The following is a 244415-nucleotide window of genomic DNA, read 5'->3' on the forward strand; positions in this document are numbered from 1 at the left end:
ATCTGAATTCCGCGCGATACTTATTAACGTTTGGCCATTTTGATACATCCTTATTATAATGATTCCTTAGAGATTTAACAGATGCACCGTTTTCAAACTTTTGAATAATTTCCAGTTTTTGTTTAACCGAAAACGCAACTCTTTTGCGTTTTACCCATCATTTTCGCGATTTTTAAACAAAAAAAAAAAAAAAAAACTAAAAAAAAAATGCTAATCTCCCAATGACGACTTATAATTCCGCTTGTTTATTTACGACTTACAAAATATCTGTTTATACCTATTCTAGTTATTACTTGAATTTTTTGATTTCTGGTTGATTTTTTTTTTTTTTTTTTAATTTGGGGTTTTGAAGTGTCCCGGTTAATCCGCTTCCCGGTATCCGATCCTGGTTAATCGAGAGTCTGCTGTAATTAAATTCATCTGTCGTGCTGTGTGCCTTATGTCTGTTAATTGCGTGTGTTCTATGGTCAAATTGTCTATTTTGCTTGACTAAAAACCCCAGTTTTTTTGGGGGAAAAAGATAATAATAGAAGAAACTTTTCTATTAAACATTAGACTAAAAAATTACAAAACGGTGAACCACTTTCGTGTAATTGGTTACTCTATTCGATTTTGCAAAATGCTGTCTTTCGTTATGATTGAAAATTATTTTTAAATAGTACTTTTTCAGTTCCACTTGTAAACGTTGGATACAAAGATTGGCAACATTTAACAATACAGTTTTGCGTAAAAACTTAGAATTGGCACACCCAGGGTCCTGAACTGGATATCATCATTTTTCTCCTTCTTTGTGATTCCCTTCTCTCTCTCTCTCTCTCTCTCTCTCTCTCTCTCTCTCTCTCTTTCTCTCTCTCTCTCTCTCTCTCCTGGGTAATTCTGTTTTTTTTTCGGCTGGTGCAGCATAAGCCTCAGGCTTCCTTGCACCATATGGCTAATAATAATAATAATACAAAAAAAATTTGTAATTACAAAGATGCACATCATCAAAGTCCAATAAATCAAGAAAAAATAAGATAGCAATCAGTATTAAAGAGAATTGTTCTTTGCATTCAATATTTGGCAAAACAAAATTTGTCTTTAAGGGATACTACTTCAAAATTATTCGATAACAATAACGGGAACTTTTTGCAATTAATACAAATAATTGCCAAATTTGATTTCACTTTATCGAAACACATCCAACGTATTTAGAATGATAAATTTCACATGCCCCATTATTTAGGAGACAAAATTCAAAATGATATTTTAAATATAATAGGAAATATTATAAGAACAAAAATTTTAGATCAGTTACACGAAGCTAAATATTATTCTTGGATTTTAGATTGTACACCTGATGCCAGTCATCAGGAACAATTGACAATTATTTTAAGATTTGTAATTTATAATGATGAAACGCAAAAAAATGAAATTAGGGAACGTTTTTTAGGTCTCTGTGAAATTGAAAATACGACTGGTAATGGGCTAGCTACATTCATTTTAAAAATTTTGGAGAAATATAACATTAATATTCAAAATAGGCGTGGCAAGGCTACGACAACGGGGCCAATATATGAAAGGAAAACATAACGGTCTTCAGGAAAAAAATTTAGATATAAACCGCCGAGCCTTTTTCGTACCTTGCGCTGCACATACTTTGAATGTAGTGGTAAATGATGCGGCAAAATATCTTTTGAGACAATTGTTTGTTTGTTTTTTGGAATTATACAGGAACTTTATAATTTTCTTTTTTCTAATAGTACTAAACGGTGGGCAATATCACAAAACAAAGTTTCAAATCTTTCGCTGAAACCTTTGTCAGATACGCGTTGGGAAAGTTGAATTGACGCTATAAAACCTCTAGTATACAATCTACAACAAATTGCTGATGCTCTTTATGAAATATATTCGGATTGTGATAATAAATTTGATTTAAAAACAAAACATCAGTCTCAGTCATTGTCAAATGAAATTAGATATTTTAAATTCGTGTGCTCTACTATTATATTTGGTTTAACATTTTATCTAATGTAAATTCTGTAAGCAAATTATTACAAAATACACAATCGGATATATTAACATCACTAACGCATTTAAAAAAATTAAAGGAAACGATTATAAACTTTAGAAAAGATGAGCATTTTATGGTGTACTTGAAAACGCAGCAAAAATTGCTAACTCATTAGAAATTGATACTGATTTTCCAAAAAACTTAAGAATGGGAAGGAAACAAAAAATTATTTGATTATGAATCTGGAGATGAATTTGTGCCAACAACACCAAAAGATAATTAAAAAAAAAAAACTTCTTTTTTGCCATTTTGGATACTACAAGAAACACAATAGATGAACGTTTTGAACAGTCCAGGGCTCATTAAAAAGACAATTTTAATTTTTTTACAATGTTCTAGCCAGCTTAGTAAAATACCAAACGATGAAATTTTAGAAAATTATTCAGATTTAGAATTACAGTTAGCAGATGCCACTAATGAGGAATTTTCAAAAGATATTGTTGCTGTTGATCTAGCAAATAAAAAAACAAATTTTTCAAAATTTTATGTCCATGAATCAGCCTCCACAAGAAATTCTAAGCTTTATATTAAAAAATAATTTAACCACTTTACTTCCTTAAGAATAATGTTAGCAATTACCTACCAGTAGCTAGTGGTGAGCGCTCTTTTCGAAATTAAAATTAATAAAAAATTACCTACGTTCATCAATGCATCAACAAAGATTAAATAATTTTGCAATAATATCTATAGAAGTGATATCTGTGATTCTAAAGAATCACAGATGTTTTGTTATTGAAAATAATAATAATAATAAAACATTATTATTATTTTTATTATTCACATTTTTATTTTAAGTTTATATGTAGTTTTATTTTATTGTCTGCAGCCAAAGCAAAATAAATGTATTTTCGTTTTATTTTTAACATATTTACTTCATGTATCATAATAAATGTTATTTTGTGTTTAAAAAATAAAATTATATATTATTTTGGAAATATTTTTTTCATTCCCCCAAAAAAAAAAATTATATAAGAAAAATACCGTGGGTGGTAGAGGTGGCAATAAAAAGTTTACACCACATGACTACATAGCCTGGCGCGGCCTAACTGTCAAGTTCAATTAATATTATTAAAAAATGTTATAAGAAATCCATTTAAACAACGTTAGAACAAGGTTTTCTCACTAAAGGGCACTATATCGATTGTTCAACTGTTGATGATCCTGCTCAGATAGCTAACAAACTCAATGAGTATTTTGCATCTACAGTTATTCAGGGAGGGGGAATGCCAGAGGTGAATTAAACACTGGCAGTGAGCAAGGTAATCTTGTAATAACTGAGAGTAAAGTGAAGGAGAAATTGTTGAAGATAAACATAAGGCACCTGGGGTGGATGGGATCTATCCAGTTATATTAAAGGAGGCAGCAAAGGAAGTAAGCAAATCCTTAGCCATAATTATGAGAGCTTCCTTGGACTCGGGGGAAGTACCCATGGACTGGACTTGTGAAAATGTTACCCTAATTCATAAAGGAGGATCGAAGGGTGACACAACTAATTACAGAACTGTTAGTTTAACTTCTGTTCCAGGGAAATTAATGGAGGTACTGGTTAAAGAAGCACTACAGGATCATCCAGATAAGACTTCATTTATAGCTGGGACACAGCATGGGTTGGTTAAGGGGAAGTCTTGTCTGCCCAATTTGATTGGATACTATGATGTGGTCACAAAAGAACGGGATGCAAAGAATAATTTTGATATCATATACTTGGATCTTAGGAAGGCTTTGGATTCTGTTGCACATGGAAGACTGCTGCACAAATTGGAGCAGTTTGGCGTTGGAGGCAAATTGCTGGTATGGATAAAGGGATGTCTGAGTGGGAGAACACAGAGAGTGGTAATCAATGGTCACTGCTCTTTGTGGACTAATTTGATTAGTGGAACCCCCAGGGTCCATTGTTGTTTTCTATATTTATTAATGATATTGATGATGGAATATCAGGCTTAATGTCTAAGTTTGCAGACGACACGAAAGTTGGCAGGGTTGTTAATGACACTAATGGCAATACGCTATTGCAACAGGATCTAGAAAAGCTAAGCAGATCGGCTGAGAGTTGGCGACTGAAGTTTAACATTGACAAATGTAAAGTACTGCATATGGGTAGCAGTAACCCCAGAATAACGTATCAACCGTGTGGCACTACACTGAGGGTGGTAGAGAATGAAAAGGACCTGAAGGTAATTGTGAAGTCAGATATGAAGTTTTCTGAGCAGTGTAGATGGTCTGCAAGAGTAGCCGTGGTGCCTTGTCAATGATATACAGGAATTTTTCTAGCAGGGAAAAGGATGTGATTATCCACTTGTATAAGACAATAGTAGTAATGGAGGACGGTTTGATCGAAATTTGTGGCTACGGTACCCAGGAGGAGACGGGTCTCAACAATATGAACCAGTTTTGTGGGACGGGTCCTGATTTGGCAGGAAATGGTATTTGGGAATAAAAAGGTTTTATTTCTCTCGATAGATGGCATTAGTTGTAATTTAAGAATTTAATTTTCAATTTATTTTTAGGCCGGAATGAGACAGGAGATCTGTCTGGCTGGCGTCTTTCTGGGTTTCCTCGGGGCAACGCTGTTTATTGGGAGATTGAGAGTAAAGGTGGTAGTTGGGTGTGAAGTCAAAAAAGTTTGTGAATGTGTAATTAGGTTTGCGCTTTGAATTGTGGGTCTTAATTGGTTTGTTTGTGGGATGATTTTTTTTTTTTAATCTGATAAATAAAAAAATTCCTTGCTGGTTCCATCTGTTGTTGAGACCTGAAAATAAAATTATCTGTATTCTTAAAGTTTTTTTTTTCTTGACCAAAGTTCCACCTGTTCTTGAAAAGCTGAAAAATTAAACCTGTGTATTTGTTTGGAGTCTTATCAAGTTTATCTGCAATGATTATGTTATTTTCTCAAACCTCTGTATATAGTTGATGTGTAAAATCTATTCCGAGATAAAATTTAAGATTTAAAATTAAGCAGTTGTTAAACATTTAAAATGTTATTTTTTCTCTATAATACTGAAGAATAATACAGACAGATAATATTTGCAAAAAAGTGATTTTTATTGGGTGTAACCAATAGACAAATTCTAAAGATACCAGTAAGCATATAAATTATTTTCTTAGCTAGCAACAGAATGTGAAATTCATGTCCGTAAATATAAGTCACCCACACAGTTTATTATTTTATTTTACATTATTTTATTTCTGTTTCTTTTCCAACTAGTTGAAACGGAATGCACTATATTTCAGAGAATAGCCGACATCTAGTTATCTCATCGTATAGCTACAACAGCCTGGTAGATGGCATAGGAGTTGAATATGGGGTGTCTATCTCTTACATTTAGCTAAAAAAAATTTGCACCGTAATAAAAGGACTTGCTGTGCATAGATAGTGTTCATAAACAGGTAAAAATGGTATTTCGAATGAAGTAGGAAAATATTCAGATCTCAGTCGCTCACCTACCTGATCAAAGTCGTTTATAACTGCAAGCTCCATTAGATGGAATAATGGTTTTTCTGAATAGCTGTAAGAAATAAATGGAGTTTTAATGCATAATACCACGAGCTGGGAAATGTCAAGAGTTATTTCAACTTCTATCCATTTCTCAGTGAGAGCCTTTATATTTGCCTTGGGATTATCTGTTTCAACTGTTAAACTGTGGAGATGTAAAGTCTCTTTAGCCCTTCCACATAGGAGTACAACAATTTTACTAATTTTTGACTTCAATTCTAGCCATTGGTTTTTGAACAGTCCTATATTGTCATTAGTATTTTCCAAAAAGATGCATGCCTAGTAATCAAAAAACAAAACTCAAATCGTTGAGTGTGTGCCCAAGCTTCTATAGAAAAAACATTTTTCTTCTCCAAGACTGAAGCATCGTAGTTCGTAGCACCAGTGATTTTTATGAACCGTACAAACAGAGATCAAACTGATCATGATTTTCTTAAGCCAGAGGAGGACCATTCGTCGGCTGTGACATGTTCAGTAATCATGACCAACGTCACCACTTTCCTTATTAGGAGCTCCTATTTGTATATTCCTACATTTAATTAAAACAAGCCCGGACCTGTCCTTTTCAGCTGTGAGTCATATCCTGTTGAACTTTTTTGACATTACAGACAATTCTGGACGTTTTTTCTCAAGCTAGGAAACTCTCTGTAGCCTTGAGCATCCGTTTATTTCCAAATACATAATGATTTCTGATTGGTTGAAAATATGACCTGATATTTATTTCCCTTCTTCGAAATGAAATATATATATTTTTCCCATTGTCTGCAGCTACCCTTTTGAAAATCTAAAATCACCAAACACCGTTCGCTTTGCTCTTGTAATTCTCACCGGAAAAAGAGATGTGAGTGTGGGTTTATTTTGAATTTACGATGATATTTTTTTCTTCAATTTATTTGGACAGGGTAATTTCGAAAGCAGATGAAGTTATTCCCCTTTCAAGGAGTGTACGGGTTTAGGGCAGAAACTGGATATTAGCGGCAAAAATCAAAGTGATAATTTTTGCCCTTATAATCGCATAGCATTATCGTCAACTTTGAAGTTGTTATCTGAAGTTGGAATACTACCAAGTAATGAGAGTTTAAACTTATAATTCTAAACTGTGATCCCTGGCAAAACAAGTTTTTAGTTAGTAAAATTAAACTTAGATTTCTATGATGAGACCCTTTAATGAAAATTTCTGCCACTAGGGTGCTATCTTTTGCATGATTAATGAGATCGTCGAGAACGAGCAAATTATTCACTCTCAGGTCGAATTCGGGAACGTTTAACCCTTCCATGAACTCTATTTGTGGGTACTGTAGAAACTTTTCTTGACGTTCGGAAAAGCCATATACAATTCATTGTGGTTTTCTCGGATTGTGTTGCTCCAGACACTAGACAGGTAAAAGGGTGTTTTAACATTTTTTGTGCGTGCATGAACCCCCTTATTTATACAGGTGCAGGCCGGGCTTGCAACGATAAAGACAGAAGGTGACGTCTCCGAAAAAAAAACTGTTTCTACTTTTTATAGTTTCAGTAAGGTTTTTAATTTTCATTTTAATACCTGATGAGAAACAAGTTACTGATTTTTTCAACTGTATGTTTTTTTCTTACAATTACTGATTTTAGAAAAAAAGTTACTGATTTTCAATCAGTGGTATTTTTTAACAATGCACGAACCAATTATGGCCCGTAGTGCTCTCAGAGGTGGTCGAGTTGACTGCTTTAAACTCTACCACCAGGTGGTGGATAACGAGGAGATTCATTATGTTGATTTTCGCTCATTGTATCCGTGGGTGTTTAAATACGGTGTCTTTCCACGCGGCCACCCTAAAATCATCCTTAGGGAATTTGACTATCATCCAGAGGCATACTTTGGAATTATCCATGCCAGGGTGGTCGCGCCAGAGGAGCTGTTTTTACCCATATCATCCAATGACAAGTTTGTTTACGGTGCTTGTGCTGATGAAATGTCGCCCATATGTTTTTTTTTTTTTTTTTTTTTCGGGTAGTTGTTGGCGCATGGCTTCTGTGGCCATAATGCACCTCCCAAGGTTTTTGCAGTACTTTGATCCAAGCCCGAGGCGGGATTCGAACCCGCGACCTCGCGTTCTTCCGCGAGGGCAGAAGCTTTTCTGGGGTCTAGTGTATGCCGGAATTTTACCTTCGAATCGAGTGCTCTTACAAAATTATTGACATCTACGAATTTTGGCGTTTTGAAGAGAGGCATCCATCTTTATTTGGTGGCTACATGGATACCTTCTTAAAAATTAAGCAGGAAGCATCAGGATGGCCCGAGGGGATAGACCCTGATGCTTACATCCTTGACTTCAAGAATAAAAAGAGGGCATAATCACGGACAGGCACGAAAAAAAAAGGCAAACCCTGCAAAACGTGCACTTGCTAAATTATGTCTGAATTCATTGTGAGGACACGTCGCGATGAGACCAAATAGGACTACTACTAAAGTTTGTGACACATATGAGAACGTTGCAGATCTTTTCTTAGATGACAGCAATGTCATTCATGAGGCCATGTTAGTAACGGAGGATATAATGTTGGTTGGATTCTTGCCAATCGAGGGGACAGAGGAACTCTACCGTCGCGGAAATGCAGTCATTGGTTCCTTCGTTGCTTCCTATGGCCGGATAAAGCTCTACAAGGCTATGGCCTCTCTACGACAATGAATGATTTATTGTGACACAGATAATGTGGTATTCACCTGTAAACTGGGTGGGGAATGTTCACATATCGGTCACACGCTTGGGAAGCTCACCGTGGAACTAGACGGTGATCTCATCATCGAATTTGCTTCCACGGGTCCCAAGTCTTACTCCTTCAGAACCCAGGGAGGAAGAAGGTGTCTAAATGCAAAGGTGTGACTCTGAAGGTCAAAAATGCCAGGTTAGTCAACTTGGACGTTATGACAGCTGCAGCAAAGGGCCAAAATGTAAATGTTTCATTCTATGTACCGTTTTCTGTGCGAAGAGACAAACGAACTTCTCGTCTCCTGGAAAACTCCGTAACAAAGAGGTTTGGGTTTACCTTCACTAAACGTGAGATTCGAGACGACACACGCACCTTCCCTTTTGGATATTTCCAAGACAACAGTGAAGGCTAGCCACCTAACATTACACTTTCAGCATTAGAAAATTCCCGTGAAATCCCCATGTTTGACACTAAGCAGTCTTCAGTGGCGCTCTGGTGATGTCTCCTTTTCTGTGGGGCCATTCGAGTGCACGCCTGCCCCTCCGCAGTCAGGACACGAGGAGGCGCAGTACCCCACCCACGCCGTCACATCATGATGCCCCAGATGTGTGCGCAGTGGAACACCCCGGCGGAATATTCTTTTTGAGTTCAGACTACTTCTGAAGAAGTCAGTACCTTAATCAGAAATTGTAAGAAAAAACACAATGGATGAAAATCAGTAACTTTTTTTTATAAAATCAGAAATTGTAAGAAAAAAACATACAGGTTTAAAAATTCAGTAACTTGTTTCTAATCAGGAATTGAAATAATTGCAATGAAAATTAAAAACCTTACTGAAATTATAAAAAGTAGAACACTTTTTCTTTTTTTTCGGAGACGTCACCTTCCGCCTTTATAGTTGCAAGCCCGGCCGGCACTTGTATAAATAAGGGGGGGGGGGTGGTCCACATCCGTGCGAAAAAAAAATGTTAAAACACCATTTTAACCTGGTAGTGTCCGGAGCAACAAAACCAATAGGAAAAACCATATTTGTATTGTCGTTACTTGAGAATAATCGTTTTAATTTCTCCAAATCCACAAAGAATTGTTTATTGCTTTTCTGAATGTCAAGAAAAGTTTCTACAGTACCCACAAATAGAGTTCGTGGAAGGGTTAAACGTTCCCGAAATCGATCCAAGAGTGAATTTTTGCTTGTTCTCGGCGATCTCATCTATCATGCAAATGTAGCACCCTATTGGCAGAAATTTTCATTTAAAGGTCTCATCAGAGAAATCTAAGTATAATTTTACTAACTCAAAACTTGTTTTTCCAGGGGTCACAGTTTAGAACTATAAGTTTAAAATCTCATTAATTGGTAGTATTCAGACAGCGATCTGGATTTTTAGATTTTCAAAAACGACAACTACAGATATGACAGAAAAAAAATTCTCAACAGTTTTTCCAGTATAAAAAAATCTGTTTAATTTGAAAGAAAATATAATTCCGAAAGAAGAGGCATATTTTATCGTTTTCACATGTATGTTTGCGTTAATGCTATGCGATTATAAGGGCTGAAATGATCACTTTGATTTTTGCTGCTAATATCTGGTTGTGCGCTAAACCCGTACGCTCCTTGAAAGGGGAATAACTTCAGTGCTTTCAAAATTAGCCTGTCAAAAGAAATTGTAGTTCTATATCATCGTAAATATCAAATATCATCGTAAATTCAAAATACACCCACACTCACATCTCTTTTTCCCGTGAGAATTATAAGAGCAAAGCGAACGGTGTTTGATGATTTTAAATTTTCAAAAAGGTAGCTGCAGACAATGGGAAAAAAAATATATATTTCATTTCGAAGAAGTGAAATAAATATCAGGTCATATTTTCAACCATTCAGAAATCATTATGTATTTGGAAATAAACGGATGCTCAAGGCCACAGAGAGTTTGCTAGCTTGAGAAAAAACGTCCAGAATTGTCTGTAATGTCAAAAAAGTTCCACAGAATATGACTCACAGCTGAAAAGGACAGGTCTGGGCTTGTTTCTGTTAAACGTAGGAATATATACAGATAGGAGCCAGTAATAAGGAAAGAGGTGACGTTGGTCGTGATTACTGAACATGTCACAGCCTACGAATTGTCCTGCTCTGGCTTAAGAAAGTCACTATCAGTTTGATCTCTGTTTGTACGGTTCATAAAAATCACTGGTGCTACTAACTACGATGCTTCAGTCTTGGAGAAGAAAAATGTTTTTTCTATAGAAGCTTGGGCACGCACTCAACGATTCGAATTTTGTTTTTTAATTTCCAGGCATGTATCTTTTTGGAAAAAAAACTAATGCCTATATAAGACTGTCCAAAAATCAATCGCTAGAATTGAAGTCAAAAATTAGTAAAATTGTTGTACTCCTATGTGGAAGAGCTAAAGAGACTTTACATCTCCACAGGTTCACAATTGAAACAGGTAATTCCAAGGCAACTATAAGGGCTCTCACTGAGAAATGGGTAGAAGTTGAAATAACTCTTGACATTTCCCAGCTCGAGGTATTATGCATCAAAACTCCATTTATTGATGATTTCTTACAGCTATTCAGAAAAACAATTATTCCATCTAATGGAGCTTGTAAACGACTTTGATCAAGTAGGTGAGCGACTGAGATCTGAATATTTTCCTACTTCGTTCGAAATACCTTTTTTACCTGTTTATGAACACTATATATGCACAGCAAGTCCTTTTATTACGGTGCAAATTTTTTTTTAGCCAAATGTAAGAGATAGAAACCCCATATTCGATTCCTGTGCCATCTACCAGGCTGTTGTAGCTATGATGAGAGAACTAGAAGCCGGTTATTCTCTCAAATTTAATGCATTCCGTTCAAAAAAAAAAAAAATTTATTTTTGACTGGTGCAGCATAAGCCTCAAGCTTCCTTGCACCATATGGCTAATAATAATAATAATAACTAGTTGGAAAAGTGACAGAAAATGTGGTCTTGTGCAAAAATATGAGTGACTATTATATTTATGGATATGAATTTCAAATTCTGTTGTTAGCTAAGAAAATAATTTATATGCTTGCTGGTATCTTCTTTAGAATTTGTCTATTGGTTACACCCAATAAAAATTATTATTGTTTTTTGAAATTTTATCTGTCTGTATGATTCTTTAGTATTATAGGGAAAAGGAAAAAATAACCTTTTAAGTGTTTATCAACTGCTTAATTTTAAATCTTACCTTGGAATAGATTTTACACATCAAGTATATACGGAGGTTTGAGAAAATAACATAATCATTGCAGATAAACTTGATAAGACTCCAAACAAGCAAACAGGTTTAATTTTTCGGCTTTTCAAGAACAGGTGGAACTTTGGTCAGGAAAAAAAAAAACTTTAAGAATACAGATAATTTTATTTTCAGATCTCAACAACAGATGGCACGAGTAAGGAATTTTTTTATCTATCAGGTTAAAAAAAATAATAAAAAGGTTTTCATCCCGCAATCAAACAAGGTGCTTGGGGGGGGGGGAGGCGTACCTCCTCCACCCAAACCAGGTGATTGAGGTGATCTGATTGAAGTGTATAAAGCCTTGAATGGCTTGAGCATGCTCAGTGCTGATAGGATTCTTTCTCTTTCCCAGCTTAATCGCTTGAGGGGACATAAATTCAAATTGAGGAAAGACAGTTGTAAAATAGATAGAGTTGGGGAAATTTACCTTTACCCAGCGGGTGGTTGATTTCTGGAATAAACTTCCATCTGTCGTTGTAGAAGTTGACATCTTAAATAAATTCAAGGCAGAACTAGACAAACATTCGAAGCGAATGGATGGCTGAAATGGGAAGGGTTTTTTTTTGGCTGATACTGTATAAGCTTGTTTTCTTGCATCATATGCCTCTACTAATGCGAATGCTAATATAAAACAAAACACATTAAGAAATAATAATTCAGTACATCCAGTACGAGTAGTAACTAAGTATTTAATATATTGTTAATGGAAGCTTTCGAAATAACGAATCTCTTCCTCAGCCGTACGCAGTAGATACATTCATAAGTATAAAAGGCTACGAATGGAATGTGCAGAGTATGGTCATGTTAAGTGTGCACGAGGATGCATGAATGCTGAATCATTTACTCTGTAGACTTACATGATTGTTGCTGGGACAGGGTGCGTATATGGGCTGACTGCCAGCGTTTGTCATGTTGTAACACTACAGACTCTAAGATTGGGTGGTATAATGACTCTAACCACAGACGGTGAGAGTAGCGTAGAGAGTGGTCAACCATTTCGGTATCGCGAATGGAACTGAGGTCGTGTTTCCTCGACCAAAAATGTTCTGCGACTGCAGAGTGTGTTGTAGTCACCCAGCCAAATAGCTTTCGTGTTCTGTGAGGCGGTCCTGGACCCTTCTGGCGCTTGTCTCCACATAGCAGCTGCCATAATCGTGGCAAGTGATGCGGTATATAGCACTGCTACGTAAAAGAGAAGGGATGGGTGTCTTCATCCTCAAGACAGGAGATGGCAAACCTCTACCGTGAAGTTTCAGGCACTTTATATGGTACCCGCATAAGATATTAGAAATGAGATCTGAAGGTAATATGGGATGCAAGCGGTAGTTGTCTCATGGCTATGGGGGAGGGGTCACGGACGAGTGGCAAGCTCACGGGTTTGTAGGTCTCACCTGTCTAAGAAATGGGTAGGATAGCCACAGATGGTGAGGTCGGCTCTTATCCTAGAAACTTTGTTGAGCCTGACTACCACGGAGCTGGAATGGCTCCAAGCTTAGAGTAGCGTGCATGCAGTACTGTATAGGTGGCATGCACTGACCTACAGTTTGTAAATTGGCACACGGGCTTCCAGTATACTGAAGTTTCCAGATGTGAGCCCACGCGCTTCACTACGACATCCAAGAAGGAAAGGGTGTTGTTCGACTCTAATTCTAATGTAAACTGGATGAAAGGGGATAAGGAGTTGAGATGTTGTACTAGTTTTATATTTCATGTATGTATGTATAAATTTATTTATGTACAGCTGAGAAAGAGATTCGTTATCTCAAAAGCGTCCGTTAACAATTCATTAAATACTTAGTTACTGCTCATACTGGATTTACGGGATTATTTCTTATCCATGGAATCCAGTGCCACAGGTCTCTTTTATTTCAAAACACTTTAATTCAATGGATACCTATATTTTTATTTGTCATAAGTACATTTTTAAGATTTTACGTTTAATAACGTTTTGAAATAATAAATATCCTTATATTGGCATTTATAAGAATAGACAGCTTTCATGCCAAGTTTTGAAAGTCGTTTCTACAGATATTTTGTAAAAAAAAAAATGTATTCGCATAGCAGAAATTAAGTGAAATTTCTCTGGAATCTTTTGAAACGAAACGTTTAGCATTAACAAGGGCACATGATGCAAGAAAGCAAGCTTATATGGCATTAGCCAAAAAAAAAAAAAAAAAACCCTTCTCATTTCACCCATCCACCTGCTCCAAATGTTTGTCTAGTTTTGCCTTGAATATGTTTCAGCTATCAACTTCTGCAACGACAGATGAAAGTTTGTTCCAGCAATCAACCACCTGCTGGCTAAAGGCAAACTTGCGCTCATCTATCCTACAACTGACTTTCCTCAATTTGGATTTATGCCCTCTAAGGCGACTATTCTGAGCAAGAGGAAGATTCCCATCAGCATTGAGCATGCTCAAACATTCAAGGCTTTATACACCTCAATCAGATCACTTCGCAGGTGCCTAGTCTCCAGACACTGTAATTTGCAAAACTTAAGCCTTCCTTCATAAGGGCAACCCTTTGTAACATTCACTAATCTTGTTGCCCTTCTCTGTACTCGTTCCAACAGCTCTACATCCTTCTTAAAATGAGGACTCCAGACTTGTGTACAGTACTCATGGTCTTATACAGTACTGTACCATGTATAAGACTATTGCCTTATACAAGGGGATAATCACCTCCTTATCCCTGCTAGAAAAATTCCTGTATATCATTCACATGACACCATGAGCTACTCTTGCAAACCGTCTGCACTGCTCAGAAAACTTCATATCTGTACACAATTACCCCCAGGTCCTTTTCACTCTCTATCTCTGTCAGTGTAGTACCACACAGTTCATAGGATACTCTGGGGTTACTGCTTCCCATGTGCAGTACTTTACATTTGTCAATGTTAAACTTCAGTTTTCATTTCTCAACCCATCTATTCAACTTTTCTAAATCCTGTTGCAGCAGCGTACTGTCATTAACAACCTTGCGGAACTTCGTATCGTCTACAAACTTGTATATTAAGCCTAATATGTCATCATCAATATCATTAATGAATACAGAAAACAACAATGGACCCAACGCTGAACCGTGGGCACTAGAGTAATAACATTAGTCCACGAAGAGCAGTGTCCATTGAATACCATTCTCTGACTTCTCCCACCCAATCACCCCTTTATCCATAGCAGCAATTTGCCTCCAAACAGTGCTCCAATTTGTGCAGCAGTCTTCCATGTGCAACAGTATCAAAAGCCTTTCTAAGATCCAAATATATGACATCAAAATTATTCTTTGCATCCAGTTCCTTTGTGACTACCTCATAGTATCCAAATTGGTCAGGCAAGACTTCCCCTTAACAAACCCATGCTGTGTCGGAGCTATAACTGAAGTCTTGTCTAGATGATCTTGGAATATTTTTTAACTAGTGTCTCCATTAATTTCCCTGGAACAGAAGTTAAACTAACAGGTCTGTAATTACCTGTCTCCCCCTTTGTGAATTGGGGTCACATCTGCACATCTCCAGTTCATGGCTACCTCCCCCGAGTCCAAGGAAACTGTCATAACTATGGCTAAAGGTTTGCTTACTTCCTTTTCTGCCTTCTTTAATATAACTGGATAGATTCCATCCACCCCAGGTGCCTTTCTTGTGTTTATCTTCTTCAACAATTTCTCCTCCACTTTACTCTCAGTTATTACAAGATTATCTAGCTTACTACCCGAGTTTAATACACCTCTGGCATTCCCCTTCCCGAATAGCTCTTCATGTGTGAATGTAGATGCAAAATATTAATTTAGTTTGTTAGCTACCTGAGCAGGATCATCAACAGTTGAACCATCGATATCAAGGAACAATCTGGTTCATTCCCTCCTTCTAGAGTTTGCATAGGTAAAGAACTCTTTGCTGTTTTTCTTTGCCTCCTTTGCCAAAGGTTTCTCATAATCTGCCTTTGCCTGCATAACCTCCGTTGTGACTTGGTTACAGACCAGCTTATATCTATCATAGTCTTCTGTGTCACCTGTTAATTTATATGTATCGCATGCATTTTTCTTCTCTGCCACGTCTAATTCATCTGACATCGATTTAGGCCTAAATCTTGAACAATATTTCTGAGTTGGTATGAAAGCCAAACCTAGTTGCTTCCAAGATTATTTCTTTGAATGCTTCTCATTTTGAATTTGCTTTTGGTAACATCTTCAGTTGGTCCCACCGTTTAGAATTTAAATACCGTCTCAGACCACCGTAGTCACCGTTCCGAAAGCAAAATCTCTTCCGGTTACCCCTGATAGTAGTTAACTGTTTGAGTAAATCGCACTTCAGCATAATGTGACCACTGCCACCTAGTGGTTCCTTTATCTGCAGATTCTTAATGAATGAAGAATCACTACCGATAACTAGATCAAGAGTATTACTCCCTCTAGTTGCCTCCCTAACAAGCTGCTGTAGAAAACAATCATCTAATAAATCCACAAAACCTTGTCAGTATGTGAGTGACGAACTCACAAAGCCAGTGGTCAGGTACATGGAAAGCACATTCAAAGCTAGTGAAGCCTCACAACATCCCAGAATGACTGCTATATAGTCCTAACATAGAGACATCTCTTTCAAGCAGTGACAGGAATAACAATTTCAAGACAAACTGTATTCAGATTTAGGAAACAGGACACTGTGCAAAGCACCCATTGTTTGTCCTCCACCACCACCATGCATAGGACAGCACATCTCTGGTGGGTCAAAACCATCTAGCCAATCTCTTTACAGATAAGTCAAGATTCAGTCTTGAAACTAATCCTTGACATATTTTCAACTGGAAAGAATGCAGAACTTGTTTTGACCCTCAGGAATAAAAAATTAACTAATTAAAATCAACAAAAGGAGTCAACCATCACGGTGATGGCCTTGGGAGGCACCATGATAAATTGCATTAGTAGAGCTGCATGAGCCTGCTTTCTTGCATCATGCACCTGCTTTGGGTGATGCTGCATAAGCCTGTTTCTTGCATTGTATGATACAAGAAAGCAGGCTTATGCAGCATCAGCGGGGAAAAAAAAAAATTTCACCTCTCCATTCGTTGCAAATGCCCGTACGGCTCAGCCTTGAATTTATTTAGGCTATAAACTTCCACAAAAAAATAGGGAAGTCTGTTCCGCCAATCAACCACCCGCTGGCTAAAGGCAAACTTCCGCACATAGATTCTACAACTGTCTTTCCTCAATTTAAGTAATTCCCATATCAGTCATTGTGATCACTGTCACCCAGTGGTTCCTTTATCTGCAAATTCTTAATGCATGAATAATCCTTGCTGATAATCAGATCAAGGGTATTACTCCTTGTAGTTGCCTCTTGAACATGTTGCTGTTGAAAACAATCCTCCAATAAATCCACAAAAGTCTTGCTAGCATGCGAGTGACCAACCCACAAGTTCCAGTCGATATCTGGAAAGTTAACATCCCCCATTATAAGGCATTCTTATTTACTGGCCCATTCTATTTCTCTGCACAACTGTTCATTGTACTCATCACAGTCATTAGGCCTGTAACACACACACACACACCTAACCTCATTTTTTTCCTTTCCGAATGCTTATGTCACACCAAGCAGACTCAACACTGCATTGTTCACCAACATTAATTGGATGCACTTAAATAAATTTTCTGTTTATACTCCGGGAAGACCAAACGGTTAGAGGAGTTCGCATGATAGATTGAATACAAGAAACAGCACTATATTCAGTAGTCATGGGCTTGAACCCCAGTCACTCAAGGCACATGTACTTAGATTTTACGTTTTTTAACTAACAGCAAAACCCCTCCTCCCTTCCTGTTCTGTTTATCCTTTCTGTACACATTGTATTCCCCAAATTCCAATTCTGCACTGGTTTTATTTGTGTGACACCACGTCTCTGACATCCCAACAATATCTTCCTTTGATATCTAGACTAGCACTTCAAGCTCATCAAATTTATTAACTATACTCCTAGCATTGGTGTACATGCAAGTATACAAGCACCTGTTTCTACTCTTAGTTACCCTAACACAGCCCATATATTTATTTGTTCCACAATGACTCCCAACAGTCTCGGAAATCTCCATTGTCTTAATTCCATGCTGCTGCTTATTCTAACAGAAGCAGTGCAAGAATCACTTTTGCCTCTGCCAGTGGCTACTGTTAACCTTTTAGTCTATGTATCCCTCCCAAGCTAGCAGGTTTCCGATTCACATAACACTGTCTCGATAGCATCAGCAATTCTTGCACCCTTCTATTTAAATGTACCCCATCCTTGTAGCAGTCTCTCCTGTCAACAAGCACAAACGAGGCTGAAAAAAATTCTCCCCTTGAGCCTTGCACAATCTCTCCAGGGCAGAATCGATCGACAAGGCTCTCATCATATACTCCCTCCTATTGTGTCTGGGCAGAATTGCAGATACTTTCACATTCAACCTTAACTAGTGACTTTTTTTCAGTATTGACCTGTACTTGTTAAGTAAATCTGCAGATCTCTTACTCTTAATGTCATTAGTTCCAACATGTACAAAAATATCACCTTTTGTGCCCTTAAAAGATGATATCTACTCTACGTCATCAACTTTTGTCCCTGGCAGACATACCCTGGTCCTGTTCCACCTATCCTTCTTGCACAGTCTATTCCCCTTCTCCCTGACAATAGAGTCACCAACAATAACTAGTTCCTTTGAGTCCAGGGCATTCTGCCTTGGAGATTGCCTCTGTGTTGCCGTTGAGTTGGGCAGCCGAGAGCTTGATGAGTCCCTCATTAATTTATTCGAGGGTATTTACCCTACACCTCAAGCTCTCAAAACAGAATGGTGAGTTGGCACCTAATTTCTTGACATTCTAGTCATCTAGCGTGTGCACCCCCCCACCCACCCTTCTTGGCTAGATCATGTCCTGTTTTAGAAAGTTCAGGAAACATTTCACATTTCGCACATTTTTTGAGACTGTAATGCGTTGGAGAATTGACCCCTTAATTTCTCCCTGAAGTCACAGCACTCTCGCTAGTTTGTAATCTTTGCTTCACAGCTCTAGTCTGGGTCATGATTTTCATTTAAATACAGTTTAATTAACAATGGAATTTAATAACATTAATAAATATTTTTGATTAATTAATAATATACTAAGCTTACAGATTCCTAATACAGTGCTTCTTATTATGTTATCTAGTTTTACATTATACCTTACATTATCAGTTTGAGACAAATACGTTGCGCCATTTCTTATCGATTACAATATGGCAGCTAGTTCAACAATATTGGCACCAACACCGGGAGTCATAACTTCCAAAAATCACTAGTTAATTTCAAAATAAGAAGCTAACAAATGCTACTAAACCTATTTAATATCTTTATAATACACAATGTAGTATGCTAATTAACGAAGAATACGGTAAAACTTTCTAAATACTTATCCCTTTACAGCAGCCAAAGGTCCACTGATTGTTTGCTTCTGCAACCAGAGTACCCTCCCAAATAGGCGCACTAAGTTTGCTACAGGGGTATGAGGTTCGTGAGACCTAAGTAAGGTAATGCTTTTCTCACAGGGCTCAACTGGTCAACAAATTCTTTCAAATTGAGGATGTTTGGGACACTTTAGTGAGACAAATGACGAGCTCTATTTCAACTAGGCCAAACAGCCTCAGCTACATATAATTTTTCAAAGTATTCCTTGATTATTCCATGGCTGCCTTGCAGCTCACGTCAAACTACTTCAATTTTGCTGATCTCAGGAAATGTCACTAGAGACCATTAAGTCTAGAAAGCGGCTGCCTTAAGTACCTTTTCCTTTAAATAAATGGCAGATTACTCTTTCTAAAGTATCATTTGTTTAAAATAGGACAATACGAAAGCAACTGGTGAAAACAAAGTTTATTTTGTTCTGAATACTAAAACTAGCTTTCATCTCTGCATGCTAAAAAAAAAAACGAAAAGGTGCATTTCAGTATTTCAACCAGGTCAAATAGCAACAGATATTTTATAATTTTCAAAGTATGCTTTCTTAAAATTTTCTTTTTTACCTGTATTCTTTCCAAAATTGTGATTCGCTTGGAAATCAACTGTGTGGACTTCAACCAGCAATGCACTGCTATTTCTTTTCAACTTTATTATTTTAATGTTATTTTTATACTCTAGCTTATTTAATAAATACTCTTCCTGACTTGACTGTAAAATATTTCACAGTAATGGTGTAATTGATAGATTCCTACTCTTGTCATTATGGTATCAGTCTTCATTGAGTAGGATGTTTTAAATTGGAGTAATTGCCTAGAAAAACTCTCAATCTTGTTTTTTTTTTTTTTGCATGGCCTGCTAATCTGTCATTGACTTCTGGATGTAAAGAATTATTATGCATAGTAAGTCTGAAGAAGTGTCTGTGATTATTGTTGAAGTATGTTCATTGAAAAGCTTATTTATTCCCTGGAGGTAACAATTACCTTTAATGTGATTATTGGTGATTATGTACCAAATTAATTACTCATGTTCAGTAATTAATTTGGTACATAACCACCAATAATTATGAAATATGACTAATTTTAGTCATATTTCATAAAAAAAGAGACAACTGTTACATACATTTTCAGATGGCTATCAAGAAATAGATAAAATCTTGAGAGTTATTCTCTACAATTAAAAAGGCTAGTGCTCTAGGAATTTAAAAAATTTTTGCATTACAATATACAAAAATTTGTTATTCTATTTATGCTTTTATGGAGGGGGAAAAAAAAAATGATTCAGAACTTCAAAAATTCGATGTATACCATACATGTATTTTCAAAAGATACGAGATTGTAAGGCACTTTTATATCTTTCTACTCTATTTTATTTCAAAAAATACAATTAAATTTTACATATAACAATGGCGACTCCATCGGGGAAATGGAATGGTTTCCCTAATATGGTGAATACCTAGAATACTCTGTAAATATCGTTCAAATCCCAATCCAAATCCTCCATGAGGCACTGAACCAAATCTTCTAAGGTCACAATACCTTAAACATAAAATATCAACACTAAAATTAAAATCAAGGCCACTTATTGTATCAAAAATATTTTTAGTTTTAAAGAAAGAAGCCATCATCATTTATACAAGGAGTATTTTTAAAAAAATGAATAATTATAATTTTTTAATATATTATTTATCTTGATGTATATAAATATTTTGATTGTCTATTTTGATCTAATATAACTAACCCAACACTGTTACTGCTTACCAAAAACTTGTGAAAAATCTATTGTTTGATAAGTCCTTCAAAATTGTCTCAGTAGTTTTTTCAATGCTTCTGAAACTTTGAAATTGCCTCCTTAATTTCTTTTTTAAGCAAATAAGTGACAGTTGTAGGTTACTACATTTGCTCTATATAAAGGATGCAATATACAGATAAATGTATGACATTAGCGGAAGCAAAAATTCTGTGATAACTATGGCAATGTGATGATGTACGTTGTAGTGATGAAGCATCCAACTAATGCTGTGCCGACCGGGCTAGCTGGGTGGGCAAAATGCCTGCCTGGCAACCCAAAGGTCGCAGGTTTGAATCCTGCCTCGGGCTTGGATATCACAATGGTGCGGCACTATCCGGTTGGATCTCACGGTCATGATACATAAAGGAACCAGAAAAAAACTGGTTCCTTCGTGTATTGATCACATCATACGATAAAAAAAAAAAAAAAAAAAAAAAACACCTTCCGATTTCACCCATCCATTCGCTCCAAAACTATCTAGTTCTTCCTTAAATTTATTTAAGCTATCAAATTCCACAATGACAGATGGAAGTTGGTTCCAGCAATCAACTACCTGCTGGCTAAAGGCAAATTTCCACACATTTATTCTACAACTGTCTTTCCTCAATTTAAATCTATGCTCACTCAGGTTCATAATCTGAGCAAGAGGAAGAATCCCATCAGCATTGATCCTGCTGAAACCATTCAAGGCCTTATACACCTCAATCAGATCACTTTGCAGGTGCCTAGTCTCCAGATGCTGCAATTTGCAGAACTCAAGCCTTTCTTGGTAAGGGGAGCCCTTTGTTCCCCTCACCAATCCTGTTGCCCTTTTCTGTACTCATTCTAGCAACTCTACATCCCTCCTAAAATGAGACCTCCAGACCTGTATGCAGTATTCAAGGTGTGGTCTGACCACTGCCTTATACTAAGGGACAATCACCTCCTTTTCCCTACTAGCAAAATTCTTGTATATGATTGACAAGACCCCATGACCTGCTCTGCCAGCTTATCTGCACTACTCAGAAAACTTCATATATGACTGCACAATTACCCACAGGTCTTTCTCATTCTCTACCACCCTGAGTGTAGTACAACACAGTTGGTACGTTTCTCTGAGGTTACTGCTACCCATATACAGTACTTTACATTTGTCAATGTCAAATTACAGTTGCCACTTCCCAGCCCCTCTGCCCACTAAATTTTCTAGATTCTGTTGCAGTAGCACACTACCATTACTGTCATTAATAATCCTGCCAACCTTTGTATCATCTGCAAACTTTGACATTAAGTCTGATATATCTTCATCGATATTGATAAATATAGAGAACAACAATGATCCCAACACCGAACCCTGGGACTCTAATAATAACCTTAGCCTGCAAAGAGCAGTGTCCACAGATTATGACTCTCTGTCAAATTCCAGAAGTTATGCTCATTCTTTTGGAATTTTTCTAATAAGTTTTTATTTTTGGAAAAACTAGAAACCTCTATGTGGAAAATTGCTGTTTGCTCTCTGGATTGTAATTGTGTAGTCATTTATACCTGCTGTTATACGCTCTTCCAAGAAGTCACTACCACCTTCACCATTCATTTTCTTCATTTCTTGAGCAGATCTCAACTTGTTTTTGTTCTAGTATCAAAAATCTTGGGATTAAACATACAGAGATACAATCATCTGAGAATGGTCATACTCTAAGGTCATACTCTAAGGTCATACTCTATTCAATTAGTGTGTTCAGTGAGCCACTTTGGGAAGGTTCAAAAGATATGATGGTACACTACACTTTTTTATAAAAATGGTACCAAAACTTAGTATATGGTTTATTTGTGAATTTAATCCAAAGCTTGATATTTCACCTCAGGCAGCAGTCAGACAAAGCAAATAAAAACATCACATTTTTATTAACTTTTGGGTTTTTGCTTACAGTTTGCATTAACTTTAGCATTTCTATTTGCCTATCTGCCCATAGCCTAAAAAAGTATTTTGTTTATTACAAATAAGTATTAAAACATGACTTAGAAATCTTGCATGAAATAAGAAACTAGAGATTTTCTCTAACTTCTTATTCCATGGAAATGAACATTCTTATTTCCAAACAATATGCACAGTTCATTCAAATATCAGTATCATGTGGTTTTTGATGGAACTGCAATAGATAACAGGAATGGGTAATAATGCAATGGATAATAATGAAAGGTAGCAGGTAATCAAACATGTCTATTTGCTGTCATCCTTTACTTCATGCATCTCAAGATTATTTTGAAGTTTGGTGCCTTTCTAGTGAACGAAATCTGTAAGGCATTCTGTTATACAGAAATACTAAAGGATTTGTGGTTACAATTGGGGAAAAACTGAAAATAATCCAAGAACAGAAAAATCAGATAATGCATTAACAACAAAAAATAAATGCTCTCTCTTTTTTTTTTTTTTCTCTTTTTCAGATTTAAAAAAAATTTTGGTGTGTGGCTTATTCAAGGGTGTGGGGTATTTGGGAAAATATCGCATACATCATGTTTTAATTTAAATACTAAAAAGTATTTATTTATCCAGGTATTATTAATGTACACAGTAGTATCACATATGAGGTCAGAAATAAAAACTTAATAATGACAGATGAAATTAGGTTATATTTAAAAAGTCTACATAAAAAGTACATGAAAATTATAAAGAAATTTTTCCCTTACCAGTATAGAATTTAAATAATTTTTTGTCTACACTTCAACACTTTTTAGGCTGATGCTTTCCACTGGGCTGCCAAAGCCCAGTGAATAAACAACTATTTTGGATAGTTATTGTAATCAATTTTTAGCTGATAAGGTGTTTTTTCCTGAAGAGCAAAGGACTGTATTGCTGTTTTCCAGTCAGCAACTTTGTGAGTCATTGTTAATTAGTGATGAAATGTCTTCCAGTCCTTACATGTAAATTAATAAATGTCCATATTAATTTTTCCACCATATAACAGGGAGAAATTTGATTGCATGAGGCACGGTGTGTGGCTGCACCTGTTGCACATACCTAACTCCAACTTTCAGCCAAGGGTTAATCAACCGTGCCCCTTCCCCACCTTTTGTCATTTGAGCTCCATGCACTTAGCATGTGTAATGGTTAATCCTGCCTTGCACATATATCTCAGCTCACAATGAAAATTTACTTCAAAAATATATATTTGCTGTCGATGAGTTATACCTTACAGGGCTCCAAAATAGTTAGACACACAATGAAGTGTAAAACTCAGTGGTAGGTTGAGCCAGTGCATGTGGGGAATGGTTATTCTATTTACTATTGAATTCTTATAATGGAAACTAATGGACTAATGTTTTCACAATAAAATAAACAAAATTTTAGATAAAAATGTTTTAGATAAAAGTTTTACAATATGCTTCCACAATCATTTCTGCAGTCTCTGCTGATTTTTTCAACAAAAGGTAAGCTGTTTTAGAATGCTGTTCAAAATGCAAGACTCTAAAAAACAATATGATATTACCATCAACAACAAATAAAAATAAATTATTGCTCACGTAAAACAAAAATTTTGCCTACTTTAAGAAATATTTTTTATTCAACATTCAGATATTTTTGCAAATTTTTCAAAATCTCCCCAACATAATATCCAGTGCTTCAACTACAATATACAGTATATAGACAGTCTGCATGACAAGTGTGAAAAAATAAATAACTGCCAGATTTGTATTGGTCTGATTTTAATGAATGTGGGAAGGCTCAACAAATCATTCTCAGGCAAATATAAAATTTCACTGAAATTCATCCACTGAGAATAAAGTTATTACATGCAGACACACAGAGAAATAATAATTGCTAGATTTATAAAAGATCCAAATATAAAATATGAAAATTTGTCAACTAGGAGTCACTTTATTACATGCAGACAGATGGACAGGAAGATAATAGGCACTTTATGCATATTAGTATTAGCATTAGTTGAGGCATACGATGCAAGAAAGCAAGCTTACGCAGCATCAGCCAAAAAAAAAAAAAAAACCCCTCCCATTCATCTATCCATTCACTCAATGCCTGTCTAGCTGAGCCTTAAATTTATATAAACTACCAACTTCCACAACAACAGATGGAATCTGTTCCAGCAATCAACTACCTGCTGGCTAAAGGCAAATTTCTACACATCTATTGTACAACTGTCTTTTAATTTTCAGTTTTAATCTATACCCCATCAGGTTCATAATCTGAAGTCCACAAAGAGCAGCATCCGCTGATTCTCACTCTCTGTCGTTGCCCACTCAACCATCCCTTTGTCCATTGTAGCAACTTACCCTTAATACCATACTGCTGCAATTTGTACAGCAGTCTTCCATCATGCAACAATATCAAAAGCTTTCATGAAATCCAAGTATATGATATCAAAATTATTTTGTGCACCCAGTTCCTTTGTGACCACATCATAGTATCCAATCAAATTGTTCAGACAATACTTCCCCTTAACAAACCCATGCTGTGTCATAACTATTACTGCAGTCTTGTCTAGATGATCCTGCAATGTTTCTTTAACCAGTGACTTCATTATTTTCCCTGTAACACAAGTTAAAGTAACAGGTCTATAGTTACTTGTGTAACCTTTTGAACTCCCTTTGTGAATTGGGGATACTTATGCACCTCCAGTCCATGGGGACCTCCCTTGAGTCCAATTATGACTAAGGGTTTGCTGCTTCCTTTAATATAACTGGATAGATCCCATCCACCCCATGTGCCTTACTTATATTTAACTTCAACAATTTCTCCTCCACTTTGCTCTCAGTTATCACTTAGTTCCCTGTTAGACTTAGTTCCTCACAAAATCACTTAGTTCCCTGTTAGAGTTTGATAAAACTTCTGGCATTCTCCTTGAATAACTTCTCATGTGTGAATGTTGATGCAAAATACTCATTCAGTTTATCAGCTACCTGAGCAGGATCATCAATATTCAAACCATCTATGTTAAGTGGGCCAATCTGCTTCTTTCCTTTCCTTCTATAATTTACATTTCTTTTTTCTTTACATCCTTTGCCAAAGATTTCTCATAATCTGCCTTTGCCTGCCTAATCTCATTTGTGACTTGATTACAGACTAGCTTATATCTGCCATAGGCTTCTGGTGTCGCCTGATAATTTATATGCATCCCATGCATTTTTCTTCTCTGCTGACGAAATGGATGTCAGATTAATTCATCTGACGTCCATTTCAGCCTAAACTTTGAACAGTATTTCTTAGTTGGTATGAAAACCCTAGTACCCTCCAAGATTGAGTCCCCGAAGCCTTCCCATTTAGAATTCACCGTTCATAACATCATCAGTTGATCCCACTGTATAGAATTTAAAAACTGTCAGAGACCACTGTAATCACAAAAGCCCTTCCCTTTACCCTTGATGGTATTTACATCTTTAAGTAAATACCACATTAGTACACTGTGATCACTGTTACCCAGTGGTTCCTTTATCTGCAAATTCTTAATGCATGAATAATCACTGCTGATAATGAGATCAAGAGTATTACTTCCTGTCGTTGCCTCTCGAACATGTTGTTGTAGAAAACAGTCATCCAATAAATCCACAAAAGTCTTGCTAGTTGTGCGAGTGACCAATCCACAAGTTCTAGTCAATATCTGGAAAGTTCAAATCCCCCAATATAAGACATTCTGATTTACTGACCCACTAATTCTCTGCACAACTGTTCATTATACTCATCAGAGTAATGTGCCTAAAAACTGTCTTTCCTCCACAAATTTTAATACAGTTTTGATAGTTCAGTATGGTATATTTCATAGTTTCCATATTAATAGAGTTGAAATTCATGAATTCATGCCATTGGGGTGCGTGTGTGTTTAGTTTAGTTTAGTTTTAGTTTTTTTTTTAGGAGCATTAGCAACTAAGGCCATATTGCTCCGAGAGAGAGAGCGAGAGAGACCTCTTTTAATATTTGTTTGTGTTGCTTGTAAATTAGGAAGAGAGGTGGCAAGTTTTTTTTTTATACTTTGGAATAGCCAGCCCAGGGACAAAGGCAATTTGCAATACACTGCTGACAGCAGTACTGTTTTACTGACTGTCAACAAAGAATTATAAAGTCAGTACAATTTCTGGTTTAGTCATATTTACCTTCACATGCTAACTTACTGAACATAAAGTTAATGTCTAATGAAAGGATATCCATATTTACAAAAGAGTACACAATCAAATAAAAGAATGAAAAAGGAATAAAAGCAAAGGATGACAGATTTATGAACTGAAAAGTTCATATGGTTTTTTGCAAATACTATCTACTGTTGTGTGCTCCCCATCGTACAAATATAAAGATAGTCAGTCTAGTTTCACTTCAACAAAATGTTTGTGCTAAAAAAAAAAAAAAAAAAAAAAAAAAAAAATGTATGAAATCCACAGCATTTATTAAATCAATATTTTTCTGTATCAGGTTCATACCGTGAGCAAATTCTCAAAATTATACTAAAATTATATTAAAGAATTATATTATATCAACATAAGAGGTCAGCCAAGATTTACCATGCCAAGTTTTCATTCAATCCTAAATGTTTTAATTTTTCTTCTAATATATTTCCATCATCTTCTCTCAGACTTCCACCACAAACTTCACCACCAAATGGCACAAGAAGATCAAAGCAACTGACCTAAAATTGAAATGAAATACTTATTAATTAAGGATGAGGTACAAATTTGCCTTTAACAAAAATTAATAGAAAGTTTAGAACATTCGGACTATGTAATTCAATACTAACAGATTATCTTAGCATTTTGCAGTATATTAACATTGCAATAGAAATATGCAGATAATCTGATTATCTTAACTTTAATAAGTAAAATTACTAAAAATCAACAATTTTTTATTATACAATTAAAGCACATTTAGTAAGATTTTCAATAAAAATATGATACTGAAAATTAGGAACTTACAATAAAAGAATAAAAAAAAAAAAAAAAAAAAAAAAAAGAGGAAAATTAAAAAATAAATACCTAAAATATATTAAATAAAAATCAAAATTAATAGTAGTTCAGAAAACTGCTATTAATGTGATTAAAGATTGCTTGATATATGTAATAACTAAGCATATTCTTAATAAGCATTATAACAATAACCATCATATGTTGTAATATATCTTCATGTACTTACTCTGTCCGGAAAATCAGGTGTCTGTTTCATATAGAATGGTTTGATTTCTTTAGGATATTCTTCAATAAAAATAGGCATGTTGCCACAATATTGTAAAAGAAACTGTTCGTGTTCTGCCCAAAAATCCTCACCCCACTAAATAAAAAAAAAATAAAGTTTATATATTAATTTTTTGAAAATAAAAAATTTTATTCATTAGATTAATATAAATTATACACTACTGAATGCTTGAAGCCACCGGGAAATTTTAAATAATCCATATTTCACACTTATGTCATGTCCTATTAAACATTACATTCTTGGATATTGCAATTTCTTTTCTGAAGTTTAAATACTTCAGTGATTATCTGTTACAATTTGTCATACGTACTTTATAATCCAAGTCTAGAGCTGCTCTAGTTTTCTCAAATTTTCAGTTTTAATTCAAATGAATATTTCCTTAGCAAAACTAGAGGCTATTCTTACTGTACCATACATTATAATTTTTATTTCTTTAATTTAAATTAATAACAGCAATATACTCAACAATTTCTGAAAACTGTTTTAAACAACACCTTAAACAAGATAAATGTGGAGGTAAAAAACTTATTTAATCATGATTAAATCTTTTAACTTTGCCTGCAATCTTATAACTTTATATAAAACCAAATAAAATAGATTACAGTTCTAAAGTTATAAACAGCACCCATTTTATGCTATGTACATCAATTATACACAGATAATCTTTCAGAAATTTTTAATTTCAAAAATGAAACTGTAAAGAATAGAATATGCTAGCTGCCAGTTTAAAAATAAATGGTCCTATACACATACAGTGTGGTGCCTCCATAGCCAGGTGGGAAGGAGCAGCAGTGCGTAGCACACACTTCTTGATTAGACCGGGATTCGAACCCATCACCACCAAAGGAGGATGCGGAAAGGTCAGGGAATGACCACCGCATATCCCAGAGCAATATGGCCTTAGTTGCTAATGCTCCCAAATAACAAACAACAACAACAACAACATATACAGTAGAACCCGGATAAGAAATTCCCACATAAGAAGTTTTCCCCTGTACTAGGTTTGGTTTCTTAAGGCCCAATTTCACCTCTATATATTGTAAAAATTATTTGAAAAATCATCTTTACCTTATGTATGCACATCTTTTCATTTTCATTTGTGTAGTTAATATTTCATACCCTTAGGTCATTTTCCCTTCTAAGAAGTTCTAAACCTCCAGTCCCATGGAAATTTTCTTATCCGGGTTTTATATATATAAAATATCAAATATAGTGCCAATAAGTTAAAAACAGTGGAAATTAAATATGTCAAATGCACCAAAGCGCACAAAGCAGCAGCAAAGGATGCAGATATATATATATATATATATAAAGCCAAAAAAGAATAATAGCCGAAACAAAAATAATGGTAGCCGGCATCAGATAATGGTGGATAAATTTAGCCATAGTTCAAAAAAAGAACACAAATACAATTTAATTTGATGTCAGTGAAAATAAAAGTTGATACATGATCAGGTTTTTCATCACCTGACCATGTATCAAATGACTGTGTTTCCATACTTTTCCAAAGCTGTGTAAGAGTAGAAATTTGAAAATAAAGTAAAAATAATCGAAAAAGAAAAAGCAAAATAACTAGAGAGTATGGACAAGGTAGTCCCTACACAGTGTTTATAAGGAAAGTTATGGTAAATTTAATACAAAAGAATTGCAGTAAACAAATATCAACAAGTCAAAAACTTAAAGCGTAAGACATTTTAGAAAATCTATACCTGAAATGGGCAGGAAATGACAGTGCAAAAACACAAATAGTCAATCCAATAGCTGCAACCAAAGAATTAATTACGAGAATTATTCTCTTAATTCATCATAACCTTTAGGATATTAACATTCTTTTAGCGCACGCTCGTAAAGCAGGAATTTATTTCCCATAGACATAATGTTAAAAATAGGGGTTATGTTATCAACAATGACTGATTTAATCAAAGAAATGAAAATTTCTTTTTCATTTGAAAAAGAAAAATTTGAAATTGAAAAATTTCTTTTTCAATGAAAATGAAATGAAAATTTAACATTGACAAATGTAAAGTATTACATATGGGAAACAGCAACCCCAGAGCAACGTATCAACTCTGTGGTACTACACTGACAGTGGTAGAGAATGAAAGGGACCTGGGGGTGGTTGTGCAGGCAGATATGAAGTTCTCTGAGCAGTGCAGACGGGCTGCAAGAGTAGCTCATGGTGTATTGTCAATGATATATAGGAATTTTTCTAGCAGGGATAAGGAGGTGATTATTCCCTTGTATAAGGCAATGGTCAGGCCACACCTAGAGTACTGTATACAGGCCTGGAGGCATCATTTCAAGAAGGATGTAGAGCTGCTGGAATGAGTACAGAGAAGAGCAACAAGATTAGTGAATGGAACAAAGGGGTGCTCTTACGAAGAAAGGCTTAAGTTTTGCAAATTACAGTGTCTGGAGACTAGGCACCAGCGAGGTGATCTGATAGAGGTGTACAAAGCCTTGAATGGTTTGAGCATGCTCAATGCTGATGGGATTCTTCCTCTTGCTCAGAATAATCACATGAGAGGGCATAAGTTCAAATTGAGGAAAGACAGATGTAGGATAGATGTGCGGAAATTCGCCTTTAGCCAGCGGGTGGTTGGTAGGTGGAACAGACTTCCATCCCTTGTCGTGGAAGTTGATAGCCTAAATAAGTTTAAGGCTCAGCTGGACAGGTATTTCGAACGAACAGAGGGGTGAAGTGGAAATGGTTATTTTATTTATTTATTTTACTTTATTTTTTTTTTGGCTGATGCTGCATAAGCTTGCTTTCTTGCATCAAATACCTCTACTAATGCTAATGCTAAAACATATAACGAAGCCTGTAAAATCAAGCAAATTACAATAGAGAAATTATTTACGACTTACAAATGTTAAAGAATGTTTATCTTTATGAAAGAATGTTAATGAGATCAATGATCACTCGTTGATCTCATTATTGGTTCGGCACTCGTTGGTTTGTTGCACAAGAGTCACCTTCTTCAGAAATGCTTCAAGGCGTTTATTTCCAAGATAAATCTTCTCTTTTCTTCATAAATTTCAATAGCATGCATAAGCATTTTTTAACAGAACGCACAATTTGCAACTAACACGATTTGCACAGAGTAACAAGTTTACAAAGCTTAAAAAAAAAGGAATGAAGAGAAGATTCTGAAAATTTATTTATGTTTTTTATAATAACGTAAAAACCCACACAATTCCAGCTATTAGTATTTTTACAAATGCAATAACCCGTTTTATTACCCGTTTATAATTGCTTGCAGTAACAGAAAAGTCCGATAAACTGGAAAGTGCAAATTGTTTTTATTGTTTTATAGTTGTGACTTCCAGAAATGTGCTTTAGAAAAATATCACAAAGCCGTTCAAAATTGGTTCTTATAACATATGATAACGATGAAAGTGTTGTGCGTTTAATGATTTGAATTGGTAACTAATACAATTTACACTATAAAAACGACCTTTTAGGGAGTTATACTACGAAAATCTGAACTCCCGAGGTTGTGGAATGAATTACCAAAAAACAATGTGTTATTGGGTTCACATTACAATATTTTTGCAATATGATGGTAACGGATTAATATTGTAAAGCGGGGTACACTGTACTGTATAGCTACGCACGTGGTTTGAAATGCAGTATTTATGTATGTTTAACATTCATTTTTTGCAATTAATGTTCATATTTTCGATTTTGTTGATACTTAATACTTGGGGGGGAAAAAAAAAAAACTCGTAAACTGCCTGTGTATGCATGTATGTATTTATAATTATATTAGTGATAAAAAAGAAAAGAAAGTTAAAACGACAGTAACTGTAACTAATATTTATGGGTCAATGCAGCTGCAAGCAATCATGCAATACACGCATGTCTATAAAATATTAAGGATAACAGAAAATAATAGAAAAAGTAAATCAATCAAATAATAATACTATCAGGGACTTAAGAAAACGCAAAAAAAAAAAAAAAAAAAAAAAAAAATTATTATCGCTTTTTACCGACAATCTAGATGACTTCAACTGGGGCCAACCACCCAGACTGAAGGCAAAAAACGACAAAAGGTTCTCTGTTTCTGTAATGATCAATATATGCTAAGTAATTTAAATCTAAACCAAATATAAACCAGTATAGGCCAAATATAAATCAAATGTAAATAAATTTTAGAATTATTAGAACCGAATGTAAGAAATATAAGTAAAATATAAATGTAAGCATATATTAATCATCGTTGACCCGACAGAGAACGTAATTTAATGATTAAAATAAGATTAAATATATAATACATACTACATATTTACCGTATCTAGGACATAATGTAATAGTCGTCAAAATAATATGTGGTGCCCCCAATGTGATGAATACAGTAAAAATAAATATAAATAAATAATTAAATTTAAGTTAACGCAAAGAGAAACATGCAGATAGTAAGAAGAAAAACTAAAGGAGTAGGAATAATAGAACCTGAACTCCACAAAGGTGAAAAATAGTGGCATAGTTAAGAAATAGTTTCTCCTACGTCCTCGGATTGCCCTAATAATTTCGGAGAAATAAAAATAAAGAGTGTAGGACAGTTTAAAGACATTATAAGATATAAGTAGTGGCTCGGGTATGCCCGGGATCGCAAACCCATTCCTATAGTAGGACCCTGAGCTGAATTTGCATGTTACCTCAGCGTGAACTTAAGTAAATTTAAATGAATTTAACTATATATATATATATATATATATATATATATATATATATATATATAAAAAAAAAAATGATACACTGTAATTTGCAAGCCGGTGGGTACAAGTTTTCTACGCCGTAAGATACCAAGAATGCAAAGTGTATCTTATACATATATACATGGCACTAAATATGACAATTATATTGAAAATTATATTGAAACAATAGGTTCAGAAAAATTTTTGAAATTAATTATGCTTATCACTTTCCTGAAGTGATATTTCAGGTAAGCGATAGGGAAATTATTATTAATCAACTTGCCATACAACGCTGTTATGCCCGCTGAACAGTTTTTATTACTATTGCAAATATAAGCAATCCTTAGACATTGCGATAAAATTATATTAGCATGCACTGATTTTGATATATTGGATCTCCAGTTTGCAAGGCTGACTACATTAAAATTAAATGCGTCTCTTTTATTATATACGTTTACATCTATATTATTATTATGGAATATTTCTATATGAAGATCCAAGTAATTTGCTACAGTATCGGAACTATTCGTTTTTTCTAATACAAGTTCTACTGGATATAATTTACTGTAATCCTGTACAAAATGTGGACAATTAAAAACACAGATCATCTACGTATCTGTATATAATCTGTATGTATGTATATATATATATACAGGGTGTCTCAAAAATATTGGTACAAACATTTAGGGGAGGTAGGAAACATCTAAAGGAATGTGAATCGCACAGGAACCCATAACTGGAAACGTCAAGGGAAGGTAGTAACAGAGGCACAAGAAGCAGAAATGACACAAGACAGTAATTAGTGGCAAACATTTATTTGACATAATATTAACAATACAACAGATGCTCAAAGGTTCCACCATGAGACGCGATGCATGCATGACACCAACGCAGCATGGATTGGAGGATACGGTCGAACACACCTGAAGTTTCTTTGACAGTAGCAGGAGCGCAGATGAGTCTCGCCGCGAGTCTCAGATCATCTACGTGTCTGTATGTATGTACAGTGAAACTTCTCCTAACGGACACCTCTCGTTAACGGACATCTCTCTACAACGGACATTTTCAAATTCCCCAACTCACCTCCATTGGTTTTAACGTGTTTTCAGCTTCTGTCTAGCGTTACAGAGAATGTCTAGCGGACATTCTCTGTAACGGACGCGGACAGGCAATCTGCACTGTTTTGTTTAGATTAGCACTTAATTTGATCTCCCCATAACGGACTGCAGGAGAGCTCACGGCCCTTTTTCTAGGAACTTTTCTTCCACATATTGCCTCAATCTATTTTCTATTTCCGATTCTCTGAATTTTATCAAGGTTTATGTTGGGGTTGTAAACCCTTTATCAAGAATTTTTAAGGCACGTGTAAAACTTCTGATGAATTCGGTGTGTGCAGGGGCGGAGTGAATTTGGTCGGCCTTTCGTCTTTGGAGTTTCAGTTTTCAGTTTTGTTCAGTGTCGTGTGAAGTGCACAATGTCTTCTCGTAAACATTTAACTTTAAAAGATAAAGTCGAACTCATTAATGCGTATGATTGGCAAAAAAACAGTGTTCGCAATCTCGCTGCAAAATTCAAAATCGGGAAGACGCAGGTAAGCGACATCCTAAAGAAAAAAAATGAACTGCTCAAACAATTTTGGCAACACGGAAATGATTACGTTCAAAAATTATTCCCGAAAACTGTTGGACTTCAAACTGACAATGTTATGTATGAGTGGTTTTGTCGCGCACGTGCTAAAAAAATTCCCATTAATGGGCCTATTATTAGGGAAAAGGCTTTGGAGGTTGCGAAATCTATGGGAGTAAATGAGTTCAAAGCTTCTGTGGGATGGCTAGACAAGTTCAAAACTCGGCATAAAATTTCTTGGAAAACCGTAAGTGGTGAAGGTGGATCTGTTGATACTGGGGTTGTAAACAGAGTGGACCGTCAAATTGGAAGAGTTATGTTGTGATTTTGAAGCTAAGGATATTTACAACTGTGACGAAACAGGGTTGTTTTTTAAAGCTCTTCCTGAAAAAACAATGAGTCTAAAAAACGAAAAGTGCCAGGGTGGAAACATTTCTAAGGAACGCTTGACTGTACTATTGTGTACAAATATGCTGGGAGACTTTGAACAACCTCTTGTTATAGGAAAACCACAAAATCCTCGTTGTTTCAAGAGCATAAAGTTGAATCTTTTGAATGCTCACTGGAAGTCTAATAAAAAAGCGTGGATGACATGAGATATCATGAGCGAATGGATATGTCACTTTAACCAAAACAGAAAAATTATTCTTTTCATGGATAATGCTGCATCTCACCCGCACATTGAATTGTCCAACATTCAAATCGTTTTTCTGCCACCAAACACATCTGCAGGGTGTCAGCCCTTGGATCAAGGGATAATAAAAAATTTTAAACTTCACTACAGAAAACGTGTTTTAAGACATCTCATTGCAAACATGAACAATGTAACATGTGTGAGTGACCTTGCAAAGAAAATCAGCATCCTAGATGCGATTCAATGGATTTCCTCTTCAGTAAATGCAATTAGAAAACAAACTGTCGTGAACTCTTTTGTCAAGTCTGGCTTCTCAAACACAAAAATTGAAGTTGTGAACAGCAATGTGGAGCACCAAGAAGAACAAGAACTTCAACATCTATTGATAATGTACGATACTTCAGCTACAAGTGACCCTGGCTACAAAGATATAGACTCGAACCTCACTACAGAAGATGGTGCTCTAGATATCAACGACATTATCATCGATATTTTTCAAGTTCCTCATGAGGATGAAGAAATGGAAGCAGGTCATTCTGTCGACGAACATATTAACGACGAACCACCGATGAAAATAGAAGAAGCGCTCATACAAATCAATCGTTTAAAAATGTTTTTCGCCGCTGAAGAAGATACTGAAGGACTTTCGATGGTTTCTTCACTCCAAACAAATGTTGAAAACAAAATTATCAGCCGGAAGAAGGTGCAGAAGAAAATAAGTGATTACTGTATGTATTTTTCTTAAGATAAAGTCATAATATGCATAGCACAATTGTATGTATATTATTTACAAAAATATTGTGAGAAATCTGTATATAATTTAATTTAATTTTATTTTACAAAAATATTGTTCAAAATCTCTATATATTTTAATTTAATTTTACATTAACCGTTTAACGATTTTTCTTTCTTTCTTTTTTTTTTTTTTCTCCCTCAGACTTCTTGTTAGCGGACACCTCTCTAACGGACAGATTTTCATTCCCCATGGCTGTCCGTTAAAGGGAAGTTTCACTGTATATATATACAGGGTGTCTCAAAAATATTGGTACAAACATTTAGGGGAGGTAGGTAACATCTAAAGGAATGTGAATCGCACAGGAACCCATAACCGGAAATGTCAAGGGAAAGTAGTAACAGAGGCACAAGAAGCAGAAATGACACAAGACAGTAATTAGTGGCAAACATTTATTTGACATAATATTAACAATGGGGTACAAGATGGATGCATTTCGTGATGTTACAACAGATGCTCGAAGGTTCCACCATGAGACGCGATGCATGCGTGACACCGACGCAGCATGGATTGGCGGATACGGTCGAACACACCTGAAGTTTCTTTGACAGTAGCAGCACTGCAGACGAGTCTCGCCGCGAGATCCATTTCCGTCTCCACAGGCGATTCATACAAGATAGATTTGAGGGCCTCCACAGAAAGAAATCAAGGCTCAATAAATTAGGTGAGTGTGGAGGCCAGGCAACGGGTCCACCACGGCCAATCCATCGATGCCCAAAAAGCCTGTTCAAATGGTCACGAACACACCTTCCATAATGGGCAGGCGCCCCGTTATGTTGAAACCAAATGTTGTGTCTCACATTTTCTGGAACATCGTCAAGTAACCCTGGTAGAACTTGATCAAGAAAGATCCGATATGTAGCAGAGTTCATGAGGGATGGTAACAGGTATGGGCCGACTAAGCAGTCATCGACCATACCTGCCCACACATTTATTGCGAAGCGATGTTGTGCCACATGGGGGCACCCACCGTGTGGGCCCTCTGCTAATCCATACACTAGGTGCAATGTCTGCCAGCTCACAGTTAGTATATCGATGCGGCGACTACTGCTTGAATGAGTAAACCAGAAATTTTCCCTTTATCGAACTGATGAAAAGCGCTGTGTACCGACTTACAGTGACATTTCCGGTTATGGGTTCCTATGCGATTCACATTCCTTTAGATGTTACCTACCTTCCCTAAACGTCTGTACCAATATTTTTGAGACACCCTGTATATATCATACACACACAAATATTATTTAATTCAATAGATATAGCATAAAATGGAGGTGAATATCGCAACCTACAAAGGACTCTATCAGCCTCTATATACTGTATACAGAGCAAACCCAATCATAATAATTTCATATTTACAAAATACCAAAATACAGATAAATACTCAATTTTTAACAGTTATTATTGAAATAGGCTAACATCGAAAGGCACGTCATCATGGGGCTAGCACCTCTCAATATATGCCATCAATAACAACTTCTGCTATCTGCAGAAACAGATAGCAGAAGTTATGCCAGCCTAACCATATTATGATATACTAAATATAGTATAAATAATAGTATTAAGTTTAAATTAGATTATGTAAAGCTGAATTTTGAGTTGATAATAGCTCATATTATAATCAGTTATCTGAAATTACGTAATATGAAAATAACAGCAGACTGTAAAAAATAACTGCAAGCCCTACAGATAGCCAAAAAACTTAAAAATTATTAAAATATATACACAAGTGTTTCTGTTTCTTAAGAAAAATGAACAGGTGAATAGCAAAAGCAATGGCATAAACCAATATCTAGGTGAAAGGAATAGGTGCAAGGATAGAAATAGTACCTCAATCTCAATCGAGTTGCTCTAATAGATTTTGAGGCATAAGATATTCGAGTTGGATAGTATATAGATAAGAGCAAAGGCAAAGTTAAATCATCTTTGATGGCATTAATCTGTCCTAACCAGTAATTTTATCTGTTTTTAAATAAGTAAATATATTTTTTAAATTAATATTGCTCTCTATGCGTTCTGCCTGACTTTTGACTTATCTACCAGGAGACACATTATGCTAATTATGCAAATAAAGCTAATTTAGATTGCAGTACTTGTAAAATTTTCTATATCGGTAACTGGAAAGCCTCTATTAGTATTTTTCTCTATATATTTGCATTTTCTATTAGGTTATTATTATTTGCATTAGCTAAGATGAGTTATTTTACTACTAAAGATAATAGGATACTACGTCGGTCGTGTATGCTAAACTGTACTGCGGTTTCCACTGGGGCTCTGGGTAAACCGATGTTATGCAACTGGCCAAGTAGCATTAGATGCTTTAAGTTCGTGTCTCCTAGTATTGCAAATGGTAACATTAAAATGCATAGTAATAAGCAGGTACAGTCAGAAAGTTGCAATAATAATAAAGATAATAATAATGAATTTAAATTCAGATGTGTGGTAAAGAGCATTGTCTGACATCCATTTATGAACATGTCACAGTGTGCTACAGAAGTGAATATCTTTCCTACTTTTTGCCATGCCAGTGGGGTAGTTTTATGTGATCAAATGTGGAGAATGTGATGCCAAATATGTGGGCCACTGCATTTGAGAATTAATGTTCACAGATCTCATATCAGGTCTTTCAAAAACAAAAAAAGATATTGAATTACAGCACGTTCAAGTTCATAGTTTTAAAAAAATTTCCATTTCTATCCTAGCCACAGAGGGTAATTATAATAATAGGTTAGGTTTAGAAAACCTACATATTCTAAAGCAAAAATCACTCTATCCATATAGACTGAACAGTAAATTTAATGGACAATGCTTTGCCAGCATTAAACAGGACCAATGTATATTACATAATATGTTCCAATTGGTCACAAGGCTACAGTTATTAGACATTACAGGAAAAAGAGTTTACATTGTGGTACAAATAAGATATTGTTAAAGTCATGGGATCAACCTATCATTAATATCAAGATGATTCATGACATAGTTTTTGGCATGAAAGTTAGCGGGTTAAAGGCCTTGCTAAATTTATGTAGGGATTACAACTTTATCAATTTACACCTGCAACATTTAGCATTAGCAGAGGGATTTGATGCAAGAAAGCAAGCTTATGCAGCATCAGCCAAAAAAAAAAAAAAAAAAAAAAAAAACCACTTCCACTTCACCCCTCTGTTCGTTCAAAATACCTGTCCAGCTGAGCCTTAAACTTATTTAGGCTATCAACCTCCACTACAAGGGATGAAAGTCTGTTCCACCAACCAACCACCCGCTGGCTAAAGGCAAATTTCCGCACGTCTATCCTACATCTGTCTTTCCTCAATTTGAATTTATGCCCTCTCAGGTGATTATGCTCAAATCATTCAAGGCTTTATACACCTCTATCAGATCACCTCGCTGGTGCCTAGTCTCCAGACACTGTAATTTGCAAAACTTAAGCCTTTCTTCGTAAGAGCACCCCTTTGTTCCATTCACTAATCTTGTTGCCCTTCTCTGTACTCGTTCCAGCAGCTCTACATCCTTCTTGAAATGAGGCCTCCAGACCTGTACACAGTACTCTAGGTGTGGCCTGACCATGGCCTTATACAAGGGAATAATCACCTCCTTATCCCTGCTGAAAAAATTCCTGTATATCATTGACAATACTCCATGAGCTACTCTTGCACCCGTCTGCACTGCTCAGAGAACTTCATATCTGCCTGCACAACCACCCCCAAGTCCCTTTTATTCTCTACCACTGTCAGTGTAGTACCACAGAGTTGATACATTGCTCTGAGGTTGCTGTTTCCCATGTGTAGTACTTTACATTTGTCAATGTTAAACTTCATTTGCCACCTCTCAGCCCATCTGCTCAACCTTTCCAGATCCTGTTGCAGCAGCATAGTGTCAGTAGTGTCCTTGACAACCCTGCCAACCTTTGTATCGTCTGCAAACTTCGACATTAAGCTTGATATACCATCATCAATATCATTTATAAATACAGAAAACAATAATGGAACCAACACTGAGCCCTGAGGGACTCCACTAATAACATTAGTCCACGATGAGCAGTGTCCATTGATTACCACTCTCTGTCTTCTCCCCCTCAACCACCCCTTTATCCATAGCAGCAATTTGCCTCCAATGTCACACTGCTCCAATTTGTGTAGCAGTCTTCCATGTGCAACAGTATAAAAAGCCTTTCTAAGATCCAAGTATATAATATCAAAGCTATTCCCTGCATCCAGTTCTTTTGTGACTGCATCATAATATCCAATCAAATTGGTCAGGCAAGACTTCCCCTTAACAAAACCATGCTGTGTCCGAGCTATAACTGAAGTCTTGTCTAAATGATCCTGCAGTGCTTCTTTAACCAGTGCCTCCATTAATTTTCCTGGAACAGAAGTTAAGCTCACAGGTCTATAATTACTTGTGTCAGCCTTTGATCCTCCTTTGTGAATTGGGGTCACATTGGCACATTTCCAGTCTATGGGTACCTCCCCTGAGTCCAAGGAAGCCCTCATAATTATGGCTAAGGGTTTGCTTACTTCCTTTGTTGCCTCCTTTAATATAACTGGATAGATCCCATCCACCCCAGGTGCTTTTCTTGTGTTTATCTTCAACAGTTTCTCCTCCACTTTACTCCCAGTTATTTCAAGATTCTGTAGCTTACTGCTAGAGTTGAATACACCTCTGGCATTCCCCTCGCTGAATAACTCCTCATGTGTGAATGTCGATGCAAAATATTCATTTAGTTTGTTAGCTACCTGAGCAGGATCATCAACAGTTGACCCATCAATATCAAGTGGACCAATCTGATTCATCCCCTTCCTTCTAGAGTTTACATAAGTAAAGAACTCTGCTGTTTTTCTTTGCATCCCTTGCCAAGGATTTCTCGTAATCTGCCTTCGCCTGCCTAACCTCCTTTGTAACTTGGTTGCATATCAACTTGTATCTATCATAGGCTTCTGTGTCATGTTTTAATTTGTAAGTATCCCATGCATTTTTCTTCTCTGCCATATGCCTCATTAGTTCATCTGACATCCATTTTGGCCTAAACCTTGAACAATATTTCTTAGTTGGTATGTAAAGCCTAGCAGCTTCCAAGATTAATTCTTTGAATGCTTCCCATTTTGAATTTGCTGTTGGTAACATCATCAGTTGGTCCTACTGTATAGAATTTAAATACTGTCTCAGTCCATCGTAGTCACCTTTACGGAAGCAATAACCCTTCCCTTTACCCCTAATGGTAGTTACCTCTTTGAGTAAATCCCACTTCAGCACACTGTGATTGCTGCCATCTAGTGGTTCATTTATCTGCAGATTCTTAATGCATGAAGAATCACTGCTGATAATCAAATCAAGAGTATTACTCCCTCTAGTTGCCTCCCGAACATGCTGATGTAGAAAACAATCATCCAATAAATCCACAAAAGCCCTGCTAGTGTGTGAGTGACCAGCCCCCAAATTCCAGTCAACATCTGGGAAATTAAAATCTCCCATTATAAGACTCTCTGATTTACTGGCCCACTCTATTTCCCTGTACAGTTTCTTATTATACTCATCAGAGTCATTAGGCCTATAGCACACTCCTACTCTCAATTTTGATCTCCCAATGCTTATGTCACACCAAACTGAGTCGACCCTGCACTGTCCAGCGATGTCGACTGGCTTCACTTCCTTGGTTTTTATGTGTTTCTTAACTAATAGCATAACCCCTCCCCCTTCCTATTCTGTCTATCCTTTCTGTAGACGTTGTACTCGCCAAATTCCAGTTCTGCATCCCTTATATCTGTGTGACACCACGTCTCTGATATCCCAACAATATCTGCCTTTGATGTTTTGAGCAATACCTCAAATTCATCAAATTTATTTACTAAACTCCTAGCATTGGTGTACACGCAAGTATGCCTACACCTGTTTCTATTCTTAGCTACCCTAACACAACCCATGTGTTTACTTGTACTGCAATGGCTCCCAGCAGTCTCTGAAATATCATGCATCTTGTTTTTCAGGCTTCTGCTCATTCTAATAGAAGCAGTGCAAGAATCTCTTTCACCTCTGCCAGTGGCTACTGTCAATCTTTTGGTCTTTGTCTCCCCCCAAGCTAGCAGTTTTCCGACCCACCTAACACTGTCTCGATAGCATCAGCAAATATTCTTGCACCCTTTCTATTTAAGTGTATCCCATCCCTGTAGAAGCAATCTCTCCTGTTAACAAGTACAGTCCAGGCTGAAAAATTGTCTAGTATATTTAAGTTTAAACTGGGAAATATCAATATAGTTACTAAAGAATTCATAAGTTTTAAATTTTTTAATAGTGTTTTAGGCAACATTAATTTAGAGCAGATTCTAAACCACTTTAACTATGCATTGCCTTTAGCAAGTTCAAGGATTAGAACTAGATTCAGTTATGTTAAGCCTATTGGTCTAATAGTCTGTAATTATAAAAAGGAAGCTATAAAGCTTAATAGTGTAGAAAATGATGCATGTGCTTCTACCATTTACCAGAATACCAACCTTACACTGATATGCACCATAAGCATATCATTACAGGAGACTTGAATATTGTCCAGCATGCAGAACTAAGGAAATTGTTATCTTATGGTTTTAAATTTAGGCCTCGTTTTAGGACTAGTGTTAAGCAAATTTGTAAGCAAATTCGTATTGATCTGATACAATTCGGTCTAAAATAGGCATATAAATATAGTAGTATGCCTGTTGAGGCTTTCCATATGTGGATTTGCCTTACATTCGAGGCATTGGTTAAGCAGATATATTGTAAGTTCAAATGGTGTGATAAGGACATGATATTTGATTTAAAGTTAATTAAACAGGAGTTATGGGATGTGCAATCTAGATTTATTACCACAACTATTGATAAGGCAGCCAACAACTATGGTATTATTTGTAAAAATTTTATACTGCTAGTTTATTTAATGAACTTAACAGTACAACCTACAGGAAAGAGAAAAAAAAAAATAAGAATATTATCAGGAAGAGATTGGTTGCTATTAATAAAAGGTTAAAACTGAACTACTCTAACACTAAATTTCCATACATGCATTGGATCCCTAAATTTCATAAGTCCCCTGTCACATTCAGGTTTATAACTTCTTGCAGAGATAGTTATGTAAAAATACCACATAAAAAGCTAGAATCTGTTAAAAATTATATTGGAAAATGTGGGTGATTCTAAGATTATTTTAAATAATAGTATGGTATTGGATTACCTGAATACCAATTCAACAGATATTAGATATATCGGTACATATGACTTTCATAATCTTTTCACTAGTATATCACGTGACAACTTAAAGGTATTCAGCAAATATTATAATGCATATAATAGGGTTATATCTTGTGATAAGTATTACTGGGATAATTTAATAGACTTAAGTTTATTTAATTGCTATATCATTAATGGTAGTACAGTATATAGACAGCATACGGGTATAGATATGGGAGTATGTGGTTCGTGTATTGCAGCTAATCTGAATCTGCATCACTATGAAAGTAAATTTAGAAAAAGTACAATACTTTATAGATATATTGATGACCTTATAGCTATTAATGAGCCTAATTTTTTTTTATATAGGAAATGGCTATTTTTTATCCTACGGAATTGCAGCTTGAGTGTACAAATAAATGGAGTATGTTGACAGCCACATTTCTAGATATAGATATTGAAATTACAAATGAGAAAGTAGAAACGAAAGTGTACGACAAACGTAGAGATTTTATATTTGAGACAGTTATCCTCACACATTGGCATTCAAACATCTCCCATAGAATTCACAATAATATAATTTTATTGCAAGGATTAAGATTCATTAGAATATGTAATAGTCACGAAAATATTTTAGTTTCACTAAAAGAATTTATTAATAAGCTTAGGAAAAATGGTTTCCCTCTTAAATTTATATTTAAGCATCTATATAGAGCTGTTTTTATAGCTATGAAATTATGGCATGAAAATATTAACCCTCATACAGTGGTTAAAAAGTTAGGGAAATACTAATGAGATGTCTTCCTTTTAGCTTATGTATATAAGTACATATTAGGCACTCCCCATAGAACGGTTGATCTATGTCTTACACTCTAAAAAAGTTGTACCCATAGTTGTTCAATGGGAAGGAATTAATTTTTAATTTTATTCTTAATTATGAGTAAATTTATATTTTGTATTGATATTTAGTATTAATATTTGGTGTTTCTTCATCATTTTATGTGGTAATTGGTTTAAGTTTCTTTTTTCACCATTGGTTTCTGTTGCTTATGTTTCAATTTCATGTTTGGTTTATGTAGCTTATTTTTTTAAATTTTTTTTTTGTCGGCATTTGATTTTTGTTCAGAGGTCGCTGCTGTCCACATTGTTTTTAATTGGATGAAGAGTGATCTATTATCTTATTTTACAGTATAGGGAGCTTTGAAATTTCTTTCATTTCACGCAGCAGCTTGGGTCTATCCACATTTTTTGTAAGTTCTGATCCATTGGTAAGGATTGCTTTGGTCTTTAAGATGGTCACTCGGTACTTGATACAGGCAATTTTATCCTGTCTTTTAATTTTAACTTTACTTCTGAAACATAATATGTACATGCTTCTTTACACAATGAATTACCAGGCGAAGGCTTTACACCCCCAGTAATTTTCTGAAGTAGTTTATATTCATTTTCTTTGCCTTTGCTCTTATCTATATACTATCTAACTCTAATATCTTATGCCTCAAAATCTAATACAGCAATTCGAGGGAGATTGGGGTACTATTTCTATCCTTGCATCTATTCCTTTCACCTAGATATTGGTTTATACCGTTGCTTTGCTATTCACCTGTTCAATTTTCTTAAGAAACAGAAACATTTGTGTATATATTTTAATAATGTTTAAGTTTTTTGGCTATCCGCAGGGTTAGCAGTTATTTTTGCCAGTCTGCCATTATTTTCATATTCGTAATTTCAGATAACTGATTATAATATGAACTATATTATATACGAACTGAATTTTGAGTTTTATCAACTCAAAATTCAGCTTTACATAATCTAATTTAAACTTAATACTATTATTTATATTATATTTAGTATATCATAATATGGTTAGGCTGGCATATAACTAGCAGAAACAGATAGCATAAGTTGTTATTGATGGCATATATTGAGAGGTGCTAGTCCCATGATGATGTGGCTTTCAATGTAAGTCTATTTCAATAGACTTACATTGAAAGAGAACGTGGGTCATATGGTTATATATGTGGCGGCTACTGGCTTAAAACAAAAATGAACTGACAACTTGGACAAGAAATATAAGGTCATGCTGGAAAAATGTTATTGTGTCTGCAATTGTGCCCACACAAGACAAGGACTACATTGTGGAAGTCTTGTGGATTAACTTCAGACCCGAGGGAGTCTGCAAGGTTTATGGGGGAGGGAGGTTCCTCAGCTCTCAATTACCTGTCATAGTTAATAGAAGGAATTTATATTAGAGGATGGAATTCACTTTAATGGGAGAGGTGCAAGGGGTCTTTGCTCATGCCAAAAAAGGAGGACTTAAAGGTTCTGGTAAGACAAATTAAGGATATCAATCTCAACCAAGATTGATATCCTTACACTTACACCTTCCTATAGAATATATGTATGATACTCTTGAAATTCCATATAGAGCAATCTTGATTATTCATGCCTCCTTGTAACACTTGATAATAATATTACATTATTATTAATAATAATAATATAATAAATGTAAATGATGCAACTGATTATCCATAATGCTCCTTTTTTTAATGCTATTTAACCTTTTTTCCCTTGAAAATATCATTATTTATTTATTTATTTTTTTTTTCCTCAGAAGCTAGTGGATAGTTGAATTTCAGCTTCCTATACAGGCAAAATACTACAGAATGCATTATTTATAAAATAATGCATAAAGTAGGCACATGCACGTATTTCTCCCTATAGTCCAGGGCAGCTTAATTAGCATGATACATCACTGTCTGCCACTTGTTTGGAGAGGTCCGACTTCAATTTCTATTAATGACTGGAGAAGAGCCCTCTTCAATCAAAGATGAAGTTAGCCCATATCAGATGGAGGGAATAGGCCTTTTTCTATAAATTAATGGCTAAATATAAACATGCAAACATGTTGTTTTTATATTATATTTCTCGAAAATCAGAACCAATATATGTAAAACAGTCTTGATAAAAAAAATAATAATAAAATAAATAAATAAACAAAATAAAAAGCTAATACCAAATTGCATCCTGCTAGTTAATTTTATCTTCTGTTCATGTTTTGAAAAATGTAAAATTAAGTTACATACATAAATAAATTTGTTTGTTGGTAAGTGTGCATATATTACTGCACACACTGATGGATCCATAAATAAATGACAGGAGGGGCACCATTTGCGATGGGGGACACAAAATAATGCACAGAACAAAACAAATAAGACACTCAGACATAATGTGACTGGCAGACACAGGCACACAAAATAATTTGAAGTAAACATTACACACAATTGAACTGCATGATGCCTTCAACTAGAATGGTGATCACATCGGCATCAGTGTTGCCAACAGTAGTCAGTTGAAAACAGCTAAGCTGTAAAGCAAAAATAGCTAAAAAAAATAAATAAATAAAAAAAAAAAAATTTTTTTTTTTTTTTTTTATAGTTAAAGAGAGTTTAAATGACTGGTGTATATTCTACAAAAAACGACAGGGGTGCACTTGCCCCTACCCCGAATCCGTCTATGACTGCACATATAAATCCCATGAAAAACTGATTAATTTCTTTTGTAATTGATTATATAAAGTTTTATAAAAAAACAGTGAATGTTGAAAAAAATTATTTTTATTTAATGAAAAATACTTACTTTGTTCAGATTCATCAGTATAACTGACTTCTGCAACCACATGCTTGTTCCATCATGTCTGCCACTGATCAAAACACCTTTTGAAAGTCTTCTTTTGTGAATGCTTTTAAGATGTCCATCATGATTGAATGGACATTGTTTTTTCTTTCCTATTTCTTTCCCTTTTTCCTATTTTAATTTTAAGAACAGCCAAAATTCGCATGGTGCTAAATGAGGTGAATAAGGTGGATCGGCACAACAGAATGTTTTTGTTATTCCAAACTTACTGGACAGTGACTGACATATGACATGGCCTTTTGGATTGTTTATAATAGACTTGAGTCTCTCGACCATTTTAAAACTTCTTGGTAGTGTGCAGCATTAACATAGCACCTTGCAGAAAAAAAAATTCTGATAACATTCCATCATTGTCAAAAAATGCAATTAGCATGACCTTCATGTGTGTGTGTGTGTGTGACATTTTTCAGGTTGTTTATAGTAGATTTGTCTCTCAATCATTTGAAAACTTCTTAATAGTAGGCAGTATTAACAGCAACACCTTTCAGAACAAATTCTGATAACATTCCTTCATCGTCAAAAAATCAATCAGCATGATTTTGACAAAAAATTAATCCCTGTATGATCTGACACTGCCACACTTTTTTCCCTTGGTGACAACATTTCTGTCCGCTGGGAGCTGTGAAGAACATGTTTCAAGAACAGCAAAAAGAGTACATTTGTGATATACATAGAAGGATAAGGTCCCTTTGAACATCTCTAGGGAATGTGCATATTGCCATGTTATGGAAAAATACAAAATATGTTAGCAAAAACTTTATCAGTCAAGCAAATTTTCAACTGTCCCATATTTTAACTTTTTGTGTATTAGCTTAACAAGTTTTACAAACAATTACTTACTTCTATGTCTTTCTTAAAAGAAGTTCTGTGCTTTTGAAGAATATTGACTGATTCAGTATATGTCATTCTACAGAAAAACATAATAATAATATACATATATTATTTGTTATGGAGACAATACTGCATTTCAAGATTCATATACAAAATACAATTATATAATTGTTTCATAAGAAAAATTAATAATCACTCTTGATTATAATCTATATTTTATCATTTATATATCTTTATAGCTTTGTAATTTATTTTAAAATATAATGTTGGCTGAAGCTGTTAAGAAAGTCAAGCTAGTGAGAGGCAAAAATTTCTGAGTGAGTTGCAGAGCAATAGACACATCAAATGAATTTTAAAGGTTTCAAGCCAAAGGAGATCAAAAAGATATTTCAGATGAGTATGACATAAAAATAGCAGTAGATATACATAAGTAACAGTCATGGAAACTGATAGTTAAGATCCTTAACAGAATCTCAAATGGCCAACCAAAATATCATATGAAATTTTAAGATATACTGTATACAAAGTATACTCAATTCTTTAACACATGGCCTTGGCACAAATCATGTCTCCTGCACATAGTATGCACATTACAGAGATTCTTTCCATATTCTCCAGTCCATCTCAAAGTTTAGGTGGCAAGATACTATCACAGCTGTATAAGGCCCAGAGTGTTATCAATAAGTTTGGTAATCCAGAGGTTTATCTAACAGCTGGCAAACAAAAAAACTATTTTAAAACTCATGGTGCCCATCATAACCTCAGTATGTGTCTTTCCTCACCTCTTCTGCGTGGCAGAAGAAATGAGAAAAGACAGTTTTACTTTGGAAGCCAAATATGGTTTCGTCACTTCTTTCGTCACTCCATTAAGCAAAGTAGTGATATTGTACAAGGTGATGAGAATAATCTACTAACCTAGTACTGCCTGTTAACAAAGGCTTGGTCACTTCTCTGTGAGGTATGGTGCCAGTTCACACTTTGGCAGTTAGTTACCAGTATGCTAGTACTATATTTATTGTACTTTCTATCTTTGCACAAAGGGTTGCTAACAGGGTTGATTACAAGCAGGGGATGTGGGATCTGCAGAATAACCAAAATTCACCAAACTTGATTAACTAGAGTGACTTGGATATGTACTCCAATGATATTTTAGATTTATAAAGCCTTAGCTATTAAAAATAGAGAATATCCACATCAGATCTCACTTAGCCACTATACCTGCAAAAAGTTCAAATATTAATTAGGATATCATAACATAAAAAAAGTTTATCAAATAATATAGAATATGTAGGCAGAGAAATATATATATAAAAAAAAGGTTCAAAATAATATGCAAGTGACTTACCGAACAAAAGATGTTTGTAGTATTTTATCTATAGCTTCTCTATGTTCTGGGTTCTCTTTATAAAAGATGTAGGTATCATCTTTGCATTCTGTTAAAATTGATTCAGCACAAGTTTTATATAAATTCTCCACTATCTGTAGAAAAAAGAGGGTATAACAAGATCCAAAATAAAATATTTCTGACTTTTTATTCATAAGAGGTTTTTACTTTTCTTCACTTAGGTAAACTAAAATCATAATTTAAAAATACAAACAGTATAAAACTACAAAAGTTTTTGGAACCAGTAAAAAGGCCAAGAAGAAATGTAGTGACAGAAAAATTTATATACAGTTAACACTCAATTTTGTGGACTGATATGTTTGATATGTATTAACCATAATTAATGCTTAACCCTGCTTTTTATAACAATTGACAGTTTGTTTTTTCACGTCATACTGCTTACAGATTAGCAGCAACAGAGGCATATGATACAAGAAAACAAGCTTGTATAGCATCAGTCAAAAAAAAAAAAAAAACACCCCTTCCCATTTCACCCATCTGTTCACTTCAAATGCTTGTCTAGTTCTGCCTTGAACTTATTTAAGTTGTTGACCTCCACTGCGACAGATGGAAGTTTGTTCCAATTAGCAATCACCCACTGGCTAAATGCAAATTTTCACACATCTATTCTACAATTGTCTTTTCCTCAATTTGAATTTATGTTCCCTCAGGTGAGCAATCTGAGCAAGAGAAAGAATCCCATCAGCATTGAGCTTGCTCAAACAAACCTTTCAAGACCTTATACACCTCAATCAAAACACCTCGCAGGTGTCTAGTCTGATTGAGGTGTATAAGGCCTTGAAAGGTTTGAGCAAGCTCAATGCCGATGGGATTCTTCCTCTGATGTGGGCAATAGACATGCCACTCTAACTTTTCACACATAGAACATAACAGCTGTAATCACTGTAAAAAACTCAGCTGCACATGCTTTCTCCTTTTATCAGTTTTTGTTTGGGCCGTGATTATACATCTTAAGTAAAGTTATAATAAAGAAATAGGGCACAGGCAAGCACTTAACAACACAATGGCAAGTGCATCCATAAACAGATTGAGACACTTGATGGCAGCTGCTGTGACCCCAGCTGCTACTGGGGCTTAGAGGGGAACAGGCATTCTGTGTGTTATCAGACACTCAGTCTAAAACACTAATGGATCCAATATCTTTTTATTTCAGAAGATTTAGGAGAAGTCCGGTTGGCCTGCCTCCCTAAAATCCACTCATGCACACCTTCTCAATGGTAAGCCCTGTTACGTCACTTAGGTGGCAATGAATGTGTAAAATGGTTCTCTTCAAGACACCTGGTTAGCGTGAAGAGGAAAAAACCAAACCCTCCAGCACGTGACAGCGACAAAACAAATGGCCCTCAGACCCCAACGGCTTTCACTCCCCCTCTTACGGCAGCGAGATGATCAGAGTGGAAGCAAAGGGTGATAAGAATCTCTGGGTACAACTAGGCTGCCATGCATGGAAACTGAACTTGGCCTGTTACAATGTAAGATCGCTCATCGGTGAAGATATGAGAGCTGGAAAAGGAATTAGAAAATGTGAATTGGAATATCATCCGTTTGGCAGAAACAAGAAGAAGAAATGAATCACTTAAGAGTTTATCAAGTGGAAATCTGCTGTACACCAATGGAAACAGTGAAAGGAGTGAAGATGGAGTTGGCTTTCTGGTCTATAAAGATATAAAAAACATTTTGGAATTCAAAAATACATCACCAAGGGTGTCAAGGCTACCACTCAGGATTTCTAAGAGGTATAAGCTAAAGGTTATAATGATTTATGCACCAACATTGAGCCATGATGATGAAGAGGTCGAAGAAATGTACACCAAAATTGAGTCTTCCAGATGAACAGAAAACTCACTACACTATCATTATGGGGGACTTCAACGCTAAGGTTGGAAAAAGACAAAACAGCGCAGAAAGAGGAACTATAGGAAATTTTGGAATTGGTGAAAGAAATGAAAGAGGTGAAAGACTTGTGGAATTTGCAGAATCTCGAGGAATGTCAGTAATTAACACTTTTTTCAAGAAAAGGGTGAACAGAAAATAGACATGGAAGAGACCAAATGGGTTAACAACCAATGAAATTGACTTCATCCTCTCTAACAGAAGTTATATCATGAATGATGTTAGTGTCCTGAACAAGGTAAATGTTGGAAGTGAACAAAGAATGGTAAGATGCACACTTGATATAGATGTAAGAAAAGAAAGGAAAAAAACTGACTCGACTAAATAATACAAAGGTCTTTGAGATAACAGAAGAGGAGAAAAAGCAGTATGTACTGGAACTTAACAAGTTTGAGCTTCTGCAGACTGCTCAGGACCAAGATATCGATGAGGAATATTATAACTTTCTGAAAATGATAAAGCCCAAGAAACCTATAGGTAAAAAGAAATCCAAAGAAGAAAAAATTAGTCAAGAAACATTTATCATGATGAACCAAACACGACAAATGAAGAGCACGATAAACACTGACAAAAAGAAAATTGAGTATGCTGAGTTATGCAAAGCCATTAGAAAGAGACTCAGGGAGGACATAAGAAGATTTAACACAAGAAAAGTAGAACAAGCATTAAGGGAAAACAAAGGACTTAAATTAGCAGCCATGAGCAGTAATACAGAAAGACAAATGAAACTGAAGAATAGCGATGGTGTACTTATAAACAGCAGAGAAGGCATAATTCAAATAGCAGAAGACTACTATAAAGAGTTATACAAGGAGTGAGGGAATGATGCCAACAGTGGGGAAGATGGATCACAAATTAGTAACACATACAACATACCTGATATCCTTCCTGATGAGGTAGAACATGTGTTGAAGAAAATGAAGAATCAGAAAGCCCAGGGGAATGAAGTAACTGTAGAGTTGTTAAAATTGGGAGGAAGAGACATGACACAAAAACTGGCAAGACTTCACAAAATGCATTAGAAAAGGTGTGATGCCTAAGGAGTGGAATAATGCAATCATAGTTTTGCTGCATAAGAAAGGAGATAAATCAGAAATTGGAAATTATAGAACAATTAGCTTGTTATTCCACATCTACAAGTTGTTAAACCAAAAGAGCAAGCTGGCTTTAGGACAGGATTCTCAACTATGGATCACCTTCATGTAATGTCACAGCTAATGGAGAAAGCAAATGAATATAAAACACCATTATGTCTGGCATTTGTGGATTATGAAAAGGCATTTGACTCCATACAGCATAAGGCAATGTTTCAGGCACTGGAAAGACAAGGCATAGATACCCCATATATTATGATCTTGAAGAAAATATATGAGAATGCTACCTCCTTTATTAGACTAGACAAAGACAGTAGTAAATTTAAAATTGAGAAAGGAGTTCGACAAGGAGACACTGTCTCCAAAGTTGTTTGCTGCTGCCCTTGAAGCTTTCAGAAGATTAGACTGGTCGCAGAAAGGAGTCAATGTGAATGGAGAGTACCTAAACCATTTACGATTTGCAGATGACATTGTGGTCATAAGCCACGATCCCAAAGAATTAGAGGAAAATCTTAATCAGTTATTCAGAGTTAGTAATGATTTTGGACTAAAGATGAATATGGCTAAAACAAAAGTAATAATTAACAAGAATGCCACAGAAAGGGATATAACAATTGAAGGAGTAGTAATTGAAAAGGTGGAGTCATATACTTATCTGGGACAAGTCATTAGCTGTAATAATGATAAATGGCTGGAAGTCAAGAGAAGAATAAATTTTGGATGGATAGCATTCAGGAAATATAGTCACATACTTGGGAGCAATATCCCAATTTGTCTGAAACGTAAAATAATGAACCAATGTATACTTCCCACCATGACTTATGGAAGCGAAACTTGGGCACTCACCAAAAGAATGGAAGAGAAGCTGAGAACTACACAGCGAAGAATGGAACAAATTATATTGGGAATCAGACTGTTAGATAAGAGGAGAAACACATGGATTAGGCAGCAAACTCAAGTAAAGGACATTCTTATCAAAACTAAAGAACTAAAATGGTTTTGGGCAGGACACAGCTCGAAGACATGATGACAGATGGACTAAGAAAATAACAAAATGGTACCCAAGAGGAGCTAAGAGAAATCCTGGAAGACAACAATGGCAATGGACAGATGAAATTCATGAGTTTGTGGGTAGTAAATGGATGGCCATTGCACAAAACAGAAGGAAATGTAAAGTTGCTGGAGAGGCCTACATCCTGCAGTGGATTAAAAATGGCTGATGATGATGATGCTGCTGCTGCGACTCATGAGTTCCCAATTTTCCCTATCTTGTGAACACACTATGATGCCAGTCGAGTTTTTTTTTGTCCCTTCGAAGTCTATTAAATTGAGGGTTTACTGTATTATATTAACATTAATTAATTATTTGATATTCAATTAATATGTATGCATAATAATGGTACAAACACAAACCTCTGTTAAATAATCAATGGAAGAAATAAAAGCTTCCTCAGCTTCCACCATAAAAAATTCACTGAGATGGCACCTTGATGTGGTATTTTCAGCTCTGAATGTTGGACCAAAACTATAGACTCTGGATAGAGAGCTAAAAATAAATTATAGCATTATGAAAACAATTACATAAATTAAAAAAAAACAAACAAAAAAAAAAAAACACATTCTCATGCTACAGAAGAAATTAAAAATCAGCAAAGAATTTAGTCTGCTTCTATAAATGTTGTTTTGAAAAGCACAACATTTTAACAAGCCAAATACTAAATATCTAAACTGCATTTCTGTATACTATAATAGTATATATTATAGTTAATATACTATAATAGTAAATAAATAAAGAGTAGTATTTTTTTTAGCTCCATTACATGTACTGGTCACTTAGTGTACACATAGTTGCATTCCAATACACAAGATTTATCAGTTTCCTTTTTGAAACACAAAACTTCAGAGGTTAGTATTTTCATGAGATCAGCAAATGGACAGTACAAATGTTCAGAACCATAGTTTATTTTTAAATAATCAATGATTAATCAGCATTCATAGATGACAGCAGATTTTCTTTTACTTTTTTCATTGTAACTAACAGTACAACGCACAGACATGTAATCACACTTAAATGCCCTTATCAAATTTAGCCCAGCCTTCAAAAGTGTAAAATTTTCATAATCATGTCCTTCTGTATGTAGATAAGGACATATAAGGATCCCCCCTCACAATATCTGCAATTGTTTTTTTTTGGCTGAATGCTATATAAGCTTGTTTCCTCACATCATTTGCCACTTCTAATACTAATTGTATAGTGAACTTCCAAGTGTCTTTTGCAAATTTTGGTTCAAAAATCTCCAGAAAGCTGGAATAAAAGGTGAAGCTGTCAGGGTTGCAACAGCAAAAAACACACCTTTACAGCACTGATTTTTCAAGATTTCTCAAGTTAATGTCAAATTTTATTTGAGATTTACAAGCAATAAAAAAAAAATCATTTAGAAGTGCCACTGAGTAAACAGGATTACAATGGGGAACAAAATATTGTATAAAAATATTTGGTGCAATTTCATCTCAATTCATCTTCATATACTGTAGGTAGATATTTTCTAGCATCTTTTTGTACAAATAAACCAGATCAGTGCATAAAAAAAATTCAATAATAACATGATTTATAAAAAAGGCATGTGTGCTTTTCAAAGTAGTTACCCAACATATTCTCTAATGGCATATTCCAAAGTCACCAAAAAAGTACAGTTTTATTTTATTTATTTTTTGTGAAAATCAGAGAATATAAGATTAATTCTGATTTCTATATTAATAAAAATTGGGAACTAATATCCTTTTGTAATTATATATTACACTGAATGGCATTATACATTTTATTTATACATGAGAAACTAAATTTATTAACCAAACATTTACTAAGGCAAGTTCAGTTCTGTTCTGGTAACAGTTCATTTAACATCACATCACAGCTTGTGTTTAACATTTTATGTTATTTATGTAAGCAAAATGAGGGTTAAAGTAGATTTAATGGTTTAATATAAAAATATAAAACTGATATTAATTTAAAGTAATACAGACCATTCCAAAACTCATGCACATCATAAGTTGAGTAGTTTTGTCCTATATGGATTGAACCTTTAATCCTAGATGTACAACTAATAATTTATGTTTATTGGCAGGAGGGTTAAGAAGTTTGTTACATATTGCATATGATTTGTGGTTTTAGTATAAGAAAAAATTTAAAGGTAATTTTGATGAGAACTGAAAATCATATGTTCAACAAAGTGAAAAATTCAGATATATAGGATTTGTTGTGCAGATGTAGGGTGAAATTTGAGAGGATGGAATAAGCAAACCCAGATCTGAATAGGTGAAATGGAAGAAGAATAGTTGGGTATTGTTTGAAGATAGTTTCAGCCAATGAGACTGACAGGGAGGCTTCAATGGTTGATAGAGGTCAGCTATACTCTTGAGTGCAGACTGTTGGGCAACAAAGGTGAGACAAGAGAAGAGTTATATCTATATGAGATGCAGAGGTTGAAGGTACAATGAAAGTATAGGAAGATATGAAAAAGAAGGGAAAATTTAAGATATGTCTATAAACAAAGCCCTGAGATAACTGTGAGAAAAAAATAAAAAAAAGTAAAAAATAATGATTAATAAAATAAAATGTACATTTTTTTGGTGACTTCGGAATATGTCATTAGAAAATATGTTAGGCAACGGGCCAGTTGAAGCCTTCATATGTCCCTTTTATAGGAGAGCAACATGACATAATGACACACTAGGAAATGCACAGGCCCCCCCCCCCCAGAATAAAACATAGCTGACTCACCTATAGCCGCAGTAGCAATCATTTCACCCCAAAAGTGGATGATCCAGTATGCACTCACCTGATTCCCTGCCACCTGAGTCACCTCCCTGTAGATCCACATGAAAGACAACCTCAAAATCTAATCCACCCAACTAAGATGCCTATCACAACCAGAATCACATCAAGGGGAACAGCCCGGCCTCGAAAAAACCAAATGACTAGAGCCAGGAGAATTAACAGAGTCCCCTTAACCCCTGTGGTCAAATTACTTTACCAGAATGTCTGCAGCTTAAGGAATAAATTTGAAATCATTGACAAAATTTTGTTATCTAAAGAATTTGATATGCTGTGCCTCACCGAGACCTGGCTGGAACCCACTGAGGATTACATTGCAGCTACGACTCCCAGTGGCTATGGTGTCGTGCTCACATCCAGGAATAAAAGGAGGGAAGGGAGGATGTCACTGTTCTATAATCAAGCCATTCTCACCGTTGAGAACAGCATCTCCAGCAACTCAGACTATTATGAAGTGCTCTATGTACTGCTTAAATTGAGGTCCATTTCCATTGAAGTCATTGTCTACATATCACCCAATTCTAGAATGGAAACAATGCAAGAGGTGATCAACTGTATCCTTCACCTCCACACCTCACCAATGAAAATTGTCCGTGGAATCGTCAACCTTCCTCCATGTCTGGATCATATAAAAAAATAGCACTATCACAGCTAAGCATAACAGGCCTTACTATATAGCCAATGATGGCCCCACAATGGGTACAAACCAACTTGACCTGAACCTCACATCTATAGCCTGTACACTTGAGACAGAGTATATTCTAGAATTATAGAATATTCTAGAATTAAAAAAAAAAAAAAAAAAAAAAAAAACTGATCAACATTCTAGAACTCTGGAATATTCTGGAATCATACAAAAAAGCATAAATAGCTGATATTTGAACCATGCTATTATTAATGTGTTTTAGCTTCACGATGAACAGTTTATTTTGTTCCTCTATTTTTTATTGTTTGACTGTAATAAAGCTAATAAAGTTTTCATTGCTTGCAGAAACATCCACTTATTAGTCAGCATGAAAGCCATGGACTCAGAAGATTTTGCTGGAGATAAGCTGGACTCATGCACCATGTTTGGTTGGTTTTTAGGAGCATTAGCAACTAAGGCCATATTGCTCCGGGATATGCGGTGGTCATTCCCTGACCTTTCCGCATCCTCCGTATTTGGTGGTGACGGGCTCGAACCCCGGTCTAATCAAGAAGCATGTGCTGCGCACTGCTGCTCCTTCCCACCTGGCTAGGGAGGCGCCATGCACCATCAGTCATATGGATAATTGTAAATGTCATGTGCTATCCCATACATGCAAAACTGGGTTAAAATTATTTAAAGAATTTGAAGAACAACAGCTGATAGGTTGATGTGGATTAAAACTGGGTGAAGAAGATACAATTTGTCTACATCATGAAGCTTTGCTTTTGACAAAATTTGAAATTTTTGCAGCGTTCATGTTGCAATCCTTTACAGAAGAAAAATCATATGGTGAAAAAAAGTTTACAGCCAATTGATTTGTCAATGGCAGCAACAGGAACATCAACTTCATCTGGGTCAGACCATGATGACAAAATGCATGTGACTGAAAGCGCGAACACAGGTTTGATGGCTATTGGTATTTCTCCTCTGAAATTTCAGCGAATGGCTAAGAGAGACTCACAAGGCTATGCCAAAAGGAAGGCAAGTCAAGTACAAGATGTAATTGCCAGTAAAATTGAATCTATTGGTGGCTTGGATCCAAATGACATCATGGAGCCAAGTGCAAGTCATCGGTGTGGAAAGTGCTTAGATTACAATGAGCTGCTGAAAGAATTGAAAGAAAAGGTGATGGTATTAAGTCATTCAGAAAAACTTAAAATATTAACACTAGCTCCAGTTAGTTGGTCCATAAATAAAACAATGGAAGAGTTTAGTGTCTCAGAAAGAATGGTAAAGAAAGCTAGAAAACTTAAAAGCAGAAGAAGGAATCATGGCCATACCAGAAAAAAAAGCAAGGAAAAAAGCTTTCTGAGCAAGTAAAGCAAAATGTGATGGAATTTTTTGAAGATGATGAATTTAGTCAGATATGCCCTGGAAAGAAAGATTACATTTCCATTAGAAATGCAGATGGAATAAAAATGCAAATGCGACTACTACTCAGCAACTTGAAGGAAATGTCCTGTTGAATGTGATTACAAGATTCTCATTGGTAAAACAGTCTGTGATTTGGAGCCAAAAGAATGTATGCTTTATCCGTGTGAAAAATGTCCAGGAATAGATAAATTAAAAAAGTTTCTAGAGAATATTTTTAAAAACAATGAACCAGAAGATATTAAATTCAAGCAATGGATACACACTGACAGAGATACATTGGACACAAAGCAATTAACAACAGAAGATTTTATTGAAGAGTTGAGTACAAAGATATTTAACCTTTCCTGTCATCACTACATTGCTAAACATCAAAGCTACCGTTTGAAGTCAACAAAGGAATGCCTAATGACAGGAGAATTGGTCATCTCGATGGATTTTGCAGAAAATTATTCATTTGTTGTGCAAGATGCTGTTCAAGGGTTCCAGTGGGAGAATAGCCAGGCTACATTACATCCATTTGTCATTTATTACAAGGATGTTGAACTTCAGAATATAAGTTTCTGCATAATCAGTGACTGCATTCGACATGACACAATTGCAGTGCATGTTTTTTAACCAACTTAATTGAATATTTGAAGAGTTTCATGACAGAAATCGGGCACATTTACTACTTGAGTGATGATTCTGCAACTCAGTACAATAATTTTATTGACTAGTGTCATCATCAGAAGGATTTTGATATGAGTGCTGAATGGAATTTCTTTGACACTAGCCATGGCAAGTCACCATGTGATGGAATTGGTGGAACAATAAAACGATTGGCAGCACATGCAAGTCTCCAATGCCCAACTGAAAACCAAATTCCAACACCAAGAAACATGTTTGAATTTTGTGACAAGCATGTGACTGGAATAAAATTCTGTTTTGTTTCTAAAGAAGAAATTGAGCAAGTAAGGTCATTTCAAGAGAAAATATTCATAGACGGTCATACTATTGCTGGAACAAGAGAAAATCATCACTTCATTCCTATTGAGGTAAAACAGATTCATGTTTGCAGAGTATCAAATGACACACCATCATCATTTGTAGCTCATGTAGACAGACTAGTGAAACCGATATTCAATATGTGCAAATTGTTAATTTACAACCTGGCCAATATACTGCCTGTATTTATGACAATAATTGGTAGATTGGAAATATTTGTGATATTTCATTTGAAGAACATGTATTGATAAATTTTATGCATCCTCGTGGAGTAACTCTCTCATTTCACTGGCCTCCTAGACAATATGTCTGCTGGATTCCTGAACAATGAATTATTGCCAACCTTCCAGCTCCAAAAACAACAATGGGACGACAATATAGCTTGCCTGAAGTAGTAATATCAACCATCAATGAAACATTCCAGTCCGTTACGAAGAAGTGATTCAATATCTTCACATTCACTTGCTTATTTCAAATTGTATTATGTTTCAAATAAATTTTGTTGCAGTTATAACTTCTTTCAAGCTTAGAAACCAATAGAACATCATCTTTATGCTTGGAATCCTGAATAAAGACCACTTTTCAGACTTGGGAACTTGCACTAAAGAAACCCGTGCAATTTCTTTTCTTGCCAATTTGCACCCCCATTGTAAAAAATACAGATCTTTTTGTGCATTGGCAATACAGGTAACCCTTGTATAACATGGTTATTAGGTTCCTGTAAAATGTTGTGTTGTACAAAACCGTGTTATACGGGACTAAGAAAAAGTAAGGGGGTTATGTTCCAAAAGCTAAAAAAATACACTATTTCATCAACAAAACTAACAAAAATACACCATTCTAGATTTCGTGTATCTTCTGCTCTCTTTAAAAAATCAGTAATCTGGGTTTGTTTGCTTTTGCTTGATAAATCTTTGTGAATTTCATCGTATAGAACTAAGCATTTTTGAAGCTCCCTTTTGAACTCTGGGCTCTTTTAATTCAAGAATCTGCATTCAAAAAATAAGATTCTAATTGCTCGGCTAACTTTATGCCTTCCCCTCGCTTTTTAGTGTAAAATTTGGAAGTTTAGAATTTTCATCCTCTGAATTGATTTGCTTTTACCACCGATACCATTTCCACCAAATCCGCTTTGCCAGCCTCTTTTTTTTTTTTTTTTTTTTTCTACTAGTAATTCTTGGATGTCTTCAGTAATCATATTTTTTTTATTTTTTTAGGAGCATCAGTGACCTAAGGTCATGTTACTCTGTGTATATTGCCTATAAATTGTGTGTGTCCTGAGGTCGATTTTCTGTTTTGCTGGACGAAAAACCAGAGTTTCTAGGAGAAAACTATGCTACCCTCACCCGAGCCCGACTAACTCAGCCACATGAAAAAGGCCCATAAAAATTCCTCCCTTCCTCGACGGGATTCGAACTCAGGTCTTTTCCAGCCAGTGTGGGGAGGAGGGCGATTCTATGAACTGTGCTATCAACGAGGGCTTCAGTAGTCATATCATCAAAACCTTCCCCTCCTACCGACATAGCAAGTTCTACTATTGCACCGATTCCGTTTTCTGCCAGTTCAATCATATTTCCTGAATGAACCCTTGACTCTGGCCATATATTTTTCCACATGCATTTAATGTTGACGATTTTACTTCTTTCAGCAATAAAGCTATGATTCTGATAAAGTCCACAATTGAGAAATGTTTCCATGCCTCCATAGGTGGTAGATGACTTTCATCAACCGGTGAAATACCACCACTTTGCTTATTGGAGGCTTGAAGTAGTGAAACCCATGTTTAATCTCTAGAGCAAAGTTTCCGGCATCCCCCTCCCCCCATACTTCTCCTTCAACCCATGCATGGTACTAAGTACTATAGGTTTTGATACCTTTCGTGTTTGGGGGTTTCATAAAAAAAAAAAAAAAAAAAAATTACTTCAATAGATTCGGAATCAATTTTTTCCAAAATCCATTGTAACGATTTTCTGATGGAATGAGTTCTAAAGGTGGATATAATGCCTTGATCTAACAGCTGAATGAAAGAAGTTGTATCAACCCAGTACAACTGTGGCGGTAGGAACTTCACTTCAATGTTTGAATGGCCTGGTGTGCTATCCAATAGTAATAGGCACCTCCGTAGCCAGGTGGGAAGGAGCAGCAGTGCGTAGCACACGCTTCTTGATTAAACCGGGGTTTGAGCCCGTCACCACCAAATACGGAGGATGCGGAAAGGTCAGAAAAAATGACCACCGCATACCCCGGAGCAATATGGCCTTAGTTGCTAATGCTCCTAAAAAAAAAAAAAACCAATAGTAATAAAACTTTGAAATCTTGATTTTTCCACATGTTCAACAAGTACAAGTTCAATAGCACAGAACATAACACGGGGATTTCCGAACAAAATAAAATACAGGGATTTCTCAATTTTTTTTATTTTTTTTTTGACTAGCGAGTCGACAGCAGGGATTCAAAAAGAGTGGAAATGTTGAAAAATTACATCCAACATAATAGCAGGGTTTTCCTCACACAAAAGCTCAAACATACCCTGTTATGTGAGATTTACCAAAATTCTCTAGCCATGTTAGAGCAAAACAATGTTATATAAGTATCAAGTTGTGTGAGGATTGCTGCAATTTATCAATCATGTTAGAGCGAAACTGTGTTGTAGAAGTACCATGTTGTGCAAGAATTGCCGCAATTTATCAATCGTGTTAGAGCAAAACCATGTTGTAGAAGTACTGTGTTATACAGAGGTTGCCTGTATATCCTTTCACCTTAAACCAAAGGGCAGAGTAATTGCAGAAAATTTCACTCTTGTAAATGCAATAGTTCTGTCCTTATTGAGATGTGAAACTTCACCATCAAATAAGTATGCAAATATTATTTGGAAAATATAAAATGTTTAAGGCCATTTTTTAGGCCTTAAAAGTAGCAAGACACAAAACTGAAAAACCATGATTGTTGTTGCTTAAAACCTGCTTTTTCCAGTGGTGGCAAAAACAAGAGAATTGAAGGTGTCTCACATTAAGATATTTGCCCCTAAAGATAGGTCAAAGTTTGACTTTCGAATTGCGTATCTTTGAAGGAAAATATCTCAGCCAGCAAACAACTATAAGAGCTCATATTTAGTTAGGCTGAATTCATGCAGATGTTAAATGGAATACCCAAAGAAGAAGGTACCAAAGGTTTTTATTTCAAAGTTATGACTTTCAAAAGTCTTGCTTAAATTTGTCGCAACAAATTTTTGGTGCCAGTTTTAGTCTGCATTGTAAAAAATGTGAAGGTTTTTGAGCCTGGACACCAAAAGTTTTGCATTCTCTGCCAAAAGTTAACTAGGTATACCAAGTTTCAGAGCACTACCTCTCAATGTTGTGCTACGTAACACTTAAAACCTTGAAATTTTATTGTGATTTGCTCCGTGTAACATAAGTGACCTCCACAAAAAAGGTGCTGGTGCCTCAAGCATACTATATTTTGAACTGAATTTTTGCGCAGCTTATTTGGAAACCTGTTTAAACATCTACACCAAGTTTCAACAAAACTGAAACTGGCTGAGCAGGGACCACCTTCAAAATTAGGTCACTTGACATGGAATCACCCTAATAAAATTGGAACCACCAATCCCAAGTTTCAGCACAAAACAACAGGTGATACAAAGAACAACCTACAGTTCAAAATATCTGGATGTTTCAAATGCATTACAGCAGCATCTCTCATCCCATTGTATGTCCTTGAGTCCTGTGATACCCTACTAGCGGCTGACCTGTTAACTAAATGCATTATCATGATGGCTATTGCTGTCTCAAAGATGGTCACAATCACTCCCCTCTAGAGCATGGTGGACCCCACATCTAATTTCCGGCCTTCAATTAAAACAGCAACTCCATAAGCAATCTGGTGAAATTAAGAGCCTTTTCAAGAGCACGAGCCATTTTCAACTGCCAAAAATTCTAGTCCATCAAGAGCTATTTTGAGCGTTTGCTAACAGCTGGAAAGACACCATACACAGAAGAAACCACTAGTTTCCCAGAGCAACTTGACCCTCCAGAGATGGAGTGACTTCATTACCTGATTTGAAGACATCGCAGTATCCAACAATAATCTCACCCACATATTCAATCATAGTAGACAGGACTTGCTGACAACCATCACTATATCTAAACACCAAATCTTAGCAGCCTTGAATTAAACCCCATCCTCTACAGCTGTGGGTGCAGATGGAGTACCCCAGTTCGTGCTTAGATGCCTGGGTCCACATATCATCCAGCCCCTTGTTAGTATCTTCAATGCAGTACTAACCAAACGTACCTTTCCCCATCAATGGAATGTCTATCTTGGAAGGCCACACCCGAAAATAAGAACATTAAGTGATATAGGAAATTAAACAATTTATTTAATTATTTGATGTCCTATATCACTTAAATGTCAATTTATTTATTTTTGTAATATATCTGGTTGTCATCATCTCTGTAAGTGTCAACCCCAGGCCTTTTGGCTGTGAAGAGACATGGCAACACTATAACACTATCCAATCTTGCAACTGTCAAAAAGACTCTCTGTCAAAAAGCAATAAAAGACTCTCTCTCTCTCTCTCTCTCTCTCTCTCTCTCTCTCTCTCTCTCTCTCTCTCTCTCTCTCTCTCTCTCTCTCTCTCTCTCTCTCTCTCTCTCTCTCTCTCTCTCTCTCTCTTCCCCCCCCCCCCCTTTGAAAAGCAAATGAAAATAGTAAGAAATGCTGAAGGATGAAAGCTGGAAAGAAATGCTTGCTAAATTAAATGCTAATGGGTATAGAAAATAAAGTGGAAAAATTATAATAAACATATATAATAAACATAAACATATAAGAGTATACAGAGTTGTAATAAATGGCAGCATAAAAATAGCTTTGAAAATCAGAGAACATCGAGCCTCTCAGCCATTTTTGTCTGATTCTGGCTTACAAAAGTTGAAATTGAAATTCTCTGATTCAGATTCACAAATTAAGTGATACATAAATGGATGTAGACGATCACTCCCAAAAAAACTTTATGGGTTTATATTTTTATGATTTTTAATTCTGGTTTTAATACAATAATTTCACTCTGTTGCTGGACAGTCAAGCCAAAATAAGAATAAATTAATATTTAAAAACATTTGTGTACAAAGTTTTCATTTCTACAAAACTTCATGGAGAAACTCCCCCTGAGCCCAGCCTCTATGAAACCTGATTACAGTGAATCCATTTATGTTCTTTAAGCTCACTTGTGAAAGGGTTAAATGTCATTCAAGTCTTTTGAGATAAAGGCAAGAAATAGTTGAAAATGGTACATTTTTTAAATTTATTTCTTTATTCTGATACTATACTTTAGTAAGAGAAGTCTTGTTATAAAAAATAAATAAATAAATAAATAAAATTCTATCTGCCTCACTTCCACACAATGTGTGGCAATGTAGAGTGGAAAAATCGAAGTTGAACCCAAATCTATAATAAACAGAGTGATGGGTATCCAGCACATTTTGTACACAAACAGATTCTTTACAGATTTTTTATTACTCTACTTCAATTAAAAAATACTTAATGATGGAGATCAAAAGTGAATACCATTATTGAAGCAATACTAAAATTCATACCAACATAATGCTCCATTTTTTAATTTTTAAGCTTTTCTGTTTTTGGTGTACAAAGTGCACATATCTTAACAAAAATACAAATTTGAGTTAAAAAAAAAAAAAAAAAAAAAGTTGTTTGTTGTTATTGTTTGTTTGTTATTTGGTTTTTAGGAGCATTAGCAACTAAGGCCATATTGCTCCGGGAATATGTGGTGGTCATTTCCTGACCTTTCCGCATCCTCCGTATTTTGTGGTGACGGGCTCAAACCCCGGTCTAATCAAGAAGCATGTGCTACGCACTGCTGCTCTTCCCACCTGGCTACGGAGGTGCCTAAAAAAAAAAAAAAAAAAAGGGTATATATGAAAATATGTTGTAAAACCATGACACAAAGGAAGATTGCATGTTGTAAAAACTTAAAATACTGCCAAAATAAATTAAACTAATATAAAACTGACTATATTAGTCATGTTAACACAAAATGTCAAATATTTATGCTAATTCCAAGTTATTATTAAATATCGTTAAACTTTAAATTTAAAATGAAAGAATATTCATCATAAAAAGTACTATTATTTTTTTTTACATTCTTATTAGCTACTTCAGAACTTTAGTATTATTAGTGGCAAATGATGCAAGAAAGCAAGCTTATATAGCATCAGACAAAAAAAATAATAAAATAAAATAAAAATATACACTTCACTCAATCATACCCTCAAAGAATTTGACTAGTTCTTCCTTGAATGTATTTAACCTATAAACTTCCACAACAACAGATGAAAGTTTGTACCAACAATCAACCACCTATGGCTAAAGGCAAACTTCCACACATCTATCCTGCAACTATTTTTCCTCAACTTGAATTTATGCCCTGCCATGTCTGTGGTCTCAGAAAAGAGGAAGAATGACATCAACATTTAGCTTGCTCAATCCATTCAAGGCCTTAAACACCTCAATCAAATCTACCAGCAGGTAGAGTCTCTCTTAGTCTCCAGATTATGCAATTTACAGAACTGAAGCCTTTCTTGGTAAAAGAACCCTTTTATTCCCTTCACCAATCTTGCTGCCCTTCTCTGTACCTGTTACAAGCAAATCTACATCCTTCCTAAAGTGAGGCCTCCAGACCTATATACAGTACTCAAGATGCAGCCTAAACATGGCCTGGAACAAGGGGATAATAGTCTCCATATCCCCACTAGCAAAGTTTCTGTATATAATTGACAAAATCCCCATGAGCTGTCCTGGCAGCCTGTCTGCACTGCTCAGAGCATTTCATATCTGAAATGCACAAATTCCCCTAGGTCTTTTTCATTTTCCACTAACCTGAGTGTAGTACTACACAGTATGTTAATCTGGGATTACTGCTACCCATACTTAATACCTTGCATTTGTCAATGTTAAACTTAAACAGCTATATCTGAGAACAATGGTCTAATTTTCCTAGATCCTGTTGCAGTAGCATACTGTCTTTACCAACCCTGCCAACCTTTGTATCATTTGCAAACTTGGACATTAAGCCTGATACACCTTCATCAATATCATTAATAAATACTGAAAACAACAATAGGCCCAGCACTGAATGCTGGGGATTCCACTAATAACATTAGTCCACGAAGAGCAGTGCCCATTGATAACCACTCTATGTCTTCTCCCACTCAACCATCCCTTTATCCATAGCAGTAACTTGCCCTTAATGCCACACTGCTCCAGTTTGTACAGCAGTCCTTTATGTGCAACAGTATCAAAAGCCTCCCTGGAATTCAAGTATACAATATCAAAATTATTTCTTGCATGTAGTTCCTTTGTCACTGCATCATAGTATCCAATCAAATTGGTAGACAAAATCTTCCCTTAACAAACCCATGCTGTGACTAAAATATAACTGCACTCCTGTTTAGATGAGCCTACATTACTTCTTTAACCAGTGAATCCATTATATTTCCTGGAAAAGATGTTGAGTTAACAGGTCTGTAGTTACTGATGTTACCTTTTGATATCCCTTTTGTGAATTGGAGATACATTTGCACATCTCCAGTCCACAGGGATCTTTCCTGAATCCAAGGATGCCCTCATAATTATGGTTAAGGGTTTGCATACCTCCTTTGCTGCCTCCCTTAATATTAGATTCCCTCTTTCTCAGGTACCTTTTTTATGTTTAGTTTCAACAATTTCTCTTACACTTTCCTTTCAGTTATCACAAAATCATTTAGCGCCCGATTAGAGTTTAATGAACTTTTGGCATCCCTTTCCCTAAAGAATTCCTCATGTGTGATTGTAGATGCAAAATACCTATTTAATTTGTTGGTAACCTGAACAAGGTCATCAACAGTTAACCCATTGACATCAAGTGGCCCGATGTGATTCAACCCCTTCCTTCTACTGTTAATATAAGCATAGAAGTCTTTGCTGCTGTTCTTTGAATTCTTTGCCAGAGATCTCATAATCTGCCTTTCCTTGCCTAACCTTCTTTGTGACTTGATTACAGACTAATTTATATCTACCATAGGCATCTGTATCCTTATAATTTATATGCATCCCACACATTTTTCTTCTCAGCAACAAGTGTCATCAGTTCATCTGACATCCACTTATGTCTAAGCCTTGAACAGTATTTCTTGAGTTGATATGAAAAGCCTAGTAGCTTCTATGATTATTTCCCTAGATGCTTTCTATTTAGAATTTGCTGTTGGTAACATCAGTTGGTCACAATGCATAAAATTTAAATACCGTCTGAGACAACTGTAGTCATTCTTATGAAAGCAAAAGCCTTTCTCTTTACCCTTGACAGTAGTTATGTCTTTAATTAAATTACACATTGATACACTGTGCTAACTGCCATCCAGTGGGTTTTTACTTGCAGATTCTTACTGCTTGAAGAATTGCTGCTGATAACCAGATCAAGAGTACTGCTTTCCCTTGTTGCCTCTCTAACATGCTGCTTCTGTAGAAAAGAGTCATCCAATAAATCTACAAAGTCTTGCTAGTGTGCACTTTACCCACAAATTCTGGTCAACATAAGTTAAAATCTCTCATTATAAGACATTCTGATTTGCTGGCCCACTCTATTTCTCTATATAGCTGTTTGTTAAACCCATCATATTCATTAGGCCTTTATATTTATTATTAATTCATAAATTTTTTATTAACAAAATTTTTCTCATTAGGAAAATGAAAAGCAACTTATGAATAACACAACAGAATAACATAAGCATATTTAATATAAATATAAAAAAAATTATCTTCATAAGAACTACCTTGCCAATGCTTCTAAATGTAGTTGCCCGGATACATTAAGAAATGCAGGAACATTAAAAAAATGCTTCCTTTCCTCAGAAATACCTTCATCCAAATTATCTGATAATTCATCAGGTTCTTCTGTGATTTCAGGTACAATAGACTGTCTGCATAGTTCCCATGGAGCCTGAAAATAAAAGTACCTGAAAATAAATAATAAAAACAAAAATAAATAAAAAGTATCTCCTACAAATAAGTGGTTAATGTTTTAGATCTTTGGGAAATAAACATTTTAATTATGTGATTCAACAAATCCTCTCGCTCGCTCGCTCTCTCTCTCTCTCTCTCTGCCTCCCCACTCCACCTCAAACTAGGACACAAAAATAACACAATGAAATATTCTTTTATTATTATTTTAGGCTTATTTACAAAAACTAAGTTTTCAACGTGATGCTATCAACAGCAACTGAATCCTATGGTGGCAGTATGTTAAGTGACACTATTAGTCTCCTAGCAAGTATAACTGTTGTTTTAATTGGAACATATCAATTGTCTGCAAAGAATGTATATATTTCTTATGTATAGGCTATCATAAAATTTTGTGACACTATGGCAGCTTCATTTTTAATCCTGTCATGCCAAAGAAGCCAAATGGTGCTTTCTATATAATTGTTGTCTAACATGGCAGTGTCAATTCTGCCATAGGTGGGAGAGATTTTTTTACCTGCAATTATTACCTACAGGTATAGATATGCTTATCATTTGCAGTTAGAATATTTTTGTTAAAATTTATTGTATTTACAAGAAACATAGATGTTCAATCTCTTTTTGTTCAATCAGGATAAAATGAGTAATTAACGGAAATATGAGAAATCATGACAACCAAAAATACATTTTATTGCATGTTTGGTTATGTGTACAAACTGAAATGACAAGTTAACATAATAATATTATGTACTGTAAATCAGCAAAATAAGTACTCAATATTTTGATGTTCCTCCTTGAACTGCAATTACAACCTTGCAACAATCCAGCATAGAGTTATACGTCTATGCCAGATTGTTGCAAGGTTCTGGATATATGTTTGCCCAATTTCGTGGTACCACACCCTTACAATGCTCTCCTGCAGCTGAATCTTACTTGTTGGCTTCTTCTGAGCAATTTTAGACAACATTATGTACCAACAATTTTCAATAGGGTTCAAAACTGGACTGTTGCCGGGCCAGTCCAACACTGTAATGCCAGCATTTCTGACATATGACTGCACCTTAAGGGAGAAAAACGAGGGAAAACATTGGTGTAAGTATGTTTTAAGCCATGTGAGACAAGAAGACAAACTCATCATTAATTCTAAATAGCATAAAACTTGACAATTTTGCTGTGTGGCAAGGTGCTGAGTCCTGTTGAAAAATGCAGATTTGGACATCTGTGTGGTGATCCCTAATAACGAGTTTCAGGCACTCCTCCAAATAGCAGTATAGGTTACTGCATTTGCCATTCCGTTAATAAACTTAATTCGCCTCACCCCTTTGCTTGTTATGCATCCCCAGACCATCTGACCGGTGGGTAACTTTACAGTTGGTGTTATGCAGTGAGGATGGTATGCCTCTGACTTTCATTTCCTAACGTATCGCTTCCATTCCGAGCCATGCAGGTTGAATTTCGATTCGTCAGAAAATATGACAGTGTCCCATTGCTCTTCTGTCCGTGAAACATGCATTTTAGCTCAAGCAAGTCGCTTCTTCCTCATTTGTTGGGTCAACAAAGGCTTCTTCTTGAGCTGGTAGGTATGCAGACCACATTCTGAAAGCAGTCTTCGGATAGTTTGTGCCCTTGTTTCAACACCAGAGGCCATCTCAAAGTCCAGTTTTAGATCAGGAGCACTAGCATGGCAATTACGAAGGCATAGCCATTTCAAAAATCGATCTTGTGAAGGTGCAGTCACTCTTATAGCCTGATCCAGGTCTTTTCTTCACATCACCAGTTTCACGCTTTAATTTCAGCACCCAGGGATACTGCTGACAGCCTATTTTATCAGTGATAGCATGTGTAGAAAGCCCTTCCTCAGAGAGCAACAGCTACACTTTTTTCTTGGTGTCAACTGAACATACGGAGCCATGCTTACACCTCCGTAAAACAGGATACTAATGAGAGGGTATACCCTTCCAATGCTGTATGTATAGGAACAGCTGACGCAATGCCTTGCAATTACCATCTGATGCAATAGAAGCATTATCTGATGCAATACCAACGTTGCTTTGCGACAAACAAAATGACTATAATGAAACAATATCTTATACGTTTCACGACAAATGTTACTTTTTTTTAAGGTGATGCAGTTTTTTTGTTCTCCACTGTAGGATTGGAGTGAAGGGGAGATATTGAGGAAAATCTCTGAAGGCTTGATTCAGTCTTCATTGGTACACTTACTCACAGATTCAAACAAAAATGTTTTATTTTCTCTGAAGCTTTTTGTTCCCAGCTTGACACTGCTACTAATCTGGTGACTGATGAATGGCAGCTGCAAGTTTTTTGCTAGTGATCAGAGTCAAAATGGAGCAGGAATTCATACAAAAGAAAATCTCTGGGAAGCATGCATTGCTCTAGGAAGCAATACATTTATTCGCAAATTCAAATAAATATGCTTTTATTTTCTCTGAGAACCATTTTCACCCTGATACTAATCCACCAACATCACAAATTCTTGCTACCAATCTGGTGGCTTTCATTTGTCCAATGTTGCACAATGTAGCATTACAATGCTGATGGCACCTCCATAGCCAGGTGGGCAGGAGCAGCAGTGAGTAGCACACGCTTCTTGATTAGACCGGGATTCGAGCCCATGACCACCAAATACGGAGGATGCGGAAAGGTCAGGGAATGACCACCGCATATCCCCGGAGCAATATGGCCTTAGTTGCCAATGCTCCTAAAAACCAAATAACAAACAAACAAAACAATGCTGATACACATTCATGAATGTATCAATATCATGGTGATTTGTGGTTTTCCTACCGGCAGTCAAAGTGATCCCCTTTAGTTATAACTAACCAGTACACAAATTGAAAGGTAACATTTACTACAGTAAATCACAGATTCAAGAATATTGCTAAAGCATGAAAAATGGTGCATTATGTACAAGTATGTAGGTATTTTTTTCACACTATACTTACTTTGACAATGCATTAACTTGTCATGTATACTATACTCAATAAACTAATACAGTTTTTATATCTTTCATCTAATTTCTCACAACTTTTTTTAATCTCTTCTGAACCTATCAATAAAATTTCATAAGGCAATCACTTTTTTTTCCTTCTTCTTTAGATGCCATCTTCAACAGAGAGGTTAGCAGCCAGAGGATACTAAGTTTCTCTGTCCCTAGCATGAATTATTTTTTCAGCATTCATTCTGGTCCAGTTTCTTGGTAATCCAACCACTCTGCCTCCTTCATTTGGATCCCAATATCTTGCTTTCCTGTACAATTTGTAATATTTCATATTCTTTCCTCTCAGGATGTGCCCATAGTATGCCAATTTTTTTTTTCTCTATCATCTTTATTAGGTGTCTATCTGCCTTTACCATTTGTAGAAATCTTTCATACCTAAATCTGCTAATCCATTTAATTCTCATGATTCTCCATATACACCACATCTCAAATATCTCCAATCTTTGTTAATTGCACAAGGTCCTTTTTTTTTTTTTTTTTTGTTAGTTGTTGGCGCTTCGGCTTCTGTGGCCATAATGTACTTCCCAAAGTTTTTGCATTTTACTCTGATCCAAGCCAGAGGCGGGATTCGAACCCGCGACCTTTGGGTTGCCAGGCAGGCACTTTACCCACCTGGCTAGCCCGGTCGGCTATACAGGTTCCCCTCCATATAGCAATATAGGCCAAATAAAACATTTTAAAGTTCTGATTTGTAATTCCAAATTCAGCTTGCCCTTCCATAGGATTTTTCTCATCTGACTGAATTTGCTTCTTTTTTTTTTTGCTTGACCTATATGCAATCTCATTTCTTTAGTTTGTCATCTGAGCAGAATGATTTGTAGGTAGCAAAAGTTGTTGATCTGTTCAATATTGCAGAGGATGGAGAATGTTATTTTTTGTTTATTGATGTACACAATTTTTGACTTCTTACTATTAACTTGTAAGGGCCCTTTCTTCACTTTCAGGTTAGCTCAATAGTAATTCTCTTTTGAGAGGTGGTCATGATAACTGTGTCATCTGTACATCTCAGATTGTTACTGTTGTTCCATCTCATTCAGCACTTCCTGTATTTTTTTATGCACATAAGACTGGTAAAAGGACGTAGCCTTGTCTCATACGTCTCCTAACTTCAATCTAGTCTCTTCTCACATTTCTCACCCTGACTCTTATATCCTTAGAATCCAGTCCAGCACAGAAAAAGTCGAATATTTATTTCATATGCGTGTCTCTCTCTCTCTCTCTCTCTCTCTCTCTCTCTCTCTCTCTCTCTCTCTCTCTCTTAGAGAGAGAGAGATATCTGAGAAGGGAATTTGGGAAGGGGAAATTTTGCTATCCTTGAAAAAGTTAAATTTCTCTCCAAGGATTTCTCAATTTCTATACTTAGTTTTTTTTTACTAAACTCTAATATCATCACATAAGAAAAGCACTCTTAGAACTGTGCCCACATTACTACCCAGTCATACCTTTCCAAATGCTACCATTATTACTCACAAAATGTTTCACTACAATAGTATAAAAATAAATAGAAATTAAAAAACAGAAACCTAAAATTATATTTTTAATATTTAAAAAATATAATTTTCAAGTAAGGAAAAATAAATTTTGAAAACAACATTTAAAAACTAAATTCGAAACTGCTTTTAAAAGATTAAAAATAGCAATAAATTACATGAAAGATCAGCACAAATGAATGATAAAGAATAATGTATAACAAAGGAACACATCAATTCAGCAGTGTTTTTCCCCCCTGTGCAGTTTCTAAAAATCTAACCTATATTCACAAAGCTAAAAAAAATAATGGTGATTCATCTATTTACCTTAACAGAAAAAATTTGACTGCCACCTTCACAATCATTGTTAGTTAAAACTGGGGCATGAACAAGGAAGAAACCTTTTTCCTAGAAGAAAACACAAAAATTTACCAAGAACTAAATGTCCTAAGTATAATTTTATTCAGTTTTATAATATTATATTTGCAATTTAGTTTTCTGGTTCGAGACTAGTGTGAGTTCTCACTGCCCAAGAGTAAATACTTTTTATGCATCATATACAATTTTTATTTGCAAATAATGTTGTACAAATCCTGCTCTTATGAGAAAATTACGGCCAGGTATAAAATGTAATTTTTCATATTTACTTGGAAAAAAAAAAAAAAAAAAAAAATTGTATTACTAAATTTGTTGCTGAATATGCACTGTACATTTGCAGCCATGCGGTGACATCTTGCTGTCCATCTAATAACAATCAGTTAAATCTAAAAGGTTTATAGAACAGTCAAGTAGTTACCTTTATACAGTAATACCCCGACTTATGCGAACTCGGAGTTACATGGTTCTTGATTTTTTCGTTTGGCAACACTGCCGCCCACTATCTTCAACGTCGTTTTTCATATGCTATCGATATACGGTGCGATGGTGGAGAGTGAGAGCGAAAGATGAACAAAATTCAACTTTGCTGCCGCATGAGCTGCATACATATACAAGAATTTGCATTCCAACTGTCATATTTATATGTGTGCGTTCGAATTCGTGCTCAACTTTTGTCAGAAATTACATCGTTTTCACGAATAAAAAAAACTTTCCAGGCTTTATGGTTTCCAAAGACCGATTGACAATGATGGTCGGTGGGAATGCAGCTGGTGACTAAGTTAAAACCTCTCTTAATATATCGCTCCGAAAACCCAAGAGTTTTAAAAAATATATCTAAAATTAGCTTACCAGCGATTTGGAAGTCAAATCATAAAGCTTGGGTGACAGCTTCCGTTTTTGAGGACTGGTTTGGTCACCACTTCATACCCGAAGTCGAACGTTATTGCAAGTCTAAACAAATTCCATTTAAATTGATCCTTCTTATTAACAATGCACCCGGTCACCCTCCTGCCACCCTAATTAATTTCGACCGACATGTGAAAGTTGTGTTTCTGCCTCCAAACACAACCAGCTTGTTTCAACCGATGGACCAGGGAGTCATCAAAACATTCAAGGCCTACTACACGAGGCGTTTGTTTGCACGTCTGAATGAAGCTATGAGACAAAATAGTGAGATATCTGTTAAAGACTTTTGGAAACAATTCAATGTTTTAGATGCCATAAGAATCATTGAAGAATCTTGGGATGAAATTCACAAAAAAACATTGAATGGTGTCTGGAACAAACTTTGTCCATTTTTTTTCAAAAACGAGATGAAAACAACACCAGAAAGTGATCATGTCACTCATATGATAGAAGAAGTTGTTAATCTTGCCGGGCAATTAGATTTGGAAGTCAATGGTGATGATGTCAACGAGCTGTTGGATTCACATAGTGAGGAGCTGACAATGAATGAGCTCATAGAGATGCGTGAGCAAAATGTCACTGAATTATCCGACACTTCAGACCAAGTTCCACTAGAAAAGCACATGACAATTGCAAGCTTGACAGGTCTCAGCTCAATTGAAAAGGGCTTAAAAATTTTAGAAAACAGACCCCAACGAAGAACGTGTTCTTCGTAGCAAGCTAGTAAAAAATTATTAGCTTGCTACGAAGAAATTCTGCGTGAAAAAAGAGAAGGCGTTGTGTCGTCAGACGAATTTGTTAGATTTTATGAAGCCATCGACATAACTTTTTTACGTAACTCATTTATTTTTTTAATACATAATTTGTATTAATATGTATAAATAACTGCAATTTTATTAAATATTTTTCTTTTAAACTAGTGTTTTTGTTAGTCCTTGGTCCCAATTAAACAAAACTTATATGTATTTATATGCAAAGTTGTACCCCGACTTACACGAATTCGACTTAAGCGATTTTCGTCGGACCCACCTATCGCGTAACTTCGGGGTATTACTGTATAAACAAAGTGTCTATAGACAAAAGAAAAATTTTTCAATTAACAAAAAAATTGACCATAGAAGTAGAATAAGGTGAAAATTTTGTTGCGTAAGAAACAGACTATTGTCATCTAATGTAGTTTCCATCAACTTTTGGTAGTGAACAGGTTGGTAAAGTACACCAAAGAAATGGATAAAAGGAGTCGAGTTAAGTATCTATTAGAATGATGTTAATGAACTTTAGTATTGCTTCAGTATGGTGACTTACCATATGGTTTGTGTAAGAATTGAAGAAGTATGGTCATATTGAAACAAAATAACTAAGCATGCTTTCATTGTTTGAGCATTTTATGTGTCCACTTGCATGAAGTTTTTCATGCATGTCTGCTAGATGGTACTGAGTGTGTGCCATCACACAATGTATCAGCAATGCCATACCATATGCATGCTTTTATCTTAAAAAATGTCTGAAATTTAAAAAAATATATATTTCATACTTATATCCATTATAATATTAAAATAAACAATGGCATTACATAATGTGTAAGCTGAAACTAAAAATTCTTGCTTTTGTTCCGAAAATACTGAGGCATACAAAATGTACAATGCATCTGCTCATATTGATTTCCTGAAAAAATGCTATAACTGATTAATCACAGCAATACACTATCTAGGCCAAGATATACGTTATGCTATACAGGCAGTTCCCGCTTTACGAGTTCTTTTCTTCAAGTATCAATTATCAACATAATCGAAAATATGAACATTAATTGCAAAAAAATGAATGTCAAACATTTATAAATACCGCATTTCAAACCATGTGCGCAGCAGTACAATACAGTGTACCCCGCTTTATGATATTAATCCGTCTCAGAGACACCATCGTATGATGAGAATATCATAATGTGAACCCAATAACACATTGTTTTTTGGTAATTCGTTCAAAGACCTCAGAAGTTGAAATTTTCACTATATAAAAAAAGTATTTATCTCTCTAAAAGATCATTTTTATAATGGAAATTGCACTACACTTTTATCATTATCATATGTTCCGTTATAAGAATCAATTTTGAACGCCTTTGTGATATTTTTCTTAAGCACACTTCTGGAGGTGATTACCATAAATCAATAAAAACAATTTGTAGTTTCTGCTTTATAGGACTTAACTGTAAACTCAATGTTATTGCATTTGTGAAAATACCGATAGTTGGAATTGTGCAGGTTTTTATGTTATTATGGTGAAATGTGTTTCCCTTCACTGAACTCTTCAATCGTATAAAAAACAAATTTTCAGAATCTTCCCTTCATTCCTTTTTTTTTTTTTAAGCGTCACGTCACAAACTTGTTACTCTGTGCAAATTATGTTAGTTGCAATTTGTGCGTGCTGTTAAAAAATGCTTATTAGTATTAGCAAGGGCACATGATGCAAGAGGGCACCTCCATAGCCAGGTGGGCAGTAGCAGCAGTGCGTAGCACACGCTTCTTGATTAGACCGGAGTTCGAGCCCATGACCACCAAATACGGAGGATGTGGAAAGGTCAGGGAATGACCACCACTCTATTGTCAGGGGAAACGGGGAACATGCTTTGTAAAAAGGATAGGTGGAACAGGACCAGGGTATGTCTGCCAGGGGCAATGGTTGATGACGTTGTAGAGCGGATATCATCTTTTAAGGGAACAAAAGGTGATATAGTTGTACACGTTGGCACTAATGATATTAAGAGTAGGAGACCAGCGGAATTACTTAACAAGTACAGGTCACTGTTGAAAAAAAAAAAAAAAGCCGTGAAGTAGGGTTGAATTTGAAAGTGTCTGCAATTCTGCTCAGACACGATAGGAGGGAGTATATGATGAGAGCCTTGTCGATCAATTCGGCCATGGAAAGATTGTGCAAGGCTCAAGGGGTAGAATTTTTTTCAGACCTGGACTTTACTTGTTAACAGGAGAGATTGCTTCTACAGGGATGGGATACACTTAAATAGAAAGGGTGCAAGAATATTTGCTGATGCTATCGAGGCAGTGTTAGGTGAGTCGAAAAACTGCTAGCTTGGGGGGAGACAAAGACAAATAGATTAACAGTAGCCACTAGCAGAGGTGAAAGAGATTCTTGCACTGCTTCTATTGGAATGAGCAGAAGCCTGAAAAACAATATGCAGGATATTTCAGAGACTGCTGGAAGTCATTGCGGTACAAGTAAACACATGGGTTGTGTTAGGGTAGCTAAGAATAGAAACAGGTGCATGTATACTTGCGTGTACACCAATGCTAGGAGTTTAGTAAATAAATTTGATGAATTTGAGGTTTTGCTCAAAACATCAAAGGCAGATATTGTTGGGATATCAGAGACATGGTGTCACACAGATATAAGGAATGCAGAACTGGAATTTGGGGAGTACGTCTACAGAAAGGATAGGAAGGGAGGAGGGGTTATGCTATTAGTTAAAAAACACATAAAATCCAAGGAAGTGAAGCCAGTCGACATCGCTGGACAGTGCAGGGTCGACTCAGTTTGGTGTGACATAAGCATTGGGAGATCAAAATTGAGAGTAGGAGTGTGCTATAGGCCTAATGACTCTGATGAGTATAATAAAATACTGTACAGGGAAATAGAATGGGCCAGTAAATCAGAGAGTCTTATAATGGGGGATTTTAATTTCCCAGATATTGACTGGAATTTGTGGGTTGGTCACTCACACACTAGCAAGGCTTTTGTGGATTTATTGGATGATTGTTTTCTACAGGAGCATGTTCGGGAGGAAACTAGAGGAAGTAATACTCTTGATCTGATTATCAGTAGTGATTCTTCATGCATTAAGAATCTGCAGATAAAGGAACCACTAGGTGGCAGTGATCACAGTGTGCTGAAGTGGGATTTACTCAAGGAGGTAACTACCATCAGAGGTAAAGGGAAGGGTTTTTGCTTTTGTAAAGGCAACTATGATGGGCTGAGACAGTATTTAAATTCTATACAGTGGGACCAACTGATGATGTTACCAACAGCAAATTCAAAATGGGAAGCATTCAAGGAACTAATCTTGGAAGCTACCAGGCTTTACATACCAACCAAGAAATATTGTTCAAGGTTCAGGCCTAAATGGTCGTCAGATGAACTAATGAGACATATGGCAGAGAAGAAAAATGCATGGGATACATACAAATTAATGGGTGACATGGAAGCCTATGATAGATATAAGTTGGTCTGTAACCAAATCACAAAGGAGATTAGGCAGGCAAAGGCAGATTATGAGAAATCCTTGGCAAAGGATGCAAAGAAAAACAGAAAAGAGTTCTTTACCTATTTAAACTCAAGAAGGAAAAGGATGAATCAGATTGGTCCACTGGATGTTGATGGTTCAACAGTTGAGGATCCTGCTCAGGTGGCTAACAATCTAAACGAGTATTTTGCATCTACATTCACACATGAGGAGTTATTCAGGAAGGGGAATGTCGTAAGTGAAGTAAACATTGGCAGTGAGCTAGATGATTTTCTAATAACTGAGAGGAAAGTGGAGGAGAAATTGTTGAGGATAAACATAAAAAAGGCACCCGGGGTGGATGGGATCTATCCAGTTATATTAAAGGAGGCAGCAAAGGAAGTAAGCAAACCCGTGGCCATAATTATGAGAGCTTCTTTGGACTCAGGGGAGGTACCCATAGACTGGAGGTGTGCAAATGTAACCCCAATTCACAGAGGATCAAAGGCTGACACAAGTAATTATAGACCTGTTAGTTTAACTTCGGTTCCAGGAAAATTAATGGAGGCACTGGTTAAAGAAGCACTGCAGGATCATCTGGACAAGAATTCAGTTATAGCTCAGACACAGCATGGTTTTGTTAAAGGCAGGTCTTGTCTGACCAATTTGATTGGATACTATGATGTAGTCACAAAAGAACTGGATGCAGGGAATAACTTTGATATTATATATTTGGATCTTAGAAAGGCTTTTGATATTGTTGCGCATGGAAGACTGCTGCACAAATTGGAGCAGTGTGGCATTGGAGGCAAATTGCTGCTATGGATAAAGGGATGGTTGAGTGGCAGAAGACAGAGAGTGGTAATCAATGGACATTGCTCAACGTGGACTAATGTTATTAGTGGAGTTCTCAGGGTTCAGTGTTGGGTCCATTGTTGTTTTCTGTATTTATAAATGATATAGATGATGGTATATCAAGCTTAATGTCCAAGTTTGCAGACGATACAAAGGTTGGCAGGGTTGTTAAGGACACTACTGATGCTATGCTGCTGCAACAGGATCTGGAAAGGTTGAGCAGATGGGCTGAGAGGTGGCAAATGAAGTTTAACATTGACAAATGTAAAGTACTACATATGGGAAACAGTAACCCCAGATCAATGTATCAACTCTGTGGTACTACACTGACAGTGGTAGAGAATGAAAGGGACTTGGGGGTGGTTGTGCAGGCAGATATGAAGTTCTCTGAGCAGTGCAGACGAGCTGCAAGAGTAGCTCATGGTGTCTTGTCAATGATATACAGGAATTTTTCTAGCAGGGATAGGGATGTGATTATTCCCTTGTATAAGGCATTGGTCAGGCCACACCTTGAGTACTGTATACAGGTCTGGAGGCCTCATTTCAAGAAGGATGTAGAGCTGCTGGAACGAGTACAGAGAAGGGCAACAAGATTAGTGAATGGAACAAAGGGTTGCTCTAACGAAGAAAGGCTTAAATTTTGCAAATTACAGAGTCTGGAGACTAGGCATCGGCGAGGTGATCTGATAGAGGTGTACAAGGCTTTGAATGGCTTGAACATGCTCAATGCCGATGGGATTCTTCCTCTTGCTCAGAATAATCACCTGAGAGGGCAAAAATTCAAATTGAGGAAGGACGGATGTCGGATATATGTGCGGAAATTTGCCTTTAGCCAGCGGGCAGTTGGTTTGTGGAATAGACTTCCATCACTTGTTGTTGAAGTTGATAGCCTAAACAAATTTAAGGCTCAGCTGGACAGGTATTTCGAACGAACAGAGGGGTGAAATGGGAGTAGTGGTTGTGCTTTTTTTTTTTTTTTTTTTTGGCTGATGCTGAATAAGCTTGCTTTCTTGCATCATATGCCTCTACTAATGCTAATATCCTTGGAGCAAAATGGTCTTAGTTGCTAATGCTCCTAAAAACCAAATAACAACAACAACATGATGCAAGAAATCAAGCTTATATAGCATAAACCCCCCCCCCCACCAAACTTCTCATTTCACCCATCCACCGGCTACAAATGTTTGTCTAGTTCTGCCATGAATATGTTTAAGCTATCAACTTCTACAGCGACAGATGGAAGTTTGTTCCAGCAATCAACCAACTGCTGGCTGAAGGCAAACTTCTGCACACCTATCCTACAACTGTCTTTCCTCAATTTGAATTTATTCCCTCTCAGACGATTATTCTGAGCAACAGGAAGAATCCCATCAGCATTGAGCATGCTCAAACCATTCAAGGCTTTATACACCTCAATCACATCACCTAGCAGGTGCCTAGTCTCCACACACTGTAATTTGCAAAACTTGAGTCTTTCTTCGTAAGAGCAATCCTTTGTTCCATTCACTAATCTTGTTGCCCTTCTCTGTACTCATTCCAACAGCTCTACATCCTTCTTAAAATGAGGCCTCCAGACCTGTATACAGTACTCTTTTTTTTTTTAGGAGCATTAGCAACCAAGGCCATATTGCTCCGGTGATATGCAGTGGTCATTCCCTGACCTTTCCGCATCCTCCGTATTTGGTGGTCACGGGCTCGAACCCCGGACTAATCAAGAAGCGTGCGCTACGCACTGCTGCTCCTGCCCACCTGGCTACGGAGGCACCGCATACAGTACTCAAGGTGTGACCTGACCATTACCTTATACCAGGTTATATTCACCTCCTTATCCCTGCTAGAAACATTCCTGTATATCATTGACAAGACACCATGAGCTACTCTGGAAGACCATCTACACTGCTCAGAGAACTTCATATCTGACTGCATATTTACCCCCACGTCTTTTTCATTCTCCACCTCTGAGTGTAGTACCACACATTTGGTACATTTCTTTGGGGCTACTTCTACCCATATGCAGTACTTTGCATTTGTCAATGTTAAACTTCAGTTGCCAATTCTCAGCCCATCTGCCCAAATTTTCTAGATCCTGTTGCAGTAGCACACTATCATTACTGTCATTAATAACCCTGCAAACTTTGTAACAACTGCAAACTTCAACATTAAGTCTGATATACTTTCATCAATATCATTGATAAATATACAAATAAACAAGTGGGCCCAACATCGAACAATGGGGACTCCACTAATAACATTAGTCCATAAAGAGCAGCGTCCACTGATTACCACTCTATGTCTTCTCTCACTCAACCACCCTTTTATCCATTGTAGCAACTTGCCCTTAATATCATACCTCCAATTTGTACATGCACAACAGTATCAAAAGCTTTCCTGAAATCCAAGTATATGATATCAAAATTATTTTTTGCATCCAGTTCCTTTGTAACCACATCATAGTATCCAATCAAATTTGTCAGACAAGACTTTCCCTTCACAAGTCCATGCTGCGTCTGAATTATTACTGCAGTCTTGTCTAGATGATCCTGCAATGCATCTTTAACAAGTGACTCCATTATTTTGCCCCGGAACAGAAGAGCTTGTCACCCTTAGATCCCCCTTTGTGAATTGGGGATATATTTGCACATCTCCAGTCCGCAGGGACTTCCTTGAGTTCAAGGATGCTCTCATAATTATGGCAAAGGGTTTGCTTACTTCCTTTGCCGCCTCCTTTAATATAACTAGATAGATCCCATCCACCCCAGGTGCATTTCTTATGTTCAACTTCAACAATTTCTCCTCCACTTTGCTCTCAGTTATTACAAAATTCATTAAGCACCCTCTTACAGTTTGATAAACTTCTGGCATTTTCCTCCCTTAATAATTCCTCATATCTCATGTGTGAATGTATATGCAAAATACACATTATTCAGATTATCAGCTACCTGAACAGGATCATCAACAATCGACCATCGATATTGAGTGGACCAATCTGATTCATCCCCTTCCTTCTAGAGTTTATATAAGTAAAGTACTTGTTGTTTTTCTTAGCATCCTTTGACAAAAATTTCTCGCAATCTGCCTTCGCTTGCCTAACCTCCTTTGTGACTTGATTACAGACTAGCTTATATCTGCCATAGGCTTCTGTGTCACCTAATAATTTATATACATCCCATGCATTTTTCTTCTCTGCCACGAGACTCAGTTCATCTGGCATCTATTTAGGCCTAAACCTTGAACAATATTTCTTAATCGGTACAAAAAGCCTAGTAGCTTTCGCGATTAGTTCTTTGAATGCTTACCACTTAGAATTTGCTGTTGGTGACATCATCACTGTAGTGACCTTTATGGAAACAAAAACCCTTCCCTTTACCCCTGATGGTAATGATATCTTTAAGGAAATCCCACATCAGTATACTGTGATCACTGTCACCTAGTGGTTCCTTTATCTGCAAATTCTTTATACACGAATAATCACTGCTGATAAACAGATCAAGAGTATTACCCTCTCTGGTTCCCTCTCGAATATGCTGCCGCAGAAAACAATCATCCAATAAATCCACAAAAGTCTTGCTAAAGCAGAGTCAGGATGAGTCCATCCTCATAAATGGTGCACCGTTAGGGCAGGCTATACAAAGGGTACTAGGAAAGTTTTGCAATATGACGCAACAATGAATCACAGGAAGCTGCTTGTTGCTGCATGTTGAGATATGTTCATAAGTGCATAGTAGCCGCCGCGGCAAGTCGATGGGCTCAGTTATTCATTAGTAGTGAGAGTGTAAAGTGCTTGCGATGGCATCGTGGTCACGAAATGAGATAAGGACAGTTTTGCGGTATAATTTCGTGCGTGGTTTAATCACAGACCAGTGCTTAGAAGAAATGACTCTTGCACTAGATGATGATTGTCCACATCGTACAATGATATTCAGGTGGTATAGAGAATTCCAAAGGGGAAATTTCACTCTGGAGGATTCTGAGAGGCCGGGAAGGCCACGAACGTCGGTTACGGAGGAAAACGTTACTGCTGTGAGGAAAATGCTTGACGAAAACAGGCGAGTGACCTACCAACAGATAGAGGATACTTTGGGCCTAAATGCACCAGCAATTCGTTCGATTCTGCAAGATCATTTGCACGTGAAGAAACTTTGTTCTCTCTGGGTGCCGCATCAACTGACTGAAGAGCAGATGACACGACATGTGACTTGGTGCCGGGAGATGTTAAAAAGTTTGATAAGGGACAATCTCGGTATGTGAACAACATCGTGACAGGTGACGAGACTTGGCTCTACTATTACGATCTGCCGACCAAGGCTCAAAACAAAGTTTGGGTCTTTGATGATGACGACACACCCGTAATTGTCAGAAAATCCTGATCTGTAAAGAAGAAAATGATAGCTGTATTTTTCAAATCGAGTGGAATTGTGGAACGTGTCGTTTTGGACACGCAGAAGACAGTCACAGCTAAGTGGTATACTGAACAATGCCTGCCTAAAGTCATTGGATCTATGAAGAACCTGCGGCCAAAGTCAAGAATGGACACCTGGTACCTCCATCACGAAAATGCTCCAGCTCACCGCGCCAAAGCCTGCACCGAATATTTGACCACGACAGGACTGAAACTTCGAGCACCCTGCCTACAGTCCAGACCTTGCTCCCTGCGACTTTGCACTGTTCCCGCATGTGAAAATGAAGCTAAAAGGGAGGCGGTTTTCCAGTGATGAGGACCTTCTACGGGCTTGGGACAACGAGTGTGCTTTACTCCCTAGTGAAACTTGGCAGAACTGGTTTAAAGATTGGTTTCGGAGGATGGAGAGGTGTATTGAATGTAGAGGAAATTACTTTGAAAAAATTAAATAAACAAAGCTGTATTGCAAAACTTTCCTAGTACCCTTTGTATTTAAGCTTTATGATAAACACATTAATCCCTAAGGTAACATCTAGTTCGAGTATGGAATTCTTACACAAATGAACAGCCAATACTACATATCCACTATGACATTGACCTTTCCCTTTCCATTCCTTCCCTCTCTCACTAGTCACCAACTGCTATTAAGAAATGGACAAGCTACAACTAAGTGTCATGAAAGTATGAATCAGGATTAGGCACATATGAGCAGGGTTGCATACTGAGTCTATGTACTTTGAGACCCTAGTGTATACATTTTCCTACTACCCTTACTATAAATGATGAGTGTAAAGAAAGATGATAGTGTTTCAAAAAAACACAAAGCATTAAATATTGAAATAAAAATGGAAATTTTAAAGTTTTGGCAACTATAGTTTCTGACATCAAAAGAAGTTACATGTTCAAAAGGAAATTGGAAGACCTGATCAGTGGTTACAGATTTATTTCAGAAGAGATTAAAAACAAAAAAAAAAAAACGCAAGCAAGGCAACTTTTAATGACCTGAAGTTCATTCAAAAAAAAAAAAAAAAAAAAAAACAGGCCCAATAAACAAAGATTCCCCCTTCCTTTGATTGAAAAGTCAGCCATCTAAAACGAAGCAATGCTGATTATGAATGCTTTATTTCAACAAATTTTCGGTTAGTAACCTTGGGGGTCAGATATGCTATTTGCCAATTCTAATGTAATATGTGTTGATAAAAATAAGTTTGAAAAATGGGTTAAATATTGAAAAACTATAAAAACAATTTATAGTTTTTATGGAACTCATCCCTGATTTTTATATGATTTCTACTACACACAGTTTTTTCAGAATGTATGTTGTCTATTATAGCAAGATGGGCTGCATTTAATTTTGATAGTATATATACAGTATAACAAGGTACAGTTATATATGCAATCCATATAGCTCTGATATGGTAATTAGCAGCTTATTTTTTATTAGAATTCTGCCTACAACCACAAACAATTAGCATAATTTTTAAAATATAATTATCAATATATATAGATAATTATATTTTTAAATAAAATGAAACTCAAAGAAATTAATTACTGATTTCTGATTATGTAATATTTCATAAAATTCATTTCATATATTGAACTTAAATGTAAATTTATAATTAATATAATCCTAACCTGAAAATATCTGTGGATAGCCATACTTGCACAGTTTCTAATCCTTAATAATGCAGCAAACCTTTTAGTTCTTGCTCTTAAATGGAGGTACTGTCGATAATACTGAGTGCTGCGCACATATTCAGTTTTCCCAACAGGATAATTCTGTTAAAACATTTATCTATAAATATATTTTTTTAACCTTTTAATGTATAAATATAAATTACATAAGTTATTTGCATCAACCTATTCATTTCATGATTGAATGGTCCTTTTATATGATGAATAAACAGTGTCTGATTATTCTGAGAGTGGTTGTAAGGCAACATTTCAAATTCAAGTAAGTAAAATGTAATAATCAGACACTAGTATTCATTCTCAGAAAAGAGGTTTATTGACAATTCAGAAATGTGCAGCCTTACTATTCTTCTTTCTTCAAAGGAAACATTAAAATAAATATAATAACTTTAGAACTTTAAGTATTAAAACAAAATTTAAATTATGCCAATGATTGTTTTCCAAAATTCAAACAATCCTCATGAATGCACACACACACACACACAGGGTAGTTATAAAATAAGTTTCCCTATTTAGGAGACCCTAGTGCTGCCAAAACGGTTAGAGATAACACTGTAAAAATCGGTGGGTATGGGGAAGCGATTTGTAGAAGAAAAAAAAATTAGTTCAAATTTCTGCCACTGGGGGAGAAACTGGTACTGTAAATATGAGATGGAATACCTAACTTAGGATTAGATTTTAATATCAGAACTTAGAAATCTACAGATATTGTTCTATGTGCTTCCCTTCACTTGAGATGACATTCTGAAAATGGAGGACTGCGTGCGACACAGTTTCACGTAGCATCTCAATGGGGATGTTGGCTAGATGCTGTTTAATGCTTGCTTTCAAATCGACAAGCCAGGGTAAACTCTGTCTTCAGGTATCCTCATAGCCAGAAATCACAGGGATTGAGATCTGGTGATTGGGCTAGCCAGAACTGCAGAAAGTCTCTAGAAACTATTTCCGAAAGTTGAACGGAGCAGTTCCTTCACTTGTCGACCAATGTGGGGAGAGGCACCATCTTGCATGAACACTACAGTCTCCAAGCATTGCCTTTCTTGCAGAGCAAGAATCTCTTAGAAGAGTGCAATACCATTCACTAGCTACCATACACCTTACTGGGGGGGGGGGGGGCATGAAGTGTAGACTCTTCAAAGAAAAATGGTCTGATTATAAACTCTGCTGTGAATCCACACCATACCGTAATGTATCGACTTTGTAGTGGTCTTTCATGTACAGCAGATGGATGAGAAGTTCCCCATATTCAGCAGTTTTGTGCATTTACAACTCCATGAAGAGTGAAACATGCCTCATCAAACCACAAGATCATTTGAGCCCATGTATTGTCAAGTTCCATACGAGCCAGAAACCGTAGGAGTAAAGTCTATTCGTTGTTGCTGAGCACAAGACTTTAGTTATTGCACTATATGAATTTTGTACGGGAACCAGCGTAAAATTATTCAAAGCACTTTAAGTACAGTAGACCAAGGAAGGTTCAAGTCTCTTGACACACCTCTGGCACTACTGACTGGTAGTGTTTTGCATTCTGACCTGGAGGCCATTGCAACCACCACTTCATCCACTACCTCCATTCTGATACATGGTCGTGATACTCCCCGGTCACTTCAAATTTCTTTATTAGTTTTTGAAGCCCCACTAATGTCAAAGGTCCTATACGCAAACCTTTAAGTTTCCGATATTCATGTAGTGCTGCATTAGTGTTACTATTATTCTGGTAGAGCAATTTTACTAAAAGAGCACGTTCCTTTTTTGTAAGAGCTATAACAGTTATTGACAGTGGCGTTGGCCTTTCTGCTTTTATCTAACAGGATGTCATTTGCATACGCAGCGTGTCTTGAAGTAAATGAAAACTTACTTATATGCAGCACTGCTTTTCCCATGGTGGCGGAAATTTGAAGTAATTTTTATATATATATATATATATATTATGTTTTTTAATTATTATTTAAGCCTATTTGAATATTGCTTCTTTATCACTTGCTACATTAATGCTATTGTCATATGGAAATTTGACATTACACGTGCTTGACATATTACTAGTTAATTGAATAAATTTTGCTGTATTACTGGTTAATTGATTAAATTGCTTTGGTTTGGTCGATTTTTCATTTACTGGTATTTATCTACTATCTGTATGGTTGTTGTTATTTAGTTTTTAGGAGCATTAGCAACTAAGGCCATATTGCTCCGGGATATGCGGTGGTCATTCCCTGACCTTTCCGCATCCTCCGTATTTGGTGGTGACGGGCTAGAACCCCGGTCTAATCAAGAAGCGCGTGCTACGCACTGCTGCTCCTTCCCACCTGGCTACGGAGGCGCCTATCTGTATGGATATTTAGGTGTATCGGGAACAGGAGATCCAGTTAGCCTGTGCAGTCTAACTTCTTCCTGGGGGTCTGTACATGTAATGGTAAATAATAATAATAATAATAATAAATGAAGTTAATATTTTGTATTTCAAACTAACATCAAATAAACAACAAATAAATCAATGTTAACTAACATTCTTTAGCCTGGTCATCTATCCGCTACTTTGTCGGGGGCTTTGAGCGGGTCGATAGCCAGATTAAAGGAATGTCTCATACCTACCCGTTTCTGTTATCCCTTTATCAGTTTTGTCTTTTTAGTGATATTTTTGTACATAATTACTTAATTGCTTAATTTTGGATAACTTTAGTTAATTGATTTTAGATAATCTTTAATAAATTGATTTTAGATAATCTTTGATTAATTAATTTTGGTAAACTTTATTTATATTGATTTTAGATAATCTAATTATAATTTTAGAAATATTTTTAATCTTAGAATTGGAATCAGCAAATTGGTATAGGTGATACAAAGCCCAACGGGTGAGTATCTGGATAAGTGAGGAGGTTTTTACTTACGGACAGTTGTCCTGTGGTTGTCTGCCGGAAAAAGGGGGGTTAGTCCTGTTCTCTGTTTGGTTTATTGACCGATCGGTTTTTAGTGCGCAGATGCGCCTATTGTTTGTTATGGCGTGATGTCGATATTGCTGTAGGGCGATATATTTGCAAGTCATGAGAGGGTTGATTTTTACGTATTGCCGGGGGTGGGGGACTGAGGTTGGGGGAATTCTTCTGAGTTGAAATGATATGTTTTCTGTATATACAAGCCCGATGTATTAGAAAATTACATGGTGATTATTACTGATGAGGTTTTTATGATGTAAGGATGTTGTCCATTTGCGTTTTTACATGAATTTGTATTTACATGATTTTTCCATTGTTATTTACATGAAGTTTGTTATTGCTATCCCCTGGACTGGCCGGTACAGCTTTTCTAAGGCATAACGGCCCGTATTGTCCTAGGGGGTAGCCATTTACATATATACAGCCTCTTACTAAGTGAATGTTTACCTAGTGTCTCCTTGTGCCTTTTAGTTTAAATATGTTCTTTGCATTTTGCTATATTTACATTTGGGCATTTCTAATTTTTATATTGAAAGGGTGGGTTAGTATAGGGTGCCGGATTACAGTGCGGTCAGAGGACAAGCCTCTTTCTGAGTGCAATAAATCCAGGCCTCAATTTAGGTAGTTTTTATCCTGCTTTTTAAATTGGTTTTTGGCTACTGATGGTTTATAGTTGTTTTGTGGTGTTTTCAATTATTCTATATGGGCAGATGTTTGGTTGATTTTTGATGTTCATATGTATGGCCACTTTAATGTGGTGTTTGCTGTAATTGTTTGGTATATTGTTTTTGACGAGGGTTTTTATTAGTTTTTTAATTGCTTCCGTTATATTTTCTGTATTATTGCATATGTTTATTAATCTGGTTGTTTGGTTCCTAATTGTGTTTCCTTGTATGTGCTTAGCAATGTTGCTATCCCAGTGGATGAGCTTTATGGCGGGGAAGTTGAAGTAGTCTCTTTTGTCGTAATGTTTAGTGTCGATATTATCTTTGGTGATATTGATCTGGCTGTTGAGGTAAAATGCTTGTAGGTTGCTGTCTGGGTTGGTACGTTCAATGCTAAGGTCTGTGGGGTAGATTTCCTGGGCTAACGTTTCAAAGTTGTCGTAGTTGACGACTAGGACATCATCGATATATGTTGATTCCTTCTTGTATGTTATTTTCAAAGTGGTGTAAGTAAAGGTTGGCTATTGCGCTGGAGCAGCAAGATCCCATGGCTATCCCTCTTGTCTGTAAGTAGATGCTGTTTCCCATTATTATGTAGTTATTTTTGATGTTGAGATTGATTAGGTCGTGTCAGTATTATTTATTGGATTTCAAATTTTTTTGGTGGTTTTGAAAGTAGTATATGAGGACTTTGATTAGATTGTCATGTGAAATGCTAGTGAAGAGATTTTTGAAGTCATAGGTGTAGATGCTTCTGATATTGTTGTTTTTGTTTTGAATGTAATCTAGTTTTTTTTTTTTGTTGTTGGTGATGATTTTGGTGTTAGTTATTTCGCTAGTTATAATTTTAAGTTTGTCTTCCAGTAGGCTGCTGGATGGTTTTATGTAACTGCTTTTTCCAGATGTGATGAACCTTTTTCCGGTGGGTATTTTGTGAAACTTGGGGATCCAGTAAATGAATGGGTATTTTGTAGTGTCTATTTTCAAGCTTGAGTTTTTTGTGTAATGCTATGATTTTCTTGCTGATGCTGTTTGGTGTGGAGTTTATTTGTTTGAATGTTTCATTGTGGTTCATTTCTTCTTTAATTGTGTCTATGTAAAACTTTTTGCATATTATACTAAAGTTGTTGTTGGCCTTGTCTGTGTTTGTTATAACGAATTTGCTTTGTAGTTCTTTCGTCTTGGGGTTAATGTTTTTTAAATTATATTGTTTAATGTAATTTTGTGGCATTAAGACTTCTTGGAATCTGTTCATGATTTTTTCTATGGTATTGTTTATCCATATTTGGAATGCCTCTATAGGTGTGTTATATTTATATGCAGTTTTGAAAGCAAATTGTAGTAGGTCCTTGTATATAGATTTTCGTGTGCTTTTTAAATTGGTTGGGCTATTGAGTCTGAACTTGGTTCCTTTTTTCATGATTTCTTTTAGTGTGCGATCCTCTTTAATGCTAAGGTCGCCTGTGATGATGTGGTTATGATGTGGATCTATGTATTTTTTGTATTTCTTATTTAGGCAGTGGCAAGGTTGTTCTTCTTCTTATTATTATTATTATTATTATTATTTACCATTACATGTACAGACCCCCAGGAAGAAGTCAGACTGCACAGGCTAACTGGATCTCCTGTTCCCAATACATCTAAATACCCATACAGATAGTAGATAAATACCAGTAAATGAAAAATCGACCAAACTGAAACAATTTAATCAATTAACCAGTAATACAGCAAAATTTATTCAATTAACTAGTGTATACATATATATATATATATATATATATATATATATACTGGTGTTCAAAGAAAGTGCATCATCCCTTAAAATTGTAATTGTTGTCCGAATAACGTAAGTACATGAAATTATTTCTTACAGATTACATCAGATAAGATTGACATGCATAGGTGATGATGTAATATTGCATCAGCTGTTACTTTTAGCTATATAAGCACGTTCTGTAAGAGCTGCATCCTTGCTTGTGTCAGGATGGCGAGTTACGAGCAGTTGATGCCACGAAGAAAGAGTACTATTGTTGCTTTACGTGAGGAAGGATGTTCTTCTTGTCATATTGTTTACAGAGTGTCTTGTAATCAGTTGACAGTAAGTAGATTTCTTTCCAAACTCAAAAATACTGGTTCTGCTGATAGGAAAAAAGGAACCGGACGCAAACGAGACTCTACGCCAAAACAGAACCACGTTTTGAAGCACTTATGCCTTAAAAACCGTAAAGCTTCTTCGTCTGAGCTGAAAAGAGAATGGAAAGAACATACAGGAGTGGTAGCAAGTGCAATAACAATCAGAAGATGCCACTTCAAAAATAGACTTGTAGCCTGTCGTCCTAAGAAGAAGCCCCTCCTCACACAAAAAATGAAAAAGGCCCGATTAATTTGGTGTAAGGAGCATGTCAAATGGACCCCCGAGCAGTGGAAGTCAGTTATTTTCTCAGATGAGAAGAAATTCAACCTGCATGGCTCTGATGGGAGATAAACGATTTGCCATAGACGTGGTGAAGAATACCATCCAGACTGTGTGGTGTCTATAGTGAAATTCCTACCAGCCAAATGATATTGGGGTGCATTTCTTATCATGGGGTAGGTCACCTGCAGTTTATAAAAGGCCCAATAAATGCCAATGGATACCTGGCTATATTGGAAGGCAAATTGCTGCCAACCATTAGAGACCATTTCAACCTGCCAAGAAAATGCATCTTTCAGGACGACTCTGCTCCTTGTTATCGGGTGAAAAGTGTGAGTAGGCACTTCTGTAGTTACTTTAGCTTCATTTCTGCATTAGAGGTTCGACAGTAATGCGTTTACATTTGTTACAGGTGAAAAAATGGTTGGAAGAATGGTCCAATACTACTCTTAGCTGGCCAGGAAACAGCTCGGACCCGAATCCTATAGAGAACCGTTAGTGTGTGGAATCTGCAGTTGCCAAAAAGAAACCAAAGACCCTTTTTGTGAACTTCACATAATTCGTGTTTGGAACCATGAACTATCAGTTAATTATCTTCAGAAATTGATCTTGCTAATGCCTTGATGGTGTACTGCTGTCATCAGGGCCAGAGATGGTTCAACTAAATATTAGTTTGCACCTGGTGAACTTTTCATTTTGTTTTCCATTTAAAATGATAAACTGAAGCAAATTGAGGGCTTCTGATAACATTTCAGCCATAATTGTCATGTTTACCAAAACTGTTGTATAAAGGTTGCAAATGCTCATTTTGGAATATTTTGAGAGCACCTGTCAAATATTACTTAGCTTTGCCTTAACTATTAATAAATATCTTTTGTTTATATTTCTATTTGTGATGCTAGTCATTTATGTAACATACCATCATGAAAAAGGGTTAGAAATGTGAAATTCCTAGGTGATGCACTTTATTTGAACACCAGTGTATATCTGTGGCTTAATGCAAGAACAACTAATGTCTTAACTATAACAGAACCTTGAGTACTGTGATCCCTTGAATCAATGATATGTCAGCAACCTTGAATAGTTTCAATGCAATAATGACCAATGAAGAGTTTGGTGAAGCATCTCGAATAATTCTCAATACTAGAACAGCCAATGTCAATTTTAGCTATATTACCGCCAGAATGCACTCAATGCTAGAAAAAGTAATGTCAACTCTGGTTTTTGCTACCAGAATGCATTGCATTTGTTTCATGACTGTGGTAGGTTATAGTGAGTTAGAATTTATTTTTTAAAAGTACTCTTGGCTAGTGTTTGTTATTGTTAAGTTTACCATTGTGGAACAATAGTCGTCAAGAGTATGGCAAATGATAGAAATGTGTCAGAATGCAGAGAACAGAGAAAAAGGTAAGCACCACTTTATTTTATCTAGTTATTTATCGAATTTTTGCCATAACTTCGCTATGGTATTTTGCCATCCAAAAAGTAACAATTTTTTTCTACTTTTTTTGTAACTTTTTTTTTTACCAATGCTTTAGAAATGTACATAACATGTTAGTATAATAGTGAAGTTAGATTCATATCTGAATACTGAATTTTTATTTTTAGAAAAGAATACTGTGTTTGTCACTGCTTATAATTCTACAGAGGCTACTGCTATTGGGCCAGCTGCTTTCATGCCAGCTCCTTATTTAACTGGATGTAATGATTAATGAATAAATAATTAGCTAACTCATGTTCTATCTTTTAATGATAGTTAATGTGATCCTGATCACTAATCATGATAAATTGTTTCTTTTCTGGATTTAAGTCCTGTGCCTGAAAATGAGCAAGTGGAAACTTTATGTGAGACAGACACTGCCAGTTCTCCTGGTCACCTTTTCAGATAGTAGTAGTAGTAATAGTTCTGAATATAAACCCTCAGAAAGTTTAGTCTTCTGATTCTGAGAAAGAACCACAGAAGGTAAAGGACAATGTTAGGCACACTAAGGAAGGAGAAGGAAAGTTAAAGATGCTGAACCAAGGAAGCAAAAATTAGACTCATTTAAATGGGCTCGTAATGTTCAAAAAATAGCTAGGTTGGAAGGAAAAGAATACGTGTCTACAACAGGAAAAATGAAACCGGGTAAGGAATTTAAAACCATCATGTGCTTGCCAAAGAAAACGCTTTGAGATATTAAATGAAGATGACCGGGAAAACATATTTAAAGATTTTTATAAGCTGTCAAGTGAAGCACAAAATCAACTAATAACCAACTCAGTTGAGGAATACTCTAAAAAGATAATATGCCTAAGGGAAGGAAGTTCAGAAAACACTCCTTTTCAAGGAAGTATTTTTTTGCAGAAAGGTATAAACAGAATGAAGGTGTGTCAAACAATATTTCTAAATACACTGGTTGTGATCTTAATGAAAGTTCGAGTAATTGTTGAAAAGAAACATGTTTGTAACAGTGGTATTTGCTCCTTGTCTACCGCTACCAGAACATGGTGGGCAGACAAAGAAATCAAAAACAAATATCAGATGAAGCTAAGAAGAGAATAATAGATCACATAAAATGATTCCCAACTTGCTGCAGCCATTATTCAAGTTCTCACACAGAAAAAAAAATTTCTAAATCCAAACTTATCAATATCTAAAATGTACAGATTGTGATAAACATAACTTGAGGTATGAACATGAGGCCATTTACCATAAAATCATTGTTGAAAATTTTAACTTGTCATTTCATTGGCCCAAGAATAACACTTGTGGCAAGTGTGACAAATTTGAACTTCTACTTAAAATATCAACTCTAAAAGAAGCTCCTAAAATTTAAGAGGAAAAGAAAGTTCATTTGGATTTAGCAGAATCTAGCTATGAACAGAAGAGAATTGATACACGAAAAAGGAGAGAACATCCCAACATTTCTTTTTTTTTGTTTTGATTTACAGAAGTGTCTGCCAACACCATTGTTATAGAACAGAATAGCTTTTTATAAAAGATCATTGTGGACTCTGTCACCAACTCCAAGCAATCAGTGTTACCTGTGGGACGAAACCATTGCTGGATGAGGGGGCAAAGAAACTGCTTCATGTATTCGCCAGCATCTCCTGTCATTACTTAAAGATGTAGAGGAAGACAATATCTTCAGTGACTCTTGTAGTGGCCAGAACAGAAACATCAATTTCACACTAATGCTCCTCACAACATGTTTTCTGAACTACAAGGTTGCAAAAGTCAGCTGATGGTGATTAATCAGAAGTTCCTAGAGCTCGGTCATACTCACATGGAGGCGGACTCCATTCATACAGCCATTGAGAAAACAAAGAAGACCATAACGGCAAAAATAGAAACGCCAAGAAACTGAGCAAAACTGATCCGGCTAGTTCCCAGAAAACAACTGATAACAGTTGTAGAACTTGAGCAAAACAAATTCTTGAACTTTAACAAACTTCTTCATGCATCTTATATGCACAGAAAACAAAAACACCTTAGGAGAATCTGTTCCATGGCTTAAGATTAAATGGTTACAATATAGACACAATTCTCCCAGAAAAGTATTTTATAAGCTTTCCTTCAGAAACAAAAAGAGTTCCAGACATTAGATTTATCAAGAAAAAGTAGACATTCTGGTAATCAAAATTTGTCTCCAATTAACACCAAGCAGATCTCAATTTCAGCAGAAAAACTTAAAGCCCTGCAGTCGTTACTGCTTTATATATCCTCGGAGTAGGCCTTTTTACCAAAGTTTGCTGGGTGGTCCTCCTGGAGACAGTCTCGAATACCCTATATGAAAGCTCTTGTGATGAAACTTAAAATGTAATGCAATGTTTCACCTGTTAAAGTTAATTTTAATGTTTAGTGTAATGTAATGTGCCTTAATGCTGTGATTGTAATAAAACGATAAAGCATGATAAAACTCAAAAGAAATAGTTTACTTTTTACAAAAACAAAAAACCACTAACCCGTGCCTCTCCCTATAGAAATACTAGTAAACAAAACAGAAAAGTGATAAATTCTATAGAAAAAATACACTGTAAAAATAACCAATGTATTGTTAAATGACTGGATGTTGTTAATGCTAAAACAATGTCAATAATAATTCAGAGATTTTAAATGCTAAAACAATGTCAATAATAATTCAGAGATTTTAAATGCTATAACAACTTGAAATGTCAGAAATGGTGACAATTGTATTTAGTATTATTAGCATAGAGTGGCAAGTATAGCAAAAAAGTAGTTTTTGTTTTAAAAAGATCAGCAGTTTTGTACGGAATTTCAAATTACACATTCCCAGCAATTACAATTGTTGACATTGATTGTTCTTGCATTTAGCCACTGATATATATATATATACACAGCAGCAGGCAGTTGCGTTTCAATTAAGTTGCTGATTTTATAGCGCATCAGCATCTTAAGCCATATTGAACCAATGTATCATGTATGTACAATACAGTCCAACAACATACAAACCAGTTCGTGGACTGATTTTCATATGTAGGTTGAAAAGCTTGGACTAAATCATAGAGGTAATTCTATTCCTTCCACAAGGACTGGCTAACTATGTTTCCAACTGAAGAGGCCTTTAAGAATTCTTCTTCAATTATATCTTCCTACTCCCTCCACAGCATATTTTACACAAAACTGGCTTCTATTTTGCCTATCCTGGGATGACACAAAGTGTTCTGATGGAAATGTACAACATGAAGGCATTCAATGCAGAGAATTGGAAGCTCAAGCAGATCCTCAACTCCCCAAGTAGTCAGGACTCAGTAGCAAATACCACATTGAAAAGCCCTACTGGAAACTGAGGTCCAGGGAGGAGAGAGGGGGGAAGTCCAGGTCCATTAGGTCTGGAGACTTGTATAACATCCAGCCCTTCAAGGACCTTCAACAGAAAAGAGGGGGAGATAGTACTGCTCCTCCCAAATTTCCATTTTCAAATAAGTAACAAACCAGACAGACCAAAACAGCAGAAGGGAAAGGTCCATGCATCAGAATCTGGAATTCTCCCCAAGATTTCAGCAAACAGGAGGCTCTGCCAATAGATGATTCTCCACTAAGGAAGTCAGCCAGATGAATGTGGGTATCCTGAAATGATCTGAATACCCACATCCATCATATCATTATCTTCATTAACATAAAAACAACAGCAATTAGCCAATTGGATTTTCCCAGACAGTAGAAGCTCCCTTTCAGAAGCAGCACAGTTTTATCAACTCAGTCAATGAGAGTTCCCACAACACTGTGGTTGATATTACAGCCAATAAGAAGGCTACCCTTCAATGGAAAACTGTTCCCTTTATCTGACAAACTTGTGACCTGGTGAGGCAGTGAATATGACAGTAGGCACTTCCTGTGTGCGCGTGTGTGTGTAGTAGATAGATAAAAAGGAAATATAGCTACTGCAGACTTTTTGATGTGAAACATCCTTGGGGAATACCTACTGAGTAAATCTGATCAGTCATGGAAATGATGTCATTCACAACTTCTGGCAGAGGCGCTTCCCACGCTCACTCCACTAGTCTGTGCTGAGCACTCGCTGGTAGTGTGATTAGAGTGCGTGATGAATTTTTCGTGACTGGTACGATATCTCGGGTTCTAACATTTTAAAATTTTTGAGTAGTATGACATCACAATCATACTTCCTGCAGTAAGTATGGCTGCAACAATACAAGTATTTGTCAACAATTTTTTTCAACTCACATTTGCGTTACATTCCATTGTTAGGTGCTCCCAACAGCTGCGTCATTTCAACTACAAGATCGGGTATCTCAATCGAGGCTGTTTTCCAGAGACATTTAAATATGTTGCAATCGCAAGTATTCATCTCTTACTTTAGTTATCATAAAATGTCTTCCAGAAATTATGGAAATTTGTGAATGATCAATAAAATATTTACAATACAAAAGCATTTTTATTTCGTAATTAATATATACAAATCAAAATACCTAAAAGAAATATGAAGGATGTTTCACATAAAACTGTCTACCATGCATGCTCGGCACACATGCTACTTTTCTATTTTTCTTCTTTTTTTTTTATAACTAGGGAAATATAATGGATACGTCTTTTTCACGATAAAATTTTAATATCGAGAATAAAAAATAACCTGAAATATTTTCCATATCACAAATAACATAAAACCTATCACAAAACATTGTACAATAATATAAAATCAAATATTAGATAAAAAACAAACTATTTTAGAAAATGTACACAAAAATCACAGGTTACATGAAAAAAAAAATTATTGTTACACAAATATTCGAGAAAAATTTGTTGTCCATCTGCTTTGCTCAATAGCTGAGCAATGATTATGGAAGAAAGATCAGACGTAACAATCCAGATCAAACTGAAGCAATGGTTTTCCATTTAGATGTACGATCATCATATCTGAAATGTGTTTAATTGTCAAAGATGTTCTTTTTATTGTTACAATATTAATTATTACTCTGAAAGCTCACTCAGATTCAGCTCTGTTAATTGCAATGGTTTCAAATATATCTGGCTTTTTTAATTGAAAAAGGGAATTTCACTCGATTTTAAAGATAAACTATGTTCGACAAAATCTCTAAAATCATTAATTTTTATTTCATATTTTATTAGAAATTTTAATTTCTTATTCAGTTTTCATGCCATAGCTTTCATGCTTCTTGCCATGGAGATGAAAGTTTTTCCATATTCCACGATTCCAGTTAGCATATGTTTAAAATTTCTTTCAATTCCTCATAGTAAATGATATCATTATTTTCTTTATTTAATTTAAAATTACTCTGTTGTTTTAAAAACCAATCTTTTAAGGATAAAACAATGCAATTTAATAACTTGTCACAAGGTAATTTTTTTAAATGTGTTCTTACTTTCGATTCCTTCAAATTCTTTAGACTTCAACATGCTTTCAATTTTAGCTTCATAATTTCCTTTAAATTTTTCAAATTAGCAATAGCATTGATAGTTCAAATAATTAATTTAACTGCTTTTACTGTAGTGATGCTGCGACTTTGTAAAGCTTCTGAAAGGTAAGAGAGCTCCTGCAGGATGTTAATCATTAAGAAATTCCAGATTTAAAAGTCAGTTTAATAATCTTCTGATTCAAAATGTTTGCTCAAAGCAGGATAATTCCTCTAAACCACAATTGCCGTCTTCAAGCTACAAGTTGCCCATCGCGGCCCGAACACACAACTGACCTATATAATTTCCATATCAAGTTCTTTAGCAATTATCTCCTTAAATTGTGCTGGTTTTTTGGAGATTGGTGATATAATGTATACAGTTTTTTTGTTTTTTTTTTAATTATTGCGTTTATGCCATATTGTGGAACATTTTCTTCACAGGCCTCTATGCAATTTCAAAATCTGCCAACATTTCATCTTTGGAAAGTTTATTTAATATCTTAGTTGCCCCATTGCCCCCCCCTCCTTTTCACTTGTTTGACTGCTTTATAGCACATTAAAATGTTTACAAACAAGAGTACATACAGTAATCCCTCATTTTACAAATGGTTTATGCTTCTTGAAATCTGTCTGTCTGCATATTCAAATTCTGTAAAATGAAATCAACTTTTCTACATGTTCCCATCATAAATAAATAAATAAATACATTTATACAGAAAAAAATTACAGGTAGGGTACATCTTCAGTTTGTACATACCATTGAGCAAACAGTCTGCTACTAAATGCATTGATCTTATGTTACAGAGGCACTTCACCCTGAGTGTGCACTATGCACTTTAAAAAAGTACTACTTTAATGTAGAAATGCATTACTATTTATTTAAATGTATGCTATTCCCCATACTGCAGTTTTGACCCTTCTGCTGATGATAGTACACTACAATATACTTTTCAGTTTGATAAATCCTGTTCTGCACAAACAGCTTACAGCCTCTCAAATATCCATCACTAGTTCCTGAAATGTTGACATCCAGGTTATTTTCTAGTTGGAAGAAGAAAATTTAATTCACTTCTAAAATCAATTCCTGTCTTACTTATCACAAAAAAAAAAAAGAAAAAAAAAAAAAAAAGCCTACTGCTCCCATGCTCATCTTCAACAGCACTTGCATTTTTAGACAAGAACACATATCTTTACTAGAGATAATCCTGACTTGTAACCTTTCTTGGCAAAGCATATTGCCAAGAAAGGTTACAAGTCAGGATTATCCCTGGCATTTTTCATTCTCAGTATCACTTTTCTTCTGTACAACTCCAGCCTGTTCAAATCACAAATCTACTCTACCACAGAATACTGCATACACATCTGGGTTAGTGCCCCAAAAAACCCATTCCTAAACTGCTAGACTCTATCCAAAAGAGGGCAGTCAGATTAATTAATCATTCCTCCCTTATAAACTCACTACACTCCCTATCCCACAGGCTCTGTTTTTGCTCCATGCCTCTTTTAGGTGCATTAGCTTAAGTGCATAATGCACCTATTGTCTTCACTATATCTGTCCATCTGTCGTTCACGCACAATAACCCAACTTCTAGTGGATGGATGGATTTTCATGAAATTTTATATTTGGACCTTTTAAAAAAATTTATCAAGCCAAATCATATTTCATTAAAATTTTAATGAAATATGAAAATTTGAATATGAAAATATTCAAATTTTATTAATATTTATTTTATTAATATTCAAAAATTAATTTCATGGATTTTCATTTTATATTTTGTTATATTATTTCTTTCTGTTTTTTCCCATATATCACATATAGGCTATCTATATACCATAGGTTGTACATGATGCACTAGATATTGCTTGTTGCCACTGCTGGTTGGAGGAATAAATCGAGGGTTTAGTGTCAAACAACATTAACTACAAAAAGTCATTTAACACTTTCTTGGTTTTACCGGAAATGTACTTGCAGCCCAAGCTAACTTGTAAACTACTAGAGAGATACAATTCTATGACATGATGTGCATTTTTATTTGTATAAAGTAAAACTGAAGTTAACTTTAAAAAAATGCAATATTGCAGTTAACATTGTTTGACACTAAACCCTTGAAATGGGCAATATAGTAAATTTACAGAAAATAATGTTTTCAGCTCAAACTAACTTTTTTTAGATATTTCTACAGGCATGTTCTGCTGAATTAGCATCTTTCATTCCACCTTTCTCTTCCAGATCATTCTGAATATCTGCGGTCAACTTCTATTTACACTTCAATCCAGACTCTCCAAACTAACATTTTTTTTCCTTCAATTATTCCTTCTACTTCTGTTCTTTGGAGTGACCTCCCTTCTTATGTGCATTATGGCACAAGTAGCTTATGTGCTATCAACCCCCCCCCCCACTTCTTACATACAGGATTGTTATAAAGTCCTTTTCCATTTTAAAAATCAATAACTCAAATTATAAGTTGCACTGAAAAAAATTTTTTTTTTTTTTTTACATCGTAATCATTTATATGCAGATTTTTAAAAGTAATAATAAAAAAAAATAGCTAAGCAATTTATTCACTACAGGATCAGAGAATTCTAATGTGAAGTAATCATATGGCTTTATTCTTCATCAAGATAAAATGCCTGAGGATGCAGCCCTAACCAGAGTAACCAAGTTCATTTTAAAATTTTGCCTAAGGCACTTGCAACCTAGAATCAGTCATGCAGAATCAATTTGACCTGACAATGTTTCAGCAATCTGCACTTCATCTACTCTGTCCACACAGCTGAAACTCCTAATAGAGATGTTTATGAAAATGTTTTCTTTTAATTCTCCCCTGAAAATTCCAGAAATTATACTAATTATCACACAAATAGGAAAATTTCATGATTACATCAAACCTAATTATATGCACATGTCAATTGACATATGTCATGGTGAGTTATTTAGCATACTCTCTTTGCTTCTGCGCACTTTCCTCTGATCGCTAACACTCTCTTGCTTTGTAATATTGATGCATCATCTGGAATCAAACTATTGACATGCGTGCTTCACATTTCATGCAGCGAGTGCTCCTGTTACTGATAAGCTTGCATCTAATCAAAGCATTCATTGAAGGGTGTGGGTTTTAAATTTGCATTCACTCACCAACAGGTTTAAAGGGAATTTTAAGTTTCAAAAATTAATTAAAAATGTTTTTAATGTAAAAAATGGATCTTCTGAACACAAATGGGATTGTTTAAAAAATCCCATGGTGTTCAGAAAAGATTGATAATACAGGTGGCTTCAAAAAATGAACTATTTTTTGCTGATTATTTAAATTTTTGCATGCACAGAGGAATTTCAAATTTTTTGACTTGTTATAGGTTAATTAAATTTTATTACAAGAATGCCAATGGTGTTATTGCAACCTTTAGAGTGCATCAAAGACAGAAAAATGTTTCTAGATCTCATTTGAGAAAGAACAGTATCAAATATTGTACAGCATTTTGAAGAAGGCTACTTAATTCCTAACCCTAGAAGTGTTCACCAGTCAGCATTACAAGAAGTAATTCAAAAAGAGCTGTTTGTCTGTTTGTTTGTTTGTTATTTGGTTTTTAGGAGCATTAGCAACTAAGGCCATATTGCTCCGGGAATATACGGTGGTCATTCAATTGACCTTTCCGCATCCTCCGTATTTAGTGGTGACGGGCTCGAAACCCGGTCTAATCAAGAAGCGTGTGCTATGCACTGCTGCTCCTTCCCACCTGGCTATGGAGGTGCCCTCAAAAAGAGCTAATGAGGCACAATAAGCCTGATCAAATTCATTCAGATTATCTAGTGCTTACCATATATCTCATGTTATTGTCATTCCCTGGAGCACGATACATAAAGCCTTAAACATAAGTTGTTTCCCTATAAAATCAAACAAACATCTGCATCAAATGGAATCACAAGACAAACAAAGCCATTGTGATTTCATCTGGTGATGACTGACAAGGCTAGGTGGGACCTAGAACAGTCCTACCTAGCCTAGTAGGACCTAGAACACATCTTTCACCTTGATTGGAAATCAAAAATTTGAAGAATCACTCCACCCATTAAAGGTCACAGTATGGCATTAATTTAGAGAATTTAGAGTACTTACTGTTTCTGGTTGATTTTACTTTGAAATCATTAACGGCATTTTGAGACAAATAATTAATGGAATATATCTTAGCCTACTGTACATCATAATTATACCGGAGATTGAAGAATATGATTTACATGGAAGCATAATTTTTATGCAGGATGGTGCTACATCCCATATTGACAACAATGTCAAACAATTCCTATGAGAAACTTTCAAGGAAGAGCAAATTATCACCATTTTCCACATCCCTGGCTTGCAATACTTTTGACTGTAGAGATATCAGAAACATTGTATCAACAAACTTTCCCTTCAACTCTTTCAGATTTGAAGGAGCAAGCCATCAGAAATTCTGAAGCACACAATGCCCCTTTTTAATTTCTTAGAAAACAATGGTGGATATGTGAAGACTACTCATCCATAAAGACTGATGAAAAATTTACTTTTATGTATTTTTATAAATTAATTAATTTGCACAATCCCCTGGTAGTTAATTTTCAATTAATTGTTTTTTTTTTTTTTTTTTTTTGTTGTTTAAAAAGTTCCACATACAAATAACAATGCAAAGAAAAATTGTTTTTCAGTAAGACCTACAGATTTTGAGCAATTAATTTTTAAAAGTGGGAAAGGTCTTTATAGCTACCCTGTATTTCATGAAAATTAGTGTTCAGATTTAAGTCCATTGTCAGAAAGGCTTCTGTCTTCTTAACTTTCACTCCACACTCTACTAGAGTACTATAGGATATAATATCTTTTGTTTAGGGTCACCATTAAAAAAAAATTTTAATTAATCAATCAAAATCAGAGTTTTTTGCCTTGTGTACTGACATCTTTTGAACAGCCAGTTTTGAAAACATTTTCTTTTCTTTTTTTTTTTTTTTTTTCCCAATGAATTTTTAAAGAACCAATATGCAGTAAACCATTAAGGTTAATTATGAGGGTTTCACTAAACCCGGAGTGAGTCCCTTGGAGTGGAAAAGCACAATGCAACTGCCAATCTATAAAGGTGGTTCAAAGAGTGAAGTGAATAACTACAGAAAAGTCAGCCTGATTTCAGCAGAAGAGAAATTCGTTTCAGTAATAAATACATAGATCTAATATTTTCTTACCTCTTCACATGGTCCAATTATCTTACAAGAATCACACTGAAGTTCCATTTCTTGGCCTGCACCTTTACTTTTCATAAGTTTCCCTTGTAATTTAACTGAACATCCACATGTTGGCCTTATATGCCTTTTGAATAAATCAAAATAATAATATAAGATGAGCCCAAATAAAGTGTTTTCTATTTTTTTAAATCCTACTATTTTTCCATTTTTATAATGCATATAATTTTAAATCGACATTTTAATCTGAAGTATGCAAATAAAGTATATATGTTAGAGTGAAAGTACTTAATCCAGTGATTTTTTCATAATTGCCAGTGCGTCTATATAATCACCAATTAACTAGGTGAATGATGTGTGTTTGTTAACAGAAAAGATTGTTTCTACAGGGATGGGATACAATTAAATTGAAAGGGTACAAGAATATTTGCTGATACTATCGAGACAGTGTTAGGTGGGCTGGAAAACTGATAGCATGGGGAGGATTCACAGACTAATAGATCAATAGTAGTTGCAAGCAGAGGTGAAAGTGATTCTTGCACTGCTTCTACTGGAATGAGCAGCAGCCTGGAAAGCGAGGCACTGGGGATTCAAGGACTGCTGGGAGTCATGAAACAAGTAAATACATGTTTACCCTAACACAGACAAAGAGTCAGAATAGGTGCATGTATACTCGCATGTACACCAATGCTATAAGTATAGTAAATAAATTTGATGAATTTGAGGTGCTGGTCAAGGCATCAAAGGCAGATATTGTTGGGATATGAGAGACATGGTGTCACAGATATAAGGAATGCAGAATCGGAATTTGGGAAGTACAATGTGTACAGAAAGGATAAAAAGGGAGGAGGAGGGATCATACTGTTAGTTAAGAAACACAAAAAATATAAGGAAGTGCATCCAGATGACATGGTGGCTAGTGCAGTGTTGAGTCAGTTTGATGTGATATAAGCACCGGTAAAGCAAAATTGAGAGCAAGGGTGTGTTATAGGCTTAATGATGAGTACAACAAACAACTGTACAAAGAAACAGAGTGGGCCAGTAAATCAGAATGTCTTATAATGGGGGATTTTAACTTCCCAAATATAGACTGGAACTTGTGGGTTGGTCACACACACCAGCAACACTTTTGTGGATTTATTGGATAATTATATTCTACAGCAGCATGTTTGAAAGGTAACCAGAAGGAATAATACTCTTGATAACCAGCAGTGATTATTCGTGCATGAAGATCTGCAGATAAAGGAACTAGGTGGCAGTGATCACAGTGTACTGATGTGACATTTACTCAAAGATGTAACTACCATCAGGGGTAAAGGGTTTTTGCTTTTGTAAAGGTGACTGCAGTGGTGTCAAGACAGTTTTTAAATTCTATACAGTGGGACCAACGGATGTTACCAATGGCAAATTCTAAATGGGAAGCATTCAAGGAATTAATCTTGGAAGCTACAAGGCTTTTCATACCAACTAAGAAATACAGTTCAAGGTTTAGGCCTAAATGGATATCAGATGAACTAATGTGATTAGTGGCAGAGAATAAAAATGCATGGGATGAATATAAATTATCAGGTGACACAGAAGCCTATGGCAGATTTATTAAGCTAGTCTGTAATCAAGTCACAAAGGAGGTTAGGCAAGCAAAGGCAGATTACAAGAAATCTTTAGCAAAGAATGCAAAGAAAAACAGTAAAGACTTCTTTAGTTATGTCAACTCTAGAAGGAAAGAGATGAATCAGATTGATTCACATGATATCAATGGTTTGATTGTTGATGATTCTGCTCAGGTAGCTGACAAACTGCATGAGTGTTTTGCATCTACATTCACATGAGGAAGTTTGTAGGAAAGTGGGGGCCAGAAGCTTATCACATTATAATGGAGTTAAATGATTTTGTAATAACTAAGAGCAAAGGGGAGGTGCAATTTTTGAAAATAAACATAAGAAAGGCATCTGGGGTGGATGGGATCTATCCAGTTACATTAAAGGAGGCAGCAAAGGAAGTAAACTGGCCCTTAGCCATGATTATGAAGGCATCCATAGACTCAGGAGAGGTCCCCATGGACTGGAGATGTAAAAATGTATCCTCAATTCACTAAGGGGGATCGAAAGGTGACACGACTAATTACAAACCTGTCGGTTTAACTTCTGTTCTGGGGAAAATAATGGGATCACTGCTTAATAAAGCACTGCAGAATCATCTAGACAAGACTGCACTTATAGTTCAGACACAGACTGCAGTTATAGTTGTTAAGGGGATGTCTTGTCTGACCAATTTGATCAGATTCTACGATGCAGTCGCAAAGGAACAGGATGAAAAAAATAATTTCGATATTATATACTTGGATTTTAGGAAAGCTTTTGATACTGTTGCACATGGAAGACTACTGTACAAGCTGGAGCAGTATGGCATTAAAGACAAGTTTCTGCTATGGATAAAGGGATGGTTGAGTGGGAGAAGACAGAGTGGTAATCAATAGACAAGGTTGTTCGTACACTAATGTTATGGAGCCCCCCCAGGAGCCCATTGTTTTCTGTATTTATCAATGATATTGATGAGAGTATATCATACTTAATGTCCAAGTTTGCAGATGATACAAAGGTGGGTAGGGTTGTTAATGACAGTAAGGACAGTACATTACTGCAACAAAATCTAGAAAAGTTGAGCAGACGGTCTGAGAGGCAAACTGAAGTATAACATTGACAAATGCAAAGTACTGCATATGGGTAGCAGTAACCCCAGAGTAACATACCAACTGTGCAGTATGACACCCAGGGTAGTGAAGAATGAAAAAGACCTGTGGGTAATTGTGCAGTCAGATATGAAGTTTTCTGAGTAGTGCAGACAGGCTGCAAGAGTAGCTCATGGGGTTTGTCAATGATATACAGGAATTTTACTAGTAGGGAAAAGTAGGCGATTGTCCCTTTGTATAAGGCAGTGGTCAGGCTATGCACTGAATATTGCATACAGGTCTGGAGGCCCCATTTTAGGAGGGATGTAGAGTTTCTAGAATGAGTACAGAGAACAGCAACAAGATTGGTGGGGAAATAAAGGGGGTCCTCTTACCAAGAAAGGCTTAAGTTCTGTAAATTGCAGTGTCTGGAAACTAGGCACCTGCGAGGTGATCTGATTGAGGTGTATAAGACCTTGCATAGTTTGAGCAAGCTCAATGCTGATGGGATTCTTCCTTTTGCTCAGATTACAAACCTGAGGAGGCATAAATTCAAATTGAGGAAAGACAGTTGTAGAATAGATGTGTGGAAATTTTCCTTTAGCCAGCGGGTGGTTGATTGCTGGAACAAAGTTCCATCTAATGTTGTGGAAGTTGACAGCTGAAATAAATTCAAGGTTGAACTAGACAAACTTTTGAAGTGAATGGATGGGTGAAACGGGAAGGGTTTTTTTTTTTTTTTTTGGCAGATGCTGTATAAGCTTGCTTTCTTGAATCACAAGCCTCTGCTAATGTATATACTTCTTACATTACTGGTCATTTTATATAATCACTAAGTGACGGTGAGTATTTTATTTGTGTAGAACACGTGACTGGTACCCATTTGGCTAGTCCAGAATGTTCACACTTGCCCTCCACCAGCCTTGTTTTCTGTTACCTCATAAAGTCTCATTTGTTTTAATAAATGAATAATGACTTGGCTCCCTTAAGAATAAATGATAAATAAGAATGTTTATGTTTGTTTTGTTGGTTTAAAAAAACCATGTGATAGAGTAATCTGGAAAAGGTTAACAGATATATAAATATATGAGAAATGACTGGAGAAATAGAAGATCGAAAGAGGAACTATATTGGGGTCATGTTGAGAACAGGTGTAGGTAATACAATAAAAACAAAATATAAGAATGCCTTTTTCAAGGGCCAGCTGCCAAAATCGAAAAAGGTGTTGAAGTCATAGGATACACAGCATTTAGTAAGTCTAATTTATTTCTTATTAACTCCTGTTCCTTCCTTGTTCTCCTTAGTTACAATTTCAGTTATGATAGTCCTTTACCTATTCCTCATTATATGGTGGTGATATCTGGCAGAAACGAGAGATTACAGATTTCATTGGGAAGACTTAAGGAAGTAAAATAAATGGAGAGAATAATGCTGGTAAGAAGGGATGAAAATGAAATAATTATAAAGTGAATGATAATATATTAAAAGTGAATAAATACATACATCTTGGCAGTCTGCTACTAAGTGATGGGAGAAGTAACCAATAAATTAAAACTGCAATGGGCAAGACAATATTTGAGAAAAAAAGAAAACAGACATGTGACAGAAGTGAAAGATAAGAGGAGGAAATAAAAATTGGATTGGGCATGGGAGAGATGTAATCAAAGGAGAAATGATGGGCAAGAGACCACTGGGGGAAAGAGAACTGAAATGTCATATTACTGATATACATATATTGTGGACAGAAGGAGAGGGGTTAGATTCAGGAAAAAATGGAAATGCAACTGAGTTCTGGCTGTCACAGATCTGCCACATGACAGAAAACTTAAAATAATAACAAGAATAAATAATATTAAAAACAGCTGAGCTTTGTTCTTCCAATGCACAAGAAAGAATATCAGTGTAGTGTTTTCTTGTTATCTGTCTGTTATTACAGAAATCCTCTTAACCAATGTTAAGAGGATTTTAACCTTTTCCAGATTCCTTTTTTAAAACTGTCTGATGGCCACAGCACTGGTCCAGTATGCTTACAGCTAGGACAGTACACCATAACCACCTGTTCAGTTGTATGCTTCCTAAGAGGTCAGTTATGTGTTTATTAATACAAACTGTGTTTGCATCAGTAAAATTATTTGTTATTGTAATTACAGTATATAATTTAATTAAATGTTATGTAAAATGAGTGAGAAAAGAAAGAGAGTTATTGTTTCTACAAAAAACTAAGTTGGATTCACTTGAAAGACTCAATAAATGCAAGTATCTAAAAAAAAAAAAAAGTTTGCTGCTTAATTAGGTATAGGCAAGATGTAGCTAAGTGGTCATGGGAAAAATTGCAGTAGCACATGCTGTTTGAGTGGTCCGTGGTTAAATCCCATGACTGCTAAATAATATTAATGATTGTGATTATTTTGCATAAAGCGTGAGACTACATGTAAGATTTACTAGTGACTGGGTTAGTACCAATGCACCATGTTTTGTTCATAGTGAACTGCCGAAGTAGTTAATTGGCATCGCTTTAATTGTACCTCATATTGTGAATACGTTTACAACAAGTTGGCATGGCATTGCACTATCTCGAATAAGTAATGCTTCACCAATGGAGAAGACTAATGTTATTTATTCTAGGCGAATACCACCACCCAGACAGCACCATTTCAAAGCTTGTGGGTCTCTCCTCAATCGTGACAATCCAGTTACCTACCCAGTCACTGAGGAGAGGGCAACAAGCCTTAAAACACTAATGTTACTTATTCTCGGTATCCACCAAGAACAAGTAACGTTAGTCTTCTCCATTGGTGAAGCATTACTTATTCACGGTAGTGCAATATCATGCCAACTCATTGTGGAGGTATTTACAATATGAGATACAATTAAAACTATGGCAATTAACTACATGCGACCCCCCGCTGAGTGTGGAGGGTTACGTTCCAACCAACTTCCACGCATGGCAATTCTGCGTTCAGCAAGGTACTGTTGTTATGGAAAAACAGGGGTCAGGTTCTGAAACTTTTTATATAGGAAATTAAAACCATAATCTGTGTTACAAATGGTACAATTTATTTTTAAAAGAAATTAACAATTACACTTTATAATTTAAAATTTATTCCACTAAAAACATCACAAAATATATGGATGTACGGTAATATTTTTCTATGCTAATTTTTTTCTGGAATGGGGGTTTCGAAAATGAACGGAGAGACTGACTTCCTCCATAAAATCTCATCTCTCGTTCCATTGATCCAATTGAGCGACAGCAATTTCATGCCTCTAACATAAATGCAAAGGGCCCCTATGTTAAAATAAAACAATGAAAGAAAACTAAACCCCCAAAAAAAATCAAAACAAAATTATGGAAACAACAGAAACTTAAATCGGGTATACACTTCCATTATGGAATCGAAATGAATTCCCACCTAAATTTAAAATAAAACTGCATGCTAGCTAAAAAAATAAAACAATGAAATAAAACTTTTAAATGACCAATGACTTACCAACACATATGAAGAAATCTTCAATTGATGAAACTGCTAGCAGAAGGTGAACATGCTTTTGAAGTTAACTTACTTACAAAATCTGTAATTTTTGTGTCACTGTTTTTTCATGATCTTTCTCATGTCAACATAAGAAACCATAATATTGTCAATGCCTCTCTTAATTTTCATACTCCTAAGAAAGTCGGGATCTTCTCCTTCAGGAACTCTGCTGCTTTTAGAATCTTTGATATACCCTTGTTTGTTAGTTCAGATTTCTTCTGCATTTCATTTTCTTCTTCTTCTTTGCAAACATTATTGGAGTCCAGTAGTTCTTCTAACACCTCATTTTTTAATTCCTCCTGATGGGAATGAATATGTTCTAAAATTTCTTCCTACCCTATATCAATAAATCTCTCACTCCCAATAATGTTTGAAAGTTTAATAATAATTTTCTCAACTTCTGTCTGAATAATATTGAGGTCTTGTGAGGCACTTCCTGTTTCAGGGAGTAGTTTCTTCCAACAGTTCTTCAAAGTTGACTTCTTCCTTTCAGTCCATGACTGTTCAATTATTTCAATACCTGTTAGTATTGTGAATTCAGCCCAACATTGGTGCATGTTTTTATCCGAAAATTTTTCAATTTTATCAACAAGATTTGCCAATCTTCTCAGGTAATAATATTTAAAAGTCGTAATGCTCCCTTGGTCCAGGGACTGTAAAATTGCTGTGTTCAGAGGAAGAAACACAAGTTTTGCATTTGCATTGCAATTGAAAAGTGACACTGGGTGACTTGGAGCATTGTCGATAAGGAACACCTTGAATGAAAAATTCTTATTTTTCAGGTATCCTTCAACTTCAGGTATGAAACAATGCTCTAACCAGTTACTAAACAGTAAATCAGTCATCCAAGCTTTTCTATTCGATCGCCAGTAAACAGAAGAGAGGATTTATTTTAGCCTTACAAAGCCCTTGGGTTTTCTGAACAATACACTAATAAAGGCTTGCATTTATAATCACCAGAAGCATTACTATAAAATAGAAGAGCGATTCTGTCCTTTGACACTTTGAATTCAGGTGCCACTCGTTCTTCTTTGGATAAATATGTTCTGTCAGGCATTTTTTTTCCAATAGAGTCCAGTTTCATCATAGATATAAATCTGATCTGCCATGTATCCTCCTTCTATTACATTTTTCAATTTGGGCAAAAAAATTTCCACCGCCTCCACTTCGGCAGAAGCAATCTCACCAGCAACTTTAATATTGTGCAGATTTGCTTTTTTTTAAATCTATTGAACCATCCCATGGATGCACTGAAACTTGATTCACCATCTGCACTAGCAGTGTGAGACTGATCATCAGTCGATTACTACACAACTGATCATCAGTCAATTACAAATGAATGCACACACCATGTGTGGAAACAGTTTATTAATTACAGGATGGATAAGTTTAATATACTGGTAAAATTATGAAAGGAATGATAATTCAGGGGGGGGGTAGCCAATGTTTTAAAGGGTACTTTGCCTTCTCCTCCTTCTGGGCTACAGGAAAACAAAAGGAAAAAAAGGGAAAAACTGTATTAAATAACTGGAAATAACTCATAATTTACAAACTTAGGACCTGTATAAAAGCTAGGTGAGTGAAACTTGCTAATAAAATGCAAAGCTCACTTGGTGGGCCTGGCTTAGAGGGTATAATCCCAAACCAACTTTGAGTACCCCATCTATTGAAGGTGAAAAAGGCAATCGTCAGAAAATTGCACATTTGTTGCTATCCAGATGGAAAAGTGAAGATATTTTGGACTGGTGGCAATGCAAAAAAGTTCCTCCCATTTTTGTAGCAAGAACACACATAGTTCATAAATCAGCATGTCCACTTTCAGCACAACACCCCTTCTCAGTGTGTTGTTAAGGTGCAAGAACTATATTGAAAAATAATATTAGTAAAATAATAAGAGGAGTTTACCTCAATATAGTACGTAGAACACTTCCGTATGATACCCTCCAGAAATTAAAACGGAAAAAAACCGACAACTTACTGGTACATTAGAGTAAAATATAAATAATTAAATAATCAATTTAACACAATTCAAATCAATTTAAAACAATTAAAAATCAAATTAATGTAATTAAAAGAATCTTACATTAATTTGATTTTTAATTAATTTTAAATTGATTTGAATTGTGTTAAATTGATTATTTAATTATTTATATTTTACTCTAATGTACCGGTAAGTTGTCGATTTTTTCGTTTTAATTTCTGGAGGGTATCATATGGAAGTGTTCTACGTACTATATTGAGGTAAACTCCTCTTATTATTTTACTAATATTATTATCAACGTAGAACAAATTGAGTAGTACAGCTCTGATTCATATTATCTAATTGAAAAATAATACAAGTTCTATTTCTGTTGCATGTGTAATTCCTGTCATTAAATTAGACCTTATAAACTGAACATGCTGTGCAGAAATCAAGAATAATAATCATAAAGGGTGTACAAGCCAATTCACATCCTTTTTTGGGTCAGTAGACTACAGCTTCAAAGTGCAGCTGTATCTCAATTAATGCAATGTGTGGTGACTGTCTGGGAGTGTATTCTTAATAATCACCATAAGAATACTTTGCTGGTTTTTCTGCTATTTATTATGACAAGCTATTGTGGTAAGTTTTCATTATTTTAATACAGTGAAAGTGTTACTCAAAAAAGTATAAGCTTTAGTTCTAAATTTAAGGATAAAAGGTTTATTACAAAGAAATTAACAAAAAAGGCATATAACAATAAAGCATTAGCTACAGAAGATTATGAGAAGTCTCGCTCCAGTAATCCTGCCCAGATATGTTGTTGTTATTGTTTGGTTTTTAGGAGCATTAGCAACTAAGGCCATATTGCTCCGGGATAAGCGGTGGTCATTCTGTGACCTTTCCGCATCCTCCGTATTTGGTGGTGACGGGATCGAACCCCACCTGCCCAGATATGACTGGAGAGTAGGCTTCAGTTGTGCAAACTACAGCATCTAGAGACTAGACACCTATGAGGAGATCTGATTGAGGTGTTTAAGGCTCTAAATGAATTGAGTAAGCTCAATCCCAATGGAATCCTTCCTCTTACTCAGACTACACACATGAGAGAACATAAATTGAAATTAAGGAAGAATGGGTGCAGGATAGATGTGCAGAAATATATCTCCAGCAAGAGGAACACACTCCCATTTGGTGTTGTAGAGGTAGAATAGTTTGAATAAATTCAACAAAGAACAAGATAAACTGTTAGAGGAAATGAACAAGTGGTTTTTTTTTTTTTTGGCAGATGCTATATAAGTTTGTTTTATTGCATCATTTGCTACTACTAATGCTAATGCAGTGTGTCAATGCTAACAAGAGTCTAATTTCTTAGTTTAAAATAGATGAATTTGAATAAAATAAAATAAAAACAGAATCGATCATTATATTAGAGAAATTTTTTTATTCCACTATTGATGGACAGGTATTGAACCAGTTTATATAAACTGCTTTCTTTAGTTTTCTTTTTATAAACTACTTGTAATTTTAAAATGCTGACTACTGAGAAAGCCAGTATTTTGAAATGACAAGTAGTTTTGTTGAAATTATGACCGTGACTCACAATTACTGAATTGCATAGTCACTAACTCTTTCAAAAAGCTTTCTGGTTGTCAGTTAAAATTCCTCATTTAACCAAAAATGATGTATATTTTATTATCATAATATAATATAAAATATAAAATTTAAAATGCAGATTTTTGAAAAAAGAAAAATAAAAATCAATTTTTAACACAAGTAAGCACAATCTAATATAACTGTTTCATACTTATTCCTCAAAAATATATTGTGAAAGTGAAAAATACTTACATATTTTTTGCATCAAGCACAACCTGAAGTTTTTCAGCACACGATCCATCATTTATATCAAAGAATAATAGATGCTTCCCAAGCTTTCTTAATGTTCTGATCCATCCCTAGATATTAAAACAAAATATTCATTGAAAATTTTAAAATATAGTTTTGTTTACTACTAATAAACAAGTTTAGTGAAGATAACTTACATATATATTTTTAGCACCACTTTGGTCACAAAATTTCTCCAATCTAAAATGTGGTAAAACCACATGGGTAATTTACAGTGTGGAAAATGAAAGGAAATAACAAAATTATAAATATATTTGTAGTTATGCTATATAACAACAACCTTTTGACTGATGCAAAACAATCCACACCAATCAAATCCCAATTCTACAAATGATAAGGGATATTTTCCAACAGTTCAATACAAACAGTTAAACATATTAAAAAATAATTTTTTCTTTATGGATAAGTTGTTTACTTTTATCAATAACCAAAAAAAAAAAAAAACAAAGTAAAAATTACATATTCAGCTATAGCACAAAATAGTGGGAAAAGTAAATAGAATCAAGCAAATGAAATTATAACACAACTATATGTTTTCCTTTCTTTACCTAAAATGTGCTGTTGACATATTTCACCATAATGATTTAGTATTATTACATCCAAATAATGCTATGAAGCTAAGCTTTTGCTACATCTTTTTTTTCCAGTAGCTCTGCCCAGTGCTACTGGATTAGTATTTACCTATCAAAATCCTTCTTGAACATTCCCAAGCTGTCAATCACAGCAGCGTGAGGTAAATTTAACCTAGTATTCCATCATTAAATGGCAGAGGATAAACTTCCTGAGGTACAGTCTACTGGTACTTGTCAGTTTATATTAACACCCGTCTCCATTTCCAGAGAGAATGTTCCCTCATGAATTCTGTTCATCTCCTTTAGCACCTTATTCAGAATCCCCCACCAAGTTTAGGTTTCAAGGGGAAAAAAAAAAAAAAAAAAATTGATTGTATAAATTATTGACATATCCAATGAACTTGAACCTATGTAGATATAAAATGTTTGTAAGTGGGAATAGTAAATAAGAAATAGCCACTCCACCTTAAACCACAAATTAAAAGCTTAACCAATAAGTTTCTTCTCATCTCAACTTGCAAAAAATAATATTTGTATACCTACAGAATATTTTTATTTTAAAAAACAAAAAAGGTCTGAAAAAAAAAAAAATAAATAACTTTATTTAATGAACCACATGAATCATTGGTATTGCTATTTATAAGATGGCACACAGTTTAAATCTGACCCTGACTGCGTTGGCCAGTTTTAAAATGCATTATTTTAAACATCATCAATAATAACAATATTCAAAACATCTAAAGCTAAGTTAAATCTGTTAAAATAAATAAAGTACAATAGGTGCTAGCAATGGCATTATTGATACATAAATACAAACTAGGAAAAGGCTAAACCATTTGGTCACCAGTTTGGGGAGGTAATAGCATACTAAAAAAAAAGATCTAGCTATTATTTTTTTATTTATTTTTTTATGAGGTATTAAAACCTAAAATACTTAGTACCATGCATGGGTTGGAGGTTGAGAAGACAAAAGAAGATACTTGTTGACATTAGACTTGAACTTCTGTAGACTGTCATTTTCAGGAAAAAATGTATGAAGGAAGGTTGTTCCAGAAAACGGCAGTTGTATGCATAAATGAGGAAGATGAAAAGTTGGTTCTGTGAGTTTCAAGTTGGACAGTAAATGGATGTTGGCTGGTGGCAGCACGTGTTCGGACTGTTTTGACAGGGAGAGAGCAGGAATTATAGAAGCCAATTCAGAAGAAAAGTGCCCATGGAAGTATCTGTAGAAAAGGCTTGCAACAGAAACAGAACGGCTACGAGACACAGAGTGGAGAGACTCTCTTAGAGATGAGTCATTAATTAACCTAATTTCCCTCTTCTGAATGGAATCTAGAAGCCTGAGAGAAGCCTTGGGGGCACCACCCCATATGTGGGGACAATATTCCATGGTAGGTCGGATTTACGATTTGTACAGCGTGAACAGCTGTTTGGAAGACAAGTAACACCGAGAGTGAAAAAGAAAACCAAGTTTTTTTAGATGCAGAGGAAGCAATATTTGTAATGTGCTTGTGCCAAGAGAGATTAGAAGTCAGGGTAATTCCCAAAAGAGATATATCATCTTACACATAGAAATCAGAGTGTCACCAAAGATAAGCATAGGAACAGAAGAATCCTTTTTGCGAGATATAAAACAGGACTGAGTTTTAGAAGGATTGAAATCAACTAAGTTGTCTTTGCCCCACTGGAGATCGGCATTTAAGGAATTGGGTAGCGAATATTTGAGAGGTTGAAGCTGAGTGAGCAGGGCGAAGTTTCTCAAACTGGAAAGTGGAATGCAATGTGCTATCATCGGCAAAACTATGGATAGGATTTCTGGTCAATCAAAGGTCATTAATATACAAGAGGAAAAGAATGGGGGAAAGAACTGAACTGTGGGGACACCAGCATTAGTGGAGAAGTTAGAAGATAGAGAGCCAGCTAAAATCACCCTCAGTGAGCGATCAGAGAGAAAACTGGATAACCAATTACAAAAAACAGCTGGAAAACCATAAGATGGAAGCTTGTTTAGAAGACTTTTGTGCCAAACATGATTGAAAGTCTTTGAGATGTCAAGAGCAACTGCTTGTGTTTCACCGAACGTTTCACTTGAATTTGTCCATAAATGGGCAACATAAGCCAGAATATCACCAGTGGATTGATAGTGACTGAATCCATACTGGCGATTGTTGATCAGATGGAATGTTTCTAGATAGTTTAAAAGTTGACGGTTAATTGTTTACTCCATTACTTTAGAAAGAGTAGAAGTAATTACAATGGGACGATAATTGGATGGGAGTGATTTGTCAACCTTTTTAGGAACTGGCTGGATATGAGCAAATTTTCAAGTAGAAGGAAAAACACCTTTGGAATAAGGAAGTGAAAAAAGAGGCAAAGAACAGGAGTAAGTTCAGCAGCACAGGTTTTGAGAACAAATGGAGAAATACCATCAGGACCTGTAGCTTTCTTAGCATCAAGATTCGTCAAAATCCTTCCAATATAATTTTAACAGAAAACCACAGGAGGCATTGAATGGAGCAAATTGGGAATGGTGGAAGGTGTTTTACCAAGATCATTAATATATGAGCTGGAAGAAAAATGGGATACTAGCAGCTCGGCTTTATCCTTGACTGAAGTGACAATAGAACCATCTGGTTTTGACGGCGGTGGAGGCAGAAATGGGCAAAAGTTGCAGCCAATAGCTTCAGCGAGAGACCAGAATGCTCGGTTACCATTAGAGCAAGAAGGAAGTTTTCTATTCTTAGCCTGTTCAAAATCTAGTTTGGACTGATTAATAACTGCTTTACAATTGTTGCGAGCTTTGTTTGGTGTTGGCAAAAAATGAAACTGAAAAATTGGAAGCAAGTCAATTACGATATGCAACATTCTTCTCTTGAGCACATTTATTGGAAAACCACGGTTAAGATAAGGGATGAGATTTTAAAGTGGAGTGTAGAATAAAGGATTCCATTCCTACAAGAATAATTTCACTGACACAATCTGAGCAAACGTTGACATCAGAAGTTTTGAAACAGTAATCCGACCAAGGAAAAGAAAAGAAATCTCGCAGATCATCCCATTTTGCATTCTTGTAATGCCAAACAACACGAAGTTGGGAATAGCCATTAGATAAAGGCACCATTGGAGAAGAGACAATCACCAAGTTGTGACCTGAGGTGCCTAAAGGACCACTCACTTCGACTGTGTACTTAGAAGGGTTGTTTGTGGGAAAAAGATCATGTGCGTTGGCTGTATGGTTAGGGTTGTAAGGTATTCTGGTAGGTAAATGAACAATCTGTGCGAGGTCATTAGCAATTGCAAAATTCTCAGTATTTTGACCAGCTGGGTCAGTATGACTAGAAAACGGAACATTAAATCACCAAGAAAAATTATCTCACTGTTAGGAAAGTTGGACTGGAGAAAGTCAAAGAATTCCAAGTGATTTGTGGAGTTGGGGGAAACGGTAGAGACAGCAGATGAATTTGATAGAATGAAGTAGAGAGATTTTAAGCCAGAGAAGATCAAAAAGAGGAGATTCCAAATAACCAAGTCTCTTACAGGGAATATCAGAATAGACATATGCACAAATACTACCTTTGAGGAAAAGGAATTGTACAGCAAATAATTTGGGAAACTGAGATGAGCAGTGGTGGAATCAACCGATAACTGAGATTCTGTCAGAAAATGTACATGGGGTTTGGCAGATTGTAAGTGGAACTGGACATCATTGAGATTAGAACTGAGATCACGTATATTTGTGAAATGAAAAGTTTTTGGGAGGTTTAGATCTTTTCACAGATAAGTTAACATTAACATTAGTAGAGGCATACAATGCAAGAAAGCAAGCTTATGCAGCATCAGCCAAAAAAAAAAAAAAACCGCTCCCATTTCACCCCTCTGTTCATTCCGAATACCTGTCCAGCTGAGCCTTAAATTTATTTAGGCTATCAACTTCCACAACTAAAGATGGAAGTCTGTTCCACCAATCAACTACCCACTGGCTAAAGGCAAACTTCCACACATCTATCGTAAAACTCTTTCCTCAATTTGAATTTATGTTCTCAAAAAGGCCTCTAAGGTTGGAAGAGTAATACATATCCAGAATTTAAAACAAATACAACAACCGTTTAACTATAATGGTTTAATACTGAAAATTATAAAATGTACCAAACGATACTACACTGTAAAATAATATATACAAAAAACCGATTTACAAAATAAAATATACGATAAAAATTTTAATATACAATAAAATATAGATAAAATATTTAAAATACAATAAAATTAAAAGCGATAAAACATTGACTAAAGCTTTCGGAGGCTTCCGCCTCCTTTCTCAACAACAATGATGTTTAAGCAACACATCCTTAAGTAACAGGCTCACAGCACACGTGGTTGACCAGGCGCATGCTAAATTTTTCTTCCATATGATCCAAAACCGGAAGCGGCTCGGGAGCGTGGAAATATAAAAACGCTCGTCTTTTGCCAGGACCACGGCTTCCAGTAGGGGGTGAAATCGAACACCCCTGTCCCTATTCATACTATTGTTCTCAGACAAGCCTATCCACAAACTCTCCAGCCACTTACGGTCCCAGAACCTATGCGCCCGGTCAAGGATGACAGCATTCACAGGGGAGACCTGATGATGTTTCTCCCAATAATGCTCAGCAATGGCGGACTTATTGAACTCTGCGGTCTGTATAGCTCGCATGTGCTCCCCCAGACGGTCGTTAGTCACCGTCCTGTCTCCCCCACATAACAAATCTAATAAATCTAATTAATAAATCTAATTTTATTCAGAATCTGAGTAGTAAACCCTTAACTACAGAGCAAGAGGGGGTATTGGCTTTAGGACATAAGTTTGCCTTGTTACCCCCTAAACCTCTGATCACTGAGACAGCTATGGGTATCGAGAGGGCAATTCGTAAATTGCCAGAACCCATTGCTAATCGTATCCAGGTAAAAGGCCTCAGCCATCCTATGTCAGGCCAGAAAGGCTACCTCTAATCTCACACGTAATCAAATGAAAGCGTTAAAGGAACTCAAGTAGGATGAAGATATTGTAGTTCTTCCAGCAGATAAGGGTAGATCCACAGTAGTATTAAACAGTGATGATTATCATAAAAAAACCCTAGATTTATTACAGGATGATAATACATACAAGATCATCTGCAGAAATCCTCTAGCCAGTTTGGAACAACGTGTTAATAAGATTCTACAGCTCTGGTTAAAAACAACACAACCACGTGTGCTGTGAGCCTGTTACTTAAGGATGTGTTGCTTAAACATCATTGTTGTTGAGAAAGGAGGCGGAAGCCTCCGAAAGCTTCAGTCAATGTTTTATTGCTTTTAATTTTATTGTATTTTAAATATTTTATCTATATTTTATTGTATATTAAAATTTTTATCGTATATTTTATTTTGTAAATCAGTTTTTTGCATATATTATTTTACAGTGTAGTATCGTTGGGTACATTTTATAATTTTCAGTATTAAACCATTATAGTTAAACGGTTGGTGTATTTGTTTTAAATTCTGGATATGAATTTATGTCCTCTCAGGTGATTATTCTGAGCAAGAGGAAGAATCCCATCAGCACTGTTTGCTCTATTAGTTTGACAATTCGTGGTGTATTCAATAGTAAGAAAAAGTGGGGTGGGAAGAACATGCTGTATGAAGTAAAATTTTTGGTATGGCAATACAAGTGGTACGAATATAACCGTTTCCTTGGATCTCACCATGGTGTTCATCATAACCTCAAAACACATCAATCATGCTGCATGATGGAAGAGATGGGGTAGGTTTGATTGGAACTTAGCTCTGTAGACTAAACGTGGTTCCACCACTTCAAGCCTCCAATAAGCAAATTGGTGGTAATGCACCGGTTCATTAGGGTCATCTACCACCTAGTGTTGCCTGGTAACACAGAGGGGTGGCATTCCTCAGTGTGGTATGGGTGTCACACCTTGACCCCTGCTTACACCTGGGTGGTCACCCACAGTATACTTGCGCGTGAGGATCTGGCTGTCACAGACTGTCCGGACTTTGCTGAAATTGGGTCCACTTGACTTGAGTGTCACCCAAATATCAGTTCCATCAATGTTTTAGACTCCCAAATAGCAAGCACAGCTTGTCTGGCATATCTGAGAATGTCTGTGACAGCCTCAAGGACCAATATTATGAAGTAAACTTAGTTACAAGTATTAGCAGTCATTACTAGTGACAAATAACACAAGGCAGCAAGCAAGCTTATACAGTATCAGTTAAAAAAAAAAAAAACACATTACCCAACTCATTTGTTCATTCCCTCTAATAATTTATCTAATCCTTCCTCAAATTTATTCAGATTACCCACTTACAACACAATACCCAATGTAAGTTTATTCCAACAATCAATTGTTCTCTGGCTGAAGGCAACACTATCATTCAACTATTCTTTTTCAATCTACATTTGTCTCCCACATGTGTGTAATCCATAGAGTAAGAATGTCACCAGAATTTAGTTTAGTCAATCCATTTAAAGCCTCAAATCACATTTATCCTGCAACCATTCTTTTTCAATTTAAATTTACATCATGTTTTTGTGTCATCTAAAGCAGAGGTTCCCAACCTTTTTCGGTTCACGGTGATCTTAGCGTCCCAGTAATATTTTCATGGCACCCCTAGGCCAAAAGAAATGCCTATCACAGTGGTTTTTGACCTTTTAATAATCTGATTCTCTCTGTGTGTATATATACACACAGAGAGAATTATGTGTAAAAAATACATATTATATGATAGTTATTATAACAATTTATTATAAACAAAATTACAATTTATAATACAAATTATACACCTTTTTATAATGAAATAAATATATAAAGTAACTTAAACCCAAATTACATGGCATCCCGAGAATGTTTTTGTGGCACCCTGGTTGAAAACCACTGATCTAAAGAGAAAGGATGCCATAAGAATTTAGTTTACTTAATCCATTTAAAGCCTTAAACACTTTTATCAAGTTTCCTTGCAAATGTCTACCTTTGGGAGAAAAATCCTCAAACCCAAATCACTCTAAATGAGTGATAGATAGCAATGTTTCGTGCTAAGCTGACATGAGATACACAGGCCACTGAAATACTGCACACAGGTTTAGAAACTTCATTTTATGAAAGAAGTACATCTGGAAAGCTGCTGGAACAACATCTTTCCAGATGAACTTTCAGAGCAACGAGATTTGTCAAGAACACAAAAGAGTATTCTTACCTGGAAAATCTTGAATTCTGTAAATTGCTGTGTCTGGAAAATAGATTTCTGCAAGAAGGCCCAAGTGTTTAAAGTTTTATTTCTCGGGCATTCGCAAGGGGGTCTAAGAGAACCTACAGATTTTTGGGAAGGAAAAAATTATTTGAAGGAATTTTCAAAAAAGAGGGAAAAATTTATTAACTTTACCTTAAAGAACCATTCCTTCTAATAAATGGTCAGATATGAAGTTTTCTGAACAGTGCAGACAGGCTGCAAGAGTAGTTAGTGGGGTCCGTCAATGACATACAGGAATTTTGCTAGCAGGGATAAGGAGAAAGGTGATTATTCCCTTGTATAAGGCAATGGTCAGACAACATCTTGAGTGCTGCACACAGGTCTGGAGACCTCATTTTAGGAAGGATATAGAGCTTCTGGAACGAGCAAAGAGAAGGGCAACGAGATTGATGAGTAGAACATTGGGTTGCTCTTAAAAAGAAAGGCTTAAGTTCTGCAAATTGCAGCATCTGGAGACTAGGCACTCACGAGGTGAGCTTATTGAGGTGTATAGGGCCTTGAATGGTTTCAGCAAGCTCAATGCTGATGGGATCCTTCCTCTTGCTCAGATTGCATACCCGAGGGGGCATAAATTCAAATTGAGAAAGACAATTTTAGAATAGATATGCAGAAATATACCTTTAGCCAGCGGGTGGTTGATTGTTGGAACAAACTTCCATCTGTCATTGTAGAAGTTGCCAGCTTAAATAAATTCAAGGCAGATCTAGACAAACTTTTGGAATGAATGGATGGGTGAAATGGGATGTGTTCCCCCCCCCCACCTTTATTGGCTGATGCTGTATAAGCTTGCTTTCTTTCATCATATGCCTTTACTAATGCAAATGGTCCCCTGCTTCTTTACTCTTTGTTGGTCATATGGATTAATCAGAACTTTGGCACAACTACTAAAGGATTAAATGGGTTGAGTAAACTAAATGCTGATGGCATCCTTACCCTTTCTCAGACAACACACAAGGAGAAAAATTATTTAAACTTGGAAAAAGATGGTTGTAGTATAAATGTGCAAAAATTTTCTTTCACTCAGAGAGAACTGACTGTTGGAATAAATATTCACCTGGTACTGTGGAAGTGGGTAGTTTGAATAAATTTAGAGAAGTATTGGATTAATTATTAGAAAGGACAGATAAACAAAGTTAGTAATTTTTTTTTAGGATGAAGCTGAATAAGTTTGATTCCTACACCATTTTGCCAATATTAATACTAATATTCTTGAACAGTTAATGAGATGTTTCTTGTATTATCAAATGAGTAATACACTTTTGTATAACATAGATCTCACAGAAACTGAAATATTCTTCTTTACACTTTACTGCTTAAGCTTTGTAGCCAGTGGTCTCATTCAGTAGGTTCACAACATTTTGGTTAAAACCAGTTATTAATATAATAAACTGCAGAACCAAATGATGCAAGGATAAGGAAACAAGCTTATGCAGCATCAGCCAAAAATAAAAAGAAATAATAAAATAAAATTTCCCCCATCTCCTGTCCATCCCCTCTTAAAAGTTGTCTTGATTCTTCCTTAAATTTATTCAAACTGTCCACTTCCACAATAATGTGCATTGCCTGAGCAAGAGTAAGGACACCATCAAGATGTGGCCAAACTTGCCTTATATATGGAATAATTATCTTGTTATCTATACTTACAAAATTCCAGTATATCATTGACAAAACCTCACAAACTGTCCTAGACCCATCTGAATTACTCAGAAAACTTCATGTCAGACTGCACAATTACCTGAAGCTTTTTCATTTTCCACTACCTTGAGTGTAGTACCACAGTTGATATATTATTCAAGCATTACTGCTACCCATATGCAGTACCTTGCATTTTTCAATGTTAAACTTCAATTGCCTCTTCTCAGCCCATCTACCTAATTTTTATAGATCTTGTTGCAATACTCAAGAGTAATCTGGGTATGCTTACTCTGATCTTACTCTAATTAAGAAGCGTGCGCTACGCACTGCTGCTCCTGCCCACCTAGCTACGGAGGCGCCAGATGATTCTACTGCATCCTCAGCTAAGGATAAAGCTGACTATTAGCATCCTACTTTTCTTAATGTAATAATGATCTTGGAAAATCACCTCCTACAATAACGAACATACACTGCTCAATATCCCTATGAGCAAGAGTCTGGTATGGCAGGAGGTTACTTTTCTAACAGAAGGGTATTAGAACAATCTTGATGCCAAGAAAGCTCCAGGTCTTGGAACTTTCTTGGCATTTCTCCTCTTGTCCTGTTTTGTCTTCTCTTCTTAAATTTTCTTATTCCACTGGTGCTTTCCCTTCTGCATGGAAATTTGCTCATATCCAGCCAGTTCCTAAATGGGGCGACAAATCTCTTCCTTCCTATTATTATCCCATTGCACTTACCTGTATTCTTTCCAAAGTAGCAGAGAAATACATCAACCACCTACTCTTAAACTATCTCAAAATTTTCCATTTGATCAATGATTGTCAATATGGATTCCATCAGTGTTGATATACTGATGATTGGTGACATTCAAGCAGTTGCTCTTGGCATTTTTAAGGCTTTTGATCATGTTTGGTATAAAAATCTAAACAAGCTGCCATCTCATGCATTTCTGACTGTTTTTTAATTGATTATCCAGTTTTCTCTCAGAAGGTGATAGTGAATGGCTGCTCTCTGTCTTCTAACTTCTGCACTAATGCTGACATTCTCTGCTCAGTGTTCCATGAGCAAGAGTGTGGTATGGCAGGAGGTGATTTCTTCTAACAGAAGGATATTGGAATTCTAAACAATATTCATAAGTGTGAAGTCGAAGACTGAGCTCCTGCATAAGGATAAGTTTTGTGAAAATTTTTGAGGTTTTCTTAATTAATTTGTGTTCTATAAATAGACTAAATAGACTTAGTAGCATTCATAAGCATATTTTTTAAATTTAGCTAGTGAATTTGTAATTTATGACTGGTTACTCATACCGCTCTTGTATTGGTGTGTTGGCACGAATATTGTAGTATGTAACCAGTAGCGCAGAAGAACAGTAGGTTTTTAATTGTTATTAATAAGTAGTTTGAAGGTTTTAACCAATTGTTGGGCACATATTTTTGTGTTTAGCTAAGAACATAACTGGTGGTCCAGTAACATTGTGATCATTATGGTATAGCATAACTCGATAGCATATATTATTAGCCATATAATAAGCGCAAGGAAGGGGAGAGAGAGAGAGAGAGAGAGAGAGAGAGAGAGAGAGAGAGAGAGAGAGAGAGAGAGAGAGAGAGAGAGAGAGAGACTTCGGGAATATGTGGTGGTCATTCCCTTGACCTTTCCGCATCCTCCGTATTTGGTGGTGACAGGCTCGAACCCCGGTCTAATCAAGAAGCGTGTGCTACACACTGCTGCTCCTTCCCACCTGGCTACGGAGGTGCCTAAAGTAGAAAGGAATCACCAAGAAAGGGAAGAATGATATCCAGCTAAGGACCCTGGGTGTGCCAAGCTCATACTCACCAGACGTGAGACCCTGGAGGTATAACTCAAACTTGATAGAGTAAGGTATAACATAATATGTATCACTGCATTAGATTAGTGTAGTATTCTCAGTCAATCAATTAAATTTATTAACCTTATTAATTTTCATTGTTAATTATTAAATTGTATTTAAACAGAAATCATGACCCGGACTAGAGCAGCAAAGCAACAGGCACAAAGAAGCGGAAGTGCTGTGGCTCAGGGGAGAACTGAAGGGGGTGATTCTCCAACGCATTACAATCTGAAAAAATGTGCAACTTGTGAAATGTTTATGGATCTTTCTAGAACAGGACATGATATAGCAAGGAGGATGTCTTTGTGTATGCTAGATGCAGACAGTGTGTGAAGAAATTAGGCACCAACTCAGCATTCTGAAGGGTCTCTATAAGAGTTTGAAGAGTAGGGTAGTTGCCCTCAAAGTATTAAAATGGGGTGCACATCAAACTCTCAGCTGCCTAACTGAACACCAGAGGTCACTCTTCTGTATCAGGCAACACACAGCAATCTTCAAGGCAGAATACACTGGTTCCACAGGAGCTAGTTATTGTTGGAGACTCAATTGCCAGGGAGATGGGAAATATATTGTGCAAAAAGGATAGCATGTCACTGAGCAGAGAATGTCAGCATGGAATAGGACCTGGGGTATGTCTTCCAGAGACAAAAGTTGAGCAGATATCACCTTTTAAGTGCACAAAACATAATATTGTTGTACACATTGGCACTAATGACATTAAGAGTAGGAGATCTGCTGATTTACTTAACAAATACGGATCAATGTTGAAAAAAAAAGTTGTGAGTTAGGGTTAAATTTGAAGGTGTCTGCAATTCTGCCCAGACATAATAGGAGGGAGTATATGATGAGAGCCTTGTCAATCAATTCAGCCCTGGAGAGATTGTGCAAGGCTCATGGGGTGGAATTTTTTCAGCTTGGTCCATGCTTGCTAACAGGAGAGACTGCTTCTACAGGGATGGGATACACTTAAATAGAAAAGGTGGAAGAATATTTGCTATTCTATTGATGCAGTGTTAGATGAGTTGGAAAACTGCTAGCTTGGTGGCAGGGATTCACAAACTAAGAGATTAAAAGTCGCCGCAGGCAGAGCTGAAGGCGATTCTTGCACTGCTTCTATTGGAATGAGCAGCAGCCTGGAAAGCAAGGTGTTGGGGATTAAGTACTGCTGGGAGTCATCATGTAACAAATAAATACATGGACTGTAATTAAGGTAACTAGGAGCAAGAACAAGTTCATATACACTTGCATACACCAATGCTAGGAGTATAGTAAAAAAATTTGATGAATTTGAAGTGCTGGTTAAGACTTCAAAGGTGGATACTGTTGGGATATCAGTGACGTGGTGCCACACAAATATAAGGAATCAAGAATTGGAATTTGGAGAGTACATGTACAGAAGGAATAGACATGATAGAAAGGGAGGATGGGTTATGCTGTTAGTTAAGAAACAAAATCTAAGGAAGTGCATCCAGTTAACACGGGTGGACAGGGCAATGTTGAGTCAATTTGGTGTCACATAAGCACTGGTAAAGCAAAATTGATAGTAGGAGTGTGTTATAGCCCTAATGACTGATGAATATGACGAACAACTGTACAGAGAAATAGTGGTCCAGTAAATCAGATTGTCTTATAATGGGGGATTTTAACTTCTCAGATACAGACTGGAACTTGTGGTTGGTCACTCACACAGTAGCAACACTTTTATATATTTAATGGATGATTGTTTTCTACGGTAGTATGTTTGAGAGGCAACCAGAGGGGGTAATACTTTTGATCTGATTATCAGCAGTGATTTTTTTTTTTTTTTTTTTTTTTTTTTTATGTGAACCCCAAACATGAGAGGTATTAGAACCTATAGTACTTAGTACCATGCTTGGATTGAAGGTTGAGAAGACGAAAGAAGATATTTGTTGACATTGGACTTGAACTTCTGTAGATTGTAATTTTCAGGAAATACGTATGAAGAAAGGTTGTTCCAGAAAACGGCAGTTGAATGAATAAACGAGGAAGATGAAAAGTTGGTTCTGTGGGTTTGAAGTTGGACAGTAAATGGATGTTGGCTGGTGGCGGCACGTATTCGGACTGTTTTGAAAGAGAGAGCGGGAATTATAGAAGCCAATTCAGAAGAACAGTGCCCATGGAAGTATCTGTAGAAGAGGCATGCAGCAGAAATAGTACATCTATGAGAAAGCGAGTGGAGAGACTCTGTTAGAGATGAATCATTAATTAACCTAACTGCCCTCTTCTGAATAGAATCAAGAAGCCTGAGAGAGGTTTTGGGAGCACCACCCCAGATGTGGGAACAATATTCCATGGCAGGGCGGATTTGAGATTTATAGAGTAAGCAGCTGTTTGGAAGAAAAGTAACGCCGAGAGCGAAAGAGAAAACCAAGTTTTTTAGATGCAGAGGAAGCAATATTTGTAATGTGCTTGTGCCAAGAGAGATTAGAAGTCAGGGTAATCCCCAAAAGAGATATATCATTTTGCCTAGAAATCGGAGTGTCACTAAAGATAAGCATAGGAGCAGAAGAAACCTTTTTGCGAGATATAAGACAAGACTGAGTTTTAGAAGGGTTGAAATCAACTAAGTTGTCTTTGCCCCACTGGAGAATTACCTGGAGATCGGCATTTAAGGAATTGGTAGCAGATTTTCGAGAAGTTGAAGCTGATTGAGCAGGACAAGGTTTCTCAAAATGGAAAGTGGAATGCAATGTGCTATCATCGGCAAAACTATGGTTATTCATCCATTATTCATCATTCAAAAGATTATTCATCCATTAAGAATATGCAGATAGAGGAACCACTAGGTGGCAGTGATCACTTTCTACTGATTTCGTATTTACTCAGTGATGTAACCAACATCAAGGATAAAGGGAAGGTGGTTTTTGCTTTCGTAGAGGTGACTACAGTGGTCTCAGACAGTTTTTAAATTCTATACAGTGGGACCAACTGATGATGTTACCAACAGCAAGTTCTAAATGGGAAGCATTCAAGGAAATTATCTTGAAAGCAACTAGGCTTTTCATACCAACTAAGAAATAGTGTTCAAAGGTTTAGGCCTAAATGGATGTTAGTGAACTAATGAGACTTGTGGGAGAGAAGAAAAGTGCATAGGATGCATATAAATTATCAGGAGACAGAATCCTGCTTGGCGTGGCCAACAAACTGAATAAGTATTTTGTATCTACATTCACAAATGAGGAGTTAAGGAGAAGAATGACAGAAGTTTATCAAACTGTAAAGGTAAGGTAAGCAGCAGCAGTCATTAGCAATCCACTGCAGGATGGAATCCTCCTCAACAATTCATGTTGAGGGAAATCGAACGTAACAAGGGACTAAAGGATTTTGTAATAACCGGGAGCAGAGTGGAGGAAAAATTGTTGAAATTAAACATAAAAGAAACAACAACCCTGGGGTGGATAGGATCTATCCAGTTATATGAAAGGAGACAGCAAAGAAAATAAGCAAACCATAGCCATGATTATGAGAGCATCCGTGGACTCAGGGGAGGTCATTATTGATTCTGGAGATGTGCTAATGTATCCCCCAATTCATGGGGGGGGGGAACCAAAGGGTGAGATGACCAATTACAGACCTGTTAGTTTAACTTCTGTTCCTGGGAATATAATAGAATCACTGGCTAAGGAATCACCTGCAGGATCATCTAGACACGACTGCAGTTATAGTTTAGAAACGGCATGGGTTTGTTAAAGTCGAAGTGTTGTCTGACTAATTTGATCAGTTACTATGATCAGTCACAAAGTAATTGGATACTATGATCGGTCACAAAGCAAAAAATAATTTTGATATCATATACTTGGATGTTAGAAAAGCTTTTGCTACTGTTGCACATGGAAGACTACTATACAAATTGGAGCAGTATGGCATTAAAGGCAAGTTGCTGCTATGAATAAAAGGTATGATTGAGTGAGAGAAGACAAGAGTAATGATCAATGGATACTGCTCTTCATGGACTAATGTTATTAGTGGAGTCCCCTAGGGTTCGGTGTTGGTACCCATTGTTGTCTTCTGTATTTATGAATGATATTGATGAAGGTATATCAGGCTTAATGCCCAAGTTTGCAGATGACAAGAAGGTTGGCAAGGTTGTTAATGAGAGTCATGATAATATGCTACTGCAACAGGATCTAGAAAAGTTGAGCAGATTGGCTGAGAGGTGGCAACTCAAGTTTAACATTAACAAATGCAAAGTACTGCATATAGGTAGCAGTAACCCCAGAGTAACATACCAACTGTGTTCTACTACACTCAGGGAAGTGGAGAATGAAAAGACCTGGGGGTAATTGTGCAGTCAGTTATGAGTTTTTTCTGGGTGGTGCAGACAAGCTGCAAGAGTAGCTCATGGGATCTTGTGAATGATATACAGGAATTTTGCTAGCAGGGATAAGGAGGTGATTATTCCCTTGTATAAAGGCAATGGAGAGGCCACACCTTGAGTACTGCATACAGGTCTGGAGGCCTCATTTTAGGATGTAGACCTGCTGGAATGAGTACAGAGAATGGTAACAAGATTGGGGAAGTGAATGAATGGGTCCTCTTACCAAAAAAGGCTCAAGTTCTGCAAATTAGTGTCTGGAGACTAGGCATCTGCAAGGTAATCTGACTGAGGTGTACAAGGCCTTGAATGGTTTGTGCAAGCTGAATGCAGATGGGATTCTTCCTCTTGCTAAGATTATGCACCTGAGAGGATATAAATTCAACTTCAGGGAAGACAGTTGTAGAATAGATGTGTGGAAATTTGCCTTTAGCCAGTGGGTCATTGATTGCTGGAACAAACTTCGACCTATCATTGTGGAAGTTGACAGCTTAAATAAATTCAAGACAGAACTAGACAAATGTTTGAAGTGAATGGATGGGTGAAATGGGAATTTGTTTTATGGCTGATGGTGTATAAGCTTGCTTTCTTATGTCATATGCCTCTATTAATGCTAAAGTATGCCTGCATAAGCTACCAGCCACATTAAATGGCTATTAAATGACTTTTTAATATATACTACAGTTACTGAAATGGTTTTGATTATAATATACAGCTGGACCAGAGCCCTTGGCTCTGGGGGGGGGGGGGGGGGCAACTGCCATCTAGCATATATTTTTCTTGAAAATTCATATTTCATGAATGCCACTTAACTTTTGGATAAACGATTATATATAAATTAACCTTTAAAAATAACTACAGCAAATGTTCATTAATTTTATCACTGGTTATTGTTATCAGCCACTTATTATAACCAAAAATGAAAATTCAAAACAATTTATACTTCTTTGCTAAATGCCTAAGAGTACGAACGAACTTATTTATGCATGGGTAATGCACGCACATCATTTCTACTACCAAGGTAGTTTTAATGCATCGTTTGATTATATCTCACATTGTGAATACCTTCACAAGTTGCCATGGTTTTGCACTACCTCAAATAAGTAACACTTCACCTATGAAGAAGATTAATGTTACTTATTCTTGGTGGATACCATTACCCAGATGGCACCATTTCGTAGCTTGGCTTCTCAACGGTGGGTGGGCAGGTACACTGTTGTTGCAATAGTGACAACCCAGTTATGAAGTATAATTCCACAATATGAGAGATGCCTGATGATGTGCATGGGTTAATCTGAAACATAATTCTTGGCTAAATGCCTAAGAGTATGAAGGAATTTATTTATGCATGGGTAATGCACAGAATAAGTAACATTAGTCTTCTCCATAGGTGCCACGTTACTTATTCCAGGTAGAGCAATACCATGGCAACTCATTGTGAAGGCATTCACAATGAGATATAATCAAACGATGCATTAAAACTACCTTGGCAGTAGAAATGTGTGTGTGCATTACCCATACATAAATAAATTCCTTAATTTATATATAATGTACATAAATTCTGCAGCTTTATATGATCATACTTCCACTTATTGTTATCATTTTTCATTTCAATTAAGAGAAATATATGTCTTCCAGAACACCTAAAATTGTGTATAAGTCAGAAATTTGTCAATTATTTACAACCCTGATCCACCAAATAATGTTTACAACTTTGCCCCTTGTCGTGTGAAAGTGATATCTTTTAACTTATATAATCCCTGCCACGTGTCTATAGCCTTCAGCAAAAGCAAGAAAGTGCCTGTAAACTAGTGAACTATCAAGAAAATGCTTCTGCTATCGCACTACACAATTTGGGGAAAGGAGCAATCAGTTACAGAGTGCATTAGAACTGTAGAATAGATGTGCAGAAGTTTGCCTTTAGCCAGCGGGTAGTTGAATGCTGGAACAAACTTCCATCTGTTGTTGTGGAGGTTGATAGCAGAGGTGTAGCCTCCGTAGCCAGGTGGGAAGGAGCAGCAGTGCGTAGCACATGCTTCTTGATTAGACTAGGGTTCGAGCCCGTCACCAGCAAATACGGATGATGCGGAAAGGTCAGGGAATGACCACCGCATATCACGGAGCAATATGGCCTTAGTTGCTAATGCTCCTAAAAACCAAATAACAAACAACAAACAGAGGCGTAGCTGGGTTTTCGGCACCCTTGGCAAATTCGTGGCTACGCGCCTTTTTTAGATAATTGGTAAAATCATAATAAATAATAAGTACAGTTGGACCTCTGTTTAACAAACTTCTTTATAGTGAATTTTTCTATTTAGAGATAAATGTTTTCTTTTTGCCGAATTTTTTTTAGAATTTGCTAAATAGAATTTTATTCTTTACCGAAATTTTTTATTTCTTCGTTTTATGGAAACAAAAGTTTTCTTCGTTTGTAGAACAAAGAAAATTTTCCATATAACAACTGCATTACGAGACTTAACTGGGTACACATCGTTCGCACCCATGACCTTCAAGCAAGCAATAGTGCTGCTGTTACGCCCGAATTAAAAGATAAAGAGATTACCATTTGCAACTCAGTGGAACCCGTAAAACCTATCCGACTACCTGTCCCACATACCAAGAAGTCAAGCTGGTCAACTACTTTCTGTGTATCCATAGCCAATGGGCAGACCAAGGTGTATTAAACATTCGGACAATAGGCTCTGGTCAACCGTCCATTGTAAGCACCTTGTTAGAGATTTAGAAGAAAGTGGTTTTCCTTTATCCCAACAAGTGGTCATCTGTTGTTTCGTGAAAGTGAAACGGCACCGTTTCAAAGCTATTGGCCTATCATCGAGCACAATATGAGATACAGAGGAAATTATGCCTCCCACACTACTATCGTAGTTTTTTCTTAAGAGTTATCTATGGTGTATCCATACTGATATTATGTAGATACAAAACTCTTACTCTTAACATATTATGCCTTGTTGTATTTAGTTATTTTAAATATTACTATACAAACCTTTTGGCATCTCTCATATTGTGTGATTATCTTCACAACTGGGTCGTCATGTCTGCAATACCAGGGTACCTGCCCGCCCACCAATGAAAGGCCAACAAGCCTTGAAACGGTCACCAGGGGGAGCCTGATATTAACGGAGTTTGAGAATAGGTAACAACAGTCTTCTCTACTGGGGAAGCATTGACTAATCGAGGAGTTTTTGAGTGGTGAGAGTAGAAGGAGTTACTGTCCCTTTCATTCTTCTACACCATTTCCTTTATTCTTCCACTCCTACTATAATTCTTCCTCTTTTTGCGTTTCTAAGTCTAATAGGGACAAGTGGATAGTAAAGTTATTATCCCACACATATACAAACAAGCTTTGAAACAGTGCCGTCTGGGTGATGGTGTCCAACGAGAATAAGTAACAATAGTCTTCTCTATTAGTGAAGCATTACTTATTCGAAGTAGTGCAATACCATGGTAACTCGTTGTGAAGGACGAGCACAATATGAGGTAGAGAGGAAATGATGCCTCTCACGCTACTATCGTAGTTTTTTCTTAAGAGTTATCCATGGTGTATCCACTACGTACTTTTGTTGCTAAAAAATTAATAAATTCATTAATTTATGAATTTCTGGAGAAAAATAATTAGTGTGGTGTTTAATATGAGATTCCAGAACATTTTTTATACCAACATCAAATTGGCTGACAAATTTTATCAAGTTTAAAAATACACCATAATTTTTTTTCTTCAGTATCAATATTACTAGCATGTCCATGAAATGCCCAATTATTTTCAACACAGAACAATATATGACACCATTTCGAAATTTCACTTCTTAGTGCTGCTTGTGCAGTGTCGTCAATTAGTCCACCTTTTTGAAGACCATTTTCTAATAATTTCCATTTTGTGAAATTGTTTATGCATTGTAATGAATTCTCATGAAAAAGAACATTTGGATTTAGGTGTTTCCAATCCTGAAATCCATCTGAGCTGCAAAATGGAACATTATTTGTGCCAGATACAAATAAGAGGCAAGGAAAACAATATATTGCATCTTTGTTTTTGTAATAAAATAACCGTTTCCTCTCTTTTTTTTCAATACCTTCATTTTTGTATTTCCACGAATTATTGAAACATCCGCCATTAGTGACAGGATACGTATTTAAGACTATAAGTTTGGGACCGTGTTGCACCATAAAAGATCTGTTTTTGTGGGCATTAAAGTTCCATGTGGTCGGATAATTAAAATTCAGACTTACATGTTCCATGTTAATATTATTGCTGCTATCATTTTCTTCTGCCAATTGTTGTTGGTATTGTCCACACTTTCTAATTCTTTTAAAATAACTTCAACTGTTTGAGCTTTTTCTTGGACTTCCATTAGATCCCAGGGGCTCACATCTGGTGAGTTTGGGCTTGGCACACCCAGGATCCTGAGCTGGATATCATCATCCTTCTCTTTCTTGGTGATTCCCTTCTACTTCTCTCTCTCTCTCTCTCTCTCTCTCACACAGAGTAACTCGGGGATTTTTTTTTTTTTTTTTTTTTTGGCTGGTGCAACATAAGCCTCAGGCTTCCTTGCACCATATAGCTAATAATAATAATAATAATAATTTCAGTGGCATCATCATTCATTTCATCTTCATTCGAATCATGTTCGTTTCCTTTGTCACTTTCAGGTTTGGAGTGACTTACTGTAAGCCAGTTTTGTAAACTAGCGGAATGTTTTTTTTTCTAATTTTCTCTTTATGCAGTCTTTCTACACAGTACTGATGTTCACTTTTTTCCTTTGGTGGCATGTCTAAAATTAATTTGGCCTTTATTGTTTTATTTAAATTATAAATCACAATATTCACAATTACCTGTTTACATAGCAATCACAAAAACACTAATAACTTAACTTATTCAGTTTGTACACAATGCTTGAATTGCAAACTACTATGAATTCGAACATGAGCTGATGAAGCGATCGCCTGATTGGTCCCTTCAAAGTTACATTCTGGACAGCAAATAGATCTATGATGCTACACAGTATGTACTCAAATGTAAGGATGCATGCAGGCTTGAATCACCGTGTGAAAATTAACTTTCACCCTCCCTGTGCTGTCATCTTTATTCGACATCATCGGGAGGCGCCATTTCGTCAGCTAGCCTCGGGTGTCGAAATTGCTTGACACTGTACTGATGTAGTCTGTCAGTGGTGCCATTCTCCAGTTGGCGCACTTAGCACCTGCCCCAATGCCAAGGCATTCCTACGCCACTGGTTGATAGCTTAAATAAATTCAAGGCAGAACTAGACAAACATTTGGAATGAATGGATCAGTGAAATTGAAAGGGTTTTTTTTGGCTGATGCTGTATAAGCTTTCTTTCTTGCATCATGTGCCTCTACTAATGCCAATGCTAACTTAAGGGGGGCGAAAGTGAAAACTACAAATTATTGCACAGGTTACAAGAACATATTAAAAAATTTAAATGCTAAGGATTTAAAACATTGGAGAGATTTTTTAAATATGCCGGTATGTTTATAATGTGTTTTTTTTTTTTTTTTTTAATTTCTATATATATTTTATTTCGACACAGAAATTGGGTGACACGTGTTTACACTGTAGTTATGTACGTAGAGTACTTATATACTGTACTGCAACACAAATAAAACTTGACAAGATAAACAACCTTCATATTGCATCAAAAATATATATATATTCTTTCGTTTAACCCAGCTATTAAAAGCTGCTTAATGTTATCAATTTTCGTAAACCAAATGTGATCAAAATTTGCGCACACTGTACTAAAACGTAAAAGGCAACGTCATACAATTACAGAGCGTTATCATAATTACCTGAACTGTGATATTCTGCTCCAAAGGTTTCATGGAAAGAACGTCTTTTACTTTCAAATTCAAACTTTTTATATCATGGAAAAATCTAATATCATACTTTTTCCTCTGCTGAACTATATTTTTTACGTGGGCTGGAAAATATTTATAATACACCGAACTTTGTATGACAAATTTTGAGAACACATGTTCTGCCATCGCCATGATTACTTACATAGCAGTCACGAAAAAAATAATATTTTTTATTGAAAAACTATATATGAATAATTAGTGTACTTAATACTAATAATATAAAATTAATTTTTACATTATTCACAAACGTAATTAACAAAGTTTCATATTTATTGAAATATTGCGAAAATGCGAACCTGCGAAAGTCCTGCATCAGTCATATGACAAACCCATGAGTACGTTTTAGTGCTGTATGGTAATATTGTATGCTAATGTATAGTTCATCGTCATTGTTTTTCATTGAAAAAACACGAAAAGGAGATAAACACTTTAGATATACAGAGCAGTAAATTTTATTTTGTAACCTGGCATATTTTAAATATACAGAAGGATGTATGCATTGATCTATTTATCGAGGTGTTTTTAAATATATTAAAATACAATGGGTTGTTGTTTCAGTAGCGACGATGACAAGACATCTCAGGTAATGTTGTGTCTGCTGTATAGTAAGATACTTGTGCTTCATACATAAAAATCATTATAAGTACACCAGTCAAAAATATTTCAAGAGGGGAAAGAAAAAAAAAAAAAAAAGAGGTTGCTATCAGAAAGCCAGAAAGGTTATGGGACAATCAAAAGCCGGCATTTCTGTAACTTCATTTCTGTGTTATAAGTTGATTATAATATGAACGATAATAATTACGAAACAAATCTTCATAATACTTCATTCAGACCACCATGTGTCAATCCATACCGCCCAACTAGCATAACACAATTGTTCTTCAAAATGTTCATAACACAGTATAATGTTTGTTTAAAAACAAAACAAGGCAATATTTAGTATGATTTAAGTAGATCAGCAGAAGATGTTCAAATTGTCGACCAATTTGTTTTACGTTGTAAATATTGGAATAAAGTGTACTAATTACAGTTTACAGATACTATCTAATAAACAGATTTATTCTTTAACTACATTAAAATACATCACTTAGTGGAATCCTCCCTGAGTATTAAGTCACTTTTTAAATTAAAATGTGCTGGCTTACAAGTTGGTGCTGAGAAAGGATTGCACCAAGTTATTTTTAAACATCAGCAACTTCCTTTTGCACTAATTAATAAAACAAAAATTATACCATTCCATTATTGATGCAAACCTTAACCATAACAATTAATCACTAAGCAGTGTTGATAGATATTTCTCATCTAGACTGATGTAGCTTTCTTGTGAATGGCAAGTACTTCATTACATTTGCTTCATTATGAGTACTTTGAAATCCATTATATTTAATAGATAGTATGTATCTACTATAGCTAGGTAATATACATCTATCTTGATACGTATATCAGTGGCTCTGATAAACTTCTTTATCGTAATTGTTCTCTCATATTTCTATTTGATAACAGTATAAATTTTCATTTTTATACTAAGATAAGAAAATTGTTATCTTATTAAAGAACACAAAAAAATTATATCATTATCAAAAGAATTTAAAAATATATCAGTTTGACATAAATTCTTGTTAAAGTAATGTTTGACACTTATGAATATCATAATTGTAACAGCCTTTAGTACACTATTGTCTGGGATTTAAAGTCTATGTGACAAACCTCTGAAGTAAAAAATTAAGTCACAGTAAAGAGTATTGTATGAAAATGATAAGCTGTTGTTTATCGGTCCTTCTCACTTTCAATAACAACACTTCTTCTGCAGTTGATTGAAATTATGCTAAATGATTGAAATCAGTGTAAATTGAATAGAATACAAATGATTGAAAATTGTCTATGGGGAGGGGATACTCATGTCTAGTAACCATTCAGAATCAGAATGTTAAATATTCTGAATGGTTACAGAGCTATGGCTATTTGAATTTTAACAAAATAGTTATGGAGTTTTCAATGGTAAAATAAGAATAAGAAGACATGTTTTGAAACACTCCATTTCACATTATGAAATGGAATATTTCATATTTGACATTTTCATTCATACTAATTTTTTTATTAATTTTTGCTATTGAAAACTCCATGGCCATTTTTTAAAATTAAAACAGCTGTAATTTTGTAACTGTCCAGGATTAGACACGTTAATATGATATTTTGCCATTGTTTTCAGGTTCTGAATCAATCAGAAAAGTATGGCCCATGTTACGAAATGCCCTTTATATCCAAAATGATTGAAGTACAATGTTTGCAGTTCTTTAAAGCAGCTACCAGTGATAGCATGAATTTTAGTATGGCATCATAGATTCTGGCTCAACATGCACAGAGAAGGAATGAGCTTATATTATTCTTTTTTTTTTTTTTTTAAATAAAACTTGTGGATCATTAAGTAATAATTTAAGGCCCCTTGGGATTTACAGACTGCTAATAAGAATTGAGATAAGTCACATGATATGGATCTCCTTTCATGCAATTCACTCTTGGGCACAATAACATTTGTTCATCTGTCAACATTCAGTTGTCATTGAAATGTGATCATTTGTCTCATATACAGTGGCGGACAAAAAACTGCATCACCTTAAAAAATAGTAAGATTTATAGTGAAACATATGAGATATTGTTTGATTAGTCATTTTGTTTGTTGCAAAGCAAAGGTATTGTGTCAGATAACGCTTCTATTGCATCAGACAGTGATTGCAAGGTATTGCATCAGGCAGTGATTGCAAGGTATTGCATCAGCCGTATAAATACGGCATTGGAAGGGTATACACACTTATTAGTATCCAGTTTTGCAGAGGTGTAAGCATGGCTCCATATGTTCAATTGACACCAAGAAAAAAAAGTGTAGCTGTTGCTCTCCGTGGAAGGGCTTTCTACGCATGCTATCGTTGATAAAATAGGCTGCCACCAGTCAACAGTAACCCAGGTGCTGAAATTAAAGTGTGAAAGCGGTGATGTTAAGAGAAGACCTGGATCAGGCCGTAAGAGAGTTACTATGGCTTCCCAAGATCAATATTTGAAACGGCTATGCCTTCATAATCACCATGCTAGTGCCCCTGATCTAAAACTGGACTTTGAGATGGCCTCTGGTGTTGAAACAAGTGCACGACTTATCCAAAGATGGCTTTCAGAATGTGGTCTGTATGCCTATCGGCCCAAGAAGAACCCTTTGTTGACCCAACAAAGGGTTCTTGGGCCGATAAGCATACAGACCACATTCTGAAAGCCATCACAGTGACTTATAAAGCCATCACTTATAAAAGATGACAAAAGATCTGAAAGCCATCACTTATAAAAGATGACAGTGTGCCATTGCACTTTTGTCCATGTTTCATGGACAAAAGCGCAATGGCACACTGTCATCTTTTATAATGAATCGAAATTCAACCTGCATGGCTCGGAATGGAAGCAATATGTCAGGAGACAAAAATCAGAGGCAAGCCATCCGGACTGCATAACACCAACTATAAAGTTCCCTGCCGGTCAGATGGTCTGGGGATGCAAACAAGCAAAAGGGTGGGGCAAAGTATAAGTTTATTAATGGAACAGTGAATGCAAAGACCTACACTGCTATTTGAAGGAGTGCCTGAAACCCGTTATTAGGGATCACCACACAGACTTTCAAAACTGCATTTTTCAACAGGACTCAGCACCTTGCCACACAGCAAAATTGATAAGTTTTATGCTATTTAGATTTAATTATGAGTTTGTCTTCTTGTCTCACAAGGCTTAAAACATACTTAAACCAATGTTTTCCCTCGTTTTTCTCCCTTAAGGTGCAGACATACCTCAGAAATGCCGGCATTACAGATGTTGAACTGGCTCAGCAAGAGTCAGGTTTTGAACCCTATTGAAAATTGTTGGTACATAATGTTGTCTAAAATTGCTCAGAAGGAGCCAACAAGTAAGATTCAGCTGCAGGAGAGCATTGTAAGGGTATGAATACCACGAAATTGGGCAACCATATATCCAGAAGTTGATTAACTCTATGCCAGATCGTTACAAGGCTGTAATTGCAGCTCAAGAAGGAACAACAAAATATTGAGGACTTATTTTGCTGATTTACAGTACATAATACTATTACGTTAACTTGTCATTTCAGTTTGTACACGTAAATGCAATAAAATATATGTTTGGTTGTCGTGATTGCCATTAATTATGCATTTTACCCTTTGGGAAGATATTTATGGCAATTAGCTATATCAGGTGGAGCTTTTTTATTGGATTTCATTCACAGAGATATATATCCCATCTAACAAATGCATTTTGGACATTTCTACAATGCATAATGCAGTGCAAAATTCACAAGTGATGCAGTTTTTTTGTCCACAACTGTACGTGTTGAATTTTCCTGAGTGCAGATGACAGCTTGAACAGGCAATAGCACAGTTATGAAATTAAGAAATTCATCTGAAGATAATGCCTTCTGTGCTGCTTACAGGATGCACCAGTGACTAATCTTGAATATACATTGTTGTGAAGCATATTCAACCTCATCCCACAAATGCTCAATGGGTTAAGGCAGTGGTTTTCCACTGGGGTGCCATGTCATTTGGGTTTAAGTTACTTAAACTTAATATATTTTTTAATTTATATATTTATTTCCTTATAAAAAGGTGTGCAGTATCTTTTTAATTTTGTGGTAATCTATAATTAATGTTTACTTAGTACCCCTATATAAAGAATAAAATTATTATATATACAATTTGTATTATTTTTAATATTTTATATTCAGTGGTAGAGAATGAAAGGGACCTGGGAATGGTTGTGCAAGCAGGTATGAAGTTTTCTGAGCAGTGCAGACGGGCTGCAAGAGTAGCTCATGGTGTATTGTCGATGATATATAGGAATTTTTCTAGCAGGGATAAGGAGGTGATTATTCCCTTGTATAAGGCAATGGTCAGGCCACACCTAGAGTACTGTATACAGGTCTGGAGGCCTCATTTCAAGAAGGATGTAGAGATGCTGGAAAGAGTACAGAGAAGGGCAACAAGATTAGTGAATGGAACAAAGGGGTGCTCTTACGAAGAAAGGCTTAAGTTTTGCAAATTTCAGTGTCTGGAGACTAGGCACCAGCAAGGTGATCTGATAGAGGTGTATAAAGCCTTGAATGGTTTGAGCATGCTCAATGCTGATGGGATTCTTCCTCTTGCTCAGAATAATTTTTTTGGCTAATGCTGCATAAGCTTGCTTTCTTGCATCAAATGCCTCTACTAATGCTAATATATCTATATATATATATATATATAGATATATATACAGAGAGAAAGAATCGGATCTAACAGGCAGAAAATTGATTAGGGGTGCCGCAAAATAAAATAAATGACTTAGGGGTGCCGTTATTAAAAAAAGGTTGAAAACCACTGGGTTAAGGTCTGAGAAGTTGGGAGAAGAGCAGTATCCTCCAAATGTTCTCTCAGATACATTGCTCCTTTGTGGCTTAATTACATGTTGCATTATCCTGTTAAAGATTTTATTGCCATCTGAGACAACAGGAATGTTGGCTGGGTGTACTTCACTCCCAACACTGTTCAGATGGGCCATACATGTTTTACTTGTATCAGAGAATACAAAAAAAACTAACAAAATATTCCCCAACTGTAATGCCACTGTCACCAGATTTCACTGTCTAGACCATGTGCAATTATTCTTGCACATTTTTCATTAGTGTCATCATGATGCTTTTATTTTGCTATACTAAAAAAGGCTAAGGTAAAGAAAGCCAACACGAGAACTATAGTAAACTTCGAAAAACTTACTGGACAAACTGGTTTGCTGCTACTGCAGTTTCTCCCTGCATTCTCAGTAAATAAACGGTGCATGTTATCAGTAGTGGCAGAAGTCGAGAACAATGTACTGATTGACATGTAGGCGTGACAGATGATGTAATGGTTAGTTTTTTCTTATTATTAAAAGCAGATTATTGGAGTTCATGAGTTTTTTTTCTATTAAAAAAACATTAATTTTTTTGTACGTTTCTAACCTATTCTTTAAGTTTAGGTTTCCTAACGTAACCTTAACGGATAGATTAGGAAAAAAGGAAAAGGTTTCTTATTTTCTGTTATATTTCATAACCTAACCTAACCTTAAAGGTCAGGTTAGGAAATAATAAGAAAAAAAAAGAAAGATTCTTTATATACAGGGTTGTTAAAATTAAATTATCCCTATGTAGAGAGCTCTGGAGCGACTTCTAAGGCTCGTACTGAAGATAAATTTGGACAACAGGTACAATAAAGAATGCGCTTGCCATTTATTGGAAAAAAAGAATGTTTCAAAAAATTTGTCACTATATGGTGCTGTGGTAATACAAATCACTTCAACGGCATTGCAATTGTTCAATGTGTCTTCCATTTTGTTTAGCAACAGTTTCCGTTCGAAGAACAGCATTTTCTACAGCAGAACGTAACATGTCAACTGGAATAGCCAGCACATGATGTCTAATGCTGTCCTTCAGATCTGCCAGAGTTTGACATCCTTCCCGATACACCTGGTTCTTGCATGGTGTGAGGTCTGGTGATCGGGTTGGCCAAGATGTCTGGAAACAACTTCTGATGACCCATTCATCTGTAAAGTGTTGCCTTAGCAATCTTTGGACACAATGGTGGATGTGGTGTGGCGCACCATCTTGCATGAATATGGTATGCTGAAGGCACCCATGTTGTTGCAGCTCTGGTATTGCGAAATTTGCCAATGTTTCATAATATCACTGTCCAGTGATGGAACAGGAGCAGGGTCCAGTCGGTGTTACCTGTTCAAAAAAATATGGCCCAATCGTGAATGTGGTCGTAAATCCACACCACACTGTCACTTTTGGAGAATGCAACGGGACCTCTTGGATAACTCGAGGGTTTTCTGTTTCCCAAATGCGACAGTTGTGTGTATTTACTTGTCCATTTAAGCAGAAGTGGGCTTCATCACTCCAAAGGACGTTCCATGGCCAAGTGATATCCACTGTCATTCGCACCAGGAACTGAAGCATGTATGTAAAACGAATTATCTGCATCACCATGCTTTAGCTGTTGTAGCATGTGCATCTTGTAAGGATAATGCCACAACACCTGATGCATTACTAGCCTTAGAGTGGAATGTATGGCATGTCCACTTCACGAGAAGCAGCTGGCACACTTGCACTACCACATGGAGATTGACTTGATAAATCCACGCCAGCCATAGCGACATCTTCAACACGAGAGGAGTCCACTCGTTTTCGACCTCTACCTGGTTGAACACCAGGATGTCTTGTCACTTCAAATTTCACAATCATTTTGCGGACAGCACAAACAGTCATAGGCCCACGCCTTATGCACTTCTTATGCTGGAATTCTCTGATACCTGCAGCTGCATTGTTGCTGTTCTGATAGTACAGCTTTGCTTATAGCACCTTTTCCTGCAACGTTGTTGGCATTGCTGCTGTACTGCAGGCAAACATCTACTGTATGATTTTAAAGAGACTGCTTTGTTTTTATACAGTACAGTAGAGCTGAGTAGTGGCACTAACTTACGATTATGCAAATAACTTACGTTATTTGCATAATCGTAACTAAGATAGTTATGTGCAATACAGTGACAAATTTTATAACTAATTTTTTTTCACCAATAAATGGCAAGCACATTCTTTATTGTACCTGTTGTCCAAATTTCTCTTCAGTATGAGCCTTAGAACTTGCTCCAGAGCCAGTTCTCTACATAGGGATGCTTTAATTTTGACAACCCTGTATATACATCTCATAACAACAATCAATCACTTAACGCTATGATGTTATCGTTTGTCACGCCTACATGTCAATCAATATACCCTTCTCGACTTCTACTTCCACTACCAATAGCATGCACCGTCTGTTTACCGAGAATACAGGGAGAAACTGTGGTAACAGCAAACCAGTTTGTCTGGTAAGTTTTCTGTGGTTCTTGTGTTGGCTTTCTTTACCTTCATCCTAAAAAATTATATAGTTGATTTAACTTCAACTTAACATTGCACTAGGATAGTATTAGATTTAAAATTGTTTTTTTTTTTTTTTTATAATGTATAAAACTGCATAAGTAATAGAATTTAATTCTATTATACTTTTTTTGATAACTTGCTGAGATTTAGAAAACGTATCGGACTACATTAAGTTCCCTGTGTAGTTAAAAACATTGCTAAATGGTTAAGTTCTTATTGTGACTGAGAGAAAATTGCTGATGGTGCATTAATTTTATTTTCTTAAAAATAATGCTAATTTTAATTATATACATATAATGTCCTCAGGAAAGAAAAAATTCTTTATTCGTTCCATGTTTGTTTCATGTGTTGCACAAACATATAAACAGATTTTCTATTTATACTCCGGGATTACCACATAAGGTCAAAATAGAGAGAGTGCAAGAACATCATCATATTTAGTAGTCGTTCAGGCTTGAACCACAGTCACTCAAGTGAATATAATGTATGCAGTACATTCAGAAAGTTCCCAGAATTGCATGCTGGTGTTTAAATGGTTTGCGCTATGGCCACAAGGTTTTGTGGAACATTGTTCCTGGTATATATGCATGCCAAGTGGGAACTGGCTGAATTACATTACTCATGTGTCAGAGCTGATTGATTGCAGAATGAAACAGTGCACTAACATAGTTTTTTAAACTTAGGAAAAGTGCTACAGACATGCTGAAAGCATTATAGGAAGTTTATGGAGATGATGCTTTGAAGAAAACAGCAGTTTTCAAATGGTTTAATCAGTTTAAAAATATACAGGAAACACTGGAAGATGAAATCACGGTGGATGGCCTTCGATGTCACAAAAGTGAAAGAACTCATGCAAAACGATAGGCTAATGACTGTTGTTGAGATTGCTCATGAAGTTGGACTGTCTGTAAGATCAGTACACACAATCTTGATGTAAGATTTAGGGATGCATCACGTGTGCGCAAAGTTTGTTCCACACTTGCTGTTGGATGTTTGCCTACGCCCCAAGGCAGAAGTGGGATCATCCAAATAACATACAAAGATGCCCTCATGTCCCAAGAAGTCTTGTGCAACAAAATCCAACACCGGAGTTGTGCTGATCATTTTTTTCAAAGATGAGGGTATAGTGGACCACAAATTTGTGACTGGGGAGAAGCATTACTGCATTGAGGTTTTGAAATGCTTGCAGAAGAGTGTGAGGTAAAGATGACCTCAAAAATGGAAGGGTGGCAGTTCAACAGTTCTTGGCTGCAAAAAAAAAAAAATAACAGTTATACAGCAGCCTTCCCCTCCTCTGGCTTTGCACTGACTGACTTCTGGCTGTTCCTTAAACTGAAAATGGAGTTTTGAGGTTATCATTTCAGTACAGTGGATAATGTCAAAGAAAATGCCTAAGTAGCCCAAAGACATGCACTGAAAAAACAAGATTTTAAAGAATGTTTCAAAGCATGGGAAGACTGATGGAGCAACTGGTGTGTGTGTGTGTGCGTGCACGGAGAAGGAAGATACTTTGAAGGTGATTAAGTTAGCAAGCCCAACTGTTTGTACTTAGGTATCCTCACACTTGACCACTCAGCTATGGCTGTTGGTTTTTTTTTTTTTTTTTTTACACTGAAGTTTTTTGTAGATAATATTGTTGTATGATTCTTTGACCCATTAAGATACTTCTGTGGCGTTGATGAGCCATCCTTTGAATTCACATGCATGTTCCTCATCCTCATGGTAACTTGAGTTTGACACTGGTAACTTGACACTGGAGTTTGTTTTGTTAGTATACTGCATATTTGAGGCTGTTCATTAGGAGGAGATATTTGCACTGGAATCAGAAGAGTCATTTATGCTCAAACCCTTCTGCAGCTCACATTCCCATATGCATTTATTCAAAATAGATGAAGCACATGTTTCATTCTTGATTGTCATGTACAACTTGCAAAAACCTTTGAAATATGAATCCTTTTAACTGTGGGGGGAAAAAAGATTCAATCTTGTTAAACCACATGAGAGCCATTTTTAACTCAAGTATTTATATTTATTTCAGCATTATCCTGATGGTAACATGTAAATAATGCTATGGATTACAGGGCAGTAAGCTTTTTATACAAACTACAAAATAATGTTTAAGGCTTAGACCTAATTAAGTAGCCATTACCATTAGTATATGATGCAAGAAATCAAGCTTATACAGCATCAACCAAAAAAAAAGAAACCTTCCCATTTCACCCATCCATTTGCTCCAGATGTTTGTCTAGTTCTGCCTTGAATATATTTAAGCTGTAAACTTCTACAATGAGAGATGGAAGTTTGTTCCATCAATCAACCACCCACTAACCCAAGGAAAATTTCAACTTGAATCCATTCAAGGTGTTAAACACCTCAATCAGATCTCCCCCAGATGCCTAGGCTCGAGATGCTGCAATTTTCAAAATTAAAGCCTTTCTAGGTAAGAGCACTCTTTTGTTCCTTTCACCAGTCTGGTTGCTCTTCTCTACACCCATTCCAGCAGAACTACATCCTTCCTCAAGTGAGGCCTCCAGACCTGTATACAGTACTCAAGATGCGGCCTAATCATGGCTTTATACAAAGGGATAATCACTTCCTTGTCCCTGCTAGCAAAGATTTTGTATATCATTGACAAAACCATGAGTTGTCCTGGCAGCATGTCTGCACTGCACAGAGAATATCATGTCTGGCTGCACAATTACCCCAGGTCTTTTTCGTTCTTCACTACCCTGAGTGTAGTATTACATAGTGCATAAGTTACTCTGAGGTTGGCACCTCCGTAGCTAGGTGGGCAGGAGCAGCAGTGCATAGCACACGCTTCTTGATTAGACCAGGGTTCGAATCCGTGACCACCAAATACAGAGGATGCGAAAAGGTCAGGGAATGACCACCGCATATCCCTGGAGTAATATGGCCTTAGTTGCTAATGCTTCTAAAAACCAAATAACAACAACAACAACAACTCTGAGGTTACTGCTATCTCAGATATATGCAATACCTTCTATTTGTCAATGCTAAAATTCAATTAACATATTTCAGCCCATCGATCCAATTTTCCTAGATCTTATTGCAGTAGCTCGCCCTAGTGACTGTCGTTAATCACCTTGCCAATGTATCATCTGCAAACATAGATATTAAGCCTGATATACCTTCATCACTATCATTGATAACAACAATGGGCCCAGCACTAAACTGTGGGGAATTCTAAGAATAACATTAGTCTATGAAGAGCAGTGCCCATTGATAACTACCCTCTGTCTTCTTCCACTTAACCATCTCTTTATCCATAGTAGTAACTTGCTGTTAATGCCACATTGTTCCAGTTTGTGCAGCAGTCTTTTATGTGCAACAGTATCAAAAGCCTTCCTGAAATCCAAGTATATGATGTAAAAATTATTTTTTGCATCTAGTTCCTTGGTCACTGCATCATAGTAACCTATCAGATTGGTTAGACAAGACCACCACCTAACAAATCCATGCTGTGATTGCAGAATAATTGCATGCCTGTCCAGATGGTCCTGCATTACCTTTTTAACCAAGTGATTCCGTTATTTTTCCTGGAACAGACATTAAGCTAACAGGTCTGTAATTGCATCGCCTTTCAACCCAGGCGCCTCCGTAGCCAGGTGGGAAGGAGCAGCAGTGCGTAGCACACGCTTCTTGATTAGACCGGGGTTCGAGCCCGTCACCACCAAATATGGAGAATGTGGAAAGGTCATGGAATGACCACCGTATATCCCGGAGCAATATGGCCTTAGTTGCTAATGCTCCTAAAAACCAAATAACAAACAAACAAACAAACAAGCCTTTCAACCCCCCTTTATGAATTGGGGATACATTTGCACAACTCCAATCCATAAGGACCTCTCCTGAATCCAAAGATGCTTATAATTATGGCTGAGGGTTTTCTTACCTCCTTTGCTGCCTCTTGTAATATAATTGGATAGGTTCCATCCACCCCAGTTGCTTTTTTTATGTCTATCTTTAACAATTTCTCTTCCACTTTCCTTTCAGTTTTCACAAAGCAATTTAGCTTCTCATTAGAGTTTGATTAACTTCTAGCATTCTCTTCCCTAAAGAATATCTCATGTGAATGTAGATGAAAAATACGTATTTAATTTGTCTGTAACCTGAGCAGGGTCATTAAAAGTTAACCCATGTCATAAAGTGGTCCAATATGATTCAACTCCTTCCTTCTACTGTTAATATAAGCATAGAAGTCTTTGATGTTTTTCTTTGAATTCTTTGTTAGAGACTTAATCTGCCTTAGCTTGCCTAATCTCCTTTATGACTTGATTACAGACTAATTTATATGCATCCCATGCACTTTTCTTCTGTGCCACATGTCTGAGTGCTGACCTGGCTAGCCGGGTGGGTCAAGTGCCTGCCTGGCAACCCAAAGGTCGCGGGTTCAAATCCCGCCTCGGGCTTGGATCAAAGTGCTGCAAAAACCTTGGGAGGTGCATTGTGGCCACAGAAGCCGATGCGCCAACAACTACCAAAAAAAAAAAAAAACATGCTGAGTAGTTCATCTGGCATCCATTTAGGTCTAAGCCTTGAACAGTATTTCTTTGTTGGTATGAAAAGCCTAGTAGCCTCTTTGATTACTTCCCCCACTTACACAGAATTTAAAAACTGTCTGAGACCACTACAGTCATCCTTACAAAAGCAAAAGCCTTCCCTTTACCCTCGACGGTAGTTATGTTTTTAATTAAATTCACATTAGTACACTGTGATTGCTACCACCCAGTGGGGCTTTTACCTGCAGATTCTTAATACATGAAGAATCACTGCTGATAACCAGATCAAGAGTATTGCTTCCCCTGTTGCCTCTCTAACATGCTGCTGTAGAAAACAGTCATTCAAGAAATCCACAAAAGTCTTACTAGTGTGTGAGTGACCAACCCACAAATTCCAGTTAATGTCTAGAAAATTAAAATCTTATGAGACATTCTGATATGATTCACCACCAAATATGGAGGATGCAGAAAGGTCAGGGAATGACCACCACATATCCCGGAGCAATATGGCCTTAGTTGCTAATGCTCTTAAAAACCAAAAAAATAACAAATAAATAATAACTTGGTACCGTGCTTGGGTTGGAGGTTGAAAAGACAAAAGAAGATATTTGTTGACATTGGACTTCAACTTCTGTAGACTGTAATTTTCAGGAAATACATATAAAGGAAGGTTGTTCCAGAATACGGCAGTTGAATGAATAAACAAGGATGATGAAAAGCTGGTTCTGTGAGTTTGAAGTTGGACAGTAAATGGATGGTGGCTGGTGGTGGCACGTGTTCGGACTGTTTTGAAAGAGAGAGCGGGCATTATAGAAGCCAATTGAAGAACAGCGCCCATGGAAATATCTGTAGAAGAGGCATGTAGCAGAAATAGTACGTCTATGAGACAGCAAGTAGAGAGACTCTGCTAGAGACGAATTATTAATTAACCTAACTGGCCTCTTCTAAACGGAATCAAGAAGCCTGAGAGAGGTTTTGGGGGCACCACCCCAAAAGAGATATATCATTTTGCCTAGAAATCGGAGTATCACGAAAGATAAGCATAAGAGCAAAGGAATCCTTTTTGCGAGATATAAGACAAGACTGAGTTTTAGAAGGATTGAAATCAACTAAGTTGCCTTTGCCCCGCTGGAGAATTACCTGGAGATCGGCATTTAAGGAATTCGTAGCAGATTTTCGAGAAGTTAAAGCTGATTGAGCAGGGCAAGGTTTCTCAAAGTGGAAAGTGGAATGCAGTGTGCTATCATCGGCAAAACTATGGATAGGATTTCCAGTCAATGGAAGAAGGTCATTAATGTACAAGAGGAAAAAAGTGGGGGAAAGAACTGAACCTTGGGGGACACCAGCATTAGTGGAGAAGTTAGAAGACAGAGAGCCATCTACCCTCAGTGAGTGATCAGAGAGAAAACTGGATAACCAATTACAAAAACAGTTGGCAACCCATAAGATGGAAGCTTGTTTAGAAGACCTTTATGCAAACATTATCAAAAGCCTTTGAGATGTCAAGAACAACTGCTTGAACTTTTCCGTTGAATTAGTCCGTAAATGGGTAACATAAGCCAGAATATTACCAGTGGATTGACACTGACGGAATCCATACTGGTGATCATTGATCAGACAGAAGGTTTCTAGGTAGTTTAAGAGTTGGCAGTTAATTGATTTCTCCATTACTTTAGAAAGAGTAGAAGTAATTGCAATGGGACGATAATTGAATGGGAGGGATTTGTCACCCTTTTTAGGAACTGGCTGGATATGAGTAAATTTCCAAGCAGAAGGAAAAACACCTTTGGAATAAGAAAGTGAAAAAAGGCGGCAAAGAACAGGAGTAAGTTCAGGAGCACAGGTTTTTGAGAACAAGTGGAGAAATACCATCAGGACCTGAAGCTTTCTTAGCATCAAGATTCGTCAAAATCCTTCTGACATCCTTTTGATGGAAGACCACAGGAGGCATTGAATGGAGTGTGTTGGGAATGGTGGGAGGTGTTTTACCAAGATCATTAACACATGAGTTGGAAGAAAAATGGGATGCTAGCAGGTTAGCTTTATCTTTGGCTGAAGTGACAACAGAACCATCTGGTTTGGACAGAGGTGGGAGCAGAGATGGGCAAAAGTTGCGGCCAATAGCTTTGGCAAGAGACCAGAATGCTCGGCTACCATTAGGGCAAGAAGCAAGTTTTCTACTCTTAGCCTGTTCAAAATCTAGTTTGGACTGATTCGTAGCTGCTTTACAATTGTTGCGAACTTTGGTGTAGGCAGAAAATGAAACCGAAGAGTTAGAAACAAGCCAGTTACGATATGCAACGTTCTTCTCTTGAACAGCCTTAGCACATTTATTGGAAAACCAAGATTTAGATAAAGGACAAGATTTTAAAGTCAAGTGTGGGATAGAGGATTCCATTCCTGCAAGAATGATTTCACTGACACGATCTGAGCAAATGTTGACATCAGAAGTTTTGAAACAGTAATCCGACCAAGGAAATGAAGAAAAGAAATCTCGCAGGTCATCCCATTTTGCATTCTTGTAATGCCAAACAATACGAGGTTGGGAATAGCCATGAGATAAAGGCTTCATTGGAGAAGAGACAATCACCAAGTTGTGATCTGAGGTGCCTAAAGGACCACTCACTTCGACCGTGTACTTAGAAGGGTTGTTTGTGAGAAAAAGATCAAGCGTGTTGGCTGTATGGTTTGGATTGTACGGTATTCTTGTAGATAAATGAACAATCTGTGCAAGGTCATTAGTAATTGCAAAAGCCTCAGCATCTCGACCAGCTGGGTCGGTGTGACTAGAAAACGGAAGCCAGCTGGAGTTGTGAACATTAAAATCACCAAGGAAAATTACCTCACTGTTAGGAAAGTTTGATAGAAGAAAGTAAAGTTGCAAAGAGAGGAAGTCAAAGAGCTCCAAGTGATTAGTGGAGTTGGGAGAACGGTAGAGACAACAGATAAATTTGACACAATGAGGTAGAGAGATTTTGAGCCAGAGAAGATCAAAAAGAGGAGATTCCAAATTACCAAGTCTCTGATGGGGAATATCGGAACGGAGATATGCACAAGTACCACCTTTGAGGCGAAAGGAATCATACAGTGAATAATTTGGGCAACTGAGATGAGCAGTAGTTGAATCAACCGATAACTGAGAATCTGTCAGAAAAAGTACATGGGGTTTGGCAGACTGCAAATGGAAATGGACATCGTTGAGATTGGAATTGAGACCACTTATATTTGTGAAATAAATTAGGAAGTGTTTCCCCTGAAGCTAGCAGTTTTATGACCCAGCTTTCACTGCCTACATAGCATCAGCAAATATTCTTGCATCCCTTCTATTCAAGTGGATGCTACCCCTATAAAAACAGTCTCTCCCGTTATTAAGCACAGATCATGCTGAGATTCTACCCCATTCTCCTTGCACAATCTCTCCAGGGCTGGATTGATTGAGAAGGCTCCCAACAGATACTCCCTCTTATCATGTCTGGGCAGAATTGCAGACACTTTCGAATTTAATCCTAACTTGTTACTTTTCCCTAACATTGCCCTGTACTTGTAAAGGCCTCGGATCTCCTACTCTTAATATCATTAGTGCCAACTTGTACAACAGTATCACCTTTTGTGTCCTTAAAAGATGATATTTGCTCTACAATGTCATATACTTTTTCCCCTGGCAGACATACCCCAGTCCGATTCCACCTTGAATAACATATTTCCTGTTTCCCTGACAATAACCACCTCCTGGTGGAGCAGTACATTCTGCTTTGGAGATTGCCACTGTGCTATCTGGTGCACAATTGTGGGCTCCCCATTTTAATTCCTTCAAAAAAAAAAAAAACACCTTATTCTTCAAACTCATAAACGCCCATCAGAATGCCGAGTTCGTGCCTAATTTCTTCACACTCCATGCACCAAGCACACACACACACACACAATGGAACAAGACATGATCAAACCCTTTGGTTTGATCATGTCTTGTTCCAGAAAGTCTGCAAACATTTCACAAGTTACACATTTTGTTAGCCTGTGATAAGTTATAGAACTGCACCCTTTGATTCCCCCCCCGAGCTGCTACTTTGTGCCTATTGCATTGCTGCTATAGTCTGGGGCATGATTTCCATTTAAATACAATTTAATTGATTAACAATGAAAATTAATAAATTTAATTGATTAATTGACAATACTACTAAGCTAATAGATTCCTAAATGCAGTGATACATATTATGCTATTTGAGTTTTACATTATACCTTATGCTATCAAGTTCAAGATATGCGTTACGCTATACCGTTATGATCGCAGTGTTAAATTAGTTATGTCCTTACTAAAAAGTAAAATTCCTTAGCTAAACACAAAACAATATGAATGGATTAACAGTTGATGACCCTGCTCAGGTTGCTGACAAACTGAATAGGTATTTTTCATCTACATTCATATGTGAAAAATTACTTTTTAATGAAGGAGATGCCAGGAGTTTATCAAATTCCAACAGAGAGCTAAATAATTTTGTGATAACTGAGAGGAAAGTGGAAGAGAAATTCCTGAAGCTAAATGTAAAAAGGCATTGGGATGGATTGGATCTATCCAATTATATTAAAGAGAGCAGCAAAGGAGGTAAGCAAACCCTTAGTCTTAATTTTGAGAGCATCTGGATTTGGGGAAGGTCCCTATAGACTGGAGATGTGCAAATGTGTCCCCAGTTTGCAAAGGAGAATCAAAAGGTGACAGCAATTATAAACCTGTTTGCTTAACTTCTGTTCCTGGGAAAATAATAGTCATTGGTTAAAGAAGTAATTTAGGCCCATATTGACAGGAATGCAGTTATATTGCAGTGACAGTATGGATTTGTTAAGTGGCAACCATGTTAGTCCAATCTGATTGAATACTATGATGCAAAAAATAATTTTGACACGACATACTTGGATTTCAGGAAACCTTTTAATATTGTTGCACATAAAAGACTATGGTACAAATTGTAACAGTGTGGTATTAAGGGCTGGTTACTGCTGTGGATAAAGGGATGGTTGAGTGGAAGGAAACAGAGTGGTTATAAATGGACACTGCTCTTCATAGACTAATGTTATTAGTGGAGTTCCCCAAGGTTCAGTGTTGGGATCATTGTTTTCAATATTTTTTAATGGTATTGATGAAGGTATATTGGACTTATTGGCAGGGTGGTTAATGACAGTACTCAAGGTATGCTACTGCAACAAATCTAGAAAAATTAAGGAGATGGGCTAAGAAATTGCAATTTAAGTTTAAGATTGACAAATGCAAGGTACTGCATATGGGTGACATTAATCCCAGGTTAATGTACCAACTGTATAGTACTATACTCAGGGTAGTGGAAAATGAAGACCTGAGGGTAATTGTGCAGTAAGATATGAAGTTCTCTATTTATTTATTTATTTATTTATTTATCGTATGGCAATTCTTACATCTCACAACAACCACTCCATCAATCAAGAAGAAATTATAATATCTCACATCTCAATCACATGAATCTACTCAATTCTGAAGTTCTCTGAGCAGTGCAAAGAGGCTGCTGGGAGAGCTCATAGGATTTTGTTAATGATGTACAGGAATTTTTGCTAGCAGGGGGCAAGGAAGTGATTATTCCATTATGTAAGACAATGGTTAGCCCACATCTTGAGTACTGCATACAGATCTGGAGGCCTCATTTTAAGGATGTGGGTTTGTTGGAATGGGTGCAGAGAAGGGAAACAAGATTGGTGAGGGGAACAAAAAGGTACTGTTATCAAGAGTTTTATTATCAAGTTTTTTTTTTTTTTTTCTGATTGTGGTGTTTAATGCTAAATGGATTGAGCAAGTTCAGTGCTGATGGCATTCTTCCTCTTGCTCAGATTACACACATGAGGGGGCATAAATTCAAATTAAGGAACAATGGTTGCAGGATAGATGTGCAGAAGCATTCCTTCAGCCAGTGGACAGTTGGTTGTTTTAACAAACTTACATCTGTTGTTGTGGAATCTGTTGAATAAATTGAAGGAAGAAGTAGAAAAATTATTGGAGGGGTGGACTGGTGACGTGGGAAGGGTTTTTTTTTGGTTTTTTTTTCTGGTGCTGTATAACTTTGCTTTCTTGCATCATTGGCTAATATTAATCTAATAGTTCATTACTTTTTTTTTATAAGTGGTGAATGCAGCCTCATTATAAATGATTTCAGCAGTTTTAAATATATTTCAATTATTTTTTTATTCCAAATATACCAAGATTTCCCAGAAAAAAGTACAGTTATCTTCCACTGCAACACAGTTCACTCTGTGCTTGTTTGCTCTAGCTCACTGTATTTTTTTATATCCTCCTCTAGAGCTCCTCCAGAGTGCAGTTCATGCAGAAAGCCTTCGAAGGAGTTACTCATTAGCAGGTTTTTGGGTACCCTAGAGGACCTATGAAAAAAAAAATTTTTTTTGATGCCCTTGAATTCAGTTTTCCATTCAGCTACAATTCAAAGTGCTTGCCTTCAAAGAGGTGGTCTTTGATTTAAATTTACTTTTAACCTATACTGTAATTAATGAGCAAATGACTGGATTGCCAGCCAAACTGGAAATGCTGCAATTAGGCATAACTAGGGTTGATGGTGTCAAGGGCAAATAAAAAAAAATGGTACCCCTTTAAAACTGTTCTTTTGGAATTTTTGCATTTTTTAACCATAAAAAGGTGTCCCCAAATTTGTCACCCAGGACACATGCCCCACCTGCCTCACCCTAGTTACACCACTAGCTGCAGTGCTTTTCCAGTTTATGACAAGAAATGGATTCACTTAGTAGTCTGTTTTAACAGCCCCAATTAAGAATGCAGAGGAGGGGAGATGCCTGTGTAGTATGATTTTCTTTTTGACACGAAAAAATGTCACATGTGGAGTGTTCCTAGATGTTGGAAAGTCAACTGATGCCTGCATCAAAGAGAAGATGCCATTAATATTCATTCATTGTAGAAATATTAAATATAGTAGTTTGGCAGGAATTCAAATATTATTTGAACATTTACAAGATTTGACATATCAATGATTTTTGCAATTTTAGGTGGAAGCCTATAATTTTGGAATTGCTGGTGAAATATATATTGAAATATAATATATTTCAATTGAAATATACATATACTGGTATTGAAATACTCGTGTATGTATAGCAAAAAAATCACATTATACACCGATGAGCCAAAACATTATGACCAGTGAGTCGTTATGCAAATCAAAGCAACTGCAGGTGAACTAAGGTGCATGCACAGTTTGGGACGCGGTATAAAAAAACCTGATACTGAGCTCCGTTAATCAGTGTTACTCTTGTTCTTCAGATGGGAAAGGCAGCGGACTTAAGCAAGTTTGACAAAGGCCAAATTGTATTGGGCAGGCAACCTGGGTCAGAGCATATCCAAAATGGCATGGCTGGCCGGGTGCTCACGGTCAGCTGTGGTTAGCACCTACCAAAAGTGGTCCGAGGAGGGGGAACCCACAAACCGCTGGTGAGGTGTTGGATGACCACGGCTCATCGATGCTCAAGGGGAGCGAAAGCTCTTCCAGGTGGTACGTGGCAACAGAAGGGCGACTGTGGCGCAACTCGCTGGTAATTGGAATGCTGGTGATGGGAGTAATGTGTCACAACACGGTACATCGAACCCTGCTGAAAATGGGGCCGTGTAGCCACAGGCCGCTCCGAGTGCCTGTGCTAACCACAGTTCACTGGTGACAGTGTCTACAATGGGCACACAAGCATCAAAACTGGACCTTGAGTGATTGGAAGAAGGTCGTCTGGTCCAATGAATCACATTTCCTGTTGCACCATGTGGACAGCTGGGTACATGTGCATCGTTTACCTGGGGAAGTGATGTCGCCTGGATGCACTATGGGACAAAAACAAGCCAGTGGCGACAGTGTCATGCTTTGGGCATCTGCTGGGATACCCTGGGTCAAATCATCCATGTGCCGGGCACTCGGATGTGTACCACCTACTTAAACATCATTGCTGATCAGGTACACCCTTTCATGACAATGGTCTTCCCCTCTGGTGGTGCCGTCTTTCATCAGGATAATGCACTATGCCACATCACTCAGATTGTTTGAGACTGGTTTATGGAACATGAGGAAGACTTCCAGGTTTTTCCCTGGCCTCCAAATTCCCCAGACATCAATCCCATTGAGCATCTGTGGTTTGTGTTGGAACAGCAACTCCGATCTGTGGCATCTTAACCACAGACCTTACAGGATTTAAAGGATCTGTTGGTTACATGTTGGTACCAGATACCACAAGACACATTTAGAAATCTTGTAGCATCCATGCTTCACCGGGAACGAGCTGTTTTGGCTGCACATGGAGGACAAACATCATATTAGGTAGGTGGTGATAGTGTTTTGGCTCATCATATCAGTATTTCTGCAACATTTTATATTTAAAGACTATTTTTTACAGCTTTTATGCTCAAATTAAAAAAAAAAAAAAAAAAAAATTATGACCTGCACAATACGAAATACTGTTTTCTGCAATAATGCTTTTTTTTTTTTTTTTTTTTTTTGTTTAGAGTGGAGAACCTAATGAAAGGACTACACTTTTGGGTAATCCTGTCAGTAACTCTGGAAGCAGACCATCTTATAGGTATGAATTATGGTATTATATTCTTACATAATATTCATTTGATTGTATTAACTCTTGAAAAGATAGTTTTATATACAAGTTATGTATAATTAAAATTTGTTTACTTTAAATTCTCTATAGAGATATGCAGTAATCAAATTTGGCACTTGTGAAAGCAATTTTAAAGTGCTCCAGTTGTCAGATATCGGTCACATGCAAATTGTCTAGCAACTTCTAGACAATATACTACATATTATGTTTCATTGTTGAAATACTTTTGGGGGTGGGGAAATACCAGTATTTTGTGCAAGTCCACCCCCATTTGTGCTGAGATAAATTACCTTTTAAGCATTCACTCATAAATACAATAGACTCCAGATTATCTGGGAGCAGATTAACCAGCATCTTTACAGTTCCAATCAGGCCTGTTTTGTCTTTTATAGAGTTTCTACTTCACTATATGAAAAAAAGGAGACACTGCTCTTTCTGACAAGATTGTGCTTTGAAATTTACATAGTGCCAAATGCAAGCAGGCTGACCAAGGAAAAATCAAAAAATTGTTTTCCTTTTCAAAAAATATGTACTTATTAAATTTTATTTAAAACCTTCTCATGCTGTATTATAGTAAGATAAAGCTTGTATATCTTATTTTTCTTTTATTTTGTGGATTATCCAGAATTTTATTAACTAGGGAAATTTATTTCCTTTCACCCTGAATTTCACCTAAAATTGTAGCATTAGCAAAGGCACATGATGCAAGAAAGCAAGCTTATATAGCATCAGCCAAAAGAAAAAAAAAAAAACCCTTATTTCACCCATCCACTCGCTCCAAATGTTTGTCAAGTTCTGCCATGAATCTATTTAAGCTATCAACTTCTACGACAGATGGAAGTTTGTTCCAGCAATCAACCACCCGCTGGCTAAAGGCAAACTTCCGCACATCATCCTACAACCGTCTTTCCTCAATTTGAATTTATGCCCTCTCAGGCAATTATTCTGAGCAAGAGGAAGAATCCCATCTGCATTGAGCATGCTCAAACCATTCAAGGCTTTATATACCTCAATCAGATCACCTCGCAGGTGCCTAGTCTCCAGACACTGTAATTTGCAAAACTTAAGCCTTTCTTCATAAGAGCAACCCTTTGTTCCATTCACTAATCTTGTTGCCCTTCTCTGTACTCGTTCCAACAGCTCTACATTCTTCTTAAAATGAGGCTTCCAGACCTGTATACAGTACTCAAGGTGTGGCCTGACCATTGTCTTATACAAGGGTATAATCACCTCCTTATCCCTGCTAGAAAAATTCCTGCATATCATTGACAAGACACCATGGTCTACTCTTGCAGACCGTCTGCACTGCTGAGAAAACTTCATGTCTGCCTGCACAATTACCCCCAGGTCCTTTTTATTCTCTACCACTATCAGTGTGGTACCACAGAGTTTATACGTTACTCTGGGATTACTGCTTCCCATATGTAGTACTTTACATTTGTCAGTGTTAAACTTCAGTCATTCTACTAAAGTCATTGCATTATGATAGAAAACCTGAATTGTTCTCAAGTGGAATAGTGACACTAGCTAGTGTTGAAAAAACCTGAAAACAGGTTCTCTGAATATCATTTGTATATGAGAATGGAAACCAAATGCGGACGTAGCCGAAGTACTTGAAGAGGATGGTGATTGGTACACAGTGGTCATCTCCCTTGTGATTCAAAATTTTTAACAGTTTTTCCATTGTTGATTCTATATAATTGACAAGCTAATTTATTAATTTCTAAACCAAACAGGTTTGAGAAAATAATGCAATTTCTTTCTGTCTTCAATCCCTGGACATCATTGTCTCTCCAGTGATAGCTTGAGCTTATGCTCACCTTAGAGTTTACATTATCCCCGAGGTATGCAGTGACATTTTCAACATTTAGGGCTATGCATCAAGTGGCTTGAAGATTTTCATACTCTCATCAACTTACAAAATAATTTTCTTTACAATCATGGATTACAATCGTGGACTAGCACATAAATTGTTTATTAACAAAATATTCATTTTTTATTACTGTACTTTTATTTTTAAAGACACTCGTGCATACACACATATCATAACGTCAATCAACGCCTCAATAGCTATTCACTATATATATATAAAAAGAATCTTTCTTTTCCTATTATTTCCTAACCTACCATTTAAGGTCAGGTTACGAAATATAACGAAAAATAAAGAAACCTTTTCCTTTTTTCGTAACCAAACCTAAATCAACAACATAATAAAAACACTCATGAATTCCAAAAATCTGCTTTTAATAATGAGAAAAAAAAAACGTAATGAAGAACATAAAAATGAACGGAACGAAACTTTTATTTAGTTTTCATCAAAAAATCAACCAACGTTTTATTTTCCTTACAAATTTCTTCCATCTTTAAAAGATTCATCGCTACTATTACCTGTTTACCGTTCATCACAAAACTATTATGCACCGTTCTTTACTCATAAATACACATTATAATGCCAACCAATGACTACACAGTAAGGTGCCTCCATAGCCAGGTGGGCAGGAGCAACAGTGCGTAGCACACGCTTCTTGATTAGACCTGGGTTTGAGCCCATGACCACCAAATACGGAGGATGCGGAAAGGTCAGGGAATGACCACCGCATATCCCCAGAGCAATATGGTCTTAGTTGCTAATGCTCCTAAAAACCAAATAACAACAATAACAACGACTACACAGTAGCTTGTCGTCTGTTGCGCCCACCACCAATCATTTCATTGTTTGGCACGCCTACCTGTCAATCAATATATCCTTCTCGATTTCGGCTCCAGACCGATGACACCTACCATCTGTTTACCAAGCGAGCAGCGCTAGAGTCCAGTGTTGGGAAACTAATTTTCCGCGTAAGTTATCCGACGTTTTCATGTTGGCTTTCTTTACCTTAGCCAAAAAATTAAATGCAAATGAAAACAATATCATTTTGAGTGTTAAGTAGTGCCTATGCACATCCTTTTGCTGAAATTTTATGTGATGATGGCATTATTATATGCCTTTTCTTACCTCCTTATTCATGTACCTTATTGATCGGAGATCACACTCAGCTCTAAAACATTTGCTGACAAAAGGAAAGTGACTAATATTAAAAATTTTTAAATAAATGTGCTATTTACAACCGAGCTGCAAGTTTCAATGAAGTGAAGCAAAATACATAGTAAGTGCATGGAAAAGCTGTTAAATTATGACAATGTTCTTATTTATTTAGATGGAATCAGAAATAAAGAATATCAAAATGTGTTGCACAGTAAAGGTGAAAAGGGTATTAATTGAGTGACGTAAGAATGCGGCTAGAAGATGAAATAGGAACAGCATTTCAAGGGGAAAAAATCTGTTGGTGAATAAAAAATTAAATTACACGAAAGAAGTTGCCTCAATGCTTGTTATCAAATTTGCTACTTATGATGGGGAATTCAAAAAATATTTTTGCACTCTAAGATGAAGAATGATGAGGTATGAAGAATGATGTTACAAAACAGCAATACAGTACAAGACCTTTACAAGACCTTTACTCAACAGAACATTTTTAATTTCTTTGGTAAAAGATAATACAGCTGGGGACAGACTGCCTACCTACCTTTGATTAATATGTTTCTGTACTGTGGATCTGTGCATAAAATTTCTTGTTTTTATGAACTGACTTGAAAATATTTACATATAATTATATTCTATAATTCAGACTTTTCACTAATTTGAATTACCCTCCTCCCTTAGTCCAAATTTTTTTAATGGTACCTGATATAACAATGCCAGGTTAACAATGGGCCATTATTTTTTATGGTAGTATATGGCTTTAATTATACAGTATACATACCCATATTTCTAGCCATACCATCAGAAGAGCTGGCAATTATAGATATAGATTTTGCTATTAATAAAAATTTTAAAATATTGAACTTGGAAGAACTAAATTATATATACAGCATTTTAAAGTGGTATAAATTTGCTTTTAAAAAAATGTTTATGAAGTATACATGAATTACTTTAAAATATTCGGCCATTTTTCAGCGTAAATGTTGCTAGGCTGGTCATTTTGAAATTGTGATGGGTTTTTATTCAGTCAGAATGAAATATTTAAGGCCTCTGTAGTTGAGTGATCAAGCACAAGGGTACAAAAGTGCACCCTTTTTGAGTGACCGTGGTTCAAGCCGCTTTGATTACTAATTACAGTGGCATGTTTTTGTATTTTCTCCATCTTGTGAACTCCTCTGACCAGAGTGTAAACAGAAAATTTATTTCTTTATTTACATCTAGCAAGAGAACCAACTACCTTATGTTGAAACTGCAATGGAAATTTTTCTCATTTATAGATCATGTCAAGTAGTTTTCATACTTCTATGAAATATTCTAGCTGCCAATGCTGACTGCAAGTATTTAAAAAAAAAATAAAATAAAAATGCTGCTGGCTATGATGATAAGTTGTGATATATTTTGAAGCTGTTTTTGTTGCTTATTTACATTAGCAGAATTAGAGAGATTTAAGAATATGTTCCAGTTAATATAGTGTATTAAAGCTTCTTTGGTTATAATCTTTGTGATAAAATAAGCCATAAAGGTGTTTAGAGGCATTTTTTGATTAGAGGATATCCTATTAAGATAAATATGTTCCAACTTTTATTGCATCATTTTCAATTTATAAGAAACAAATCCAAAAACTGAACCTGTAAGACTGATTTGGATCGCTAGGTTAATTTGTTACAGCATTATAGCACAATATTTTTATATTTTATTATTTGTTTTTTACATAACAGAACGTACTACCCCAGGGGCTCATATGTGGTATTGGCTTGGCACACCCAGGGACGGCCTGAGCTAGATATCATCATTCTTCTCTTTCTTGATGACTCTTTTCTACTTCTGATTCTCTCTCTCTCTCTCTCTCTCTCTCTCTCTCTCTCTCTCTCTCTCTCTCTCTCTCTCACTCTCACTCTCAGGGTAACTTGGGAATTTTTTTTTTGGCTGGTGCAACATAAGTCTCAGGCTTCCTTGCACCATATGGCTAATAATAATAACATTTTTTGCATGTTATGTTCAGTAACATTAGACATGCAACAAAAATTGATTCAAAACTGAGACAGCAGCCCTGCTAAAGGAGGAGCTCAAAGTGTCTGCTGTTTACTTGGATCCATGCATCTGCATAATGCAAGATGGATGTGGGGGAACCCACTGAAGTTATTCTAGGGTCCATAGGAGACCTATTTCATAGAATGCCCTCATTTGTAAATAGTATTAGTATTGAGATGGCATAATGATGCAAGAAAGCAAACTTATTCTGCATCTACCAGGGAAAAAAATCATTCCCATAGTCAGAAACCCATCCATTTTGTTAGACTCTCCAGCACAGCCACCCTTACTGCAGTTTATTCCAACTTTCCACACCGTGCTACCTGAAGGCAAGCTTCATAGATGAAGTCTACTGTTACTTCCAGAGATATTATATTTGTGCCCTCTCACCCTTGTTTCACTTACCAATGAGAATATTCCTCCCTTGTTCATTTTACTAATCCATCAGGTCCTTATGCCCTGATCAAATTCCCCCAAGTAGCCTAGTTGCTAAGCTTTGTAGACCACATCTTGTAAGCTACTCCTCAAAGTGATAATGTTTACATGCCTTTCAACAAACTAGTTTATTTTCTTTACACCTTCTTCATAAGTATATCTTTATTTAGATACAGTCTCCGGATCTGGATATACTATTCCAAGTGTGGGTGCATCGTTGTCTTGTACAGAGGGATACTGATTTCTTTTTCTCTTTGCAAAATTCCAATAAATAATTGACAGAAAACCATGTGCCCCTCTTGCCACCTACTTACACTGCCTGTTGAACTTTTCATACCCTTTTTTTGTATCATAATTTGCAAGTTTTTCTCATCCTGAGTATTCTTTATTTCATCTCTGCCTAATCTATAAACTATTCCTGAGTTTTTATTCTCCAAGTGCAGTGCTTTGCATTTACTAGCATTAAATTTTATCTGCCATTTTTCAACCCATACTTGCAGTCAGTTCAAATCAGCAGTGATTATTCGGGCATTAAGAATTTGCAATTTGCAGAGAAAAGAACTACTAGGTGGCAGTAATCACAGTGTACTAATGTGGGATTTGCTTAAAGATGTCACTACCATCAGGGGTAAAAGGAAAAGTTTTTGCTTTTGTAAAGGTGACTACAGTGATCTCAGAGATTTTTTTAGGTTCTATACAGTGGGACCAACTGATGATGTTACCTACAGCAAATTCTAAATGGGAAGCATTCAAGGAAGTAATCTTGGAAGTTACTACTCTTCATACCAACTAAGAAATACTGTTCAAGATTTAGGCCTAAATGGATGTCAGATGAACTAATGAGGTTCGTAGCAGAGAAGAAAAATGCATGGGATGCATATAAATTTTCAAGCAGCACAGAAGCCTATGTTAGATATAATATAGTCTGTAATCAAGTCACAAGGGGGTTAGGCAAACAAAGGCAGAATGTGAGAAATCTTTGGCAAAGGTTGATAAAGAAAAATAGGCAAAGACTTCTTTACTTATATAAACTCTAGAAGGAAGGGGATGAATCAGGTTGGTCTACTTGATATCGATTGTTTAACTGTTGATGATCCTGCTTAGATAGCTGACAAACTGAATGAGTATTTTCCATCTACATTCACATGAGGAATTCTGTAGGGAAGTGGAAGAAAGAAGCTTGTTAAACTATAACAGGGAGCTAAATGATTTTGTAATAACTGAGAGCAAAGTGGGGGGAGAAATTGTTGAAGTTAAACATACGAAAGGCACATGGGTTAATGTAAGGAAGCAAAGGAAAGGAAGTAAGTAGACCCTTAGCCATAATTATGAGAGCATCCTTGGACTCAGGGGAGGTCCCCACTGACTAGAGGTATGCAAATGTATTCCCAATTCACAAAGGGGGATCAAGGGGTGACACAAGTAATTACAGATCTGTTAGTTTTTTGTTCTGGGGAAAATTATGGGTCACTGGTTAAAGAAGTATTGCAGGATCATCTAGATAAGACTGCAGATAATTAAAACACAGCATGAGTTTGTTAGGGGAATGTTTTTTTCAGACCAGTTTAATTGGATAATGTGATGTGGTCACAAAGGAACTGGATGCAAAAAATAAGTTTGATACCATATACTTGAATTTCAGGAAAGCTTTTGATACTGTTGCACATGGAAGATTACTGTACAAATTGGAGCAGTATAGCATTAAGGGCAGGTTGCTACAATGGATAAAAGGATGGTTGAGTGGGATAAGACAGTCATAATCAGTGGTCATTGATCTTTGTGGAGTAAGTACCCAGGGTTTGATGTTGGGCCCATTGTTGTTTTCTGTATTTATCAGTGATACAAAAATGATACAAAAGTTGGCAGGGTTGTTAATGAGAGTAATTACAGCATGCTACTGCAACAGGATCTAGAAAAGTTGTGCAAATGGGCTGAGAAGTAGCAAATGAAGTTTAACATTGATAAATGCAAAGTACTGCATATTGGCAGCAGTAACCCCAGAGAAACGTAACTGTGTTTTACTATACTCAAGGTAGTAGAAAATGAAAAAGACCTGGGGGTAATTTTGCAGTCAGATGTGAAGTTTTCTCAGCAGTGCAGACAGGCTGCCAGAGCAAGTCATGGGGTATCCAGGAATTTTGCCAGTAGGAAAAAGGAGGTGATATTTTCTTTTGTATAAGGCAATGGTCAGGTTAGGCCAGGCCTTGAGTACTGCATACAGGTCTGGAGGCCTCATTTTAGGAAGGATGTATGTATTATGTGTGTGTGGGCGGCTCCTAGAACACAAGTTCAACTCTGCTTAGTTACTTTGTACTTATAGATTTACAGACTTTGTCAAGGTAAGGTCAGTGTGTGTGGGCGGCTCCTAGAACACAAGTTCAACTCTGCTTAGTTACTTTGTACTTATATATTTGCAGACTCTGTCAAGGTAAGGTCAGTGTGTGTAGTGTAAAAAAAACAAATCCCCCCCCCCCCATTTTTTAGGAAGGATGTAGAGTTGCTGAAATGAGTACAGAGAATGGTAACAAGATTGGTGAGGTGAATGAATGGGCCCTCTTACCAAAAAAAGGCTTAAGTTCTGCAAATTGCAGTGTCTGCAGACTAGGCACCTGCAAGGTGATCTGATTGAGGTGTATAAAGCTTTGAATGGTTTGAGAAGGCTCAGTGCTGATTGGATTCTTCCTCTTGCTCAGATTACAAACCTGAGGGGGCAAAAATTCAAATTGAAGAAAGACAGTTTTTAAAATAGATGTTCAGAAATTTGCCTTTGGTCAGTTGGTAGTTGATTGCTGGAACAAACTTCCATCTTAAATAAATTCAAGGAAGAAGTGGACAAACTTTTGGACCAAATGGATGGGTGAAAATGGGATTTTTTTTTTTGGCTGATGCTGTATTAGCTTGCCTTTTTTGCATCATTTGTCTCTATCAAGGCTAAATCCTTTTGAAGCAGCATAGCCTGGTTCTGATCATTTACCAGGCACCTGCGAGGTAATCTGATTGAGGTGTATAAGGCCTTGAATGGGTTGAGCATGTTGAATTCTGATGGGATTCTTCCACTTGTTCAGATTACGAACCTAAGGGGGCATAAATTGAAATTGGGGAAGGACAGATGTAGAATAGATGTGTGGAAATTTGCCTTTAGCCAGCGGGTGGTTAATTGCTGGAACAAACTTCCATCTGTCATTGTGGAAGTTGATAGGTTAAATAAATTTAAGGAGGAACTGGAAAAATATTTAGAGGGGATTGTTTTGTAATTTTTTTTTTTTTTTTTTTTTTGGCTGATGCTGCATAAGCTCATACACTTGCTTTCTTGCATCACATGCCACGACTACTACTACTACTACCACCCTCCCTAATTTCTCAGGAAACTTTGACAGCCTCCCTTGATTCCCTCATCAATATAATTTAGAAAAATAGCAAATGATAGGTCTGAGTATTGATCTCTAAGGGACCTTACTTGGTATTTGAATCCACTCTGAAAAGTGCCCATTTATGACCACCATCTGTGTCCTGGCCTTTAACCAACCTGTGATCACTAATGTATCTTCCTTTATCCCAGCCTGCTCTAATGTATATAATAATCTCTCATGAGGAACCATATCAAATACCTCATTAAATCCAGATATATAATGTTAAAGTTGTTTCATACATCTGACTGCTTTATAACCTGATCATAGTGACTCCTCAAATAGGCCTCTGAGGTTGGGTATATTCATATTACGTTCTTAGCGTTTTTTCACTAACCTTTCATGGAGTAGAATAAAATGAAAATAAAATAAAACAAATCTTGATAACTATTTACAATAACCTGTATTTACAAAATTAATATACGTATTACAATATTAAAAGATTAAAACACAAGATTAAAATGCATTAAAATATACTAAGTTAAAAGCGATAAAATCCCTTAGCTTTCAAAGGCTTCAGCCTTCTTCTTCAGCAGTACTCTCTATTATTCAGTACACCTTTAAATATCAGCAGAGTAATGGTAGGCATCACATGTTTCCATTCTCACGTGGTCCGCTCTCTTGCATTGTGGAACCGGAAGTGGCTCGAACGGAAGTCGTACGGAACCGCTCATCCTTTTTTCCTTTTTTAGGATAATAGTCTCTAAAAGGGGGTGAATCCGTACACCCCTATCCCTATTAATGTTGGTTGTAGAGCTGATCCGCAAACTCTCGAGCCACTTACGGTCCCAGAACCTATGCGCCCGATCGGTGATAGTGGCATCGTCTGGAAGGGGAGTGAAGATCATGTGTTGAATATCTTAAATGGCTTCTCCCAATTCATACAATTTACATCGGAAGTTGAAGATGGAGGAGTTCTGCCGTTCCTGGATGTGTTGGTCTGTAGGGAAGACCAGCAGTTAAAGACAAAAGTCTTTAGAAAAACGATGTGTAAAGGGCAATATACGCATTATAATTCAGCCCTGACCAACCATCATAGGAACAGTGTGATAAGAACGCTAATTAATAGAGCGAAATCACATTGCAGTAACTCCGATGATAGGAAAGCAGAGTATGAACGTGTCACGGCGGATCTTACTAAATGTGGTTACCCCCAGAGGATTATAGATAAATTTATTAATGAGAATCAGAGGAGAGATGAATCTTTTATACCAGTATCTACTGCATACATTCCCTATTATCCGGGCTTGACGGATTATATAACTAGAGTATTAAGAAAATATCAGACACGCTGTGTGCAGCTTCCGGGACGTAGGCTGCACACAGTTGTGTCTCAAGTTAAGGACCCCATTCAAAAAGAGGATGCTAGTGGGGTCGTATATAATATTAGATGCCCGGATTGTGGGGAATGTTATGTAGGGGAGACAAAACGTCGTCTCAAAGATCGTCTGGGGGAACACAAAAAAGCAATAAGAAATGCGGAATATGATAAGTCCGCCGTGGCCGAACACTTTTGGGAGAAGCAACACCAGATCTCCCCAGACGATGCCACTATCACCGATCGGGCGCATAGGTTCTGGGACCGTAAGTGGCTCGAGAGTTTGCGGATCAGCTCTACAACCAACATTAATAGGGATAGGGGTGTACGGATTCACCCCCTTTTAGAGACTATTATCCTAAAAAAGGAAAAAAGGATGAGCGGTTCCGTACGACTTCCGTTCGAGCCACTTCCGGTTCCACAATGCAAGAGAGCGGAACACGTGAGAATGGAAACATGTGATGCCTACCATTACTCTGCTGATATTTAAAGGTGTACTGAATAATAGAGAGTACTGCTGAAGAAGAAGGCTGAAGCCTTTGAAAGCTACGGGATTTTATCGCTTTTAACTTAGTATATTTTAATGCATTTTAATCTTGTGTTTTAATCTTTTAATATTGTAATACGTATATTAATTTTGTAAATACAGGTTATTGTAAATAGTTATCAAGATTTGTTTTATTTTATTTTCATTTTATTCTACTCCATGAAAGGTTGCTGATCATAGTGATTTACCAGATTTGTCAGTTAAGATCTACCCTTCACAAAACCGTTTTTAGACCTATTTAGGATACTATTCTTGTTTATGTGGACAAGTATTGCACCTTTAACCATAAATTCCATAATCTTACCAACCATAGGAGTGAAACTCGCTGATCTCTAATTGCCCGTCACTTCTTTAGTGTCCCTTATGGAGCTTTTTAGATAGGCATTTCTCTGATATCATTATTTTACTTATCTTACAACAGTTCAACTTGGCTTCACTACTCTCCCCCCCCCCCCTCCTTGGCACTAATGTGTTCTCAACAGTAAAGATAATTGCAAAACACTTATTCACCTTGGCTGCCATATCAGTTAAGTTATCAATTATCTGACCACTTTGATCTTGCAGGGGATGTATCAAATTTACTGTCTGCTTTAAAAATAATTAAATTTTGTTTGTATTCTGGGGATGACCACATAGGGTCAGAGGAGTTCACATGATATAGAATACAAGAATATCACTGTATTTAGCAATCACATAGGCTAGAACTATGGTAAACTTAAGCACATCTACTATTGTACTCTTACATTTGACAACTCAGCTATGGCAGCCTGTTTGCAGCCATATATGAGTAGAATTTTTTTTTCTCTTTGTCAGAAATTTTCCTTATCAGCTTTTGCAAGTTTTACCCTATCAGTATGTTTTATTACATATTTGTACATAGTTATCATATGAAGCAATGTGATGCAATAGACTGTGACTGGCCTGTGCTTTTTTTATTTTTTTACCTTAATTAAGTCTTTCAGCTCTATTTTTGCGTCTTCCTTTTGCAATACTTCTCAACTAGTACAAATATGTTTGTACCTTCCAGGATAAATCCCTTAAATGCTTCCCACAGTGCATTAGTATCAGTTAGCATTTTTAATAACTCCAGTTTATAGAGATCAAGAAATACCTCACTCTCCACTCCTGTAATTAGATCCCTGACCTTTTTCTTTGACCACTGAAATTTCCTTAGATACTACTCATTTTATGACATGAAAACTCCCCACTATTGCATCATGAAACTCCCCACTATTGCATCATGAACTGTCATATTTTTGATACTGCTCAGATTCTTTTGTTAATGATATACTTTGCTAGCAGGGATAAGGTGATTATCTCTTTGTACAAGGCCATGGTAAGGCCGCATCTTAAGTATTGTATACAAGTCTGGAGGCCTCATTTTAGAAAGGATGTAGATCTGCTGGAATGGGTGCAGAGAAGGGCAACAAGATTGGTGAAGGGAATGAAATGGTGTTCTTACCAAGAAAGGCTTCAGTTCTACAAATTGCAGTGTCTGGAGACTAGGCACCTTTAGGTCTGATTGATGTCGATAGCATTCTTCCTCTTTCTGAGACCTACATACATGACAGGAAGTGAATTCAAGTTGAGAAAGGATGGTTGCAGGATAGATGTGTGGAAGTTTGCCTTCAGTCAGTGGGTTGTTGATTGTTGGAACAAACTTCCATCTGTTGTGGAAGTGGGTGGTTTGAATAAATTCAAGGAAGAACTAGACAAAATTTTTGGGTTTTTTTAACGATTGCTTGTAGTGTACCAATATTTCTTCTTTTCTTAATGGATTGCAGTACTTATTGTCATGAAATGTTATGTAATGATGCCACTGCACAACTTTGGTTGGTTTAATGTATTTTAATTTTTAATAAAAATTTTAAATATTTTATAAAATGCTGTATTTTTTAACACCCGAACTAGTATCTCTCATATTGTAAAATTAATTTACAACTGGTTGTCAGCTGTTTTGCCATTCAACTCAAATTCAGGGCTATTTGCAAGACCAAATAGCCCTGAAATGGCCATCTGGGTAGTCGTACCCACTGAGAATAAGTAACAATAGTCTTCTCTACCGGGAAAGCATTACTTATTTGGGTTATAATGAGATAGGGAACTTGTTGTGAAGGCATTCACAATATGAGATATGTAATGATGCCACTGAACAACTTCAGTTGGTTTACTGTATATAGAAATTATGCTAATGCACTAACTTATATGACAATGAACTGTTTGTCATATACAGTAGGATATGTATATTATCTACTTCATATATCCTTTAAATGTACATGACCTATCCAAAAAAATTGAAACAAAAATCATTTGGCTCTGCTAAGCCATTCAGATTCATTTTATGTTAAAGAATATGTTGATTGTAATACTACAGTAGATCCACACTGCTCGAAGAGTAAAGCAAACAATGACATAATTGTTGTGTCACATGGACCAAGTGAAATGAAATACTATATCTTGCAGAGGTTAATGTGTTAAATATTAATTTCCTGTTTTACTTCTGACAGAAACAGGCCTCAACATTATGAAAGTTCCTTTGATAATGCTTTGGTCTTTAGAAAAGATAAGGTTTATTTCTCATTGGACCTTTAATTTTTTTGAAGAACTATTAACATTATATAAATTACAGACCTGCCCAACAAAATGTTCTTCTGTTAAAAAAAAAAAGCAATCAGATTAATTCTGTCTTTTCCTTCCTACAATCCTCCCTGTTAAAAAGGATTCATTTCCATAAAATTGTTACTTTTTAGATAGCATAGATGTCAGTCTACAACGTGGCTTTCTCTGTCACATAATACCCTACTCCAACTATGAGAAGTTGCACACTCAGACCACCTCCTCCTGACTTCTGTTACCATGACATAACTTGTCAAATAATATTTTACATGCATTCATGAAATTTGTGCTTGATGTTAACCAGATCTGAACAGTGTCTAGTATGACTTATTGTTCCATTGAACTTTTTTTTCCTCAACATTCCAGAGACCAAAACTGATGGTAGTATACTTCTCCAAGCAGTGCTCAGATCTATTAGCATTATGCAAAAGCTAGTGAATCAGGGCCAGAATAAGGATGAAATAGGCCCCCAGCCATATTTGATTTTAAGGCCCCTTCCCCGGCCATATTTAAATTTGAGGCCCCTTTATTATATATATATATATATATATTTCACACATACCTATAAATACAAATACTACATAGGTGTTTATGTTTATATTATAATTCCTTGATAAAAATTAAAACTAAGAGGTCAGAAATATTTTATGTTTTTTGACTTGAAAAATAAAGTAATAATAAAAACAATTTTAATAGAAACTTTTAACTTATTTATTGTACAATAAAAAGGTACAAGAATAAAATTTAAACACTTAAAGTTGTTTAAGAATGCTTTTATTACACGTTTACTTGGTTTATTATTATTATTAGAAAATTTTATCACTACTTTGGAAATGAAAATGAGGCCCTCTCTTTGGGTGAGGCCCCTGGACATGGCCAGATTGGCCGTACTGTTAATGCGGCCCTGTAGTAAATGGTTTATGAGCTACAGCTGTACCACAAAGACTAGCACTACATGATTTCCTTGTAGATAGTGGATTCATTGATAGCTAATTCTGCTAATGTTTTGGGCCATCACCCTCTTCAGGAATCAACAATCCCATAGTCTTTTGAATCATTCCTTGATTGTTGTCCTACATTTAATATTTTGAAGATTCATAAAAATTTCAGAGCCTGCAGTGACAAATGACTGGTAATGCATTTGTCAGTCAAACAGTGTAGACCTGTTAGCTTAACTTCTGTTGCAGGGAAAATAATGGAGTTAATGAAGTAATGCAGGACCTTCTAGGCAGGAGGGCAGTTATACTTCAGTCAGCATGGATTAAAGGGAGATCTTGTCTGACCGATTTGGTTGGATACTATGATGCAAATAATAATTCTGATATCATACTTGGATTTCAGGAAACCTTTTGATACTGTTGCACATAAGACTACTGTACAAATTGGAGCAGGGTAGCATTAAAGGAAAGTTATTGCTATGGATAAGGGGGTGGTTGAGTGGAAGAACACAGAGTGGTTATAAATGGACATTATGGACATTGCCCTTCATAGGCGCCTCTGTAGCCAGGAGCAGCAGTGCGTAGCACGCGCTTCTTGATTAGGCCGGGGTTCGAGCCCGTGACCACCAAATACAGAGGATGCGGAAAGGTCAGTGAATGACCACCGTATATCCCGGGAGCAATATGGCCTTAGTTGCTAATGCTCCTGAAAAAAAAATAATAAAATAACAAAACCAAATTGCCCTTCATGGACTAATGTTATTAGTGGAGTTGCACAGGATTCAGTGCTGGGCCCATTCTTGTTTTCTGTGTTTATTAATATTGATGAGGGTATATCAAGCTTAATGTCTAAGTGTACAGATGATACAAAGGTTGGCAGGGTAGTTAATAATGGATAATGTTAATGAAGGTATGCTGCTGCAACAAGATCTAGAAAAATTAGGCAGAAGATGGCTGAGAAATTGCAATTAAAGTTTAACATTGACAAATACAAAGTACTGCACATATGCTTAGCTGTAATCCCAGAGTAATGTATCAAATGTGTGGTACTCAGGTAGTGGAAAATGAAAGGGAACTGGGGGTAATTGTGCAGTCTAATATGAAGTTATCTGTGCAGACAGGCTGCCAGGACAGCTCATAGGATTTTGTCAATAAAATACAGGAAGTTTGCTAGCAGGGATAAGGAGGTGATTATCCCATTGTATGAGGCAGTTGTTAGGCCACACCTTGAGTACTGCATGCAGGTCTAGAAAACTCATTTTAGGAAAGATGTAGAGCTGCTGGAGTGGGTACAGAGAAGGGAAACAAGATTGGTGAGGTAAACAAAGAAATGGTCTTACCAAGAAAGGCTTTAGTTCTGCAAATTGCAGCATCTGAAGACTAGGCACATGTGAGGTGATCTGCTTGAGTTGTTCAAGGCTTTGAATGACTTGAACAAACTCAGTGCTGATGGGAGTCTTCCTCTTGCTTAGGCTATATGCATGCGGGGAGATGAATTCAAATTGAGGAAGGTATGGTTGTTGAATAGGTGTGTAGAATTTTGCCTTCATCCAACAGGTGGCTAATTGTTGGAACAAGCTACCATCTATTGTTGTGGAAGTGGATAGTTTGAATAAATTTACAGAACTATACAAATTAGTGGAGGAAATGAATAGGGGCACTTAGGGGTTTGTTTTTTTTTTTACTGATACTGTATAAGCTTGCTCTCTTGCATCATTTGCCACTATTAATACTAATAATAACTCCATAAGCTCCACATTCTGATCCATGTTGGCAGCTTCTGATGGCTGTAGTTCTCCATTTTTATAGCTTCTGTTTTGCATATGACTTTGGCCATACCTACTTCTCTAAACCAGAGCCATGCTGAGGGTGAGGCAAATGAGGCTTTTGCCTCAGATTAAAATTTGAAAGGGGTGCTAAAAGAAAGATTGAATAATTGCCAATGTTGCCATGATTAAGAGTAAGGTGCAATTTTTCATTCTTGCCTCAGGTTCAGCATGGCCCTGCTATAGACATTGAGTACTTTACATTATTGTGTGCATTCATGTGCACATAATTAGGATTAAATAAGCATTAATACAAGTGAAATCCCTAATTTATGTTGTTTTGGGAGATGAGTTAAAAGGGTGAAAATTGCAGAAAAGTATAAACCATAGAAAATTAAAAAATCAAGTTATTTTTAATTTTACTCCTTTAATACATGAAAAATAATAAGATTTAAAAAAATGAAGTGGTTAAAAAGACTAAAATCATATTTAAAACCATTCTTTTAATACTTAGAACTTTCCATGTGTTTTCTTGTCTCAGCCATAGGTGTACACTTTTTTTTAAACTATAATGTGATATTTATAATCATATTTCAACAGCACAAATTCTACACGCAGCACTAGACAGAGAACAATATCAAACCGAAGTCGCAAACGCCATTCGGCAGCATTAAAGAAGAAGAAGATAATCATATTTAATATGGAGACAAACCAAGTTTTTTGACCAAATAAACATCTGATCTACCTATACAAAATATGAATATCATCTTCAGTAGAAAATTTCTCTCTTTTTCCATGCTACCATATGATGTAGTCTGGAAATTTAAACTGGGAAATAATTTTTTTTTCAAAGTGAATTTTGATTTTCCATGTCATTTGTCTCAAAATGTTAATGATTGATTTATTTTTCATCTTCTAATGAGGATAAATTGCATTCAGGCTTTAAAAATTCTGGAGTAAATTTCAGTTGTCTTTTACAAAGGGGGAAAAAATAGCAAAATCTAAAAACTATACAGTAAACTTATACAAAATTATTCGAGTTATAAACATGTTTTACATGGTGCACAGGTGTACATTGGTTGGGCACTAGATCATCACTTTATGTATTCTAATCTTGTTTTTGTTAGATATGAGCTTTTCACAAAAAGTGAAATTTCATGTTCTTTGTATTTAATAAAGACAATGCAAACAGTGAGAAAGCAGACTTTCAAAGGCATATTTAATGGGAAAGTATACAAAGAAATGATGGCTTATAAGTATGGCATTTTACTGTATTTCTAAATTTCGTAATTTACTTCATCTTAACCTGTTGTACATTGTGCAAGTATGCTCTAATTTTCAAATAAACTTTAGAATCTTTATGTAAGCTACCATATGATGTAGTCTGGAAACTTAAACTGGGAAACTATTTTCAGTGATTTTTGATTTTCCACGTCACTTGTCTCAAAATGTGAATGATTGATTTATTAGTTTATGGTGTTTCAGCACGGTCTATTTGGTTTAAAAATAGACATCTGTCTCATTCGGATTGTTCACATGAATTTTTTTTTAATTTTGTTTAGGATGAATTTATTACAGAACACCATTGATTTTGCAGTTTTTTTTTTTTTTTTCCTTTAATTTCAGTTTTAATGAGATAAAAATGACAGATTAGCAGCATGTGTTTATTTTGAATTTAGAAAAGCATTTTGGCACCTAATATGTTAAAATTGCACATTGAGGTGATCCATTCATAGCTAACATTCATTGCTTAAATTAACTAAGTTATTAATTTGATAGATACTTTGAACTCAGTTTATGCTTTTCCTTGCATGTTTATTATATGATTTCTGTAGTGATGAGTATGGGACCCAGCCCAAAGTGCCGTACAACCAAAAAGGAGATGAACAAGCTGCATTAAACAGGATTTTACACCAGACAGCATGGTAATTTATTTTTTAATGGTTGCTTTTTTGTGAATGGCTTTGTGTGTGCTTTAATCTTTTTTTATTTATTACTTTATTTGATATTACGATGTGAAGCATTCTGACTAGAATATTATACAGTTCATTTCTTCAAGTGTTTTTTTTTATTTATTTATTTATTTAATATGCAACTGTCTGTACTTATTTGATGAGATGTAAGATCATAAATCCTCGGTAAGGGAAAAAAATGCCAGAGTTAAGAGCTGAAGCTTTTGTAATACTATCAATTCAGTTTACCACCCTATGACCTATACACAAAAAAACCATAGTGTTTAGTGTTCATATTATTATTTATTATACTGAAAAAAACAACTGAAGAATGTGAAAATTAGGTTTCAGTACCCAGTGTTATATATTTATGTATTGCTTTTTATGCAACATCAGTGTGCATGTTATATTTCACTTACAATTCCTAACCTCCTATTTTATAATCTCTTAGAATAGAGGGAAAAAATGTTGTATTTATTTGTAGCAGTTTACTGTTGTTCTCCTATTTTTCTGAAGCAATATTTACTCATTTCATATAACAATGATCTGTGAATTTTTTGCATTTACCTTCAGTCATTTTTTGTTTGTTAGTTTTATCAAATACCTGTATTGTGTTTTCATTTTTATATGGATATAAACTCTTATTCTTTACACTTTTCCAAAATTATTTGCCATTTCTTAATATTTCATGCATATCAGTTCTGTGTTTATATTATTTTTTGAAATTATTATTTAACCAAAAATAAAAAAGAAAGTAAGCAAGCTACAATATTGTTCATTGCATCCATCTTCCTGACCTGTTTCAAACCTTAACTCTCATATCTATTTTTAATCATTTTACTATGTACGTTATATGAATTAATTTGCACAAAGTAAAAAAAAAAAAAAAAAATGAATGTTTTCTAATTCTTGCTATAATAGACAATTTCATAAGTTCTCAAATTTTCATAAAATATGTGTATAGTTAATAGGGCTTCTGATTTGATAGTACTGGTAATATATAATAGTATGACTGAAAAGGAATTATTTGTTTCACAAATATTTTGGAACTAAAATAGTACTTATGTCATGAAATAAGAATTATGAATTATTGTAATAATAAAAATCATCTTCATGTACATAGTTATAATTACAGACCACTATTCTTTAATTTTATTTAATTCAAATATTGAATCTCTGTAAAGGATATCTCTTCACATTCTTCCTGCACTTATCAGAAAAAAGAGTTGGGAGGTTCATTTTTTACAATATTATATAATAATAATAATGATCAGTAGTTCACATCACTCAGAGAGAGAGAGCATACTTTTTCTGCAGTCTTTGCATATTTTGTGGTGTCATGCAGATTCAGATGAGCAAAATGTATAATGTTTACTTGCACCAACCACACATTCACCATAGCTGAAAACTCAAATTCTAAATTACTCAGGCAGAATAAGAGAAATTTTGAGAGGATCAAGAAGTGTAAAGATAGAAAGATGAAAACTTTCTTGTGTACATTCTCTGTACAAATATTTAATCTTTCTGGATGAATTATAAAATGATTTTCAGAGGATAGTAAAATAGACATTTATTTGTATGTGGTGATATTTGAAATAAAAAATATGAAAACAAGGTGAGGAAATGAAAAAAAAATATTGGTAGTTCATATAAGTCCAGATAAAATCAAAGTCCATTGACTGTTCTAGGCAAACTCTCAGAACTGGTTTGTTTTACCAACAGGAATCTGATTTGAAATTGAATGGTAGTTGTTTCAACTGTCAAGCAGCTCTGACAGGTAAAACCTTAAGGAAATGCCCTATATAATGATTGGAAACAAATAGTTTGGATTTATGTAGATAAATCCAAACAAATTAAAGGTTTGATTGGATTATTGGTGGTGGTGTAACTTATTTAGAATTTTATGGTCACATATATTTTTCAACATGAATGTGATCTTTAATTTTTCCTGCAGCAGCAAGTTTAATGTATAACTAAAAATGTAAATTTATTTTTTGACACACATTTCATTCTGCATCACTTAAGAGTTTATTTAATCCTCCTCATATAGAATAATATTGATTTATCTTTATTGTAATGTTTTATATAAACATTTGAATTGCATTAATCTTATATTAGTTTTTTTTTTTTTTTTTTTTGCCTTTAGTAATATTATTGATGTCTCGGCTATGAATACGCATTTAGAACAAAGAGAATATTTAGACAGAGCTCGTCTATACTCTCAAAGAATGAATGCTGTCCCTCCCCAACGATTATTGCATAAAAATCCCAGAAATCTATTAACTGATGTTCCAGCACCTGATAAAATTCTTTCTGCAGAACCTATTTCTCAAGCAGATTTACTAATGGTTAGTATCCAGTCTTCTGCATTGTATAAGTATTTATTTATTTTTCATATGTATTTCTGATTTAACTAAGCTCATAGTGGATACTTGTAATGTTCTGAACCCAGTACAACCTAATAGCAGGTGCATTGCACCTGACAGATATATAATTTTTGAACTTAAATTATGTTTTTCACAGAGTAATTGTGTGAAAACACTTGTCCATATACAGCACAACTTCTTTTTTTCTGTGCTTAGTGGTTGCACTACACCTCACAGCTGCTCTTCCCCCGCACAGTAAAAATAATATACACTAGTGTTCAAAGAAAGTGCGTCACCTAGGAATTTCACATTTCTAACCCTTTTTCGTGATGGTATGTTACATTAATGACTAGCATCACAAATGTAAATTTATCTTTATTGTAATATAAACAAAAGATATTTATTAGTAGTTAAGACAAAGCTAAGTAATATTTTACAGGTGCTCTCAAAATATTCCAAAATGAGTATTTGCAACCTTTATACAACAGTTTTGGTAAGCACTACAATTATGGCTGAAATGTTATCAGAAGCCCTCAGTTTGCTTCAGTTTATTATTTTAAATGGAAAACAAAATTCAAAGTTCACCAGGTGCAAACTAATATTTAGTTGAACCGCCTCTGGCCCTGATGGCAGCAGCACACCATTAAGGCATTGACAAGATCAATTTCTGAAGATAATCAACTGATAGTTTGTGGTTCCAAACACAAATTATGGCTTCCTGAAGTTCACGAAGGGTCTTTGGTTTCTTTCTGGCAACTGCAGATTCCACATGATGCCAACAGTTCTCTATAGGATTCAGGTCCGGCTGGGCTGTTTCCTGGCCAGCTGAGTTGTAATGGACCATTCTTCCAACCATTTTTTCACCAGTAACAAATGTAAACACATTACTGTCAGACCTCGAATGCAGAAATGAAGCTGAAGTAACTACAGAAGTGCCTACTTACACTTTTCGCCCAATGACAAGGAGCAGAGTCATCCTGAAAGATGCAGTTACTTGGCAGGTTGAAATAGTCTCTAACGGTTGGCAGCAATTTGCCTTCCAATATAGCCAGGTATCCATTGGCATTTACGGAACCTTTTATAAACTGCAGGTGACCTGCTCTATGATACGAAATACACCCCCGTATCATTTAGCTGGTAGGGAATTTCACTGTAGACACCATAGTCTGGATGGTATTCTTCACGTCTACAGCGAATCGTTTGTCTCCCGTCAGAGCCATACAGGTTAAATCATCCGAGAAAATAATCGGCTTCCACTGCTCGGGGGTCCATTTCACATGATCCTTACACCAAATTAATCGGGCCTTTTTCATTTTTTGTGTGAGGTGGGGCTTATTCTTAGGACGGTCGGCTACAAGTCCATTTTTGAAGAGCCGTCTTATGACTGTTACTGCACTTGTTACCACTCCTGTATGTTCTGCCCATTCTCTTTTCAGCTCAGATGAAGAAGCTTTACAGTATTTAAGGCATAAGTACTTCAAAACACAATCCTGTTTTGGTGTAGAGACTCGTTTGTGTCCTGTTCCTTTTTTCCTATCAGCAGAACTAGTATTCTTGAGTTTGGAAAGAAATCTACTCACTGTTGACTGATTACTACACACTCTATAAGCAATATGACGGGAAGAACTTCCTTCCTCACTTAAAGCAACAATAGCACTCTTTCTTTGTGGTGTCAACTGCATGTAACTTGCCATCCTGACACAAGCAAGGAATGACTGCAACTCTTGCAGAGCATGCTTATATAGCTGAAAGTAGCAGCTGATGCAATATTACGTCATCACCTACCCGTGTCAATCTTATCTGATGCAATCTGTAAAAAATATTGCCATATACTTATGTTATTCTGACGACAATTACAATTTTAAGGGGTGATGCACTTTCTTTGAACACCGGCGTATATATGCTATGTGTGTGTATGTGTATTTTTACTTTTTATGTACAAGTCACTTATAATATCTTGTTTTTGTTAAATTTTCAAATCTCTCTACACATTAAAAAAGTTTTCCTTCTAGTGATATTTATTCGAGCCAATGGGAGAAGAGAGCGAGGCAATTACGTCACTTCAAATGCGATTAATTATTGACAACTGTCTCCATAACATTCACCATCCTCGTGCATGTGATTCACTGTCTAACATTTGATGTTCCATTGTAACGTTTTTTGTATATTAATAAATATTGCATATTTGTAAATATTTGAAATATTTGTATAGTTTGTAAATATTTTAATCCTGCTCTTTCGGATGCAACAATATTCCTCATGCATTATGGAACCCAAAGCAAAAGGCCTTTTCCCAAGTGACCTATGTAAATGCAGGTAAATAATTACATAGTGATATTTATTCGACTTTGAGAATGCCACGCACTACAAATGCACAGGTAAATAATTACATAGATCATTTCCTGATTAGTTATCGATCATAGTGACATAGTGTTTTTTGTCTGGTGGCACTGGGGGTCTACCCCAACTCCGCATTTTTACTCTGTGTAGAATACAATACTCAGCATAAGGTCAGGGTGTGTGTTAGTGAATGTTTTGTGAAGTATTAGTGTGGGTTGTGTTGTTCCTCTGGCCACATAGCCTGGGAGTCTGTGGAGAGCCACTAACCCCCCCCTCCCCCAGTTTTCCATCACCGCCCAAGGGAGGTGTGCCAGGACACATTAGGAGAGAAGAAAGCTCTGGTGGGGCAAACCCCAGGGTAGCCTAAGCATCTAAGGAGAGCCCAAAAAAAAAAAAAATTTTTTTTTTATTGGAAAGGAGATAATGGGGAGATAGGAAGAGGGTGGGATAAAAGGGATAGAGAACAGATGGGGGCAGTACTTTAGGCACTTGCCAGATTTAAAAGGGGAGACAGTAATGGGACCCCTGATACAGGATGCTCATCCTGGTCCAGAGGGTAGGAGTTGAAAGTGGGTGGTGGGGTGAGCCACCTGGCAAAAGGGGGTAGGGGCCAAACAGGGTGGGTGAAGGAGACTCAACCTCCTCAGGTGGTAGGAATAAAAGTACATAGGGAAAGAGATGCCTATGGTGGAACGTGCTTTTTTGCAGCTCTGTCCCACATTGGCCTGGGGGTTACCCTAATGGCCAGTGTCAGCATCCCACACCATGCCAGCTAGGAAAAGCTACAGCATGATGTTGGCTTGATAACCATGATACTCCTGAGGGCCTGCATAGCCATCAATCTGTTTGGTGAAGAGGCTAAGATAGAACATGCAATTAATAATAGCTTTCATTCACTCAACATTCACACAGTTTTACTTTTTATAGTTTTTTCTTACACTTTCTATTTTCTTTTATATATTAGATTAGATATCAATCAGTGCATTTTGATAGGTGTGTCTTTTACATAGAAAAGATTTGGCTTACTCTGTCATACATCTACATATTATGTAGAAAAGCTTGCAAAGTGGTTGGCGAGAAAAGCCAGCTGGTGCAGAGCCCCTTAGTTTTTCATTAAAAAAATAAAAATTTCATGTACTACAGCCAAAGCTCTATATAACAACCCCCCAAGGGAATGAGAAAAACAACCTTTATATCGGAAGGATGTTATATGATCATTCATAAAATCAGCAACAAAAAACAAGTAAAAGCTTGAACATTTAATGTAATTCTACTACAGTCCATTCCGGTTATTTGGGACACATCGGGACTAGTGCATTTTGGCCCAATTAAGCAGCTGCCCCAATTATCCGAAGTTTCACGTAAATAGTTAAAATAGTTAAAAATACAATGTAACCCCTCCCCTTTTTTTTACAATTGGTTCACTGTACAATCGAATCACTTTACGATGGACTCACCATAGTAAAATACCGTTCACTATACGATGTGCAGTAAGCGCCGGTCATTGTAATCACGTTTGTGAATTGAATTTTAATTCTATTAAATCGATTCTAATTAGCGAAAATATGAGGAATATTATCCACAGGCTATAAAAGCAAAGATATGTTAAGCACAAATTTACCCTTTATTACCTTACCAATTAAAAAATTAAATGATACGTGAAAATCGGAATAATTAATACATACTGTACGTACATACGAACTAGTTGACTTTTCTGTTCACTGATGTTTGTGGGTGGGGAGAGGTTAAAATTTAAAACAGTCAAAAGATAAGCAATCAATAACAAAGAACACAGCAAACACAAATTGCAAGTAACACAATACGCGCAAGTGAGAACCGAGTAACGAGTTACAAAGCTTTAAAAATAGGAATGAAGAGAAGATCTGAAAATTAATTTTTTTATATGATTTAAGATTTCATGGAAGTGTAAACACATTTCACCATAATAACCCACAGAATTCCAGCTGTCGGTATTATCGCAAATTCAGTAAGATCGAGTTTACTGTACGTTTATGATAGATTTCACTAACAGAAAAGCCCATTAAACAGGTGACTGCTAATTGTTTTTATTGTTTTATGGTTGTGACCTCCAGAATTTCGACCGAGCCACGTGGTACCGTCGGAGACAATCGTAGGGTAATCTCCAGTGCTGCGGTCTCCTGCCCCGATTAAACGGCATGCTGTCCCAATTAAGCGAAGTAAACCCTGGCTATTTTCTCAATCGGTTTCTGTTTTTTAAGATTTGCCCCAAATAAACAGCTGCCCCGATTAACCGGTGGCCCAAATAACCGGAATCCACTGTATTACAATATAATATAATCTTATTTATATGTTCTACAGTATTAAACAAGAAAATTATGATGTAAATTGTTCATTGTTTGCAGAGTAAGGTTACAATTAAATTTTTATTCTTGAAAATAATCTGTCAAAATACGATGTTTCAATGGTATAGCAAGTTTTAAAAGAGAATTGTGAATGTGTGCGACGGCATTTATTTCACTTTTGCAGTTAGGCTGCACTTGAAAAATATCGACGTTCTAATCGACGAAAAATATCGACGTACAAGTTCTAATCCGTGATGAGCATCTTTCACTGAAACTTCTTGTTCAACCACAGCAGGTTCCTCATCAGCATCTTTCACTGAAACTTCTTGTTCAGCCACAGCAGGTTCCTCTTCATTCATGCATAATTTGAAGAAACATTCAATGTCCACATCCACTTCTGTGTAATCTTTGAAGTTTAAGTTTTCCTGTAAGTTTAGGTGATGACACACATGCTCAAATATTTCTTCCCCATTATCGCAATTAATAGAGGAAGAAGCATGCGAAACTTCACACATTGCATCATTCAAGGCAGTAAATCCAGCATGTTTGGCCTTGTTTCTGCCACTATATTTCTTGCTTTTAAATGTAAATGTTTTATTCAGTAGCAATTTAAAAAAGAGTGCAGTTTCATCAGCATTTAAGATGTCATTGTGGTTGTATGTCAGCAAAACATTTTTGAAATGATTTTCCTTCCATTCCTTTGTAGCATCAATGTCCATGGCTGCACTTTCCCCACACACTTCTTTGAAACACAGCTCATGACAGTCTTAAATTTCTGGAACCATCCATCTGAACTTTCAAATTCTTCAATATCCATTTGATGCGCAAACAATTCAACCTGAGCTTTTAAAAGATTACCTTTGCCTTTTGTGCTTGAATCCTTCGAATGCTACCTGGTGCAGCAGATTTCTCTAGATTCAGTCTTTTTCCGATCTTTCAGAATAGTGTACAGGCTCTTAGGAATGCCGAACTGTTTGGCATTGTCAGTCTTAGAATGCACACTGTTATCTATTGCTTTGCAGAATCCTAATTTTATCTGTGATTGGCAAAGCTGTCCACTTTCTTGGAGCCATACCAATACAGGAATACCTCGCATAGTGCGGTTAATTCGTGCCAAAAAAATACCGTGCTGATCGAGGTATTATTAGTATGTATATTAATGTAATGCGTTCCGACAATTTGATTATATGGGTGGAGTTGCAAAAATATATAGGTGTTTGTTTACTATAAGTTCATGCATGCAAAGTTCTTGCAAAAAAAAACTAAAATGATAAAAATGAAAAATACTAGTAAATACAGTAGAAATGATTTTTATTGCAGTATGTACATACTAAAAGAATATAAGTGAAGTATGTACTGTATTTTTATTTTGAAAAATAACTGATCAGCTTAGTTTGCACAGTTTTTTTCTTCTTTTTATCTGCATACATCTCTTTATAACATCAAATGTCATTTTGCAACACCTGCCTTACTTTCATACTTCACTCGATGTTTGGATCTAGAAGAACACTCAGTACCATTACATTTCTTCTTTCCACCCATATTTGCATATAAAGGTGTAACATTTTTAAAAAATAATCTTTAATAAAAATACACAGCGAAAAATATTTGTACAGCTTACGCACAATCAACAACCTCACCGCTCAGAATCTAGAGTGTTTACTAAATGTATGAATGCTAGCAGAGTCCATATATAATGGGAGTTTCGACAACAGTCAGAATAGCCTTGAATCCATAATGCATTGGCCTATGTGCTGGCATTATAATACATACATACATATCAAATGTATTAGTGCATAACACAGTTAATTTTTTTTCAATTTGTAAACCGCGCTATAGCGAAACCCGCACTGTTCGAAACTCTGCTGTGTGAGGTATTCCTGTATATAGACACAATTAGGAATGCCAAACTGTTTGGCAATGTCAGTCTTAGAATGCACACCATTATCTACAGCTTTGCAGAATCCTAATTTTATCTGTGATTGGCAAAGCTATCCACTTTCTTGGAGCAATACCGTCACACACTCTAACTAATGAAATTAACTTCTAGCCAATGTTCATTTCATTACTGCACTGCAAGAAAAGAGTGGGAAATCTTAACAAATGATTTCTCAGAGTCAGGGTGCAAGCTCGTCAATCACTTCAGTATATTTGAAGCGTTCTTCATTTTTAAACACAAATATTGTAATAAAAAAAGTAAAAATTCAGATTAAGAGGTGCCGACCAGGCTAGCCGGGTGGGTAAAATGCCTGCTTGGCAACCCAAAGATCGTAGGTTCGAATCCTGCCTCAGGCTTGGATCAGAGTACTGCAAAAACCTTGGGAGGCGCATTATGGCCACAGAAGCAGATGCGCTAATATTTACCAAAAAAAAAAAAAAAAGATTAAGAGGTAGAAATTTATGGTCATTATAGAGAAATCCTTTTATTTTCAGTGTTGTTATACTGAATGTAAAATAGCATTAGTTAATTAGAAATTGGCCGGGACCAACCACACAGGACGTTATAATGTGTTGGGACATTAAAAAGGGACCCACTGTAAAGAGCTTTGATGGCCGCCGTAGCCGAGTGGTCAGTCGTATGGGGTGCATAAGTACACATGCCTTGAGTGACCGGGATTCAAGCCTGTGACTGCTGAATATGGTGCTATTTCTTGTATTCTGTCTATCTTGTGAACTTCTCTGACTGTTTGGTCGTCCCAGAATATAAACAGAAAATTTAATTTAATTTAATTTTTTTAATGTGTTCCATTAGTAAAAGGTCATTTATTGATATACTCAACAGGTTCAAAAAAAAAAAAAAAACTTTTTGAAATAAGAAAGTCATACACTTATCAGGTATAGTGGAACCCACTTTTGTTACAATGGGGGGGTTTAACTGCTGTCAGGTTAAATGCCTCTTTTTATTTATAGTAGTTGTTAACTTTATAGTGATAGCACTCCGATTGTAACAAAAATGACAGCACATCACCTAACAGGTGACAACTCTATTTATTTATTTTTTTATTTTACTTGGATTATACCAATATTTCATCTTTTCTTAATGGATTGCAATACATATCATATGAATTTTTTAATAAAAATTTATATATTCAAAAAATTCTATATTTTTGCACCTTTTATTTTCAAAAAAAACATTATTAATTTTGTTGACAATTAAAAAAGAATGTTATAGAAAAAATATAAACATGAAACTGTTAATCATATGAAATTTCAAATGAGCATATACAAGTATATGTATTTCTCCTTATTATGTGTATAAGTCAGTTTAAAAAAAATCAACATATGTATATCTAATATACATATGTATTCTCTTTCATTTTCAAATTTATTTCAAATTTTACGCACCATGAAGCATTCAAAATTTTAATACGGGCACTCCCTGGCTTACGTAATACCTGACTTACAGAAATTCAACTTTACATAAGTTTTTGCTGGCCAGTGCAAACTTAAAAAAATCATGGAAACATATTTTACATCCTGTAGGAATAAATGGACATATCATGAAAATATCATAATGTGAACCCAATAACATGTTTTTTTGGGTTTTTTTTGGTAATTCGTTCCAAGACCTCAGAAGTTGAAATTTTTGCTATGTAGTTAAGCTATTTATCTCTCTAAAAGATCATTTTTATAATGGAAATTGCACTACACTTTCATCAATATCACGTTCCGTTATAAGAATCAATTTTGAATGGCTTTGTGATATTTTTCTAAAACACTACCATAAAACAACAAAAACAATTTGCACTTTCCAGTTTATTAGGCTTTTCTGTTAGCGCAATCTGTTATAAATGGGTAGTAAACTCGATCTTATTGCATTTGCGATAATCCCGATAACTGGAATTCTGAGGGTTTTTATGTTACGGTATTATGATGAAATGTGTTCCTCTTCACTGAAATCTTCAATCATATAAAAAACATAAATAAATTTTCAGAATCTTCTCTTCATTCCTATTTACTTATTACAATGGTGAAGGGAAAGGTACCAACAGAAATTGCAAGTGCTTGTAGTGCTAGGAAACAAAACAAAATTGATTTAGAAATGAAGATGATTAATTAAGAAGTACAAAGCAGGACGAAGTTTGTCATCTATTGCACGGAATTATGTCTCGCTGCTTCAACAGTGAATACTGTTTTAAGGGACTGCACATATAAAAGAACACGTTAAAGGATCAATGCATTTAAGTGCATTGATCCTTTAACATGTTTAGGTGCTATATCAAAGACGGAAAAGCTGTTAATAATATGGATGGAAAATCAGATTCAGAAGCAAGTACCTCTGAGTCCAATGACCATTCAAGCAAAAGCAAGAAATATTTATGAAGATATTAAGGATAAGTACGGTGAACTCCAAGCCAAGTTCGCAGCAAGCAACAGGTGGTTTAATAGGTTCAAGCATCGCACTGGTTTCAAAACATTAAAGTATGCATTGAAGTCGCAGTGCTGATTCTGCAGCTGCAGAGAAATTTTATGATGTGTTGGAAAAAACCCCCTTCTAAACCACAGCCCTCAACTTCCTCAGTGGCATGCTTATCAGTTGGAGAGTTAATTCTGGCAACAATGCCTGAAAGGTAAAACTTGCTGACGGTTATGCCTGTCTCCGCTCTCTCTTTTTTGTAATTTTATAATTTTGAAATTTTTGTAATTTTGTACACTTCTGTAATTTTTCCTGTGCATGAGATAAAAAAAAATTGAATAAATAATTCTGTTCACATGTTCGTCGAGCATTTCTTTTTTGCTTCAATCAAATTTAGCACGCATAGTCGCGAGTGCTGCATAAGCATTTAGGGAAATTCTGACTTACGTAAAGTTCCGCAGAACACAACCCTTAGGTAAGTCGGGGAGCGGCTGTATTATGCATGTGCTAAGCCTCTATCCTGACTGAATATTGTCTTTTGTGTTTATTATTCAAAAATAACAAATCTTTCAAAAATACTGTAGATATTTTAGAATTTGTTCATTTAAGACTGTAGATATTTATAGCACTCGTGGGAGAGTAAAAGCAAGTAACCCTTTCAATTAGAAACAAACATAATTGCAGGTTTTGTAAAATTTACACCAGTTAGATCACATGCTGTTAAAAATAGTAACAGCAATTAAGTTTTATAAGAAACTAAGAGATATTTTCAAATTGCAGTTAAAAAAACCCATTAAGTTGGGTGGATTGGGGAAAACTGTAGAAGCAGACAAAATTGTATTGGTAAAACCAAAACACAGAGGATGAAATTTAACTGCTAAGAAGATATGGGTGTTTGGTGTGTTCGAAAGAGAATCTAAATTCGTCTTCATGAAATTCATAAAAAATCAGAAAGTAAAAACTCTTTTGCACATTATTAGAAAAGTAGTGAAGAAAAATACTACCATCATAAAAGATGAATGGCATGGATATACTGCATTACGGCCTTAGAAAAAAAATGAATTACAAACATTTAATGGTGAAACACACGGAACATTTTGTAGATCCACATGCAGGAGCACATACGAATAATATCAAAGCCCAGTGGAAGAAACTAAAAAGTATAACTAAAAGAGTAAATGGCAGCTGTAAACATATGTTGATGGGTCACATGAATTGATATATGTGGTGTCAAATTTATGGGAAAAATCATGAAACTACTTTTCACAATATTTTTACTCAAATTTAGAATAGCTATTCAGGTCCAACTGTATGATTTGTATTCATGAATTTATTTATTTATTTTCTGAAAAAGTTTCATTCCATTCATTTTTATGTTCTTCATTATGTTTTTTTTTTTTTTTTCATTATTAAAAGCAGATTTTTGGAGCTGATGAGTGTTTTTACTGTATTATTGATTTAGGTTTGGTTACGAAAAAAAGGAAAAGGTTTCTTTATTTTTCGGCGCCTCCGTAGCCAGGTTGGCAGGAGCAGCAGTGCGTAGCACACGCTTCTTGATTAGACCGGGGTTTGAGCCCGTGACCACCAAATACGGAGGATACAGAAAGGTCAGGGAATGACCACCGTATATCCCCGGAGTAATATGGCCTTAGTTGCTAATGCATCTAAAAAAAAAAAAAAAAACCCTTTATTTTTCATTGTATTTTATAACCTGAGCTTAAATGGTAGGTTAGGAAATAATACAAAAGGTTTCCTTATATTTCGCGGTCTAAACTTAAACATTAGGTTGGTAAATAATAGGAAAAGAAAGAAAAATTCTTTATGTTTATATATATATACACAGGGTGATTCACTACCAGTGCGACAAACTTGCAGGAGGTGTAGGGGGCACAAAGACGAATTGGAATCACATAGCATTGCAGGGTCCGAAATGCCTTCGTCATGCAGTTGAGGACATTGAACGGGAGGTCGCGTGAACAGTGATCCTGCTGGAAGTCAGCATTTGCAAACCAGTTCCCGAGGCAGTAGGATGGACGAGTATTCAAACGTTGAACTGGCCGACATGCACCTTGCGTATGGAGCTGCGGACTGTAATGGGCGTGCCGCTCTGCGCTTGTACCAGGAACGTTTCCCGCACAGGTGTGCTCCTCATCATACGATTTTAATCGTATGATGAGAAGGTTACGTGAGACTGGTTGTTTCACGAGAGGTACCATGAATCGCGAGCGAATGATGAGGACGCCAGACAATGAGGAGAATGTCCTACGTCTTGCAGAAGGCAATCCGAGTACAAGTACTCGAGCGATAGGCCAACGATTGGGTATTTCCCAATCCACTGTATGGAGGATACTGTCAACAAACCAAATGAGTTAATACCATCTGCAATGCATCCAATGATTGGAGCCTGCGGATTATCCACTCCAGAGGACTTTTGCTACTTGGTTTCTTCAACAGAAACGGTTTGCAAATGCTGACTTCCAGCAGGATCACTGTTCACACGACCTCCCTTTCAACGTCCTCTACCGCGTGACGAAGGCATTTCGGACCCTGCAATGCTATGTGATTCCGATTCGTCTTTGTGCCCCCTACACCTCCTGCAAGTTTGTCGCACTGGTAGTGAATCACCCTGTATATATATATATATATATATACTGATTAGCTATTGAGGTGTTGATTTTTTTTTTTTTTATGTAAACACGAGAGGTATTAGAACATGTAGTACTTAGTACTGTGCTTGGGTTGGAGGTTGAGAAGACGAAAGGAAATATTTGTTGACATTGGACTTGAACTACTGTAGACTGTAATTTTCAGGAAATACGTATGAAGGAAGGTTGTTCCAGAAAACGGCAGTTGAATGAATAAACGAGGAAGATGAAAAGTTGGTTCTGTGAGTTTGAAGTAGGACAGTAAATGGATGTTGGCTGGTGGCGGCACATGTTTGGACTGTTTTGAAAGAGAGAACGGGAATTATAGAATCCAATTCAGAAGAACAGTGCCCATGGAAGTATCTGTAGAAGAGGCATGCAGCAGAAACAGTACGTCTATGAGACAGCGAGTGGGAAGACTGTAAGAGATGAATCATTAATTAACCTAAATGCCCTCTTCTGAATGGAATAAAGAAGCCTGAGAGAGAGGTTTTGTTCTAAAATATAATGGCATACAGGCAATAATAATAAAAAAATGTATCACCAATTTCCAAAAATCCAGCGCGAATTAAGGATGATTGCTAAAAAACTTGATGTGGAAACTATAAAGATGGGTCATGTGTTCAGGCCATGATGAGCAGCTTGCAGACGGCAATTGCGGGTTGGAGGAATTATCATGCTTTGGGCAAACATTTGGAATCAGAAGTTAAATATTCCAGATTATTAAATCGATTTTTAAATCTGGAATTTCTTAACCATTTAGCACTAATGATAGACATCCTGCAGGAGCCCTCTTACCTTTCAGAAGCTTTACAGAATCACTGTGGTAAAAGCAGATAAATTAATTATTCAAACTATCAATGCTATTGCTAACTTGAAAAATTCTGAAGAAAATTATGAAAGTAAAATTGCGAGCATGTTGTGAAGTGGAAAGAATTTGAAGGAATCAAAATTGAAAGTAAAAAAATTACCTTGTTACAAGTTATTGATGCAACAGTGATTTTAAATTAAATAAAGAAAATAATGATACCATTGAAAGAAAAACATGCTACCTGTAATCGTGGAATGCCGCCTCCATAGCCAGGTGGGCAGGAGCAGCAGTGCGTTGTGCACGCTTCTTGATTAGACCAGGGTTCGAGCCTGTGACCACCAAATACGGAGGATGCGGAAAGGTCAGGGAATGACCACCGCATATTCCCGAAGCAATATGGCCTTAGTTGCTATTGCTCCTAAAAACCAAACAACAAACAATCGTGGAATATGAAAGAACTTTCATCTCGGTGGCAAGGCGGTGAAAACCAAATGAGAAATTTAAGTTTTCTGATAAAATATGAAATAAAAATTAATGATTTTGTCAAAGACAGTTTATCTTTAAAATTGAGTGAAATTCCCTTTTCAATTAAGAAAGCCAGAAATATCTTTGAAACCATTGCGATTAGCAGTGCTGAAGCTGAGTGAGCTTTCAGATTATGATGACCATACATCTAAATGTAAAACCATTGCTTCAATTTGATCCGGATCCTTACATCAAATCATTCCTCTGTAATCATTGCAATTGAGCAAAGCAGAAGATCGACTACAAATATTAATAAAGAAGTAAATTGTATAGTGGCAATTTTTAGAATAAATTTTTCTTGAATATTTGTGTAATAATTTTTTTTCGTGTAATCTGTGATTTTTGTGTACTTTTTCTAGAAAGTTTGTTTTTTATGTAATATTTTTTTTTATATTGTGGAATGTTTTGCGATAGTTTTTATGTTATTTGTTATATAGGAAATATTTCATGTTATTTTTTATTTGCAATATTAAAATTTTATTATGACAAGAAAGAATTATATTTCCCTAGTTGTTAAAAAAAAAAAAGACGAATAAAAAAGTTGTGTGTGCCGAGCATGCACGGTAGATGGTTTATGTGAAACATCCTTTCCATTTCTTTTAGGTATTTTGATTTGTATATATTGATTACGAAATAAAAGGGCTTTTTTATTGTAAATATTTTATTGATCATTCATAAATTTTCATAATTTCTGGAAGATAAGATAGTGGATTTATGATAACTAAAGTAAGAGATGTATACTTTGCAATGTATCTAATTGTCTCTGGAAAATAGCGTCGATTGAAGTACCGATTTTGCAGTTGAAGCGACATACGCAGCTGTTAGGGGCATCTAATAATGGAATGTAACGAAAATGTGAGACAAAAAAAAAAAGAACTTGTTGACAAATATTTGTATTGTTAGCAGTCATGCTTACTGCAGTAGTAACTTCAGGAAGTATGATTGTGACCTCATACTATTCAAGAATTCTAAAAAGTTAGAACTCCAGACACTACATTATCCAGTTATCATGATAAGGGGAGGCATGATGACCAGGTTTTTAAGTTGTTTATTTTTTAGATAGACCTAGGAATGTTTTTCACATTCACGTATATGCATGGTTAAGGGGATAATAAGCCCTATCTGTCCATGCCCCTGAATCGAGATATCATACCGGTCACGGAAAATGTGTCACGCGCTCTAATCACACTACTAGTAGTGTGAACATGGGAAGCGTCTCTGGTGGAAGCTGTGGATGACGTCACTTCTATGACCGATCAAATTTTACTTGATAGAAAGTCGGAAAACTGCAAGCCCAATGTTAAAATAATCACAGCTCACCACTGAATATAACCGTTTATTTTCATCATACATATTACCCTTTTATGAAGATCCTCTTAATTGGACATCAAAATAACTATTTACATAATCAAAATTAAACACAATTACAATAAATGATATCATGAACAAAAAACAGACATGTGGAACTTTGTCCTCAATTTAGCTAAGAAAAAGAGGAGGGTATTGATTGGTTGGGTGGCTGTATTATCTGAATCTATTTCTACAACTGGCAGTTCTGGTATATCTGTAAATAATATCATTCTTCAGATTTTTCTGGAGAATTGAAGTGATTAGCTGTGGATATTGTAAAAGGGTTGTTGTAGGGGGGATTGAGGTTGATGTGGACTTCCTGGGATAAGCTGCTGGAAGCGCTGAAATACTGTTGCTTTATAATGAAGCTCTTATGGATATTTTCCTGCATTATCAATATTTCAAATCAAAAGATATTTTTGATTAAGCTGGCGAGCCTCTATTTGTCACATGTATCCTCCTAATATCGTGATGTGATAAATATGTTTCAAATATTTAATCCAATCTTTCTTATATAATCTCTAATTATTAGAAGTATGTTAACAATAAAGCAGTTATCCTATCTGCTTTTTAAACTTTGTGAGGAAGAAAGTCTGGCAAAAGCCAATGAAAAAAAAAAAAACATTATTTCTAAATTAAGATTTTGTCATTTGTAATTAGTTTTTAGAATGTACTTTTCTGTGCACCTTAATAATCCTATATAATATAGTCTTTATAACTTTTTTTTTACATATAAAACTGGTATTTTTTAAAATTTCATTTCAACTGTTTCACATTTTTAAAAAAAATAGTATTCAACTTATGTTTTTGTAAATTTTTTTTAGGTAAGCGAAGCTTGTGAAAATATGTTGAAAGCCCTTCAAGAAGTAAAAGTTAAGCATAAAGAAGATCTTGTTGTACATTTTGGTGTTCTGTGAAGCTGCTGTAAAAATGTAGTATCACTGAGCAAAGTTGAACACAGACGAAAATCTGCGTTAAGAGTTGACCTTTGAAGATTGGTGCTTTGTTTTAAAGAGCATCTTTTCTTCACTGCAAGGTTGTGCTGAATATTGTGCTCAAAGCATAATGTATAATGTTAATAGAGTTTTAGTCACATATGGTTTGATTAATCACATTATAATGATGTCTAGTAAATAAATGATTTTATTAATTAGCTAAAGTTGATCAATAATTTATAATAAATTTAATTAAAAGAGCAGAATCTGTATATTATTTTATTGGGTAAGAAGTTCTGAAGAATAGCGTGATTTATTTTTATCAATATTTGCAGTAAAGAAAAACAAGCCTGGAAGATATAATGTAATGGGAAGGATTTGTTCACAGATTGCTGTATGCATGTATATATATACATATATATATATATATATATTTACTTAAGTTGGCCTTTTAAGTCTTAAAGCTGCCATGGTGCTATTATTTAAGTAAATAAGCAGTACTATTAAAAGACTCAGTAGTTTCAACTTTTGTGTAATGCACCGCTAGTTTCCTGTTTGACAGTTCTGTTTGCTTGTTATTGATATTTAAACTGACAGAAAAATGATTGCTGAGTTTGTGAACATTTCTTGTAATGGTCAGTTTTTACCAGAGTAGGATTTTTTATTATGAAAAAAGTCATATATTGCAGCAGATGAAGTAAGACATCAGGAATGAAATCATTAATTTTATCCTTGTCAAATGTTATGACTTGTTGGATATTTGTTATGGAGATTTATGCATTTACAAGTGAAGTTAATTAGTTTCTACACCACGTACTTGTATATTGTGTATCATATGGAAATTGTGATAATGATGATGCTTACCTGGAAGATAGTGGTTCTAAAGAAAATTATATTAAACTCACATGCTACATGACCTGCCCCTCTTTTTTTCCTTCTTCTCCTCCCACCAAGAATGCCCATACTTAATGCCTAGTCTGTTTTAAATTAAATTGTTTACTTAACAGTAATAATTCTATTTTTTATTATAGAAAACTCCATATTGTTTTATTCTCTTAATTCTTTCTAGTTCAGATTTCTAAAACTATTTTTCCTTGTTCTTAAAAATTATTTATAATGTTTTTATTCTAAATTTTCTTTAAATGCAAACGGATATAAAATGCAACTAATAATGTGTGCTAATCAGTCTTCTTTTCTAAATTTGAAGTGTGTCTTATTTAAAATAAATTGAAATATATCTTCCTTAATTTGTTGTGGTTATCATAATCATGTTATGGCTGCTAAGTTGATTTTACAAATAACATAATTTTTATGTGTAACAGAATACAGACAGCTTTCAGTGTTTCAAAAATGCATTTAATAATAAGCTCTGTTTTGTAAATAATGTAAATTTTTGTCTTTTTTTTTAATGTGTATACTTCATAAATACTTCCATTTTATGTAATTTCATTTATTTACTGGTTGCATGATATGATAAAAATATTTGGTTTTGAAGGGTGGTTTTTCCATTTTGTGTGGAAGATTATTTGATAATTTTACAAGATGCAGCAAAAAAAAAAAAAAAGTACTTTATTATTTTTTTTTTTTATTCAGAAGATTCCAATCTTCTGAAAAAGGGTAGTGTGGGCATTTTCCCAGTCTTCTATTAATTCATTAATATGGAATAAGTTTTAGAAAACAACTTACAGAAAATATTGTTGAGATAAAAAGTAAGCTTTCTGTTACAGAATATTATTCTAGAAAGTAAATTTAATATCTTAAGAGATATTCTTGGATCCTTTTCTGTTTCATTAATACTTCCAGTTATTTATTATGACAGCGTATAAATCAATCATGATTTTGACATACAGTGAAATAAAAAGTGAAATAAAAAATTGAAGTATGGAACATTTGTAATTGTCAAATATACATTCATTAATCAATTATACATTCATTAAGAAACTTTAGAAATGGAGCACAGTTGAGTTCCTTAGTCAGGCAGCTAGTGACAACTGGCTAACATCATAAGTCATAATACAGATTAGAAGTCTAAACAGTGGAGAAATTTTATTGAAAGGTATGTACAACTTAATCATTTTTATGTAAACTATGCTCGGCATGGTGTTTATTACTTTAAATGCACTTTTAAATTCTTTTCCATTTCCAATCAAGGCAGTTTTTATGTACTTTTCTGTTATTTACTGTTTGAAGTGTTCATCTTTTATTTTCACATCATATAGAGAACTTCCAAATATTCTTAGCAGTAAAAGTGAAATGACTTTCAAAGGCCCCCCCCCTAGTCCTAATAGGTCTAGGGATTCAGAAGACCCTTCCACCGGACCAACCTGTTAAATCCAACTTGCAACTCCCTCTCATTGGAAATGTTATATTTATGCACACGTCCATTATCTTCACATAGTTGTCACATCCCAAGTATTGGAGTGCAACGTAGTAGAAATTCATGATTTTTACAATCACCCTGTCCATTCAAATCCACACTAATTTCAACTTCAGTTAAATTTGACCTGAAGATTTCAGATTTAAGCATACCATATTCAGGATCTGGGTTTTGTTATAATTTCTGTGGGTCATAAAATGGTATAAAGAACAAAATTTCCATTCTATTTTTAGGCAATTGTGATATTATTGTACACATTATATGCTTTTTTAGATTGTATATAACTTACAAAACTAATACTTGTATCGTGTGCCATAATGTTTTAAACCAGGGGCAGGCACCCTTTGCCATTATATGAACTACTTTAAAAGTAAAGAAGGCCATGAGATCAACCTATCACAATTTATGAAATGTATCTCTATTTTAAATAAAATATGTTAGAATGTAGAATTATGATTTTTTTATTATAAAAACAGTTTAGGTAAGTAGTTACATGAAAATTTGAGGCAAGCTTAGCAATCAGGAAAGTAATTAATGAGGTTTCTGGCATTGGTGTACCCCATTAAATTATATTTTCGTTTCTGTGCACTGCTGTGATTGACCATTTGCTGATCTCTCTCTTTTAAACTATAGTGTTGATAAGGTCCTAAACTGGAAATTAGAAATATGTACAAGTAAATATTTAACACAAAAGCCCTTTTCATAATTTTTTTCCTCATAAATAATAGTTAACTAATTAAGTTTTAGTTAGAAGGTAATCTAAAAAAATATGTATTTTATTTATAAAACTTTCAAGATTGCTTTTGCAACCCTCCTCAGGTTATCTCTGGGTCAGTGATTTTGAAAGGTGGCAACTCTATTGTAAAGAAGCATAACACATCCAACTTTTGTGGTATGATAAATATTGGTGTACGTTGGTAATACAGCTGGTAAGGAATTGGAACCTAACTGGTGAGGGTTAGATCACTAAGTTGTGAATAAAATCACTGTTTCTTAATGCCTTTGAGGAAGCCAAAGATAATATCATTTAGAATGACCAGAACATAGACAATCATTGCAAAACTGAAATGGGTATTTATAACCTTTTCCTTCTTGCCAGTGGGCTCTGTGTAGGCACATTGTCAACGTGAACACTCGACCCCTGGCTCAAGAAGACATATCCACATATGTCTATATGTGGATATGTGAAGAATATATCCACACCCTCCAAAAAATGAGCATCACTTTTTATGAATAAATAATGAAATAAAAGAATCAGAACTCATAAGCATCCTATATAAGCACTTGCCAGATATGAGTCTTTCTTTGTTTTGCTTAGTTTTTTTGTATATTATTTTATTTTTAGGCTGGCTTGATATATTGGAGTAGAATTGCCTCTTACCAAGTCTAGCCTTAAAAAGACAGCAGGAAATTACCATATTTGTAAGATGGTTTAGTGTTTCTTTTGTTCATAAATCTTAATTTCCTATATCATCGTTGCATCCCTATTTTCACACTATAAAATAACTTAAAACATTACATGGATAAATATGGAAGCCGGAAACTTATTTAATTTAGATAAGATTGAATTCTGGTCTCAGTGAGCACAAAGATATTATACAGAATTTAGCTTCCCATTAGGGAATAATTCTACAACTAACTGGTGGAAGATTAGCTAATCATTGCAATTAGCCAATGGATTGTGGATCAAATAGTATGTTCTCAAACTTTGTCAAATAATAATCTTTCAGCTTCAATATGTCATTTTCAGTCCATGCTGGGTATCTTCACTGTAATCATGATTATTTTGCCAATTTAAATTAATAAGGATGTAGAAAATTTACATCCTTGTGAAAAATAATATCTTGGAGTAAAAGATGCAATCTCGTCAGTTCCTGGTGGTTAGTGGTTTTGGCACTTGTCACTTAATTGGAAAGTTCTAGGTTTGAATCCTGCTAGACCTCTTAAATCAAGACGAACACAAGGAGTAAGATTTCTCCTAGTGTTTGCAGAAGTAGGGAGAACAGGCCACAGTACTTCAACCCACTCTTGGCTAAAGGGTTTGTAGCATCTTCCTGACTTCACCCACAGACTTCCCATTTCCTCGAACACTGCAATAGTTTTCATGACACCACATTAGTGTCATCAGATATTTGCTGATGCTTGCAACACCTGTAATCCTAAATCATTGCTGCTTCATTGCTTCCATTCTGGTAGAACTTTACAATCACCATGCTTTAATAAGGTGAAAGGTAAAATGCCAACAGTATCCTAATTACATCTTTCATTCCTTATATGTGAGCAGAGTGTAGTTTGCAAATCATACACGGCATAACTTTCCTCTGGCAGTAATTTATGGAACGAGTACAGAGAAGGGCAACAAGATTAGTGAATGGAACGAAGGGTTGCTCTTACGAAGAAAGGGTTAAGTTTTGCAGATTACAGTATCTGGAGATTAGGCACCTGTGAGGTGATCTGACTGAGGTGTATAAAGCCTTGAATGGTTTGAGCATGCTCAGTGCTGATGGGATTCTTCCTCTTGCTCAGAATAATCACCTTAGAGGGCATAAATTCAAATTGAGGAAAGACAGTTATAGGATAGGTGTGCAGAAGTTTGACTTTAGCCAGCGGGTAGTTGATTGGTGGAACAGACTTCCATATTTTGTTGTGGAAGTTGATAGCCTAAATAAATTTAAAGTTGAGCTGGATAGGACAGGTATTTGGAACAAATGGAGGGGTGAAATGGGAGGTTTTTTTTTTTTTTTTTTGGCTGATGCTGCATAAGCTTGCTTTCTTGCATCATATGCCTCTACTAATGCTAATGCCCCTTTTATTATACAATTCTCTTCCACATCCTCTGGAGGACATAAAAAGTAAGATCAAAAAGTTTAAAGGTTGAACTGATATTTGGAAAATGAAGCTTACCAGCTGTTTGGACAGATCCCCTTTGAGTAGTCTTCTTGACACTATACGGTGATTCCAATTCTTCTGCAGTGGCGCCTCCATAGCCAGGTGGGCGGGATCAGCAGTGCGTAACACACGCTTCTTGATTAGACCGGGATTCGAGCCCGTGACCACCAAATACGGAGAATGTGGAAAGGTCAGGGAATGATCACCGCATATCCCTGGAGCAATATGGCCTTAGTTGCTAATGCTCCTAAAAACCAAAACAACAACAGCTTCTGCACTAGCTGGAAGCATCTATACTAGACTTTAGGAAATGCTAATAAGTCATGTGTTGTATTCTAAATTTCTTCAGTTGTTGCAACTCTGTGATTAATCAAGGGGGCTTAAAGCTAGAAAAAAAAATTACAGAGAGCTAAATCTGATAAGTGTGATGAATGAAAGATCATTGATGGGACTTTATGAGAAATTCTTCAATGGAAAGTGCCAGGCATTGTCATAATGCAGGTGCCAGTTCCCTAAAGCCCGACTTTTCTGGCTGTTTTCTCCAAAGTTCATTATGCAATTGCCATAGAATTATTTTGTAGTATTCATGATTCACTGACCATGCAGGACAAACTAATTAATAACAAGTTTGTCCTGCATGTGAGTCAAAAAATGTAGTAAGCACAATCACATTTTATTGAGTTTGTGCTGCTTTTTTTTGGCCCTTGGAGTAGATGGAATCTTCCATTGAGAGGACTGGGCTTCTGTTCCTGGGTCATAGTCACATACCTACGTTCCATCACCTGTAATAATTGAAAAAAAAAAGTGTGGGTCAGCAGCATGTTGATCCTGATGTGCAAGAATTCTGCTCTGTAATCAGTGAGGATGCAAGGCACAAACTTTGCTGAAATGTGTCTTTTAAACTGTTAAAACTCATTGACATCCCACAAGATATACCAGTTTTACTGGAAACTTTGTAGATTGTTTAATGGTGATCACTCCTGATCAAAATCGTGATGTGCAAGATGCGCAAAATCATAGTGTGACGAGGATTGAATCCCTATTTCTTAAAGTTGAAGAGTGGCCAGAGAGGATCATTTTCAGTGGAAGCCCTCTTTAAACTTTATGAACTGCTGAATGACTCAAGCACTGTTTTTCCAAGAATCCCCACCCAAACATTTTAACAATAAAAGTTTTTGTTTACTTTTCTGTATCCTACCCATATTGAAGCCAAACTACGAATTCTACCCCTCCCCCCACAAGATTTGAATGTCCCCATGTGCTCATTAAAAACCATATGATACCAGAAACTAATAATCATCATACTTAAATGTACATCGTAATGATTATGCACACTGATTTTCACATATTATGATTACACCATTACATCCAATGCTTCATTAACCACACTACACTCCAATTATTGCTTTGCTCTTTGTGAGTGCTAACAAGTAGTCATTCTAAACGTATGGCATAAAATGATGCTGCAAATCTACTATCAGATACATTGGGAGCATTCATAAGCTAAGAATATTCTGAAATATCAATGCTTTCCAACAATTACTTTAGCATTGGCATTACTAGTGAAAAATGATTCAAGAAAGCAAGCTTAAACAGCATCAATCCAAATAAAGAAAGACACCTCCCATTTCACTTATTCATTCTCTCCAATAGCTTGTATAGTTCTTCCTTGAATTTATTTAAGCTATCAACTTCCACAACAACAGATGAAAGTTTATTCCAATAATTAACCGCCTGCTGGCTAAAGGCAAACTTCTGCACATCTATTCTGCAACCGCCCTTCCTCAATTTGAATTTGTGCCCCCTCACGTGTATAGTCTGAGGAAGAATGCCATCAGCATTGAGCTTGCTCAATCCATTCAGAGCCTTAAACACCTCAATCAGATCACCTCACAGGTGCCTAGTCTCCAGATGCTGCAATTTGCAGAACTCAAGCCTTTCTTGATAAGGGCACCCCTTTGTTCCCCTCCCCAGTCTCATTCCAGCAGCTCGACATCCTTCCTAAAATGAGGCCTCAAGATGTGGCCTGACCATTGTGTTATACAATGGGATAATCACCTCCTTATCACTGCTAGCAAAACTCTTGTATATCATCGAAAAACTCCATGAGCTGTCCTGGCACCTGTCTGAACTTCATATCCGACTGCACGTTTACCACTGCGTCTTTTTCATTTTCCGCTATACTGTGTATAGTACCATACAGTTGGTACATTACTCTAGGATTACTGCTACCCATATGCAGCACTTTGCATTTGTCAATATTAAACATCAATTGCCATTTCTCGGCCCATTTGTCTAACTTTTCTAGATCCTGTTGCAGTGGCATACTGTCATTAACAACTCTGTCAACCTTTGTATCATCTGAAAACTTGGACAGTCTGCAGAAATGCTGATATCCCTTCATCAATGTCATTGATAAATACAGAAAATGAGCTCTGTGAGCATTAGCATTATCAAAGACACATGATGCAAGAAAGCAAGCTTAAATGTACTTACTTAATGTACATAGCATCAGCCAAAAAAAAAAAAAAAAAAAAATCTAATTTCACCCATCCACTCGCTCCAAATGTTTGTCTAGTTCTGCCTTGAATTTATTTAAGCTATCAACTTCTACAATGACAGATGAAAGTTTGTTCCAGCAATCAACTACCTGCTGGCTAAAGACAAACTTCCACAATCTATCCTACAATTGTCTTTCCTCAATTTGAATTTATGCCCTTTCAGGTGATTATTTTGAGCAAGAGAAAGAATCCCATCAGCATTGAGCATGCTCAAACCATTCAAGGCTTTATACACCTCAATCAGATCACCTTGCAGGTGTCTAGTCTCCAGATACTGTAATTTGCAAAACTTAAGCCTTTCTTCTTAAGAGCACCCCTTTGTTCCATTCACTAATCTTGTTGCCGTTCTCTGTACTTGTTCTAACAGCTCTATATCCTTCTTAAAATGAGGTCTCCAGACCTGTATACAATACTCAAGGTGTGGCCTGACCATTGCCTTATACAAGGGGATAATCACCTCATTATCCCTGCTAGAAAAATTCCTGTATATTATTGACAAGACACCATGAGCTACTCTTGCAGACCGTCTACACTGCTCAGAAAACTTCATATCTGCCTGCAAATTTACTCCCCAGGTCCTTTTTACTCTCTACCACTGTCAGCGTAGTACCACACTTTTGATACATTACTCTGGGGTTACTGCTTCCCATATGCAGTACTTTACATTTGTCAATATTAAACTTCAGTTGCCACCTTTCAGCCCATCTGCTCAACTTTTCTAGATCCTGTTGCAGCAGCATACTGTCATTAGTGTCATTAACAACCCTGCTGACCATATCGTCTTCAAACTTCAACATTAAGCCTGATATACCATCATCAATGAATACAGAAAACAACAATGGACCCAACAGTTTTTAAGGCTCCAGCTAATAGAGAAGTTTTCTTTAATTTTTTGCTTTTTTATTGACTTAAATTGGCATATTAATTTATTTTCTAGAGTTGCTTTATATTCCTAGTAACAATACTTTAATTTAATTTGACTTAGAGATTTTGTAGGTTATTACTTAGTATCAGTAAGGGTATCTAATCCACATGTTGGACAAGTTTTGCAGCTCCCGTGAACGCTAAGTTTTTAATTATATTTAGCCCTTATTGACTTAATTGTTAGATTAAATTCTAGGAGCTTGACTAGAACTAGTCAAACTCCGTGGTTTATTTTGAATTTAGATAGCATTATTTTGAAAGTAATTAATACCTCGATAATTAATACGATACAACGTATACACCAAACTAGATAGCATAAGATTTAACAGAAAACTAGATAGCAAGTATAGTAGTATCAAATAATCAGTAAAATTTACTAATCTTATTAAATTTCATTGTCAATTAAATTGTACTTTTTTAACTAAATAAATATAACAACCTAGTTTTTACAAACATAATATAAATTAACACATATAACTTGGCAGGACATAAGAAAGTCATATAACATAACTTGGAAATAATATTTGATACTGAAATATATATATATAGTGTTATAACTGCATTGGAATATAAATTTTGGGTTATATTTTGTACTGGAATTTTATTTGAAATTGGATAGAAATCATGACTCAGACCAGAGCAGCAAAACAAAAGGCTCAAACTAATGGGAGTGCTGTGGCTCAGGGGAGAACTGAGGGGGATGGTTGTCCTCTGAATCACAGTCTTTTGAAATGCACTGCTTGTTTGATGTTTGTGGATCAATCAGGAATGGGACATGATATTGCCAAGAGGAATGTCTTTGTGTGTGCGCAATGTAAGGAGTGTGAAGAAATCAGGTGCCAACACAGCATTGTTGTGGGCCTATATGAGAGCTTGAAGGACAGGGTGAATGCCCTCGAAGGATTTAAATTGAGGGGCCCATCAAGCTCTCAGCTGCCCACATCAGTGCCAGAGCTTGCGCTTGAAATCACACAACACAGCGGCAATCCCCAAGGCAGAATGCGCTGGTCCCAAAGGATAGGTGGAACAGGACCAGGGTATGTCTGCCGGGGGGGCTATTTTGTTATTTGTTATTTGGTTTTTAGAAGCATTAGCAACTAAGGCCATATTGCTCCGAGATATGCGGTGGTCATTCCCTGACCTTTCCGCATCCTCCGTATTTGGTGGTGATGGGCTCGAACCTCGGTCTAATCAAGAAGCGTGTGCTACGCATTGCTGCTCCTTCCCACCTGGCTACGGAGGTGCCTGCAGGGGGGCAAAGGTTGATGATGTTGTAGAGCAGATATCATCTACTCTACAAGAGGGATGCTGCATCTATTCCAGGTGCAGTATCCCTCTTTTTCCCTAGTTTTAACCTACATATCACATTTTTTGCAAAATGTTCTTTCTCTGCTACCCATTTTATACAATGAATTTTGATCCAACTTTTGCATCACCCTGTATAAACCATCAATGAAAAGATTAAATCATTGTACACATATTAAAATTAATGGAACTAAAGATGACAAGATAAAATAAATGTTTATTTAGAAAAATAGTTTACATTTATTCTACAGAAATTCCCATTCCAAAGATATTTGGCACAGTCCGAAATTGCAGCAAATGCCATGAATTAATTCATTTCCTGCATTGGCACATAACTAAAATTTACGTTATCAGCGTCTCCTATCAAATCTTTTTGCTATATCTCGGTCACAACCTGTAACGGAGCTGAAATCAAAAACACGGATCTGAGGAATACTGGCCAATACTCGGTACCGATAATTATCTTCTGTGTCCACTTGATTGCCATGCAGTGTGAGAGTTTTGAGTCTAGGAAGAGCTGCAAGTTTACTGATTTCATAGAAACTTCCAATTCTGTTACCATGTAGATAGAGGATCTCAAGCTGGGGAAGATCTGTCAGTATCTGCAATGATTGAATGTTATTTATGTCTCATTTTAACTATACACAGATGTGCATATAGAATTAAGAAAGTTTGTAGTAATTGTAATACACTTTTTATTATATTATTTTATCGTATACTACACTGTCAAAAGTAAATGGGCACTGCAAGTTTCTGAGAACATCTTAGTGATATATTTAATAATGCGTTGGCCTCAATTATAAATGATGTCCTAGTTGGTAGTCCTGATTTTTGATAATGGCTGTATTTTTGTCAGTTAATTCAGCATCTGATTGCAGGTATGTTGGCCTGCTCAAAGTTGAAGTTCCAGCTCTTCCCAAATGTGTTTAATATGATTAAGGCAGCAGGCCTGTGCAGTCTAATGAAGTTCATATCTTCAAATCAAGCCACAAGTTGTGCACAAGGGCAAGTTTTGTGCTCAAACAGAAAAGGCTAAGGGTCCTTCCCATATCACTACCACTGTAGGAAATGCATAAATGTCCAGAGTCAGTATACCATTGGATTTGAAATTTCAGGTACAGAGACCAATGATACAAGTCCACACCACAAGAAAGTACATTTTTCTGTATCAAATATACCAAATATACTCATTGAAAAGGAACAAACAGATTGATTGCTAATGTGGCATCCTAAGATGATACCCCCATTAGAAGTCACTAAGCTCAACAGCTCGACCCATTTATTGAATTTCATTGATTTGCTTACTTGTACCATAAATATAATTGCTTTTATACCTGTTCCTGACACATGGATGGCATGTATGGTTAATTTTTCCTAAATATCATCAAGGATATCCAGATATGTTTGGCCAGCAACATCCAAAAATTTACTTTGTGTAATGGGGAAGCCACACATTGCTAACTTATAGCATTTGCAGAAGTCAATACATGACAGTACAATTGTATACACAGTGATCACTGAATTATGACTGCCTACGTAATACCAGTTTGGACACATTCGCGTGGAACAGCTGCTATTTGCCTAGATATTGACCATATGTGTCTGTAGGGATCTACAGCATTCTGCCTGCAAGGCTTTCCGTAGCATCGGAACATGATGATCACACATCCATACACCTCACTTCTGGTTCCACGGATATTCAATTGGATTGAGAGCAGGCAAATATGGAGGCCAATCAAGATGGATAAGAGCTTCACTGTGTTCCTGGAACCACTTGTGCATAGTGTGGGCCTGATAACGGTTCATTATTGTCTTGGGAGATCCCATTTCTATCCAAAAAAAATTCAATGTGGCAGGGCACATGGTCTCCTAGGATCTGCCAGTAGACCTCACTAGTGAAATGTTCTACACACCCTAGGGGTCCTAATCTTGCCAGAAAAACATGCCCCATATTAAGCAGCCACCACCACCTGCCTGAATAGTAAGTAAGCACCGTGTATGATGGATCATGTTGCTTGCACCAAACACGAAGGCATGTTGCACCTGGTATTTGGACTCATCCAACCAGCACACACGTTTCCAGTCATCCAGTGTCCCACCAGCACATGCATTTCCAGTCATCCAGTGTGGTGTCATCACCAGCATGTTGATGACACCACAACATTTGCCATCAACAATCAGCGGTGAGGAAAAGTTGGCTCTTGGGTCATCTGCTGTGGAACTCCCATATGTCTGAGTGTGCAGCACGCTGTCATTTGAGATATTGTTCTCGTATTACCCATATTGTATTCTGATGTCAACCTGTTACACAGTGACCTGCTGTTGAGCTTGTACAATGTGCTGCACCTTTCACTTACCACGAACATGCACCTTGCGTAATCCTTTATAGCTCTGTCGGCAGGTGGTAGTTTGACCTGTCTGACACCATTTTTTGTACATCTTAACCACAGTGGGCAATGAGCAACCAACAAGGCATACTGTTTCTGATATGGAAACATCCAACACAAAAACCACAATTATGCCCTTTCGAAACTCCATGCTATCTTTATGTCTCACAACTGTTACTTTATCACTGACTTGCACGACCAGGTGCGAATCACTACTGCTCTAATGAAAAGCTGAAGCTGTTCAGCTATTTATACTGCGAGCTATGTAGCATAGTCCATTGTGGATAGGTTTGTCATAAATCAGTGATCACTGAGTGTAATATAAAACAAGATGTACTTGGAAGGAATTGTTCCTCCTATCTCACTGTGGGTGCACCTATGCTTTTGGCGATATAGTGTATAAGCATGTTTCCTGTGCAAAGCTCATTAAGGAGGCATGCCACCAGCTGAATGCCATAAATGTAAATCATGAGGATTAATAACTTATTTATAATAAAAGGCCTATGTGTCAGCAGCATAGCTAGATATTGAAAGCTATAAACTTGAAGCTTTGTATGCATACTAAGGTAATCCTGGAAAGGTACTTCTGTTATTTTAACCAAAACTCATTAATTCTTTCTTGAGTTATTAAAATTTCTAAATTCCAATTATTACTTTCTGTATGAGAGCCATTATTGATTGACGTGCAATTAAATAAATACTGATTAAAAGAAAATATAGATAAATGAAACCAATTACACACTCGCCAAAGAATTAATCTTTCTTCAGTATCTAGTGAGATCACCTTTTTTCCCAAATTACACCCCATACACATGATACAGATTCCTGAGGAAGTTAGCTCCATATTTGACTATTCTTCCATCGATATATTTGTCAGCTGCTGTATTATTGTGGGTGGTAGAGAACTGCAAAACCAAACTGGCCTTTCCAACATATCCCAGACATTCTCAACCGGATTCAGATCTGGAAAATTAGGCCAGGTCATATGTTCACATTTTTAGGAATGTTCTCGAACTATTCAGATACAATTTTTGCACCTTAGGTAGTGGCATTGTCATCTTGAATCATTCACAATGCAGATAAAAATGAAACACTGCAGAATAAAGTTGGTGCAATAAGACAGGATTTTCATTGGAGGTAACAAGACCTAATGGTTTCAGCGGACCAACAGAATATACCCCATAGAACAATAGCTACCTCCAGCCACTCGAGGCGCATTATGGCCTTAGCTGCCAATGCGCCATTAAAAATGAAATCAAACCAGCCACTCGAGTGGTGGACACAAGACAGTCTGGATTCATGGCTTCACCAGGTTCACACCACAATTCCTGTCACATGATCTTTTTCCTATGTTCTGCAGTCCAGTCTTACATCAGCAGTACTACTTCAGTTGAATCTTGATTTTTTACAAAAAGAAGTGGATTTCATATAGGCACACAACTACAAAATCCTAGACTCTTCAATTCCTGCTACACAGTTTGGTTGGAAATAGGTCTTTTTATGCCTTAACTGAACTTTTTTAATCATTTACTGCACACTGGGCCTTCTATTCTGTGCACAATTCACTTTAAATTCCTGCAGTCTTTTACTTAGAGTACCGACCTTCTGCCACATTTTTTCCTTTTAGAACTGGTGCTCCTTTCATCTACCACTCGTATATTTTTGAGATGATTGCTTTTGACGCACCAGTTATTTCCTTTGTTTTCTCAATTGTAGCTCCTGCTACACGTGCTCCAACAAACACACCTTTCTGAAAATAGGAAGGCGCACCCGTCTTCCCCATTACCAGAACGACTAAGAAACCCCAAGAAGGCGTACGGTATTTATCTGATACCAAGGGACTTGCGATGATACCATGTGGCAATTTACATTTGCATACCATGCCTTTAATTATCCGTTGATGCTAATTGGTAAAGTTTTCTAATTACATACAGTGATGGCGATTTGTAATTATCAACGTTTTACTGTTTGTCTACAGTAAAACGTTGACAAACATGAAAGTTAACCAAAAGAAGAACAATTTGCATGGAAAATTCGTAATTAAGATTTTAAACACATTTAAATTCATTAAACGTTTAAATGGTACAAAATTAAAATTTAACTGTTTAGCTTCATAATTTTTTGCTTGATTAACAGCTAAAGGTCTCAGGGCTATATCGAACAAACAAATTAGTATGAGGGGTGATCATTTAATTCACACACTGATGCAAGATTTTGTTTGCCGCACGAACTTTCCATAACTGCTGCTGGAAGTGCTCTCCCTGATCGCTACTCAGCAAACTCTGTGTGCATTGCTAGTACTTATGGAGCTAGTGTTGCATGAAAAGAGTGTTTTTAGCCGCATGTCACTAACGATCGTTTTGAAACAAGTATGTCGGACAGAGATTGAACAGCAATATGTAATTCATTATTGTGTCAGATGGGGCTTAAATGGATCGGAAACAAAGATGGTGAAGCATGTGGTAATGAGTAATCAGTCTGCATAGGCCGGCCATATTCCAGTGCAACCGAACTTTATGGTGTGAAGTGGTTTTTCCATCAAGACAATGCTAGGCTCCATACTACTAATATTTTGCAGCCAGTGATCACTGCTATAGGTGCCAAGGTTCTGCCACATCCCCCCTTATTCACGAACTTGGGGGGTGGTGGTGCAGGCAGATATGAAGTTCTCTGAGCAGTGCAGACGAGCTGCAAGAGTAGCTCATGGTGTATTGTCAATGATATATAGGAATTTTTCTAGCAGGGATAAGGAGGTGATTATTCCCTTGTATAAGGCAATGGTCAGGCCACACCTAGAGTACTGTATACAGGCCTGGAGGCCTCATTTCAGGAAGGATGTAGAGCTGCTGGAACGAGTACAGAGAAGGGCAACTAGATTGGTGAATGGGACAAAGGGGTTCTCTTACGAAGAAAGGCTTAAGTTTTGCAAATTACAGTGTCTGGAAACTAGGCACCAGCGGGGTGATCTGATAGAGGTGTACAAAGCCTTGAATGGTTTGAGCATGCTCAATGCTGATGGGATTCTTCCTCTAGCTCAGAAAAATCACCTGAGAGGGCATAAATTCAAATTGAGGAAAGACAGATGTAGGATAGATGTCCGGAAATTTGCCTTTAGCCAGCGGGTGGTTGGTGGGTGGAACAGACTTCCATCCCTTGTCGTGGAAGTTGATAGCCTAAATAAGTTTAAGGCTCAGCTGGACAGGTATTTCGAACGAACAGAGGGGTGAAGTGGAAGTGGTTATTTTTATTTATTTATGTTACTTTTTTTTTTTTTTTTTTGGCTGATGCTGCATAAGCTTGCTTTCTTGCATCAAATGCCTCTACTAATGCTAATGCTAATATGATTTCTTCCTGTTTCTAGGTCTGTAGAAAACTGAAAGACAAGCGTTTCACGTTGGACACAATGTTTGCAGAGCCACAATGGAAGCGCTTTGCCTCTTTCAAAAAATTGCTTGCAAGAAGCATTGAATGAGTGGATATGAGGTTGGCGAAGGTGTGTAAAGTTCAAGGGAGAGTATTTTGAGGAGAAATCCACAGAAGATTCGGGTGATGACAATTAAGATAAGGTCTTGCACCAGTCCACAAATTAAATGATCACATTTGCATAATAGCTATTTACCTACGCATAAACTGATTAATATGTACGATTAATACAACCTGTGTGAAGCCAGCTGATGTTTCAGCCAGTATTCAATAAGAATATATGACAGGGATGACACCCAAATCCTGCAGATTTCATTTAATAGAACCATTTCGATAGAAATTATAGCATCCACCTGTAATGGAAAGAAAAACTTCACGACTTAATTTCATCACTTCAGCATCCTGGAGTTCTTGCACCTCTTAAGCCTTATAATGACGTTCACAAATTTTCAATAAACATTAACATACATGTGTTTTTATAAATAAAATAAATAAATTCTGACCTGTTCTACTCTGGAAATCTGATTGAAACTAAGATCAAGCCACGAAATATGATCAGGTTCCTGTATCCAGTGCTCCACTATCTCTCTTAACCCTTCAAGTGATGTTAGGGCATTATTCTGTAACCGCAAAACCCTTGTAATAACTTTTCCAGTCTTTGGACAAACTTTAAGCTTCTTTTGTTCTTCTCTAGGCGTTTCCCTAACGACATCTGAATTTAAAAAAAAATAATAATAATATATACAACTAAATAACCACACAAATAAATCATCATTTAGTAATCGTCGATAGATAATTCCGGAGTTCTGTACCCCAGGAATAATGTTCGTCTATTAATGTGGTGGTAAGCAATTTTGTTTGCACACCCTTGTGTTTGCTAAAATTAAATGATAACACCCTTTACATGTTTAACAAAGGTTTTTTTTTTTTATTATATGGAAAGCTATTTACGACACGAACTGAAAGCCTGGTCAACTTCAAAAAGCCAAAATTAAATTTATTTAATGTGATGCAGTCATGTATATTTGGGGTTTTGTTTGTATCACAAACAAGACCCCAAATATACTGTACTTTAATAGCCATATGCTCTCAGGTGCCTCGATAAATGTTCCTTTAACGAAGCTTTTCAACGTGACTATAACTTGTACTCAGGGGCGGACTAGCCCAAGTGGGATCGCTGCCAGAGCAGCGATCCCACTTGGGCTAGTGGTTGTTGTTTGGAGGGGTTGCAGACTTGAAGTGGTAGTTCTGGGTTCAGTTCTGGTCAAGTTCTGGGAGTGTCCCGCTATATAGTGAAGAGTTCCGCCAGGCATGCATGTTCCTGTGCTAGAAGTTAATCTGGAAGTTGGATAACAAGCCAGTCAGATAGTCTTGGTTTCTACTACTGCTGTGGTAATTTCCTTCAGTATTAACAGAGAACTGTTCCCGAAATAAGACAGTACTGGAATTGCTATACAGCAGAGATGAGATGCGGAGTTCAACTAAGAAGAGAGAGAGAGAGAGACATCACCGCACTCTGTGGAAGGAATCCGCACAAAGGCATCCCACCGTGAAAGAGAAGGAACGAAAGTCCTCTGAATTGTGTTGTATTGGAAATGGTACTTAGATAAAGTGGTAGTTTATTTTAGAGTAAGGTTGAAGTTGAAGAAATTACGAGAAATAAGGTAATGTTTAGTATTGAGTTGGTTTTGGTTGAATTTGTAAATAAAATTGATTGTGCTAAATTAAGCGAGATTACAGGCACTCCCCGACTTACATAAGGGTTGCGTTCCGTGTCGAATTTTACGTAAGTCGAAATTTCCCTAAGGGCTTATGCAGCACTCGCAACTATGCTTGCTGAATTTGATTGAAGCAAAAAAAGAAATGTTCGACGAACATGTAAACAGAATTATTTATTCATTTTTTTATCTCATGCGTAGGAAAAGTTACAAAAATTTCAAAATTATAAAATTGCAAAAAAAAATGGAGGTGACAGACATAACGTCAGCAAGTTTTACTTTTCGAGCATCGTTGCCAGAATCAATGTCTTCAGCTGATAAGTACGTCACTGCAGAGGTTGAGGAGTGTGGAAATTTAGAAGGGGTTTTTTCGAACACATCACAAAATTTTTCTACTGCTGCAGAATTGGCACTAGCGACTTCACTACATACTTTAACGTCGTGGAAACCAGCGCGATGCTTGATCCTATAAAACCACCCGCTGCTTGCCACGAACTTGACTTGGGAAAGCGCCCTCGCAAGTCTTCAGAACATCTTATGCTCCTCTCAGTTGTACCAAGCTATCTGAGCCTACTTTGATCACAGATCTATATATACAGGTTACTTCAAAAACCTGCAGCATAACACGACCTGTCAATAGAGGCCTCAGGGCTCTGTTCTGGGGTCGCTCCTCTGGAATATTACACTAAATGCCGCCGTAGCCTAGTGGTCAGGCGCGCGGGTGCATAAGTACACGTGCCTTGAGTGACCGGGGTTCAAGCCCGTGACTACTGAATACGGTGCTGTTTCTTGTATTCTGTCTATCTTGTGAACTCCTCTGACCGTTTGGTCGTCCCGGAGTATAAACAGAAAATTTATTTTATTTTATTTAAATACATGACTAACCAGACATTTTGATTTTGCTGCCCATTTGCATATGCTGATGACGTTGTCATTGTCTTCTCTGGCAAATTCAGGCAACAAATTCAAGAAAGAACCTCTCCGGTCTTAAAGGATCTCATCGAATGGGCAACTGCCAACAAACTTAAAAAGAAATGTATTTAAAAATTAAAATATCTCAATCCAAAACCCGGCTCATGATCTTTAAAGGTCAACTAAATATCCATCGTCCTCCTATTTTGAAAATAGCTAACAAGCAAATATGTCAAGCACTTAAAACATCTTGGTGTGATCATTGATGATAGACTCAATTTTACTCTCCACGTAAACCAGCTAATAGATAAAGTCAAGAAATTTACTATGGCTATTGTTCAGATTACGAGAACTGACTGGGGGCTTGGATGCAGAGTTCTTATCTTATATTATAAGGCAATATTCATACCTATTGCAACCTATGCTGCTCCGCTTTGGTATGACAGAATTAAGAACGTCAAACTGAAATCAAAACTACTCTCCTTGCAAAGATCCGTGATTCTTACTCAACTGATGCCCTGCAGGTCATAGCTGGACTATTACAGATCATAGCTAGAGCAGACACCAAAGCTGAAAAAACCCGGATTTGGTCTGCTTTAATAAAAATTTGGCAAGATCGTTAGGATACAACCCCTAAAGGCAGAACTACATATAAATTTATACCAGATGTTTCCTTTACTGCCAACAAGAAAAATTCCCTATGGTTCTCTCCAAACCTCTACACATCATTTATCATAACCGGACATGGCTCTTTTAACTCCAAACTCTTTCAGTTCAGAATAAGTAATACCGATTATTGCCTTTGTCTCCAACTGGGAGACTAGAACCACCTGCTCTATCACTGCCCTCTTTACATTGACTTACGGAAATCCCTACAAGACTGTATAAACACCTTCTAAGACTATCTCAGTACAATAGCACCAACCAGCACAGAACTCAAAAGGACGTTTTCTGCCACTAATTATATATGTGCCAAAATTAGATCTAGTTTAAACGATGACATTATTGATTGCTTATGTTTCCTTTATTCCAACAGGTATGTTTAATAATTTTTTGTTAGAATATTTATTATTGTAATAAAAGTTTGATTCAAGTAATTACTTGTTTTTTCCTTACACTATTGCACCTAATTGTCATCAAAATTTATTGCGAAAAAAATTTTTTTTTTTTTTTTGGAACACCGATATCAATGTCGGTATCCCGGTTTCATAAAGTAAAAATACCGAAATACCGGTATTAAGATTTTGTTCGGTATTGTGAGCCCTAATTTCCACCCAATACCGATCGTGTGCGAAAAGAAAAATTTAATTTTCTACTTTTTAATGTACGATAATTGAAATATAAGGTATATTTTTAAAAACTTGTTTTTTTTTTATTATAAATAAAGTATGATTGAAAATTTATGTGAAAAGATTTTCATGAACAAAAATTCTTTATGCAATGCAAGGACAGCCGATAAAATCTTGCACGCTTTATATGTATGTATTACATGCATACAACTATGTAAAGCAGACAACTGATGTGAGGCATGTAATAGCTGCACACAAAACAAATTATGATATTAGGGTTCCCTGTAAATGATTACATCTACCCATAATAACTGCACAGTGGACCACGCGATGGATTAGCTCAAATTTAATTGGAAACATTATTACGTCAAAAGAGATTGTTTACAAAATTACACCCTTCTAACCAGATAAGAAGTGGGAAAACGGTCCAAAATCCAGGCGGGGTGGGGGGAATAGGTTCGCCTGAATTGGTGCTTGACAGATGCGCTTGTAATTATAAAGATCCCGCAACTTTCAGGGAGAGGCTAAATGTCTGGGGAGAAAGGAGAGTCTATTGCAGCCACTAATTCAATTGTCGGCAGTTTCGCTTTTGGTTTTCACATTCCCTTCTTTTTTTTTTTTCACACCACGGGTCTACTTGTGGATAATCCTTCCTTTGTAGACCGCAAACATGACGGTTTGGTCGCAACCTATAAACAATAACAATTTTAAACCTTTTTATTATATGTATATGCATCTGTACTCTAATATTGCAAGATTGCATGAAGATAAGCTTAGAGAGCCCGAATGAGTTATGGGAAAAATTAATTAATGAAGTGATTAATACATACGCAAAGAAAAAGCAAAGAAGAATACGATTATTACAATATTTATATAATTAAAAAAAAATTTTTTTTGAGAATTTTAATCGGTGATTTTCATATTATTAAACTGTGATTATTGTCAGTAATGTGGTTTTTGTGAACTGACTATTAGTATCTAGATGTTAAATAATAAATATTTCCTTTTGTTTTCTCATATTCTCTTATTATAACATTCATTAATACACATAAATATAAATATTTTAATTTATAATTTTTTATTTAATTAAATTAATTATAATGCATAAATATTTAAAATTTATATTTATGCATAAATATAAAACGCGATCGGCTGATTTGATGATACAGCCAATGACTTAATATAAGGTATATAAAAAAATAAATAAATAATAAAAAACAATATTAATTTAAAAAATTCGAACGCCTGAAGCATAACGGAATAGGTACATCACCTAACTCGTTTTATAACATTGATAGTAGTGATAGCAAGCTTCGTTGCTTTTATTCGATACAGACCAGCAAGTATTCGGCATTATAGATTAGTGGGGTGGACAGTTTTTCGTAAATGATTTGCTTTATCACTTACCATACAGATTTGTCAAACGTTTAAATGAAAAATCGAGAGGACAATTTGTCATACCAGATTCCCTCACTGGCATCAAGGATGTCTTCGGAATTTCTATGAAAGAAAAATCAGTTTATAAGTTTTAAAGTTAATCTAAAAACTTATTGTACAAGGCATCATATATTATTAACTTGATAAACTGTCACATTACTGACATATCCAAATCAGCCAACAGTAATGTTTCTCAATCTGTGAGGTGCACAAAAAAAAAAAAAAAAAAAAAAACACAGGTTTCAGGTAAATTTATTTATTTATTATTAATTATAATTCCAAGATCGTAAGTTATAAAAACTTACAGTACTTTTGTATAGTGTGTGAATTGACGGCTGAGAAGATAGACGATATTTGCTTTTTCGGTAGGTTATATTCGAGAATTTTCGAAAAATGCATGCGAAGGAAGGTTGTTCTGAATAACAGAAGTGAAAAGAATAAATGAGGAACATGAAAACTTAGTTTTGTGAGATTGGAGTTGGACAGTAAATGGCTATGACTAGTTCAGGACAGTGAATGGCTATGACTAATTCAGGACAGTGAATGGCTATGACTAGTTCAGGCACGTATTTGTAGATTTGGAAGACAGCGGTGGAATTACATGGGCACTGTTTAGGAGACAGTGCTCGTGGATGTATCTATAGAAAAGGAATGCAGCAAAAATTGGACCCATGAGGCAGAAAGCGGAGAAACTGGTGGTTAATTGCTGGAACAAACTTCCATCTGTCGTTGTGGAAGCTGATAGGTTAAATAAATTTAAGGAGGAACTGGACAAACATTTAGAGGGAATGGTTGTGGATGCTGCATAAGCTCATATGCTTGCTTTCTTGCATCACATGCCACTAATACTACTACTACTTCGTAAGAGGCTGGTCATTAATTAACCTTGTCCTCTTCTGCGTGGAGTCAGAAGACTGAGAGAGGTTTTGGGGGTACCACCCCAGATGTGAAAGCAATATTACATGGTAGAGTTGATATAGAATTTATACAGAGCTAGTAGCTGTTTAGAAAAACATGTAACGCTGAAAAGAAAACCCAGTTTTTAGATGCAGAGGAAGCAATACTTGTGATGTACTTATGCCAAGACAGATTAAGAGTCAGGATAATCTCTAAGAGATATATGATGTTGTCTAGGAATCTGCGTGTTATCGAAGATGGGAATAGGAGCAGGACGCTTTTTTCCCGAAAATTTGACAGGGCTGAGTCTTAGAATGACTGAAGTTAACTCTACTAGAAATTATCGGGAGATCAGCATTTAGGGAATTGGCAATAATTATTCTAGAAATTAAAGCTGTTTGTGCAGAACAAGATTTCTCAAAATGGAAGGAGGAACGTTGTTGTTATGTATTTGGTTTTAGGAGCATTAGTGACTAAGGTCATATTGCTCCGTACATTGTGTCTGTAAATTGTGTGTTCTGTGGTCGATTAGTTACTTAACGAAAACCAACTGTTTACTGGACGAAAAACCCGAGTTTCGGGAGAAAAAAAAACATGCTACCCTCGCCTGAGACCGACTAATTCAAACACGTTGTGAAAAAGGCCCATAAAAATTCTTCTGGACATCGAACTCAGGTCTTTTCCACCCGATGTGGGGAGGACAGCGATTCCACCAACTGTGCTACCCATGAAGGCAGGAAGGTGGAATACAAAATATCATCGGCAATACTATGGTCGAAAGCCAGCATTAGTGAGAAGTTGAAGACAGAATCATCTATCATATATGAGACGGGAGAATTAGAGGTTGTCTATAGCATCCGGGCCCGCAATACTTTAAAGGATCCGGCCGAGACCTTAATATTAAATTTTTTAAATAATTAAATTCATTTTTAATAGTCGGCAAAAAAAATTCTACAAATTTTTGTTTACATTATTTATTTTGTTTGTTTGTTTGTCAAGAAGACTTTGCATAAGTCTTCTTGCATCCAGAGGACACAAGACTTATTTTATGCGCCAACCATAAACAATTTTTTTTTTTCTTTTTTGGCTGGTGTAGCATAAGCCTCAGGCTTCTTTGCACCATACGCCTAATAATAATAGTAATAATAATAAATAAACCAAACTTTCAAAGAAAATTAGAAATTTGGGTTTTATTTAGTTTCTCATTTATTTCTGTTTTCCCTTAAAAAATATGTTGCCTTTTATGATTTTCTTATTTTAATGACAAAATGTATGCTATATTCATTAAATTGTTTCATCTATTTGAGATTAACACGTTATTTTTCCATTAAAATATAGTCTTTTTTTTTTTTTTTTTTTTTTGTTCAGAACTGATTTACTGCTTTTTAACCCTCACACTATTGCGATGCACACACAACATATACAAATACAAAGGAGGCTTATCATACACTTTACACCGGGTCCTCGTTAGCACTCGACGTCCTTGAGTGCGAGAATGGTTTTATCAATTGCTGAAATATTAAAACTTTCATTCGTGTTCATTTTTCACGTTTATAAGATCGGTTTGCAAACCTGAAAAGTGAACAGTTTGCAGGCCACCAATCTTCCTTTCATCGACCTGTTAATGATCTTTAGCATTGGCATCAGCATTAAATGCAAGAAATTAGAGGCAAGAAAGCAAGCTTATATAGCATCAGCCAAAAAAAAAAAAAAAAAAAAAATTTCACCCATCCACACGCTCCAAATATTTGTCTACTTCTGCCTTGAATCTATTCATGCTGTCAACTTCTACAACGATAGATGGAAGTTTGTTCCAGCAATCAACCACACGCTGGCTAAAGGCAAACTTCCGCACATCTATCCTGCAACTATCTTTCCTTAACTTGAATTTATGCCCTCTCAGGCGATTATTCTGGGCAAGAGAAAGAATCCCATCAGCATTCAGCATGCTCAAACTATTCAAGGCTTTATACACCTCAATCAGATCAGCTCGCAGGTGCCTAGTCTCTAGACACTGTAATTTGCAAAAATTAGGCTTTTCTTCGTAAGTGCAACCCTTTGTTCCATTCACTAACCTTGTTGCCCTTCTCTGCACTCGCTCCAGCAGCTCTACATCCTTCATAAAAGGAGGCCTTCAGACCTGTATACAGTACTCAAGGTGTGGCCCGACCATTGCCTTATACAAGGGGATAATCAAGTCCTTATCCCTGCTGGAAAAATTCCTGTATATCATTGATAAGACACCATGAGCTACTCTTGCAGACCGTCTGCACTGCTCAGAAAACTTCATATCTGCCTGCATAATCATCCCGAGGTCCTTTTCATTCTATACCACTATCAGTGTAGTACCACACAGTTGATCTGTTACTCTAGGGTTACTGCTTCCCATATGCAATACTTTACATTTGTCAATGTTAAACTTCAGTTGCCACATCTCAGCCCGTCTGCTCAAATTTTCTAGATCCTGTTGCAGCAGCGCATTGTCATTAATCTCATTAACAACCCTGCCAACCTTCGTATCGTCTGCAAACTTGAACATTACGCCTGATATACCATCAATAATATCATTAATAAATACAGAAAACAACAATGGACCCAACACTGAACCCTGAGGGACTCCATTGATAGCATTAGTCCATGAAGAGCAGTATCCATTGATTATCACTCTCTGTCTTCTCCCACCCACCCATCCCTTTATCCATAGCAGCAATTTGCCTCCAATGCCACACTGCTCCAATTTGTGCAGCAGTCTTCGATGTGCAACAGTATTAAAAGTCTTTATAAGATCCAAATATATATTATATCAAAATTATTCTTTGCATCCAGTTCCTTTGTAACTACATCATAGTATTCAATCAAATTGGTCAGACAAGACTTCCCCGTAACAAACCCATGCTGTGTCCGAGCTATAACTGAAGTCTTGTCTAGATGATCCTGCAGTGCTTCTTTAACCAATGCCTCCATTAATTTCCCTGCAACAGAAGTTAAACTAACAGGTGTGTAATTACTTGTGACGACCTTAGATCTTCCTTTGTGAATTGGGGTCATATTTGCACATCTCCAGTCCATGGGTACCTTCCCAGAGTCCAAGGAAGCTCTCATAATTATGGTTTAGGATTTGCTTACTTCATTTGCTGCCTCCTTTAATATAACTGTATAGATCTCATCCACCCCAAGTGCCTTTCTTATGGTCATCTTCAACAATTTCTCCCTCCACTTTGCTCTCAGTTAATACAAAATCATCTAGCTCACTGCCAGAGTTTAATTCACCTCCCTGAATAACTCCTTATGTGTGAATGTAGATGCAAAATACTCATTTAGTTTGTTAGCTACCTGAGCAGGATCATCAACAGTTGAACCATCGATATCCAGTGGACCAATCTGATTCATCCCCTTCCTTCTAGAGTTTACATAAGTAAAGAACTCTTTGCTGTTTTTCTTTGCATCCTTTGCCAAAGATTTCTCGTAATCTGCCTTTGCCTGCCTAACCCCCTTTGTGACTTTGTTACAAACCAGCTTATATCTATCATAGGCTTCCGTGTCACCCATTAATTTATATGTATCCCATCCATTTTTCTTCTCTGCCACATGTCTCATTAATTCATCTGACATCCATTTAGGCCTGGATCTTGAACAATATTTCTTAGTTGGTATGAAAAGCCGAGCAGCTTCCAAGATTAATTCTTTGAATGTTTCCTATTTTGAATTTGCTGTTGGTAACACTGTATAGAATTTAAATACTGTCTCAGAACTCCGTACTCGCCTTTACGAAAGCAAAAACCCTTCCCTTTACCCCTCATGGTAGTTACCTCTTTGAGTAAATCCCATTTCAGCACACTGTGATCACTGCCACCTAGTGGTTCCTTTATCTGCAGATTCTTAATGCATGAAGAATCACTATTGATAATCAGATCAAGAGTATTACTCCCTCTAGTTGCCTCCCGAACATGCTGCTGTAGAAAACAATCATCCAATAAATCCACAAAAGCCTTGCTAGTGTGTGAGTGACAAACAAATTCCAGTCAATATCTGAGAAATTTAAATCCCCCATTATAAGACTCACTGATTTACTGGCTCACTCTATTTCCCTGTAGAGTTGTTTATTATACTAATCAGAGTCATTAGGCCAATAACACACTCGTACGCTCAGTTTTGATTTCCCAGTGTTTATGTCACACCAAACTGACTCAACAATGCACTATCCAGCCATGTCGACTGGTTGTACTTCCTTGGATTTTATGTGTTTCTTAACTAATAGCATAACTCCTCCTCCTTTCCTATCCTGTTTATTCTTCCTGTACATTGTACTCCCCAAATTCCATTTCTGCATTCCTTATATCTGTGTGACACCACGTCTCTGATATCCCAACAATATCAGCCTTTGATGCTTTGAACAATACCTCAAATTCATCAAATTGATTTACCAAACTCATAACATTGCTGTACACGCAAGTTACATGCACCTGTTCCTATTCTTAGCTACCCTAATACAGCCTATGTGTTTACTTGTACAGAAATAACTCCTATCAGTCTCTGAAATCCCCTGCATCTTGTTTTCCAAGCTGCTGCTCATTTCAACAGAAGCAGTGCAAGAATCACTTTCACCTCTGCCAGCGGCTACTGTTAATCTATTAGTCCGTGTATCCCTTCAAGCTAGCAGTTTTCCGACCCATCTAACACTGCCTCGATAGCAATAGCAAATATTCTTGCACCCTTTCTATTTGAGTGTATCCCATCCCTGTAGAAGCAGTCTCTACTGTTAACAAGCACAGACCAGGCTGAGAAAAATTCTACTCCTTGTACCTGCATAATCTCTTCAGGCTCTCATCATATACTCTCTCCTATTGTGTCTGGGCAGAAGTGCAGACACTTTCAAATTCAACCTAATTCATGGCTTTTTTTTTCCAAAAAATCCCAAAAGTTAAGAAAAACTTTCAGTTCCAGAGAATTAAGAAATGGAGAAAAAGTTCATAAAGGGAAATTGCTCTTTTATATAGACTAGTGGTCCTTATGTGGCGAAATATCGTATAGCAAAATAAAATTTATTGTATTTTGTGGTTTAAACTAATTTCATATTATTTAAAATTATATATCTATTTTTATTTTTACTGTAAACTGATTTTCAAATCAGTTTTAAAATAATTTAAATAAATTAAATAATATGGTGTGCCTTCATCTTTACAGTGTCAAACTCTTAGTTTTTTATTATGTTCGATGTGGATGAGACCTAGAGGTTAGTTATAACCTACAAATGAGACTTGAATCCCAGAAGTTAAGAAAAACGTTCAGTTGCAGAGAATTAAGAAGTGGAGAAAAAGTACATAAAGGGAAATTTGCTCTCTTATTTCACGGGAATGGCGTATTTGGTAAAAATCATTATATATGTTGAAATTAATAATAATATTCAGTATTATGACTTAAAATAAATAATATTTACTAATATATAATCTCAACATTTATGCCAAGGTTTTTTTTTTTTTTTTTTTGTAAGTTAATTTATTAACTATCTAAAATAAACAGTTGCTTAAACTTATTGTTAAGGTAAGTTTCGGGGGAGCATCTAAGGAATTGCCATCAGATCTTGAGTAGGAAGCTATAATACCTGAAATACGGAGTAAATAATCGCAGGTTGTGCTTTATTTACATGTTGAGAGAAAGCTGCTTGAATGAAAACTGGGAGAGATCTGATGGCTGAATCCCAAAGAGATACAGAAACATAACCTAACAGGGGCGTGCGAAATATTAAGCCTCTTTACTCTTTAATAATTCCATTATACGTAATTGTCGAGCCCCCTCCCACGACTCTTCCAGCCCCTTCACGGGCGGACTCGATAGCATGATAGTTTCGTCATCGCCTAACAACAGTTCAAGCAATTGTTTATTCCAGGCAGTTAGGGACTTATAACTTTTTATTTTTGCTAATATTTAATAAACTGAACTTACAAAATTAAATGATAAAAATCAGTTTATTTATTTAAATTCTTAATTTAAGCTACTACGTAATATTCAATACTTTCGAATGTAGTATAAGTATTAGCATTAATAGAAGCATGTGATACAAGAAAGGAAGCTTATACAGCATCAGCCAAAAAAAAAAAAAAAAAATCCCATTTCACACATCCATTCGCTCTAAAAGTTTGTGCAGTTCTTCCTTGAATTTATTTAAACTATCAACTTCCACAACGACAGATGGAAGTTTGTTCCAGCAATCAACTGCCCGCTGGCTAAAGGTAAATTTCCGTACAACTATCTTTCCTCAACTTGAATTTATGCTCCCTCGGGTTCGTAATCTGAGCAAGAGAAAAAATCCCACCAGCATTGAGCCTGCTCAACCCATTCAACGCCTTATGCACCTCAATCAGATCACCTCGCAAGTGGCTAGTCTGCAGACGCAGCAATTTGTAGAACTTAAGCCTTTCTTGGTAAGAGTACCCCTTCGTTCCCCTAGCGAATCTTGTTGCCTTTCTCTGTACTCGTTCTAGCAACTCTACATCCTTCCTAAAATGAGGCCTCCAGACCTATACGTAGTACTCTAGGCGTGGCTTGCCCATTGCCTTATACAAAGGGATAATTACCTCCATTTCCCTACTAGCAAAATTCCATTATATCATTGACAAGACCCCACGACCTGTCTGACAGCCTGTCTACACTGCTTAGAAAACTTCATATCTGATTGCACAATTAACTATTAATAATACTTCCCCAGAATGGGCAGCGTGTTAGAAACTCGTAAACTAACAGCGAAATGATGAGGGAAAAAAAATCTTAATACGGTATTGGTTTTTAACATAAGGTAAGTTTTTTGTGAGTTTCATAAAAATGTTTCAATGAATGAGATATTAAGTAAAAGGATTGGTACTGTCATTTCGTCAACTTCCATGAACTTAAAAGCATTTCTATATTTAGCCATTATTGTAATTGTATGTCACACACAAACACACACATGGCGAAACGGGAGCCATGAAACGCATTCCACTATAAATGAAAAAAGAAGGCATGCATTTAAACCATTTTGAATAAATTTTTAACTAGACAGTTACCCCAGATCTAACAGTTCGCGTGTTTGTTAATTCCGTTATATTAAAAAAAATAAAAAAAATTTCTGGGCAAATTACGGAAGGCAGTTTGGATATAACAAACTATCTTTAGAATAATTCCTATATAAAAAGGATAAAGATATTGGTACTAAATTTATTAATATTTTATTTATTCATTTATTATTTAATTAAAATAAAATTTATTTATTAGCGAACTTATTGATAAGGCGTTCTTGAATTTTCAATATTGAATAATTAATATGGCATTCATGTTTTTGAAACATCTTAGGAACAGTCTACATCAGAGAGAGAGAGAGAGAGAGAGAGAGAGAGAGAGAGCAGAGAGAAATAAAATCTGTATACACTACACTGCTAAAAGTATACGGACACCTGAGATTTTAAGAATTGGTATTGGTACACGGTTACGGGCTGCACTGAATTGGATTTCACAAAAAGCTGCAGCACACGTACCGAACATCAGAGCACAGAGCATGCAATGCACAGCGTCGACTTTCCTGGTGCACAACCCGTCGTAACTGGTCCTTGGAACGTTGCAATGACAAATCACGGCACACCTATCGCGATTTGATGGTCGTTTTTTTTTTGGGATTTGAAAAATGCCCAGAGAACTTTATCAATATGAGCCTAACTGACGGTTATAAAATGTTGAATCAATAAAAGGTGTTTTGAAACGTGCAGGTGTTCGGTTACTTTTGTCAATACAGTATACATTACGATCTGTTTTTGTAATCATTTCTGGATTTATACCATTTTTTTGCATTAAAATAGCAAACCTAATTTGCTCAATAGTACCTAAAAAAAGAGATACACCATACCTATACACATGTGGGAGATTTTACAATAAGCTCCAGACTACCTGTACAATATCTTTTATCACTTTCGTCTGATGGCAACGTTCTAATAGCGATAATGAAATTATGATTTATTGATAGGTCCCTCTCATGATCGTTAGATAAGTTTCAAACTCCAAATTATAAAAAAGTGTGATTATAAAATCATGAATGCCAGAAATCTTTTCTTGTACAGATAGTGGAGAATTCTAAGTCTATGCGTTAATCTATTACAAATTAAAGAAAAAATTAAACATAATTTTAGATCAAATATCAGAAAATGGTCTTCTGACAAATTGATATAAAAAAATATGCCTATGAGCCAAAACATTATGATCACTGCATCTCCATGAGTGGAGTTATCCAACAGCGCCCAGGAGTGACGCCACCGGCCTGCGCAGCATATACAGTGACGAAAAGTGTAGTGCCTGTCGAGGATAGAATAGTCTGAAGAGGAACACACGACTACCTAACCTGCCGGGATGAGGAGATTACTACTGGTTGATAGTCGAGATGAACGGCGGTTCGCACGCGCTGTCTTAGACTACAGAAGGCTTACGAGCACTCCATTAACGGCAGACTACAACTAAGGCACACAGAGAAATGCCCTCGTGGGTAGCACAGTTGATATGAGCTCCTCCGCCCCCCCCCTCCCACCGGGTGGAAAAGACCTGAGTTCGAATCCCGTCGATGACGGGAGGAATTTTCACGGGTATTTTTCATAATGTGGCTGAGTTACTCGGTCTCGGGCGTTAGTTAGTTAGTTATTTGGTTTTTAGGAGCATTAGCAACTAAGGCCATATTGCTCCGGGGATATGCGGTGGTCATTCCCTGACCTTTCCGCATCCTCCGTATTTGGTGGTCATGGGTTCGAACCCCGGTCTAATCAAGAAGCGTGTGCTACGCACTGCTTCTCCTTCCCACCTGGCTCCTTCCCACCTACTACTTCTTAGTAGTCGGTCTCAGGCGTAAATAGCAAAGTTTCCCCCTACCCCTGAAAAACTGGGGGTTTTCGTCCAGCAAAGCAGGCAAATCGACCAGAGAACAGAGGCAATCTACAGAATGAATACACAATGGATAGTTGAAATTAATTACCAGATGATCCTAATATAATAGCTTAGGTTTTTTTTTTTTTTTTCCTGTCCTACATGGTACAGTTTTCTGTTGATGTTTTCAGCAAAAGGAAGTTACTGAAAACTTCCACGAGTTCCAACGACGCATCATTATGAATGGATGCGTCTTTTCGCATCCTGCTTTCCTTTCAGGATTATCTTAGTAGTACGTACTGAAATTCACAAAGATTTCAGTGATTTATTCTCTTTTTTTAATCGCTCTCTCTCTCTCTCTCTCTCTCTCTCTCTCTCTCTCTCTCTCTCTAGTTTGGGCAACTAGAGAAATCTGCTGGCACCCACCGAAGGCAGTGCAAAATCAGTGGGTGCTGGATCTGCCCCTTTATTGGGCAATTAAGTTAATACAGGCCCACCTGCTCATATCGAGGATGGGTACCCCTTTGCTGCTGTCCGATTAAGGTGACATATACAAGCCACATGTGATATGCTTTTGGCCAAACTACAGCATTCTGTAAACAATACAGTGATTACGAAGGAGTTGAACTCTGTTCCAGGTGTCGCCGCTATACAGAACATTTACATACATGTTTTTTCTATAGTCGTTGAATCTTTTTTTTTTTTTTTTTGATTTTTATAGATTTGTATGAGATGGTTCATAACCAGGAGTTTCCTAAGCGGAACCAGATGATGTATATGAAAAGTGTTCATATATATGTATATTTGTATATAAATAAATAAAAAAAAAAATTCTTTTAAATGCTGCTCTACTTGGTGACCGTGTATCCAGATGGTACTGGACTTCACAAGACAACGCCCCATGCTGCAAGGTACACATTGTGCAGGAATGATGGGAGGATCATGTCCATGTCTACATGTATATTTCCTGTCACAGGGTGGCACCCAGATCCATCTCTACCAATATAATTGTAGGCATAATACTCATCTAAATATGGTGGCCTGTTAATGTAAGTGTGTGTAGTATGTTATAGTGAACAGGCCACTCAGCCACCAGGTGATAGCCACAATTGGGCAAATATCACCCGGTGCCCGCCCTAGCACGAAAAGCCAGGCCTGGGTCTGCTGTCACAGACGGTACGATATGTACCTAACTCCCATACCCACTAGTGAAGTGCAAGACTAGTGGGTGCCAACATCCATCCCCTAGGGATGGGGCGGAATGCTGGCAAAATAATAATAATAATAATAATAATAATAAAATAAAATAATAAAAACAAAAAATAAATAAATATATATATACATGTATATATACATAACCAGGGAAATCTCCCTGTAAAATACACCTATTATACATATTCATCAAAACTTCTGGGTATAATTCAGCACACTTACTAATACAATTATTTTCAATCATATCAATTCCTGGTGTCCTATTTTTATTCACATTAGAACAAATTATTTTCACTTCACTAATACTAAACAGATCAAACTCCTCCCCCCACATAATGCTCATAAAGTTCAGCCGCCTAATTGACCTTTGATCAACTGTATCCTCGTCACAATTATCCTTCAAAATTAAAACACTAGTAATCGTTGTAATAGCAGTAATGGTTGTATACCATTCAGTAGATTCACAGTCATTGTTGTACATGTGCTAATTAAATTATTAACATTCAGTTTATTCCTGGTAAGCTTGAACACTAAACCCCAAGGGTTACTATTTCCAACCGTACGTACCAAGTCTTTCTATGCATTTAACTTATGTACATAAATGGCCTTATGGTATTCTCGCCTTTTAATTTTGTACATCTCTTTATAGTACAATACATCTCTATTACTTCTACTTCTAAATCTCTGAAAGAGCTTCTTGTAATTAAACACCCCTTTCCTTAAATCAGTTAACTGTAAAGACCACCAATGTATCTTGTGACGAAACATTTTTTTCTTTTTAGAAGCCAAATTTAAAGCATTAAATACAGAACTCTGGACATGATAGGCATATTCACAAGCATTAAGCGTGTTTAACATTACCTTAACTTCAGTAGAAAAACTAATATTCAAAGCATTACTAAATTTATTCCACTTAATATTTTTATAACAGAATCCAGGAGGATCATGTCCAACACTTCGTGTGCTCCCCTGACCACCGAATTCCCCCGACATCAATTCCATAGAATATTTGTAGGATGCGGTGGTACACAGCATTCGCCAGTCCAAGCCAGGGCCTCGCTCCTTTGCCGAACCTCCGGACCATCTCCTTCTGTCCAGCTGGTCAAAGATATCTGAGGATACCTTTCGCGGTCTCTTGAAGTCGATGCCAAGCAGGATGCAAGCGGTTATCACTGCGAAAGGTAGTCATAATGTTTTGGCTCATCAGTGTAGGCTCCATTGATTCTAGTTAAAATTTGTAGGTTATTTTTATTTATCCTGCTCTGAACAACAGAGCTTTATAACCATCTAAAAATAATTATTAATTTTATTATAAAATAACGAAAAACAACCATACTTACCATAGTTCCTCTTGATCATTTAAATGCTGGATTACAACAGAATATCCATGCCACTGGATCTGTACAAAATTTAAATAGCAATATAATTGCTACTAATGTTTCATTTGTAATTAAAAGAAAAATTTCGCTCTCCCTTAAAAGTATGGACACACCTGTTAAAAAATTGCATATTAAGTAACTTCTTACAAGCAGAAAAATAAGGTCATTTTTATAATTACGTCCTTTAGAATTTGTAGAATGCCTTTCCCTTAATTATGAAATGGAGCTGTTTAAAATTCTCTAATCACATATTGGGAATTAATTTCACAATTTGGTGGTAACACATTTTAAACTTACGCACTAATTAATGTACTTTTTTTCATTATGCAACTTCATAAACAGGAGTTATAAAAATTCATAATGTTATTTTAAATGTCTGACATGAAAATATAATTTAATTTTTAAATCAATGAAATAATGAATCTCTATTATTCATTTAACCTTGAAAAAGGAGTGGTGAGAACGCTGCCACCAAACGCTGGCTTATTAGAAATAATATAAGAGGAATGTTTAAGCAGTTGTTGTTGAATAGGGTTTTAGAAGTAACAGCGACTAAGGCTATATTGCTCCATGTATATATTGTCTGTAAATTGCGTGTGGTTTGTAGTCAATTTTCTCTTTGCAGGACGAAAACCCGAGTTTCCGGGAGGAAAAACAACGCTACCCTCGGCTGAGACCGACTAAGGCTTCCTTGCACCATATGGCTAATAATAATAATAATAACTCAGTCACGTTGTGGAAAAGGCCCATAAAAATTCCTCACGTCACGGACGGGACTCGAACTCAATTCTTTCCGATCCGGTGGGGGAAGATGGTGATTCTACCAGCTGAGCTACCCACGAGGCAAATACTTAAACCTTTTATCAAGTCATGATATGGTATCCAATTAAAAACAGGATTTCAATTATCCAGTGACATCCACTAGGCAGCTACAAATGTTAATACAACTGTTGCTACAAATGCTACTGCGAATCTACGCATTTTTGCTTAAATGCATTTTGATGTGTTCAGCTTGAACTTGCGTTGTGCTCAGAAGTATATATATTTCACTGAAAATTAGATATTTTAATTGGATTGATTTAATACAGAACAGCATAAAAATTCTTTACCCCGAAGGGACAAGAACCTTAGTTTTAGTTTTCATAATATACATGAAACTACTTACTTTTTTTTTGTTTGTGTGGAGTCATAAATACAGAACACCGTGTGGGGTACGGTGTTCTGCATTTTTGACTCGAACTTGCACTAACCAACAAATACTTGGTTTGCTCTTTTTGCCTATGGGTGTAGCATGCTGTGTACATCCTTAGCACTAGCATTAGCATTATTAGAGGTATATGATACACAGCATCAATCAAAAAAAAAAAAAAAAAAAACCCTTCCTGTTTCACTCATCCATTCGCTCCAAAAGTTTGTTCAATTCTTCCTTGAATTTATTTAAGTTATCAACTTCCACAACGCTAAAGGCAAATTCCGCACATCTATTCCTCAATTTGAATTATGCCCAGTCAGGTGCGTAATCTGAGCAAGAGGAAAAATCCCATCAGCGTTGAGTCTGCTCAAATCATTATACATCTCAATCAAATCACCTCGCAGGTGCCTAGTTTGCAGAAGTTAGGCCTTTCTTGGTAAGAGCACCCCTTTGTTCCCCTCACCAATCGTGTCAGAGCCGGCGAAAGGGGGAGTGTAGGGTGTGTACCGCACACGGCCCGGGGATAGTCCGGCCCCGCACTGGCGATGTTTTTTAATAATAAATTAAAAATTAAAATATTAGCCTAAATTTTATTACTTACATTGAACCGTGATTCAAAAAAATTGTACTTTACAGTAAGTCGCGTCTGCGTGGGTAGCACAGTGGTATCGTCACCGTCCTCCCCACACCGCGTGGAAAAGGCTCGGGTTCGAATCCCGTCGATGACGCGAGGAACTTTAGTGGGCTTTTTTTCACTCCGTGGCTGAGTTAGTCAGTCTCAGGCGTAAATAGCAAGATTTTTCCCCTCAGAAACTGAGGTTTTTTCGTCCAGCAAAACAGGCAAATCGACCAGAGAACACACGCCATTTACAGACACGAATACGGATTAATGTAATCATTTACGGGTAACCCTAATATAGTAATTTTTTTTACAGTAAGTCGCGAATTTAACATTAGATTTTATCCTCTCGCTGAATGCGAACATTGTTTTTTATTCTGTGACTTCTTCTAACACTGATAAAATCGCATAAATCACCCTACTACAGGATGTAAAATTTAGTCAAAACAATAAGCGGGTTAGAAGGAGTAGGATAGCTATTTTCTAGTCCCTCCGGGGCTTGTTTACGTACTACACTTTCACTCGAATCATTCGTCGAACTTCGCTGAGGAGGGACTGTAAAATATATAGTTTTTTTGTTTATGTTAATATTGTTTTTGTTTAGAGGTATAAAACTTTTTGTGATTTTATTTTAATAATTATTTTTAGATTTGAAAAAAACATGTATCTTTAATGAGTAAATAAAAGTTTATTTTTTTCGGCCACGCATTTATTTTTGCACACAGCGCTGCAAGCCTTATGACCGGCTCTGAATCGTGTTCCCCTTCTCTGTACTCGCTCTAGCAACTTTACATCCTTCCTAAAATGAGGCCTCCAGACTTGTACACAGTACTCAAGGTGTGGCCTGACCTTAAACAAAGGAATAATCACATTCTTTTCCCTACTAGCAAAGTTCCTGTATATCATTGATAAAACCCCGTGACCTGCTCTGGCAGCCTGTCTGCACTACTCAGAAAACTTCATATCTAACTGCACAATTACCCCCAGATATTTTTCATTCTCCACTACCCGAGTGGTGTACCGCACAGTTAATACGTCACTTTGGGGTTACTTCCATACGCAGTACAGTACTTTGCATTTGTTAATGTTACACTTCAGTTGCCACCTCTCAGTCCATCTGCCCAACTTTTCTAGATCCTGTTGCTACTGCTTCTCGAAAAGTTAATGTCATTAACAAAACCCTGCCAACCTTCATATCGTCTGGAAACTTGGACATTAAGCCTGATATACCTTCATCTATATCATTGATAAATATAAAAAAAATTAGGCTCTCTCGTCTAGCCTGGGTTCGAATCCCATCAATGACCAGAGGAGCTTTTATACTTATTTCGCACTGTGGCCGAAATGATCGAAGTCGGGCGTGGAAGCATGGTTTCCCCTCCCGGAATCCCTGCTTTTTCGACCATAAAAAATGGAAATAGCTAGGCCAGAGAACATAGTTATTTACGTATATCACTTTTGTTTTTCCCCTTCCAGAATTTGGTTATGATTTTTTATTTGATTATAAAAGTACATGACAAATTACTCTTCAAATTTATAACTAGAACAACTAGCGTTAATAATTTTATCACTGCTTACAATCACTAATTGGGCATAAATGAATATGAGTATTCCTCGTGCTGTATTTGTGGCTACAGTCAATATAGTAAGTAGCATGGCGGAAAAATGAAGCATTTTTAAAAATATATGTATGGAGAAAAATTAACAAAAAAAAAAAAAAAATATATATATATATATATATATATTATAATAATAATAATAAAATAAAAAAGTGCCCGTGTGTAAAAGCAGCCTAAGATAGAGCCATAGTTTATAAGAGTGATTTGCATTTTAGAGATTAAGCAATTATAACTATCTAATAAGAAAAAAAAATAAAAATAATGATAAATAAGTAATTTAAATAAAAGACCTGAATTACTTATTCCATGATAATTGAAATAAAAATTCATTCTACATTATAAATAAGTAATTTATATAAAAGACATGATTTTCTTATTCCATGATAATTGAAATAAAAATTCATTCTATAACATTATTATAAACGCAGTGGCGTAGGAAGAATTTTTGGGCCCCTATGCCAAGACCACCCTTAACTGTTTTTATTAACAAGAAACGCCAATACCTTACTCGTAAAAATATTATTTATAATGTACATTGAAGTAATATTCAACAAATCTAAACTACAAAAAAACTGTTAAAAAGTTAGTACATCAAATTATGCAATTTAATAATCTACAATTATAATTAGGTTTCTATAAATTTAATTCTTATATAAAAATTCATCTTCTTTGCCATTATTGCTTGCAAAATCACTAATTATTTCTAAGATCCTTTTTCGCATATTTTTTGTGTTCAACAGCTAGTATAGCGAAATAATTTAATCTGATTTGCTCTGTAAAATTTCTTTTGTAGTCTTTCATTATTTTTAATTTAATAAATTATCTTTCAGCACCAGCCACTGTTACCGGAAATGTAAAAAATAACGTATAATAGCTCTCTGCTATTATTGATATAGTTTTATTTCTGTAATATTTATAAAAAGAAATTATCTGTAGATAATAAGAATATTAAGAATTATTGGTAGAAATTATTAGTAGCTAAGGCTCGAGTAAATGGTCAGAAGAGGACATGACAGGCATTTACTAATAAATTATTCTCTGAACTACAACAGAATGAGCAATGTTACGAGAACAAATATTAAACAAATACAAAATCTCTTTTGTACTATTTATGAGCAGTGGTGCGTGTAATCCAGGGATTGGCATAAATCCATACTTTGTTATAGAAGAAATTAATTATTATTATTATTGTGTAATGAGTAATTTAATCAGTATTATTTGATCAGTAATGCAGACCACCAAAAAGTTTGTTCTTTTAAAAATATGATTAAGAAAAAGTCACATTCCACACTAATTCAAGCTGATGCATCTTTAATCTCAAAATATGTATCAAAATATAATTTTAAGATACGGTATTTTAATACAGCATTTTAGTTAAATTCATACAGAAATCTTGAATAAAATCCTGTACAAACTCAGTGCCGAACTTTAACTTGTATTAATACTTAACTAGTGTAAAACCGTTTAAAAAAGAGGGAAAGAATAATGTAGGCAGCGCTTTGATATAAAAGATAAAATTTATGTATATAACTTAGAAAAAAATCGACTCTATATTCCACTCAGGTAAGTCGTTTGTACGTTAGGTTAGAGGGAAATTAAAAAGTACTTACTCTGACTTGTTCAACGCGATAACTAACCAGTCCTAGTGATTTAAAACATGCGGAGCCTGGTAATTTATGGGTCACTAGATAAAAAGCAACTCCATTTCAGAGAATAATTTATAATTTATATCAAAACTCCCGAAAGCTATGGCAATGAACAGTAGACAACTCTGTTTCGCGTGACCATAATTTCGTGACATCAAAAACTGAAAGCACGCGCTAAAATATAAAATGCGTATTGAATAGGTGACGCTTCTACTTCAGAATTCGTGATTCAGAAATATGGAAGTGTTAAAAGCATACTTATTTTTGGCAAATATAGACCTGTAGGAACGGTTCTTTATGTATTTTTTCTGTAAGTTTAATAGTTCTAATTATTGAAGTATTATTCACCTATTTTTGATAAAGTCATTATTTATTAAACATGGGAAATCTTTTCGATTTGATAAATTAATTGCTGATTAGTTTTAAATATTTCGATAAGTCAATTTGCGAATGAATAAGTTATGTGAGTCATTTAAAATATTTATTTAAGTATTCAAGTAAGTATTTTTTTATTTAAGCATTTATAAGTATTTTTAAATACGTGTCAACCTGTTTTTAAATATGTTCACACAGTGTGATTGTCATACAGTACAGAAGTACAAATAATACAACGTATTGGAGGTACATGCACGTGTCTAAAATATAGGAGACCCACAATGGATCTATAGCGAATGAAGATATGTGTTATTTATTTTTCCTGACAAATCATTAATTTTCGTAGTAGGACAGTCCAGTATTTGGCAAATTTGATGGAACTTGTAAATCAGCAGAAAAATGAATTCAGCATTATTGTAACTTTTTCGTGCTAAGGGGCGGCGTTCGGAATTTTTTTGTTTGCAGAAGTGGTGGTAGTGTATATGATAAGTGTCCAAACAACTAAGGCTATGAGGCGTCATATTGTCTCTGTAACTGCGTGTATTTTTCGGTCAGTTTGTTGTTCGTTGGGCAAAAAACCTGAGGCCTGGAGAAAAACCATGCAAGCTCTGCCCGAGACCGACTAACTCAGTCAAATTGTGAAAAAAAAGCCATGAAAAAATTCTACAACGGAACTCGAACTCAGGCCGTTTCCGCCCGATCGGAAAGAATGTGATTATAACCGCTGTACTACACTGGAAGGCTCCTTATTTTCATCCGGGTGCTTAAATGTCTTGACATGGCTCTGCCAAGGGAACGTTCAAGGTCACGATCATTTGTTATATTATTATTATTTCTCCCTGGTTGGGGGTTCCACCTCGTGACGGGTATTGCTACGCAGGGTGGTTGTTGTTATGTCTGATATTACTGTTGGTCGAGGAACTCTCTGACTATCCTACAGGTGTTCAGGATTGTGACTTTCTTGAGTTCGTTGTAGGTGTTCGCTGGAAGACCTATTGCTGCTAGGCTATTATGTAGGGTTTTTGGCATCATACCTGTGGTTGACACGATGATTGGGATGGTCGTAACTTATTGCATATGCCACATCTCTTTGATCTCCTGTCTTAGGTTCGTGTACTTCATGATATTATTATTATTATTATTATTAGTAGTAGTAGTAGTAGTAGTAGTAAATGTATGGGCAAGAGCAAATATAACTGAAATAAGGGTTATAAACAATTTACTAAACAGGATTCTGAAACTGTTAATGGAGACAAACTCTTGGAATGATCTGAATAAGAGAAGGCAATTTTTGTTAAAATACAAAATACTATATCCAATTCAAAAACTAAAGTTAAATTTATTCTTGAAAAATCTTAACACTATTTATGAAGAGTTGAATTTTCAAAGGAATGTTTCACACAACTTAAGGAATCCAAAAGCAGCTGTTTTGCCTCACCCTAGGGTACTAAATAGATTTGGAGATAGGCATATAATGAACATATTAAATAACTTGTTGGCAAGCATTGATTTCAGGCTCAGGAGAGGTTATTCAATCTCCAAATTAAAATTCCTACTAAGAAAATTTTTGATACTCAATGATACAGTAGAATAGATTTTCAATGCGGATCAATCACTACCTCTGTCTACAGAGTGGAATGTACTATGTGTAATGATTTCATTGTCTTTTCTATTAGCTAACAATTTTGTATGCAAAAACTGATTTAATTGATGAATTGCAACTTGTTGTCAAGAAATTTACTTTTCGTAACGAGTTCTTGTATTGTAAACAAATTCAAATGACAAATAAATTTGTATTGTATTGTATTGTATTATTATTATTATTATTAGCCATATTGTGCAAGGAAGCCTGAGGCTTATACTGCATCAGCCAAAAAAATTTCCCAGTTACCCCGAAAGAGAGAGAGTCAAATGTAGAAGGGAATCACCATGAAAAAGAAGAATGATGATATCCAGCTCAGGACCCTGGGTGTGCCAAGCCTATATTCACCAGATGTGAGCCCCTGGAGTAATTTAGAAGACTAGTGAAAAATGAAGTGCTTTATCATTCGCTCCTCAGAGGGCTATGATTCACTTTTAATTTTCATTTCACTTTTGATTTTTAAAGTAGACACCATGATTTTTCTTTTTGAAGAGACTGATTTTTTTTATATATCACTATCACTTTATGTATGTGATCTGTGTGAAAATATACACTCAGTGATCACTGAATTATGGGCACCCCATCGGTAATGCACTATGTGGGTGTGCCAGTTCGTTGGGAATGCCAGAGATTTAAAAGTGTGTGGGCTTTGTATTTGTGTGATGTCGTGCACCATTGTTCATCTGGTCGTTAACCGCTAGACCTGTGCTGAGGACCAACGTTGCCCCACTTTTTCTCCGTTGAGGCAGACCAGGAATCCAGTAAACGTAGTTACTCTGGCAGGGCCTGCAGCGTAATTTACTGAGATTTTGGCGGCTAGGACCTAAAAAAAAAAAAAAAAAAAATTTTTTTTTAACTAATCGATAGCGTGAGGGTGGTGTCGCTTGAATTTGAAAATGCCAAAATATGGGCGAATGGTGATTTGACATGTTTAAATTTAGGTGTGTGGGGCTTTCGCTAGCATATGGATGGAGAGGGGAGGGAGACTGAAGATTGTGGGGAGAAAGTATGGGGCCAATAGAGAAGGTAGCTCCAGGTTTCAGTGGGACCCTGGTGCGTGTGGACCAACGTTTAACTGGTGAGGTCTGAAGGTCAAGGCGTTTTTTGTTTAAATTGCGGTTTTCAGAGTTTCCCCTATATGCTGCTGTAGCATCTGAAAACGCATAAAGCCAAGGCCAGCAAGTGTAGGTACGTAGGTGTGTAAGTATGTGTATTGTTACGTTGAGTGCCGACACCTGGCGACTTCGCAGCCAAGGGACAAGGGACACCTGGTATCCTGCCCCCTGACTCCCAACCTTGGCCACGAGGAGGCGTACCAGGGACTGCTTTGTAACTGAAACTCTTACTGGGGCTATCAGGCAATCCTGGGAGCCCATGGTTTTTAGGAAAAGGAAGCGGAAAGGAAGGATGAGAAATATGGGGACTGGAAGGGAAGGGAAAGTTGGATAGAAGATAAGAGGAAGAAGAAATAGACATCCCCTTAAATAGAAGAGAAAGTAAAAAAAATAATAATAAATAAAATACAAAGTAGTATTTTATGAAAAGGAATTGGGTAATAGAATGAGAAGTATGGGAGCGATTCGAGGGGGGGGGGGCAAGGGAGAAAGAAATAGAAAGTAGGGAAAGAAGATAAAAGGCATCCTCTAGAAGGACGAGTAACACAGAGTAAGAAGGCATAACAGATTTAAGAAAGACTAGGGAACAGATACTTAATCTAAACTTAAGACCAAATATCAGTCAATTTTAAACAATAACAACAATATGTACTTTGGTTCTGGTGAGGGCTACCGGCAGCTCTTAGGAGACCATGTGCACCCTGGCATGTTCCATTTTTCCCGGACAAACGGAATCTTCCAAGATGATAATGCGCCGTGTCATCGGGCCCGCACTGTGTACGAGTGGTTCGAGGAACACAGTAAAGTTATCACCCAACTTGATCGGACTCCAAATTTGCCTGACCTCAATGCAATTGAATGCCTGTGAGATGTTTTGGAATGGGAAATGAGGCGTATGGACATGCAACCGTCACTATTCCGAAATTGTGAAAAGCCTTGCAGGTCCCTACGGACGTCTTCAGATATCTATTGAAGTCAATGCCTAGGCCCTAGGCGAATAGCGGCTGTTATCTGCGCGAAAGGTGGCCAACACGGTATTAGGCAGGTGGTCATAATTCAGTGATCACCCAGTGTAGCTATTAGATATTTTTAAGATGTGTTAAAAGTACATAGCATAAACTTTAAAAATGCTATTTATTTAAAAGACAAATATCTGCACATAAAGTAGTGAAAAATATAGATTACTTCGGGATATAGTTGCTTTTATTGCAGCACGATGTTGATTATCCGAAGTGCCGAAAAATTTAAAGACTTTCAAGATAATTGAAAAATAACTTCAATTATTGATTTGCAATGTAATATTGCACTCCAATAATTCTTGCACTTTAGTTTTATGTAACCAATTTAACATATATATTTAATTTAATTTATTTATTGATTTTTATCCTATATACGTTTTTTGTGCAAAATTTAATACAGTATTAATTTTATGAACTTATTATAGAATTGTTAGAGTAATGCAGTGCTTTTAAACCTTTTTGGCCGCAAAATCTCATTACCTCTTATTTTTAAACACATTAATATTCAGGATGGTTATCAATTCGACAATTTAAAAATTAGCAAAAAAATGAAAATCTTGTAGAAAAAATTGTTTTAAAAATGGAAACCCTATAGAAAAATATAGCTTTCACATACATATGTAATCAGTATTGAATTTTTTTTAACTGAAATTTTTTTTTTTTTTTTTGGCAAAGAGGTTTTTATTCATAAAATTAAATACATACATTTTAATAAAAGGTTCAGTATGCTCACATTGCTAGTCTGTAAGCGTAAGAAAACAGAGAATGAAATTGCTGGTTACTAAATGCACCCAGGATTTTTCTTTGTGCAAGGAGAGTTATGATGTAGATTATATTAATTTTTAAGTTTTGATCGAGCCCTTGGGGACTCGGCTTCATTTTTTAGTTTTTATTTTTTTATAATGATAAAGGCTTTATAACCATTCTCTCTCTATATACAAATTATGTAAAACAACCAAACAATAAAAATTTCAGTGGTTCGTCAGAGGTTCTGAAGGGTTACTCAGAACCTCTGACGAACCAGAGGTTCTGAGTAACCCTTCAGATTGAAATTAACATTAGCATTAGTAGAGGCATATGATGCAAGAAAGCAAGCTTATGCAGCATCAGCCAAAAAAAACTGCCATTTCACCCCTCCGTTCGTTCGAAATATCTGTCCAGCTGAGCCTTAAATTTATTTAGGCTATCAACTTCCACAACAAGGGATGGAAATCTGTTCACCAACCAACTACCCGCTGTCTAAAGGCAAATTTCCGCACATCTATCCTACCTCCGTCCTTCCTCAATTTGTTTCTGCGCATCCACTATTGTCCATTCATTCATCTAATCAGCACACTTTTTTTTTTTTTGGCATCAGGAGCGCGGGTACATTGCACGCGTTCCTTGAGTGGACCGGGGTTCAAGCCCGTGACTACTAAATACGATAAATATTTGTATTGACGATTTATTGTAAACTCTACTGACTTGGTTGTCGTGCCGGAGTATAAACAGAAAATTTATTTTAAGGCCTGACGTAGCCGAGTGGTCAGGAGCGAGAGTGCATAGCACGCGTTCCTTGAGTGACCGGCGTTCAAGCCCGTGACTACTAAATACGATAAATATTTGTATTGACGATTTATTGTAAACTCTACTGACTTGGTTGTCGTGCCGGAGTATAAACAGAATATTTATTTATTTATTTAATATCCACTACTTCAACTACACTCACAGTACAGTATACGGAGAGCTTATGTGATATGTAGGCCAAAAATAATGATAATAAATGCTGAATTTCTGTTGGTCGGATTTTAATGAAATTTGGATCGCTGGAGGAATCTTTCTAAAAGAGCTAAATATAAATGGATTTCATGAAAATCCGTCCTCTGATAGGTGGGTTATTACATGCAGATGGACAAACAGACGGACGGACATGGTAAAGACAATAGGCGCTTTAGGTATGTATGCTAACGCGCTTAAAAATGGCTATGGGGTTTTCAATGGTAAAAAATAATAATAGAAACTCCATTTTAAAATTCAAATAGCCATAGCTCCTTAACCGTTCAGAATCGGACGCATGTTCATATAAATTCTTTTCCTTGTATTCAGCTGCGAATCGATCCTGAAAGCATGACCTCGACTTACGTATTGTGGAATACCTGTATATCACTCTTATGTCTTTCCAGGTTGTATACCGGATTGTGTCTTTCAGCAGAGCAGTAATTATCAATAGCTATGATCAATGCCCCGGCGCAATCTACGAAGAAGGTGGACCCCTTAGAAACAATAGAAAAGGTAAATACTTTCTGGCATTAAATTATATAAGAAATATCTATTCAATTGACAGTTTGAAGACTAATGACAACAACACCTTTTTGCACGGTACTGGTTGAGGATGCGTATTTCATAGCTGTAGTTAGTATACTGGAATATTTCACATTTTATGTCTCATGAATAGAACTTTTCAAAACTTCCAAATTTATGCCATGAATATATGGTGATCTGGATTCAATAATCCGTTTCCAGTTGTATGGATGTCATCACCCTTAAACAGTCCCACCGACATGTGTCAGTTTAACGGGTTTTTTTTTTGTTTATTTCTTGTTTATTAAACTTAGCTATCAGTTTTTATTCTGATAAAACCCATTCGTAATGTTTTTTGTTCGGCAGTGTATACTTCACCATAGTCCATACTATTCTTCATTCTTCTACAGATTTCTCAAAGTTTTACCCTATATTTATATAATAATTTCTTTTCTCAGTTAGTTCAGTCTGGTTTTCAAATAAGGGGCATGGTTGATATATCCACGAAATGCTATTTAATACTAGAATACTATAATATAATAAATATACTATAATATAATAAATATACTATAATATAATAAAAATACTAGAATACTATTTAATTTTCATCTTACCTAAAAAATTAACTAGCAATAGCATAACTTATATTGCATGGCTCTGCATACCTTAAATATATTGATGATGAAGCTTCTGTAAGACATCATTACATTATACGACTATGAGAATAATTGAAAAGCAACCATAAATGCTAAGTTGCAACTGCTAAGTTTCCGATTTGTTCTGTGAGCTCTGATATTGAATGGAGCTAAAAAGTATACCTGACGTCATCGATTACAGAATAATCAGTAAGATTTATGACAGAAGGTAAAAAAAAAATTTGCAGACAAGCACTCAATAGTAGCTTAATTTCTTTCTAAAACGGTATAACCTGACACAGTTTTGCTATCTCAAACGAAGGGAGAAGGTGTGGAGGCGGGGGGTGAATTTAAGGGCTTCCAAGGTGCTTCGATTCACTTTTACCCAGTAAAAAATAATATATTTTATTGAGATACTGCTGGAGTAGCACAGGAAACTTAAGTGTTTCTTTTAAATGCATAGCTCCATAATTACTGCAAAGGGGCTCCTTCATGCTTTCATAAAGCGATTAAATTTAATTAAATATATTTAAAATGATATAAAACAAAGATTAAGAAAATTTAACCAACCAGGTTTAAAATAACGAATTCAGTTTTCATATAACGAAATGGAACGTTTGAAAATAAAAAGTGAGCAATAAAATTTACAATAAAGCTTCGTATACAGCATTATGAAATTTAATATTCTTTCTGAAACAAAAATATACAATAAACGAATTTTATGCAGTTGAAATTTGAGTGAATAAATCTGACACGTTTTGTTTATAAACGAAGCACAGTTTCTTCAATTTTATTGCAATTAGATAAATACCAGTAAAACAGGTTGTTTTTTTTAAAATAGTTCTAGTTTAAAGACTATTTATCTATTTACAAATAAATAACGGTTTATTATTTGGTGCCAAAGCACAGAAGAAGCAGAGTCTTACAGTGTATGGGAGTTATTTTTGTTTATTATTATTACTCTTATATTATTTCTCCCCGATTGGGGGTTCCATCCCGTGACAGGTATCCGTAGCCGAGTGGTCAGGAGCGGGAGTGTAGTAGCATACGCTCTTTGAGTAGACCGGGGTTAAAGCCCCTGACTGATAAATACGGTCCATCTGCCAACCCGCACTGGACCAGCGTGGCAGATTATGGCCCATTTCCCTTAACATGAATCGTTGAGGAGGCTTCCATTCTGCAATGGATTGATAATGGCTGCACTTTACCTTTTTTTTTTTTTTTACACAGGGCGGTTGTTATGTCTGGTGTTACTGTTGGTCGAGGAATTGTCTGACTCTCCTACAGGCATTCAAGATTGCGACGTTCTGGAGTTCCTTGCAGATGATCTCTGGGAGACCATCTGCAAGGCTATTTTGTTGCTAGGCTGTTATGTAGGGTCTTTGTTGTCTTAGGCTGTTATGTAGGGTCTTTGGTCTTTTGTTATGTAGGGTCTTTGGTAGGGTCATCGTGTCAACCACCATACCGATGGTTGACACGATGATCGGGATGGTCGTTACTTATTGCATATGCGGCCACATCTCTTTGATCTCCAGTCTTAGGTCGTGTACTGATTTTCTCCTCATGGGTGTTTGGAGGTTGGCAGTGTTGGATACCGCTATGTCAATCAGACAGGTAGCCTTTTCCTTCTTGTCGACAAGGGTTATGTCCGGTCTGTTGTGCGGGATTGTCTTGTCCGTTATTATGGCGCAGTCCCTGCACAGTTTGTGGGTTGGGGTCTCTAGTACTGCCTGGTCTTCGTACTTGTAATACGGTAATTTGATCAACTGGTATTTCCTTGCTAGCTTCTGATGTATTATGCTGGCTACCTGGTCGTGTCTACGAGTGTACTCAGTCTGGGTGATCAGCTGTGATATGTTGGATCGTTTCTGAGGCCAGGTGGCACCGTTGACATCTGTTATCCTTATTATTATTGTTGTTGCCCTTATATTATTTCTCCCTGACTGTGGGGGTTCCACCATGTGACGGGTATTGCTACCAAGTACACAGGGTGATTGTTATGTCTGTTGTTTCTGATGTTGTTGGTCGAGAAACACTCTGAATATCCTACAAGTGTTCAGGATTGCGACTTTCTGGAGTTCTTTATAGATGATCTCTGAGAGACCTATCACAAAGGCGTCTCAGAACACTTCAACATGAGTGTTTCAATACGACCCAGAGACGAAGTGTCAGAGCACGCAGTGGATTTCAAAATCATCGCCAAAGCTCAAAAAGTTTCGTTTACAGAAGTCCAGGATCAAGACAATGCAGATCATATTTTTTACAAATGCAGATCGTGTGCGATTCACAAGGAATTTGAACCTGAAGGGAAAATGTCAATGCTGTGTTCTACACTGCATCGTATCTAGGTTTATCGTAGTGGGGGGGAGGAAATGACGACCAAGTTTTTGAGTGTTTTTTTGTTTTTTAGATAGACCTAGGAACGCTTATACGCATGGTTAAGGGGAGCATATGCCCCTCTGCCTCCCTGAATACACCCCTGGTTCTACATACAGGTTCCTCAAAGACTATTGTATGACATTTCTTGGGTGAGGCCGCAATTTCGAGAGAAAGGCAGCTGGTCATTGTTGCACGACAATGCCTCCGCTTATTCCGCACTTGTTTTGAAAACATTTCTGACGGAACATAGCATCGTACAGATCAATCATCCACCCTACTCGCCCGATCTTTTTTTTTTTTTTTTTATGAAAACCCCAAACACGAAAGGTATCAAAACCTATAGTACTTAGTACCATGCATGGGTTGAAGGAGCAGTATGGGGGAAGGGGGATGCCGGAAACTTTGCTCTAGAGACTAAACATGGGTTTCACCACTTCAAGCCTCCAATAAGCAAAGTGGTGGTATTTCACCGGTTGATGAAAGTCATCTACCACCTTAAATGTTCTCAAGAATTTTTTTCCGGAGAATTCTCAAGAAATCCCCCTCACAAAAATTAGAGAATCTCAAGTCTCAAAAAAAAAAAAAAAAAATACATACAGGTTCCTCAAAGACTATTGTAGGGCATTTCTTGGGTGAGGCCGCAATTTCGAGAGAAAGGCAGCTGGTCATTGTTGCACGACAATGCCTCCGCTCATCTAGCATGATCTAGCACTCATCTTCACCTTTGTTTCTGTTCTATGGTGGCCCCAAGACTCTCGTCCAAATTCACCTAGAATTATAATCAAACATGTACTCTATGAATATTACAGGTGGCCTGAACATTATATTCAGGCCACCTCACCACCAGGAAGCAGTCACCCCTGGGCAGCTGCTTCCTGGCGCCCGTCCCAGGCACGTTTTCCAACCTGGGTCTACTACCATTGTGCGAATTGGCACCAATCCCGCATCCACCTGAGGTAGTGCTATACAGGTGGGTATAGCACTACCTCAGCACTACCAACACCCCACACCCAAGCCCGAGTGCCAGCAAAAAAAAAAAAAATAAATAAAAAAATAATAATGATAATAAATAAATATAATAAAATAAAAAATAATTAAAAAATAAATAAATTAAAATAAAATAAGAAATAAAAATAATAAATTAAAATAAAATAAGAAATAAAAATAACAAATTAAAATAAAATAAGAAATAAAAATAACAAATTAAAATAAAATAAAAATTAAACAAACAAATAAAAAAAAAAATTCAGTTAAATTTCTCCCCACATAGCCAAAGTAAGCCAGGGAAAAAAATAAAAAATAATAATAATAAATAAACAAACTGCCATTCCATTTATGGAAAAACACATTGCAATCTCACACCAAGTAGTCAATACTAATTATCCTGGTGCCAGCATCCCGTGTTCTAGTAACTCACTAGATTGCCAGCAAAAAAAAAAAAAAAAAAAAAATATATATATATATATATATAATAAGTAAAATAAAAATAAGTAAATAACAATAAAAAAATAATAATAAAATATAAATAAATAAATAAAATAAAAATCCTCCGCCTCCACAAGGCCAAATTAAACCAGGGGAAAAAAAAAAAAAAGTATAAGCAATTATGAACTGTAAACAACAGAAAAGAAAGTTCTCCTCTTCTTAAAAACTAATTTTGCAAAATTTGGTAAGGCCTGAAAGACTTCTTTATTATCTAAACATACGTACTCTCGTCCTCTGACAAATAAAATAAATTTTCTGTTTATACTCCGGAGCGACCACACGGTCAGAGGAGTTCACAAGGTAGAGAGAATACAAGAAACAGCACCGTATTCAGCCGTCACAGACTTGAACCCGGGTTACTCAAGGCATATGTACTTACGTACCCGTGCGCTTGACCACTCGGCTACGGCGGCAAGGTGTGGCACAACACCCATTAACTACCCCCTGTAGTCCTCATATATGGGGCAATCAAATAAAATATGATCCCACGATTCCAGTAGTGTGCATGTACAATTAGGATGAGTTTCTAACCCAAAATAAAAGAACTTTTGGTTCAAAGACCCATGCCCCGTAATTAAATATGATTTTTCCATATTTGGATAAAACCATTTCTTATTTTTGACATTGTGATTAAACCGCACATTGGGAATAAATAATCTGGTAACTTCTCCCGCTAAGCTCTGCTCCCAACGATATTGCAGCATCTCTACTAATCTACTTCTAATCACTTCCTTTTCTTTTTTAACGTCATCCATATAAGTAACATTTATCCCCCAAAAGCTTCTTACCCTTTTTCTCAAGAAATAACAAAACGCTCTATAAATAGCATATAAATCTAATGGCAATACCCCTCCAATTACCTGAAAAGCATTTGTTGAAACGGTCTTGCATGCTCTTATAAAAGCCAACATTATTACTCTCTGTAGGGATAACTTTTGTCTAAAAGTCTAAACTTAACAATATTTACACGCTTAAACCATACAGAGACAGCGTATACTACGATTGGGAGAATTACCGCCTTATAATATAAACTCAAGACCCTTTTCCCAAGTCCTCAATCAGTTTTTGTTACTCTAATAATTGCTGATGTAAATTTTTTGATCTTATTACTTATATAATCAAGATGAGGGAAAAATGACAATTTGTCATCTAGTAAAATTCCTAAGTACTTAACTTAGGTATTTAACTTAGGAATTTTACTAGATGACAAATTGCACTCGGACTTCTTCCTCTTGCTCAAGATGAAAACTGCCCTCAAAGGAAAGATATTTCAGGATATTGAGGACATGAAGAAAAACGTAACCGCCGAACTGAAAATCACCTCTTTGGATGCTACTCCAGGCACGATTTCGTCATTTTATTGATGTTGAGGGTCTTCAGATCACAATCACTTTCAACAGATCCCGTACCTCTTTGAGACACGATGCCAGTGGAAAATGTGTGTACAGCCCGCTGTAGAGTTCCCATATTTAAAAATGTTCTTGTTTATACTCCTGCACGACCATCATGTCAGTGGAGTTTACAATAAATCAATCAATACAAATGTTAATCGTATTTAGCAGTCACGGGCTTGAACCCCACTTCACTCAAAGTGCTTATGCTACTGCACCTGCGCCCTTGACCACTCGGCTGAAAATGTTTCACGTCATTTTTCCTATTAAACTACTGTCTACTTTTTAATTTTATTATTTCTACTATTTCCTTTAAAATTTACCTAGTGATGTTTTATTACACTGCACAGTAAACAGTATAAAAAACCATTCGCGTATACAGTCGTGAAACCAAAACTTACAGTCATGGTGACACTGCCCTTATTTATGAATGTGTACAGAAGGCTTGTAACCGAATCTTTATTTGTTGCCTGTTTTAGTGCTGTACTACAAATTAGTTTCTTTGTAAACAGTGTCATAATATGGAAGCGCTTTTATTATAAGAAACACATGAAAATCTCGAAAGTTTACTTTTTGAGAACCTGAAAAGTAAACCCGAAAACTTAACTCCTGACTAATTTTGTGAACCGCTTCCGTTAGACGAAGAATATGAACAAATTCTGGGTTTTAAAAGGCGAGCAAGAATGCATATTTGTGTTGAAATTTAAATATAATTCTATTAATTCATTAGCATTAGCATTAGTAGAGGCACATGTTGCAAGAAAACAAGCTTATACAGCATTAACCAAAAAAAAAAAAAAAAAAACCATTTCACACCTCCATTCACTCTAAAAGTTTGCCCAGTTCTTCCTTTAATTTATTTATTTCATATCTTTCTAGTCCTAAGAACATGCCTTTAATTCAATTCAGTCTGGGATTTTGAATCGGCATATATATTAACCTTAAAATTTTGGACGATTTTTCAGAGCTTCAAATGTTGGCTTATATGTTTGTTATTGTAAGGTGCACAGGTACACCCAGGTGCAATGACTTTACAAAACCTTTCACGGCACACACTGACCAAAAAAAAATACGAACTTATTAAGACAGTCACAGACAAAAGAAGTACAAATAAATGCGAAAAAATGCAAAGAAAACTGTGACGTGGAATGAGACGTGTTGCCTCGTTCTGTTTAAAGACTGCACAGGCTGTTCGACTGTAGTAATCTGAAGCCAGAATGGAGAAACGCGTGCGTGACCTATTAGACTTTGGAAAAGGTCTTATCGTGGGTGCACGTTTAGCAGGAGTCGATACAAGAAACGAAAGACATAACTGGTTTCTCAAAAGTATCCATCTCAGAAATTTTTAACGACTTGAAAATACGCGGTTCTTCCACATCTCAGACGCATAAATGTGGCAAAAAAAAAAAAAAAAAATACTTCAAGAGCGAAGCGGTTGTACTCTAAGAAGGATGTGCGGGAAAATAGGACTTTCAGCGTGCAGCAAGTAACATCTGAATTCAACCAGCCCAGAATTGCCCTATTTCAACCAGCATCATGCTCATTATTTCTACTATTTCCTTTAAAATGCTTTATTTGCGTAAAATAGTATGACGTCACAATCATACTTCCTGAAGTTACTACTGCAGTAAGTATGATTGCAACAATACAAGTATTTGTCATATGACTGCGACAATACAAGTGTTCATATGACCGCAACAATACAAGTATTTGTCATATGACTGCGACAATACAAGTGTTCATATGACCGCAACAATACAAATATTTGTCAACAATTTCTTTTTTTCGTCTCGCATTTTCTTTACATTCCACTGTTAGGTGCCCCTAACAGCTGTATATACCGTTTCAACTACAAGATCGCTACTTCAATAGATGCTGTTTTCCAGAGACATTTAGATACGTTGCAGTCGCAAGTATACGTCTCTTATTTTAATATTGCGAATAAAAAATAACATGAAATATTTCCCATATCACAAATAACATAAAAACCATCGCAAAACATTCCACAATATAAAAACTGATATTTCATTAAAAAAACACTATTCTGGAAAAAGTACACAAAAATCACAATTAAATGAAAAAAAAATTATTATACAAATATTCAAGAAAAATTTATTCTAAAAATTGCCATATACAATTTACTTCTTTATTAATATTTGTTTTCGATCTTCTGTTTTGCTCAATAGCTGAGCAAAAATCACGCAATTACGTCAAATCATTCCTCAATACAGAGGAATGATTTGACGTAACGATCCGGATCA

General features: G+C 36.1%; 2 protein-coding genes across 3 annotated transcripts; one reads left to right on the forward strand and one right to left on the reverse strand.

Moving 5' to 3' along the window:
- Positions 1 to 20339: 20339 nt before the first annotated feature.
- Positions 20340 to 134494, reverse strand: AsnRS-m (asparagine--tRNA ligase, mitochondrial). Its single transcript, XM_090386840.1, has 12 exons — positions 134294 to 134494; positions 112720 to 112826; positions 102714 to 102837; positions 84564 to 84707; positions 72487 to 72567; positions 67482 to 67648; positions 53189 to 53321; positions 48729 to 48862; positions 47393 to 47459; positions 27849 to 27983; positions 27224 to 27348; positions 20340 to 20484 (listed from the first exon to the last, which is right to left on the reverse strand). The coding sequence occupies exons 1-12, from the start codon at positions 134492 to 134494 to the stop codon at positions 20340 to 20342; spliced, it is 1563 nt and encodes a 520-aa protein (XP_090242966.1).
- A 275-nt stretch (positions 134495 to 134769) lies between these two features.
- Positions 134770 to 191364, forward strand: LOC150090623 (ragulator complex protein LAMTOR1-like). 2 transcript variants are annotated; one of them, XM_090379122.1, is made up of 5 exons: positions 134770 to 134945; positions 155385 to 155458; positions 173404 to 173493; positions 175667 to 175868; positions 191063 to 191364. In XM_090379122.1, the coding sequence occupies exons 1-5, from the start codon at positions 134904 to 134906 to the stop codon at positions 191153 to 191155; spliced, it is 501 nt and encodes a 166-aa protein (XP_090235248.1). In that variant the 5' UTR covers positions 134770 to 134903; the 3' UTR covers positions 191156 to 191364. The 2 variants fall into 2 exon arrangements, with proteins under 2 accessions (XP_090235248.1, XP_090235258.1); XM_090379132.1 differs by lacking the exon at positions 173404 to 173493.
- Positions 191365 to 244415: the final 53051 nt, after the last annotated feature.

The sequence above is a fragment of the Mastigoproctus giganteus genome, chromosome 1 (assembly GCF_048544385.1).
Source record: "Mastigoproctus giganteus isolate SK-2022 chromosome 1, ASM4854438v1, whole genome shotgun sequence".
In the NCBI taxonomy this organism is placed as follows: Eukaryota; Metazoa; Arthropoda; class Arachnida; order Uropygi; family Thelyphonidae; genus Mastigoproctus; species Mastigoproctus giganteus.

Bases quoted from the DNA above. Each gene is read 5' to 3' on its own strand.
- AsnRS-m (XM_090386840.1), bottom strand. From the start codon at position 134,494: ATGGCGATGGCAGAACATGTGTTCTCAAAATTTGTCATACAAAGTTCG. The intron at 47,460-48,728 runs GTAAGTCACTTG...GTTTTTCTGTAG, and splicing joins CTACAAACATCTTTTGTTCG to AATGACATATACTGAATCAG. The intron at 27,984-47,392 runs GTAAGTAATTGT...TTTTTTATTTAG, and splicing joins CTTTTAAGAAAGACATAGAA to TGGGGTGAGGATTTTTGGGC.
- LOC150090623 (XM_090379122.1), top strand. From the start codon at position 134,904: ATGGGTTGTTGTTTCAGTAGCGACGATGACAAGACATCTCAG. The intron at 134,946-155,384 runs GTAATGTTGTGT...TTTTTTGTTTAG, and splicing joins ACGATGACAAGACATCTCAG to AGTGGAGAACCTAATGAAAG. The intron at 155,459-173,403 runs GTATGAATTATG...TGATTTCTGTAG, and splicing joins GGAAGCAGACCATCTTATAG to TGATGAGTATGGGACCCAGC.